Source organism: Pelodiscus sinensis, chromosome 20 (assembly GCF_049634645.1).
Source record: "Pelodiscus sinensis isolate JC-2024 chromosome 20, ASM4963464v1, whole genome shotgun sequence".
NCBI classification, from domain to species: domain Eukaryota; kingdom Metazoa; phylum Chordata; order Testudines; family Trionychidae; genus Pelodiscus; species Pelodiscus sinensis.
Genome location: NC_134730.1, coordinates 10875608 through 11133639, shown reverse-complemented (window position 1 = coordinate 11133639; position 258032 = coordinate 10875608). Strand labels below are relative to the sequence as shown.

The 258032-nt window shown below is 48.1% G+C and overlaps 7 protein-coding genes across 19 annotated transcripts; 2 read left to right on the top strand and 5 right to left on the bottom strand.

Moving 5' to 3' along the window:
• Positions 1-7136: 7136 nt before the first annotated feature.
• Positions 7137-22315, bottom strand: TRIM65 (tripartite motif containing 65). 3 transcript variants are annotated; one of them, XM_075903636.1, is made up of 7 exons: positions 22169-22315; positions 19835-20300; positions 16366-16461; positions 15976-16209; positions 12921-13092; positions 11515-11598; positions 7137-8596 (listed from the first exon to the last, which is right to left on the bottom strand). In XM_075903636.1, the coding sequence occupies exons 2-7, from the start codon at positions 20279-20281 to the stop codon at positions 8064-8066; spliced, it is 1566 nt and encodes a 521-aa protein (XP_075759751.1). In that variant the 5' UTR covers positions 20282-20300; positions 22169-22315; the 3' UTR covers positions 7137-8063. The 3 variants fall into 3 exon arrangements, with proteins under 3 accessions (XP_075759751.1, XP_075759750.1, XP_075759752.1); XM_075903635.1 differs by lacking the exon at positions 22169-22315 and adding an exon at positions 21000-21204; XM_075903637.1 differs by lacking the exons at positions 11515-11598; positions 22169-22315 and having other exon boundaries at positions 19835-20621.
• A 2680-nt stretch (positions 22316-24995) lies between these two features.
• On the bottom strand, positions 24996-87008 carry FBF1 (Fas binding factor 1). Its single transcript, XM_075904265.1, has 40 exons — positions 86900-87008; positions 84563-84683; positions 84124-84151; positions 82428-82469; positions 81985-82075; positions 81371-81431; positions 80184-80234; positions 79051-79195; positions 77780-77863; positions 75963-76082; positions 75054-75207; positions 73893-74026; positions 72453-72555; positions 71896-72339; positions 70575-70652; positions 69138-69232; positions 66556-66605; positions 64932-64979; positions 64646-64801; positions 62729-62829; positions 61622-61828; positions 55843-55950; positions 54494-54633; positions 53641-53759; positions 52855-52977; positions 52264-52449; positions 51372-51548; positions 50854-50991; positions 50601-50727; positions 49288-49418; positions 48355-48435; positions 35320-35470; positions 32516-32695; positions 30858-30992; positions 30557-30765; positions 29924-29996; positions 28043-28088; positions 26892-27050; positions 26089-26225; positions 24996-25398 (listed from the first exon to the last, which is right to left on the bottom strand). Exons 2-40 carry the CDS (start codon positions 84563-84565, stop codon positions 25262-25264), a joined length of 4752 nt encoding a protein of 1583 aa, XP_075760380.1. The 5' UTR covers positions 84566-84683; positions 86900-87008; the 3' UTR covers positions 24996-25261.
• A 6124-nt stretch (positions 87009-93132) lies between these two features.
• ACOX1 (acyl-CoA oxidase 1) lies at positions 93133-139593 on the bottom strand. Of its 6 annotated transcripts, none has more exons than XM_075903627.1 (14): positions 139302-139590; positions 137805-137964; positions 121854-122014; positions 116542-116649; positions 114366-114485; positions 110477-110592; positions 108879-109048; positions 107715-107877; positions 106736-106926; positions 106275-106454; positions 101010-101115; positions 98500-98643; positions 96852-97058; positions 93133-95331 (listed from the first exon to the last, which is right to left on the bottom strand). In XM_075903627.1, the coding sequence occupies exons 1-14, from the start codon at positions 139408-139410 to the stop codon at positions 95281-95283; spliced, it is 1986 nt and encodes a 661-aa protein (XP_075759742.1). In that variant the 5' UTR covers positions 139411-139590; the 3' UTR covers positions 93133-95280. The 6 variants fall into 6 exon arrangements, with proteins under 6 accessions (XP_075759742.1, XP_075759741.1, XP_075759748.1 ...); XM_075903626.1 differs by lacking the exon at positions 121854-122014 and adding an exon at positions 118564-118724 and having other exon boundaries at positions 139302-139587; XM_075903633.1 differs by lacking the exon at positions 121854-122014 and having other exon boundaries at positions 139302-139588.
• A 1514-nt stretch (positions 139594-141107) lies between these two features.
• TEN1 (TEN1 subunit of CST complex) lies at positions 141108-150615 on the top strand. 5 transcript variants are annotated; one of them, XM_025178142.2, is made up of 5 exons: positions 141158-141223; positions 142720-142823; positions 146878-146990; positions 147132-147289; positions 149583-150615. In XM_025178142.2, the coding sequence occupies exons 3-5, from the start codon at positions 146902-146904 to the stop codon at positions 149717-149719; spliced, it is 384 nt and encodes a 127-aa protein (XP_025033927.1). In that variant the 5' UTR covers positions 141158-141223; positions 142720-142823; positions 146878-146901; the 3' UTR covers positions 149720-150615. The 5 variants fall into 5 exon arrangements, with proteins under 5 accessions (XP_006136515.1, XP_006136516.1, XP_006136517.1 ...); XM_014580280.3 differs by having other exon boundaries at positions 141167-141223; positions 146806-146990; XM_006136453.4 differs by lacking the exon at positions 142720-142823 and having other exon boundaries at positions 141108-141223.
• A 1875-nt stretch (positions 150616-152490) lies between these two features.
• Positions 152491-169277, top strand: CDK3 (cyclin dependent kinase 3). 2 transcript variants are annotated; one of them, XM_075903625.1, is made up of 8 exons: positions 152491-154525; positions 154759-154895; positions 158398-158475; positions 161748-161862; positions 163158-163328; positions 164074-164175; positions 165468-165671; positions 168256-169277. In XM_075903625.1, exons 2-8 carry the CDS (start codon positions 154780-154782, stop codon positions 168376-168378), a joined length of 909 nt encoding a protein of 302 aa, XP_075759740.1. In that variant the 5' UTR covers positions 152491-154525; positions 154759-154779; the 3' UTR covers positions 168379-169277. The 2 variants fall into 2 exon arrangements, with proteins under 2 accessions (XP_075759740.1, XP_025033925.2); XM_025178140.2 differs by having other exon boundaries at positions 152494-154525; positions 161748-161868.
• A 3658-nt stretch (positions 169278-172935) lies between these two features.
• On the bottom strand, positions 172936-217417 carry EVPL (envoplakin). The gene is made up of 23 exons (XM_075903624.1): positions 217229-217417; positions 213157-213284; positions 205906-206005; positions 204906-205060; positions 203379-203502; positions 202258-202383; positions 200488-200526; positions 199574-199735; positions 197531-197638; positions 195503-195598; positions 192400-192525; positions 191962-192108; positions 188184-188338; positions 186442-186539; positions 185295-185476; positions 184534-184712; positions 184197-184335; positions 182784-182977; positions 181108-181258; positions 179942-180025; positions 179747-179857; positions 178557-178649; positions 172936-176736 (listed from the first exon to the last, which is right to left on the bottom strand). Exons 2-23 carry the CDS (start codon positions 213213-213215, stop codon positions 173287-173289), a joined length of 6078 nt encoding a protein of 2025 aa, XP_075759739.1. The 5' UTR covers positions 213216-213284; positions 217229-217417; the 3' UTR covers positions 172936-173286.
• Positions 217418-230784: 13367 nt separating this feature from the next.
• SRP68 (signal recognition particle 68) lies at positions 230785-250705 on the bottom strand. The gene is made up of 16 exons (XM_006136457.3): positions 250483-250705; positions 246447-246513; positions 245733-245846; positions 243902-244097; positions 242653-242735; positions 241873-241982; positions 241436-241518; positions 241028-241168; positions 237417-237515; positions 237029-237093; positions 236557-236716; positions 235873-235967; positions 235436-235565; positions 234781-234856; positions 233770-233822; positions 230785-233119 (listed from the first exon to the last, which is right to left on the bottom strand). Exons 1-16 carry the CDS (start codon positions 250697-250699, stop codon positions 232892-232894), a joined length of 1917 nt encoding a protein of 638 aa, XP_006136519.2. The 5' UTR covers positions 250700-250705; the 3' UTR covers positions 230785-232891.
• Between the last annotated feature and the right edge of the window lie 7327 nt (positions 250706-258032).

The window sequence follows — 258032 nt, the reverse complement described above, 5'->3', positions numbered from 1 at the left end:
GAGGTACGAGGGGTGGTTATTCTGATATTCTATTTGTCAGAATTTTTTTTGAAAAACGAGAGCAAGTTTCACCAAAGAAGATCAACTCTCCTCCCGCTAGAGCTGAGGGTTTCAGAGCAGTCTGGGGCACATTGGATTTACAGGCTCATTGCCAAGGACAGAGCCTGTCTTGCTGTTCCATGCATGTACAACTCCTAGCCCAGTGGGGCTGTGATTCATGACAGGGCTCCTAAATGCTACCTTAATCCACAGAATGGCAGCCTGTGTCCTGGTGACTCACAGAGGCTGCACCCTGCAAATGCACATTGGTGAGCTGTCCCACTGGAGTTGAGACAATGTGCCCCTGGAGAATTTGGCTCAGGTATCAGTGTTAATAGGATCCAGGTTTATGGTTGGGCAGTGACGCTTTCCCAGAGGTTTGGGGCACACATCAGCTCACTCCTGCTCTGGCGCAGACTCCATTTTCAGCCCATTAAAACAAACTGCATCAATCTACCTGCAGCCTCCTGGGCACGACACGTACTCAAGTCAGCCCATGGGATTCCTCGCAAGCCTCCAGTTGCTCATGTCTGTAAGTTTGCATGATTGGATCCCAGCCCAGGATAGTTTGCAGCACCCATCTCTAGTCTGTACATGCTGGAATCCTGTGGCGAGGCCAGCCATTGGTATCAGGCCATTGCTCTTTCTCTATTATTAGGTCAGTTGTATTAATACCTGTTTTTCTAGGCAGCCAGTTTTACACGAAACTGGATGACGAAGGGAGTCACCAAGCCCTTGGCTGGCTTCGAAGCAAGCAAAGCAATGAGCGATCCACTGGCCTTTTCTGTCTTGTGGCTCCCCAGACCCTTCTGTTCCTGCTTGAGTGTGCTCTAACCACTGAGCAAGACAGAGTCTTTCCCTCCTTTTCTGAGTTAACCCTCCTGACCTGCCTCCTCACATGTCCCAGGCCAAATTCTCTGCTGCAGGGGCTGGTGCTGCTCCACGGAAGCACTGAATGTGGCCATCTGTGATTCACGTTCCTCTGAGCATGGGAGCCAGCGTGATGGGACAATGCTGCCCCACAGGGGCTGGGAGGCAATGGTCCCTCTAATGTTTTTCATCCGCATGTGGAATAAATGCTGTTATGTACGTGGCATGTGCGGATGTGCACCACCAATAGAAACATGCTGCCGCCTGTGGGAGGCTGTGGGCGCTCTGCTAATCAGCTGGGCAGCATTTGGATCTCTCCCCAGTGGCTGCCCAGGTGCTCATCTTACAGGGAACACTAATGGGAGGTGGTTGCCTTCTTCCATGGCTGCTCCTGATGCTGGTCCAGGTGCAGGAAGTTAGCAGGGCTCCTGGAGAGCCTGAGCCATAGGGCAGTACCCCAGCTAAGGGAGCTGGGTGACTTACTGCCTAACTTTTGGGAAAAATAAAAGCTATATGGAGACTTGGATTCCCAAAATTCTGCCACTCCCCGTCCCTCCCTCCCTGCCGCCTCTCCCACCTGGCAGTTGGCCAGCAGCAGCCAGCTCTTCATGGAACAATCGCTGCTATTCTCACTCCTGTGGCAGTGTTCTGCCAAAACAAGGGTGACTGGTGCTTCCAGGGGGAGAGGGCAGGGAGGCCCACCCAGGGGCACCCCTTTTAGCAATTACAGTTGGCAGGAGCATAAGGGGGTAGTGCATCTCCTGAGTGCCTGCCCAATTGTGCCAGGCCCTTCTTGCCCAACCCTGGGGGGTTCAAGCTCGTGGACCTGCCTGAGCCCACCTCTGTGAGGTGTGATCACACATTGGCACAAAGCCAGGCAGGACACAATATTCTTGCCAACAAGTTATGGGTTGGATAAATGGACTGTAAGGTGAATAGAAAGCTGGCTAGATTGTCGGGCTCAATGGGTAGTGATCAAGGACTCGATGTCCGGTTGGCAGTCGGTGTCAAACAGAATACACCAAGGGTCAGTTCTAGGGCCGGTTTTGTTCAACATCTTTATTAATGACCTGGATGAGGGGATGGATTGCACCCTCAGCAAGTTCGCGGATGAGAGATAGATACGCTGGAGGGTAGGGATTAGGGATATAATAGTGTAGTTGATTAACTGATTAACTGATCAGCAAAAGCTTATAGGTTAATGCTATAGACTACACACATTACCCCCCTACCCACTTGCCAGTAAATTTTTTAGCAGGCTGGCCAGCAGCCCAGCTCAGTCCTGGCTTGAAACGGGTCTGGGACCTACCCCTGCTGCATCTCTGCATTTAAAGTGTATTAGGATCTGACAGCCCAGCTCAGTTCTGGCTCATACTGGGTCCAGGAGCTCAGACCCACCCTAGACAGGGGCTGCTGCCCCCCATGCTGCTGCCTCTTTATCAGAGGCAGCAGCACAGGGTGACAGGCAGCTGGTCCATGAGGGGAGCTGTTTTTTAAACTGGCTCTCCTTGCAGACCAGCACCCACCCTGGCACCCTGCACTGCTGCCTCTGACACAGAGGCAGCAGACAGAGTGGCAGGGGGACCCTCAGGAGTGAGGCTGGAGCTGGCCCCAGGGACTAAATCTGATGAGGTTCAACAAGGACAAGTGCAGAGTCCTGTACTTGGGATGGTAGAATCCCAAGCATTGTTACAGGCTGGGGACCGACTGGCTAAGTATCAGGAAAAACTGAAAAAACAACAATAGACTAGTAGCACCTTAAAGAGTAACAAAACATGTAGATGGTACCATGAACGTTCATGGGCGCAGTCCACTTCTCCAACAGTTTTTTGTGTGTTGTCTTTTTGGATATCTGATTTGTGTCCATTAATTCTTTCCCGCAGAGACTGTCCAGTTTGGCCAATATACATGGCAGTGGGGCATTGTTAGCATAGATTACAGTGAATGTGCAGTTAAATGAGCCTCTATGTGATCTATGCCAGTGTTTCTCAACCTTTTTTTTTATAAAGCACCCCTTTAAAAAATTATAAGTACCCCCAGTACCTACAGTTTTCAGACACACATTTTTTTTTTTTTTTGCCATTGCAACGCATTTGTTTAAACAACTTAATCGTAACTGGAAGGTGACATTTTTGGGTGTAAAAAAGTACAAAAATAATAAAGTGCTGTAAAACTTAACACAAAAATTCAGTTTTCTCCATATTTCTGTTGGGTTGACATACCCCCCAGACTTCTCTCAAGTACCCTTAAGGGTACTCATACCACTGGTTGAGAAACACTGATCTATGGCATCAAATGCCAAATGATCAGATATCTGAAAAGACAATACACAAAAACCTGTTGGAGAACACTTTAATCTACCTGTCAAGTATCAGAGGGGTAGCTGTGTTAGTCTGGATCTGCAAAAGCGACAAGGAGTCCTGTGGCACCTTATAGACTAACAGATGTATTGGAGCATAAGCTTTCGTGGGCAAAGACCCACTTTGTCAGATGCATGCTTTCCACATCCTATGACTTAACCTACCAACCTAAACTGGAGGTGCTAATGGTTCTTATCAGTCTCTTGTAACTATTTAGTCTTTAGGTGCTACTAGACCAGTAGTCTCCAACCTTTTTACAACCAAGATCACTTTTTAAATGTCAGGACAAGCCAAGATCTACCCCAACCCTTCCCCAAGACCCCACCCCTTCCTTGAGGCCTCGCCCTCTCTGTTCCTCTCCTCTCCATCACTTCCTATCTCAAGCCCTTATTCCAGGGGTCTCCAACCTTTTTAAGCAAAAGATCACTTTTTGAATTTAAGTGCAATCCAGGATCTACCTCAAACCCAAATGCCCTGGCCCCGCCTCCTTCGTGCCCCTTCTCCAAGGCCCTGCCCCTGCTCACTCCACCCTCTCATTCTCCCTCCCTTTCACCAAGCAGGGGCAGAGGGTTGGGGGCAGGCTCTGGTCTTGGGCTAAGGGATTTGGAGTGTGAGGGGGCTCTGAGCTGAGCCTGGGGCAGGGAGTTGGGGTGCAGGAGGGGGTGCAGGGTGCAGGCTCTGTAAGGGAGTTTGGGTCTGGGGGGGCTCAGGGTTAGGGCAGGGGCTTGGGGTGTAGAGGGGGGTACATGACTGGTGCAGGGGTTTGGAGCTGGCTCCAGCTGGGCACTGCTTACCACAGGTGGCTCCTGGGTGGAGGTGCAGTGGGGCTAAGGCAGGCTCACTCCTGCCGTGGCCCTGCACCACTCTCAAAAGCAGCCAGCAAACTCCTTCCATCCCAGGCCCTGTTGTCCCCCTCTCCCCATTCTGTGGAGATAGAATACAGGGTGGAAGAAAGGGCCCCCTGACATCAGCACCCTCCTCTCCCTTCCCTGCTCTGTGCCACAAGCAGGAGGCTCCCAGGGGTGGGAGGAAGCTCCCAGGCAAAGGGAAGGAGGTGAGCAGCAGTGGGGGGAGGGAGAGCTGAAGTACCAGCACTTGATAGCCTCTTGGCCAAACCAGTCAGGCTCACCTGTCAGAGGCTTCAAGATCTGCCAATAGATCCCGATCGACTGGTTGTGACCACTGTCTCACTGGGCTGAGACAGGAGGTGCGGGCTCTGGGGTGGGAATGAGGGATTTGGGTGTGGGAAGGGGAGAGAGGTGCAAGCTCTGGGAGGGAATTTGGATGCAGGAGGAGGTGGAGAAGGGGATGTTGGCTCGGGGAGGGGGCTCCAGGTTGGGGAGTGTTGGAGTCAGGTGGAGGTTGGAGTGCTGAGCAAGCCACAGGCTTGTGACTGTGAAGGTGCAGGGGTTTGGGTTGGGGTGTTTGAGGGGCTCAGGGAAGGGAGGCTGGGAGTATGATGGACTCAGGACTCTGAAGCTTATCTACTCACTATTTCTCTTTTTTTCTTCCTCCCCTCCTTTTTTTCTCCTTTTCTTTATTTTTTCCCCTTCTTTTATCCCTGCCCCCTGTCCCTCCTTCCCTTATTTATTCTTGGATCTGGACTTCTACCACTCCTGTCATCTGAAAAAGTGGGCCGTGCCCATGAAAGGTCATAATATCATCTACATGTTTTGTTTGTCTTTAAGGTGCTACTAGTCTATTGTTGTTTTTTAAGTTTTTCCTGTTACAGGAATTTTGGCTAAGTAGCAGTTCATCAGAAAAGGATCTGGGGATTACAGTAGGTAAGAAGCTGGATATGAGTGAACAGTGTGCCCTTGGCTACAAGAAGGCTAATGGCATATTAGGGTGCATTGGGAGGAGCATTTCCAGCAGAGCTAGAGAAGTGATTATTCCCCTTTATTCAGCACTGGTGAGGCCACATCTGGAATATTGTGTCCAGTTCTGGGGCTCCCACTACAGAAAGGATGTGGACAGGGGCCAGTGGAGGGCAACCAAAATGATGAGGGGTCTGGAGCATATGACCTACAAGAAGAGGCTGAGGGATTTGGGCTTATTTAGGCTGCAAAAGAAAAGGGGGAGGGAGATTTGATAGCAGCCTTCAATTTCCTGAAGGGAGGTTCCAAAGAGGCTGGAGAAACGCTGTTCTCAGTAGTGACGGATGGCAGAACAAGGAGCAATGGTCTCAAGTTACATTGGGGAGGTCCAGGTTGGATATTAGGAAAAACTATTTCCCTAGGAGGGGGTGAAGCACTGGGATGGGTTACCTAGGGAGGGGGTGGAATCTCCATCCCTAGAGGTTTTTAAGACTCAGCTTGACAAGTCCTGGCTGGGTTGATTTAGTTGGGGTTGGTCCTGCTGTGGGCAGGGGGCTGGACTCGATGACTCCTGAGGTCTCTTCCAGCCCTGGGATTCTATGATTCTAGGAGAGGGTTTGCTGCTTAAGGTGGGCACAGATGGAGCGGTAGGAACCTTGTGACCATCTCAGTCCCTCCTCTTTTCCTGCCCTCTACCTTCCTCTCATGCAGATCCAGTGGGATGCCCCAGTCTCCACAATTGGATGGGAGAGGGGAGAAATGGGCACTAACAAAAGGCAACAGGTGTGTGTGTGGGGGGAAGAGGGGATGGGCTGGTCATAGAAAGAATCTGAGGGGGTGGGAATCTGCATTCAGCCTCACCTTTGCAAACCCACCTCACTGGTCTAAGCCCTGGGCCAGAAAGAATCCTCCGCAGGCAGGAAGCAGCCCAGGGGGGAGTCGCAGGTCTCCGGGGGGCATTTTCCAGGAGGAGCTTATGGAGTGTCAAGAATTTTCCTGAGCAGGACCCAGTTGCCAGGAGGGGAGTGGGGGGTGTCGATGGCTCCGGAGCCAGGGGGATGGGTTGGGACAGATGTGGAGTATGAACAGAGGCAGTTTGTAACACACTGTTTGTTGGGCAGGTAGGAGACAGGGCATAGACGCCTCATATTTACACAGACACCACCCTGGCTCAGGGAGCAGCGACGCCGGCTGTCCCACTAACGGGCCTCTTTGCATGGCCAGTCGGGGGTTGAGTGGAGACAGGCCTCAGGCCCGTTCAGTCTCCAGAATCTCTAGCTGAGGCTGCCGACGTGGGCGCCACGTCTCGCCCATTGCGGGGATGGTATTTTGGGCTGTGGAGACCTGTCCGCTGGGACCTGGATCAGAGCCAAACTCATTTCACACAGGAGGCACCCTGAGAGGCAAACTGCCTCCTAGAATTCAGCAGCGACTGCAGAGTGCCTGGGCCAAACCCAGTCCCAGTATAACATGCACGTGGGCCAGGGACCCTCCCTGGAGATTTCCTGCATCAACGCTCCCACAAGCCTCTCTGCTGAGCTTCAGCCTAGGCCGTGGTACCAGATACCAGCTAATACCAGGAGAGCAACAAAGCTTTATCCTTGAAAAGCTACTGAGCCAGTGCCCCCTGGAGGCCACCTCAAACCCGCAGCTGGAAGGTGAATGCAACAGGCACAGCCTCACTCTTCGGCACACACTAGCTCCAGTGATGGGAAAAAGCCAAGTCTTGGCCAGTGAAAGGAGCTGCCCAGGGCAGGGGCTGCTGGAACAGGTGGTTGTTTTATGAAGTACAAGGGTCCTTTTTTAACTCTTACCTTTCCAAACCATGTTGACTGAAACGAAGAAATCCATCTTCAATCACACTCGACTGGGCCAGAGGTGGAAGGGATGGGATGGGATGGGACCCTCGGGGAGGTACATGGACAGGCTAGGAGGTGGGAAACTCACCCTATAGTTGCCCACCTGGTTTTGTAGACAGCTAGAACTTCCTCCTCCAGGCAGTGGGTCCAGCACTGTTCACCAGGCCCACGTTCTCAGGCAAACTGACAGCTTAAGAAACTAGAGCTTTATTGCAGGGGGAACCTTTTAAAAAACAAATAGAAACCAACCAGGGAAACATATTGTCTGCAAAGCAAAGGAAAGAGACCTTCTCCTCTCCTCCCCCACCCCACTGTGCTCTGAACGTTCTGAGTCCTGCGGTGAGAACAGCCTGGCATGCTAGAAAGGGGCCAGGCTGGAATCCCTCCTTGATCCACCCCCAAACATGGATGGTTTGGAGAAAGTGAAACTTTTCCAAATGTAGAGTCTGTAACACCAGAGCAACCACATCCTCGCACCGTCTCCACAGCACTCGCGTGAAGGCTCTGTCCCACTGCCTGTCCTCCAACCAGCTAGGAGAACGTCTGAGGAAGGACACCTTTCTGAGAGCAACTGCTCTGAAGAATGAAAAGCAGGTGGTGGTTGTTCAAAGCTCGGGGAAGTGGAGGAAATGAGCGCTGGGACATGAAGCTGTGCTAGCTCCCCTCCTGCCTTCCCCAAACAGCCCTTCCCCTGGTGCCACCACAGCATCCTAACTTCTGTCACGTGGGCTGGAGACGGGTAACGATTTCCACACACTAGATTGATGCCAGGCGCCTTCTGAATCCCACTAGCTTCAGCTCTTCCACCAGGGGACCGTTGTGACCAGTAAGGAAGCAGGCCTCCTGCCACCTAATGGCTAACCTACAGATGGCTGAACGACTTGGGCAATTTTCATTCCAGCCACGTTTATTTGGTCTTCAGGGTTCCCACCTCATCTGCCCATGTTCAACTCATGACAAGCCCACAGCCTTGGCCCCGTGGAACCGACCACATTGTGACATCTCCAGACCTGGCTGTAGCTTCAGTAGGCTGCCCGCCGAACAAAGCAGTGCAGCTGGCTGCAAGATGGGACACGCCCTGCTGGCTACGGCTTGGCTGCCGCACCCACGCTGCTGCCTCAGTTCTGTTGGCAAAGGGTGACGACTCTGCCTTCGCAGAGCCAGAAGACTGGGTAGAGGGGCTCAGTGAAGACACAGTGGAAAGAGTGGAGAAGTTTCATCTCATTTCCAATGCCATAGAACAACAGGACTCCTGTTCCATAGTCCAGGCTGACTCCGAGGCATCGGTACAAGGGCTCTATGATCTTATGTGACTGGCCCCTGTGCCAGGCCAAGTAGCAGTCCTCCCGGATCTGCAGCCCCCAGGACGATTCATCCAGCCCAATGCTGAATTTGTGACCAGCTTGTTTCTTCCTCTGGATTTTCTTGTATGTGACACCTATGATGACTGAGTGGCTGGAGATCCTGACTTCCCAGTAGTGGTGGCCTTCGCTGTAGCTTTGGCTGCCCATCACCTGCCACAGCTCAAACCTATCTGCATGGGCCTGACACTGGCCATCAGGAGAACGGGTGTGTTTGGCCTTCTGGTTCTGAGTGGACAGCTGCAGGTACTTATTGGCTGTGTCTGGGTCGAAGGTCAAATTTCGATGATCTGTGGGCAACATGGACATCCAGTGTAAACCATGGGGGCTAGAACAATTTAATTTTCCTTTAACCTTACTCCTCCCCAAGTCCCATCCCCTGCCTATGTCAGGAGTCCAGCCCCAGCACCATTTAGCTACAGGAAAAACTCAGAGTAGAAAGCAAAGCATGTTTGGGTGGAAGAAGGAAAGTTTTGACAGTAAAGCCCAGGACTGGGAGCTATGAGTGCTAGGTTCTCTTCCTGGCTCTTGCATGGGCATGCTGTGCAACTCATGTCCTTGCCACGAGCCTCAGTTTCCCTAGCAATAAAATGGGATTTGAGATACTCCTGGGAATAGCAGTAGGGTAAATTGATGAATTCTCGCCAAGTGCTTTGAGATCATCTGAGAGTGGGAGGGGGAGGCTGCTGGTTGTCTTCTGCCAGCACCGTCTTTGTTCTTGTTTTAAGAACTATTTATGGTGACCTCTCTCCACAGTATTTCCAGCTAGATGCACTGACTCCAGTGGGGATGCTCACCCTCCCCAGGGAAATAGCCTTGCTCAGTTATTTCCTACGGCCCTTCAGTTATTAATAGTGGATAACATTATTGCAATTAATGATGTTTCAAATAGTAGATGGCTCTGCTTATTACTACATCTCTTTACAGACATTAACCCATCCCCTTAACAGCCCTGCGCTGGCAGTGGTACGGATTGATCTTCCAGGCACTGGGGTGATGGGTATATTAGAAACATGTAGGAAATACGAATATCCCTGTTTCGCAGGGTGGAGAGGGTTAAAAGAGCAGTCTGGGAATTGAGCTGAGAATAGAAGCCAGAAGCTCCTTGCTCAGACCACTAGGCCATGCCACTTTCTCAAAGAGTTAGGTTTTCTGGGCCTAAAATCCTGCCTGGATGCTGCTGTGTACAAGGACAGTTCCCCTCCTTGTTTTTAGAGCTGTCCCTTTCTCTTCTGCTGTGCAGAGTCGATTTTCGTTGGTGTGAAATAGTCCGCGCTGCCTGTTATTTGAAAGCAGGAGTTAAACCAGCCAAAGCGGAGACTGTCTGATGGAGCCAGCAGGGTGACTGCTACTCAGAGAGGTCGAAATGGGAAACGCTGTAAGTCAAGAACATCCATGGAGACACGACGTTCTTAAAACAAGGGAGCAGAGTCCAGGAGCCTATCCGGATCGGGGAAGATTTGGAGCAGGGAAGGGGGAGGGTCTGGAGCAGGTCTCTGTGAACTTCAATTCTGTGCTGTGCCATGAGACGTGCAGTTCAGATCTGACCAGCCAGGATAAATCCCTGCTCGGTGCCAGGAGCCTGGCAGCTGCTTGCAGTGATTAAGCTTCTCAGCATCCCCCAAGGAACATTCGGGGCCTAAATATGGCTGGGCGGAAACAGGCACCTGACGCTTGCCAGGAGAGAAGCCAGAGAGAGGGAGGGAGAGCCTGTGAGCGTGTGTGGCAGGGAAGGGCTCAGTATTCTGGAATTACTCTGCCTCCACAACTCACCCTATCCCCACTCTCCCAGCGCAGGAATTCCTGCTGACTGTAGTGGGCCCATTGGATTCCTTGTAACTAAAGAGTCCACAAAAGGTCTCCACACACAGCAGCACAGCTGTGCCACTGTCGTGCCTATGGGGCACATCTACACAGCAGCGTTATTTCGGAATAACAAACTCCGCAACTACACAGCAAGCTGCTATTTCGCAATAATGTCGAGCTGGAGGCCTTCTTACTCCGACTCCTGTAACCCTCATTTCAGGAGGAGTAAGGGAAGTCGAAGGAGAAGTGCTCTTCCCTCGACTTCCTGCTGTGCAGACAGCGCCAAAAGCCGAATTAAGCTATTTCGACAACTTTGCAACTGACATTGCTGAAGTTGCATAGCTTAATTCAACTTTTGCTCTGGAGCGGCGACGTGCCCTTAGTGTAGACACCACTACGCTGGCAAGAGAGCAGCTCCCATCTGCAAATGGTTAATCCAAGGTCTCCCACAACACAGTGCTGTCTACACGGGGAAGTGGAGGAATGGGGAGGTTTAAGATGTCCCCCCTGAGTGACACTGTTATACTGATGTAGGTCTGTAGTGTAGACCCAGTCTGAGTAGTGGCAGCTGATGTATTTGGGCCTTGTAAGCCACTCACAGGCTATGTCTACACTGGCGCGATCTTGCGCCAGAAGTATGCAAATGAGGCTAAGCGTGGAATATCGCTGAGCCTCATTTGCATACCTAATGAGCTGCCATTTTTGCAGAAGAGGCTCTTGCGCCAGAAGGAGCTGTCTACACTGCCCCTTCTTGCGCAAGAAAAACCCTCTTGCGCAATGCTGCCACGCTGATTATTTTCAGGAATAATGGCATTGCACAAGAGGATTTTTCTTGCTCAAGAAGGGGCAGAGTAGACAGCTCCTTTGGCGCAAGAGCCTCTTCTGCAAAAATGGCGGTTCATTAGGTATGCAAATGAGGCTTGGCGATATTCCACGCTTAACCTCATTTGCATTCTTCTGGCGCAAGATTGTGCCAGTGTAGACATAGCCACAATGTTTACCTCTATCTGGAGATCTCAAAGCTCTCTGCACACATGGGAGCGCAGGACTTCCCTCATCCTTGTGAGGCAATGGAGTACTCCGATCCCCCTTCATTAAAGCAACCAGCCACAGCCGCACCCAAACAGAGCTGTGTCAGAGGCCAGCACAGAATTAGACCATTTTAGCCACACAAGGCCGTCCTGCCTAGGGGTTGCAAATTTTCCCCGGGAAGCTCTTTCAGATCCACCCCCCGCTTCCCCCCAGCATGGTTTTGGCTTGCTACATTGCTATGTTGTTACCAGTCCAAGAAGGAAACGCCAACCGCCTTCATAGGTTACAGACACTTTCCTACTCTTCCCACCCGCGTGGCTGGCTCCCAACGTGCCGTTCCAAGCTGCACTCCAACCCAGAACTGCCTCACCCTTCAGAAGCTCTGCTCTTAATTCACAGACAGGAAGGGCTGGTCCCGCCTTCACCACAGCAAGCGCCTTTGGCTCTGCCGACTCTGCAGCAAAAGAGAAAGGGGCAGCTCTAGAAACAAGGAGGGAACTGTCCCCGCAGACTGCAGCATCTGGGCGGGATTTCAGGCCCAGAAGCACAGCCCAGCTCTGACACGTAGCGGCAGCTGCCCATCTGTGTGTCCGAGGTAGGAGGAAGGAAAAATGAGGGTTTGACAAAAACGCCAGCTCCGTCACCCTGCTGTTCTCACAGCCAAGGGAGAGGGTGCAGTGAGACCAGCCAGCAAGTCCTTGTGTGTACACAAGAGCCTCAACGTGAGCAGTAAACCTGATCAGAGCTAGACAATGCGGAGTTGGAATCACTCCTCTGACCCGCTGGGAACTGGCACATCCCCTTACATCTCCTCCCCTCACCCACAACCTGCTGTTCGACAAGAAGGCTGCCCTTGTGGTCAGAGTGCCAGCCTGGGACTCGGGGAACCTCAGTCATGCTCCCTGCTACATGCTCCCTGTGTGACCTTGGGCAAGTCACTTAATCTACCCTGAGCCTCAGTTCCACCTCAGTGCCATGGGGGCAATGTTTCACCGGTTTGGGGGGGGGGGGGCTACAATGCTAAATCCATTAGTGGGTGTGATGCACTCAAATGCTAGAGTAACGGGGGCTAAGCCCCTGGCCTACATTCATTTGTTTGATCCGCCTGTGGCCTGGCAGACTGTAAGCACTCTGGGGGTACGTCTAGACTACACCTCTCTGTCGACAGAGAGATGTAGATTAGGCACGTCAAAATTGCTAACGAAGCAGGGATTTAAATATCCCGTGCTTCATTAGCATAAAAGTGGCCGCCATTTTTTTTCAAAACAGAGCTTTTTCGGAAAAAAAAAACCCCCAGCAGTCTAGATGCAGATCTGTTGAAAAATAAACCCTTTTTCGAAAGATCCTGTAAACCAAATCCCTGCTTCATTAGCAATTTCGACGTGACTAATCTACACCTCTCTGTCGACAGAGAGGTGCAGTCTAGACAGCCTGGGAGTGGGGACTGTCATCTGCTATGTGTTCATACAGCACCTAGCACAATGGGACCCGACCTTCCGGCTAGTGCAGTAGAACTGGCAACGAAAGCCCGGCCAACAAGGGGCCCCTCTAGTGCCACATGGAAAGGGTGTGGGAGGGACTTTTGTGATGTGAATACTGAGGTGTCCCCTCCCCCACAACGCCTCTGCTTGTTGCCCCAGCACATCTACAACTGTTCCACTGCAGAGAGGTGATTTATACAGGCAGGGCTGGGACAGTGACTTGGTGTCCAGCTGGGCGGGGGAGAGGGAGGGGAAGAGGGAGGGGGAGGGGGAGGTACCAAATGGAAGTGCTTACCTTTGGCTTCAGCATCGGCCACGTGTGGGTGCAGGGAGTTGGGCAAATCCTCCAGCAAAAGCCTAGAGACCTCTGTGAGGATCTTAGCCATGGAATCCATCATATTGGCCACACTGAACTCAACAGCTGGCAAAACTCCCAGGCTGCCTGGGGACGGGAGCAGCAGGAATCCCTGCATGGGACAGGAAGAGGAGAGGAAATGCAGCACGCCAGGCATTCCTGTCTGAGGCTCAGCGGCACAGCAGCTCAGAAACCCCCTTCCCTCTGTAAAGGGGAAGGCACAGTCATCACGTCCCCCGACTACTTCATCTGCTTCCTCCTCGGCTCGGGGATTCACCATAGCCCTGGTACTCCATGGCGCTGAATGGCTGCCTGTAGCTCAGCTGTGTTCAGCCGCACACTCTGCCTGTCGCTGTCGGAATGGGCGATGGTCCTTGGTAGAGGGGCCATGACAGAGTAGCATGGGGGCCGAACAGTCTAATTATGGTGGCCAGGGTCTGGTTTTTGACAGGAAAGTCCAGTTGAAAATGGACCCCGTTAGTGTCTGGTCACCTGCAGTAACTGGCCCCCACATGTGAGACAGCCAGCTGTAGCGGGAGTCTGGCAGAGCACCTCATGGAGAGAAGAGGCTGGGTGGCTCCCAGATGGCTCCAGCCTCTGGCAGAAAGGGGTGTGCGGGGGGAGGGGGGGTGTGATCTTGTCTGCCCTGCTCAACCTGGTCCTCAGCCCCTTGCTTTGGGAACTGACTCCCTTGCCCCTCCACTGGGCAGGCTCCATGTCAGCTTCCCCCAGCCCAGCTCTGCAGGTGAGTGGGTGGGTGGGAGGGCAGAGCAAGGAACAAGGGGGAGGAGCAGCAGGGCCTGGGGAAGGGGCGGTGCAGGGTGTCCAGTTTCCAGCAGTTCGAAAGCGACAGCCCTAAAGTCTAATCCCCTTCCCTCCCACACAGGCCTCTAACCATTTCATTGCCCTCCCGGGCCTTTGGATCTTCTGGAGCTGGCGGGACCCAGGCTGAACACTGCACCCAAGCCAGGGCAGGTTCGTTCGTTCGATAGAACTAGGCGAGTCTGCACTGGCACTTCACAGCACCGTCACTTTCTGGCTCGGGGGTGTGAAAAACCCCTCCCCCGGAACACAGCAAGTCTCTGCGCTGTAAAGCCCCGGTGTGAACCCGGCTACAGCACCGGGAGCTGCTCCCGCACGGAGGTGCCTTACATGGAGCGCCAGGAGAGCGCTCTCCCCGCACACGTGCCATGGCCACACTTTCAGTTTCAGGCACTTTAGAAGTTTAAATGTAGACAAGCCTTAGCTCCAACGTGAGTGATAATTTTGTATTGGGGGGGGTTACTCCAAGATTTTGGTAAGTGGTCAAGGGCTGCACTTTTCTATGGAGGGGGTGTGGCATCTGGGGCAGAGGTTGGGTGCAGAAGGGAGCTCAAGGTAGGAGAATGGGGTGCAGGAGAGGGTGTGGCGACTAAGAAGGAGTTTGTGTGGAGGGGGTTGTGATCCTGGGGCAGAGGCTTGGGGTCCAGGAGGGCATATGGTTGTAGGAGAGGATTCTGGCCTGAGGGAGGGGTGAAGAAGGGGGGTCTGGAAACAAGTTGTGACTTGGAGGGAGAGGAGTGCAGAGGGTTTGGGTGGTGATCTAGGGTAGGGGCTTGGGGTGCAGGGTCCAGAGGAGATCTGGGAGCAGGCAGTGCTTTTTTTGTAAAGGTACTCCAAGGGAAACATTGCTGAGCTCTGACTAGAGGTGCCGGTACTACGTCGGGAGGTGCCGGTACTGCGTACTGGGCAGTACTGTCACAAAAAAGCACTGGGTGCAGGAAAGGATTCTGGCCTGGGGGAGGGGCACTTGGAGGGGCTGCAGGGTCTGGGAGTGAGTTGTGACCTGCAGGAGGGGGAGATGCACAGGTTTTGAGTGGTGACTTGGGACAGGGAGTTGGGGTGCCAGAGAGCATGGGGTGCCGCAGGCAGGCTCTGGCTGGGAGGCGCTTACCTAAGCGGCTCCTAGCCAGCAGCTCTGCAGGCTCCCTGCCTGCCAGTCTCAGGCTGCTCAAATGGATGGCTGATCCCTGTGGCTCTCTGCTCTGGGTGCCAGGGGGAGGGCAGGCCCATATGGAAGGGAGATGTGAAGGGTGTGAGTGCTGGGGCCGCATGTTGCTCCAGCCTCCCTCCCCCATGCTCCAGCTGACTGAAAGCTGGGGCTGATTTCCACTCTTCCTCCCGGGAGCAAAGCTGGAAGCAGGGTTGGGTTGCAGGGGTAGGGCAGCCACCAGCCCCTCCCATGGCTCAACCCCCCCCCCCCCCACACACACACACACACAGAAATTCCTGCGTACAGGCCTGGACCAGGAGGCTTCATGTGTTACCCCTGCCCCTCTGCAAAAACTGGCCAACGGGAGCTGAGAGATTTTGCTAGGGGATGGGGGCAGTGGGTGAAGTCTCCCCCAGCACTCAGAGCAGAGAGCCACAGGGAGCAGCCAGCTGCTTAAAGTGGCATGCAGCTGCTATGAAGCGGCTGGCTGCTCTGTGCCTGAGGGTCTTCGTGGGGCAGACTGTGGGCTGGATAAGGCAGATGGGCAGGCCAAATCTAGCCCACTCCTGCCTTAGATACGTAATTTGCATGCCTCAGTGACTCCCTGAGGGGGGTGCTCAGGTGCCCCATCTTCCTGCAAGGTGTTTCCCAGGAGCAGCTGCAGCAAAGCTGACGGGGCATCAACCACAGTTGGTGGCATAGTGTTGCACTGGGTCTGCCTACATGCCAGCCCCATGGGGCCCACTGTGAGTGGGGGGCACTCCAGCCCCTCCCACAATTTCCCGTTTGACCATTTCACTAAATAAATGGGATTTGATATCTCTATTGCATCCCTGACCATCTGGGCCATTGCTGGACCAACCCTCCATACACCTGAAGCTCTCTTGCTGGCTTTGAGACTGTGTGCACAGGGCATTATGTGCAAAGCGAAACTGACTTCAGCATACAAGTGACCTGGCCACTGACCACAGAGTACAGGGTGGTCACAGCTCTCTCCAGGCATGGCTGAGTGGGCACCAGTACCTCTAGGAACTTCATATCATCTCCACAGGTCAGCAGCTCCTGGGCCTTTTGCTGGTGCTGGGTGAGCATGGCCAGATGGTCCTGCAGGTGGCTCCAGTTCTCTGCCACTTGTCCTAGGGCAGTGGCCTGCTCTTGCTCTATCTTGTCCACGGCCGTCCTTTGGCTTTCCTCCAGGGCTTTTAGCAGGTGGGCAAACTTCTGCAAAATCCCCGACTTCAGCAACTCTGAAGACTCCTGAATGGAAAAAACATCAATGAGGACAATGAGACAAAGAACTGACATGGCAGCAGTTGGGTGGCTTCCCCCCAGCTGTGTCCAGAGGCAGCAGCACTTGGTGCCAGCCCCCTGCACTCCCAGCTGTGGGGAGGGGGACTGTGTTAGTCTTATTACCTTTATGGTGTCTGTTTGCTCCTCCAGTTTGTGCATCTCCTCCTTGCTCTTCACAGCCTCCTCCTGGGTTTTCACCAGAGACTCTTCTAACAGGACCTGTGAGAGAGGCCGGATCCCAAAGCGCAATGTGTTACAGTACTCCGTGTCCAGGGGCTGGGCGAGCTGCCCCTCTGATCTCTCTGTGGGCCTGCCACCCGGTGGAATCACACCTTTCTCACACTCTCAGACCAGGCCCTGCGCTCCAGTCCCCTGTGATCAACCAGGACTTGGCTCAGAGCCTGCAGCTCAGTTCCCTCTGAGAGCACAGACAGTGGTCAGCAGAGTAACCAACAGGAAACTACAAATATTTAAGAGAAAAAAGATCTCAAAAGGCTACAGAGCAGCCTGGATGCCTTGCGCGAAGTGTAGCCTTGTAATTTTGTAGGTAAAAAGTTAGTTATAATGAACGTATGTTATAGCAAAAGGTTTGGATTAAACTTAAATACAAGATGTAGGCCTCAGACAGGCCAGGCAGCTTTGTTAACTTAGCTCCAGATCTGTTTGATGTTAGCATGTTCTGATGTTAAAGCAAAGGGATGGACTAGTGTAATACAGTGAGGTTAATATTAGGCAAGGTCTTGTAATAGATAGAAAGAAGTTTAATGTTGAAAGACTTTGTAACTTTGTTAAAGCGACTAGAAGTACCCCTTTGTCCCACGCTGTAATTGTGTAAATGTATTGTTTGTTGAATAGTGAGACGGACCCACGGGTCCGGATCGCCCCCCCCGATGCGGAAAAGACAGGCTGGGGCCGTGCCCGGCTGCGGAGGCCCCGCTCGCCGGCTCAGCGGAGTTGGGGAGGAGCGGGAGCGGGACGCCGCCCGGCTGCATCGGGGGCGGGGCCACCCCATGCCGACACTCCCCGGTGTGAGGCTGGGAGAGTGGCGGAACCGGCGAATGCTGGACCACCCGGGGGGCGGGGCTATGGCCCTGCAACCCGACGGCGCACCGCGGAGCGACGCTGAGAGGGCGGGGCACCGTCCCGGGACGTCCGCCCCCGGGCCGCTTGAAAAGCAGCTGGGTGAGTCGACTCAGGGGGGCCGGGGAAGGAGCCTCCGACCCCCACGCAGGAGGAAAGACATCCCGCCCCGCTGGAGGGACGTAGGAGCAGTGCAGTGGCCCCTCGGGCACCAGCAGGACGGGGCCGAGGCACCGGACGTGGTGAGTGCCCCAGTCGGGTCCGCAGGGGGGTTGGCGCTGGATGGGGAGTGGAAGGAGCCCGGGGCAGTCTGCCTCTGGCGGCCGTGGACAGGCGAGTTTTGGGGATTGACCCCGCCTGTCATGGAGAGAATGCGCTAATCCCTCCACTTAGGGCCCCGGGCTGGGACTCGGTGGAGAGGGAGGCCCCCCGCCCCTCTGGGGTTTCCGGACGGGTGCGGCCCCCCTCCAAGTTGGACCCTAGCGGGTGTTGCCCTTGCCAGCTGGGCATCTGGGGATAGGACCCCAGGACCGGTATAGGGGGGTTAATCCCCCCCCAAACCTATACCAAGGACAGGACCCTGAGACCCTTACCAGGGTCGTAAAGGTGGGTTCCCAGAACCCTGTTGCTGGGCGGCGATGGGTGATCGCACCCACGGACCCCTGCGAAGAGGTCGGATTCTGGGACCCACGACCCCGGATCCAGACGGTGGGTCCGCTGAAGCCCCCTGCCCACCCGGGAGGGGGCGCTCGCACCCAACAAACCCGTCACAAATAGTAAGAGAGAGGTAGCCGTGTTAGTCTGATCTTTCTAAAACAAAAGGAAAAACTATGTAGCACTTTTAAGACTAACAAGATGGTTTAATAGGTGATGAGCTTTCGTGGGCCAGACCCACTTCCTCAGATCATATTCTGGAAGAGAATTGGCATGACGATATATACCAACGGAATACAATGAAAAAAGTGAACACGTTCTAAAACTGACAGATCAGATTTAGTGCAGAAGATGGGGTGAGGGAGGGAATAGCTATTTGAGTCAGTGACTTCTTATAGCAACCTGACTCCTCTCCTCCAAAGAGGGGCTTTTAAAACATCTCCCAGCCTTTTGCTCTCTAGTTCCCAGCCTGGCAGGACGAGGCCCGCGCTTGCCAGAGAGAATCTGTGAAGTTAACAACTTGCAGCGGTGTCTACCAAGCGTGTGTGGGGCCTGTTCACAATAAGGCTGTGAACGGTTAACTGTTTAACCGGTTACCTGGCAAGCAGTAGACTTACTGGACTGCTTGCCAGCTAACCACCTAATAACCCAGCAGTACAGCAACCTTTCCTCATTCACCAGCGCAGGGCCAGTAACCCCGCCTCCTTGCTGTCCATCACTTTGCGCGGGGTACTCGTGTCACTGCCACCCTGAACACCCCCAGCATTTTGACAACATATCACTCCTTTGCAAATAGCCATATACCTGCCTCAGCTCCCCCCACCCCCGAAAAAGCTCCCACAGCAGTAGCCTCCCCAGGAATTGAAATTGAGGGGAGGGGGATGAGACCGTGAGGGTGAAGGTGAGCTGTATGGCACCATAGTTCACAAAACTGGGGGGATGTTGGGGAAATTCAGGGGGGTATACACCCTCATGGGGGGGTGTAGGGAAATCCCTGTCCCACATGCTTTCACATCCCACTTTCTTCCACCTTCCTGAGTAATATGGCTAGTTCTTATGCGGCTCTTTGCATGTGTAGGATTCAAAGCACCCTACAAAGGATGGTACATATTAGCACCCTCATTTTATAGCAGGAGAAACTGGGATGGAGGGGGAAGGGCATTGTCCTGGGTCACGTGGGAACAGAATACAGGTCTCTGGAGAGAGCTACCTCACATGGAAAGCCTTTTATTTCCCTTTTGCAAATCTGTCTTGCTCCACCACAAAGGCATTGAGGAATCGCTCAGCTTGGATGCTGGCTGCAGGCGACAGCACTGGGCTGCTAAAAGGCAGCACAGGCAACAGGAAGCAGACACTGTCTTTCCACCTCTCTCTCTCACACTGCAAGGCTGGGTCTCTCCGGTTATAGTTTCGCCCTCACAGGCAACTTCCCAGCTAGCCCTAAATAATCATCAGAGGAAGGGTGTCTGTCGCCTTCTCAAGCAGCTGTGGGAGGAGCAGGGCTGTGCATGTCATAATGCCTACTGGGTCCCGCTCTGGAATGGCTGCGCGCACACGGAAGGCAGGCAGGAAATCCGGGAGCTGGTTACCAGACAGCCACACAACACTATTAACTATTTAGTGTTCAAATATGCTGCAACATCTGCTAGTTCTGCTGAATCTTGGGTTAACCGTAGCAGTTAAACTCCTGGCCGCTGCCGAGAGACCGCAGGGCTGGCAGCCACCAAGAGCCCCTGGTAGGTTTTCCCATGTAACCAATTGAATTTTGTTTGGTTACAGGGTTAGTGTTGTTTTTTAAACTTTTACATCCGTGAGTTAGGGCCCCGCAGCTCACAGGGGAGACCCAGCCCAACCCTACCTCCTTTCTCCTGCGCTCCTCCTCGACCAGGACCCTGCGGTGGTCCCGGCACTCCTTCACCGTGCACACACAGCAGATGCACAGCTTTTCCTCTTGGCAGTAGAGCTCCAGGGGCCGCCCGTGCCTGGAGCACCTGCCCCCATTGACGGGGGATTTCCTCTCAATGCTGGAGGCCTGCTCTTCGCCAGACCTGACCAGCTCTACCACGCCGCAAAGGGCAACGTTCTTGCTGAGCTCCAGCCGCTGCCCAAAGCATTTCCTGCAGTCGGGACAGGTGCAAACCTTCTCGCCCGGAGCAGCTGTCATCTCTTCCTTGTCCCAGTGGTTGTTGATACACTTCATGCAGAAGTTGTGCCCACAGGGCATGGTCACTGGTGTCCCAAACATCTCCAGGCAGATGGAGCAGACCAGCTTCTCCTCCAGCTTCTGGGGGCCTTGAGCTGCCATCCTGCTAGGCCAAGAGCAGCTGAGGCAGAGAAGGAAATCAAACAGCAGCGTGAGAGGCGGCTAGGACAGAGCTATGCTTTGCAGAGAGGAGGGATGGGCACAGAGCCAGCTAAGCTCTTAAAGGGACACACAGGCCGGCGGCGTTGTATTTATCGAACACCTGTTCTCTGCTCTCTCAAGGAGACTTTCTGGTTTTCATTTCCCAGACCCTCAGACTGCTGGCTGCCTGGGGAGGCCTGAAAAGCTGCCTTTGCTCAGCTTCGTGTTGCTAGCTAATTTTTTGGCTGTTTTCTGTTTAGCCCTTGAGAGGAGTTCTCAGCTTTCAACCCGAACAGCCATTTTCTCCTGGGACAGGGCTTGTCTTTACAAACCAGGCAGAGCCTTGCCACCTTCCCTCTCCCCCACCGTTTTATTACAGTGACCACAATTCTGTGCTGGAATTGTGATGGGCGGGGGGCTTTGGGACGCAGAGGGGGCGGGGCAGGGGCAGGCTGGGGGTGATGGGCGGGGGGCTGTGGGACGCAGAGGGGGCGGGGCAGGGGCAGGCTGGGGGTGATGGGCGGGGGGCTGTGGGACGCAGAGGGGGCGGGGCAGGGGCAGGCTGGGGGTGATGGGCGGGGGGCTGTGGGACGCAGAGGGGGCGGGGCAGGGGCAGGCTGGGGGTGCTGGGCGGGGGGGTGTGGGACGCAGAGCCCTTGGCAAACCAGAGAGGACCTACCAGAGACTCTGCACGCAGCACTCATGTCCTTGCTGGCTTGAGGAAGTGGATCAGCAGGGCAGACCGTAGCCATACAGAGCCCCAGCATTGGTCAGGGGCCTTGAGCACTGGGCAGGGATTGCTAGCTAAGTGAAATGTAACATGGAGATGCATTGCAACCTAACAGGATGTTGCATTTCCTCGCTATGGGAAGGCAGAGCAACTGCAAAAGGCTGTCATGCATCTGGGAGGTCTCAGCAGCAGCCAGCGCCCACCTACAATGACAAAGCTTGGCTCCACAGATCACAAACCCGGAGGCCAGTGCCATGACTGAGTGCAAGCCCCACATGCAATCACACGAGGAGTCAGTGGAGAATACAAGGGGAGGGGAGTACCGTTACACCTAGGACAGCCAATGAAGGATGGAGCCTCCCATATTTAGATCCCAAGGATGCAGTCTGAGACTGGGGTTGGTGGGAGTTCAAAGCTCTTCTGTGGAATCTTATCACCACAGAACATGTCTTTAAGATTTTGTCTACTTCTTGCCCTTTTGCTCACCACTCCAGATCAAGCAGAGTCCCACCCACTCCTACTGGGACCTAACGGTCTTTCTGTTACCACTTTGTGTCCAGGGAGCATGGGGGTAGATCAGAGGGAGAACTGTGCCACTGCTTGTGTGATGCAAGGCACTCTCCTCCCACACATGCCATGAGATCAGAGGCATAACACTTACAAGCAGCTGTACTTCGTTCAGGCTGCAAGCTCTCAGCCAGGGCTCTGCTTGGCTTATGCGCTTGCTTTACTTACTACCTGTTCTAAAACCTCTGTCTCTGCACATCGCGCTCTGGAAATAATAAAAGCCAGTTGCTTCTGTACTCAGACACTAGCTGTTTTGCCCTTTATCCTCCAGCTCTAGTTAACCCTTAACCCGCCCCCCATCCTCTCTCTGCCTGACCCCAGATGTTTTTTAAAGAAAAAAAAAAGCATCCAGTGTTGTGATTTCTGATTGTCAGCCACCTCCTGCCTAGCCCAATCTGTGTGGGACAATTAGTGTTGCCCACTCTCCCAAATGTACTGGGACATGAGAGTCTGGCCCTTGTGCAGGGGTTTCTCTGGCCCATCTAACCCACCTCCTGCCCAATAATTAATTCCACCCCCATTAGCTCACATCCCCCATTTCCCAGCCTCACCTGTGCACTTCTTGTGGTTCACCCCCCTCTCCTGGGCCTGGGGCATAGGCAAGGGCTCTTCACCTCCTAGGCCAGCTAGTAGTAGGGAGGTACCAGAGGTGCTGTCCCCATTGCTCAGAGGGACCTGGCTCGTTGGTCTCTTTCTGCCTCCTCTGAGAACATTTGAGTTACTGGTGGAGGGGAAAGGAGGAGCACTGCCTGCAGCAGCTCTGACTGGCTGCTCTGCTGCAGGAGATTGGGCAATGGGCGGGAGGCAGCCAATCTGAAATCTCCAGTGCGCAAATGGGCTGGAACTTCTCACATAGAGAGACTGGCCCCAGCTTCAGCCACAATCCTGCCACTTGCAAACCCTGTGGCAGCACCACCCAGGACTCCTCAGTCCTTCTCCTTCCAAAATCAACATTGGCAAAAGTTGAGCTGAAACCCCCCCTCCATCCCTGATTCCTTGTCCCATCTCTCCCCATAAAGACCTTCCGCTAAGGCTCTTATTTCTGCCACACTCCAGGCTACACAGTCTCCCCACATATCAAGTCAATTTGCTGTCTGTAATCTCCATGCAGCACCAGGTGGTCTGTGGTTTGATTTAGAGGAATGTCAGGCCAATGTTATCCCATTAGAGACAGAGAGGGGCCTGTGCTCACTCAGCAGAGGTATCCCTCCCTCAGAGGGATATTGCACTGTGAGCATAAATTTGTTGGCTGCCCAAGGCAGGGCAGCCAACTAGCCCTGCACTTGGTGCATCCATCGCTGTGGCGCTGAGGGAGCATGTAAAAGGGTGGGTACTTAAACACTAAGGCTATGTCTACACTTGCGGCTTCTTGCGCAAGTAATATGCAAATGAGTCTAAGCGTGGAATATCGCTGAGCTTCATTTGCATACCTAATGAGCCACCATTTTTTTCCAGAAGAGGTTCTTGCGCAAGGAGCATCTACACTGCCCCTTCTTGCGCAATGCGGTTACACCTATTACTTTTCAGGAAGAACGGCATTGCGCAAGAGGGCATTTCTTGCGCAAGAAGGGGCAGTGTAGACGCTCCTTGCACAAGAGCCCCTTCCGAAAAAAACGGTGGCTCATTAGGTATGCAAATGAGGCTCGGCAATATTCCATGCTTAGCCTCATTTGCATATTACTCGCACAAGAAGCCGCGAGTGTAGACATAGCCTAAATGTCTTTGGTTAGTACTCTTTACTCCTTCAACAGGAGGAATACCACAGATTCAGCAAGAGGCAACTCAGGTAAACAGGAGTTCTTGCAGGGAACTCAGCTGGGCTTTGTCTACACTGGCGGCTTCTTGCGCAAGAACATCTTGTGCAACAAAAGGTCCACACCGCCATGTGCGAGCTCTGCTTTTGTGCAAGAGCACCTATGGCAGTGTGGACTCTCTCTTGCGCAAGAAAGTTCTGATGACCATTTTAGCCATAGGGCTTTCTTGCACAAGAAATCCCTGCTCAGCATCCACACTGCCCTCTTGCGCAAGAGCTCCTGCACAAGAGGGCTTACACCTGAGAAAAAAGAGCATAGCACTTGCACAAGAAGCCCTCTCTTATGCCATACTGTAAATTTCCTTGCGCAGGAGGGGTGGTGGCAGTGTGGACGCTCTGCGGATTCTCGTGCAAGAACGGCTGTACTTGCACAAGAAGCCAGGAGTGTAGACATAGCCCTGGAGTCCTGGCATAGGTAGGGTGTTGATGCTTCTACATGCATCCTCAGTGACACAGCGATGGATGAAGCAACTGCAGGCCAGTCAGCTGCCCTGGGATTCCTTACTGCCGCTTTGGGCAGCCAACAAATCTAATGGGGGGCCAATTTTAAGGCTAGTGATAGGTACTAGGGTCAGAGCTGTGGAAATTGGTGGGCACCATATATCTACACAGCAGATGCACTGTTGCCTCTGCTGAAAGCGTCCCGCACTCAGTGACTTTCCAACATGTCTCAGCCATGACCCAGACTGAGTTCTGATTTTGACCTATCTCTAAGAACAACACCCAGACCTTGTTGATGGCCTGGAGAAGTGGTGGGTTTGGACACGCCTGGGCTTTGCATGTTCTCTTAATTTCAGAGTAGAGCCCAGTCCCCTTAATACTCATTCTCAAAATGTAGGCAGACTAGTCAGCCTAGTCTGATGTCTATATCAGAACCCTGCATTTCCTCTTGTCTGGCAATGACCAACAGGGGTGCAGGAGTGCAGTATCAAATCAGCGTAAAGCATTGATCGCATCAGTCCTGAAGCACATAGAGCGTAATACATTTTGAATTGCTGCATTAGTTGCCTGTAAGCTGAGCACTTGGGTAGTTGCCCAGGAGAGATGCAACTGCTGCCCAGCTGATTAGAAACACATGCTGTGGGTGCTCTGCTAATGGTGGTGCACATCCACATATGCCTTGGTGTACATAAAACGTATTCCACACAAGAATGGAAAAAATTAGCGGGAACATTGCCTGTGGGTTCCCCAAGCTGTCAGCGACTCACATCATCAGCTTCATTTGGAAAGTGTTTTATAGATTGTTAAAATATCTGTACAGAATATGCAGGATGCTGCCCAGAATCCCAGAACTGGGAATTTCATGGTGGGGAAGAAAGAAATGCACCAAATGGGCAGTTCCCCTTCTTCCGGGCTGTACAGATCACGGGGCTGGATTTAGATAAAAGTATTTTTCTCTCTGTGTGGATACATGACCTGAACTGATGGGTCTTGGCCCACCTCCAGCTATCTATGCTTAGAGTTCTGGCTCCTGCAGTGAGATACAGTGCCTTTGGAGGGCACTGGGCTGGTCAGCAACATTTGCATCTGGCTCAGAGGCCATCAGAGCAGAGGTGGAGACACTCTCATGGCCACAATATCCTTTATTAACAAGGCTTTTGACCAAGGTAACGACCAATAGCAGAAATATTGGCAAACTTCCGTTACATTCTTTCCAGTGTTGTCAATGAATCCGAGCTTAGACCACAGCATGCTGTGATTGTGAAAGCTCACATCCCCCTTCTCCCAGAGTCATGGAACGTTCCCGTCAGCACAGGCATTTGACACGCGTCGAGAAGGTAGAGTATTCCTGACCCAGTGGCTTGGAGCTCCTGGAGTGGTGGGAAACGCCTTAGTAAATGCCATATGTGGGCTCGTGGCTGTCCCTGTACCTATCCAGGTACCTCAGAGGCTGCAGGTGTGGAAACTTCTTCTGACGGGGATGATACACAGGGGGTCGCACAAACTCAAACACTGGCTCCTTCATGTCTGCAAAGGAACAATGCTGAACATTAGCTAAGACCTCTCAAAACCTAACCCTGCACCATCACCCCCCATCCCCACTTCCATTGCTCAGAAGATCCCACGTCCCTCGTAGGGCAGAATGTGAGATTAATTACAGATCAAAACCACACATGTAGTGCCTGGCAATGGAACCTCGCTCTGCCACGTCCTCTCCCCTTGTTATTTTAAAGTACCCAGTCAAAATGGGATTCGAAGCCCCCAGAATTATGTACCCTAAGATGGCCACAAACACACTGCAGCCTTTGATAGGCCAACTGCTTCTAATGCTCAGCTGTAAATGTTCCCAGTGTCAGACTAATGTGCCAGGCATACGTGGCTATATAGAAACCAGTTAGAGCAACTGTCCCCAAAGGGGCAAGTCAGAACTGGCCTTTGAATTCACCCTCCACTCACACACGCCCATGCCTCTTGGAACCTCATCTGCTCCATCAGAGAGCCCACATGGCCATGGCTGATTTCAGTCAGGTGTGTCTGACGTCTAAGCAAATTGCTTCCATCTTCTTGTCCTCTTTTCCCAACCCCAGGCACTACCAAATGACTGTCTCCTCCAAGACACATTTAGTAATGCTCGACTGCTGGATGGATGGATGGGGGGGGGAGGGGGAAGCGAAGGGTGACTCCCTGGCCCAGATCCCTAGTAAGTGAGTTTCTTACTGAGATGGTTGTGAAAGACATGAGTAACGGAATCATCCCACTGGCACTGGAAAAATGCCAACCCGGCTGGGGTCATGTTGTTCTGGTGCTTCTTATAGAAGTCAAAGGTCTTGAAAGTTCTCATCTTGAGACTGTGGCTGAAAACAAGACAGGAGTAAAAGGACAGGTCTCTCTATTCCTTGGTTAACTATCCTGAAGCTACAATCCTGCATCATCACAGATTCTGCAGAGATGGAGAAGAAACAGACCCCCATGGAGAAACCTACATGACTACTCGGAGCCTAGCTCCCAAGGCAGCTCAAGGCAGAAGCTTGCCAGCCATACATAAATTGACCTTATCGCTTCAATATGGCAAGTCATTTTCTTAACATCCTGTTCTACTGGCAAAGTCAATAGGATGCCATTGAGGTGCAAGCATCTTCCACGCTAATCCTACTGCAGGACTGGGGCCTTCACTGAAGAAAAGATGCAAGAGGAGGGTGAAACAAATGTGACAGGCTGTAGCAGCAGTAATATCAGCATATATTTGTTTGGCTAGTGGGAACAAATAAGCAAGGGAAACAACAAAACTGACTATGCACCCAGTGCTGGCCAGAGTGCAAAGGAAACAAGTTGAAGCTACAGAGGAAAATCACTTTTCAATTACAGTCAGTTACTGTTACGAGTAATCTGAGTGGGTAAAATGTTTGCAGAGAAATACAGGATTTGTTCAGTTGATGGTCTTTCCTCTTAAGAAAACAGTTTTGTCTGCTGCGATCGCACCGGGCACAAGAACCTGGCAGGGATTCAAGATTCAAAATTACCATGGAGTCGGCCGAACATCTTCAGTGAAATCAATTGGTCGGTCCTGCCTGAAGAGGATGAAGACAAAGCGGTGGTAGCCAGTTCCCTTGGCAGGGAATGGAGGGAAGTAATGGCAAATCTCCTTCCCTGAATCTATATTGTTGCCTGGAATGTTCGTCCTGTGAAGTGCAAGATATTTTCCAGTCACTACCCAAGTAGGGATATATAATTTTGATTAATCAGCTAATCGAGTAGTCAATGGAATTTCCTTAGCTTTCAATCCTGGCTATGCCTCTGCCTTTTAAATGTAGTAAGAGCCGCCCATGGCTACATTTAAAAGGCACAGGTGCAGCGGGGGACCCAGGGTGAGTGGGGACTCACACCAGGTCTCAGCTGTGGTGCTTCTGCCTTAGAATGTAGCAAGAGCCCCATGGGGTTCTCTTGCTACACTTCAAAGGCAGAGGCACAGCAGTCAGGACCTGGTGCAAGCAGGGACTGCTTGACTTCCTGCTTGCGCCATTTCCCTGCTGTGCCTTGGCCTCCCCCACTCCCTGCAGAGATGGTCCTGAGGGGGACCGGCTTTTAAGCTGGCTCCCCCCATTGCTGATACAGAGGCAGCAAAGGGGCAGGGGAAGCGACTAGTCAAGTAGTGACTTGACTACCCGATAAGCTTATGCTTATCGGGTAGTCGACTAGTTGCTTACACCTCTATACCCAAGTAGCTGGTTTTATTTTGCTTGACACCTCTGATCAAAATCACAGTATTGAAGTCTTGCATGGGAAGATCTGTGGCATGCTCTCCCCTTGTGTTGCTGTGGGCTATTCCCTGCCATAGCTAGCATGCCGCTTCTAAAGACAGACATAATCAGAAGTAGAAAATCATACGCATACTCCCAAACAGAAAACAGTAACAAATTCCTAGAACTATTCTATCTTTAGCGATTAGCAATGTTCCACTAAACAGAGTCTGTGCAGAGTCTGACCAGCACTACACAGGCCAGATGATCATGGAAAAGCCCAGTAATTGTCTTCATGACAACTACAATTCAAATCTCTGCTCAGTTCTTTCCCCACTTCTTTGACCATTTTTCCTCTCACAGGACTTATTAGGCCAGGGCTGCCATCCCTGAAACACATGCATTGCTCAGATGTATTGGTTTGCAATACTCACACCAGCCAGTGGACATACTCGGAATCAGCGTCTCGCAGGTGTCCATCTGTGCACACACACAGAGAAACACACATCTTAATGACAAGTACATGTATTTGCCTGCTGCTATATGAACAGGATCTGTTCCAAAGTCAGAATTCCCTATGTCCAACAGGAAAAGAGGGTAATGCCTCCAGACCGCTCAGCTGCTCTCTACCAATCCTATCATTTCTGAAAAACAGCGAAACAAGTCCTCAAAGGATGACATTCAAGACTTGGAGCTTGTAACCCAGGTCTGGGCAACATACAGTCCACGGACCGCATCTGGCCCGCCAAGCCACCAGATCCGGCTCACGGACGCTATCGGAAGCCTCAGGCAGGCTTCCCACTTGCCTTGCCCCAGCAGCACACTGCTCAAATACATGGCTGCAGGGCAGTTTTTCTTTAAAATCTGTAAGTCTGGAAGGGAGGGAGGAAAGCTTTAGGAGCTACTCCTTTCCCCAGTACAATCCCATTGGAGCTTTAGGAGCTACTCCTTTCCCCAGTACAATCCCAAAAACCAGCCAATGGGAGCTGCCTGTTTCAATAGCCGGGAGCCAGGAAGCACAAGGGGCTCCAGAGCACATGGCTGCAGCCTGTGCGGGGGCAGGGCAAGCAGTGTTCCCTCTAAGCTGGGCAGCAGCACAGTCAGAGGCTCAGGATTCCATGCATAAAGCTGACTGACTGGGTGGGGCTGATTAATCAGGGTGAAGCTGTGCTGCAGAGCAGTTTAGAGGGAACACTAGCAGTCAGGGAGGCTGATTCAGGAACAGTTGCTGGCTGGTAAATCTGGCCAGGACCTGCCTCTGGCACCCCAGTCCCTCCCTTCCCCAATCCTCTGCCCCCCACCCCACATACCCAAATCCTCCGCCCCCCTCCTGTACCCACATCCCCTGCGCCAGATCAGTCTCCTCCTGCTCTAGCTCACAACCTAAATCCCAGCACACTCTCCTGTATGCCAAACTCCTGCACCCCAATCCAGTGCCCCAGGTCACAACTGCCTCCCTTACCCCAAGGTCCCTTCTGCACCCAACCTCCATCCCAGACCCCGCATCTCCTCCATCAATATCATGGTAGAGTGATAATGGCATCCAAATTCTTGTAGTGGCCCCCCATAAAAAATAATTGCCCACCCCCACAGTAACCCCCGAGTTCCAATCTCTCTGTTGACGACAATTTACAACATGAGATTGGGTAAGTCACTTAATTTTGGGGCACCTCAGTTCCCTAATCTATAAAATGTAGACAAAGATTCTGACCAACCGACTGCATAAGCGCATTGTAGGAAGCAGTTAATGCTTGTAAGAGCATGTTGGAAACATAAAGCTCTGTCTAGGACATGCACATAGAAGGGCGTTTTTGTGGTTAAACAAGATCAGGAATCAGGAAACCAGCTTTCTTTTCTTGGTTTCCCTTCTAGTACATTAGTCACTGGGCAAATCATTTCACCACTCTCTTTCTCCACCTGTAAAATGAGCACAGTACTGCTACCATCACAGATTTTGCAGGTCTGAATGCTTCAGTGTATGTAAAGAATATTGTGACACCAATTAGCATTCGTATTGTGTTTTGCAAAATTAGTAATCCCAAGGCAGCCAGAGGAGCAACGTATTTGCTATTCCTTCATCCACCTTCTCCAAATGGTTCTTTCTAACCCCTCTGTCTGCAGTTTCTGGAGTAATTCTGCAGGTATGGCTGAGAAATCCCTACAGAATGACTAACCCACTGCATCTCTCAGGTTACAAAGAAATCCTTACGGAATAATGCATCCACTGCATCTCTCAGGTTACATAGCCCAAGGAAATAACAGAAGAGGGCAGAAGCAGCCAGTTTAATGCAATTCTAAAAAGTCTTGATACACACCCAGATTTGTGAGCAGCAGAGTCCAAAGAGAACCTTCATCTGCCTCATACATCACTTCTGGGGGATTGGAAGCCTAAATACACAATGTGAATGTAAGAATCTTAGGTAAAAGCTCCATAGCATTGTTTGCATTAACAGTATGCACTTTCAAAAACAGAGAATTAAATTAGTCACTTGGACATAACCTGACTGTACAATAAAAGCAGCCCTGACAGAACAAATCAAATCTAGCTTTGCCACAAGCAAATCAATTTCCATCATGAAAAGCAATGGAGATTTATTAAAAGCAAAAGTGGGTTTTGCCCACGAAAGCTTGTGATACCATCTACGTGTTTTGTTAGTTTCTAAGGTTCTGCAAGACTATTCGTTGTTTAATTTTTTCCAGTTACATACTAATTCGGCTACCCCTCTGAAGCTTATTAAAAGCAAGTTTGCCATTTCATTTGAAAATGAATCCTACCTAAATGCTGTTTCCTTAACTTAATTAGAAGCACATGATTTTAGATTAATTCCTTTCAAAAGAACATTCCTGTTACTGTAAGTGACTGTGCTGTCAGGTCAGCTAAGCCTTATGTGGCTTCAGACTAATTTGGGCACACTTAATATTCTGCCTAGTGATCAATTTTAAGATACCTCGGTGGGTGTCACAAAGTTCCCATGATATACGGGCATGACATACTCATCACCTAGACTGTATTCTACCCGCAGCACCACTCTGGGGACGAATGTGGCTTCATCAAACATATCGCGGTATATCCCATAGTGCTCAGCAATACGCTGCTTGTGCAACGGGCCACTGGTTTTCTCCCACTCGGCTTTGACTTCGTCAAGTGGAATCACCACTGCAATTGCAAATAAGAGTTGTGAGACATGGAGCAACTGTCTAAGCCACCACTGATACAGAAGAGGAGGAAACAAACTGCAGGGTACGTACGTGTCCTGAGGCGGGATGCTTTTTCCATTTCCGCATTCTGGTGGTTGTGTTTCAGTATTTCTTTTCTCTCTTTCAGTTTCTTTGCCCATGGCTGTCCATAGCGAGGCAGGCCAATGTCTATCTTTGCCTCTTCATCTAGGGTCAAAATCATGCAAGTGAGAACTTAAAATAAGCCCCATTCGCGTCTCTCTGTCCAACAGCCATGGGCAACTGTAACAGACAAACCAAAAATGCCTGAGGGATACAAACAAACCGCTGAATTGCGGGCCTAGGCCCCAATCCTGCAATAAACTTTGTGCAGACCCCTGTGCCTTCATGGAACTCATAACAAGAATGGGACAGTATATAACCTCACTGCCTGACTAACGAGACACTCTGATATCACTGAAACATTTAGTGTTGTCAGAGATATGACTGCAGCTGTAACTGTCTGTTACAGATGCCCTCCTTCAAGTGGGACAGGAAACACGGTCCCTTCTGCCAGTCTTCGGTAGACGATTCCCAGAAAGCACGTTGGGAATAACTCAAGGGAACGTTAGCCAAACCTTCTTAGTACAACTGATTGTCATGGTCAAGTGTATACGAGAGCCTGGTGTGTGCACATTGGCCACTGTTTGTCTATGCTGCCATTACAACCCCAGTATCTAACGATGCTTTGTAAAAGATCTGGAGACATCTAAGGATTAAAGATACTTCATACTCTCACTGAAGCTCATTTGGATCTGTGTTTTGCTTGAATTAGTATCAAGCCTGTTAAACAAGTTCAGACACCCTCATAGATATTTCCACTCCTTGCTTTACAATCACCTAAACTGTATTACGGGTCTAATTTAGACTACATTTTGGGACTGCATCTTCCTTTATGTTTATACCATGCTAAGCACATGGACAGAACTTAAACGATATCTAGCTTATAATATTGCCTCCTTATAAAGGACAGCTGGATGTGTCTTTCACTTCACGTGGCATTATATAGAAACAGGTCCTAATCTTTGTCTAGTAAGGTTATTGCTTTCATTCATTTTTAGGGAATGAGAATAAGAAGTCAGATGTCCTTTGCAGAGGACTTCACACTTGAGCATTTAGGAGGGGCTGGAGTGGGATGGGTTAGAAAGGTTCGGAGAGGTTATAACCTTTAGAAGAAGGGAATTTTGAGTTTGCAATGTTTGTAGGTAGACATTTACTTCTAGGTGCGAAACACAGCTTATTATCTAGCTAAGTTAAAACTAGGTGGTGGAAAGGCCCATGGGCCTTTAGGCTACTACTTTTGAGGATCTGGGCCTGCAAGTATAGGATGGGTGCTCACCAGCCATTTCATGAATTGAAATAAATACATCATTAGACACTAAAAACCTGCAAGCTTCAAAACGAGCCCTGTTGCTTCATTTTCCTTTGTATTACAGGGGCCCTAGGAAATAGCTTCCTTACTCTCCTCCCTGATCTTTGAGTCAAAAGAAGCCAAAGATAGAATTGCATCAAGAAGCCCTTTCCTTTAAGGGGAAAAAAATCTTTGCAAACTTCTACAGCAGTAAACACTCACATAAGTATTTGATCAAACCCCCATATTTTGGTGCTACATGCATACTAGTCTACATATAGCTACCCCTTCCCTCCCGCAAAAGAACACAAAAGTAACTTATCTTCTTCCTCTTGCATACCTTGCACTGGTGTGATATGCTTTCTGTATGTTTGCCACCAATGAGTCTTCTTACTCTCCTTTTCAGCCACTTTGAAATAGCGAGTAAAGCTGCGGTATTTCTCCAATGCCTCCAAGTTGCTGACATCTATGTCTTCATTAGGCATTGGCCCTAGAGGGGCTTCCCGCTTGCAGAGAGCAGCTGAAAACACAGGCAGTTTTCATTTTACAAAGACACTGACAATTACATGCTAAATAGAAAAGAAGTTGCTAATACTGGGCAAAGAGGAGAATAGCTTTGTGACTATAGAATAGGCCTGGAAGTAAGGAAACTGTTCTGTTCCCAGCTGCACCACCATCCTATTGTAGTCTCATGCAGCAACTTCTGTTCTCTCAGGTTCCCTACTCATAGGATGATGATAATGCTGTATAGCAGTGATGTGAGAAACAATCCATAAATATCTGTACAGTACTTTAATATTCCTAAAGGACAGGTGCTAATGAAAGCCAAATAATACTGAGGACAGGTTTCTGCCACACTGAACTGAGGTTTTTATACTCTGCTCATCACTATGATACCGGGCAGCCTTCTTTTTTGGGGGGTGGGTAGCGATATGTTAAGTTTTTCTCCTTGGTGTGTTTTTATGTGGGGGAAAAAAGAGGTAATTTACACTTTTTAAAAGCTGTTTTCCAGGCAGTGAAATACATGAACACTCTGGGTCCAGGACAGAGTTTCACCTCCTGGACCAGCAGCTGAGAAGGCACTGCTCCTTATCCTTACAAGTAAGTCTCTCCTTTACATAACAATTGAGGCTAGTCACAGCCACACACAGAAAGGGATGGTTCCTCCAGTAACCTGAGTCAGTTCTGTGGAGGGCTTTGAGTTTATATTAGGACCAAAATAATCAAACTTCCCATGGGATCAAAGCAGTAAGTTTGGTACCCCTCCCCCCAGTTCAGAGCAGGTGGGAACCCTACTTGTAGTACAGGTCAATGTTCTTTACACTTGTTTCATGTGTGGGTGCAGAAGGAAGTGGCCCCCAGTGGCCTGCACAGCAACAGAAATACCATGAGCTATGATGCTGCATAGGGATGTAAGCAAGTAGTTGAGTCAAGTCCTCGGCTACTCTACCTGCATTCCTTCCCCTCCCCATGTGCTCAGTATGGTGTGGAAAGTGAAAGCCTGGGACAAGCCAGCTACTCTGGGGATGGCTCAGTCACGGCTCTGCTCTCTGTCTGTCCCACATGCCAGGCTGGCACCACTCTCCCAGTAGCACTGCTCACACATGGTAGGCTGGGAAGTGGTCAGGGCTCCTCGGCGTTTGGCCAAGAGCAAAGGACCAAAGCCTGGGGAAGATTGGGGCTCACCGCCCTGGTGGCATTCCATGGGTGGGTCTCCCATGCTAAGCTGGGCTGATGTCATCAGTGGTGCTGTTTGGAGCCCTGGGCTGGGTTGCCTGCTGTCAGGGCTCCATGTGGGCTGGGTAGACAGGAGCAGTGCCTCTGGCCAGGCTCAGTGCTCGGGGAGTTCAGCCATGGCCCATTAGCACCTGGGAGGAGGCTCTGGCAGCCGAGCAAGTGTGACTGGGCTCGCTGCTCAGCTGAAGCGAGCCCAGGCAGGGTGCTGAGTCTTGTGCAATGGCAGTAGCAGACTGCTGGGCTTGCAGGCAAGGACTGGAGCTTTGTCCCAGGCAGCATTGTGTGGCTTGGCCCAGACGTGCTGTAACCCAAAGGGGCAGAGCACGGCAAGTGGCTGAGTGGAGTTCCCACAGTGCGGACACACTTCAGGTTGTGGCTGTCCTCCACTGTCCGCCTGCCGTGGCCCTGCAATTCATGGCTGGGCTCTGCCCATCTCCTATCTGGCATGTACAGTGCCTGGATGCTGCTACTCTGCTCATCGGGCAGCCAGTGCACAGCCCCTACCAGGAGGAGCCCTCCTCCCTAAATGGCTTTGGCTTTACTCCTGCAAGGCTGGGGACATGAATGATTAGGGGGCTGGAGCACATGACCTATGAGGAGTGACTGAGGGATCTGGGTTTGTTTAGTCTGCAGAAGAGAAGAGTGAGGGGGGATTTGATAGCAGCCTTCAATTTTCTGAAGGGAGGTTCCAAAGAGGATGGAGAGAGGCTGTTCACAGTAGTGAGGGATGGCAGAACAAGGAGCAATGGTCTCAAGTTACAGTGGGAGAGGTCCAGGTTGGATATTAGGAAAAACTATTTCATTAGGAGGGTGGTGAAGCACTGGAATGGGTTACCTAGGGAAGTAGTGGAGTCTCCATCCCGAGAGGCTGGGTTGATTCAGTTGGGATTGGTCCTGCCTTGGGCAGGGGGCTGGACTTGATGACTCCTGAGGTCCCTTCCAGCTCTACGATTGTAACCGGCGGGTCAAGTGCCTTTCCGCTGACCCAGCGCAGCCTTTCCTGAGCCCGGCCAGCCCGCCTAGAGTTGCCACAGCCCTTTGGCTTCCTCTCCTGGCTCCGGGGTGCGCGCAGCGAGCAGGCACTTGCCAAGGTTCCCCCCAGCCAGCAGAGCCCGGAGGGGAGGTTAAATAAGATGCGCTGGGAAACCACGGCCCAAATCAGACTCATCTGTGGGTTGCCCCTGGCTGGGTTTGCCCCGCACATTTCGCCTCCCTTCTGGCTGGCGGCGGACCGGAATCCCCCGCCCCGCGGGGGGCACAGGCGGCTGCCCGCCCAGCCAGCGGGAGAGGGGTCCAGGCGCTGCTCCCCCCGGGGCACGCAGCGAGCGAGACCCACCCGCGCCGGACTCCCGGGACCCGCGCCCCCGCCGCCATGTTTGTGGAGGGCCGGGTCCCCCAGCCACTCACCCGCGGTACCGAACGCCCGCCCGGCCCGCATTCCGTACAGCGCCCCCCTCAGCATGGGCGCCGCCATTTTGACACACCAAGAAGTCCCCAGCCCAGCACGTCCCGCCTTGCGGGAGGCGGGCCGGGAAGGGCTGTCCCTGCTAGTGCCTGACTGGAAATGTTACAAAATATACCTGACCAGGGGGGCACAGCCTCATCACGGGGTGAAGAGCTAGAGACTCCGACTCCAGGCAGAGAACCGCCATGGGTTTATTTTATCAAGGCACATGTGACTGCTAGCTACAAAATGGGGTCCTGATGTGTCACTCACATGGAGTGCCTGGCTGGTGGGTTGCAGGCTGCAGCGAAGGGGAGTGTGGGCTTGGTCCTGGTGACCACTCTACGAGTCAGGCAGGAGCTCTGAGCCATTCACTTGCTACATTATAAAGGGAACTGTTGGGCATCCTTATGGTAATGATGATGGTGCCTTTTACAGCATTGCTGGCTCTTACTGCATTGCCTATGCCACAATATTTGGTAAAGCTCCAGCTGCTGGAGCCGGATGATCATAAGCTTTTTTAAAAAGTATGTTTCTAGTCCTTGTTTGTGATTCAAGAGAAAAATTTGAAAATATCAAGTGAGTGCAACTGAAAGATTTAGAAACCAGAAGACAAATTAATAGAACCTCCATATTATCAGTTCTTAGAAATCCCAAGATTATTTTTAATCTCTCTTACAATTTTTCAATGCTTGAAGTTGGTAATATTGTCTTCATCCCAAAGCAGTATCTGGATTCCTTCCCATATAGGGCTTATGCACAGGTGTTGTTTGCTCTCAGAGATGGAGACTGGACCAACTAGATGGACCATGGGTCTGGTCCAGTCTGGCAGTTTCTCTGTTCCAGTTTTAAGCAGCATATGTGACTTGATGTCTCAGTTCACAAAGCTAAGACATGGTAATTCTTCTATTTGGGGTTCTCATGTGTATGTGAGTGCTCCTGCAATTCTGTATGCATTTCTGGGACCCTCATTACCAGAGGAGTCCCAGCACAAAGCAGAGCTGTCTACACCCCCAGTGTAAGTGTATCTGCTAAGCAGCATTTAATTTGTCATCCATCACTACCATATGTATCACCCTGTCCTGCATTAGCAAAGAGGATCAACAGAATAACCTAAATAGCTTCTCCATCTCTCACTTCTGTTACTGTATCAATCATGCAGCAATGCCCTAGAACAGCCGTGTATTGTCATTGCAGAAGGAATTTAGGATTTACAGACTATTCTGGTACATAAAGGTTTTTACAGTGTCCTTCTCACTATAATGTTTCCCAGTTGTGCGCTGAGCACTGTGACTAACATCTATCACACACAGTCCATTCTGCCTTGGAGGAGATTTGTGTGTGCAATGATGCACTTCGTTTTGGGAGGATTTTTTTAAAATGTGCTTGCTGCTCTGGGTGTGTTTGAGAAGAGAGGTGGGAGAAGTGCGCCTTACACTGAGACTGTGTCTAGACTGGCCAGTTTTTCCGGAAAATCAGCTGCTTTTCTGGAAAAACTTGCCAGCTGTCTACACTGCCACTTGAATTTCCGCAAAAGCAGCTGCTTTTCTGGAAAAACTTGCCAGCTGTCTACACTGCCGCTTGAATTTCTGCAAAAACACTGACTTCCTACTGTAAGAAATCAGTGCTTTTTGCTGAAATACTATGCTGCTCCCGTTCGGGCAAAAGTCCCTTTTGCACAAAAGGGACAGTGTAGACAGCTCAAATTTGTTTTGCGCAAAAAAGCCCCGATCGCGAAAATGGCGATTGGAGCTTTTTTGCGCAAAAGCGCGTCTAGATTGGCCACGGATGCTTTTCCGCAAAAAGTGCTTTTCCGGAAAAGCGTCAATGCCAATCTAGACGCTCTTTTCCGAAAATGCTTTTAACGGAAAACTTTTCCGTTAAAAGCATTTCCAGAAAATCATGCCAGTCGACGTAGTCTGAGAGTGGAGGTGCTGAGGTGTCTGCTGGTCCTCAAATCCTGGAGGAATTCATTCCACAGGTCAGACCAGGTATGCTGAATCTCCTGTGCAGGCAGTCTGGGCCCTGCTATTCCATTGAGCCAGAGGTGTGCCATTGGCAACCATGGTCTACTCCTCGAGATTTCTGATCTTGGTTAGCCATTGAATGCCTCAAAGACAAAAGTTGTCGTAATTACCTGACAAATTTTCTTAGTTGGAAATAAAAAGAGCTAGGAAGGAATGTAGGAAAATGAAGAGCTGGTCAATTGAGACGAAGGGAATAGCATGAGGAACTACTCAGAGCAAAACCAATTCCTCTGAGGCCTGTCAGTATTACAGAAATAAGTAAGGGAGGTCCTCTCCATGCATCCTGGTTTAACTGCTGTGTGGTTATATTTGTAGTTCTAATACATAGCTTGTTAACCATATAAACTGCTCCTTGTAATTCCTCATAACCCAAACTCGACCCTGGATGCACAGTGCCTTCCCTTTTAACTTGCATCTTGTAAACTTTCATGTGATCATTAGCTTTAATACAAATTTTTGCACTAAGGCTCCTGAAATGGGATCCATGCAGATAGCAGGTGGTGCAGGGGTCTGAGTGGAGCTCTATACCGTGGCCCACATTCTGGCCCCCATCCGTCTGTTAGTAAGACAGCATAAAGCTTGCACTCACATGAGAACAGCAATCGTTGTGAGGTGCCAAGGGGAATTGTCACTGCCCGGCTCCTGAACTGGGCAGAAGCTTTTGGGTGTCCAAGCAGGTGTGAGTCAGGAGGAGTTGAGGATTTTTTGAAAGAAGGGACATGGGCTAGCTGGCCTGTCCAATTCTTCCCATGCCAGCAGAGGTCAGTATAACTGCAGGAATGGAACCAGATCTTTGGCGGCTGAGAAACGGGAATCACAGAGCAGCAAAGCCTGAATAACAAAACTGACTTTTCAACTGGCACTTCTCAGCTGTAAATCTCACAAGAGCTTCACAAAGGAGGCCAGGCTCAGTGTAGTAACAGCCAGGAGGCATAGATTCTGGACAAAACAGTCCAGAGGACTGCGCAAGAGGCCCCGCTGTGGCATTTAAATTCAGGGACCGATGTTACATCTGTTCTCCACTTCAGCCTAATTAATTGCTCTAACTAGAGAGATGAACCTTCTAAGAAAAGTACGGTTACTTAACTGGCCGGGGGGAATAGAGTGAAACCAGCCGCCTTCCCTTATGAACACAGATTGTTTGTAAGGGGGTGGGCAAGTCTAGGGGGGCCACCAGCAGTGCCTGACAGCGAGAGTGTGGATTAGTTTCCTGTGGGAAGAGATGCCATCCCCAGCACTTTGACATGAGACTTGCTCTGAAGCGGGGGAGGCTGCACTCAATGTGGGAAGAGAAAGCGAGCCCAGACCAGACAGCAGGGTTGGAAAGCTGTAGGCAACACAGACCTTGCCATTGTAGTTCTTCATACAAAGCTACATACTGATATAGCTGAGAGGCTCCTGTCCTCTTTGCTTCCCTTTCCTTCATGTTTTACAGGCTGGGAAGTTGGGCCTCTCCTGCGCTCAAGGGCTAATGTGTCTCCTGGCAGCACCAGGAAGAGGGAATTCAAGCCAGTCTGCTTTGAAGACATGCCATTGATTCTCAGTCTAATAGATCCTCGGGGTTATTTGGGGAACAGCTCATCTCCTTCCATAAGAGCAGGGGATTAGGGTTTTTCCATAGCTGGCTCAGAAACATGAAAAGAGGAAAACCCTTCTCTGAGTGTACATAATGCTGAGCGCTTATGGCCTTGCCTGCAATCCTGAAGGTGGTGGGTTCAAGCCTCTTGTTCTCAGACTGAAAAGCCATCTCCATTTCACCCAGGTGTAACACGGGTATATGACTCGTTGCGCCAGGGCAGTTGAAGGCTGGTGGGCGTGATGCTGGCGCAGGGCTGGCTATGAAACCAATGTGCCTTTACCACATCAGCCCAATATGCCATTGGCTTGGGGGGACTTTGGCCTAAGTGGGACACTCTGCTGTGTAAGGGTTGCCAAGTTACATAGTAAATCAGTAGAACTGGGACTAGAGAACCCAGGAGTGCTGCCTCCCTCACTATCCAGTACTGTAACCACTAGGCAATACATCCTCCTTCAGCTGTGGGCAAGACACAGTCCCTGAGCACAAAGGGACGATGTGAAATCTAGTGTCTGGATTCATGTTTGTGTTGGGACCCATGGGTTTAGATGTGCCTGTTGGGTTCCTTTCTCAACTCTGCCACATCTCCCCATCTTCAGCAGCGCTGCCTAAGGCTCTCCTGTCATTGTCTTGATCTCATCTCTGCCACAAGGGTGACAAATCACTCAATTACAGGGGGAGACAGAAACAATTTAGCACCTGAATCAAACCAGCCTTGTCTCCAAGAAGGCCACTCATTCTCCCTGCCTTGTCTCCTCTGTCTCTGACAACGCAGTGCCACCGCCAGTACTCAGAGACTGGGGGTCGATAACACAGGCACAGATGCTGATCATGGTACTGTCCAAGCCTCATTAGCCCCCTGCCATGGCTTAACTGGCTCCCTGATAGAAGCACAGAGCTAGATTCTGAGCTGGTATCAGTGTAATTCTAGAGTTGCCCTGCTGAAGTCAAGTTATTCCAAATTTACACTGATATCATTCGATAAGAATCCAACCTATTTGACACTGTCCCTTTTATCTTCACCTTCCCTTTCCTTCCAATCTCTCACCACAAAAATGGCAGCTCAAATAAGCAGCATTTCTCTTCCTGATGGGTTGGCAAATGGATGATAATGGAGAATGACAGGTCTGATAAATGCACAGCCCTCCATAAATTACTCTGTAGGACAGCAAAAGGAAAAGAGAGCATGCTGGTTAGTGGGGAGGGCTTTTGTTCTCCCACAGGGCATTTGGATTTTGCTTTATTATTTAAAATATAAAAGCAAATGCTAGGTCGGTAAGAAGCAAATACGAAAAGACCAATTTCGCCTCTGGATATGTGCTGCATTTGAGAGTAATGAATATTGAAGCCTGTGTGAAGACTAGCAGAGAACATTTAACACTGTTAAGTTGCCCTTTTTTTCCTCTTCCCCAGAAGCTAAAAGGACCTTGTGTTCTTAGCCAAGGTCATGGTGTTATGGCAGTGGGAGGAGGACTCTGGTATTAATGCAAGAACAGCAGCAGGTCTCTGACTAATCCCCCACAACAACAGCAAAGATACAAACCTCCTACACCAGAGCAGCAGCCTGCCAGCAAGGCAAATAGGAACATGCCTGGCAGACAGGGAATCTATTAAGGTTTTAATCCATGACCTAGCACTGAAAGGCTCTATGTGCCATTACCAACCCCTGACACTGAAATTACTTTCCCCATTACATTGGCTTCTTTTCCACAGGTTTGTAAACTGCCAGCACCTCATTCCCAACCCATCTCTGCTAGCCTGCTCCTGCTCAGGCCTAAAGCCTAACAGAAGCCCAAATAGACCATAGCCCACCCAAACCTGAGCCATTCCAAGAGAGTTGTCATTCAAACCGAACCCTTCCCTTGAACCTCCATCAGCACTGCCGCTGCCTTATCCATGGGGCTCAGCCAGGGGTGTGCGCGCCTGTGTGTCTGCGTTCCTATATCTCACACCTGGGGCTAGAGATCTGTGTCTGTCTCCTGCTCAGGAATAGAACACAGCCGTGGCTGGATATGCCACACCTGCTGGCCACTGCCACCTCACTGTGTGGAAAGCAGTGTGTCTCAACCAGTGGTACAAGTACCCTTAAGGGTACTCAAGAGAAATCTGGGAGGGGGTGGGTACATCAACAAAACTGAAATTTGGAGAAAACTGATTTTTTGTTTTAAGTTTTACAATTTTTGTTCTTTTTACATCGCCCACCCAGCTACGATTAAGTTGTTTAAAAATTGAAAAATTTCATCGCCCGCCCAGCTACAATTAAGTTGTTTAAACAAATGAGTTGCAATGGTAGAAAAAAATTGTGTGTGTTTGAAAACTGTAGGTACTGGGAGTACTTATAATTTTTTTTAAAAAAAGGGATACTTAATAAAAAAAGGTTGAGAAACACTGTCGTAGAGCAAGAGGTCCAGGGGTCGTGGGACTCCTCGACCACTGCAGCAGGCATATAGCACAGCCAGGTGGTGGTAGTCAGCAGCAGCGGGTTGTATAGCCACCACTGCCCTGACTCCAGGGGCAGGAGACCTGACTCAAGCTCAAGTGTGTCAGGTTATGTTAGACTCAGCGACCTCCTGATTCCAACTGGCGCAGTGCGTAAGGGACACCTTCAGGTTTACAGGGATTCCCTGGTGTGGGTATGTGCATAACAGTTTGCAAAAGGGTGGTCTCTAATAAGATCCAGTAGCCCACTGGGTATCATAATCGCTGCAAAATGTACCTACATATGATAGTTAAGAGATACCTGCACTACAAACTATGTTCTTAAGAATCATAAGCAAAGACAGGTTATCAGAATGTGAGAAACAGGCTTTGTACACACAAAGAAAGAAAACATGTTTTGCAGTGGTAGGTCATTACGTATGGTATGCCTGTGAGTCTGTTTAACTAAACCTGATGCTACTGAAGAGACTGTAAAGTCAACAAGAAAGGGGTACACAGGAAAACCAGAAGGCAGGATCCTGTTTACATTGTTGGCAGTGTAACTTAAGAGTGCAGAAAGACACCCTTTTTGGAGGAGACAAGTTGAAACTCTGGCTTCTTTTAGGGACAGGGCTCACAGCTTAACTGGCTCAGAAACTCTAGTGAGTAACATAGAATTCCACCCCCTCCTTAGATAACCCATTCCAGTGCTTCACCACCCTCCTAGTGAAATAGATTTCCTAATATCCAATCTAGACGTCCCCCATTGTAATTTGAGACCATTGCTCCTTGTTCTGCCATCCCTCACTACTGTAAATAGCCTTTCTCCATCCTCTTTGGAACCTCCCTTCAGGAAATTAGAGGTTGCTATCAAATCCCCCCTACTCTTCTCTTCTGTAGACTCAATAGGCCCAAATCCTCAGCTTCTTCTTATACGTCATCTGCTCCAGCCCCCTCATCATTTTTGATACCCTCTGCTGGACTCTCTTCAGTGTGGCCACCACCTTTCTGTATGACATAACAGCAACTAGTCCTGGTGAGCTAGGCTAGGGGTGGGCAAAAGGCAGATAGCAGGCTGGATCTGGCCCACTAAGCTGCTGGAACCAGCCCACAGATGCCTGGTCACCACCCATACTACAGTGCAAGGTCGGCCACTTTAAACAGCAGGCTACTAATTGCTCTGAAAGCTGGGCAGGGAGGAGAAAGCTTCCTGTTCTGACCCTGCCGCCTAGCCAAATCCCCAAGAGCCCATTGGCCAGTTTCTAGCCAATAGGAGCTGAGAAATTGTTCCTGAAGGCAGGCGCAGTGAATGAATCTTCCTCATGCCTACCCTTCCCCCTCTCTCCCTGTGCAGGAGCAGAGCCACATGGAGCAGCTCAGAGGCAGGGAGTCTGCAGAGCTGTTGGCTGGGAGACGCCTCTGTAAGCACCTCTCAGCCAGAGCTTGCCTCTAGCACCCCCACCCCCGCTCTCCCCTCAACTTCCTGCCCAGCCTAGGGAAGTAAGTGACTAGTCAACTACTCAATAAGCATGTGTTTATCGGGTAGTCAAGTGGTGACTCGACTAGTCGCCCCCCCTCCTTGGTGACTCCATCAGAGAGAGGCAGCAAGGGAGGGAGCAGGATCTGGTGCTGGGGGGAGTCAGCTTAAAAACTGACTCCCAGCCCTGTCTCCATGGGGGAGGAGGGTGTAGAGGCACAGCGGGGAAACACCACGAGTGAGGACTGAAGCCCTGTGGGGCTCTTCATACATTTCAAAGGGAGAGGTGGGGTGGGCAGGGACTCGAGGGAGGCGGTGCGGGGAACGCGGGGCGGGCAGGGACTCGAGGGAGGCGGTGCGGGGAACGTGGGGCAGGCGGGGACTCCAGGGAAGCGGTGCGGGGAACGCGGGGCGGGCAGGGACTCCAGGGAAGCGGTGCGGGGAACGCGGGGCGGACGGGGACTCGAGGGAGGCGGTGCGGGGAACGTGGGGCGGGCAGGGACTCGAGGGAGGCGGTGCGGGGAACGCGGGGTAGGCGGGGACTCGAGGGAGGCGGTGCGGGGAACGTGGGGCAGGCGGGGACTCCAGGGAAGCGGTGCGGGGAACGCGGGGCGGGCAGGGACTCCAGGGAGGCGGTGCGGGGAACGCGGGGTAGGCGGGGACTCGAGGGAGGCGGTGCGGGGAACGCGGGGCGGGCGGGGACTCCAGGGAAGCGGTGCGGGGAACGCGGGGCGGGCAGGGACTCCAGGGAGGCGGTGCGGGGAACGCGGGGTAGGCGGGGACTCGAGGGAGGCGGTGCGGGGAACGCGGGGCGGGCGGGGACTCAAGGGAGGCGGTGCGGGGAACGCGGGGTAGGCGGGGACTCGAGGGAGGCGGTGCGGGGAACGCGGAATAGGCGGGGCCTCGAGGGAGGCAGTGCGGGGAACGCGGGGCGAGCGGGGACTCCAGGGAGGCGGTGCGGGGAACACGGGGTAGGCGGGGACTCGAGGGAGGCAGTGCGGGGAACGCGGGGACTCGAGGGAGGCGGTGCGGGGAACGTGGGGCAGGCGGGGACTCCAGGGAGGCGGTGCGGGGAACGCGGGGCGGGCGGGGACTCGAGGGAGGCGGTGCGGGGAACGCGGGGTAGGCGGGGACTCGAGGGAGGCGGTGCGGGGAACGTGGGGCAGGCGGGGACTCCAGGGAGGCGGTGCGGGGAACACAGGGCGGACGGGGACTGGAGGGAGGCGGTGCATGGAATGCGGGGCGGGCGGGGACTGGAGGGAGGCGGTGCATGGAATGCGGGGTGGGCGGGGACTGGAGGGAGGCGGTGCATGGAATGCGGGGCGGGCGGGGACTGGAGGGAGGCGGTGCATGGAATGCGGGGCGGGCGGGGACTCGGGGGAGGCGGTGCGGGGAACGCGGGGTAGGCGGGGACTCAAGGGAGGCGGTGTGGGGAACGCGGGGCAGGCGGGGATTCGAGGGAGGCGGTGCCGGGAACACGGGGCGGACGGGGACTCGAGGGAGGCGGTGCCGGGAACACGGGGCGGACGGGGACTCGAGGGAGGCGGTACATGGAACGCGGGGCGGGCGGGGACTCGAGGGAGGCGGTGCCGGGAACACGGGGCGGACGGGGACTCGAGGGAGGCGGTGCATGGAATGCGGGGCGGGCGGGGACTCGAGGGAGGCGGTGCCGGGAACACGGGGCGGACGGGGACTCGAGGGAGGTGGTACAGGAAACGCGGAGTGAGTGGGGACTCAAGCTGTCCCTGCTCGCTTCGGGTTCCGCCTCTCGCTCGCGGGGCTCTTGCTACGTTTCAAAGGGAGAGGCGGAATCCAGGGCAACAGGGACTGCTTGAGGCCCTGCTGCGCTCTACATTTAAAAGGCAGAGGAGCAGTGGGGATAGCGATTGCTCCACCCCACCCCACCCCTTATTGACTAATTGAGTAGTCAATGGAAATTCCATCAACTACCTGATTAATTGATTAATCAAAATTTAACATCCCTGCCCAAGCCACCACCCAAACTCTCTCTGCTCACAAACCCTCCCAGAACCTGCACTCCCTCCTGAACCCCTCCCCCAGGCCAGATTCCTTTCCTGCACACATACCCCTCCCTGACCCTGCACCCCATTCCCCTGCCTCATTCTGGTGTGGAAAAAGCGAATAAGGAAAAGTCATTTACTTATTCCCACAATATAAGAACTTGGGGTTACCAAATGAAATTGTTAGGCAGCAGGTTTAAAACAAACAAAAAGAAGTTTTTCTTCGCTCAGTGCACAGTCAACCCAAGGAACTCCTTGCCAGAGGATGTGGTGAAGATTAGGACTTTAACAAGGTTCAAAAAAGAGCTAGATAAATTCATAGGAGGTTAGGTCCATCAATGGCTATTAGCTAGGAATGGTGTCCTTAGCCTCTCTTTGTCTGGGAATGGGTGACAGGAGAGGGATCAAGTGAGGATTACCTATACTGTTCCTTCCCGCTGTGTTATCTGGTTTTGGCCACTGTTAGCAGTCATGATTCTGGGCTAGATGGACCTTTGGTCTGACACAGTATGGCCGTTCTTATGCCCCACATCAACACCCAAACCCTCTGCAACTCCTTTCCCTTTTCCCAGGTCACAACCCCCTCCCAGACACTGCATCCCAGCTTATCCCCCTCCCTCAGGCCAGAATCCTCTCTTGCACCCATAACCCCTCTTGGACCCTGCACACAAGCCTCTTCCCCAGATTATAACCCCCTCCTTCACCCAAAATTCCTCTCAGACCCCACACTCCCTCCTACACTCCAGTCCTCTATTCCTAGCTCCCTTCTACACCCCACCTACTGTTACAGTCCTTGAGCCCCCTCCACAGAAGTGCGGCCCTTTGCCACTTTCCAAAATCTTGGAATGACCCTCCCATTAAAAATTATTGCCCACCCCGGTCTAGGCTCTTGAATACTTTGTCTATACAGGCAGTCCCCGGGTTACGTACAAGATAGGGACTGTAGGTTTGTTCTTAAGTTGAATCTGTATGTAAGTCGGAACTGGCGTCCAGATTCAGCCGCTGCTGAAACTGATCAGTTTCAACAGCGGCTGAATCTGGACGCCAGTTCTGACTTACATACAGATTCAACTTAAGAACCCCAGGCATCCCCAAGTCAGCTGCTGCTGCCCTGGGGCAGGGGCTTCCTGTAGTCAGCCACTGGTCAGTTTCAGCAGCGGCTGACTTGGGGATGCCTGGGGCAGAGCAGCTGGGGTGCTGCTGGGTTGGTCCAGTAGAGCCAAGGAACGGTGCTGCGGGACCAACCGGCAGCGCCCCACCTGCTCTACCACAGGCCCGGGGCTTTGCTCCACATCTCCCTGGTCTGCTGGGGGGGGGGGGGCACTTGCTCCCCTCCCCCCAGCAGACCAGGGACACGGGGAGCAAAGCCGCAGCGGCGGCGGGGTGCCGCGCCTCCCGGCTTTGCTCCAGGTGTCCCTGGTCTGCTGGAGATGGTCCCCAGCAGACCAGAGGCACCGGGAGCAAAGCGGCAGTGGCGGCAGAGTCCCGCGCCTCCCCGGCTTTGCCAGAGCAAAGCCTCAGAGGCGCGGGACCCCTCGCCTCCCCAGCTTTGCTCCGGGTGTCCCTGGTCTGCTGGAGACGGTCCCCAGCAGACCAGAGGCACCAGGAGCAAAGCGGCAGTGGCGGCGGGGTGCCGCGCCTCCTGGCTTTGCTCCAGGTGTCCCTGGTCTGCTGGAGACGGTCCCCAGCAGACCAGGGGCACCCGGAGCAGCTTTTCTCGCCCCGGAGGTCGAGGTGGCGGGACCGCTGCGCTCTGGGCGGTCCCGCTGCCTGCGAGCTCCGGGGCGAGAAAGCCCTGTTCGTAAGTGCGGATCCGACATAAGTCAGATCCACGTAACTCGGGGACTGCCTGTACTGCAGAGTTTTGCGCAAGAAGTTTTTTGCAGAAGAGATCTTCCGCAAAAACTTCTTGTGTAAAAGTGCGTCTACACCTAAAAAGCACATTGCAAAAGTGATGTGCTTTTGCGCAAGAGAGCGTCCACACTACATGGACGCTCTCTTGTGTAAGAAAGTTCTGATTGCCATTCACAGAATGTCCATCAGATCACCTGTGCTTTTTGTGATAGGCTCTTTTTGCGCAAGAGACCCCAGTTGAGCATCCACACACACCTTTTTGCACAAGAACTCTTGCGCAAAAAGGAGTTATGCCTAGTAGAAGGAGGTTTACCTACACTGCAAAAAGCCCTCTGTTCTGTCCATTGACTGTAGGTTTTCTTGCACAAAAACGCGCTTGAGGTGTGGATGTTCTGCGGGTTTTTGTGCAAAAACCCTGTAGTGTAGACATAGCTTTATAGTTTTATTTTACATGTAACCATTTGTTTCTAAAACTCTGCTTGCTCCTACGTTTCTGTACTTTGCTAAATAAATGTTTACTTGTTTTCTCTACAAAAATATCAAAGTGCTGCGTTTAAACGGAGCAGTGATATTGTGGAACACAGGTAAGCAGGGCAGTGCTCTTCTGTGGAAGCCGGATGCCTGTGAATTCTGTGATGCCAAGTGGAGAAGGGGCTAGGCACGCCAGGTAGGGATGTTAAATATCGGTTAATTGAATAGTCGAGTAACCTCATGAATTCTTATCAGTTAGTCGACTAGTCTATAGTCCCCGGGGGCAGGACTGGCAGCCAATATACTCCTGCCTCACTCCTGAGGAGTATCAAAGGAAGCAGCGCAGGGTGCCAGGTGGGAGCTGGTCCGCAAGGGAAGCCAGTTTAAAAACCAGCTCCCCTCATGGACCAGCTGCCTGTTGCCCTGTGCTGCTACCTCTGATAAAGAAGTAGCAGTGTGGGGTGGCAGCAGAGCCCAGGATTGTGGGTTCAAGTCCACCCAGTTCCAGGAGCAGCAAGGCAGCTGCAACACAGCCCACTCTGACTGTACCAGAGCCAGGCTGCCACCACCAGTTTGCCCAAAACTAGAGCTGGCAGCAGCTAGAGGTGGGGCAAATCCTCCAGTGGTACAATGGATAAGACCTCAGCCTGGGGTTGTGGATTTGAGGCCTCCTCCAGAGGCTTTTCCTGCTGGTGAATGGGAGGCGTGTTATGCATTGCTTGCTGGGCAACATGAAAACAATTCCCCCCCTGCCCAGGCCAGACAGCCCTCTGCCCCAAATCCCCCCTGCCTCCTAGCCAGACACTCCCTCTCCTTTTGCTGCTGCCAGGCTGTTGTATGTGGAAGGTGCTTCAACACTCTGAGATAGGTGACAACATAAAACCCAGAGAGAGCAATGGATATTGAAAGGTGCTGAAGGGCTGACAGCTGGAGTAATGGAGGACCATATGCTGTAGGCTTGTCAGTAGACACAGTACAAAATTCACAACATTTTTGTGTTTTTTTAAACTAACTGCTTCCTCGCTGAATGTATCTGACAATTTTCAGTCCATTCATTTTTGCATTTTAAAAAAAAGACTATACATTAGAAAATCCCCCGTCTTCCTTGTAGAAAAACCCAGCAGCATCAGCAATGCCAGGGGCTGAGCGCCTCATGCTGTCTCAGAAGACATGTTGTAGGAAGCTTTCTTCAGGGTGTTTAGAAAGAACTGCTCATCTTCCAAGAAATCCCGGTCCTGCAGAGAGAGATGGGAAGGCCCATCATTGCTTGTGGCTGAAGGTAGAATACAGAGGCCCATATGCTTGGTATCTAATCACTGTCTTGGGACCTGACATATAAGGTGCATCCATGAAGCAGTCAAAACCTACAATTTGAGAACTCAGCACACCAGCAAGAACAGTTATTTTATAGTACCTGTGGTTCTTCAAGATGTCTTGTCTGTGTAGATCCCAATTGAGGCCTGCATGAGGCACATGTGCACCTTGAATGGGATCTACACAGACCACGTGAATAACCTCTCTCTCCTAGACAGGAACATCAGGATTCTAAGAGATCAAAGCAGAACCCCAATTATGCAGGGATGTTGGGGGAAGAACAGGCCACTGAGTGGAGAATCTGGAGAGGTTAGACACTTCAAAGAACCAGAACAGGAGGGATTAACTGCCTTCCCTTTGAAGGTCTCAGACCATTGGGTCTGAAGCAGTACATACCCCCCACTCCAGTGGCTACGAAGGCTAATGGGGTTTCACCTGTGGCTAGTCGCTTTGACAATCTGGTTGTCCAATAATTTATGACAGACCTTGCTGCTATTGTTCCTCTGCTTCTGCTTTAAGTGTATCAGGGAAACACCAGGGTGCCTATTTTCTCAAACAACCCTTTTATAGTGCAACACAGAAAAAAACACTTTACTGCCCAGCAACAAGCTTCAGAGAAAACCCATCCATCAGCAGGGGGCACCGGGCCCTCGCTGTCTCTTTTCCTGGCAAGTCAGAAGGGTTGCTAAGCCAAAAAACATTTTCAGCATTGCTCAGTAGCAGACCTGCTTGGGTCTTTAAATCTGACCACATACCACCGAACCTCATCTTACCCGTGCAGCTGTGTGCTTCAGCAGCACTAGTTTGGCGTACAACTCTGCGGGTCCCGCCCCTGCTGTGCCCAAGGTGCCCCCTGTGCTGCCAGAGTTGTGCTGAGGTAAGCTGATAACAGGAGGGGGGAAATCTGCAAAGAAAGCAACAATAGCCCGGAACACACACACACACAAACACACACACACACACACATAGAACAACATGGGACACACTGCTGGTCTATGGCAGGGACATTGTACCCCTACAGCTTTCCTAGCATGATTGCTGTCCCTGTGTTTGTGTGTCCTGGCGCAGCACGGCAGTCCCTCTCCTTAGCCTGGGACAGAGGACATTGTGGGGATTCATTCTAATGACTATGTGGCACTTCCATAGCCTCTTTCATGCAAAGATCCTGGAGCACTTTACAAACATTAACCAGAGAGAGGCTGGTTTAATTAACCCTCCAGAGTAGTCTGTGGGGTAGGTAACTCTTAGTCCCATTTTACAGAAGGTGAAATTAAGGGACAGACAAGTTAACCAATTTTCTCTGTGCAAAGCAGCAAGTCAATGGCTGAGGCAAAATGGAACCCAGGAGTCCTGCCCCAAGCCCTTGCTCTGACCCCAAGCCCAGCTTCCTCTTGGGAAGTGGCGGCTTCAGAACTGTCTCTATTCAGCACTGAACAGCAGAGATGCCCCACCCCCACCGGAAGACAAAGATGCAGGAGGTGTTGCCCTTTCAGCCCAGTCCACACTAACAAATTAGACTGACCCAGTGATGGTGCTCAGGGCTGCAAAAACCATCATGCTGTAGTTAAGTCGGCCTAACTCCTGGTGTAGACCCAGCTAGGCTGACAGAAGAATCTTCTTTTGATTTAGCTACCCACTCCTGGGGAGATGGATTAACTATGCTGATGGCAAACCCCCTTCCCTCGATATAGGAAGAGTCTACACTCCAGTGGTAGAGCTGAAGTGCCATAACTGGACCTGGAGCAGCTGTAGTGTAGACATGCCCTTCATCTCACTGAGTCCAGTGTCCCGCTCTCGCAGGCAACCCTGGCACACAGTCCTAGTCCTAAATGTACCAAGCTCCACCTTAGAACAGCTTGGTCTCTTGCCTCCACTGCTCCTTGCCTCCACTGTTCCCCAACCTCTCTCCTCTGAATCCAACCTAAGTTTCTTCATGGCCAGTTTATTTTCATTTATTCTTGGGCCAACATTGTCCTTTATGTTAAATAGCAATACTTCCTCCTTGGGCTTCCCTCTCCCCCTATGTGTCCACAGAGAGCAGCCACACAAGAGCTTTTCTGCTGGCGGGTGTGGAGATGCAGCTTACATTGTGTGGTGCAGGGAGCACTTGATGCAGATGCCAGGGGTTTGGTCAGGAACTGCACCGGGCTGCTGGAAAGCTCCTCTCGCAGCTGTTCAAGCTGTCTCCTCTGACGAGCCAGGTTCTGGCGCTCCTATCTCGCCCCAAGGGGATGAGGAAGACAGAGAGAGAGAGAGAGATGGGCTGGTTTCTTGTGGCTTGGCATATTGTGGCACATAGGGAAAAAACCTCATGAGGGGGGACACCAGGATCTGATTACCTGGTGCAGGTGCTGCTCCTGCTGCTTCAGCCGTTCCAGCTGCTGCTCCATGGTACGCAGCCTCGTCTGGTGTTCTGACTCCACTTTCTTCGCCTCCAGCAGGGCTTGCTCCCCCTCCTCATACTTCTGCGAGGACAACTGGGGGACATGGCAACAAAGAGCATGAGTGGGGGGGAGCCAGGGTGTGACGGCGCCCAGGGGAGGGGAGGGGGCTGTGTACACACCTATGGAAACCCCCACTACACCCAGGCATGCATGAAAACCTGGTTTAATAACAATTCTTCAGACTTCCCTAGCTCTTCAGCCAACCATTGCCCCTGTTTTATCAAGGCAGGGAGCTATCACTATCCCCAAGGCAGAGAGAGAAAAGTGGAAGAGCTGGGAACTAAAGACCCAGTCTCAAGCCCCTACAGTGCTGCCTCCACTTCCTGCATGCCCTTTCCTGACTTCTAATGGGAAAGAGCCAAGGATGTGCTGATAGAAAGGGGCTAAGAGAGTAAGAGGAGTCTCCTTCATACCTTGCTCATGCTGTCAATCTCCTCTGCCCTCTGTTTGACGTGTACAGCAGCGACGTTAACCCTTTCCTTCTCGAGTCTCAGCTCCTGCCTCTCTCGCTCCAGAGATTCCCTTTCTCTAGCCAGCTGCTCCTCCTTAGCCCTCAGCTCACTGGCCTTGATTTTCAGATCTGCTTGTTCCTAGGAAGAGAGCATCATAGGTGATTATATATCACCTCCTTCCCCGAGAACATGCCCAAGTTCTCAGAAAGATCCACGATGGAACAGCCTCCAAACTCTGGGCCCACTGGAGGATTCTTCCCAGCCCCACATTCACTAGAGTGCTGGCTTTGTTTTGCAGGGGAAGGTCCCCAAGCATTAATGGGCAGGCTGTTTTCTTCACCCTGCCCAGACAGAGCAGCTGGCTCAGGAATTTGGGCCAGTCAGAGGAAGTGTTGGAAGGTTTCTCTGAACCCACATTATTCAGGGCGCCATGTCCCCCCCCCCACAGAAGATTCTTTCCTATGGCAGGAACACACGCTACAGACATCCTTGATGCTGAGAACATGCACCAATACTGGGAATTTGTCAGCAGCAATATTAGCACTGAATTATTAGCCACCCCCTAGTGATTTATAAAATACACCGACAATCAGATCTGTTCTTACTCTGCCACTGGGGGGAGAGAAAGAGACTTCCCCATGGTGCTGCTCGAAGGGGGCAGAACAGGGACCACATGGACGGGGGAGAAGATGCAGGAAGGCTACTTATATGTTACCATGGAATCACTGAGTGGCTGGTGAAGAAACACATCAGAAAGGCTCTGTCAGTTTGTCTAGCTGCCCTAGCACATCAGCTGACAAAGCTGAATTCAAGCCTTGCAGGACTGAAGCAGGAACAGGCTTTGCCATGGTACCTTTGCCAGGGTCATGATGGCCCCTTCTCTCTGGGAGTCTATCTGGAGGGCGCGGTCAACGTCACGCTCTGTCCGCTCTTTGCTCAGTTTCTGTTGGGTGTGGAACTCTGACCACTCCATGGCGAGCTTTCGACGCTCCTCAGCACACTTCTGCATAACCGACTTCTGCTCCTCCAGCAAGACGTTCTGGGGGAGCAAAGCATGAGACAGATGCAGCCAAGTCCTCCAAACCAGAGAGATGTAGGGAAGGTTGCCTTGAGGTCTGAGAGAGTACCCCTTCCATCAGGAAGAGTGGAACAGGGGCTCCTCATGCTGCTCTTCAAAAGGATTCCTGGCGCAATTCCGTGATGCCTCAGTGAAGTCCCACCTGGTTAATCTCTGAGTGGAACTGCTTCTTACCCCCAAACCTTCCACAGCTATTAGCTTAATATCCCTGAGCTACACTGAAATCTATGTGGATTAATTTCCATCCTGCCCCTTCTCCTGTCCTATTTTGACAGGAAAAGGATTTTTCTGGTGGCCTTGATGCCACCTGAATTAATGCTACATAATGGGAATGCTTCCTCCTTGAGATCATCATATTCATCTGACCTTTGCCCGCTCCAGCTCTTCCCTTTCCATGGCCAGCTGCTGGGTCATGACCCTCCGCTGTTCTTCTAGTGAGCGCTGTAGCGATTCCACTTTGGATTGTTCTGCCGTCACCCTCCAGCGTTCCTAGGGCACAGAGAAGGCAGCAGACATGGGGAATGCAATGCATGGGGGACATGTACCCACAGTACAATCATGCTTTAATCTGAAGTAGGTTTTTTTCCACTACCAGCTCCATTTCATTTGGCTTCACGACATCACCTGAATCTTGAAGGTTCAGGCCCTGTCCTGATTCTTCCCACCCGTCAGGAAGATAGTTTTCCACTTGTGCAAATAACCTGGACTCTCCTCACAGCTGTTGCAAGATACAAAATGGGATTTTCCACCAATGGGTCAGATCTCCCTCCAGCGGGGACATCAGCTTACTGGCTTTTCACATCATACCCCAAATAATTTTCCAATATGAGTATTTAACATGTAAGAAATTGGGTCTTGGCAAGGCCACTTAAAGCAAAGCACTTGGGTTTCTTACCCATTAGTAGAAATATGCACTAGTTATGAAGTCTGCATGCAGAGCTAGGTCTCATCTGGTGTTAGAAAAAGAACGGGAGATGTAGAGTTGCAAGACAAACTCAGGTCAGACAGAAGGTTACTGCTCCCGTGCTGGTGGGAGCCGTCCCTCCGTAGCTTTCAGGGGAGTTCCCATATTGGCTACAGAACATGCAGGCCTCTCCGTCAGAGCCATTAGCAACCAGAGGCTGAACGCACTGATTGTCAGCCTTGCCTCACCTGCTCCAGGAGACGAGTTTGCTCGCTCAACCTGGCCTCCATTTTAGCAATGACCTCCTGCAGCCGGCTCCGCTCTTCCTCCATGTCCCTCTGCTGCCGCATCAGTCTGTCCTGCAGCACTGAGGGGAGAAAAAACACTGTGCAGCAAACCACAGCCATTCACAGGCTAATCCCATGGTGCAGTGCAAGCCGCTGCAGTGTGTATCTTGTAAAAGAGTTGCAGGGCTGGACCCTCAGCTGGTTTAAACCAGTGTCATTCCAATGGCATTTACACTGGTTTACAACAGCTGGGAACCGACCCTCAGTCCCAGCTAGCTGAGATTGAGCCTCTGCTGGGAGTGCTGTCTGGCTACAGAACGTTCCTGGGAGCCACACGCTGAATGGAGGAGCTTTGGCACAGTTGTCTTGCTCAGGTACAGCCCTTGGCAAGCCATGGTTCTCTTCAGAAATGTAAGTGTGTAGCAGAGACCCAGGTGGGAACATCTGCTAGAGATGATGGACGATCTTGTGATTAAGACACTGGGCAGGGATCTGGGTCCAATTCTCTACCACAAACTCCCCATGTGCTTTTGGGCAAGTCATTAATCTCTCTGTGTGCCTCAGCTCCCTGTGTATAAAATGGGGGGAGAGATCAACTTGCTCTTTGTTTGCACAGTGCCTAACATAATGGAACCTGGTCTATGACTAAGGTTCCTAGATGCTTCTCAATATACAATGTCTCCTTCTGCACCTAAGTTCTTTGGGGCAGTGACTATGTGCGTACAGTGGAGTTCTGAGTGAGGTTAGGGCCCCTAGCTGCCACTGGAATAAATAACCATGACCACCGCTGCTAGACAAAAGAAAAAGCAGGTACCCCTGAGCTGTTCGTCCCGTTGACGGGCTCCAATCTCGAGCTCCTGTGATGTGTTGTGGTGAGTAGCCTCCACTTTGTAGGAGAGGTCGTTCAGGTTACTGGAAAACTTCTCCATCTGCTCAATGATACCATTCAGAGACCTGGAGGAGGAAAAGATGGGGTCATCCATTCCCACTGGGCTCCTGTTTTTAACATTATCATCATGTGATGAGGGGCTGGAAAGATTTGCCAACTCCAGGGCAAGGGGTGGCCACGCAGCAGGCTCCTCGGGCAGTGAATATGCACCGCTTTGCCTAGGAGCTTGAGCGGGTACGATAGCTCTGACCTGAACCTCTCCTGGTCAGGTAACCCCTCCCTTTGGTGGAGGACAGGACAGGAGATGCTTTTTCTCAGGGCAATGCAGAGGCCTCTAAACAAAGCTCATTTATTGACTGACAGAGCTCTTGAGGGCAATTTACTTGCTGAGCTGGTGGCTTCTGTGCAGACATCACCAGTGTCTGGGGTTCTCCCTTGCCCAACACGCCAGTTCTGCATCTGGGGACTGCTCCCATGGATTGCAGGGCCAGAAGGGACCCGTCACCCGCTAAGCTGGGTGCGTGTGACTTTTCCTCAGACGTTTCATGGAGGGATGCCGGGTTTATGGTCCATCTCGGCCCCGTAGCAGCTCTGTTTTTCAGAGACTCTCTGAGCTCTGCAGGGAAGAAGCAACCCTCTCAGCTGCTTGTTTTTCTCCTTCAGAACCAGAAAAGGAACCAAACTCCAGCACTACAGCAGGAGTCCCAAACTTCCAGTCCACTACTGTGCACACTCCCAGTCCGCAGGCCAGTCCTGGCCAAAGCGATTGCACAATCCAGGCCAGGACTCCGGGTGGGTGGGCAGGCCATTACTGGCTCCTTCCTGCCATTACCCCCTCCCCCATGGCACCTTTGTCCCAAGCACACGACTTTGGGGATCCCTGGGGAGGCCTAACCCTCTCCTGGCTCCTGAGTGGAACCCTCCCCTGCTTCCTCTGCAACCCCTGTTGTTGTGGAGAGTGAGGATGGGTGAGATGGCTGCCACAACATGGTGCTAGGTCCTCCCCAATGATCCCCAAAGCCACGTGCTCAGGGGACCGGGACCGGATGCTATGGGGAGGAAGAGGGCAGAGCAATGATGGGAAAGAGCAGAGCTTGCGGGCCAGTAAGGGACAGTACACACATTCTCCACCAGAAGTCCCAAGCCAGACTGTGCAATTGCTCCAGCTGGGATTGGCCTGCGGGCCAGGGGTTTGAGAACCACAGTCTACAGGAAGGGAAATGCAACAGCTGAAGGCCCAAGGGAAGGAGGCTGTTCTGGGAGGCAGCCAGTACCTGGTATGGGAGGTGGCACTGGTTACCGCGTCAATCTCCTGATCTTTCAGTCGTTTCAGCCTCTGCAGCTGCTCTTCATGATCTTTGCGCATCTCCTGAATGGACAGCCTGTGAGATCCAGAGGGGAGGACCCTGTTAATCACATCTAGTTACATAAGTTCCCTAGAGCACGTGCCACACTTGTGCTCAGACACATGGTTTTCATTGCCACAGCAAGAGCCCAGAGAAACACACAGTGAGAGCTGAATGGGAGCAGCCAGCTGATCTTGGCCCCCTTGCTGCAGGCCAGAGGGACTGTGGATGGCAGGGCCGGCTTTAGGAAGTGCGGGGCCCAATTCGAACCACTTTGGCGGGGCCCTCTCTCCCCCACCCAGGATTTTTGTTGAGCAAAAAAAACCACCACAACCAAAACACGCACCCACACAACAAACCACAACCACACACAAATATCACATCAGAAGTACATCTGATCAAAATGTAGTTGAGCATTTAAAAAAAAAAATGCCATCCTTTATTATGCAAAATTTTACACAAAATTAAATCAGTTGCCTTAAGTGTAGGTCAAATATTTTCAATTGCAAACTATCCAATTTTTTCAATAAAGTTTAAAGTTTGATTTTTAAAAAGTTACCAGAGAGCGCTGCAGTTTTCTGTTACATTGATTTACTTTTTAAATAGCAAAAATTGAGTCTTTGTTAAGAAAGTGTCAGTTCTGTGGTCAAATTCCAGTCCTTAGTGATTTCAACACCAATGATTTCACTAGGTAATATGGTACCTGACCACCATTACCTCCTTGCACTGCCCTTCAACACATTGCCTGCATGTTGAGTCCAAGGTCAGTCTAGACAAGATTTTATCAATGATTTTTTCTCAAGCGATCACTGAGACAAGACAAGGACTCTCAATTGATTCTAGTCAGCTCTGCCTTTAAACACTGGGGCTACGTCTACACTGGCCCCTTTTCCGAAAGGGGCATGTTAATTTCACAGGTCGTAATAGGGAAATCCGCGGGGGATTTAAATATCCCCCGCGGCATTTAAATAAAAATGTCCGCCGCTTTTTTCCGGCTTTTAGAAAAGCCGGAAAAGAGCATCTACACTGGCCCCAATCCTCCGGAAAAAAAGCCCTTTTCTGGAGGATCTTATTCCTACTTTGAAGGGCTTTTTTTCCGGAGGATCGGGGCCAGTGTAGACGCTCTTTTCCGGCTTTTCTAAAAGCCGGAAAAAAGCGGCGGACATTTTTATTTAAATGCCGCGGGGGATATTTAAATCCCCTGCGGATTTCCCTATTACGACCTGTGAAATTAACATGCCCCTTCCGGAAAAGGGGCCAATGTAGACGAGCCCTGAATGTAAAGTGTCAGATATAATTGAGGACTCCCAAATAGACTCTACACCACCAGAAATAAAACCTGTTTCCATCTTCGGTAACTTTCACTTAGATGTGACTCACTATCCTCTGCTTAGTGTTCAAGTTATGGTAGACCCTAAACCAGGTCATATTAAGTTCAGGTCTTTTAATCATACAATATGGATAACAACATTTCATTCTCCCAGCTCCAAGTCTTAAGTGAATTTCAACCCAAAAGAGCCAAAATTGATCACCTTGAAACAGCAAGTGTGTCTACTGATCTCTGTGGCAAAGTAAGTTGTCTATATAAATAAGGTCTGCTCCTGAAGCCTTTTCCTACAGTTAATTAACAGATGGCAGTAAATAGCTCATTCAGACCACTGGCAGATAATAGTTAGTCACCCTGACCAGTCATTAACCATAGTCATGGACTCACCCTACTCTCCATTGTCTCTATGATTCTCTGATGACCTGTGACAAAAAAGGAGGGTGGAAAGGGAAATGGAAGGGAGAGACCTCTCTAAATTTACCAATCAAAGAGCAGTATTGCCAAACCAAAAATCACAAGGAACACCTACACAAAGTTATAAGATTGGTCTACAAATCATAAGATATTTTAAAAATAAAACATGTTGGATTTTTATTGGCCTTTTGTTGAGTATTTAGGGTTCATGTTTTAAAGCTTTCCTCCTTAGCTGTAAGGCCCAGAAGTATAGAGAACATTTTTTAAATGAAAGCTGAGATTCCTACATAATCAACTGACTCCAGGCCTTTAAAAAAACACCAAATGTTTTGAGACTCATGGTAAAACAATGGAGGAATTCTTGTGAGCCTATGCTTTGCCCACAGTATAAATAAAAAACAAAACAAAACATCTTCTCCACTAAACATCCTAATGAGATACTGCAAATGGTGAATTGAATTCAACAGCTCCTGATATGAACAGGTATAAACCTAGTTTTTCATATTTGAGATGGGTTACCAGGAATCATACATGACAATATGAAATCTTTCCACTCTCAAGTCAGCATATTCACAAAGCACCTATAATTTTGATCCATTTTATATTATTTTCTCCCAGGGGCAACTGACCACTCCAGCCCCCTCACTACGCCATTGCCCCCCCTCCTGCAGATCTATCATCTTATGCACGTGCAAGATCCGTGAGAGCAGTCCCATGAATCTGCAGTTAGTGTCTGTGGCGCCTGCTTTTGGGTGGTGTCTCAATGCTGCCACATTCACCTCCAAAGAGGGGGCTTCCCTTCTTGCAGACCCCCAAGGTATCCACAGGTCCAGTCTCCTTTCAATGGGCCCACTTCCCAGGGCTCAATGATCTTGGATCTGGCTTCCATCCCCTCTCCAACCTTTGCAACTGCCCAGAGGTGCTCACCTTCCGCCTTATCCATTCCCACCTCATTCACCCCACAGGGACAGTCTCTGCCTCATTTGTCCTAGGGACTATTTTACCAAGACGTAATACAAAGTTTCCATTTAAAAGGACTCACTACAAAGCTAAAAACCTCAATGAGAGAATGATTAATACAGAGACATGTCTACATCTGCTGCAGGGAGACACCTCTGCCTGCCTCTACCCCTCTTCCCATTGCAAAGCGGGGGAGTGGAAGGAAAGAGTCTGAGGTCCATCCAACGGGACTGAAGCAGTCATGAGCAAGCCATGCCCGGGAGCCATTCTCCTGTTCATTGCTGGTGCAGTGTTGCTTCAGGCACGCTGAAATGCAGTCACCTGTAGGGTGGGGCTGGACAGCTGTTTAACACCTGCACAAGGTTTCAGGCAGGGGGCAGTGCGGGCTGCCTTCCTGCAGTGCCCCCATCAGAACTACTGTGCCCTCCTGGCTTAGGAAAAGAATAAACAGGAGGACTGGAAATTAACCCTCCCAGTCTCACGTCCCCTAGGCAGGGAATGAACCATCTACATTAGGCCCCAGCTGGAAATGTGGAGAAACTCCAGAGAAGATCAACACAAATGATGAAAGGTCTAGAGAACATGAAACATGAGGCAAGGCTGAAGAAATTGGCCTTGTTTACCTTGGAAAAGAGAAGACCAAAAAGGGACATGAGAGCAGCTTTCAAGTATCTAAAAGAGTATCACAAGGAAGAGGAAGAAAAATTGTTCTGCTTGGCCTCTGAGGTTAAGATGAGAAGCAATGGGCTTAAACTGCAGATATTTAAGACCAGAAACAAAATACAGGACTATGTAGCTCTTTAAAGACTAACAAGATGGTTTATTAGATGATTATTAGATGATTTATTAGTTCATCATCTAATAAACCATCTTGTTAGTCTTTAAAGTGCTACATAGTCCTGTATTTTGTTTCAGCTACACCAGACTAACACGGCTACATTTCTATCATTATTTAAGACCAGGTGAGACAGACACTGGTCAGGGATGAGCTAGGGCAATTCAACTTTGGAAGCCCCAGGGGCCACACTGATACTTACAGAACATGCTGAGGGCCTCAACTTAAGTGTGGTTGCATATGCAAGCAAATATATACAAATAGCTTCTCTCACACCAACAGGCATTAATATAAAGATGAAGGCAAGACTACACAACACAACATACAGGCCCCATTTAAGTCAGTTCTGCTGATATTAATAATACGCAATATTTACCCGATTTCTACCCATGTGACAGCACTTTTCATGAGCAATGACAGTCCAAGAATTTAACTACTAAAACACATATCAACAGAAGATCATTACACTGACTACTTTTTGGTTTTGGCTCCCACTCGCTGGCCATGTGTTGATCCCCACATAAACCCAAACTGCTCCGTGGGGCACAAACAAACTGGCCGTAGGCAGCATACCACGTTAATAATAAATATTTTTAAACCTTGACCTTTTCTCTCTGCTGCCCTGTCTCCTCTCCTTGCTCCATCATCTCCCCTGGTGCCTGCTGCCCCCCAACTCCTCAACCTCCTCTGCTGTCCTGACTCCTGCCCTTCTCACTGCCCTCAGCCCTCCTGCAACCTGCCCCCCTCCACCAGCCCTTCACTCCCCCCGTGCCCATTCCCCCAGTAGCCCCACTCTGATCAAGTGAGCTATGCCTCCTCATCCCCTCTTCCAACACCTCCATCTACACACCTGCCCTGCCTCTCTCCTCTGCTGCTGGTCCCTTCCCTGCAGGTGTCTGCCCTTCTGCTTCACCCGAGAAACCCCTGGCACCTGCACCTTCCCTTAGCCCTGCACCCTCCTGGTGCCTCCCCCTTCCCTTACTGCCCCTGCCCCCTTTGCCCTCTTTCCCTGATGGCCACCTCCTCACCACCCTCTGCCCCCCGTTTCCCTCATGCCCCTGTGCCTTCACACATGATTTGCTCCATCCCCACCTTTCTCATACCCACCCCTTCTTTAAAGCCTTCTCCCAGCACCTCCCCCTCTAGCCCCCAATGCCCTTCCCCTCTCCTCCCCACACATCACCCTGTCCCCCCTCCCACTGACACCTCCCCTCCTGCCCTTTCCCTCATTGTCTGCAGTGCACATGGCTCCCTGCCATTTGTCTCTTGGTGCCTTCCCCTTTCTTCCCCTTCCCCGCTCCACAAGCCTCTTCCCCAGCCCCTCCGCCGGTGCACAAGCCCCTTCCCTACCTTCCGCGTTGCAGGGTCGGAGCCTGCCTCCGGGCACTTTGAAAGTCCTGAGTGTGATGTGACATCACGCCCCGCCCGGGCCCCACCCACCTGCAACGCTGTGCATGGGCAGCAGCAGGCGGCGAAGGGAAGCCGCCCAGAGCCACGCACGGGGCCCGCTCCAGGTAAAGCTGGTGGAGAGACCCAGCTCCACATAGTGATGCAGCAGGGACCCCAGCTCTGAATTGTAACGTCAACCCCGGCGGGCTGGCACTTCTGGGTGCAGGGGCACAGGGCCCCCTTAGGTCTGGGGCCCGATTCGACCGAATCGGCCTAAGGCCGGCCCTGGTGGATGGTCACTGGATAAGTCTGTGGAGATAGCAGGTTTCCTCTAGCGATGAGCTAACTCTTACCCAGGCACAAGTGGAAGGGGGCGAATAATGTCTGGGCATCCCAAAGGACCCTACGTTGGTGAAGTCCCTGTGCAGTGACAGCCCCATGAGTGCCTGCCTCAGGTGATGTGGCCAAGGTGGAGCCGTGTTCAGGAGCCTGCTGATCAGAGTAGCTCGGTCTCCTCACAAGCAGATGCAAATGCTCCTGGTTAGCTGCACAACTCGGAGATCAGGACAAGCCTTTACTCTCTTCCCATCAGGCCTGGGGTAATTCTTCACTCCACTGTACTAGCCCGACTTGTCCTGACATCACAATCCCAGCTGAGCCCATTTTCCTGCTTGCTTACAGATTCAATGTCTTTCCAAGAGCACTGCCCCCTTTGGGAGGGGAATAATGTTGGAGCCCAGACCTCCAGCCAAGTTGGCTGCCCCTCCCATGGCCCTTCTTACCGTTGCAGCTCCCGCAGCCTCGCCACCTCCTGGGCCTTCTCCTGCTCCAGCTCTGCCAGCCTGCACTGCTGCTGGGCCAGGAGCTCAGACTTGGCCTGCTCTGCGCTTTGGCAGTGGGCCAGGTACTGCGCTGCCAGTTCCTCATTCTCCTGCCGCAATCTCGCCTCGCGCTGCCGGGAAGATTCCTCAATCACCTTCACACGGCTCCTGCCCACAGGGAGACAGGGAGCTGTTTGCACGGTGCCTGCTGGGCTGGGCTGTTGATGGGCACTTACGATCGGAACTATGATGCTGATGGGCCAGTTTTCAAATGCAGGATCCTAAATGTTGGTGTCGGCTACTGGTTAAAAGCTCTTTATATTTCTATCTAAACAGTTGATAGAACTTTTCATCGATAGATCATAAAGCACTTCCCAAAGGGGGCCCAATCCCCTTTTACAGATTGGGAAACTGAGGCACAGAGCAGTGAAGTGTCATGCCCAAAGTCACACAGCATGTCAGCAACCCAGGGGTGTGTCTAAACTACATGGCTCCGTCGACGGAGCCATTTAGATTAGGCAGGAGGGCAAAGGGAAATGAAGCGGCGATTTAAATAATCGCTGCTTCATTTAAATAAAAATGGCTGCCGCGCTGTGTCGATCAGCTGATTGTCGGCTCAGCACGGCAGTCTAGACGGGGATCTGCCAACCTCAGAACCCTTCGTCGGCAGATCCTTTATGCCTCGTGATCTTGTTTCTTTTTGTTGATCTTTTTGTTTCCTCTTGCATGTTTCTTTTATTTCTTTTATGCTTCGTCGGCAGATCCCCGTCTAGACTGCCGCACTGAGCAGACAATCAGCTGATCGGCACAATGCGGCGGCCATTTTTATTTAAATGAAGTGGCGATTATTTAAATCACCGCTTCATTTCCCTTTGCCGAGTAAACTAACCTACATGGCTCCGTCGACAGAGCCATGTAGTTTAGACATACCCTAGAAGTCCTCTGCTTCAACTGTACACTGAGCCAAGTACACACCCCAGATACGCTGTGGATCAGGCAGAACCCTGAGCATGGGGATGAACTGCATGTCTCTGGTGTGCATGTGCCTGGGGTGCAAACCCACAATACCTGTGTGCATTTTCAATGAGCTCCAAGTCTTCCTGATGACGCTGCTGTAAACTGTCCAGGAGCAGCTTCTGCTGATTCCTCTCCAGCTCCAGCTTCCGCACCTGATTGGGAAAGTCATGAAGATGGGCTAAAGAAAACCCATCTTGGATGGGGGTGCCCAGGGTCACCACGTCTTTAGGATCATAATATATTTTGTACAAAGTATGCCTTATGAGGTTATCATGTGAAAACCCATAATCTACTGCACATCATTGTCATGCTAAAATGTGTGTATCAATATTGCATATGGATTCTAGACTTATGATAGTTACTGAAACAGATTGTAGTTCTGGGTAAGTGGGTACTGTAGTTGTTGGTGCCAGCTGAATGCTACAAAATGGGAACAGTTCCTCCTTGAAACCATCACATTCATAAGCAGCATGACAACACCTGACCTATGCCTGCTCCAGAAAACAGTCTGTATTCTCAAATACAAAGGCAAACTGGTATGCCAGCTGGGTGCTAAAAGACCATTACTTATTCAACTGGAAACAGCAAGGGCAATGTTCCCTCTAAACTTTTCCATTCATCTGTGTATTTTTTCCATCCATGTATGGAATATATTTTTATGTGCCTGGAGGCAAGTACGAATGTGTACCACCAGAAGAAACAAAAACCCAGCTGTAGGAGCTCTGCTAATCAGCGGGGCGGCATATGAAACTCTCCTGAACTTATATAGGGAAAGCTGAGCAGAGGAGTTGTAAAGTATTTATAGTTCACTTGAAGGACAGCTGGCAGGGCCTGTACACAACAGAAATGCATGAGTCCATATCCCAACAAGGACTCTCCAAGGAAAAGCATCAGGATATAAGAACAAAGGGGAAAAGGCCTCAGGCCACCTCTCCTGCTGCATCTCTACTCATAGCAGCAAGATCATTTGAAAGACAAAGAACCATCACTGAATTGGGAGGAGTGGTCCTACACGGAAAACTTTTCAGTCAGCATGGACTGCTGGAAATTTAGGGTGAGAGAAATCCTTCTGCTTTCAAATCTTAGCTAGCTTGGTAATATTTGAGTCAGAAAATAGCTTGCATGTTTCTTTTATAACCAATTGCAACTTTTATGCCTATTCCACTTATAGTCACTTAAAATCAATCTGTCTTTATCTAATAAGTGTGCTTTAGTCTTTTATCCAAACCAGCAAGTCTGGACTGAAGTGTTTGGTGAATGTCCACTCAGGTAAAGAAAGGCTGGTACACAATCATTCCCTTTGATGGAATGACAGACTTTTAATGAACTGACACAGTTTAGGGGTGAGATCCTGAGCAGTGCAGGACACACATTCGGAGGTACAGGGTTAGGGAATTTGCCCTGTATATAGTTAGTGAGTGGCTGGCAGGGCATTCATGCTAATGACTATGTGTGAGCAGAGCCAGGAGAGGCTTCTTATCACTAGCAAAGCAGTGTAAAAGGCACCCTAGGCTGAAGAGTTAAAGGGACACAGTGGTTCAACAGTCCAGACTGTACCCTGGGGGATGTCAGCTGGCCTGCAGTCAGGCCCCCTCAAGAGCAAAACAGTGCACATGGAAAATGTCAGCGTTCACCTTTAGTGCAGGGATAAGTCATGGGTAGCAGCCTGCAGCTCTTCACAGAAAGCAGGAGTTTTGAGGTTGTGTTTGGTGGCTAGACTCCCTCCCTGCAACCCTGCACAGACTGTACCATCTCTGTTACCTGCCCAATTCCTCCCTCTGGGCAGGCATAAACCATGTCTCTGGCACCTGTAATCCTGCTGCCTTTTGGAGCCCTGGTATTTCCTTCCTAACTTACTATCACAGCCCAGTTCAACCACTCCTAGCTTGGCCCCAATGAAAAGACTAGTATGACTACTGAGAGACCAATCTTGCCTCTGCCCTCAGCCCAGCAGGCTGAGCCCCTCACCTGGCTCTCCAGCTCCGTGAGTCGAGTCTGGGCACTCAGCAGCTCCACCTGGTGCCCAGCCACATTCTCCCTCAGCTGTGCCTGCAAAGCTGCCAGCCTCTTCTCGTTCTCGCCGGCATTCAGCAAGCTCAGTGCCAGGGGCTCAGCCTGCAGGAGCTTCCAGAGGAGAGCAGGGAGGGGCAGAGGGAGACAAACAAGCCCTTTTAGAATGAAGAGTGGCAGAAGCACCCTGTTAGCCCAGCCGGACGCAGGATCCGCCTCTGGAAAAGTCACGTTCTGTCCTCACCTGCTGCTGCAGTAAAACCTGCGGGAGAGGAGCCCCAGACATGGCAACCTGCAGTGAAATAAAGAAAAACTCATCCACCTTCTCCTCTTAAAGGCCTCCACCCCCGTGGGGTAAATCTTAGCTCAACTTAGCGTGAGAGCCTCCCTTCAATGGCTGTCATTAATTCTGATCTGACCCTCCTCTAGGCTTGCCAATCCTTCTCTGAGCTTTCCTCCCTGCAAATCTGGATTCTCTCTCCCAGAAGAGAACCTCTCTAGGCTCAGGTCTATGCTAGGGAGTTATTTTTAAATAACCCCCCTTATTTCAAAATAATAAGTGGAGCATCCACACTACCAAGCCTGTTATTTCAAAGTAACAGGCTGGTTATTTGAAATCTGTACTCCTGCTTTCCTTGGGGAATAAGCTTATTTCAAAATAGTTCTTTCGGGAGTTATTATTTCAAAAAGTTATTTTGAAATAATCTCCTAGTGTAGACATGCCCTAGGAAACCTCCAGAAGGACCTGCCCCTTTGGGACAGAACAGGAGACTTCCAACCTTCTTAGGCTTATTGACGGAGACGGGTTCAGGAGTCATAAGATTCTTTTTAGTTAAAAACCACACAAACACACCACAATGGAAGGCAGGAAATGAAAAGGACCCAGAAGGTCTAGCATCAGCCTTTCAGGGAGGTTTTAAAAACTAAGTAAGGACTGTTGGATACACTCATCATTAAAAGCTTTGATAATTTTCTCCTTTAAATTGCTAAAAATAAACGTTTAACACACACAGCTCCACAGAATTAGAGATGGAATATCTGTCAATGCATTCACATACATAGTCCTTTCACCTCAAACCTAAGGATACTTGGCAAAGTAAAACCCAATAATTAGCTAGAATCAAAGTCTCATTAATTAATGCACTCATGAGGGGTATGTCTACACTACCACCCTAGTTCGAACTAGGGTGGTAATGTAGTCAACCGGAGTTGCAAATGAAGCCCGGGATTTGAATTTCCCAGGCTTCATTTGCATGTTGTCGGGCGCCGCCATTCTTAAATGTCCGCTAGTTCGGACTCCGTGCCCCACGGCTACATGCGGTACGAACTAGGTAGTTCAGACGAGGCTTCCTATTCCAAACTACCTAGTTTATGCCGCGTGTAGCCACGGGGCACGGCGTCCGAACTAGCGGACATTTAAAAATGGCGGCACCTGGCAACATGCAAATGAAGCCCGGGAAATTCAAATCCCGGGCTTCATTTGCAACTCTGGTTGACTACATTACCACCCTAGTTCGAACTAGGGTGGTAGTGTAGACATACCCATATGTATTACTGAGCACTTCCAGTCAAGGACCTCAAAGCATTTTGTAAACACTAATTTAAACCCCACAGGACTCCTGGAAAGGAAGCAGGGATGTGTTATTTCCCCCTTCTCCTGCTGAAGAAACTGAGGCATGGAGAATATATATAATGTGCCTTGTCTGAGGTCACAGTGCACAGACAATCAGTGAGAGAGTGGGCAGCGGAACCCAGACTCCTGTTTCCTACTTCTACTCCTGTGTTTCAGCCACTGAAAAATGACTGTACAGCTAGAGGAGTACTATCCCCAATATACCATGATCAGCGCAGTAGCATCTCACACCTACCTGAGTTAGTGTGGAAGGCCTCAGAACTTCTGGGTGTCCTTGGAGAGAAGCTGAGGGAGCTGAATATTCAACACATTTAACACTCAGACATGGCAGTGGACTTAGGCATTTTCAGTATATTGAGCAGTGAAAACAGCAGCATTAGAAGCCGGACAGATATAAATGCAGCTCTTCCATATCTAACCACAGGTGTGCTGCTTCAGCATGAGTAGGACAGTTTAGTGTCGTAAGAGCTCCAGCCACCGAGGCAGTGGGACTAGGTACTCCAGAACACATGGTCAGAGTGGAGCCATGAGGAGCTGGAAGATCCTCTGGACACTAAAGAAAGATGCATCTTTAATGAAACCCGTACACCCCCCAAGTGCCTCCTTGAATGCTTTATGCACATTCGCCCCTTGCTGCATCCCTGCCCACAGGGCATCCAGAAATGAATTATTCCAAGGAGCTGACTGGGGTAGATTTCTACTCCAGGCATATGGACTGACACATGGTTAAGTGCTAGATACGCAGCATTGGCCTGATTTTTATCCGTACCCCCCACCCTCAAAAAGTCACTAGGACACCCAAGGAAATTTCCACACTTCTAGGAAATACTATTTGCTTCCAGGGACACAGGCATGCAGTGCAAGACCTGGTAGGGTCAGCTCTCACCTACCAAGCCAAGGGCTATCATTTCTGCATCCCCTTGACTCCATCTTGGTTGGCCAGCCTCATCATGGTACCCACCCTTCAGAGGCAGATTACTGACCTCAGGTGAATGTGAATCAGCTGGAAAGAGGACAACATCACCCTCTATGCGGAAGCCCACTGCATTACCTCTGGGACGTGCCAGCCCTCTCCCTGCATCAAAAGAAAGGGTCCCAGCACCTCACCAGCATCTAGCTCCCACGTCAGCACTGCTGCTCTTAAGTCACACAACTGACCACATGCATTTGCTTTGAGCCCATCACACTGTGTGCTCCTTCCAGGCTCCAACCCAACATCTCTGACCCCCAAATAGGAAATACCTTCCACCCTCATTGGCTGTGATGTCATCTCTTTGACACCTCACTGAGACCAGTGTCTGCTACTTCCAGACTGCGTAATGTCCAATCTCTTTTAATAGAGCAGAACCTCAAAGTTACAAATATCAGAATTACAAACTGACCAGTCAACCCCACAACTCATTTGGAGCTTGACATACATAATTGAGCAGCAGCAGCAGTGATAAAAAATGAAATACAGTAAAGTACTGTGTTCAAAAATAAAGTGAAAGTTTACTAAAAAATAAAGAGAAAGTCTAAAGATCTGACAAGGTAAGGAAACTGTTTCTTGCACTTATTTCATTTAAATTAAGGTGGTTAAGAGCCACATTTTTCTTCTGCATCGTAAAGTTTCAAAGCTGTATTAAGTCAATGCTCAGCTGTAAACTCTTGAAAGAACCATGTTTTGTTCAGAGTTACGAACATACTCTACTGCTGAGATGTTTGTAATTCTGAGGTTCTACTGTATATTCCATAGAAAAAAAAGTTACAAATATAAGCCAACAGGGGGCAGTGCTCTGTAACAGCTGGCACTGAGATAGGAGTACCAATGGCTCACAGTTGCCTATGTCCCTGTGTCCTGGCACTGGATGATGTGTGACCAGGTGGGCAGGACAACAAGGATACATCTACACAGCAACTACATACCTGCAGCTGGCCTGTGCCAGCTAACTCAGGCTCAGGCTGTGGGGCCGTTTCATTGCAGGGTCAGCCTGAGCCCAGATGTCTACACAGCAGTGAGCTGGCTTGGCAGTCCAAGCCCCACATGTCCAAGTCCGCTGGCACAAGTCAGCCATGGGTTTTTCATTCCTGTGTAGACAACCTACAAGGCTAACACCAGGAGGCAAAGTGGCAAAGGCATGTGGATGAATGTTGGAGGGAGAAGTAGTCCATCAAGGAGAGAGAACTGTGGAAGAGGAGGATGAAGGGCACAGACAATTGAGGAAGGCTGAGGATGAATTATCCTTCCTATTGCTAGAGTGTCAAGGAAAGCATGGCCCTTCTTTAACATGAGACATGTGATGGGAAGAAGTTAAGCCAGGCACTAAACTAGCATCCTTGGTCGGTAACTGGAGAGGACTCTGTCCACTCTCAGAGGAGGGGGGTAGGACAAGGAACTGCCATGATATAGATCTAAGAGGAAGAGAAAGGGGGATAGAGGGACAAAAGGGAATTGAGACAGAGAGAATAGGAATGTGTGATCAGCCACACTTCCATCTGCCGTTCAGTTGGGGAGCAAGCCCTAAGGTCCCTACAGACAGAGCAGGAAATATGCTTGGGCTTCTCAGCTTTTGTAATGAAACCTTTTTGATGCACAGCCTGGAAGCCTTGCTAGGCCCATCTGTTCCTGATTTTCATCTCATCTGCAAAGGCAATGATGCCAAGGTCATTTGACTTTAAAAGACAACTTTGTATTCACCATCTGGGAGGAGAGAGGAGAACTTGGGAATCCCCAAGGTTTCACAGTGTCTCTCTATGGCTACTGATCACCTAGCTACGTATGTCACCAGTATGTGTTTCCTCCTCAGCAGCTGGGCTGGTTTGGGATGTGAAACATACCGGCATTGCTGGTGTCTCCAGAAGGTGCCTCTTTCCTGAACTCAGATGTAAGAGTTGCGGCTTGTTTCTGAGTGGCTAGCCACAGAACAGGATACCTGTGGGATGCATTAGGTAAATAAGTAACTAGGGGAATGCCATTATAGCCACACAGTAGCGGGTATGGTGAAAGAAAAAGATTAAAGGGGTATTTTCTGGTTAATGGTAAGAAGTTTCAGAAACATACGATCAGCAGTTTTGTACACCACCAAGCCTATAGATTCTTCCACAAAGAGTCACAAAGGAGTAATTTTCCAAGCTCAAAAGCTGGAGCTGTCAATCAAGGTGATTTTTCTTTAAAATATACTGTACTCGATCTGACTATTCACCAAGATCACAGATTTATAACATTCAAAAGCCACCACAAAATTCTCTTCTTACCTACCCTTACCGAGGGTGGGCTGATTTAAATCACAATGATTTAGATAGGTAACTAGGAAATCAAAATAATGTAAACCATCCATTTATTTTAAGCTCAAGCAGGAAACTTTAATATCAATAATCCATTTTAATCATGTTTTACATTTGTACTGTTTTGTTATTTTCCTATAGAAAAATTTATTCTCATTGATTGGTAACCATTAAAGCTTACTGAATTGCAATTAAAAATAGCCTTAACACTAAATTTCGTGCTGCTTTCTGCTAACCAGGAGGATGCAATATATCTGTACACATTTAATTAAGCAATTAATTATAGAGCTTAATCTTACATTTATTCAGTGTCATAATTTTCACATTTCTTAAGGTAGAAAACTGTTAATGGTGCATTTCTTTATTAGACGATCATTAATTTTTTACTTGTGATTTGTATCAAGCTCTAGTTGGATAGAAATTTAAATTTAATTAAAAATAAACAATAAATGCACAAATCCAGAATTTTCATTGATTTTAATTTAATAAAATGACCTTAAAAGTGCTGAGTATGTAAGAAAAAGTGTATCAACACATTTTGCATTTCAAACTCTAATTTATTAAGCAAAGCAAGTATTACACTGTATTTGTATTTTGTGAATTTGATTGTTTCTGGTCACCACGTCCAGCAAGATTTTGGAACCATAATTATTTAGACAGTTAACAGATCTCATCGTCTCAACAACTACTTTTTATTCATAGACTGGAAGAAGAAAACAAGTTTTCTGTTTTTTCAACTCCCAAAGTTAAAAGTTTCTTAACGCTGAGTGAATTAGTCATTGAACTGAACTTGTCAAATAAACTGAACTTGTCAAATAATCTAAAATACGCTCTCTCTCTGCATGTGCAGAAGAGGCTACACTGCTGTCAAAAGCTAGTTTAGTATTTCAACAAACTCTGGTTCCATGTGCTTAGCCAGTAACTTCCACCAGTTCAATGGTTTGGCTTTCTTTAAAAGTTGACAACAAACATGTACTTTTTAAGACATACCCTGAGTCTTCCATCCTGCTGGATTTATCTTCTGGGACAACAGATTGCGGAGGTTCTTTTGCAGAGGAAGCTGGTTGGCTGAAAACAAGTCATGTATAGGAAAGAGCAAAGAATCTTAGTATAAATTGACAGTAATGGGGCCACAATCCTCCAGTATCAGCTCTACCCCAAAACAGTAAATGTTTCCCTTCAGTCAAAAGCCATCTCTTCTTTCTAAAAAAGCTATGGAAATATTCAGCATTCACTCGGTTTGAAACACTTAGGCCTGGTCTATACTACAGAGTTAGGTCAATGTAAGGTAGTTTAAGTCAACTTAATTCTGTAAACATCTACACTACAATGTTGTTCCTGCCAATGTTAGTTGCTCACTACGCTGACTTAAATCCACCTCCACAAGAGGTGTAGCGCTTAGTCTGACAGTGTCAATGCAGAAGCTGTGTTGCTTACATGAGATTGTTCCAGCTGTCAGCCCTGGGTGGCAGGGCTTCCCCTATACATGCCCTAGAACGGTGCAAGCACTCCTAGTGAGAATGTGCACTGCTGCCAGGCTACAGTGGACATACAAAACTGTTTAATTATCGCAGTGGCTATATGTCAATGTAATTTAAGTTGACTTAATTTTGCAGAGTAGATGTGCCCTTAATTGCAAAGACTGAAGGAGCAAATGCACACAAGAGTAAACTGTGAGTGTACCCTACCAAGATACTTCATTTTTGTCCTATGGGCTCTTCCTATTTCTAGCCATCAATTCTGCTTTGGGCAGCACAAGTCATAGCCAATATTTTCTCATCTTTAACCCTAAGTTCACAAAGATTTTGCCTGGGAATTTCCTTGTTTTTTTTAAATAATTTTTTTATGCTTACATTACCATAGTGACTAGGCTCATATAACTGAAAAATAGTTGAGGGAGTTTGCTTGTAACTTACAACTGAACAGCAAGAGTTACTGAATCAGAAAAAGGCAGAAAATAGAATTGGTTTGAATTCTTGGCAGCTTCTAGATCAGAGCCAGACTTACAGCAGTCAATCACTGAAGCGTTTACCCAGTTACAAGTGCAACTTGCATGTTGTTCATTGCAGCTGAAATAAAAGGCAGCACAGGCTGGACTACACATTGGCCTGAAAGCCCCACACTACTATCCCGATTCTATTTCTGTAGCTAGGGCAAGTACACAAAAATAGTCACACTTGGCTGCCTAAAGTGAGATCCTTAAAAATGGCCCAATTTTCAGGGGTGCTGAGCACTAGCGACTCCTGGTGAAGCCAGTGGGAGCTGCAGGAGTTCTGCACCTCTGAAAAGCAGGCCACCAGCATGTCTTTACCTGGTGACAGTGATGGGGTCCACCTTGCCGTCCTGTTGCAGGGAGTCTGAGGGGCCAGCCCCTTTCTCCTTGACCTTCCCTTGCACCTGGGATTTCTTTCGAGACAAGGCATTACTCAGCCAGCTATCCTCCTCCTCCTCCAGCGCTCTGGGTTTAGCTGCTGCTTCCTCGGCAGCTGACTTTGTCCTAGGAAGGAGCTGGCTAGCTGGGCTGGGCCGCCTGGTGGCTGGGGGGCTGAATGGTGTATTCAAAGGGGTTGCTGCAGAACTATCTTTGGTGGCATCTCTGGCTGAAGATGGAGGCTCCAAGTCGATAAAGTCCTCATCTTTCAAGCCCAGCCAGTCAGCGCCAGTCTTACTGCCTCGCATGGGGCTCGTGTTAGCTGGAGTGGTCGGTTTGGATCGTTGGTCCATTTTAAGTTCATTGATATTTTCTGCTGAAAACCTGCAATGGGGAAGAGAGACACAAACAGGAGAGCGCTGGGACTTTGGCAGTTCCTGGTTTTGAGGCAGCACACCCAGTGGTTAGTGCAGCAGATATTATATATGTACACACACCTGACAGACTGTCGCCTTGACTGTCGGCCCTCGGGGGTGGAGGCCAGGGTGGGCTGGTAGGCACCAAAGGTGAAATCCTCATTGTCCCAAATGTCTTCCTTATCTGTTTAGACAAGTGGAAACCAAAGGAAGACCCAAACCGGCAAGCACACACTCACATGTTCTCACTTTTGTAATTTCATATGGGTGTTTGACTGCAATTAGCTTAGGCCCTGCCTATGCTAGAAAAGTTGGCTGGTCTAGCTATACTGGTATTTCTATGCTGAAAAACACTCTGTGAGAGAACATAACCCTCACTCTGGTAATCGTCTTTGTTGTCTTGTAAGGTATAATTTGAAAACTCAATTTGCAGGTCAATATTGTCTTGATAAAATAGGCATAGCAACATTGTATATTAAGTTATCAGATTTTCCTGTAACATGGTATTAACACATTTCCAAACTGAGGTTAGCATTTAGGCAGTAAACAGGCATCAAGCAGGAAGAGAGACAAAGGGAATTCAAACAAGTGGGGAAAACCAGTAGGGAGTATCCTTACAGATAAACACTGACTCTCAGTTGGAAATGTTTTCTAAGAGGGGGACTGACGCTATGAAAGAAAGAAAAAGCATCCACAGGTACTCTCTCCTCTCTGTTCATAAGTTCATCACAAGAGAAGGGACAAAGGAAGCAGCCCTTAAACGAAAGAAGAGGTGCTGACCTAAGAAGTTTGGCTAATAAGACTGTTGCGAGCATGCGGTGAGAAACACTTTGTTTTAAATTTAACATAGGCTGTTCAGTTAGGTACTCATCCCATTTTATCTTTATTTTTCATTTCTGAATGTTATGGCTCATGACTTGTATTCACTTAAAATCTCTCTCTTGGTAGTTAATAATACATTTGTTTTACTGTTTAATCTAAGCCAGCGTGTTTAAATAGAAGTGACAGAAGAACTAAAAGATAATACCCCAGCTTATTATTCAAAATCTTAACTAACTTATATTGTTCAGGAGATGGCTGGCAGCACAGGACATACATTTCTGGGGCAAAATTGAAGACTAGGAGACTTGAGATCACCCTGTACTACACCCAAGCCTGATATGAGTCAAGGTGCGGCTGTCTGGCTGCAGCTCACAGACATAGCTGGGAGGAACTTACATGCCGATGAGCACTCCAGACTGGAGGCAAGAGCAGCAAAGCAATATGACAAGCACTCCAGGTAAGAGCGTAGGAGTGACACAGCTATTCATTGGATTGCACTCTGGGAAGGTCACACCCTCCCAGTGTGAATGCAAACATACATTCATGAAAGTGCTTTTATTGGAATAGCTCATACTGTTTTCCCTTTTATGCTGGTATAGCTATGTCTATACTAGGGCTTCTACCAGTATAGCAATGCTGCAAAAAACTGTCATCCCCCACAATGTTGCTAAACCAGCAAGAGCTTCTGGTCTTACTCACTGGTCTGTTGTTGGTACTTTTTATCCAGTTTGAACTCCTTGCGTTCTCCTGTGGCCGGTCGCTCCAAGAGTTTGGCTGTGGTCCCACTTCCCAACAACTCATCCAGCTTGGTGCGGGCAGGGCGGGGCTCTTGCCTGCCAGAGAGCAGAAAGAGTTACAAGTCACTAGTCCAGGGGTGGAAATCACTGAAGGGCTGTCTGTCTCTCTCTGCAGGCAAACAAGGCTCACTCAGGAGCTGGTGTGGGAGCAGCTGGCATGACTCTCTAGCACTTCTCTGTACAAATCTGACCTGCTTCTGATTTTTTGAATACCTATATAGCCCTTATAGTTGCAAGGAAATATTTCCAAGGCTGACCCATTGCAAGACAGCCTGAATGACTCCGCACCCAGCTTGCCTAAACAATGGCTCTAAAGGGTAAAAACTGCTCCTGCGCATCTCCACAGGGTATTACTTATACCAGAAGTTCTTTGGGGCAGGGACTATCCTTCTGTGCTGGCACAGTGGGATTCGAGGCCATCAGGAGTGAGGTTCCCAGGCGCGATCGCAAAGCAAATAATTAACGATCACCACAGTTGAAATGGGATCAAAGTTAAAGTTTCATCACTGATTGTTTTAGTAGATCTGTCCAGCTACACTGTGGGACTGATCAGAACTTCTGTACTGTGCCCCTCCTTGTCCAGTCCCACTTTGTCGAGGGCTTTGGTCACATCTGCATGACAAGAGCCACAACGGCACTTGTAGTGCTGTCACTACATTGCTTGAGCACAGATGCTTCCTACACTGGGGGAAGGGATTTGCCATTAAAGTAGCTTAAAAGGCAGTAACTAGGTCTAGGTCTAGGAGGGGTTAGGTCAACCTAACCACAGTGCTCAGGGCAAAATTCTTCACAGCCCTGAGTGACACTGCTAGGTCGATCTAATTTTTAAGAGCAGACCCAGCCTTTGAGACCATTCTAGTGATATAGAATAGTCACAGCAGTGATTCAGCTCAGGTGATTCATGCCTTCCATGGTCATACAGATGTAGAGTAACAGAGGACTTGTAATCCTCTTCTGCTTCTTCTCAATCCAAGGCACTTAATGACTGAAATCCAGTGAGACTATCTCATGAGTCATTCTGTACTTTATTTCTGCAACCTTTTATTTCCTAGCAACTCCTTACTCCTCTCCCTTCCTCTCTTGCTTCAGCTCGCCCCTCGGACTCTGTCCAAACCCCAGCGCATCCATCAGGTCATCCCCATCATCTTCAAATGTCAACTCTTCCCTCCTCCGCATGGGGGTGACAGTGTGGCCAGGGGCCGACGAGAGAGACATCCCTGTGAATAGAATGAAGATTTTCCTTAGCAGAGACCACTCACTTTACAGCACTAGTTTAAACAATGTATGGTACCCATCAGGATCTTTCACACAATCACCTGTAAATGGTTCTTTTGCAGCCAAACTTCAAAGCATGGGAAGCAACAAAGCATCACTGCGCTGCTTTGCTGCACACACGCTGTATTTTTAATTGCATCGTTTGATGAATTTGGTGACCATTAACAAGGAGAGATTTTTTAGCACTCGTTAGCACTGGGGATATTACAGGCTCTCTACCCTGCTCTGCAGGACTCCTGCTAACCCAGTCTGCTCCCAGCTCTGCCCACTCATCTCAGACCTGCAGCAGTCCTGGCTTTTCCAGACTTTGGTTCCACTCTCTCATCTCAGCCCTGAATTGCAGCATTCCCGCTATCCAAGTTTTGGATGTTCCCCTCTGGTCCAACCATTCTACCTCCAGGATTGACCTGTCCTGAGCCACCTCAGAGGTACCAAATATTCCTTGATTAAAAATCCACTGGGATGAGACTAAAGTTAGAAATTAGTCCCAAGTCCACAGAGGCAAAAGGTCAGGTCATTATTCCAGTGTCTGCACTGTTGACAGTGAGAATGCCTGATAGCCAGGAGTCCCAATACAACTGACACATCATTGATGAAAGAGGTGGGGAAAGCAGAATGTTCACACTACTGAAGCAAACAACAGAACAGCCCGAAACATGTTCAGTTCAGGGAGTATAATTCTAGCATGACCACATACCTTTCTCTTTGGCTGGTCCAGTATGTCTTTCAGGGCTACTTTTGGTGCCTGTTGAAGGCAACTTCTTAGCAGCATCTTCCTCCTCATCAGATAAAAGCCCTGCCAAAGGATCATCTAAATCTAGCAATCAGCCCAGGGGAATAAAAGGGGAAACAACAATTGGGATTTGGAAACAGTCCAGCTCCAAGAAGACAATCTGTTAAGAGCTAAATATCAAGACCATCATCTCTAACTGGGGGTTCTGTATGAGCCAGATCTTGCTCCTGTTGGGAGTCACTGGCAATATTCAGTGAATCTTTGTGTTTGTATTGGTGCTTAAGAGCAAATTCCTCATAGGGATACCTGGAGTTGCAGGTTGAGCTATATTTTCATTGGGAAAGACAGTTTAGACTATTTTTGCCATACAATCTTGGATCTTTCCTATGACCTCACTGTTGATGCCATGAGAATTTGGATGTTCTAAAAATGCCTATTCTTTGGATGGCAGCTTCCATTGGAGATAAAACAGAGCTGTGAATACAGATTCTGCCAGGAACCATTTACACTTGAATCTCTCTGGATTTGGGTAACCTCCAGTGTCTAAATTTGTACATATTCATGATTTTCTATCCAGTGTTTTTCCCATAAGGGATCATTTATAGGGTTGACATCGCTTAAGATCTGGTCCTCTCCTAGCACTTGCACTGTCCAGGTATTAAAATGCAATGAGACGACCAATTCTCACACTATCTCAGAGCCACAGACAGCTGTCTATTGGTCTGATCCAAAGCCCAGTGAAGTCACTGGGATTCTTTCCACTGATTTCAGTAGACCCTAGAACAGGGAGCATAGGCTCCTGGTTAAAGAATGGGACTAGAAAACCAGAAGATGTGGATTCTATTTCCAGGACTGTGAGCTTAGGCTTCTATACCTCAGTTTCACTGTCAATACATCTGGTATAATATCAGTCTAACTTGGGGAAGGGGAGTTTAAACGATCAATGCTCATCAAGCACTATACTTCTGTAAAACTTTCTATACAAATTACTCAGTGTGTTATAGAGGTCACCATTTAAAAAGGCATGTGACAATATAACCCTAAATACAGCACACTCAGGAGTCCTATCCGAAGACCAGAACCCACCCACACACCCCACTACAGGATTTTTTTAAAACCAGAATTCCTATTCTCCTATGTGGTTGCTTTTTAGGCTCATCTTTGTCACCAGTTGAGTAAAGAGAAATGGAAGAGAAGAAAGTAAAAGGAAGAAGAAAGAACTGAATTCAAAGTCACACCCCCACATTCCTTTATCTCTATGGCATGTTTTTGTGTGTGTGTTACCATGGAAAACAGTTGTAGGGTATTTTCCACCATATGTTCTCCCTCAGAAACATTTGGCAGCAAGATTTTAATGCTGGAGAGTGGTGCCTCGAGGACATGCACAGCTGTTTTGGATTCCCACATTGCCCCATTTTGCCTCAACTCTGACCTGTATAGAACATGATCGGGCACAAGGAGGTACTCGGTGTTCATGGCTCATGTGGTCCTTGGATTCTCTACCAGATCAGATTACCAGTCCTGGTTATTATTTTTGTGCTATAGATGCATTAGAACCCACAGCAGAAGATCAGCAACTCATTCCACACAGGTCCCCCTTGCGATACTTTGAGCTGGAGGAGGTTTAGACTGGTGATCTAGACGTGAAAGGTCTGCACCATATTACCCATCAACTTTTCCAGCAAACTTATCCTTAAAGGAGATGAAGATCTACTAGTTTCCCATTCAAGATTTAAGCAGTGAGAGCTGAGTGTGCATAAGTGTATCCACCCAAGTCCTACCTTTGAAAGAAAACTTCCTGTACTGCCGCTGCAGGGTGGTGGGTGTGGAGAGAGGTTTCTTTTCATTTCCAGTGGCAGATTCCCCTACAAAATCCATCACACGGACGGTTTGAAGACAGACAGGCAAAACCCTTGTACTTTCCATGCTCACCCCCATATGGCAAAAATAATCTATCCAGAATCAATACAGGGTTAACATTTCCAGCCGGGGAACCTATTTTACTCTCTGCAGCAACCTGAGAGCACATACATTAAGGTACAGTTCAAGGCTTGGAACAGCTTAGGAGACTGCTCCTCCCACCAAAATCTCCCCTCTGGTGGGGTTCTGATCCTGATCCTTACTTTGTAAATGGCCCCTTTATAACCAGTGAGGCCAAAAACCTGGCCACCAATTTGGGTAACATTTTACTATGGGTCTGAATTCTGCAACTCCAGTTTGTCTCTCATTATAATTCATGCTTCCCACTCTCTTCTACAGTAGTCAGCAGCCATACTGCTCGAAGGGGACCCATGTCACATCAATTTGAAACAGACTCTGTTTGGGAGCAGCCCAGCCATAAGAGGCTGGATATCACTGTCCATGTAGCTTTATGAGGAGTGGTTCCAGGCCTGGCTAATGCCACCTGTGGTGCTACAATGTGATAAAGAGCCACTTTCATCATGAATGCACGTGTACAGTGCCACGGTCTACAGGTCCCAGAGAGCCGTGCTCCATTCCACCTGGGCAGCCTGTCTGATTGGATCAGAGAGAACGGCCTACTCTACTAGGACATGTTCACATGGAGTCGCACTGGCTTCTGAAGAGGATAACAGCTGCAGTGTCATGAGAATAAGGTGCAGGACAGGAAGCCTCTGGACAGAAGACTGCATGGCCTTTGGCTGGGCAAAGTTTGGGTGCCCCCAGTTTCATGGTATGTAAGTGAGCAGCACAGGAAGGGTCTAGGTAGGGAATTGTCACTTTTTTGTTATAATATTGCTGAGCAGCCATGGCCCAGGCACCCATCCCCCATGGTAGGCACTGTACAAACACATCCCAAAACTATATTTTAAATGTTCACAAATATGAGCCACTGATCATATTTTAAGGCCTCGGTGCCGGTGTAAAACAGACAAAAATCCAGCTTTGGTCATAGGAAAGTCCCTGTTCCTGAGCATATCCTAGAATCAACTATTTAAAGCCCCAGAATGCAAAAGCTTTATTCAAAGTCCTTTTAAAATGAGTCAGGCTGAGTATAAAGGAAGCACTAGCAGAGGGCTAGCCCATCACACACCTCTCTCAGCAGTTGTTAGTTTCCCTGCAGGTTTTGCTTGGACTCCTTGGGAGTCAAGTTTCTCTGATCCCTTTGCTGTTGTCTTCCCAGCCCCAGAGCTCGACTTCTTTATGCCTAGGAGATCAGCCTCCATGTCATCCATATCCTGGAAAAGAACATACATGGCAGCATGTGAACCGAGTTGATGCCCTAGCGCTCAGACAGCAGAGCATGCAGAGAGAGTTTTGTTTTGACATGATAGTCCTGAACACGTGAACATGGACACATAAACTAAACATGGGCGGAAACCTCTCTTATCTGCTGGCCTGGCCTGGTGTTCTCTGGGCCAAGTTGGCTGCTCTAGAAGGATTTACCTACACCATAGCCAGTGGCCCTTCATCCCAAACCTGGCTCTCAATCCAGCTCTAGACTAATCACTTACCAGGGAAGCATAGGGAGCAGACCTCCAGTTCAGGGCCCTATACCTGCCCAACCTGCACTGTTCACCGTGGGTGGCTACAGGGAGTGGCAAAGCATATGTCAACTCCAGGAAATGTCCTGGCCTCCCTATTTTCCAATACTTGCCAGTGGGAAGGTTTTTAACTAGGTGTGGCTTGGAAATTTTTAAAGGGGAAAAAGATAAACTGAGGCCTGATGCTATAAGCCTTTTGCATACACAAAGTTCATTGCCACGTCTCAGAGCACTGATCTAAAGAGCTCATAGCAAACGAGGACTCAGCATGGGTTTCTGTGAAGAAAAGCTATTGGAGGAAGAGGTTACAGTTAAACACTGGTTAAAAGAAACCAGGATCCAGACCAAGGGCAGGTCTATCCAGCAATCAGAGATGTGACTACAGCATAGACACTCACACCCAAGTTAGCTTTGACCCAGCCAGCATGCGTAACAAGAACAGTGAAGTGGTGGGGGCACAGGTAGCAGCAAGGACTGTATAAGCCTTTCTGGGTTTCAATGTATGTACACAAGCTGTTAGCTAGCTAGATTAGAGCTAGTCTGGGTACATCTACATGTGCTACAGTCTCCCCTTTCACTGCAGTGTAGACATATCCCAAGAAAGACAAGTCTGAGGTTAGTTCTAGCATGTCACAGCCTCAGTCAGTGCACTTCAGAGACCAGTGATATTTCATTCGCTTACCTTCAGGGTCTCCAGCAAAGCTTGTGGGTCTACATCTGAGAGGTCAGATCCCTGCATGCACAGTAAGGAGAAATGAGATTACAGTAGCATGCAGGCAGAAGCATGTAGCATCAGAGGAGGCTCAAGAAAGCCCAATGCACAGAAAAGGCATGTTTTTATTTTGCTTACACATTGTCAATTGCCTTGACACACTTTGTTAAATGCCATTTATTCTATATCTTGTCCAAAGGGAAACGACCCAGCAAGTAAATCAAACACGCCCTCCTGTTTGCATCTCATATAAACGACCAGAAACTAGATCAGGACCCCAGGAGTCATGACTTCTGCGTTCCATTCCTGACTCTGTCACTGATTCCCTGTGATCCTGGGCCAGTCACTTAATCTCTCTGCACCTGAGCTTTCCTCATGTGTCACACGGGGGCAAAAATCACACACAGTTCTTCACAGTGCTATGAGGCCTATTTCAGTCCTGTTTGTAAAATGCTTTGGATGTCTTCTCAGGCGTGGGTATTTTTCAATCCACTGGGAAAATGTCTGTTTGAAAAACCCTTCAACCAAGGAACTTTGCTTTTTAGCTGAAATCTGGCTGTGATTGGTGGAAGTGCCACTATTCTAGGAAGAAAGTCTTGATTTTTGCTTTATCACCAGAAAGAGAAACATTGATGGTATTGCAATTAACACCCAGCAAACAAAATAAGTCTCCTCACCAATGCTCTGCACCAACTAGGATGTTTTCTTCTCATTCTCTCACCATCTATGCAAGCATCCATTTTACAACAACTACGCTACATGGGTTCCCAGCAGGGGGGCGTGCCCCCCCGGGGTGTGTGTGTGTGTCTGTGTGAAGAAATTCCAGGGGGAGCACGAGGCGACCCAGCCCCTGTCCCCATCAAGTTTTGCTGCCCTGGTCAGTTCCTTTTTTTTTTGGTCAACAAGTTTTGCTACTATTTTTGGGGGCAGGGAGGCGAGGGCTTTTCAAAAATCAAAAAGGAGGCATGATGCCGAAAAGTTTGGGAATCTTTACTAGAGGGACATCCAAATAAGATCTTCCATCTATGAGACTGTTAGAATTAAATGAATCTCTGCTGGCTTCAGTGAAATTACAGCAGGGCTGAATTTCTGTGTGTTCAGTAGGAACCTCTCCTGACTCACATAATCCACCTCAGCCCACCCAGGCCTTAGTTTACCTCTGCTCCTGCATCTTCCTCAGCAGCCATCTTGCTGAAGACACCACCTTCCAAAATGGACCTGACACAGAAGCAGGAGGATTAGGAACTACACTGCTACTTGCCGTACAATTTCCCAAGAAAGGAGGCCAGGTGGGAGGCTGTCTGCAGTCCAAGGGTGGAACATGTCTCGCTCTCAGTTGGAGAAGACTGGGAGATGTCCCTGCAGTGAGGGTGTTATTCTGACCCTTACTCAAGGAGATTACATAGTTATGCTAGTGCTAGGATGGCTATTTCTTCAGACTGAGCTAGGCACTGTCTTCAGTAATACCTGCATAACCTTCTTAAATGGGGTCCTCTTATTTCACTAGGCTGGTACCAGTGTAACTGAGGGCAGAATGTACCTATAAGAGGGATGGAGATTTGAAAGCCAATGGGATATGGGCACCAAACTCCTAGTTGTGCTTTGGAAAAATCTCCCCCTAAAGCAATAATTGTAATGTCCAAAAATACATGGCTAGTACCAAGAAGAGAAACACAGTTCATGGCTGAGGATTTCCTGGGGTGCATGAATACCAGCAACTAGCAAGGTCTCCCTCTTCAGTCTCTAAATTGGGTGATTCAGACCTACTCACTTTTTGCTGGTCCTGGAGACGATTTCCCTGGATCTCCCTCCGCTGCCCCCAGAGAGCTGGGAAGGCTTGTTGGATTTAATGGGGATTTCATCTAGAAGAAATGGAGAATATGGAACTTGCTCCAGCTTGGATCCAAAAGCTGTGGATCAAATACCACCCCATCGCTATTGCCCTCGCCCCGACATCCATGTCAGCTGAGAAGCCAAGTACTGAATGGATTGCGTGGAAACTGCACGTCCTTTTCGCTCTTGGAGGGGGTCCCGAGAGGACAGGGTTGATGCACCATGGCAGGGAAAGCTTGTGCTGCCACAGCCAACGCTGTAGCTTCTCTACAGGTAAAGAGAAGGCTTCATTCTCTGAGGATGCCAAGCCAGCACTTCTCACCAGCTCTGCATTCACATGGGAAAAAGCTTATTTTTCGATGTTAGTGAAAGAGCATTTACCGTCGTCTCCCAAGAGGTCACTGAACACGTCATGGATGGAACCTAGAAGAAAACAGAGCAAGGCCTTCCCATCAGGGGAGTTGGGCAACATGTGGGTAAAAAAGCCGTTGTTTGTACATTCAGATAGCACCTGGGCTAACATACGACACGCGTGCCATAAGTGGCACACAAAATGACTTTTTGTGGTACATGCAGCATGGCAGAGGGGCCAGGCAGTGTGGCCCAACAAGTGGAATGGGAAGCATGACCCTGCTCTTGGCGCCGCATCCCTGGGGTGTGCAGTTCCTGGGAGCTAAGGGGTTATTCCCCCCCCCCCTTACTCCTACTGTAAGCTCTGCCTCCTGCTCCAGGGGGTGGGACTGGGGCTGATCTGCAGATCAAGGTGGCACAGCCAGTCATTTGCTGCTGCCGTCTTCATGGGGTGCCAGGGCCCAGGTTAAGCCGCAGGCAGGGAGACCCTTCCCCAGCACCCTTCTGCCTCCAGCCCCAGGCCAGGTGCAGCCCTGGAGCTGCAGCCTGCAGGTGAGGGGAGAGCAAAAGGGCTGGGCTTGGCAGGGAAGTGACTCTGCCCCCCGGTCCCTCCGCACCCCAAAGCTGCTCCTGCAGATCTGAGAGTCCCAGCGCTGCTGTCCTGCCAGTGTGTACGCTGGGGGCACAGGTATGTTGGGGCAGCAGGACAGTGAAGGAAGATGCCGGGGCAAAATGGGAGGAAGTAGGGCTTGCACTGAGTGGGATGGGGAAAGTTAAAACTTGGCACACCACTTCTGAAATGTTGCCGACCCCTGGTCTATCCAAAAGCCTCCAAACGCAAGGAAAAAAGTTTGGTCATACACATCATCAGCATAAGATCCTGGGGCCTCCTAGTCAGCCTAAAGATGATGGATGAAAAGTTGGTCCCATTGAAATCAATGGCAAAATTCCCAGAGACTTCAATGAGGCCAGATTTTCAGCCATTACCCTGAGAACGTGAAAGAGCTTGGCCCACATGGGGCTCTCAATAGAGAAGTTTGCTCTCACTTGGGCAATGTAAGGGATTTCTTTCTTTATTGGATTTGCAAGATCCCCTAACCCCCAATTATTCAGTTGCTGGACACATGCAGAGATTAAAGTAATCTAATGAGGCTTTCATTCTAAAATATGGCTCAGAAAACCAGAAGCTGTTCTGTACCCTGTGGCAGCATACAATGGTGGGAGATGAACTTGGACATATTAACAAGGAACTGAAGCTGATGGGGAATTATCAACTTCAACCTGTTCTTTCCCTCTCAAGGGAGGGGAAACATGCCCCTATATATGAGAGAGGGTGCCTGATTTAAGAGGCAGCTGAATCTCACTGCTGATTCAGCAATGACCTAACACAAGCAATACTAATACACAGGCCTCGACAAACCGCTGTTTCTACTCGCCCGTGATGAGTAGATTTCAGCCAGTCACTCTGTGTGCCCCATTCACCGGCACTGTGCGCATGAGCAGTACCGGTCTGGCGCATGCGCGGTGCGGGGCTGGCGAGGAGCTCCCGCCGCAGTTTGTTGAGCCCTGCTAATACATTGCACATTCATATCTTGGAAACAAGGATCCCAAAGCCAGTAGCATAACTGTGAACGTGTCACTGACACCTCAGCGTTGGCTATTTCCACCCCACCTCTTTTAAACAGCCCAAAGTGTAGTGTCATGAGAAATACACAAGTACACATACCTTTTAAACCTTTCTTGGGTAGTGCAGCCTAACCAAAAAAAAAAAAGTTTCCATTGTTACAAGAATAAAAGCACTAAAAGCAAGAGTTGTCATCTAACCTGTACTTTTAATGCAAGATGTTAATTCTTTGCATCACAGAACTGAAGTTCAGAGAACTCATGGGCCACATTCATCCCACATCTGTCACATCACAATTCCCACCGTGAACTCTGGGTTGCCCATCTAGGAAGTCAGACTCCTCTGTACAACCCCAGACAACACTAGAAATCCTTCACAATGGAGTCTGCAGCGGGTAGATTACTGTAGAAGAGGATTTACTAACAAGCCCTACCAACACACAAGATCATATTCATTTGAGTATGCCACATGAATGAAACCAAAGTGATCCTGTTCTAGATGACATGAGACTGCTATCCAGTGGTGTTTACTTTAGCCTTACCATTTCCTGGCTTCCAACAGTCCTCTTGCTCCAGTTATTTAGTTTATAAAAGTCATTCCGTCTTCACCTTCACATACTGGAGAATTGTTTAGTACAGCACTCATATATAGTTGAGCCTCACCTAAAGAAAGGGAGAGTTAAAATTTCCTGATTCACTTTCATGTTCAATGGGAGCTTTGTGAAATGGAATTATTTTGCAATCTCTACATGGTATGTTTTCCACCCCTTTGCTTCCTTGGGAAAACCATAAATTGCTGTAGAGACATTAAAGTAATTAAGCCTTGAATAATACTCCTTCATGGTGGGTAAATGTGATTATCTCTGGTTTATGAAAGTACATTTAGGCCCAAAGAGAGTCAATGATTTTCCCATCTGCCTATCCTTCTGGATTGCTTGTTAGTGTGGTGGGTAAGTAAATCAAGTCAAATGACAAGCCAGAAGAAGAGCTGGGACACATCTTCTGCTGTGCCTAAACCCCAGAGTATCCTTCCTCTCACATTAAATGATGCAATTTTTGGACTATCTATAAAGAAAACATCTAATTGGAAGCCCCACGGGCACCTTGCCAGGATCAGGAAGGTCACACTAAATTTGTACATAATCAGCCCTGTTTTGACAGGAATAGGAATAGCCCATAGAACAGGGGTGGGGAACCTCAGGCCTGGGTCTCCCCCCCCCACACACACACATTCCGGCTTGCCTGGATTCAGCCCCTGAGGCTCAGGGGGCCCCACAACATTGGGGAACCTGCGCTGGTTCTCTATTCCCCCAGCTGCTAGAGGAGTCTAGTAGGCTGAACCCCCCTAGGCTTTGGAAGGGGAATATGGGGAGTGTCTTTTTCCTTCTCAATCAGGGGCCAGATCAGTGAGGGTTTGTTTATTTGTTTTTGCTTCTCACTTGTGTGCGGTCCCAACTGATTTTTCTGTGGGTCAGTGGCCTCTGACCCAAAAAAGGAACTCCACCCATGCCATAGATACTCCAGATCCGAGCATGCAACACTGTTTCTTGATTTGATTGGTCCAGCAGTACAGAGACATGGACTGAAAAGACTGCAGGTCCCATCACGCAAGGCTCCTCAAAGCAAGCACATGCAGCCTTCAGCAGCAGCAGGCCCTGCTCAGCTCCATCTTGATTCACATAACCCCTGAAACAGGGCTGTGGGCTTCAAGTACTACAGCTGCAGGTCCTGGAGCACAGCAGGTGCTTGGATTGAGATGGAGCAATGCATGCTGGGAGCTGGGATGTCCACAGATTGTCTCTAGGGCTACATCTAGACTGGCATGATTTTCCGGAAATGCTTTTAACAGAAAAGTTTTCCGTTAAAAGCATTTTCAGAACAGAGCATCTAGATTGGCACGGACACTTTTCCGCAAAAACACTTTTTGCGGAAAAGCGTCCGTGGCCAATCTAGACGCGCTTTTCCTCAAAAAAGCCCCGATCGCCATTTTTGCAATCGGGGCTTTTTTGCGGAAAACAAATCTCAGCTGTCTACACTGGTCCTTTTGCACAAAAGGGACTTTTGCCCGAACGGGAGCAGCATAGTATTTCCGCAAAAAGCCCTGATTACTTACAGTAGGAAGTCAGTGCTTTTGCGGAAATTCAAGCGGCCAGTGTAGACAGCTGGCAACTTTTTCCGGAAAAGCGGCTGATTTTCTGGAAAAACTGGCCAGTCTAGACACAGCCAAGGCGGCACTCAGAGCAGTGGGTTGTGCTCTTGTCTGTGACCTCTGTCCTCTTTCGTAAAGGCAGGTCCCCCCGACTGCATTTCGGTGACACTGCCTTGGAGTCACTATTGCTGCCATCCCACTCTGGAGTTAAAATCCACTGGCCAGCCGCAAGGAGCAACCTTCCCTGGTAAATGGAGGCATCCGGGCTACCAAGGCATGAAAACGAGCGGGCGCGTTTCCAGCCCTGGGAGAGCTGCGCGCCAGGCCAGCGAGCTCTCCGAGTCTGCAGGCAGCCGGCTGCTGCCCAGGCGCCCCCATGCGCACCGGGCCTTTCAGGAACCTCGCGGGCAGCAATGGACCTGCCCCCCCTCGCGCTGGTGTCACTCACCCGGGCGGGGCGGGGCGCTCTGAGCAGCGCCAGAGGAAGGGCCCCCGGGGCACCCCCAGGTGGCGAGGGAAGAGCAGCCGGGGGGGGGGGGGGGGGGAGATAAAAGCGCCTTCGCCTTTAGCTCCAGGGGCTCGGGGCCCCTCCCCCGGCTTTCACTGCCCCCCGCCCCGGCCTGAGCCCTGGTTACCATGGCGCCCTGCCCGCCCAGGCCCCTCCCCCTCCCCGGATTTGCTCCGTTGTACCGCCGCGCCCGGAGACAGGGGGCAACGCGTCAGCTCTCACCCTCCGGTTGCTGGGATCCCGCCCTGGAGCCGAGACCACAGGGGATCCCGGGAGCGGTAGTTCCCTAGCCAGCTCTCTACCTGGAGAGCCGCTCTGGGGCGGGGGAAGGAACTACATCTCCCAGCATTCGCTGGGCGGCCGGCACCGGGACAGGGAGGAGGAGGGAGCGGGTTAAGCTGCCGTTAGGAGCCCCTAGAGGGAGGGCGGACGTTGTGGGCTGCTCATCAGGGAGACTGGTCTGGCGCCCCGGCCTCCAAAACCATCCAGGCTGCGTGTTCCGCAGGTCTATGCGCTAGCTGAGGGGGTTGTGGGCATTGGGGGCCCCTTGGGTCCTTAAAGCCTTGGTCTGGTCTGGAGGAGGGAGGCACCTAAGTGCAAGGTCGGCAGCTGCACAGGGCTGGCGCTGAGAACTGGGAGGCACTAGTGCTGCAAGGTTCGAGTATGCTCAGGCTGGGAATTGCTGCCTCTCCTAGGGTTAGTAGGTGCAGTGGTGTAAGGCCGTCCCGTTACTGGGCCCATGGCTAGTCAGAGACGTCACAGCCAACACCGAGTACTGGGGACCATTAAGATAGAACCCAAATGGGGTTCCCCAAAGTGAAAATAAGGATTGTGCATGAAAATTCCATTACAATAACATCTCATGACTTTAAAAAATTGTGATTTGTTTTTAAATGTGCAGTTAAACTAAATGTTGATCTCATGACCTTGTTTATTATCCTTACTTATTTGTGGTCTACTTTTTCAGCTCCATATACAGGCAGTCCCCGAGTTACGTGGATCCGACTTATGTCGGATCCCTACTTACGAATGGGGCTTTTCTCGCCGCGGAGGACGCAGGCGGTGGGACCGCCCAGACACGCCGCGGTCCCTCCGCCCGCGTCCTCCGCGGCGAGAAAAGCCGCTCCGCGTCTCCCTGGTCTGCTGGGGGGGGCGCACCTAGTGCGCCCCTCCCCCGCAGTGGACCAGGCTTTTCTCGCCATGGAGGACGTGGGTGGCGGGACCGCCAAGACATGCCGTGGTCCTGCCGCCCCCGTCCTCTGCGGCAAGAAAAGCCTGTTCTGCTGGGGTTTGGGGGGGAGGGTGCAGCTAGTGCGCCCCCCCCCCCCCCCCAGCAGACCAGGCTTTTCTTGCCGCTGGTCAGTTTCAGCAGCAGCTGAATCAGGATGCCTCAGGTAGAGCAGCTGGGGGGCTGCCGGGTTGGTCCCACAGCGCCGAGGTGTGGCGCTACTGGACCAACCCAGCAGCACCCCAGCTGCTCTGCCCCAGGCATCCCCAAGCCAGCCGCTGCTGAAACTGACCAGCGGCTGACTACAGGAAGCCGGAGGCAGAGCTGCTCTGCCCCAGGCTTCCTGGAATCAGCGGCTGGTCAGTTTCAGCAGTGGCTAAATTGGGGACACCTAGGGTACAATATGTACCAGTTCCGACTTACATACAAATTCAACTTAAGAACAAATCTACAGTCCCTATCTTGTACGTAACCTGGGGACTGCCTGTATTAGACTGTTATTAGAGGGTTCTTTAAAACTCTTGAGTTTAAAAGGGTTTCATGGCCAAATAAAATTGGGAAACACTGAGCTAGAAGATGAATGTACAGAGGAGAGGCAGGAGCGGGGAGGAGGGAGGGCAGTCAGCTAGGCTGGAGCTGGTACAGGTGGGAAGCTGGTTTGAAAGCTCCTTTGCCCCACTACTACCCATTATCAATATTGTAATTATCACTTGTAGCAAGTGGTTTAGTTTAATCAATTCAGAAAATTAGGTGAATCATTAGTTGTAGCTCATTAGAAATAAAGCAGACATTGTTTACTAATAGTTGATAGCTTTCCCCTTATTTAAAAGGGGAATTTGTGTTGGCAATTTAAAAAAAAAAAAAAAAAGCTTCTACTCAAAAGAAGTTTCTAGCTTTATCATTCTAATCTTTATCATTAGTACAATGCTATATTAGTGTTATACAGTGCTCTGAGACTGTAAACAGAAGGTCACATTAACAATAAGTTAACCAAAAACAAATAGGCTGTTTTGGGAAGCTTAGTAATAAAGTTGGGCTGAAAGATAATCAAATTTAACACTACTAGTTGACAACAGCTGCTCTAGAACCTGCTCCCGCCAACTCGCCTCCCCCAGTTTAGCTCCAATCAGTTTAATAGACTATTCAATGTGTTAGAGCAGTGTTTCCCAATTGGTGCTCCGCGGAACCGTGGGGTTCAACGAGGAGCCAGCGCTCCCCCGCCCCCTCTGAAAAAGAGAGAGAGAGAGCTGGCTAGCCAGCAGAGGCATGAGCGGCGAGTTGTGTGGGCTTGTGGTGCCCATGCTCCCGCAATATCTGTTTCTGGAGCTGGTCCCGACCCCGCGCGCGCGCGTCCTCCCAGCCCGGCCCCAGAGCGTCTCCCCCCAGGACCTGGACCCGGACCTGTCCCTGCCGTGCGCGACCTTCCCTGAGCTCCCCCTGGCTGGCTGCTGCTGCTCTGCGCAGCGCGCTCAAACCAGCGGGTGGAGAGACGCCCGGACGTGACATAACGTCACAGCCCGGGATTTTAAACTTGCTGGGTGCTGTGATGCGCCGCATGGCTGAGTTGCGGCTTCGGAGTCCAGGGACAGAGCACAGACTCCAGTCCCACAAAGTGGAAGGCAGAAGGTACGGGAGAGGGGGAGGGAAGGGAAGGGGCTTGTGCAGAGGGAAAGGGGAAGGCACCAGTGGTCCCCAACATGGCGCCTGCAGGGGTATTTGTGTGCGCACGCTAAATGCTCGGGGCTGACCTGGCCCTGGGCATGTGGCGCATGCATGGTGCCGGAGCCGGCCCCGGGCACATGGCGCATGGTGAGCGCCGGCCCCGGGAGTGCCGCAGATTGGCCGCTCGTGCTCTGGGTGCGTGGCGCTTGGGGGGAGCGCCGGCCCCGGGCGCTTTGGGGGGAGCTCCAGCCCCGGGCGCTGCACTTGGGGGGGGGGGGGGCGCCGGCCCCGGGCGCGCGGACCTTGGAGGGGGCCCCGCCCCCGGGCACGCAGCGATGGGGGGCTCCTGCCCCCGGGCGTGCAAGTGTCCCCGCCCTCTGGCGCCCGGCGGGCGAATGGCCACACCCCCTGGCGCCCGGCAACCTCCAGTGGTTGGGGACCACTGCACCAAAGGGACAGGGGTGGAGGAGAGACAAATGGCAGGGGGCCAAGCGCAGACAATGAGGAAAAGGGCAGGAGGAGCGGTGTTAGTGGGAGGGGGACAGGGTGATGCTGGGAGGGGAGAGGGTAAGGGCATTGGGGGCTAGAAGGGTGAGGGGAGGTGCTGGGAGAAGGCTTGACAGAAGGGGTGGGCATGAGGAAGGCTGGGATGGAGCAAGTCATGTGAGAGGGCACGGGCATGAGGGGAATGGGGCAGAGGGTGATGAGGGGGTGGGCATCAGGGAAAAATGGAGCAAAGGGGGCAGGGGAAGTGAGGGAAGGGGGAGGCACCAGGAGGGTGCAGGGGTAAGAGAAGGTACTGGTGCCAGGGGATTCTGGGCAGACACCTGCCCAGTGGAGGGACCACCATCAGAGGAGAGACGCAGGGCAGGTTTGTAGAGGGAGGTGTTAGAAGAGGGGATGAGGAGAGGTAGCTCACATGATCAGAGTGGGGCTACTGGAGAAGTGGGCACAGGGAGAAGGGCTGGTGGAGGGGGGCAGGTTGCAGGAGGGCTAAGGGCAGTGAGAAGGGCAGAAGTCAGGACAGTAGAAGAGGGTGAGGAGTCGGGGGGCAGCAGGCACCAGGGGAGCTGACATGGCAGCAGAGGGAAAAGGTAGAGGTTTAAAAATATTTATTAATAACTTGGGTGGCACATCCAAACAATCCACATGAACTCAATACTGGTGCACAACACAAAATTCATTTTGCTCATGTGAGGAAACTCTTAGGCTATGATAACATGTGCGAGCTGTGCTTTTGCACAAGAGCATCTATGGCAGTGTGGACACTCTTGTCCAAGAAAGTGCCAATGGCCATTTTAGCCATAGGGCTTTCTTGCTCAAGAAATTCATGTTGCCTGTCTACACTGGCCTCTTGCATAAGAATAGTTGCTCAAAAGCGCTTATTCCTGAGTGGGAGCATTGTAGTTCTTGTGGAAGAAGCCCTGATTTCATACGAGAACGTTAGTGTACTTGCGCAAGAACACACAGCCAGTGTAGACAGGCAGCAAATTTTTGCGCAAGAGCGGCCGCTTTGGCACAAGATCGTGCCAGTGTAGACACAGCCAAGGGGAGGGAGGAAGGCAGGGGCAGGGAATCAGCACTGGCTCAGCATGTCTGCATGGTTTGGGGGAAGGTGCAGGGAAATTGAGCTCAGCTGGGTTGCAGAGTGGGGAGGTCTGGGGAGCTGGGCTGGGCGGTGGGGTGGGGTGTGTGTGTGGAGCTCAGAGCTCGGTTTGACTGCAGGACGAGAGGTGCGCCAGGAACCGGGGCTAGACTCAAGGGGAGGAAGGGACAGGGAATCAGCTCTTGGCTCAGCAGTTTTGTGGGGCTTGGAGGAGGTGCAGGGAAACTGGGATCAGCTGTGCTGTGCGGGAGGCATGCAGGGAACTAGTGCAGGGCTCAGCTGGACTGAGGTGGATGGGGGAGGGCATACAGAACAGATGGGCAGCTCAGCTGGGCTGTAGGGAACTGGTGCTGCACTCCCTTGGATTGTGAGGGATGGTTTTGGGGGAAGTGCAGGGAACCACACACTCAGGCAGCATGAACACATCTACCAGCCAGGCAGTTTGCAACTGGCTGGGGGTATATTGAGTGGGGCGGGGGAAATGGAATCCCCAGGGCTAGACTCACTTGTGGGCCCGGGTCTGCATGTGACTCAGTCCCGCTTCCTCCCAGCCGATTCGCTCTCCTACCCACCCCCTTCTCCTCACGATCTCCCCCAGCCAGCCCCCTCTCCCCCCAGCCAGCCCTGCTTCCGGTCGCTGGTTCTCCAGTCCTCGTGATCTCCCCGCCCTGTCCCCTGGCCAGCCCGCTGCCCCCATCCAGCCCTGCTTCCAGAAGCTGGTTCTTCAGTCCTCCTCATGATCTCCCCCTCCTCAGACCTGCTTCTGTTGTCTGCCTGCCCCGATCTCCACCGGAGAGCCCTGCTGCCCCCAACCCTGCTTCTGCGCACCCCCCAGCCCCTGATTTCTGCTGGACAGCCCCACTGTCCCCAACCCTGCTTCCCGGCAGCCAGTTTCACACACCCACACCCCTCCTCCCAGCAGCCATGCTGAGGCCTGGTATTTTTTTCCTGTGTCCCGGTATTGGGCCGCAGCCCATAGATTGGGAAATGCTGGTCTAGGAAGGAGTACTGCAGAAAGGGATCTAGGGGTCATGATGGACCACAAGCTAAACGGGTCAACAGTGTGACACTTGCAAAAAAAAAAAAAGCAGCACAGCAAGAAAACATGGTTCTGGGATGCATTAACAGGAGTGTTGTGCACAAGACACGAGAAGGCATTCTTCCGCTCTACTTTATGCTGATTAGGCCTCACTTGGAGTATTGTGTCCAGTTCTGGTTGCCACATTTCAAGAAAGAGGTGAAAAAATTGGAGACGGTCCGGAGAAGAGCAACAAAAATAAAGATCTAGAAAACATGACCTATGAGGGAAGACTGAAAGAACTGGACTTGTTTAGTTTAGAAAAGAGAAGACTGGGGGGGGGGGGGGGGGGGACATGACAGCAATTTTCAAGTATCTAAAAAGGTACTACAAGGAGGAGGGAGAAAAATTGTTCTCCTTGACCTCTGATGATAGGACAAGCAGTGGGCTTAAATTGCAGCAAGGGAGGTTTAGGTTGGACATTAGGAAAAACTTCTTGTCAGGGTGATTAAATACAAATAAATTGCCTAGGGAGGTTGTGGGATCTCCATCACTGGAGATATTTAAGAGCAGGTTGAACAGACATCTATCAGGGATGATCTAGATAGTGCTTGATCCTGCCGTGAGGGCAGGAGACTGGACTTGATCTCTACAGTCCTTCCAGTTCTAGTATTCTATGATTATGTATTTCAGTTCAGGTTTAATACAACGAGCTACCCTGCCTGGTTGAAGAGATTAATGCCAAAATGCCTCTGTGGAAATGCCCAAAGCTAGTGACTTTCATAACAGGGCACCAAAATAGAGACAGACCACAGGATTATCCTGAAGGAAGCACTTTAAACTCAAAGTTGCTGCTCTTCACTTGTTTTGGAAAAAGGATTTTGGTTAAGAGGACAAACAAACCTTTTTCTGGTTTTACAAATGATTACACAGAAAACTGATTAAAAGCTAAATCTTTAATCTGTTAATACAGAAAGCAATTGTGTCAGTCTCAATTCAGTATTAAAAGGGACATTAACATTTCAGAGAAAGCTCGTTGGAAGCTCTCAAAGAAAAAAAGCTGTAGTTGTTCCACTAGGACAGCAGTTCTCAAACTAAGGGGCTAGCCTCAACCTCCCAAAAGAGGTGCAGCAATGTATCAAGGATTTTTGAGAGGGTTTTTTGGGAGAGAGGGGGAACTCTAGTTGTTAGCCCTAAGTGACTAGGGCTTAGGCAGAAGGACACACTCAAGAGGCAGAGATAAAGGGAATAGCTGGAGCCTCACCATCCGGGCTTGGGCTTTTTTTTCTCCCTTCCTCAGTCCCTCACCTGGAAATGGCAGGGCTCCAGCTGTCCGTCCCTCAGGGTGGCAGGAGCAGCACAGATCTTAAGGGTGGCAATGGGGCATTGTGTACTTCTGTGTTGTTGCTGGCACAGCACTGGGTGCCCAGCCTACAGCTGCTCCTCTGCCTCCATAACTAGGTGGTATATATATTTGGGAGAGGGGGGTGCATAAACAACTACAGAGACAAAGGAGGAGGGCCTGATCAGTTAAGTTTGAGAACCACTGCACTAGAAGGTACTGCTCAAAGTTACCTATTTGGATAAACATCACAGAGTCTAAGACCTGTGGGTCTAAGACCCCAAGACCCACACCAACCAATTTTTGCTTTCAAATAGTGGCAAGCACTGGTTTCACAATTGGTCAGCTTTGCAATTTCCACTAGCAATGGTGCTTTAGACATTATATCTATGAGTGTTTGTAAAGTGCTTTGCAGATGTGAAGTACCATGGAAATAAAAAAATTAAAAAGATGACAGAATTCCCATTAATTTGCACATGGGTGAAATTTGCATATTTTTGGGGAGGTTTGAGTGGGGGAAATAGCATCACTGTTTTTTCTCTAAAGCTACCATTAGTTGAGAGCCTCAAACAGGGGAGGGTGCCTAGGATGGACATGGAATATGGCGGTATAAGGAAGACTGGCAGGTTGAAGGGAGAAAGGATGCAATCAATACCACAGCTAAAGTTCACTGAATGGTTTGACTGAGCTAGCGCTCCTGAAAGGAAAAGGAGTATAACTCCCAATTAGGGATGTTAAAAAGTGTGGGGCTTTTTTGGTAAATGTGTAACCTCAGCAGTTACGTGTTTACACACAAGGGCGAGGCAGCTCCATGGAAGCCGGTGCATATGGGGAGCTGGCAAAAGCTGACTCCCCACGAGCACCAGCTCTCACAGGGATGCCTGTCCCTCTCCCCTTGCATTGCTGCCTCTGATACAGGATAGGCCAGCTTCCTTTGAGCACTGACTCCCACTTGCTCCCTTTCCCTTTCCCTCCTTCCCCCCAGTGCTACCTCTGAGACATGGCAGGGAGAGAACTTGTGTGTAACTATTTAACAGTGCACCCGAACACATTCCTACTCCTAATTGCATCTGGAAGTTTCTGCTGCAGGGAGGGAGGTTCAGGCAGGGGGGCCTGATGTTATGGAAAGACAATGTTATACTCAAGGAGACAGGAGTAATGAACTTTGAGAGAAGTGGATTAAAATGTAGAATATCACAGAGCTTTGATTAAGACCCAGTTTAAACCCTTGGATTCTGACCAGCTCACATAGGCATTCCTGTGCAAAGCAAGATGTAGGAGGATTCAGAAAGCAGCTGTGCATATGTGATGCATCATTGTGGCACAAGGGTGTCGGTGAGTAAAGTGTGGTTTTTAAGCAAGATAGCTGTTCATCAGCAGCTATTGCCTGAATTCAGTGAACTACTTAGTAGTAAAATCCTACTATGCTTTCCAAATGAACAACCTCTGCCGTTAGCAGGTTGACAAATGGAAGCTTTGCATGAATCTGTACAATATTCCACAATGCTTAAAAGGCTCATTTCTCAATTATTATAATTGCACTTTAAAAAACACATCCACGTCTTATGCACACACTCTAAATTCCCGCACCCTACCCTGTCAATATATAAAAGTGGGAAGAGATGCTACAATTATTTACTGTCCTATGGTTATTGGGATTTCAAAGATTTGATTCAGGTGCCTGAAGGAAAGGCAATGACATCCAATTTCTAAATTGGACAACTGTGTGTTTCTTAAAAAAACATTTTCACAGCTTGGCTTGCATTGGTTTCAGATGCTTGTGGAAAGACTCATGAACCTGTAGGGGAGAGGAAAAAAAGGATATTAGATCAAAATAATTTTTGTTTTAATTTTTAAAAAACACATTTTTTGATTCTGCAGGTTATTTATACAAATAGAAAGCCAGTGAGACAGCCACCTCTGCAGTGAAAGGTAGCAGTCAATCAGGGGAAATCTGTCCAGAACACAGGAACATAGGCTGTGTCCAGACTCAGGGGTTTTTTCGAAAAAAGTAGCCTTTTTTCGAAAAAACTTCACCTGCGTCTAGACTGCAGCCGCGTTCTTTCGAAATTAAATCGAAAGAACGTGGCTTTTCTTTTGACGGCGGTAAACCTCATTGCACGAGGAAGAACGCCTTCTTTCGAAAGTTCCTCTTTCGAAAGAAGGCGTTCTTGAATGTAAATAGGGCTTCTTCGAAAGAGAGCATCCAGACTCACTGGGTGCTTTCTTTCGAAAAAGCAAGCCGCTTTTTCGAAAGTTCCGCGTGCAGTCTAGACGCTCTCTTTCGAAAGAGGCTCTTTCGAAAGAGGATTGCAGTCTAGACATAGCCATACTGCCTCCTGCAACTATTCTCACAAGAAGAGCCATGGAATCTTTCAAGTGTTTAAAAAATATTAACTCCCCACAGTGAACTATATGCTCTCAGTTGATCTTGGCAGAATGACCCTGCTGGGATTCCTAACAGTGTTTACAAGTTTGGCTTTAATCTCAGGTCTGAGATACCTAATTTACTGTGGACCTCATCACGGCAAGTAAAAGTGACAATATATTGGTAGGGTACTGTATTCTAGGAATGTTAAATTTAGAATAATTAACTAATCAAATAGTTGATGGGATTTCCATCAACTATTTGATTAGCCAATAAGGGTGCCTCTGCCTTTGATCTGTAGCAAGAGCCTGGGGCCAGCAGGGGACTGGCCCCATGCTCCCTATGGTGCCTGAGCCTTTTAAATGTACAAGAGCCCCAACAGGGCTCTTGTACATTTCAAAAGCAGAGGCCAGCAGAACCAGTGCAAGCAGATTGCTTTAGTTCCTGCTTGCACCGTTTCCCACTGTGCTTCTACCTCCCTCCCCCTATCCCGTGGAGATGGTGCTGGGGGAACTGACTTTTAAGACAGCTCCCCCCAGCACCGGCTCCTGCCCCTTCTCCCCAGTTGCTGCTTTTCTCCGATAGAGACAGCAAGGGGGGAAGCGACTAGAGGCATCACTAGTTGACTAGTCACTTACATCCCTATGGTATTCTATCCTGTTTACCAAGATGGAGAACTTTCCCTGGCTTGCAACCATACAGATCTCTGGTTTTTGTCTACTGCAGCTACAAACTGATTTAGAAATGCAGCAAATATTCTCAAAAATCTAGAGGACAACTGTCAGTTTCTTTTGTCATTACAAATAGCCACACTTTGTTTTAAGGCTTTTTATTTTCCCCCCAAATCTTCCAGAAGGGCTACTGTAGCTGTAGTTGCTTTAGGCTGAATCATTTGGCTCTCGGACAGGCAGAGTAGGAGTCAGCAGGGAGAAATAAGGGATCCTCCTTACCTCTGTTTTGTTTAGTGGGGATTTCTTTGCCCATTCAAACATATTCTCGTAGATATTGCCATCATACCGGCCAAGCACAGATCCAAGGTGATTATCATGAAAATCAAAGGCATCAACTAGTGCTACAGCATTGGGACGGATTGCAGCCAAGAGTTCCTTCACACGCTGGTACACCTGAGTAACCTGAGCATTGGTCAAAATGCCCGCCTGGAACAAAAGCCAAAGGACTTATCAGAACAGAATCTAATTACAGACATAAGATCTCATGGTTCTATGTGGAAGATCAGACTGCAGGTCAACTTTCCCCTACAAGGAAGGCCAGTTTGTCAAAACACTTTCCTCTTAGGGGATGCCAAAGAATTAAATTGCTTCTATTTTAACCAACCAAAATCAAAAGTTCTCTCTGTTTTCATAGCTGTTTGGTAAATGCAGGAGGTGGCTATGAAAGACCATACTTATCAGTACAAACTTAAACCCCCCACTGTTTGTACAAATATGCTCTAGCACAGGGGTGAGCAAAAGGGCCTTCGCAGGCTGGATCTGGCCTGCCAAGCGGGTGGATCTGGCTCACAGGGGCCCTGCCACTCCCCCACCCCCAGGCAGTTTCCTCCACCCAGAAGGAAGTCCCAGGCGCTCCTGACCGGGCTGGAGGAGGCTTTGCGTGCTTTCCCACCCCCAGGCCAATCAGGGCCTGGGAGTGGAGGAGTGCATGAAGTTTCCTCCACCCTGGCCCCGCCCTGTGAGGAGCACGCAGCACTTAGAAATGCCATGCACTCCTGGCAGGGTGGGAGAATACTTTGTGCGCTCCGCCGCCCCCAGGCCCTGATTGGCCTGCGGGTGGGGGAGCGTGCGAAGCCTCCTCCCGCCCTGCCAGGAGCGCATGGCACTTTTAAGCACTATATACTCCTCACAGGGCAAGGATAGGGTGGAGGAAACTTCGCACACTCCTCCTCCTCGCCCCTCCCAGGCCAATCAGAACCTGGGGACGGGAGTGTAGAAACTCTCCTCCTAGGCACCTAGCGGGAAGGGGCTGGCAGGCAAAGGCAGGGAACCGGGAAGTATCCCAGCCCCACCCCTTCTGCTTGAGGTCCCGCTCCCTCCAGTGCGGCCCGGAGCCACTTCAGAAATTTTTTGCCCACCCCTGCTCTTGCATCATAGGAGCTGATAGAGAAAAGTAGCTCGTCTTGTACCACTTGGATACTCTGACTGGAAAATATCTAGGTGAGAGATTTTTCAAGATCAAGCCCTTTTCTTCTTTACTTATCTATTAATGAGCACTTCCTACACTGGGGTGTGTACAGATTTATTGACTTATCACATTTGCATGACATCCATCTCTTATTACTCCCTGCTTGACAGTAAGCAGCCTATTAGTCAAAGACCAAAAAAAACCCCCAATTAAGCTAGTCTAAAGAGATGAGTCCTCAACCATAACCTAATGGCCATCCAACTCTGCCTTTGGAGGGCTGCAAGAGGAAGCTAATTCCAGAGCTCCATCTGAAATAGCTCTGCCTTGTGCCAGGTTTAACCCTGGAGCTCCCAAGCCTGAACAGCCCAGATAATTGCAGTTGTCTTCCATTTCACAGCAACTTCACACCAGAGCACACTGTAGCCCTTAAGATATGGGATACTGAACTGAGATACTGACCTGCAGGAAATCCCCTGTGTGTTTACTGATTCCATAGAGTGCATACAGGAGACACAGATTGCTCATCACAGCATGGACAGCTGCATCATTAATTTCTGAGAGCTGTGCTGTGAAGAGCTTCACCACCACATAATGACAGTGTGCCTGCAAAAGCAAACAAAAATCGTAGGGAATCCAAGGCCAGAAGCAGAAGCCAGGAAAATGTAGGGTTAAGATGATTCCAAAATATCTTACTATACCTATAAAAAAGATTCTCCTGTGTTAGAGAAAAGAAACTGCCCCCCCCAGTAAAAAAGTTTGGCCAGGCCGCTCTTGTTCTGCAGTACTCCTTGAGAGAAACCGGCCGCACTCTTCCTGCATACCATTGCCTTTAGAAAAAGGAAAGGTGTGAAAAGGGGAAAATAGCCTCAGACTCTCCCACCTGTCACCTTGGCGTGAAAACTGCGGGGCTTACCTGGTTGCATGAAACCTGCAGAGTTTCAGCCCAACCCCTGGGACACAGACCCCCCCCCCCCACTTGGTGACCATTGGGCCATATATGGTAACACGCAAGCGCGGGAAAGTGATGTGCAGATTTGGGGATAAATACCCATCGCACAGTTCGCTCTAGGAGGTCTTCAAAACACACGTACCACCATGCGTGTGCCTTCTCGTATACTTCCAAGCGCTGCCAGCCTGATCAACCGACCAGCCACCTCCCCCGACTCTCGGGCATAACCAAGACCTTCGCAACCGAACCAATATCTGTGAAATGTTCCGTGTGCTGTGTAAGTTGGTATGTATGATTTGATTTTTTCCTGTTGTATAAGCTTAGTGTTGTAGTTGTTTTTGGGTAGTACATAAGAGTTTGTAGTTATCACTGTTATTTTATTACTGTAGCTGGATATTTTAAGATTAGAGACTATTTCCCTTGCCATTCCCATCCTTATATCTGACACGTTTAACTAGAAATCATAGAATAAATAGAACAAATACTGTAAATTCATTATTAACATGGTCTATTAAAAATCTTAGAATAAATACTATAAATCCACCACTGTCGTAAATATTTTTTATTTGATAAAACGGTCCACCTGGTTCTGTCCTTCCCCCCTTGGGTATTCATCATCGGACCTGTGATTCTTGCGACATCCTGCATCCCACAGGAGCAAGCCATGCAGAGGGCTGGGGCTGCCCAGAGCCAGGCCCTCCTCTCCCCACCTTTTTCAGTGGCCAAGGAAAGCAGGGCCAGCACAGCTCCGGCCACCCCCTCCTCCACGAGGAGACTTGGGAGCCCCGGGGGGGGGGGGGGGAGGAGGGGGTTGCAGCTGAGAGTCCTTCCCTGGAGCTGGGGTGGGGGCAGCCACAAGCCCATGTGTCCTTCCCCAGAGATCCAGGGAGGCAGGGGTGGGGGGAAGGTGCAGCCACAAGCCACACAGCCCTGGGCGCAGCAAGACACATGGCCCTTCCCCTCCCCATCTGCTGGGGGTGCGGGAACAGAAGCCACATGGAGCTGGGAATCGAATGGTCCCTATCCCCCGTTTGTGTATGCAGAAGGGGGGAGGGGGCACAATCCACATAGCCTCTCCCTTTCAGAGTGCTGGGGGATGGCGGGGAGAGCTGCTGCAGTGGAAGGGAAGGAGCATGGGAGCCTTGCAAGGTCTTGCAGCAGCCCCCCCCCCCACTGCTGGGGGAGACGGGGAGACGGGGCTGGCTCACCCACTCTCCCCGACAGCTGGTGGGAGGAAGAACTGGGCCAGCCTCGGCTAGCTCAACCCACCCCACAGAGGCCAGAGGGAGGGGAGTGGGCCTGGCCATGGTTTTGGCCTGGTCCTACCCCTCCCCCACAGTCGGGGGGAGGAAGAGGGCTGGGCCTGGTATGGCTTCGGCCAGGAGAAGGGGGGTTAGGGTTAGGCCGCAGTGGGAAGATAGGTTGGAGGGGGAGGGGAAGGGTTTGGGCGGGGAGGGAGAAGGGGCCTGAGCCGGTGTGGCTGCAGCCCAACCCTCGCCAGTGGAGGGTGGAAGAGCCAGGGTTGCCTATAGGGTTGTCAGGTGTCCAGTACTGACCCGGACAGTCTGGTATTTTCGCCTCCTGTCCGGTAAACAAATTCAGAAAATACTGGACACCTAAAATGTCTGGTATTTTCTTATTTTTTCCCGGCCAGAAGGCGAAAATACCGTGCTTACCTGGTTCTGCAGGAGAGCTGTCTGGCCCAGAGCAGGAAGATAAGATGGCGGACGGCCAAAAAGACTCAAAGGCATTTTTTAAAGGGGACATGCTGTTTTGTGGGGGGTTTCTTGGGCTTAACTCTTGGGGTCCTGTTTTTTTTGTTCAACAACTTTGGTCTTCCCCCTCCCCCAACAGAATTATTTCCCTGTTGGGGTTTTTTGTTTTGGGGGTTTTTTTGGGGGGGGAGGGCAGGGTGTTTGGTATTTTTGGTTAAACCATCTGGCAACCCTAGTTGCCTCCCCCTGTGAGAGCATAGCAAGCAGGGGGCACCACCCCCCTTGCACTTAATGACAATACTAACCTCAGATGCTCGTACCAGGTCAACAGAGGTTCGGTTCCAGGAATCCTCCTGGCTCTTCCTGCGGTTCAGCTCAGCTTGCAAGTTCTTTGCTGCAGCTTCAACAAGCCTATTTCACAGAAGTGTATGGAGACAATGGGTGAAGAAAGAAACAGAGTCTGCAAAGTGTCACCATACCAACAATACTAACTACAGCAAATTCACAGAAATTGGCTTATGTCTTGCTGATGCATTAGGCACTGAAGAGCTCAATTCTCACTGACACCTTGACAACCAATATTTACCATTGTTATGTAATTAGGATAGGTTTTGTACAAAGTAGGTATTGTAAGATATCATTCCAAAAGCCTTGATCTTCTAAACATTAATATCTCATTGGATTGTGTGTGTTATTGCATGTGAAATTTTGAAGTTTGGCCATGTGCGTGTTACAAAACATGTTGTGAAGTTCAAAACACCCACAGGCAGAAACATCTCAGATAGAACATTTCACTACAAGAACTGTTTGACCCAGGTCATAGCAAATGAGCTTTCCAGCAAGTGGGAAGTAGATATAAAAAGGGCACAATGACATCATGGGGACCTCACTCGCCCAAACACCACTATACCTGGAAACATCTGAGGAACAAAGACTGAAATGAGTCAAGTGATGGCCACAGGCTAGAAAGAGTTTTAGCCTGTGTAAGAAAACCTGGGAAACTTGTACCTTAAGAATCTGCCAGACTTATCACTCAGGGGGAGAATCTGCTAATTTGTATCTTACCTATATTAGGGTGTCTAAACTACATGGCTCCGTCGATGGAGCCATGTAGATTAGACTGATCGGCAGAGGGTAATGAAGCCACGATTTAAATAATCGCGGCTTCATTTAAATTTAAATGGCTGCCGTGCTCTGCCGACCAGCTGATGATCAGCTGTTTGTCAGCAGATCGGGGCAGTCTGGACGTGCCGCTGTTGACAAGGAAGCCTTTGTCGACTGGCGCAGGTAAACCTAGTTTCACGCGCCTGGCCGTGTAGGGCCCCGCAGCCATGGGGGGGAAGGGCGCTGCTGGCCGGCGCTGCGGGAACCGGGCGCGTGTTGCCTGATGGAAGCTATAAAGGACGCCGCGCGCCCCTTACAGCTGCCATCAGGCGCCCCCCATTGGTTGGCGCCCAGGGCAGCTGCCCAGCTTGCCCACCTCTTAGTCGGGCCCTGGTTAGAGATAATGAGGTTAATTCAGTCAGGTCCACTTCTAGCAGCTGATCTGGAGGTGTGCACACGCATGCATCTGTGAGTCTATTTGTTCAAGAACTCCTCCTAAACATGTTCAAAAGCTTCAGTGGGGTAGTCGAGTTAGTCTGAAACAGGAAAAACTTAAAAAACAACAAATAGTCTAGTAGCACCTTAAAGACTAACAAAACATGTAGATGGTGGTATGAGCTTTTATGGGCACAACCCACTTCTTTGCCTGTCATCTGAAGAAGTGAGTTGTGCCCACAAAAGCTCATGATACCATCTACATGTTTTGTTAGTCTTTAAGGTGCTACTAGACTATTTGTTGTTTTTTAAGTTTTTCCTCCTAAACACTAAGAGCTAGGACAGGGGTGGGCAATAATTTTTTATGGGGGAGGGGGCACTCCCAAGATTTTGGAAAGTGATCAAGGGCTGCACTCTTCCATGATATTAATGGAGGAGGCGCAGGGTCTGATATGGAGGTTGGGTGCAGGAGGGAGAGTGGGGTCTGGGAGGGAGTTTGGGTAAAGGAGGTTGCTGTGACCTAGGGCTGAGGTGCAGGGGTTTAGGTTGTAACCTAGGACAGGAAGGGATTGTGACTTGGGGTGCAGAGATTTGGGTTGTGACCTAGGGCAGAGGACTGGGGTGCAGAGGTTTGGGATATGACCTAGGGCAGGAGGGGGTTGTGATCTGAGGCAAGAGATTGGGGTACAGGAAGGTGCAGGGGTTTAGGTTGTGACCTAAGGCAGGAGGGGGTTGTGACCTGGGGCAGGAGATTGGGGTGCAGGGTCTGGGAGGATTCGGGAGGGGGACAAAGAGTTTGGCTTATGTGGGGTAGGGAGGCGGAGTGGGCAGGGGCAGAGAAGGACTGGGGTGCCAGATGCAGGATCTGAGTGAGAAACTTGCCTGGATGACTTCCAGTCAACAGCCCAGCAGGGTTCTCAGGTAGCTTCCCTGCCCTCCCGCTCAGGCTGCAGGGACCATGTGCATTGGTGAATAAGAGCCTGAGGCGAGGGAGGGCAGGGTGCTTCCTATGTTGCCTGTTCTTCAAACAGACTGCTCCCACTGGCCAGGAATTGACCAATGGGATTGTGCAGGGAGCAGGAGCCGCCTGTGAAGCACCACTCCTCCCCTTCCTGGACTTACAGCTGAGAAAGAGAAACGGATGTGGCAACTACTTTTTTGAGTGGTGTGGGGAGGAAGTCGCAAGGCAAGTAGGGCATCTGCCCAAGGCTCCCTGCTGCATTCGTGGGCTGGATCTGGTGGTTTGGCAGGTTGGATTTTGCCCAGCCCTGAGTTAGGATCACCAAATTTGCTTCCTCTTATCATAATTCAAAGCAAGATAAAGGTTTGTATGTGCTTGGAATTAGATTGTTTCTCAAAATGGAGAGAAAGGGGTCTGATGGGGGGGACAGTTATGTTGTAGAACAGGAGTGGGGAACCTTTTTTGGGTTAGGGGCTGCTGACACACAGAAGAATCAGCTGGGGGCATTACACAAGTGAAAAGCAAAGCGAGAAGCCCCTGACTGAGAAGGAAAAAGGCACTCCTTACATTCCCCTTGCACACCAGAGCCTAAGGGTATCCAGGTGTGACGTAGTGGGGGTACCTGGCTGGTTTCTATGCTGCTGGCTCTGGGGTAACCCCCACTGGCTGCCGTGGGTACCACGACCCAGCAAAACAGGATGAGTCACTATGCAAACCAGTATGGCCAGACACCCCCCATGGAGAGGAACAAAGGAAGGTGGAATGCTGCCCTGGCTGGGGGGCAGGGCTGGAAGAGGGTTAGTTAGTGGCTGGCTGTCTGGGAGCATGGAGGAGACAGCCTAGGGAAAGGGGCTGGAGTTTAGGGGCCCGGTCTCCCCCATCTCAAGGGGGCCTGAGGCATCCTAGCCCAGCTCTGTGACCAGATTCCATCTGTGCTGTGCTGTATCCTGGAGAGGCAATAAACTTCCTCTATTCCACCGGCTGGTGCAGTCTGTTTGTGCCATTTCGGGGTGCAGGAGACGGGGGACCCCCAACGCGCCGTCACAGCCCCTGACTGAGAAGGAAAAAGGCACTCCTTACATTCCCCTTGCACACCAGAGCCTAAGGGTATCCAGGCTAGTAGATTTTGTATGCTCCAGTCCTGTGGCTGCATAGCAGGGGGGCTGGAACACCAGTGTGGGCTCCCCAATGTGGAGCCTCAGGGGCTGGATCCAGGGAAGCTGGGGACCGTGTCTGGCTCTTGGTTCCCCACCCCTGCTGTAGAATGACCAAAAAGGACAGCAAGGTGCCAGAGATGAGGACTGGGACAGCAGAGGTGGAGAAAGGGACAGCTATCTACTACAGTGGTCCCCAACATTTTGGGGCTGCCGGGCACCTGGGGGCGGGGCCGCTCACGCGCCGCGCATACGGGGGCGGGGCCGCTCACGGGCCACGTGCTTAGGGGCAGGGCCAAGCATGCGCCGCACACCCGGGGCCAGCACTGGCATGTGCAATGACCCTAGGCAGGGGCTGCCCAGGCGCTGTGCGCCCTGGGGCCAGCACCAGCATGTGCCGTGCACCCAGGGCCAGGGCCGGCACCAGCATGCGCCACGACCCCGGGGCAGGGGCCGCCCATGTGCCCGGGGCTGGCACCTGCCGCATGCCCAGGGACGGGGCCAGCCCAGATTGCTCCATGGGCGCATATAAATGGCCCGGTGGGCGCCACGGCACCCGCAGGCACCTCGCTGGGGACCACTGATCTACTATATATTGGAGAGAGAGAGAGAGAGAGAGAGAGAGAGAGAGAGACAGAGAGTGTGTGTCCCAGCTGTGCCCACAGATGCTTTTCACCTGGCCCCAAACTACTGTGGTAAGAGAGAGCTGAGGTTGTGCTCTCTCTGGGGCAGCCAGCATCTCCAACCCCACCCTAGGACAATGATTGAAATGAAGAAAAACAAAACTTATTTGAGTTAAGGACCCCAGCAACGCCAGGTAAATCTTCTAGTAGTTAAATCAAATGATATCTTGTATATAATAAAAGCGGTGAGGAGTCCTGTGGACCTTATAGACTAACCGAAGTGTTGGAGCATACCCTTCTGATACTTGTTTATGATATAACCCAGTTTGTGCAATTCAAAAAACTGGAGGGGCAAGATGCCGTGCATACCTTTTTCTATGTTGAAGGAGAGGGTGAATTTTTATGAGCTCATATTATGCAGATCTTTCTATACAGTGCAAGACAGTATTATTTCAGAACTGTTCCCCAAAAGGGGCACGAACATGAGTGGTGGGTGAGTCCTCTTGCACAGAGATGACTTCAGTCTGTATCTGCACGTGGGTGTGGTCCTACTTGTATGTGTGCTACAAGAGGCCAAAAAGCCACATTCAACAAAGCAGAGGGGGAATCCAGGCTGGTAAAACAGGAGCGGCTTAGTGAAAACCCCAATACAAGAAGTGGCATTCCAGACTGGGAGGGAGGTGTCCTCTCCTCTCATTCCAGCATTTGCTATTCAAGAACCTGCATGTTCACTAGTGCAACTAGGATTGCATGTCTACAGAAGAGTAATACGAACACAGCTTTAAGGAAATAGGATTAAAATAAGCCTCATGCTAATGAAACAAATATTCAAGCAGCTTTATGTCCTCATTTAGTGCCTGTGCTGTTTTTTCCATTCCACAGATATAGGGCTTTATATTAGGATTGACTCTACTTGCAACATGGTCTGCAGTGATCACTATTTTAACCTCTTCAGGAAAATAACTGCAGTTTTAATGTTGGTGTCTGCAAGTCTGAATTTACATCAAAGCCCCATAATCATCTGCAGAGAGCTGAAAAGCTTAGGTTATGGAAAATTTAGATGGTCAATTTTTTGTTGAAACTCTTAAGTATCTGAGGTTGGGTACACTTAGCAGAAAGCATCATTTCTTGAAGACTGAAACATGCTTCACTTGGATAAATGCAATCTGCAGATCATAGGTTGTATAGCGCTGCATTAATAGAACAGCTTGGCTCTATCATATTTCCCATCAACATTCAAATTCTACAGCATTCAATTAATACACAGTTCTGTGCATTCAGTTGTGAACTCACCTAGATGCTCGCAGTTTATATGCCTCCACCAAGCTTGCTGGATCATTTATGAGCACCGCTGTAGGCCTAGCAGCCACCTGCTGTGGCTGGATACGTTGCCCTGAGAGGTCATTAAGGTAGGACACCATGCCACTAACCAGCTGACCTGAGCTAACCTGGGTGTAACTTTTGACCAGGAACCTGAATTAAAAAAAAAAGATTGCATTGCACCATTCATTTATATACAGAAGAGACAGATTAACTTTAGGGTATAGCCAGTAGTACCAGCCAATACACAGGACTTGCATATACTTGCAGTTTAGCAGAAGCCAGGGAAGGGGACAGAAATATATAGATTCAAAAGAAAGAAGACTGCTAGTTAGGAAGGGTAGACAAGAGTTCTGTGTGCCCTTCTGACCATCTCTCCAAGCACATGAACAACTTATAACTAGGTAGGGAGATCTTGAGAGAAGTCACCTCACCTTGCAGTCTGCAACATCATGACAGTGTTTTCTCCCTCGTAGGTGCAGGATGGGGTGAAAGTGACATAGATATCAGGAAGACCACTGCAACGAGAGTAGCCATGCCCACCACATGCCATTCGACATTCTTCGATGCCAGCATTGGCGGTCCATGAAGTGAATGCCTTTAGCCCCGCAGACAATGCATGCAGCTATGGAGGAAAAGCAGAAGTAGTAGCTGTTAAGTCTATTACATTAGGCTGTTGCTTTGTCACAGACGCCATTCCATTTGTATTTCCATTATTAGCACACAAGAACGTGGGCTTCAGCAGCAGCAGCCAACAGACTAAACATACTGTACAAACAACATCACCTACCTGCTACTCATCAGTGTTAGTCAGTCTTTACCTTTTGTTGACCCCAATGATAATATCAGAAGTTAGCGCTAGAACACACTTATTAGATCATCCAGCCCATTTCTATATGCTATATCACTCTTTACAGTGTAAAGCCCAATGCTTTGTCTAGTCTACAAGACAAAGATTGTTTTCACTGCATTTTGCTATTTCACCTTATTCCTTCAGCCATCCACTGGTCACTGTTTGGAACTTACTGCACCTTGCAACCCCACTCACACAAAGTTCTTTGTTCTGCCAACATGTTTGATTAACATCAGTTCTGTCCTGGTTCATTGGAAACACGGTCCAGTGGCTTCAACAGAGGACTTGAAGACAAGACTCCTGGATTCCATTCTCAGCTCAGCACCCACATTCTGGGTGATTTGGGTGAGTGACTAACTCCCACACTTTTAAATGTGCAGTACATAGATCCAAATATAAGGATGCTTCTGGATGAATCAACAGCAGGAACTGAATCCAGAATCTCTGGATTTGGAAATCTCAAGCCTCTATTGTTTGCCCAAGAAACTGGGGACCATTAACTCAAGTGCCACAGCAGCTTTTACATGCATCACCCTCCAGCTTTTAGACAGGCCAATTACCTCTGGCAGCTCACTCAGGTTCCCCTGATTGATGTCACCAGTGATGCGGTGGTAGGTCTTTTTCATGTAGGCTCCAACACAGTGAAAGGCGTACGCAGTTGCCAGGAGAGGAAAGAGTTTGTATTGCTGCGTTTGATAGTCCAAGATTTGGGGCTCCGGCTCCCTGTAGCAAAACATGAAAGTCACAACTGTGACTGCTACCAAGTTTCTGCAGATATCCTGCACAGCAGTAAGAGCTTGCCTACATGGCGTTTGAATCCAGAATTCACACTAGCATGTCAAATACTAATTGGCCCTCATGGACCTTGCTGCCATGCACTAAAAGTGCCCAAGCATGTTTTCATATAGTCCCATTTCATTAACATACACTAGGCCATTTTTAGTGCAAACCAACAAAGTCTACACAGGCCAATAAGCGTGACACATGCTAGCATGCACTAGAATGTATACCTCTAGGGTGCACAATAAGGCATGGTGTTCATAGAGAAGTACTAAGTGATTTGTTAGTGAGTGACTAACTCCCACATTTTTAAATGTGCAATACATAGATCCAAATATAATGATACCTCTGGATGAGTCAATAGCAAGAATGAATCCAGAATCTCTGGATTTGAAAATCTCAAGCCTCTATTGTTTGCCCATGAGTCTGGAGACCATTAGCTCAGCTATTATGTCTAGTGGGAATGTTAGGGTTGGGTTTCACTAATGTATGCAAAGACAAAGGAGAAAATACAAGATTACACAGGTCTGGGAGTCACACAGTATATGCAGGGGGATAAGTGGGTCCTCTGGTAGGAAGGCTTCCACAAGTGGGCACTTGGATCTATGTACAACAGAGATCAGAATACTTGAGGGTCTAAAAGCAGGAGTGCTGGCAAATGGAAGAGATGATTGGTTGAAGTTTTTTCAGTTGAAAATCAAAGTGACAATTCCCTGGCAGCTTGCCCGGAACTTGTCAATTCCACTTTCCTGGAGGACTGCCAAGGTAGAGAAGGCTTCGGGATGCCCTGTCTCTCAATCTCTGGGAGTCTCTGAAGCAGAACAGGCCCTGGGACTCCCCACCTCCTCTTCCGTTCCCGTTCCCCCAAAATGCTTGCCTTTTGTCTCACATCCATTTATTTTTGTCATTTTGCAGGCAAGTCCTTCATTTCACTGCACACTTACCCTGGCGTTAGCTCAGACTGGTGCCTCACTGAACTATAGCGGATGGCAATGGTACAAGCCCTGCACAATGAGCGAGCAGAATCTCCCACAATGAGGGACCGAATGAATACCATGGTCCCGTAAGTCAGCTTGTCACTGAGTGGTTTCACGTATGTGCCATCTGGTTCAACCTAGCAGAAAGATAGAATACTGACTCAAAAGGTTTCCTGCCTTCTAAATTCCAGCAGTGTAACTTCCACCTCGATGTAGAGCAGAATGTATGAGAGCACACTTACCAAGTGGCATCTATACTTCACAAGCCTCTAGTTAAAAAAACCACAGTATTACAAGTCCAATTTCCCCTACCTTGCTGAAGAGTTTTCAAAATGGCTCTCAATGTAAGTAGCTGCAAGCAAAAGGATGAAGGCTGCAGAGCCAGTTTGACATTTATCCGAAATTCCTTTCCGATTCAAGAAAAGGGCAAACCAACAGACGTTCTTGTAAAAGTGACTACATGCATATCTACTGTTCTAAATGGTTTGACACTTTTCTAGGCACATCATGGAGAGCAGAATTACAGTTCTACAGAGGTCTATGCAGGCACAACTCTATGGTCTTTAGCGATATCAGCTTGGATTCTGACCACGTTATGTCACATTTAATATGGCTGAGGGACCCTAAAGAAGTTATGTACTCCTAAGCAGTACTTGCAAACTTCTAAACGTAAACCCAGAGTACTACAGGAAGTGGTAATAGTTCAGTGGATGGCATCTTCCCTCTGAGTCAGTAATTAATTACAGTCACAGGGTGCCTGCTACAAGTGTTGCCTTGTGGATGAGTCCTAAAATGGCCATTTAAGATTATACCTCACTGCAGCTACGGCACTTCTCCCAAGGATAGAGTTGTAAACATCTATGGCTGGTCATATTCCAATTTGGGTAATTACATTCTGTCTCTAAATTCCTGCTATCGTTTCTAATGAATGCAGCATTCGACCTCAAGCTTTCTGACCACGCTTATCATATGGTGGTATTATATTTGTTAAACAGCTACCACATCTACTCCTGCTGTGCAAAGTGACTGCGTATAGTTCAGAGTGCTTTGGGATTAAGCGCAACTGCAGAAATGAAAGATATTGAACTTGCTCTCTGGAGCCATGGGATATGAAATGAAGGGAGGGGGTTATTTAAAATGAAAAGGGTTGCACAGGAACCAACCATCAATTACATGTCAATAAGAAGACCCATTTAGTCAGAGCAGGAGGAAATTCTGAAGATTAAGAAACAAACCCTTCTTGCTCCTGGCTTTATAGTATATGGCTAGAAAGCCTTTGGAGGTCCTAGAAAATACAATGTTATAATTTCTTTCACACATAGCTCAATAGCAATCCCTCTGGCAAATTAAGGGTTGAATTTGACAGGCTCCTAAAGGATGCAAGCTTGCTTTTAGATAGCAAAGTTGTGAGGTATAGGATTTTCAGTGCGGGAAAAAAAAGGGAGATCCTCCTGATCAGAGGATCCCAAAGAAAACCCATCAGTAAGAAATGGGGCTGGATTTAACCCAGAGAGAGAAGAGTTAAATATTTTGAAAGTGACTGGCTCCAGAACTCAATCCTTTACCTTGGCATATTTCATCAGCATGTTCTCACGGGGAATGCGAAAGTTGTCCATTTTTAAGTAGCCATTATCCATTTCATCATAACCAAATTTTGGTCCAATGTCACCCACAGTAATACCTGCATAGAACAAACAGTGGGAGAGAATCAGAATTAACAATAGATGAATAAGCATCAATAAGCATCGTAGCGGAGTTAGTCTGTAACTGGAAAAACTTAAAAAACGAGTAACACCTTAGAGACTAACAAAACATGTAGATGGTATCATGAGCTTTCATGGGCACAATCCACTTACTCAGATGAATCGAGTTATTAAAGGTCCAGTTTCTAAAGAAATAGGGGATGGGAGGGAAAGAGAAGGGAAAAGAAAAAAGGGGAAAGAAATAGTCATTTAGTGTGTCCATGTTACATAAAGCTAATAGAGAAGATACTAATTGTTCCTAAGTACCCACTGTTTGGTTTTTTATGTCATCAGGATGTGGAATGTAGCGGACCATCCAGCCAATGTCTTTATTCATACCTCTGTTATAGGAATCAAACTTGTATATGAAGTTAAGTTCTAGGGCTTCCCTGTGGAGTTGGCTTGCGAAATTGGCCTGAAACAATACGGTGACTTTGAGATCCATTAATGAGTGTCTGGGCAAGTTAAAGTATCCAAAAGGCAACACACAGAAACCTGTTGGGGAACATTTCCATAAAGAATATGAAATGCACCATTTCACTTCATATTCTAAATCCAATCCTATAATACAGGAATTGGGGGAACGCTCTCCAAAATCTGTCAGTGCCACTTCGGGCTAGAGAACAATGCAAGGTTCTTGGGGAGAGGTGCATCCTGCCTTCACAACACTCCCAGCTTTGGAGTACAGCAACAAATTCATACTAGGGATATTAACGGGTGATGCTTACTGGGTAACAGTTAACCAGCACCAAGGGAGAAAGCCCCACCAGCAGCCCCTATGGGTGGAGGGATGCTCCAGTCCCATCGGGCCCCTCTGTGGGGCTGTCAGCTTCCAGTCCACATGGGCTGAGAGCTGGTTGCCCTGTGCAGACGCAGCCCCAAAAGTGATAGCAGCTCCTAGGAGCAGCCCTACTGCTTCAGGCCCCATATGGTGTGGGAGCCGGCAGCTGTGCATGACTCGGCCTGCTCCCATTTAATCAGTTAAGCGGTTAAACTTAATGTTAAACAAGATTTTACATCCCTAGTTCATACCCTTGCTTAAACCTCACCTCCACTTTGGGTTGCCACTAAACTGGTGATGTCAATTTAAGTCTGAAAGAGAGAGCCTTCAGGCTCCTAGAACCACACCAGACCTATCCACACACTTGTACTGAAACGTTCTACTTCTTCACTGCAGTACTTTCTAAGTTCAGTAGATAAACCATGTATGTTAACATGGTAAGAACACCTCAGCAGCCCAACATTGTGGCATTTAATTTCAAAAAGGGGAACTATGCAAAAATGAGGTAGTTAGATAAACAGAAGTTAAAAGGTACAGTGACTAAAGTAAAATCCCTGCAAGCTGCATGGACACTTTTCAAAGACACCATAATAGAGGTCCAACTTAAAAGTATACCCCAAATTAAAAAACATAGTAGAACTAAAAAAGAGCCACCATGGCTTAACAACCATGTAAAAGAAGCAGTGAGAGATTAAAAGACATCTTTTAAAAAGTGGAAGTCAAATCCTAGTGAGGTAAAGAGAAAGGAGCATAAACACTGCCAAGTTAAGTGTAAAAATGTAATAAGAAAAGCCAAAAAGGAGTCTGAAGAACAGCTAGCCAAAAACTCGAAAGATAATAAAATGTATTTAAGTACATCAGAAGCAGGAAGCCTGCTAAACAACAAGTGGGGACCGTGGACAATCGAGATACAAAAGGAGCGCTTAAAGATGATAAATTCATTGAGGAAAAACTGAATGAATTCTTTGCTTCAGTCTTTACGGCTGAGGATGTTAGGGAGATTCCCAAACCTGACCCGTCCTTTGTAGGTGACAGATCTGAGGACTTGTCACAGACTGAAGTGTGATTAGAGGAGGTTTGGGAATTAATTGATAAACTTAATAGTAACAAGTCACCGGGACCAGATGGCTTTCACCCAAGAGTTCTGAAAGAACTCAAATGTGAAATTGCAGAACTATTAACTATGGTTTGTAACCTATCCTTTAAATCAGTTTCTATACCCAATGACTAGAAGATAGCTAATGTAACGCCAATATTTAAAAAGGGCTCTAGAGGCGATCCCGGCAATTACAGACTAGTAACATCAGTACCGGACAAATTAGCTGAAACAATAATAAAGAATAAAATTGTCAGACACATAGAAGAACATAATTTGTTGGGCAAAAGTCAACATGGTTTCTGTAAAGGGAAATCATGTCTTACTAATTTATTAGGGTATGTCTACACTACCACCCTAGTTCAAACTAGGGTGGTAATGTAGGCAACTGGAGTTGCAAATGAAGCCCAGGATTTGAATTTCCCGGGCTTCATTTGCATAAAGCCGGGCGCCGCCATTTTTAAATGTCCGCTAGTGCGGACTCCGTGCCGCGCGGCTACACGCGCACGGACTAGGTAGTTCGGACTAGGCTTCCTAGTCCGAACTACCGTTACTCCTCGTTTCACTAGGAAGCCTAGTCCGAAGCACTCGCGGACATTTAAAAATGGCGGCGTCGGCTTTATGCAAATGAAGCCCGGGAAATTCAAATCCCGGGCTTCATTTGCAACTCCGGTTGCCTACATTACCACCCTAGTTCGAACTAGGGTGGTAGTGTAGACATACCCTTAGAGTTCTTTGAAGGGGTCAACAAACATGTGGACAAGGGGGATCCAGTAGATATAGTGTACTTAAATTTCCAGAAAGCCTTTGACAAGGTCCGTCACCAAAGGCTCTTACGTAAATTAAGTTGTCATGGGATAGAGGGAAGATCCTTTCATGGGCTGAGAACTGGTTAAAAGACAGGAAACAGGGTAGAAATAAATGGTACATTTTCAGAATGGAGAGGGGTAACTAGTGGTGTTCCCCAAGGGTCAGTCCTAGGACCAATCCTATTCAACTGATTCATAAATGATCTAGAGAAAGGGGTAAACAGTGAGGTGGCAAAGTTTGCAGACAATACTAAACTGCTCAAGGTCGTTAAGACCAAAGCAGACTATGAAGAACCCACCAAACTAAGTGCTTGGGAAACAAAATGGCAAATGAAATTTAATGTGGATAAATGTAAAGTAGAACGTAAGAACATAAGAACTGCTCTGCCCCAGGCGTCCCACTGCTGAAACTGACTAGCACTGACTACAGGAAGCCCGAGGCAGAGTTGCTCTGCCCCCTGCTTCCTGGAATCAGCCGCTGATCAGTTTCAGCAGCAGCTGACTTGGGGACCTAGGGTTCTTAAGTTGAATCTGTATGTAAGTCGGAACTGGCCTCCAGATTCAGCCTGTTGAAACTGATCAGAGGCTGATTCCAGGAAGCCCGGGGCAGAGCAACTCTGCCTCGGGCTTCCTGTAGTCAGCTGCTGGTCAGTTTCAGCAGCGGCTGAATCTGGACGCCAGTTCCGACTTACATGCAGCTTCAACTTAAGGACAAACCTACAGTTCCTATCTTGTACGTAACCCGGTGACTGCCTGTATAGGTAAGGAATGGTGTTCCTAGCCTCTGTTTGTCAGAGGGTGGAGATGGATGGCAGGAGAAAGATCGCTTGATCATTACCTGTTTGATTCACTCCCTCTGGGACACCTGGCATTGGCCACTGTCAGCAGACAGGATACTGGGCTAGATGGACCTTTGGTCTGACCCAGTACGGCCATTCTTATGTTCTTAACAATTTTTGCAATATGGCATGACAACTTATCTCCCTTTTTTTCCCAACAGCACTAAACCTCAATTTAAACTCTTACCTGGCAAGGGCTCATGGGTGCCCATCTGTCGTATGGGTACAATGAAGGCATGCAACCCTTTGCATTGACCCTGCGTGTAGAGCTGAGCCAGAACTATGGCATAGTTTGAGGTCTTTCCAACTGCAAAAACAGAGAACAAATATTTTAATACATGAAAATGCTCTTTCTGATAAAACACCATCTGAGATTTAACCAGCTCTATGTATGAGTTCTTCAGTGCTAATTATGGGCCTAATCCTACAACTGGCACACAAACTGAACTCTCATTAAAGAGACTGGTGTGTGAAACAGTTTTGTGACTCTCTCAAGAATCACACTCAGTACTACACAATTCCTTGGCAAGACTCCTACTGAAATCAAAAGAGGTTCTGCCTAAGTCAGAAATAAATGACAGACTTCAAATACACAGAGGATAAAATTTCAGATTAAAGTCATACTAAACTCATGGGCTGTGTCTACACTGGCACCCTTTTCCGTAAAAGGGATGCTAATGAGACACTTCGGAATTGCAAATCCGCGGGGGATTTAAATATCCCCTGCAGCATTTGCATGAACATGGCTGCCGCTTTTTTCCGGCTCGGGGTTTTGCCGGAGAAAAGAGCCAGTCTAGACGGGATCTTGCGGAAAATAAACCCTTTTCCGGAAGATCCCTTATTCCTTCAAGTAGGAATAAGGGATCTTGCGGAAAAGGGTTTATTTTTCTCAAGATCCCGTCTAGACTGGCGCTTTTCTCCGGCAAAACCCCAAGCGGGAAAAAAGCGGCAGCCATGTTCATGCAAATGCCGCGGGGGATATTTAAATCCCCCGCGGCATTTGCAATTCCGAAGTGTCTCATTAGCATCCCTTTTACGGAAAAGGGTGCCAGTGTAGACACTGCCATGTTGTGTAACAACTCAAAAAAGTGCCCAAAGATAGTGTTACCATATTTGAATTTTCAAAAAAGAGGACTCCTGGTGCCTGCCAGTGCTGTTGAGGCTGCTCCACTTGCATAGGAGGCCAGGCTTGGGAGCTGGCAAACTCGTCCCCATGCCCGCCAAGCTCGGGGCTCTGGCCACCACCTTGCTGCTGCCAGGGCTGCCACTGCTCCCACTGGCTCTTATGGTGCGAGGGGATGCTGCAGGCTGGGCTCCCGCTTCCCCGCCGCATTGCCCCGAGACATGTGGCAGCGTGGGCTCCAGCGGCACCGCCAACCAGGCAGCAGTCCAGGCTGCTGAGGGGCCAGGAGGAGAGAGTGCGGATCCAGGGAGGCTACTGGCTGAGGCTCATTCTGGGGCATGGAGTTAAAGGCACCGAGGAGAGAAGTGGCATGGCTACAAAAGGAACCCAGGAATCCTGCTTCCCAGAATCCCTTTCTTTCCCATGCCCGCCCCACCGAGCAACAGCTCCCACAGTCCTCACACGGCTAAGACTGGAACCCCCAAATCTAAACAGACTCACTGCCCACCTACAGGAAAGGAAAGAAGTCAGAAGTTTAACACTCAGTTCTCTGCTCTAATCCAATGCCTTTGCCCTTTCCCATAACCAGCTACTCCTCCAGCACCCCATTTTAATCCAGTGCACCCACCCCTCCCTGAACCAGGCACCCCAGGCCCCCGTTCTAACCCAATGCTCCACCCCTCCCGCAGAGCTGGGGACATAACCTAGTGGGGCAGAGGGTAACACGGTGACTCCATGAGAAGAGCCAACCCCCCCCATATCAGTCCTGCCCTGGGTCTCACCAGAGTCGCTGCCACTGCAGCCACACACTTTTCCCGCCAGGCTCTAGGGTGCATGCGCAGAGCAGCCACTAACAGTCCGGAAGCGTGGCTCTGAACGTGCAATTTGATAGGCATATGCCCCCACTTCCTCCCCGATCCTCTTTGCAGGGTAAAATCCTGGACATTTTTAGCCATTGAAACAACCCAGCCAGACAGAGATTTAAGAAGTAAAAAAGGAGGACCCATCTGGGAAAAAACAGACTCTACCAAAGAAATTTGATGATCCAAAATTAGAGCTGAACTTTGATTAGTCTCCTACTTGGCTTAAGGATGATTTGGCTCTATACAGTTTCCTTCTGGACCAGTTCCAATCACTACCTTCCAAACACAACAGTCCTAACATTGATATGAATCATCACCTCCTAAGATGGGAGAGTGACTCTTATCTTCCAAGTTCAAATGCACAGAGCTTCACTTACGTCCACCTGGCCACCACTTAATGGAAGTCACAGTGGGGCTGTTGAGGATGAATTCTTGGGTAGCAGGGTCATATGTGGCAGTGGTTTCCAAACCTCGAAGATGAGTCCCTATGGGCAGTTAGCACATTTGACAATCACTGATAACACAGAAACAGTACTGAACAATGAAGTGCTGAACTCCAGGAGTGATGCAGCAAATGATATAATACAAAAGGCACAGAGGTCACACTACCATGTATGTTTACAGCATGGAGTTTTAGAAGTATGGACTAACTGCCTAAACACCAAGTCAGAAATATATCATTTGAAATAATGTTACAAGTGCCAGTATTTCAGATTGTTCCCAAAATTAGGGCCTTTAGTTTTCAAGCACCTCCTCTTTGATACTTTGCTTGTTTTACATCATGAAGCAGATGATCAAAAAATGATACACCATGTCATGTCTGCTTTAATGGACAGTGGAATCTCATTAGAACAAAGTTACCTTGACTTAACCAAACATGCTTTAAGAAGTACTACCATCATTATTCCCTCACCAATGTGTTTGTGTCCCACTCCTCTGATAGAACGATTTCTCCCACAGAAGATAAATCCATGTGAGAACACAAGAGCACCTACATACTGAAAACTCTTCAGCTAGCTACAATAAGCTTAACAGTTCCATTAACTGCTTCCATGCCCTATATGTCCCAAATGTTCGCTTCACATTTCATACAAAATGCAGGCTACTCTATCTACCAAATGGCATTCCCTGCACTGGTGGCCAGTCAATTTAACTCTATATATAGATGACCAGCTGTGGGTTTGACCTAATGATCCAGAATGGCAGACCATTACAGAATCAGTGACACTACATGGGCATTTCCATAAGAGGGCTGATTCTACCCTGATGTGTCCATGCACCAATTTCCAAAGTATGGAGTTCTAACTCTGGTGTCTCCATTGCTAACATAATACACCCTTACTGAATTGCCAGGCCACCTCAACCTTAATGAGCTTCAAACCATAAAGCTTCTCATTTCAAATGAGCGTGTTTTTACTAGCAAGTCTGGCTTCACCATCTCTTGATGTCTCATGATAGAAGGGTAGATCCAAGCTCACTATTCAAAACATTTTCCTGCCCATAAGTTTCACAAACAAGTGTCTCCCATGTATAATGTGTTGTGAAGTTGTGCGACACATACATGTGGTCCTCACCAGTCTTGTAAAACATCAGCCTAGGGATAGGAAACTGGGTCACTGCCAGGGACGTGGGTTTTTTTTAAACAAATTGCAAAGGGAGAGGGGCAAACAACATTAGCTGAATATCTGCCACCTCTCCCCAAGCCTGTAAGCAGCAAAAAGACAATTGTGAAAACGGGCAATTAACTCTGCATGAGAACCAGGTAGACAAAGGAGAAAAAACATTCAATTTTTGATGCTGAAAAGAGCATGCCGCAATAGGATTAAAAAAAGGGAACTTAAGAGAAATGTCGATGCAGAAACTGGGCTTTCCCAGGTGCTCTCCAAACTAGGAATGTTAAAAGGCATCGGTAAATGTGTAACTCCTGAACATTTCTCAGAGGCTGCAGTGGGGAAGGAGGAGAGGCGGCTTTTAAGCCTGCTCTCCCACCTGCCCAAGAAAGCAGCCTATAATTGTCTGCATTCCTGCCTTCAAGATGAATGCCAAGTACAGCAACTAAATTGATCAGGGAGAGACAGAAATTATTCTGGATAGTCACGTGTCTGGAAGCTGCAATATGTTCATCTCAGCAAACCCATGTAAATGAGAGTATTTTCATTTTTCACAATCTCCTTTCATTTGAGTAACATGAAATATCAAATACACCTAGAGATCAAACAGAATGGCACCATGCATGGTACATGTGACCTATTTAAAAAATTCCTGAGCAGGTACATTTTTCCCCATAGCCAGAACTGCACCTGCAGACCTGGAAAGTGCTTGCCATTTTCCCCATGCAGATCAACATCCTCAGTACAGAAAACCACCTTTGTGAATATTCTTGAGCAAATGTACTGTACCATGGCCCATCTCGGTCTGTGCATAAGTGCCAATGATCTCCAGATTCCAGGCAGGCATGAAGAAGCGGTCTTGTTGTTCCAAGGTTGCCTGGGTGAGTAGGGTGGGCAAGAACATGCCCAGGTGGAGGTCCAGAGGCTCAGGCCGTCCACGATGAATAGAGCTGTGTTGAAATGCCGAGGGGTAGGAATGTGAAGGGAATATTATGGGAAAGAAGCAAGCGTGAGGTATAAGGTGAAGATGGGGGGAGGGGAAGGAGGAAAAAAGAATTGTATTAATGAGAATTTAGCATGCATATTTCACAGAATTATAGCACTGTCCTTTTCTCTGATCTATATTACGAAGAGATCTTGAATACTCAATCATACTGCAGTGCATTCTGATCTTTGCCGAGCAGGACAACATGCGCTGTCCTCTTTAAAATGGAGCTAAAGGTTCTGAATGCAAGTACACATTTGATTTTAAAATGGATAGGAGGCTGGCATGGATCAGATTGTGTTTTAGTTCAAGATGGAGATGGTGAGATAAAAGTTATATTGGATCATTCTGGAACTGAGTCAAGTCTACACATCTTTGTCATTTGAATGGGATTCCAGGAAGTGCTCAAACCCCTTACTACTCAAAGTCCCACTGTCTGCAGCAGAAAAAGCAATGCTTCTGTCTAAGCATTTCTTAAACTTGTCATAGCTGACAATTTGCTTTGGACATGCAAATTAGACACATGTAGCATATATGGACTTCAGTTCCAACTATGAGCTCTTCTATCCTCCAACACAGCCTGTTATGCTAAATTTTTGTCTGTTCTTTAGAAGCCTTCAAACAGAAAAGGACAGTGCTCTGCATAAGCAATCAGTCAAGCTAGTGACCGCAACTGCAGCTGTGTGAGAAAAACATTTATCAGTCAAGGCATTACCATAGCAGAGCCTCCACCCCCACCAAACTAAGCAAACATTCTTCATCATGTGAACCATTATGGATTACTTGTTGTGATCCCTTCCTCTGGGGCATCTGGTATAGGCCACTGTCAGCAGACAGGATACTGGGCTAGATGGACTTTAGTCTGACCCAGTATGACCGTTTCACCAGTGGTTTTCAGACTCTGGGCTGCGGTTTGTAAGGGAAAGTTGCTAGCTAGCCACAAGATGCTTTCTTTACCTATGCCTCCGTAGGTATGGATGATTGCAACTCCCATTGGCTGAGGATTGCCTTCCCAGCCAACGGAAGTTGCAGGAAGCAATGTCCCAGTCTGCACTGCATCCTGCAGCTTCCATTAGCTGGGAATGGCGATCTTTGGCCAAGAGGAGCTGCAATCAGCTGTACTAAACAAAACATCTCATGACTAGCTTGTGGCTTGCTCATATAAGATGTGATCCTCTGATAGAGGCAGCAATAGGGGGGAGAAGCAACTAGTCGAGTAGTCACTCGACTATCTGATAAGCATATGCTTATCTGGGTAGTCAATTTAAAGGGCTGGAGTAAGAGACAGAATGAACTAGAGTATTCTTTTTTACAGACGGAACTTCCTGGTAACAGCAATTCTTTCCACTGTGGCAGTTCTGGGCTTGTTATAAAGATTCAGCAGAAATTGTTAAACAGCAATATTTTGTAAAGCCCCATGCCTTATATAGTAAACCAGATGGGCTAGACTTAATGGTCACTTTAATGTTAGAAACATCAGGCTTTTGAAGGAGTTTGGTGATTGTGAAAGGTGCCCAGCTGATGGTCATGAAGACTGAAATCCTTATTCAACTACATAACAGTTGGTGACAATTGTTCCCCAAACTCCACTTCATTAGTGGAGTTTAGTCTCAACCATGTGCTAAAGAGGACCTCTTTGGAAGGGAGAGAAGGATTCCATGGGCCATTCCAGACCAACAATTACTCCCAAATGTGGTTTTAAATGAATCCCTTTATTAGGAAATGGACTAAAAATCAACTTATTTCACGGTTGTTACTGAAGCTATTAATCACTACCATTCTGGGCTACATAAAAACTTCTATCCCATTAGCTATCACTAACAACCAGAGCCACTATAAATATCAAGCTAAAAGAATCTATTGATTAGAAATCAGATACAATCAATGTAGCCTGTGAAATATATTATATACTCTACATCCATATCAGGAATTCCAGTAGATATGTTAAAAATCAGTTTTTGACATGGAAAGTGTGAGTTTCTAAAATATACCATTACCTTCACTAGCTGTGCTAGGTCTGCTCAATCAATATACTAGTTAATCACAGAACACTGGGAACATTACAAGCAAACTGATCCATATATACAAGGAAAAAAGTGGAATTGGTCAGTGACACACAACATGCAAAACAAGTCACTTTTGTAGGACAGGTTTGATTTAAACTTGTGGGGCAAATGAAACAAAATCTGCAAATAATTATTTATTCACAGGATATCATCTTCTGGTCTTTAGCTAGTTTGGTTTAGAGTTGGAGCCTGTAGATTTAAGGGAGTGATGCAAGGAATTCCATCAAGTGACTCTTCTTTGCATTTTCAGCTGGCATAAGTAATAACCACCAAATTAACTGAGATCCATGCCATGGATTTTGCCATATGGCCTGGGAAATTGTCCAACACTGTTGGTTTGAATTCAGTAAGTGTAGAGCCATTTCATTTTCTCATCTACTGAAACTTTTCTTGCTGAGACATATATTTTGCAGTCCTGGGTACTGTGCTACTTATGAACCCACAACAGGATTCCCTGGATCCATGATCAGTTCTTGTGTTTTGAAAAATGCAGAAAGTAGGAACAGGCCTTTTTTCTAGAAAACAGGAACTTTCCATGAAAATAAAATGCACTAGGAACAAACAGTGTTTGGAACAGAGCATACCAATAACAAGTCTTTCACAAATATGTGATGCACAACTTCACCAAACTACATGTACCTAAAGACATATGGCTGAGTTATTCAGCTAACTCATATTTGTCTAACTTTGCAACTATGTATCCTAAATTCAGGCACAAACAAAACTACTGATGACTCTTGTCAGTCCTTGGTGCCATAATTAATAGAATATTTAGGCTTCTATGGGCAAAAGTCTCATCTTGAAATCTTTGTTTTAACAACAATGAAATCAGCAAGCAAGCAGGAGGTGCATTTGAAAAAAAAATCATAATAATAACTATTTACGAGTGAGACACTATGTTGTCAACCAGCAGAACTCTAATGTAGTCTTAATGGTCATCTAGACTTTCCTGTGTGTTTGTGTATGTGTAATTTATTAGCTGGAGTCACAGCACAGAAGTTACCCACTGGCCTCTAATAGGAACTAACCGTGCCCCATCTCAGTCTGGGCGTAGGTTCCAATTATCTGGAGTCCATAGGTCAGAGGTAGCCATTTGTCTTGCTGAGTAACAGTGCATTGGTTCTGTAAGGCGTTTGTAAACATACTGAAGTGAAGACCTAAAGGTTCAACAAAAGAGCCCAGGCACATTCTGCAGGAGAGAAAAAGAGGGATCAGGGTCTCAGACTCACTTTAAGTATGATCCTGAATGGACTTTCCTCCGATTCCAACAGCTGTATACAATAGACTCATTTATGTTTTTGGTGTTCAAGAACTTCAAGTCTCAGTAGTAAACCTTAGACTAATGATGATAGATAGTAATTAATTGAATAATTGTGTAACTTCATCAAATTTTAGCAATTACACAATTATTCAATAGTTCCCAGGAGCGAGGACCAGCAGCCAGTGTGCTCCTGGGTCGTGGCCCCACTCTGGGGGAGTCCCTTGCCACCCTGTGCACCAGCCCGAATCCGTGGGAGGGTCCAAGTTCCCCATGGACAAGAGCTGCGCCAGCATCCCACAGAGCAGCCTCTGTCCATAGCAAGCCTGGGCCTGTTACAGACAGAAGCTGCTCCGTGGCAGCCTCACCTGTCCCTGTGCTCCTGCCTCTACCAGAGGCAGCAGTGCAGGGGGTGGGAGAAAGAAGGGGGGTGGACAGGTGGCTCTGTGGAGCTAGCAAGAGAGGAGAGAAGGCTTAAAAGCTGGCTCCCCATGAATATCAGCTCCCACCTGCCCCCTCCCATGCTGCTGACTCTGATAGAGAGACTAACGCTACTGGAAAATAAACCAGTATCTTCTGAAAAGTTCCTTCTTCCTGCAATTTTGGCTCCTATTATATCAATTAGGGATGTAAGGCAAGTAGTTGAGTATTTGACTACCCGATAAACCTAAGCTAATTGGGTAGTAGAGTTGACTACTCAACTATTCACCTCCCACCTTGCTGCGTCTGATACTGAGGCAGCAAGGGGGGGGGGGGGGGGAACAGGGGAGCCTGTGCTGGGGGAAGCCAGCTTAAAAGCTAGTTTCCCCCAGCACCGTCTACGTGGTGCCGCCTCCCCCAGAGTCATCAGCGTGGGGGGAGTAAGGGAGGCTGTCGCAAAGCAGCCTCTGTTCGTGGTGGCCCAAGTTGGCTGTGGACAGGGGATGCTGCCGGATCAGCCTCTGCCTGCAGCCAACCTAGGCCACCACAAATGGGCTGCTGCCAGAACTGCCTCTGTTCGCAGAGGATGGGACTGGCACCTGGCTCCTACTACATTTAAACTGTAGAGCCGCAGTGGGGTAGCTCATGGATCAGTGCGAGCTGGGACAGAGCACCTTCCCTTATCAACTAATCATGTAGCCGATACAATTTGTATCAACTACATGATTAGTCAATTACCCACCTCATAACATCCTTAATATCAATCTCACAAATCTTGCTCTACTTCTTGGACTCAGTGGAAGCCTGAAATTGATGACCCTTAACAATGCAGGCATCCTATTAGTTTTAGTAAGCTCAGCTGGAATTCAGAGTCAGCCTTCCTGACTCAAAGCCCAATAGAGCTTGTAACTGGAACAGTGCTGATAGGTGTCCTGTTCCAGCCTAGGGTTTGCTTAAAGAAGTTCAGTCATTCTGAAAAGGCCAGTATCAAGTAGGAGCCTTCAGGGATAAGGAAAGAAGAAGCTTCTTAACGAACGGTCCACTCTTCATTCACTACACATGCTTTAATTGTGTTATCTTTGTCCTGCTTGCCTCTCTTATTATAGCTGCTCTTCAGTTTCAATCATACAACTCCATTATGAAGAGTTCAAGAGAATGCTAAAATTAGACACTGTGAAGACAATTCCTGACATTTTAGTAAACTTATTTCACTAAACTGGACAGAATAGTAATTGAGAGATAACTGGTATGTGAGAGAAAGAGAGAGAAATACATTACACACTAACATGTAGAATTAATTTAGACAGTACAAACAACATGCTGACAAGGTTTTAGTCCACAAGTTATATGGATTGTAAGGTGGCTAACTTTACCTTAAACATTCTATAGAACTTACATTTATTAAGTGCTCTTTTCATTTTCTGATCATACCAGTATCTGATCAGTTGCTCCTCCAAAACTAGAATGCCCAGGATAAGTAGAAACACAGAGTGCTCTGATCTGTCCCAACCAGTGACCAGAAGAAAGATGCACACAGATAAAATTAAGCCATTCTCCCAGCAAGCACACAAGCACTTAAGACGCATCTGGAATAGGAAAAACTCCTTGGACCTTGACAGATTTCTTTTTGATATTTTTGTTTACTTTGCTCATCTGATACTGCCTCTCACCCACTTAGGGCTTGTCTATACAAGAGGTTTAATCCAAGGTTTGAGTTAATCTGCTTCGAAAACACCTGCACAAACACAGTACAATTCACTGCAGTGCACTGACTCTGCATATATTGTGAATTCTGAAGTTCTATTTCAAAGTGAACTTACGTTGTTGCAAAGCATGTTAGTCTTTTATGCTGTTTGGGTGCATGCAGTGCTACTGCAAACTATATTTATAGTTTCCCTAATAGCTTTGCAGTTGACTGTTACTGAACAGTTTACCTGTGTGTTCTCCCTTGCTTTATGCTCAAGATGACTGGATGTCCTTTTCCCTCTTTACAGGCTGGCACAGAGCTAGGTATTATCCATTCACTTTTGGATTCCAGAAATGCTAGAACATGCCCTGAGTAGCTGCTTATTTTCTTGCTACGAGTGAATACCACCTCTATTCACTAAGAAAAAATTTGCTGAATATACAAAACATCTTAAGTTCTAGCCAAAAAAGTGAGAACATTGATATAAACTAGGGCTTCTTGCTCAAACATCTTAGGCTGCAAATGAAAACAAGATTTTCCTCTTTGCTAGAGCCCCAGACCAGGGTAGGGGGAGGAAGCAAGATCTCACTCTGGCAATGTAGATCTTTTCAGATTTCAAAGCAACCAGTGACAACACACACACGCAATAAAATTCAAGATCTTGGTGTTTTACCACAGCTTATTAACCTCCACATCTGGGAACAAAATATGCTATAAGCAATACCCTGTGATTTCTGAGATTCCACAGCCAGAGTTGCCTGTGAAATTCAGCGCCTGGCCCTCATTACCACTACAGAACTTGGCAACAGATTTTTAGCTTCTGCTATTAAAAAAAATTCCCCAAAATCCCCATTTTGTTTTCCACTCTGGAAAAGAGTCTCCTAACTGTTCTCCTTGTCTCCATTCACCCACTCCCAATTTTCTCAATGTTTTCAAGATTAAATGGCCTCTGATTTGGGTTTGCAAGACACCTTCCTTTCTCAAAGCTCTCTGGTATTAATTTGTTCTGTCAAGCATTACAGCAAACATGCTACATGGCTACATCATAAACATCCAGGAACCCAGCCCTGATGCCAACTCTGCCCACATAGCTATACAAGCGAATTCACTGCTGGAGCCAATCACATAAGCCACCAAATCAGAGGTTAATTTAACTGCACATGCAGGAATCTAATCTATGCTATCAAATGCCAGCAATGCCCCACTGAAATATATATTGGGCAAACTGGAGAGTCCCTACGGAAAAGAATTAATGGACGCAAATCAGATATCTGTAAAGGGAACATACAAAAACCTGTTGGGGAACACTTCAGTCTGCCTGGGCATTCATTAACAGATCTTCAAGTGGCTCTTTTTGTTACAGACCAATTCCACAAGCCAAATACACAGGGAAGGACTGGAACTACAATTCATTCACAAGCTTGATACTCATGCTAATGATTTAAATAAAGATACCAGATGGCTGGGACATTATCAACCTACCAAAAACGAAGATGCCAATGGTTCTGTCTGTATAGTATCTGGTGTTAGTACTTGTCCTTTCTAACTGCCTACTAATGGTTCTTATCTGCCTCTTTTGACTATCCAGTCTTTAGGTGCTTATGACTATTTGTTTTTCCTGTTACATTCCAGCTAGGCTTTCCCCTTGATATTTTTATACCCACTGCCTCTTCTTGTCCTTCCCCCCTTTTCTCCTATTTATTTTAGTTCTGGTCATCCATCACTCTGGTCATCTGAAGAAGTGGGCTGTGACCATGAAAGCTCATGACACCATCTACATGTTATCAGACTATTTGTTGGGGTTTTTTTTAAGTTTACTCCTCTGTGTGGTGGAGTTGGCAACAAATCATTTGTTAGACATGCACTATTTATTGTACATCAGATACAGATGATAGTATGTAAAATAGTATGTAAAAATTACCAACAACCACAGGACATACCACACTAATACCAACCCTGGTACCTTCCCTTGCAACAAACCCCGTTGCCAGCTTTGTCCACATATTCACTCTGCTGATACCATTATTGGACCTAACCAAGTGAGTTATAAGATCAAGAACACATATTCCTGCGCATCCAGAAATATAATCTATGCTATCATGTGCTGAAAGTGTCCGTCTGCTATGTACATTGGACAAACGTCTCAGACAGTTCGCCAAAGGATCAATGCCCACAAAACAGATATCAGACAGGATCACAAAGAAAAAACAGTTTCTTGCCATTTCAACCAGAAAGGACACTGTCTCAACGACTTAACTACCTGCATCCTACTACAAAGACCTTTCAAATCTGCACTTGAAAGGGAATCCTCTCAACTGTCATTCATGCTAAATTTCGACACTCTACATCTGAGTTTAAACAAAGGATCTAGTTATCTTACCCATTACAAAGATAGCTTCCCCAATTATCACCTCTAATATCATTAGCCCACAGACATTCACCTCCCCCCCCCCATCCCCCTTCTGTTCTGAAATTTGATTTGTCCTTTTCCTATGTGTTCATTTTTTTAAATTGTATCCTTTGGTATATATGGTTGTGACTATTTTCTTCCACTACTTGATCTGAGGAAGTGGGTCTGGCCCACGAAAGCTCATCATCTAATAAACCATCTTGTTAGTCTTTAAAGTGCTACATAGTCCTGTATTTTGCTTCAGTATGTAAAATAGTTAGCGTAATAATGGGAGGAGAAAGGAGAAAATCTTGGCATTGAGTTCAGTACTCAAGCAAGATATTTTGTATATCTGAATGGAAATTCTAGAGTGCATTAAAATGTGTTCAATACTTTTAGATTTCACTGTTCAGTAAGATTTTAAAACAATACTAAATAAAATTAAATTTTTAAATTAAATACAAGTTTATTTTTAAAAATAATTCTGATCATCTCTGTTAAAGCCTATACTTACTAAATCTATTAAAATAAGTTTATTTTGAAAAATATTAAGTAGTGCATATTTATTTCTGAGTTTTAAATAAAGTCAAACCACTTAACTGGTGGAAGTCACTGGCTAAGTAACTGGAACCAGAGTTTGTTGAAGCATTAATTGCATTGTTGAAAGCAAAATCCTCATCTGCAGAGAAAATATTTTCCTCGTTTAGGTTATTCAGTTACATTGGTTCAATGACTACTTCATTAAAAATTAAGGAATCTATGGGTACGTCTACACTACAGCGTTGTTTCAAAATATCTAATTTTGAAATAGTGAATTCAAAATAAGATATTTCAAAATAACACATCTACACACAAAATGCATTTCAAAATAGCAAAATTCTACAGGCAGTTCCTGGGTTATGTACAAGATAGGGACTGTAGGTTTGTTCTTAAGTTGAATTTGTATGTAAGTCAGAACTGGTACATATTTGGGGGGGGGGGGAGAGCTGGAGTTAGGTGGAAAAGATCCTGATTCTCATACAACTTCCTTATTCTAAGAAAAACACATACTGTTTTGATATGAAGGTTTTTTTGGTTGATATTTTAATTAAAAATTGATCATAAGTTTCAGTGTTTCATGCTATATCCAAATCTTCCTTTTGGGGTACCTGAAAGATCCCAGTTATTCATTTAATAGTCAGAATCTCTGTTTTTTATAACTAAAAAAAGTTTATTCAATGCATATGACTGTTCCAAATAGAATTTGCTACAGATGGTTCAGTGAAATGGGTATTAAGTATAAGCAATAGTCACTGGAGAGCACAGTGAAATATTGATACAATCAAAGCTGTTGTTGTATTCTGCTGAGCAGAAAATGGAAATCCCTTCCTGTGAAGTGTTTGTGTGAATTTATCCACAGGATTAATTTTAAAGAAAAATTCTGTGTTGGGAACAGGAGTTTAGCCACAGGTGGGTCCTCATTGTCCACTCACCCACTTTGCAACCAGACCCATCCCCTCGGGGCTTACCCTGCTCCGCTCCAGCCAGGGTGTGGGGTTGGGGCTTATCCCCTCTTCCCTGCTCCTCCCCATTCTTGCCCACCCACACCACTGGGTCATTTTTCAGCTTCACCTCTGCCAGGCTGGAAGGGACTTGTTAATTTCACGTGACGCTAACAAGATACTTGCAGCTCTAGTGCTGAAGAGGGAAAGAGCTATTGCTCCCAAGGTGGGGACTGTAACACAATGGGTCTCACTGCCTGCTGCTCCCTAGGAAATTAATTTTTCCGCTCTGCCGTGCCCCCTTTTGGCTGGTGTCTTGTTCCCCCCAGCAGACCCGCATCCTCCACGGCGAGAAAAGCCGCTCCGCGTCTCCCTGGTCTGCGCAGTGGGGGAGGCACCCCGTATTAGCTGCGCGCCCCCCCCCCCCCCGTTTGTAACTAGGGATCCGACGTAAGTTGGAATGATGTAACCCGGGGACTGTCTATATTTTGAAATAGTGCATCTACACTGAGTGGATGCTGAATTGTATTTAAGGCCGTCCAGAACCAGTTCAGGCAAGGTATCAGGTCAGGAGTTACTTTGTGTGGCTGCTGCCTGAGGCTGAGGCCTGTGCTTAAAGGGATGGCCTCCCCTCTCCCCCTCCCGCACAGGAGAGCCGGTTCTCAGGTTTCCCTGTTGCTTGCATACCTCACTGAGAGACAGCAAAGCATTTTGTCTCTGCGTGCTCTGGTTGCCCTCACTCAGTACACCACAGCACACTGCAACATGGAGCCAGAGCTGCCCCTGGGCACTCTGGTGCTTTTCATGGACACATTGCTGCAAGCCTGCCTGCACTGTCTGCAGGCTGCCATCCGAGAAGTCCATTGGGGGGGCTGTCAGCATCCAGGAGATCCTGCAGGAGAGCTTTCACCCTGAGGAGCACTAAGAGTCTCCTGGTCTGCCCCACTTGGGGCTTGTGCCTCATTCCTCCCTCATGTCCTTCCACTTACCCCTCCCTAACCCCCCTTCTTGTTGTCAAATAAAATACATGTATTTTCATGAACACAAACTCTCTTTATTTAACACTGGGGGCAGGGGAGGGAATGAAACTCTGGTGAGACTGGGGAAAGAAAGAGAGAGGGTGGGAGGGGGAAACCAGGGAGGAGGGACTTAGAAGGGGGAAGCAAGGGGAACAAGGGGGAGGGGAAACTCAGGGTTGGGGGTCTCGCCAGGCCAAATGTCTCCCAGCACCGCAGGTGTGGGGCCCTCGGTGTCCCCACGGGGATGGGGAGGAGATGGAGGGTGAGGAGGGAGAAGTGGGAAGGGGAGAAAGAGTGAGAGGAGAAGCAGTAGCTGGGGAGGCAGCAGGCAACACGCTCTGCACCAGGGTCTGCAGGTGCTGGCAGATGACATGGCCCTGGGCAAGCTGCTCCCACCGTCGCCGCAGGTTTTCTTGCACCCAGTGCTGGAGGGTGTGGTGCAGGGCTTGCAGTGCCCCCAGGTGCTGCTGTTGGTACCCCTCCACTGCATGGGTGGTCCTGCAGAGCCCTCAGGTGCGGGATCATGTCCCAGATGGTGTGGTGTGCTCTGCATGCACAGATAGTGTGGTTGTGGAAAAACAAGAAGTGGTCAGTTATTCCTGGGGACACATTGAGTGAAGCCCAACTCCCCTCTGCAAGGTGAGGATGACCGTTCCCTGCACCATCAGAGCCAATGTGCTTGCACAGAGGCCATGTTCGGAACGTCCTGCTATCCCTGGGAGTGGGAGCTGCCCCGAGACCACACCCATGCCCCTGGGCTGTATATAGTGTGGGTGGAGTGGGTGGGGGGAAGATGTCTCCTGCCTCTGTGTAGAGTGGCCTTGTGGAGGGAGGGCATCCTGCTGTGTCCCACCCCGGAGTCAGGAGAATGTCATGCCTCTTCACACACGAATGTGGCTAACAGAGTAAGGCCCGTGTGGCAGCCAGCTGGCACCACATGCCCAGGGGTGGCATGGCACATGCACAGGTTACTCTGTGATCTATGGACAGCAAGGCCCACGTGCGCAGTCCCTGGTTTCTGTGTCTCCACCCTGCATAAGGGGACAATGATGGCACTCACCTGTTGTTGCCTCCCTGGCCTCGGATGACACCGGCGACAGGTCCGCTGGGGCGGCTCAGGGGTCCTGGCTACTCAGAACGCTCCATCTGGTCTGCTGAAGCTCCTGGCTCTCTTCCTCCTCAATGCCCTAGTCAGGGCCCTCTGTCCCAGGGTTGACGACCACCTGGGGGGTACAGACGGTCCTGCCCCCCAGGATGTAGTCCAGGGCGATGAAATAGGGGTAGCTTGGTGTGTGCGCACCTGGTTGGGAGCTGCCCCCTGTGGCCCTGGCATATGCCTGCTGAAGCTCTTATTTTCATCCGCACCTGCTCCTGGGTGCGGATGTGGCCTTTGCTGGCCATGCTGGCAGCTATCCTGCCATAGACAGCCGCATTCCTCCATCTAGTGCAGAGATCATGGATGTTGGAGGACTCCCCCCAAACCTGAATGAGGTCCATGATCTCTGCACTGGACCAGAAAGTGTCCTTTTCTGGCTCCTGGCATGTTGTGTGTATATGCTATTTCAAAATAACGCTGTAATGTAGACATACCCACAGTGATTAGAAACATTCAGTTCATTTCACCAGCTACAGATAATACTGATTTGTCAGTTAGTTTAAAAACGCAAAATATACTTTGATAACTTATCTGTATAAGAAAACTTGTGTATAATAAAAATCTTAAATGTTCTGTAAAACACTGTACATTTAAGTGAATTTAAATTTCCATCTAAATAGAGCTTGATACAAATAAGCCAAAAATCATCTAGTAAAATAAGATGCATCAAGATACAGCGAATGAGAAGCTGGATATGAGTCAACAGCGTGTCCTTGTAGCCAACAAGGCTAAAGGCATATTAGGGTGCTTGAGGAGGAGCATTGCCAGCAGATCCAGAGAAGTGATTATTCCCCTTTATCTGGCTCTGGTGAGGCCACATCTGGAGTACTGTGTCCAGTTCTGGGCCCCCCACTATAGAAAGGATGTGGACACATTGGAGAAGGTCCAGTGGAGGGCAACCAAAACGATTAGGGGGCTGGAGCACATGACCTATGAGGAGAGGCTGAGGGATATGGTCTTATTTAGTCTGGAGAAGAGAAGAGTGGAGGGGGAGGATTTGATAGCAGCCTTCAACTTCCTGAAAGGCTGTTCTCAGTAGTGAGAGATGGCAGAACAAGGAGCAATAGTCTCAAGTTTCAGTGGGGAAGGTCTAGGTTGCATATTAGGAAAAACTATTTCACTAGGAGGGTGGTGAAGCACTGGAATGGGTTACCTAGGGAGGTGGTGGAATCTCCATCCCTAGAGGTGTTTAAGTCTTGGCTTGACAAAGCCCTGGCTGGGTTGATTTAGTTAGGATTGGTCCTGCCTTGGGCAGGGGGCTGGACTTGATGACCTCCTGAGGTCTCTTCCAGCTCTATGATCATTTACCATTTTCTAAGATAATAAAATTGTACAAATTAAGACTTTGAATAAACATAAATTAACTTATACAATTGCTTAAATGTCTATAGATATAGTATACCTTCCTGGATAGTTTACCACACAAAACAAAACCCAAACTCCAGAGCAACCAAAGAAATTTAGTGCAAACACTAAATTTAGTTGCAAGTCTACATAGAATCACTGGAAGGGATCTTGAGAGGTCATCTAATCTAGTCCCTTGTATAACTGGACCATAACTTCACAGGTATTTGTCTAACCTGCATTTAAAAATCACCAGTGATAGATTCCAAAACCTCCTAGTCAATTTGTTCCAGTGCCTAATTAACCTGACACTTTAGAAGTTTTTCCTAGTGTCCACCTCAAACCTCTCTTGCTACTATTTAAATCCATTGCTTTTTGTCATATTCTGATGTTAATGAGAACAATTTTTCAACTTTCTCCTTGTAACAACTTTTTATGTATTTGAAAACTGTTAAGACCTGTCTGTTTCAAGACTAAACAAACCCAATTTTTACAATATTTCTTAACAGGTCATTTTTTTCTAGGTCTTTAATCATTTTTGTTGCTCTCCTCTGGACTTTCTCCAATTTGTCCACATCTTTTCTGAAATGTGGTATCCAGAACTGGACACAAGACTCCAGTTGAGGCCATATCAACACAGAGAAGAGTGGAAGAATTACTTGTTTCATTTACACTCCTGCTGATACATTCCAGAATGATGTTTGCTCTTTTTGAAACAGGGTTATGCTGCCCTAATCCAGGGCTCAAAACCAGGCTCTGAGGACCCTGCAGTGCTGGAGGGCCCAAGCTCGAGTTAAACTGGGACCCAGGATATGAGCCAGGCCTGGACAAAATATGGCCTGTGGGCCACATCTGGCCCACCAAGCCACCAGATGCAGCCCGCGGAGGCAGTGGGGAGCATTAGGCAGGCTCCTCTGCTTGCCCCACAGGCTACTCCGAAATGCGGCTGCGGGATGCCCTTTCTCTTTATGAGATCGGAGGGGAGGAGGGAAGATTCAGACGCTGGTCCTTCCCCCAGCACAATCCCACTGACTGGTTTCATGCCAGCAACTGGCTAATGGGAGCTGCCTGTTTGAATAACAGGCAGCCATGAAGCACAACTCTCCTCCCCTCCTGCTCAGTTACTCACTTAAGCACATGGGCGGGCAGGCAGAAACATTTTAAGCTCTGCATGCCTTTAGTCCTACAGGCTTTGGCTGTTGGCTGGTAAGTCTCCTGGCCAGAGCCTACCTCTGGCACCCCATCTTCTCCCTTCCCCAACTCTCTACCCCTCCACTCCTGCCCCGCTATTCCACATATCCAAACCCTTTGCCCCCCTCTTGCACCCATATCCCCACCCAGATCTGGCACCCCAATCTGCCTGAGATCACAATCCCTTCCTACCATAGGTCACATCCCAAAACCCTGCACTCCAGTCCCCCTGCCTAGGTCACAACTACCTCTTTCACCTAAACTCCCTCCCAAACCCCATTCTCCCTCCTGCACCCCAATTCCTTACTCCCAAGCTCCCTTCTGCACCCAACCTCTATCCGAGACCCTGCACCTCCTCCATTAATACCATAGAAGAGTCAACCACTTTCCAAATTCTTAGAGTGACCCACCATCAAAAATTATTGCACACAACTGGTATAAGCCCTATTGCTCTGCATTGTAGATGCCATGCTGCTTGCCTTGGGTCCCGTGAGTTAGCTGTAAATATCCCACAACAGAATGGAACAACTTCTTTAATCCTCTCCATCTCAACAGTCTGGATTCCAGATTGAAACAGGAAGCCACCGCCCATTGCAAACTGCCATACCCATTGTCTTCTGATCATCGATCTGCAAACACACTATCAGCAACCCCCCTGGGTTTGCAATGTAAAGTGAACCATCAAACCTTTTGGAAATCCAACTGCTTCCTGGTAAAGGGCAGGAAGTAAAGTTTTCCCACAGTGCACCACAATCCTAGGAATAAAGTGATCACATTTCTGGGGGTGGAGGAGACTAGGGATGCTGGGATGTGGTTACTTTGACGTGGATCTACACAGTGCAGACTGGATCCTACAGCCCTAAGTTCAAACACAGGTCTTAACATTTTGCTAAAATGCAATGTAAAAGACTCAAAATCAGGGTTCCCTAACACAAGTCAGCTGGCTCAAATCCCACTTATCCTGGGCATTCAAGTTTGACTCCTGAACTTGGTCTCACTCTTCTTATTGAATGTATGCATTGTAGCTGTAGCCATGTTGGTCCCAGAATATCTAGAGCAGTGACACTCAGTCTGAGGCTTGAGAGCCACAAGTGGCCCTTCAATGTGTCTCCTACAGTTCTTTCTAGCACATGATGTTAAAACAGTGTGATTTAATTAACCAAACTAAGTTATAAACCAGACAGTAATTACTATGTTATTAAGCAACTGTAGTTGACAAAGAACTGCTTGAACCATTTACTCAAGTCTCTTTTTCCCCCTTCTTTTTCTCCTCCCCCCCTTCTCTTATTTATTCTTGTATCTGGACTTCTAATACTCCCGTCATCTGAAGAAGTGGGTTGTGCCCATGAAAGCTCATGATACAATCTACATGTTTTGTTAGTCTTAAGGTACTACTAGACTACAGCCAGTCCCCAACATATGAACGAGTTACGTACCAAACACTTGGTCGTAACTCGATGTGTTCGTAAGTCGGACCCCATTCATTTAAATGCAGCCGCGCTGTTCGTAAGCGCAGATCGCACATTCGTAAGTCAGGGACTAGCTGTAATCTACTTAATGGGAGGTTTGGTTGTAACTACGAATGGTCATAAGTCGACATGTTTGTAAGTCGAGGACTGGCTGTATTTGTTGTTTAAGTTTTTTCATAATAATATTCGTTCAGTCATTTTGCTATGAGAATTATTATATATAGAATCATAGAATACTAGAACTAGAAGGAACCTCAAGAGGTTTATAAACAAACAAATAAAATGGTAAATTAAACAATGAATTCACGTTACTTATGACTCGAGTAATGTTGCCAGCTAATTTGGCTCTGGAATCACTTAGATCTGAGTATCACAGATCAAGAGACACTACGCAGATCTGGAAACACACATTTTCCATTCTCTGATAGTTCAACAAGGGATAGTTACATACCAAGCTCCCAAGTTCAAAGTTCTTTTTTGTTTATTTAAAAGTTTCTGTAGGTTACATAAAGTGACAAAAGAAATTTGCTCAGATTTGGACAGCTATAAAGCACAGAAAATTTCAATCTAGAAGATGAATTTTTTAAAATATTTAGCCAAGGTTTGTTACAAAAACATTTCAATTAAGTTAAAGTCTCACTGGTTACCCTAATAAAAATTTGCACTTAGCTGTTGTCCACACCTTAATCTACTTTGTAATATCTTTTGTCTACTTGGGGAAGCTATTTCACTAACTCCCTGCGTGGATAAGACCTTAGATAAAGGACCATAAACTATTTCCAGAATAAACTTAAAAAACAACAATAGTTAGCACTTTAAAAGACTAACGAAACATGTAGATGGTATCATGAGCTTTCGTGGGCACAGCACACTTCTTCAGAGGATCAGAGTGCTGGATGTCCAGAACTAAAATCAATATAGGAGCAGGAGGGGGTAGACAAGAAGAGGTAGTGGGTATAAAAATATCAAGGTGAAAGCCTAGCTGGAATGTAACAGGAAAGTCCAGAACTAAGAATAAATAAGGGAAGGGGGGGGGGAGGAAAAAATTGGAAGGGGGGAGTAGATAAGTTTCAAAGGGATAGCCAATCCAGTCTGTAACAAGCCTCACAATGCCCCTGTGGAGTATTATTCCCATTATACAGATAAGGAAAATGAAGCAAGAAATGAATAGTTGCTCAAAGTGTTATTGAATTGCTATGTAAGAGTCTTATGCTACTAGTCTTTGTAATTTAGGTACATGAAAAATGGAGGATACTCAAAAACACTGAACTCTGGCCCACTTACTGGACTTTGTAACATTTACCCTGAAGTATAGTTACATATTATCTTTGATTAAGGAAAAATCTTTTGCCCAAAACGTTATGTAAAATCACGTTTAAGTAGTTAATCAGTTAACTGTTAAGTTTAACCAATTAAACAGAGGCAGCTAGGGGCTGCTCTGGCTGAATCATAGTGTCCTTACCTGTAGCATGCCCGGGCCAGGGCCAGGGCCAGCACAGACTGGGACTGTTCTGAAGGGACAGGACCACCTCCTGCTCCTACAAGTCTTTGTAGGCTGGAGCCGTCCCCCTGCCCATGGCTGGTGGGTTAACCATAACGAGTAAGCATTACCTGTTAACCGGTTAACCATTCATATCCCTACTTAACACAAATTTCAGCATATGCTTCCATATTGTCGTTTGAAAAGCAAGTTAAATTGTACCCTACATTTCTTCTGCTGTATATTAACTCAATGCTAAAATTCTCCTGTACATTATTAGAATATTACGTTAAACAATGTAAATGCAAAGAGTATCAGGAAACTCAATTGCAGTCTACTATGTATTTCAGAGAGTTTGTGTGTGTATCTGTCTGTCCCCCAGCCGGCGGACACATACACTTTCCCTGCCTGTGCCCACTGCAGTGCCCATGGACAGGTTCATCTCACGAAGCCCCAAGTTGCTGCTGTGCTGTCCTCTTTCCAGGGCAGCCTGCAAAGTGAATTCCTCCTCCCTGGCCCCACCCTAGAACAATGATTTAAATCAGGGGTGGGGAATCTGAGGCTCAGGGACCAGACACAGCCCCCTCCCCTCCGGCTTGCTTGGATCCGGCCCTTGAGGCTTGGGGCTTCCCCCAGCATTAGGATGCCCTCACTTATCTGTCCAATCCAGCCTTTCCAGGATTTCAATAGGAGTTGTACTAAGCAGGTACAATCAGATGCATACTTTGAATATATCTCCCAGTACATTGCTCTTAGGCAGTGGTTCTCATAGAGAGATCCACAGACCACTAGTGGTCCTTGACCATCTTGAAGATGGGCCATGAACTCGGGGCTTATCAGTCCTCCTCAAGCAGCAGGGAACCTGCACTAGTCCTACAGTCCTTCCTTCACCTCACGAGATTGGAATACCAGTGGCAGCTTCACACTGCAGGATGGAGAGGAAAAGGAATTTTGCAGGCTTTATCTGGCTTGTGCAAGAAGAAAGCAGCTCTGCACACTGCTGCTCCCTCTTTCCATGGCTGGTGGAACAGCAGCTCACGAAACCTGGAGGCTTAACCCACAGCTCCCGTTGGCCAGAATCCTGGCCAATGGATGCAGCGGGGAGTGCAAAGCCAGGTAAGCACCTCCCCCTCATTCTCCTCATGCCTCCCACTCCCTCCGAGACCCTACACCTGTACCCTGCTTCTGCACCCTCCTTCCTTGACCTGCCCACTTCCTGCACCCTCCCTCTGACCCTCAGCCGATTCCTGCACTCCACCTCCCACCCTCAGACTGCTCTTGCAACCAACCTCTCATCCAGACCTCACCTCCACCCTTCCTTCACCCATTTTGTCACATTGACTGGTGGTTCATGAAAGAGTCTGCATTGAGTGGGGTGGGCCACGGGCCAAAAGGTCTGAGAATCACTGCTATTAGATATTCTAGCTTTGCAGTCCTTATTTGAAGGAGTTAACTGAAAGCTAGATCAGACATTTCTCAGCTAAGTTTTTTCCTGTGTCAAAGGTGCTTAATGATATTCAGGGCTAAGTTCATGGCAAGTTAAACTTAGTCTAATTCAACTGTCAAAGATTTTCCCCCAACTTAGATAATGCAAAAGGTCAGCTAAACTGAAAGTCAGAATTTATTTGGGTAAAAAGAAACATTTCAAGGCTAAAAGTGTTGTTCTGTCTGAAAACTGACTCTGAACTTTTTCAGCTATGACAATAGCTCTATTCATAGAGCTTCACAGAAGGACACCAAGAACAGTGATCTAATTTACGCCATTTATTAAAAGTCAGAATATTTCATTCCTTAGGCTAACTTAGAACCAGGTTTTCAGTTTCAGGGACATTTTTACTATCATTGGCATTAAAGATTTTATCATTTTTAGTTGGATAATAAAAGAATCTAAGGAAATAGACACTGTAACCAATAGATTTTATCTAGGGCATTAGGGCTTTAGTCAAAGATCACTGCAGTCATGACTTCAATGACTGTGTCTCATGATCTTAGTTCGCTTTAAAAGATTAAAAGGAAAAAAAGTAATTTCATTGATAATGCAGAAGAATTTTCTTCTAGCATCTATTTTGCATCAGAGTCCAGTACCTTTTAAACCAGTAGATTTCATCAGGATCTGCAATCCCATACTCTCTTAGCCTCATCACCATAAGGGCGCTCTTCCTGATGGCCACCTCATATCGCTGGCTGCGTGAGAGGAAATTTAAATCTTCATGTTGGAATTCTGGATCATTCAGAACTAAGGCTTCTGAGGGCACAACAGAAGAACAGAAAAGGAATTAAGGGTCAAGCAATCAAGCCAGTCATCCCATGAGGAAGGGTAAAACTATAAGGATTAGTATGTCCAGTCTTGAGATACAGTACTAAAAATCTGAAGCAAGTGACAAAGTTCAGTTCCAATTACATCTTGCAATAAATCATTTTCACATTAAATGTACATTTAAGCCTCTTTTAGTCAGTAAGTCACTGGTCTAGCACTTCAAGGCACTAAGGTATACAAATCATTCTTGCTATTGTGTTATTGTGCACCATAATTTTTGGCATATCTAGTTTTGTAACACCCCTGTCAGGTAGAGAAGTGCTACATTAGTCCATTTTACAAGCAGGAAACTGAGGCACAGAGAGGCTAAATATCTTGCTCAAGGTCGCAAAGGAAGCCTGTGTCATTGCAAGGAAACAAATCCAGGTCTCCTAAGTCTTAGGTAGTGTCCTAACTACTAGATCCTCCTTTCCATAAGGGGCCTCTAGGTGTATAAAGTAGGGGTGGGCAAGAAAAAGCAATATGAAGGCCTAGGGGCTCCTTCCCTTATGTAGGGACAGGAGTGAGGGTTCCCCAAATGTGATTCAACTCATCTGGTGGGGACACCCTCTAATTGAGCTGCCTGGGGTACACACACCGGAATAGGACCGAGCCAGTGGGGCTCTCACAGTAGGCAAGGGGGAAGGAGAACCCCCAAATTGAGAACAGGGGTTTCCCCAGAGCCCGGGGGGAGGGGAAGGAAGGATTGTCATGTGAGGAGGGAGTACCCTGAGAGCTTATGGGGGAGGTACGCCATCTTCAGGCGCGGAGGGGGGCCCAGGACCATCGGGGGCTCCGTCGCACGAGGAAGGCCCCCCCCCCCCAAGAGCCGGGGGGAGGGGTAATGGGGCTACGTGGCACGAGGAACGGGGGTCCCAGAGCCAGTGGGGGAGGGAAAGTGGGGCTCCTCGGTGCGAGGGGGCCCCCCCGAGCCAGTGGGGGGAGGGGAAGTGGGGCTCCTCGGTGCGAGGGGGGGTCCCCCCCGAGCCAGTGGGGGAGGGGAAGTGGGGCTCCGCGGTGCGAGGAGGGGGGGCCCCCCGAGCCAGTGAGGGGAGGGGAAGTGGGGCTCCTCGGTGCGAGGAGGGGCCCCCGAGCCAGTGGGGGGAGGGGAAGTGGGGCTCCTCGGTGCGGGGAGGGGCCCCCGAGCCAGTGGGGGGAGGGGAAGTGGGGCTCCGCGGTGCGAGGAGGGGGCCCCCCCGAGCCAGTGGGGGGAGGGGAAGTGGGGCTCCTCGGTGCGAGGAGGGGGGCCCCCCCGAGCCAGTGGGGGAGGGGGCTGAGGCTCTCACCGATTTCCCTGCGGCGGCGGGTGCGCTCGGCGCCTCCATCCAGGAGGTGGGTGAGGAGCTCGGGGTTGAAGGAGGCCGAGGCACGTTCCTTGCGCAGATCCTGGTTCATGGCGGCGCCTGCCCGAGTCCTGACCCCGGCCCGCTCTCACACACCGACTCCCAGCGGCTGCAGCCGGGCGGCGAGCCGCGGTCCCCGCCCCGCCCCGCCCCCTGGTCTGGCACGTGACCAGGAGGGCGGCGACCGAGAGCGAGGGCGCGCGGCTGAGTCACGCATCACCGACACGCCACTTTACTTCCCGCCCCCTCTGCCCGTCTACCCCTCAACTCGGCGCGAGACTTACGCATGCGCAAAGGGCCTCCCCCGGGTGGGCCGCTGGGACTCTAGCTCTGTGCGGTGGGGCGGGCTGAGCGGGGATGCAGGAGAGGGGTTCCTGCCGCCCCCTCCCCGTGCCCTGTCGTGCAAGCTGCAAGGGTGGAGAGGGCTCTCTCTGGCCAAGCAGCAAGCTAGGCAGCGCTGAATGGGCGCAAAGGCTGGGCTCCAGCCCCTCTGGGCTTGGCAAGTCCTAGGGTCATGAATGTAAAACAATTGCTTTAGCTCGGGCACCGCTTTCATGGCATCTTAGCATTGGAGTTAGGTTGGGACCACAGCCCCTGTGAGGGGACCCCCGCGTGTATTAGAAAGACGTTGCGCTCCGGGGGTCATCGCAGAGGTTTAAAGGCTGCGTGTCACAAAATGACAAGGAGGGGAAACAGCCCCTCCAGCTACATCTCGAAGGAACTGGCTGCCACAGCAGCACTGGGTAGCACTAGCAGGTGAAATGCAAGGTACATCCTGAGCAGATGCTGGGTGTACCTCCAAAAGGCATCTCGCAGTCTTCGAGTTTTGAACTTTGATATCACTTGCAGGGCTTTGTGGTACAATTAGTGCAGTCCTGTTAATTACAGGACAGCTATAGGGTTCTCTGCATTGCCAGCTGCGCTCTAACATTTTAGGGCTTTGGCAGTGCAGTCCGGCTGCCGTTGCGTAGAGTACGGGAGTTCCCATGCACAACTTGAGAGCCATAGCAGCAAAACAAAACAGAAACATAAATTTGCACGGGGCTTTTATTACAGCTACAGCACAAATGTGCAAACAGGGCTGGGCGTTGTTATGCTAGGCACTGCAATGCAGTTACAAAACAAATATAATGTGATCAACTGATTTAAGAGTGTTCCCACCAAAAACTTCATTGATTTAACTAAATCAATTTTCAAACTAAATAAGATAAACATTCAAAAGGAGCATGGACTGGTCCACCGCCAGTTAGCATCAGAGCTGGACAAAGAATCCAGACAGCTCCCAGTACCGTGCGCTGGCCGCCCAAAATGGTACCTCTTCCCGAAGACTGTTTCACAAATTAATTTTAAAATCGACACAAATAAATATATCTGGTGAAACAAAAGAAGTGCATTCCATTAGCTCCATAACACTGGATAGGTACTAAATATAAATTACTAGCTTGGATTTCTCCTTAGACAAATATCTAATCCCCTACCTTTGGAACTGCAATTACCCTTGGGCCAATGAACCCGTGTAATAGAATTTTCAGAAATATGTGGGAAGGTGCCAATAACTATTAAAGCCAGAGGCAGCGACACATCCTTGGCACAAAGCAGAACGAGTAGTGAAGGGAGACAGACATTCTGGGAGGGAGAACCCGGATTACCCAGTCATTCACTGACATAAGCGCCTCAGCAGGGCTTTGCAGCTGCCACCCTACTAGGAAAGGAGGGGGCTGAGCTTTTTCTAGTCATGTGGTCGGGACCTGGCTTAGTCACATGGGAAGGCTGGGGGAGGAGGTTTAGCTGAACAGAGCTCTCTGGTTTCCATGTTCCTGGTGTCTGTGTGTGACCAAACGTACCTGGGAGGCAGGGATAGAGAGGTAAGGGGCAGTGCATTGTATGACCTCTCCCTCAAAGGTCCCAAGAGAATGAGGGAGGATCACAGAGATCCTAAAGGAGGGTGAAAAACCCCACAAAGACCCTGAGATCCTTGTTCATGGACTCTGAGGTCCTCTTCTCATGCAATTGAAATCAGAGGCAAAAGGGTGGGGAATGAATGGGGCATCAGCTGTGAGCTAAGGGGAACCCTGTGGAAGGAAACAGCTCTGCTGGTTGTCTGGTGAGCTAGCTAAGCTCCCCTTAGTATGAGTGGAGCTCATACTGAGGCGCTCGATTAAAGTTCACAAGGTAAATGGCTAATGTTCCTGAAGCTGTCACCGTGAGGTGGTCCCCAGTTTTGTTTTTGTTTTTGCGGGAGGAAGGAGAGGTATTGTATGTGCAGTGTGTTTGAACACAACCCCCTGGATCCCGTTATACACTCTCTCCTGTTTTCCTGAACTCATGCCACCTATCCTTTCTTCATGGATTCTCTGCCCACATACCTACCAGTTCTGCCTCCTCGTTCTCCATTTGTAGGTCAAATTCACAACAGGTATAAATAGGGGTAATACTATATATATTCTGTTTATATTAGAAAATGAGTTAGAATAGCCATTTAGATTTCAGAATGAAATTACAGAACCACACTAGAAAACCACATTGCTAATTACTAATTTGGAAAGGTCAGACTGTTTAGATTTGACAGAATCCCTAAGGATTCTCACTCATGCTAATTGGTTATCAACTCTAGTGCTGTTAGCTCAGAGGAAAGTCATCTCCAGATAGATCTGAAAATAATTTGTAAGTTACTTACATGCCAATTCACCAAGGTCTTCTTCGCAAAAGATCTATTGTGATCAACCCTTTTAGTCTATTTCCCAATTAATTATTTTAACTGTAGGATGTGACTAACCCTCCCACCTACTTAAGATAATCTCCCATATTTGTGACAGACTGAGTGCACTTTAAAAAGCTTTCACACTTGGTCTTAGTCTGTATATACCTAGAATTTGAAAGGCACTGTGGTACCATTAAGTATGGCACCATGTTCTATAATTCTAGTTACCAGTAAATTGTTCAGTTTTAAAACTACTCTGCAACAAGCTTGACTGGAACCAGTTACAAAACAGACACCCACACACCTGTGACAATCTTTAAAACATGTATACAAGCACATTTGCTTTCTTGCTAATGAGTACTTTGTTTCAGGATGTGGTCAACTGATGGATTTGGGTCATCACCCAAGAGAAAGTCTGTGTGTTGCTTGTCACAGATCAGGGCAGATGCACATGTGTTCATCATCCACCCTCATTGCCCTCTTGATTGGGGCATGTCCAAGCTGAACAGTTCCCTGCCTTCATAGTGTTATTCCCAGCAAAGCCAGGCTGCCTGAACTGGCCCAAGCAATCTTTCTCTTCAAAGCTGTTTAACAGGTATAATGGCTACAGTTATAAGGTACCACACAGTGCTTCCCATGCAAGTTTACTTTGTTCCTAAGGTAAAAAGCACCACAAGGAAAACATTACAAACAAAAGAAGAACCTACACACCTTGCTGATCTGTTAGGTATTGTCTACAGCAGCAGTTAATGCTGCAAACACAGGTGAGTGAAGGACAGTTGTTTCTTGGTATGTGAGGCTACGTCTAGACTGCAGGCTTTTTGCACAAGAAGCTTTTGTTGGAAGACATCTTCCTCAAAAACTTCTTGTGCAAGAATGCATCCACACTGCAAAAGCACATCGAAAAAGCGATGCGCTTTTGTGAAAGAGAGTGTCCAGACTGCATGGACGCTCTCTAGAAAGTAAACTCCGATTGGTATGCACAGAATGGCCACCAGAGAACCTGTGCTTTTTCCTCTTTCCTCTTTTTGCGCAAAAAAACCCCCTCTTCCCCATCCACACACACCTTTTTGTGAAAGAACTGTTTTGCAAAAAGGCGTTCTTCCTTGTAGAAAGAGGAATACCAATTGCGCAAAAATGCCTCTATTCTTTCGATTCTCTTGTGCAAAAATGTGCTTGAAGTGTGGACGCTACATAAGTTTTTGAAGAAAAATGGCCATTTTTCTGCAAAAACTGTAGTGTAGCCATAACCTTAGTCAGCAACTAGAATTCCTGGAAAATATAGACAGAAATGCCTAACTGAGTTAAAACAAAATACAGGACTATGTAGCACTTTAAAGACTAACAAGACAGTTTATTAGATGATGAGCTTTCGTGGGCCAGACCCACTTCCTCAGATCAAATATTTCCTCAGCTCATCATCTAATAAACCATATTGTTAGTCTTTAAAGTGCTACATAGTCCTGTATTTTGTTTCAGCTACACCAGACTAACACGGCTACATTTCTATCACTAACTGAGTTAGGCACTTGAAATCACTCAGAGGACTTCCACATGGCTGGCATAGGATCTTAGGTTTTTCCCTTCTTGGTGTCCTTAGCTTTTATTTTTAGGAAGTGGTGTGTTGAAGGAGCCAGGCCTATTTTTGCTGAATGGTACACCTTGGTTCCATAGCAATTTGAGCTATGCAAATTGTGTAGCTTATTTCATAATTTAATTATGCAATAACCTGCTGTTCTGAAACGTCCCTTACTCCTTGTAGAATGAGGTTTGCAGGGACGTCAGAATAGCGAGCCTGTTATATTTCGAAATAATGGGCTTGCTGTTAAGATGTGGGATAGCTACACACATGCTGCAACGTAGACATAGCCGTGGTGACCCATCCTTTTTCCTGAGTTTTGAAATAGTCACTCAAAATGAGTCATTCTCTCACAATCCAATCAGACAGCAGGATATGAGCTTTTGAGTTCCTGCAGTGAGAACTAGATTTGTTCAGTCTTTGTGAAACAGATCTTGTCAGACCAGCTTGTGTGAGACCATGTAGGCCATAACTATTGGTACAGCCATCTTAGGACATATCGTGAACACCATCTGATTGGATCCGTTCAGCAACTTACCTTTGCAAGTCACTTTCCCTTTGCGGTGCATTCCTTTGTCCAGTTTTGCAATTATGCTTGCTAAAGTTGCAGTTTCTCCATCAACACTCTGCTAGCGGCTCAGAAATCTAGTTTAAAGTTCAGGGCTGGCCCAAGGGTACCCTAACTGACCTATGGACTTTGGCACCCCTCCCTCCCACATTCAGTCTAGGGAAAAATGAAACTTCTATAATAAAATTTTACCTTTATTTATTTGGCATTCATAATGGACAATGTAAAAATAGCAATAAATAGTTTATTGATTATTTTTCTCTTTTTCATTAACCCTAATGTACTGTATTAGCTGACGCTTTAAAGTTTTAACCATTTTGAGTTGTACAGTGTTTCTGGCAGCACAACAAACTGCTGCATTTCAAGCTGCAACTGTCTTCCTTCCAAAGGAACTGATTTTGGGGAAGCTTTGAAAATCTTTATTCCTTGATACTGAATGAAGTCTGGGTCATCAATCACGGCTCCCCCAACACAGCAGAACAGCTGTTGTGAGTTGTTGATCGGCCTTCCCTAAGCAGTGAGCAACACTGACTCAACTGTATGACAGGCCAGCACTGAGTTCCTGAGAATGACTGAGCTGCTAGACCCCGCCCCCAGCAGCAAACCCAGGCGGTGCTCTTTTGAAGCTATGCCTTGACACATTTCAACTGTATTTACATAAACGGCCATACTTCACAATGTGAAATAAGTAATATAACTCAACTTCTGACATGACAATGATGCATTGTTTGACAAACAATATTTGATACTTTTGTTTATAAAAGACTAGAAGATTTACCCAATATTGCCTGGAGAAGGGTCACACAGGCTGGCTGGACCCGGCTGCTGGTTGGCCTGGTGGTGCTGGGGGGAGAGTGGGCTGTGGCTCCTGTGGGATGGGGGGAGCTGTGCTGCCTGATCCCAGCAGCGCTCCTGAGGGCTGAGGGGAGGCATTTGGGGCGTCACTTACCTGGGCTAGTGGCCAGCAAGATGGTGAACCCCATCTCTACCTGGCCACTCCCTTCCTGGTGCAGCTGCTCTGCTCCTAGTGGTCATTCTGCAGTATAGTTGTCCCTCATGCCTGCTGCCTCCAGGGATCACTGTGCAGTATCGCTTCCTTCCAGTCAGTCCCTTCCCTGTCCATGTTATGGAAACCGATCGGATTCCAGGCACATCCAGTTTTCCTGGCACAACCAAACCCTAATCTTGCTTTAAGTTAGGATAAGAGGAAGCCACGTACCAATTTTGGTGGCCCTAGCTATTACTGTTTAGGAGTTCTTGAACAAGTGGACTCACAGGCAGACAGGCTCACAGACAGATTACAAATCTCTAAAATTATATATTAATATATTTTAAAGGGAAAAAAGTAACTTCCATCTCATTTGGCATCCCTTAAAGCCTGGCACCTAGGTGACCTAGTCAGGCTGGTCTTGTTAAAGTTGATATAATTTATATAAAGCCCTTCCATAGTCTTTGATGCTTTTTAAGCTTGTTTTAACAGTCCATTATATAGTGCAAAACCACTTCACAAATTGTTCACCAGTAGTTTTAACAAGAGTGGTTGGACCTTATCATGTATGGCTGAGCTGACCATGTTCATTATTAACCAAACAGTTATGTTTTGGATTATTCCATGCAGTGTGTTTATAATTATAAGGACAGGGGATCACAATTTGGCTCAGTTCCTTACATTTGCTGTCTTCTTTTTTAGCACAAGTGAATTTCACTAACTTGATAGAATAAGCTTAATTAGTTTTGCTGCTTCACTTTATTACTTTAACTAAAATAAATCAATAGGAATGTAACCTCTTTCTTTTCTAACAGAATTGCACATGAGACAAATCCTGTCTTACAGTATTTTGCCCAAAGCTATATTATTTATAGTTGACTTCCTTTATATACCCATTATCATATTAGATTCCATCAACCCTCCCACATTTGTATGTGGCACATTATATACCATCAGCATTGACTATATGATTGATTTTCAGTTCATTCTCAGGGAAGAGTGAAAATCTCATTAGCTGCACCAGCAGTGCACCTTTGTGAAAGGATGGAGCCATTTCTGCAGACTATTGGATGGAGCACAGTTTCTTCAGACTATTGGATACATCTAGTTGTTAGACAGGGGGCTTTTATTCTGTCAGCTCTCTGATCTCTCATTACTAAAAGGTTTTAAATCTTGCCTGAGTATCAAATAACAATAACTCAGTTTTGGGGCCTTATTTACTATGGAGATTTTACTATAGTGTTGTGTACGCATATTACCACAATCACCTCTGTATAGGGATATTTAGGACCCAAGGAATATTTGGAGAGGCAGCATAATCTAGCTACTTGCTCATAGGGCTGGCATTGAGAAGCTCCCAAATCCTTTAATCCCATCTTTATTGCTGACCCACTGTGTGTCATATCTTATTCTCTCTGCACTTTCAATTCTTCCTCCGTATCCATCTGTGAAATGGGGTAAGTATGTTACTGACCGTCTCAGAACTGTTGACAGAATTAAAGTTTGTATAGCACTTGGTACAGTGTACTTAGCAATTAGTGTTAAACCTCTTAATCAAGAGAAAATATCTTTCTACATAAGGCTTTAATACATCCATTGGGTTTTTTCTAGGTTAATGTTGTCACCCATGAAGGTTGACTAACATCCCTTTAAATACCTGCCCAGTCTTTTGTCTGCTTGTAGAACCTGCAGTAGCAGCACTGCAAGATGCTGCCCAATCCTGGTGTTTATTATTTTCCTTGGGAGATCAACTCTGAATCAGTTGCAGATGGACAGACGCTGAGAACATATGGCAGGTGAGAGCAGTTTCTTTCAGGCCAACACAATTTTCAACAGTCTGTCGTGTCTGTAATTCCTTTTTTCTTCCTTGTGTCCTTGTCTTCAACTGACTGGTTAGGGTCCCTGCCGCCAAGTTCAGTGAATCAATTGTGTTTCAGGTTACACTGTTATGACATGGTCCAGTCTGAAGCCATCCTGACAGCCCTGCACAGTTCAGTCCAGCACCAGGTCCGCATTTGCACCAAATTTGTGGAACCATTCCAAGCCCAGCTTGGGTCCGTATATGTGGCTCTGGGAGAGACTGAACAGAGGGATGGTGAGTAGTTCTTTGTTTTCTCCTGTCAGGAAAGGAGGTACTTTCTGTTCCGTAACTGGGATGGCATAGGGAAGCTAAAAGCCATACACCAGTTAGTCCCCTGACCCCCTCTGCTCTTCCTCTCCATCCATTGCAACTGATCATTAGGTAAAGAACATCATTCAAACTCATTCTGAGACCCAGCATGTCTTGTGGTTAGAGCAGGTTCTGTTTCCCAACTCTGCCTCAGACTTACTATGTGACCTTGACCAAATCACCCCAGTACTCATTGCCTCACTTTCCTTATGCATAATATCCTTATTCACTTTTATAAAATAGTTTGAGGTTAGCACAGGAAAAATGCTACAGGAATGCCAAAAAATATTACTTGTGTGGCCATGATAAAGGACCTTTCTTCTCTATAAGACAGTCTTATCTCTGAGCTCTGTGATCACTGCTCTTTGATATCACCATACAGTGAATCAGTTAATTTCTGGGAAACTGGGGTACTCAGAGCTTATGTCTGCTAAGTGCAGCTCAGCACATGCTTGTGTTTCAAAGTATTAGGAAGTGGCAATGTTGGATGACACATTTGATCTTAAAGTAATATTTTGCCCATTTAAAGTATGGATGGCAAAACCAAACACGGGTGTTTTAAAATGAACGATTTAGCTGAAATTAATTGCAATGAATCCATGGTATAGGGAGAAGGTTGTTTTTAAAGTACAGGACTCAGAGTCAGGAGATCTGGGTTCTATTCTTGACTCTGCAATGGACTCATCATGTGACCTTGGGAAAGCCATACCCCTTTCCCATGCCTCAGTTTCCCCAACCTGTAAAATGATGTCAATTATTAAGCTAATCCTGTTGTTGCGAGGACTGATTAACCTTTAAAGTGCTTGGAGATCCTCTGAGGGAAAGTGCCATAGAAAGAAATCAATATTGTTTATCGTCATCATTTGGAATTAGCATAGCTCCACAAATAGCACCTGATGTTTGTACATTGAGCAACCAACACAGTGAGTGAGGTGCAATACCACACGAGGAATGTTAAATTTCGATTAATCAGCTAATTGAGTCGTTGATGGAATTTCCATCGACAACTCAATTAATTGATAAGGGGGAGGGGACGCTCGCTATCTACGCTGCACCTTTGCCTTTGAAATGTAGCAAGAGCCGTGGGCACATCTTGCTACATTTCAAAGGCAGAAGTGCAGCAGTTGGGACCCAGCATGAACAGGGACTTTTTCAGTCCCCGCTTGTGCTGGGTTCCCCCTGTGCCTCTGCCTCCCCTGTCTGGCTCCTGTTTCCCTCCGCCTTGCTGCCTCTGATACAGAGGCAGCAAGGAGAGGTGGGAAATGTGAGTAGTCGATTCAACTCCCCAATAAGCCTAGGCTTACCGGGTAGTCGACTGTTTGATTACTATTTTACATCCCTATTCCACACAGCTAAAGTAGCAGGGATGTGTGTCTGCACACGTACCTTGGGAAATTAAGAAGAATTTTCCCCAAAATCTTTTCAATAACTTTCCAGCTTGTACTTGCTTTTCCTTTTCTTTATTTTGTAATTTGCAAACACATTTAACTCATTGTATTTCACTGTTTACCGTGAGCCACAGCTTATAAATCTTTGCATCTCTTTTCCCTTCTTCAGAGCATCACAAATACATCCCCATTCCAAGGTGTATAATGTGAGGATTTAAAGCAATCCAACAAGCTCAATTGGCACTGAAGGGCACTATCTATAATTTGCAATGGTGCACTGAGGATCATTTTATTTGCATTATAAAATGTAAAAAGCAAATCTCGGCTTGGCTATGTAAAGCTGAGAGGCTTTGTCACAGGCAACACTTAATAATGAATAATTAGCAGTGATTGGAATTATTCTTAGTTAGTTTGAGAGTTGTTATGTGCATGATTTCCATGCCTTTCTGGATTGCCTTCCAGCTGACTGTCTCAAAGCACTGTCTAAACAGGAATGATTTCAGTCTGAGCACACAGGGGATTATTCCCATTTTGCAGGTGAGGCAGTGGAGCAGGACTAAGACCGGAAAGTCATACAGCTAGTCAGTGAGAGGGCTGGTTTCAGAATCCAGAACTCCTGGCCAAACCACAGCTCCTGCTTTGGAACAGTCGCCCAGAACTCTCTGCCTCAGTTGCTCTCCACCTAGTTTCAAAGTTCAGCTGAATACCATATTGTCTCTACCGTCTCTCAATTTCCCTTTCAAGTCCTACTGTGGAACAGTGGGGATTCAGTCTGTGCAAAAGATGCTGCTTAACAGATCTCCTCTGCAGTCATTCTTTTATATTTTCAGGTGAGGGGCCTGTGCTAAAGGCTCGGGTGCTGACGTGCGTGGAAGGAATGAATCTGCCCTTGCTGGAACAGGCAGTACAGGAACAGCGGCGATATTTCCAAGAGAGACAGGGGCAGGCGGAGAGCAGTGCCTCCTAGCCTTGTTGCGAGAAGCTGTTGCTGAACTGAGCCCAGATGCATCACTTGCTCTCTATCCCTCTCTGCACCTCACTGATCTTTTGCCATTTTGTCACCAGAAACTCCAGTCTGATTCTCAGGTCGCTGTCCCTGTTCCAGGTTTTGGATGTCTCCGAACATGCATTTGCCTGAAGCGTTTTAGGTTCGTGACCTTCAGCAGCTCATTTTTATCACTCTTCCCTGTCCCGTCCTATCAAGGAGGATGAACTGAGTTCCTGTGAGTCTGGAATCCCAGTGGTTTGAGCTTGCTCACTCTTACTGTTTTGTTAAACCTCAGACCTTATCTGAAATGCCCTCTGCTGTGCCAGTCCTGGTACCATGCCGCTCTGCCAGTGCTCCTCAGTCCAGACCCTTAAAAACTCCCACTGTTTCTGTGCTCAAGCCTGTCTGGAAAAGGGACTAGGAAACATGCTGAATTGAATGGTAGCTTTAAAAATATATCTGCCCAGAGGACAAGACCAAATCTGCATTATGTAAGAGCCGAGTCAGGATCTGAACCCAGGTCTCTAGAAAGAAGAAAATTATTCACCAACTTATTACACTGGTTGGCCCCATCTTAGCAGTTCAAGTAAATAGAGCAGACTGAAGACAAGTATGGACGCTGTCTGTTGACATCAGTGGGAGTTGGGTGTGTGCGCTTGAGGAAGGAATTTACCACAGTGAATTCTGAAATACAAAATTGCAGTGCCCCACAGACTGAGTGTAGTCATTGGTTTTCCTCCTTTACGGGACGAGAACAGGAGAGAGTCTGATCTTGGGGCTGCTTTCCTCTAAGGAAACCTAAATTGTCTATTTGATTATTGTATTGCATATGTTCTGTCACTGAAAATGTTCATAAATAAAGAAGCTGAAAAGAGCATACAGCCTACTTCTCTTAGTGATTAAATACCACAGTCACGTTAAGGGGCCTGAATTCATCCCTGCTGTAATTCTACTGAAGACGTGGGGGAATTGAGTCAGGGTGTTTTTCTTTAATAACAGTCTTTTTCAAGGGTACTTGACTTTGGAAGAGCTATGGGAGGAGGACATGAGACTACATCTACTTTCAGACTTGCTGCAATACCATCTGTTTACCAAAGCAGCAGTAAATAAAGAAAAATATTAATATGAGGCAGGGAAAGAAAATATCTGTGGGTGGGGAATAAAATAAAACTTCAGCTGCTCTAGAAAACCTCCCAAGGAGATGTGGGAAGCAGAATTCACTGCGATGTCCTACTGGCCAACACTTTACTCTTCAGTTGCCTGTTTGGATTGTGGAGTCTGTGGTGACATGTACAATAAACTCTAGCTAGAGAATTCCCAATGCAGAAGCCATATAATTGCCTATAATTTATGCAGCTCACTCTTTTTTGCTTATGTTGCACTGTATGTTTATTCACAGCGTTATTAAATCTTGTCTTCATGTGTGTTGGGCTCACTGTAAAACATGAGATCGTGTCTTGAGGCATAGTCGCTTGGTTCTTCCAAAGACCTGGACTAGAGATGCAGCTGTTCCCAGGGCATTGCAATTTACTCAGAACATTCCGTTACAACTATTTTATGAATGGCTTGAAACCTTTGGGCTGTTGGTTTTTATGCTATTAGCCCAGTTGTGGAATAATGACATTTTAGGCCATTATTCTTCTAGTCTTAGCCTCCATGCCAAAGATCTATGCAATACTAGCTTTGCCAGTCTATATCGCCAGGGGACATGGGAAAAAGTAGCCAGTGAATAGAATCATGACTAATAGGGTACATCTAGACTACAAGCTTTTGTCGACAGAAGTTTTGTCGACAGATACTGTCGACAAAGAGCATCTAGACTACATCCAGTTCTGTCGACAAAGCAAGCCGCTTTGTCGACATGGCAGTGTAGACGCAAAGGACAGTTTAGATTCAATAACGCCTTCCGTCGACAGAACTCTGTCGACAGAAGGCATTATTCCTCATAAAATGAGGTTTACAGCCGTTGACAAAACTGCTGAGTTCTGTCGACGTTATGTCGACAGAACTCGGCGGTAGTGTAGACGCAGGTATAGTTTTGTCGACAAAACCCTGTAGTCTAGACACACCCATACAGTCAACGTGGCATAGTGAGGCCTTTACTCTTTACTAGAAACTGGAATTGAGAGCCTCTTGAGGGAGCCTTACAGAATACTCAAGCCAAAAATGATCCTTTTCGGACTGGTAAGTAAATCTGTTCTCCCCTCCACCCCCATCACCGTAGTAAGGGCAGACTATCTGCCTGAGTGGGGAGATGTTTATAGACTCTTGCAAGGCATAAAGGTGTTTATTTCAGTTATTTGTTTTTATGGTCGCACCAAGGTGCTCCAGTGATGGACTAGGACTTCTTTGTGCTAGGTCAGGGGTGGGCAAATACTGGCCCTCAAGCTGGATCTAGTCTGCCAGGATCAGCCCCTGGCAGGCCCCCACACCACTGTATTTACCTGTGCATCTACAGGTACAAGGGATCACAGCTCCTGTTGGCCGCAGATTGCTGTTTCCAGCCAATGGGAGCTGCGATTGCCCATACCTGTGGAGGTGCAGGTAAATCTAGCAGCAGCAGCCTACCGTGGAGAACCCTGGTGAACCACCTCCCTTGTATTGCCCGTCCCTATGCTAGGTGCTGTATAAACAGAACAGAGATACTCCCTGCCCCCAAGGAGTATACGCTGTCTCTGCACAGTCCTCAGCTGTCCTCAGTACAGAGGATGAGGCCTACTGATTTGTTACCTTGACATTTGCTGTTGACCTCTGTGACGGCGCGTTGGGGGTCCCCCGTCTCCTGCACCCCGAAATGGCACAAACAGACTCCACCAGCCAGTGGAATTGAGGGTGGTTTATTGCTCCTCCAGGATACAGCACAGCACAGATGTAATCTGGTTACCGGAACTGGGGCTAAGAGGCCTCAGTGCCCCCCTTGAGATAGGGGAGTCCCAGCCCCCTCCCCAGCTCCTTCTTCCCTGCCTTCCAGCCAGGAACTCACTCTCTTCCCGCCCTGCCCCCCAGCCAGGGCAGCATTCCACCTTCCTTTGTTCCTCTCCATGGGGGGTGTCTGGCCATACTAGTTTGCATAGTGACTCGTCCTGTTTTGCTGGGTCGTGGTACCCACGGCAGCCAGTGGGGGTTACCCCAGAGCCAGCAGCATAGAAACCAGCCAGGTACCCCCACTACATCACAACCTCTCACTTGCAGTGTCATATTGTTAGCAGTTCTACTTCGAATTGTGGAAAACAGGGAAACTAAGTTAAGCCCTGGAGCTGTTACATTTCTGCTATTGCAATTTGGCTTGTGGCCCTTGTCTGGGTCCTCATCCGCCCCAGAGGCCATCAGCAGGAAGGGTGTGAATGCCGCTTCACTGAACAAAATTCTTTCCCCAGCAGTGGCCAGCACCAGCAAGTGAATTTGATACTAATGCATAGACACAACAACATTTTAAATTATGTCTGCCCCTAGTGGCCAAATGTCTGGGCATGAGAGTGGAATGAAGTTTGACCCTTTGGCCACCCAGTAGATCAGCAGGAAGGGTACATGGAGAAGGTGAGAGGAGCATGTGGGCAGGAGCATGCAGTGGGCATGGAGAGGACTCAGCCATTTCACACAGCATGCAAGAAATGGACTGCAGACCCTGCCCAGCCTGCACAGGCGGGGCTGCAGGCTTGCCTTAAAAGCCTACTCTCAAACCACATAGTATTTAAGTTAACTATTGAAGGAAAGCTGGTATATGATTGCAAATCCATCCTTAAAGTGGCAGCTCTATTTCCCCACAGGCAGCAGAGTCCAGTTTTCATGCCAAAAAGTTAGCCATAGAAATATTGGGGAAGAGCAATACAGTCATTATGGCCCATCAGAAGGGGCATGCTTGCAATTGGACCATTGTCTATGGGCATCACAGTTGGCTTTAGGAAGTTTAACACAGGGAGGCCTGGGGCTACTCTGGCTGGTTTTACTCCTAATTAGGAGGCTATTGGATTCAAATAGAGCAGATGATATTGAATTGATCATATGTAAATAGCAGTAATACTTAGCACCCGTGGAGCATTTAATTTCTAACTCATTCTCACTGTTCCTAAGCCCATTTCACAGAATGGGGTCACGAGGCAGGGGGAATGTCTTGTTCAAAGCACAGAAGGAGACACTGGAGACAGGGGTCTCGGAGAAAAAGATTGATCTTGGATGGCTAAGATCAGTCCTCTGACCACTGGTCGTTTTCTCCAATGTATTCTCCTAATAATTGTGTCATCTACTTGAGAAGGGGTATTTAGATACTGACGTGTGTCTTAAAAATTGTAAATACTCTGGGTTCAAATGGCTTCATGAACTGATTGCAACAGCTTTGCAGCATTGAACTGAGGGATAAACTTCTCCCCTGCCTATGAATAGTATGTAGCACAGCTCAAGATATACATGTTTGTTTAGAGCAGTGTTTCCCAATTGGTGCTCCGTGGAACCCCAGGGTTCCGCGAAGCAAAAGTAAGGGTTCCACGAGAATGTGGCATTGCCCTGCCCCCTCTTAAAGAGACAGTGTATTTTGCAGGGGGTTTTTGCTCGACCAATTCTGACGGGTGGTTGTTTTTTTTTCTGCTTGCCAAATTTTAGGGTTTCCCCTGGGAATCCTAGGGGTTCCTTGAAATTATTTGAAGCTGAAAAGGGTTCCGTGGCCAAATAAAATTGGGAAACACTGGTTTAGAGAGTAACACTGCTACGAGACATGCCCCAAGGCTGGGAAGGGATCTTGCCGTGGTGAGAGTCAATGAACGTGTTGAATGTGGATACAATGGAATAGATGTAAGTGGGGTTACTATTAAGGGGAGTTTTCTTTGCTGGGGGATATTGCTATAGAAAGGGCTTAATCTATATCAATACCTTCTTCCATACAATAGCACCTTAAGATCATGGGATGTTCATTGAAAAGTGGGGCCTGCTGGTACTCCACAGCAGCGGGCAGTGTTAAAATGCAAGAATGTGCAGAACTGAAATGACCTAGTGGGACTGACTAATGAATTAAGGGAACATTTCAGTGACACGCCTGCTGACGGACAATGGAGACGTTCCAGAAGGTGGAGAAGATTGGGGAAGGCACCTACGGTGTGGTGTACAAGGCTAGGAACAAACGGACAGGCCAGCTGGTGGCTCTGAAGAAGATCCGTCTGGATTCGTGAGTGTCTGAAATCCACAATCCCAACCAGGGTCCAGCTCAGACATTCCACCCTGAAGCCAGACCTCAAGGGCCATGCCAATGCTAGGATTTGTAACTGTATCTGAAAGGTTTTCCCCACACAGATGCTATTGTAAGATGATTTGAACCCTGGATTTCTTACTTGAGGTCCCCTTAAAACTGTATGCCCTGACTCCAGAGGCAGGTCTTAACTGCAACAGAGTTTGAGCTGCTTGTAGCTTTCCTTTTGGGGCAGGGAATTTGTTATAAAAAGAGGATGGCAGGGTGATTAAGAATGACAAAAGGCTAGGCATTCAAGTAATTGAAGGATTATTAGATCATTATGAAAACATTGCCGGGTACTCCACTTAAAAGATAGGAGAAAAAAAAAGAATAATAACAAGTGATGTGCTGCTGGGATTTGCATTTGAATCATTGCTGTTAAACTTTAAAAAAAGCATGGCCCTGTAGCACCTTAGGGTATGTCTACACTACCCCGCTAGTTCGAACTAGCGGGGTAATGTATGCATACCGAACTTGCTAATGAAGCCCGGGATTTGAATTTCCCGGGCTTCATTAGCATAAAGCCGGCGCCGCCATTTTTTAAAGCCGGCTAGTGCGAACCCCGTGCCGCGCGGCTACACGCGGCACGGGCTAGATAGTTCGAACTAGCTAGCTATTCCGAACTATCTGTACACCTCGTTCCATGAGGTGTACAGATAGTTCGGAATAGCTAGCTAGTTCGAACTATCTAGCCCGTGCCGCGTGTAGCCGCGCGGCACGGGGTTCGCACTAGCCGGCTTTAAAAAATGGCGGCGCCGGCTTTATGCTAATGAAGCCCGGGAAATTCAAATCCCGGGCTTCATTAGCAAGTTCGGTATGCATACATTACCCCGCTAGTTCGAACTAGCGGTGTAGTGTAGACATACCCTTAGAGATTAGCAAAAAACCATGCTTTTAAACTTATAAATGTTCTTGAAAAAGGGGTGAACAGTGACTAATCCAAAGCTGACCGCAAAGAGTTACAAAGGGATCTCACATAACTAGGTGATTGGGAAATACAAGGGCAGATGGAATTCAGTATTGATAAGTAGGGGTGGCCCGTGAGCATAGGCAGACTCGGTGATCACCTAGGGCGCTGCCTTCAACAGGGCGCCCGGGGCACCCGATTATTACGTCACGGCCATTGAAGGCTGTGCATGCGGGGGTGCTGATCGCGCATTCCGCCTGAGGCGCCAGCTGCCACAGCCGGCCTCAGGCCGCTCCTGTTGATAAGTGCAAAGTAATGCACATGGAAAAATAAAATCCCAACTAAAATAGCTGTTACCACTCAAGAAAGAGATCTTGGAATCGTGGATAGTTCCCTGAAAACATCTGTTCAGTGTGCAGTGGCAGTCTAAAAACTAAAAAGCTAACTGAATTTTTGGAATCCTTAGGAAAGGAATAGATAATAAGACAAAATACCATATTGGCTCTATATGAAGTCATTGTATGCCTACGTCTTGAATAAGTCACCCCATCTGAAAAAAGATATATTGGATTTGGAAAAGGTATAGAAAGGGCACTAGAAATTATTAGGGGTAAGGAACAGCTTCCATATGAGGAGAGATTAACAAGACTGGGACTTCACAGCTTGGAAAATAAATGGCTAAAGGGTGGAGAGATATGTTAGAGGTCTAGAAAATCCTGAATGGTGTAGAAAAATAGAATAAGAAAATGTTATTCATTCCTTCACTAACATAACACAAGAAGTTGACCCAATTACATTTATAGGCAAAAGATTTAAAACAAACAAAATAAATTATTTTTTCACAGTCAGCGTGTGAAACGCTTTGCCAGGAGATGGTGAAAAAGCCCAAACCATAACAGGGTTCCAATAAGAACAAAATAAATTCAAGGAGGATAGGTCCATCAATGGCTACTAGCCAGAATGGGCAGAGATGGTGTCTCAGCTTGTTTGCCAGAAGATGGAAATGGGCAATTATGAGGATTGCTTCTTTTGTTTACTCTTTCTGAAGCACCTGGCATTGGGCACTGTTGGAAGAGAGATTACTTGTCTAGAAGGACCATTGGTCTGACCCAGTGTGGCCATTCTGATATCCTTATGTAGATCTGAAATGTATCTGCCCCCTTGCTGTAACTTACCAGACCCCACTCCACTTCCAGGGCTGAGATAGAGCCCAGGAGTCCTGATGGGGTTTCTCTCTTCACATAGTAAGTAACAAAGTAAAAAAAAAATTGTAAAGCTAACTGTTAAGTTGTCTGCCAAAAAAAGTAGAGTTTTCCAGTGCCTTAGTAGCCCCTGGATAGAGGCGATGTGTGTGTGGGGGAGAGGGGGCAGGTAGATGGGATTGATTTCCCTCCCCATTTGGTGCTTGGCTTGTACTGAGCATGCTCAGTAAGGGTGTGTCTACACTGCCCCCCTAGTTTGAAATAAGCTATGCAATTTGAGCACAGCACTTATTTAGAAAAAAATTGCTACTCCAAAACGTCCCTTACTCCTCGTAAGGATGTGGAGCGTCAGAATAGCAAGCCCGTTACAGGCGCACTCAAAAGACACGGAATAGCTATTTCGGAATACCTCCCGAAACAGCATTGCAGTGTAGACGTAGCCTAACACTGCTAAAGCTTCTGTCCTCAGTCCACCCCCATGTTCTCACTCTCTTCTCTCCCCCCCATCATGGGATGAACAGGTTGGCCCCTCCCTACCAAAATCTGAAATGGTGCCCCTGTTTGTCCAGACGGAGCATAGTTTAGATATCTTAAGATAAAAACCCAGTCCAGAAGGGAGCAGCAAACCAAGCTATCGTTGTAAAGCACAGCTATGCCCAAACCATAAGCTATCCAGTCCAGTTTGTGCTGCACTGTAGACAAGGCTTAAAATTCCTATTTTCTGCCCTCTGGACACAATCTTCACCCCTCAACCAAACTTACTAAGTAGTATGGCAAGCTAAAGGCTCCCAGGCGGGAATGGGAAATGCCTCAGTCTGAGAGCAAATATCCCTAAATCACCTGGGCCACAGAAGCTGTGCTGATTGGTACTTTGTCATAACAGTCCATTCTGCATGCTCTTCCCCAGGCTTCTCTTAAAGCAGTTGTCTCCCTTGTCTGGAAGGCATCAAAATGGGGCCAACACCTACTGGAACTTGGCTAGGTTGACACTGCCTGTGTCAATGGGCCATCCAAGCTATCTTAGGGCTCAGATTTTCAGAAGTGCTTCTCACTCATGACGACATGTATGGCTGAATTCTTATGTGTGCTGAACATTTGAAAACCTGATCCTAATCTCTCCTGAAAATCTAGTCTTGAGTTGCCTAGAGACACAGGGAGAGGGTTCTAGATCGCAAAGCCTTATATTTTATGTCCCAAGCCTCAGTGAATATCCACCAAAATGAAATGTCAGAAAATATCTGTGAGTCATATAAGCAGCTGAATTGGTGTCTACTTGCTAATATCAGTCAAGAAAATAATGGGAATGCAATAAAGTTGGTCTTCCCCACAGGGAGACAGAAGGTGTTCCGAGTACAGCAATCCGAGAAATCTCTCTGCTCAAAGAACTTAAGCATCCCAACATAGTCAGGTAAGAGAAGCTCTCAGTCTGGCCATGGAAATAGGGTGGGTGGATCATTGCCATTGACTCACTACTATTGATCAGGTTCAGTTGTGTCAAGCTGAGGAGCCTAAGGATGTAAACAAATGTCTCCCAGCTTTGTGTGTGCCAAGTGAAAGGGTTGTTGCTAAAAAGGAAACAGACAAGGCATGTCTGCTCATTCTGTACCTCTCACTTAGCTATTTTTCAAACCGTAATTGCCTGTTGAAGTCCTGGAGGGTTTGATACAGTCATTACTGACACAGGGCAATGGAGAAGGCCACTGGGCATCTTAAAATTTCCAGAGGGAAAAATCATTTAAAGATGCCCAATGAATCATTTTAAATGCCAGTAAGTCCTCTACAGAGCTAATGCAAGTACAGAAGGAAAAAGAAACATATGAAGACTACGAAATTGTACATTTGCTCCACTTAGGATACTAATTCACACTGTCCACAGAAATGTGTCCATCTGACTTTAAGTTCCAGATGCTTCTTAATGTGTCTGTGTCTAAAGGAGCTAATGCAGAAGATGACTGTGGCTGTAAGACTGTGGTAGAAAAATTCAAATGCAGAAACGTAAAATTGTGTCTGGTTCTTGACAATGTAGACACCAAACAAACAGAAATGGAGCTCAATGGCCAAGAAAACCAAATGCCATGCTTGGGCTATGAAAACCTGTAGGGTGTCTTACAGCAGGGCTCCAGCTCTTAGGGGGTTGGTGGTTTCGCTCCTTTTCTCAACATCAGCCAGAGCTTCCTGGCCACAGCCAAGCTTTCCTGGTCAAAACTTATTTCTTTTTTAGTAAAAACTTAAAAAACCAACTAATAGTCTTGTAGCACCTTAGAGACTAACAAAAATGTATCATGAACTTTCTTGTATGTCTATACTACAGAGTTTTGTCAGAAAAACGGCCGTTTTTCCAACAAAACCTGAGTTACGTCCGCACTGCAATCGTGTTCTTCCCAAAAGTAAATCAAAAGAACAAAGGGGTTTTTCTGGCACTCGTAATCCTCTTTCTACAAGGAAGAAGCCTTTTTCGAAAAGAGCTTTTTCGGAAAAAGGTGTGTGTGGATGGGGAAGAGAGAATTCTTTCGAAAGAAGAGGAAAAAGCTTAGGTGCCTTGGTGGCCACTCCATCCATAGCAATCACAGTTTAAATGCGAGATAGCGCCCATTCAGTGTGGACACTATCTTTCGAAAAAGCAAATCGCTTTTTCGATGCACTTTTGTATGTGGACACTCGTTCAAAAGAAGTTTTTTTGGAAGATCTCTTCCGAAAAAGGTTCTTCCGAAAGAAGCCTGCAGGCTGGATGTAGCCTTAGTGACCTTTCCAAGCAAGTTTCTTTTCCCCTCTTTAAAATCCAGGCACTAGCTATTTCTGAAGTGGCTATTTTGGACAGCAGCAGTGTGCTGCAGATTACAATCACCCTGCCAACTAGATTCATAGTATACCTACACTTCAATGAAAGCCCCCTGGCCAGCCCGGGACAGCCTAGATCAGCGGACTCAGGCTTATGGGGCTATACAATTGCAGTGGAGATATTTGGGCTCAGGCTGCAGCTTGGGCACTGAGATCCCTTGAGCAGGTGAAAGTCTCGGAGCCCAGTCCCCAGCCCAAGGCTGAAGGTCTACACTGCACAGCGAGGGTGTGTCTACACTGCACCTGGAGCTCGAAATAAACGACATAATTGTAGCTTATTTCAAGTTAATTTCAAAATAGCTTATTTCAAATTTAGCGCTCTCAACACAGCACTTATTTCAAAATAACCCGCTATTCTGAAACATCTCTTACTCCTCGTGGAATGAGGCTTACAGGGATGTCGGAATAGCAAGCCATTATATTTTGAAATAATGGGCACACTCAAAAGACGCGGAATAACTATTTTGGGATACTTCTGGTATTCTGAAATAGTGCTGCAGTGTAGATGTAACCTTACAGAGCCCTGGAAGCCCAAGTCAGCTGACCCAGGTTCCCAGACTTGATGTTGTGAGACATTTATTGCCATGTAGCCATCCCCATAGGCCAAGAAGGGACAATTGTGATCCTCTACTCTGGACTTCTGCATAGCACTTGCCAGAGAACTGCCCCACAAGCGTTCCTAGAGCAGAATTACAAATGGTCAGCAATGGAGAAGCCACTATGGCCTAATCAGTGGTCCCCAACCTTTTGGGGCTGCTGGACGCCTGGTGGTGGGGCTGCTCACACGCTGGGCACCCAGGGGCGGGGCCACACATGCGCCCGGGGGCAGGGCCACCCATACGCTGCATACCCGGAGCTGGCGCCACCCATGCGCCGCACTCCCGGGGCTGGCACCGCAACTGTGCTGCACATCCAGGGATGGGGCCGCCCATACGCTGCGCGCCCAGGGCCGGAACAGCCCATGTCCTGTGCGCCCGGGGGTGGAGCCGCCACTGCCCATGCGCTGCATGGCCGGAGTCGGCGCCTGTACCACGTGCCCAGGAGCCGGCAGCGCCCATGCGCCACGCGCCCGGTTGCAGGGCCACCCATGCGCTGCATGCCCAGGGCCAGTGCCACCTATGCACCGCGTGCCCGGGGGCGGGGCCGGCCCCGATCACTCGGCGGGCACCGCGTTGGGGACCACTGGCACTGGTGCGTATTGGCTATATTTTTGCTGTCCTCAGCTGGTCCTTGTTCCTTTCAGGAATACCCATTCACATGCAGAATGATTCTAGGCACCTTAAACGCTTCCTTCCAGTCTTACCAGATCCAACACCAGCTCCTGAGCTGGCATAGCTCTGGCTTTCAATGGAGCTATGTCAAGGGACAGAAATTGTGGGATCTGGTCCTATTACACCATTTACAAACTATCTGCTGCTAACAGAATGTAGAGAAAAGCTAGTAAGGCACAAGGTATTTCAAATAAACCCTTTTCCATTCAGTTGCTCAGAAAAGAAGCTAGCAGGAGGATTATTAGCAGTGTTCCCTGTAAGCTGAGCGTTTGGGTAGCCGCCCATGAGAGATTCAGATGCTGCCCAGCTGATTAGAAGAGCACCCACAGCTCCCATAGCTGGCAGCAGGTTTCTAGTGGTGGTGTACATCTGCAGATGCCTTGGTGCACATAACATTTATTCCACACATGGATAGAAGAAATTAGAGGGAACATTGATTGTGAGCCTGCTAGTAGGGAACTTTTTACCCACTGTCCTCACTACTGTTTATGTATTGGTTTGGAGCCCTGCTGTATAAAGCTAGTCAGGACTGTTTGTAATAAGACAGGTTATGGTTGTGTTTTGTTTTTAGGCTTCTGGATGTTGTGCACAGTCAGAAGAAGCTGTACTTGGTATTTGAGTATCTGAATCAGGACTTGAAAAAGTACATGGACTCGTCCCGGACAGGGGAGCTCCCTTTAAGTTTGGTAAAGGTACAAAGTTTAGAGAAGTAAGAGAGCCACTATGGCAATCAGTGCTGGCTCCAGCCATTCTTGTGCCCTGGACAGCAGGCGCGCAGCGCATGTGCAGCCCCCGCCCCCAAGCGCGCAGCACCCCGTACAGTTGTAATCAGGTGCCCCCCATAGATTGGCGCCCTGGGCAGCTGCTCAGCTAGCCCTCCCCCTTAATCCGGCCCTGATGGCAATATACCTGCAGGTGGTTAAAGCTGTGTTTATACACGCTGCCCTCTGCTGGATGGGCCCAGGACTGGTCCCATTTGTGTATAACGCTGGTCTCCAACCTTATTAAACACAAGAGCACTTGTGGAATGAGGTTTACCACCTAATTTGATTTAGGGGCTTTATTCCGGAATCCTGTTTCACTGCCACGTGTAGATGCAGGCAGTTACTTTGGGCTAGACAAAATGGCGACCGGCCAGGAACATGCAAATCAAGCGCGGGATATTTAAATCCTGGGCTTGATTTGCAATTCCGGTCGCCCTCATTAGCCTCCCTAGATCGATCTAGGGGGCTAGTGTAAATGTACCCTAACAGATTTATTAGGGCATGAACTTTCATGGATAAAAACCACTTCATTAGCTGAATTGGAGTGGGTTTTACCCATAAAAGCTTATGCACCTCCTCATTCTTGCAGATACAGACTAACACAATTACCCCTCTGAGACTTTTCACGTGTGTGAAACTTTATACTGATTGTGGAGATTGTAGGTAAGTTCCCATGATAATTAACTGACTCCCACAGAAGGCAATGGGAGCTGTGAGTGTGCAGCGCCTCTGCGTGTCAGACCAAGATGTTGTTTAGTCTGAAAAATTCTAGACTTTAATATGTGGTTTGTTAATTTCCCACCAGCCATTTCTAGGCTTCTCAGCTTGTTAGACTAGCCACAAAGTTAACTGAAGTTGGAAGATGTTGTCCAGGTAGCTACTGCTAATTATTTTTATAATGGGAAACCTGCTGCTGGCAGTGTCAGTGGATGTGACACCTTCTGTCCCCAAGATAGCAGGGATAGGAATGTTTCAGTGTATTGTAGGGTTATGATCAGAACCTCAATCATGGGCTTGGACGGAACTAAAGTGACAGTGTCTGGGCTGTGGGGGAAAGGGGGGGGGGGGAGATGTTAATGAAACGACGAAATATTTTCCATACAGATGCTGGAAAATTCCCTAATGAAGATTTGTCATATTTCAAAGGGTTGTAATTTAAGCCAGCCCACTGTTCCACACAGTCTCATTGCATTTATGTCTGAAATCTCTCCTCTTAGAGCTACCTGTTCCAGCTGCTGCAGGGTGTGAACTTCTGTCACTCACACAGAGTCATTCATAGAGATTTAAAGCCACAGAATTTGCTTATCAATGAAGCAGGAGCCATCAAGCTGGCAGATTTTGGCCTGGCGAGAGCCTTCGGGGTTCCATTGCGCACGTACACTCATGAGGTAAAAAAGGCGATTTCCCCTCTGGTCTAAGATGCTTTCACTGGAGTATCTCAGGGCACCTCTCCCCCTCTCTCGCTTTCTGATTTAGCTAAACTGATCTGTTGAATGATTGGACTCCCATGAAAAATAATCTACTCTATGAATTTCTAATTGCCCATCCCTGTAAAATACATGTGGGGAGTTGCAGTGGCCTGCATTCCTAATTAGGTGCCTGTGAACGTGGAAGGCAGAGATTGATGTTGTGTGTAAAGAATCTTATCAAGATGAACACAGCAGAACAATCCTTGCTAATCTCAGAACCGTGTGGGCCTGTCAAGTGAAACTAGACTACAGAAGGAGTAAGTCAATAGGTGGACCTTGGGCCAAATCCAGATTACCTCATGGACCCCAAACATCTTTTTGTTTTCTTATTATCATTGGGGTTTTAAACATTTTCTTCTCTGAAGTCTGGACCAGTGTTCCCTGTAAGCTGAGCATTTGAGTGGCCACCCAGGAGTGATTCAAATGCCACCCAGCTGATTAGCAGAGCACCCACAGCTGACAGCATGTTTCTACTGGTGGTGCACTTCTGCACACACACACACACACACACACACACACACACACACCTCAGCATACATAACAAAATTTATTCTGCACATGGATGAAAAAACTTAGAGGGCACGTTGCTCTGGGCACTAGACAATACCTTGACAAAAATAATTATCTATCCTGGGACTAAAGCTTTTGTTTTGGCTTCTTGTAGGTGGTAACTTTATGGTACCGGGCCCCTGAAATCTTGCTGGGATGTAAATACTATTCGACTGCAGTGGATGTCTGGAGTATTGGCTGTATCTTTGCAGAAATGGTAGAACGTTTTAACCACTTTCTAAGCTAATGGCCCCTTTTTATCATCACCTTCATGCTATTCAGTCTCATACTTATCCATTTCTTACCATGATCCTGGATAGCACTGGGAATACATGGTGGAAAAGGCAGCTAGGAAGTCAACAACTTCTTAATTGTGGATTCAGAGTAATATTCACTCCCCCCAGGCAGGGCGCAGCACAAGCACTAGCTACCACTCAGAGCCCACTTATCGCTGTTTGGAAGATTTAAGTGAGCATAACCTTTGTCTGCCTTCTGTATGAGGGTGGCTTTTAGCCTTAGTTTTTGGATAGCAGGTGCTAAGACCTGGGTGTATTACAAGGATTGTGTCCACCTTTGCCTGAGGTTCTCACACGGTGGTCTGCAGAGAGCTGACATTTCACCGCATTTGCAAAAAAGTCTGGGTTCCTTTCAAAACAGCTTGAAACAAGGCAAAGACAGCTGTAGCTGCTGCCACATGAGGGCTGTGTCTAGACTGCATCCCTTTTTCGTAAAAGTGATGCAAATTAGACATATCGCAATTGCAAATGAAGCGGGGATTTAAATCTCCCCCGCTTCATTAGCATAAAAATGGCTGCTGCCTTTTTCCGGCTCGGAGCTTTGCCGGAAAAAAGCGCCAGTCTAGACACGGATCTTTCGGAAAATAAAGCCTTTTCTGAAAGATCCCTTATCCCTCTGATAATGATTCTGATAATGAGGGATAAGGGATCTTTCAGAAAAGGCTTTATTTTCCGAAAGATCCGTGTCTAGACTGGCGCTTTTTTCCGGCAAAGCTCCCAGCCGGAAAAAAGCGGCAGCCATTTTTATGCTAACGAAGCGGGGGAGATTTAAATCCCCGCTTCATTTGCAATTGCGATGTCTAATTTGTATCCCTTTTACGAAAAAGGGATGCAGTCTAGACACAGCCGAGGGGTAAAAGCAGATGATGCCTTCAGGGAATAGAACAGTCATTGAAGGGAGGGACAGCCCCCAAGGGGAGTGGAGAAGGGAAGCAGGTAAGAAGAGAAATACACCCAGGGAAACACCCAGGTAATTATATACGCATGTGAGGGCTGAACAGACAATGGGATGGGGATGGTGGAATGAAGAGGGCAAACAGATGCCATATTTATCTTTCCCAAACAATTGAATTGTAGACAGTCATTGAACATGTTCCTAATGTTACTTTTCCATGCAAGGAGTTGCCCCACCTCAGAGATGAGTATTAGTCTTATTTGCAAACAATGTTAAGAAAACTCAGCGGAATAGATCTGGTGCTTTTGTTTCTCCCAGGTGACAAGAAAAGCGCTGTTTCCTGGGGATTCTGAAATTGACCAGCTCTTCCGGATTTTCCGCACCCTTGGCACCCCCACCGAGGCAGGTTGGCCCGGGGTAACCCAGCTTCCTGACTATAAAGGAAATTTTCCCAGGTGGACAAGAAAGGAGATGAAGGAGATTGTTCCGAACTTGGATCGTGATGGGAGAGACTTACTGGCGGTGAGTGGTGGGTTATGGGCAGATGTTGGGGAAGTTCAGCTCTTTCAAATCGGGCAAATGAGGAGCACATGCTCTGCTGAGATGACAAATAGCAGGCCAGGTTGCATTTGTGTTTTGCTTCCCCCCAAACCAGGCTGTTGTATTTTGGATTTGTTGGCGACAAAGGCTCCCCCATGGGAAGAGAGGTTCATTACACTGGGCTCCATGCACAAATCACTCAATGAAACACTCTGGCCTGTGTTCTGTTGGCAGTGACATAAGAGGATCGTGATGGTCTCTTTGAGCCCTAAACTCTATGAATCTTTTCTGTTCAGGTTCCTGTGACAACATACAGCTCTGTGGTATCTGAGCACCTACATAGATGAAGGGCCCTGGGGGCGATTGCTGCTTTTCCTCTTCTTATTTCCCTCCTATGTCCCTCCAATAATTTGTGCACTGAAAAACATAACCTGCACATAAATCTTGTTTGTAACTACAGGTTCCCAGCCCCATTCAGCCTTGGAGCTACTGACTTGAGTTGCTAAGTGCTACCACCTAGTAGCTGTTGTGCCAGATCCATGTATATTGATAAATCTTAGTAAACATTCATGCCACAGTTCTTTCTCCCCCCCCCCCCCCCTTAGTTAATAGAGTAAGAAAATCCTCCTGTCATGGAACAGCTGTTTCAAACTACACTTAGTAGAACCTGCTAGGACACATAGGCAGGTCACTATTTAAAGACTTCCTCTGCTTATGATTTTTTGACCAAGATGACAGGTTATGGGGCAGTAATTTACTGGGGAGATAGGAATGATATAGTATGACATCTAACTGCAGCATGGCTGGTGTGCTTGTCTGGAACAGACTCCTACCCTGCATGTGCTCAGGGCAGTGGTGGATGTAGGGCAGGGCGAGCGGGGCGGCTGCCCCGGGCCCCACGCTTCAATAGGCCCCGCGCCAGCCCCACTCGCCCTGCCCTATATCGGCCGCTGCTGCCCTTATCTGCTGGAGCTGCCTCCGCCGCTGCCCTTCGCTGCGTGTCCGCGAGCAGCTCCACTAGCCTGTGGCATGCGCCCAGCGGTGGCCCGGGTATCCCGCTGCTCCACCCTCCTGCCCTGTCCAGAGAAAGGCTGGTGGTGGCATGGTCTCTCCCCTGGGGGAGCCCAGACCCCTTTCCCGCCACGCCCGGGGCAGAGCGAGCCACCAACCAGTGAGACCCTGTCTCCTCCTGCCAGTCCCCACCTCCCCCCACTCATGGGCATAGCGCGACCCAGATCCAAAGACAGCAGGGCCCCCCATCCCTGGGAGCAGGGGGAGTTGCCAGCTGCCCCCGCCCAGCCAGGAGCTGGTCGAGAGGCTGAAATGGTCATTTTGGCCTGTCTGATGAGTCAGACACCCCTGCCCGCTGGTCCTCCCTATGGCCCATCTGTGCGCCATCCTCCACGTAGCCACACCCTGCCTGCCCCCCAACCCGAGTGCCCACACGCTGCCTGCCCCCCAAGTCCCAACACCCACACGCTGCCTGCCTGCCTCCTAAACCCAGCACCCACGCACTGCCTGTCCCCCCTCAATCCCAACACCTAATGCTTCCTGGCCCCCCAAGTCCCAACACCCATCACTGCCTGCCCCCCCAAGCTCCAACACCCACACGCCCCCTGTACTCTCCCCAAGTCTCAACACCCACACTCCACCTGGCCCCCGCACGTCCCAATGCTGCCTGGCTGCCAAACACCCAACGCTGCCTGGCACATACCAGCCATGGGCAGCCAAAGAGAATCTACTGCGAGCCAGGAGCGTTTCGTAGGTCTTTCGATTATATCGATTGAAAACGACCTGTGTAAAGAAATGGACTTTACTGACATGATTGAAGAATGTGCTGCCAAAAGAGCTAGACAGCTAGAACAGAGTTAAATACAAATGAAAATGTTTAATTATTAATGCAGAATTTTGTTTAAAAATGAATTACAATATAATAAAAATAAAAATTATCCCACTAAACTAAGTTTCTATCAAATTTACCCAATGCACATGTAATATGAAAACAGCCTTCAATTTGAGCATTTGATGTATTTTTTCTCCAAAGGAGGGCCCCGTGAAATTGTGCTGCCCTGGGCCCTGCAAAACTCTCATCCGCCCCTGGCTCAGGGCACAATGTGCTAGCTCTGACCCAGCTTAGACAGGCAAGGTCCATGGACACAGACCCTACAGGGCTTTTTGGGCACCATGCTTTTTCTAAATAATTGGAAAACCATGTGGCTTGGTGGTTGGGCACCTTTCTGGGGACTAGCAGATCTGGGTTCCACACGAAGCCTTGCTACGCTATGACCTTAAGACTTAGGTGAATCGCAACTTCTGTGGATCTCGGGTTCTACTTCTGTAAAATGGGGATATCAGTCTATATCTACTTGACTTGGACATTGCCATGCTTGATTAAAGTCCACAAAGCCCTCTGGGCTTATTAGCACCATATAATAATTGCTACCGGCTGGAGGCCGGAGTCTCACCAAGGGGACATGGCACTGATTTATGCTCTTGGAAAACTTTACATTTGGGTCAATTAAACATTCTGCTTTAAAAAACCAAATCCTCTTGGTTTCTTTTGCAGCAATTGCTGCTGTATGACCCTGACAGGCGCATCTCAGCCAAGGCAGCACTGAACCACCGGTACTTCTGGCAGAGCCCCCGTGACACCAAAGACCAACACTTGCTGCAGAAACACTGCAGATGAAAGGCTGCAGCACCACCTGCCCACCTGGATTCTTGATGCTGGGCTCTGTGCATCAGGGCATTGATCCTTTTGGTGGCTTAAGCAGGAGGTTGGCCTGTGTTGTAATACACAGGCTAGGGCTAAAATGCCTGTGTATTATAAAGGGACCCGGAAGTGTTAGTTCTCAGTTAAACAGAGGGAGTTGGAGGCTGTCAACCATTGCTGGGGATATGTGTTATGGCAGTTAGATCTTATTGAGGTTGTTGTTACATATGATAGAGATGGGCCTGATGACACCATCCATTAGCTGACGGGGGTGGAGGGGAAGGTGGGAAGTAGATTCTCAGAGTCTAAAGCCACTTCCAAATGCTTGCCTCTTTGGTGGGGTGCGTAGCAGACGTGATGGCTGGTGCAATGCAGATTGCCTTTCTCTTTCAGAACCCATAGATTATCCTGTCCTGGTTTTGATTCAAATTGCAAATATGTGTCAGTTTCACTCCCAGCATCAGCTAGTGCTTGACCTAAAGCAGTGGGGGGAGCTACTGCAGACTGACATGAGCACCACTTTTTAGTGCTATTAAGAAGACTAGGGGCTGTTGGTATTAGATACATCTTTGTATCTAATGCAATTCTGTTTAAGAATTTTAGAGTTTAAATTCCTAGTTAAACAGCAAGTGCAATTATTTTAAGAATGATCTTCATTGTGCTAGGAGGAGAACCAAAACCTCTAACTAGGACAATGTGTGAAGTCACAATTCTGGAGAAGACTCCCTTTTGTTGTCCACACACACCTCTAGTTCAGTTACTTTGATTAGCTTTGAAAAACGAATTTACTGTTTATCTTTCAAAAGATTTAGCACTAATTTTCGATGCAGTTGTGGGGAGTCTCTTCTATATTAAATAAATGCATATGTTTTGTTCATAAATCTCGACTGTTTATGTTATAGGCTGCTAAATTGTTTAGCAACCCCATGGCTCAAGACAGTGATAGAATCTGACAACCTCTCGCGTATGTTAAAACCTCAGCTGGTGTCCACAGCACCAGCCTATCGAGTTGGTCCATTTCTTTATATAGGCCTTCTTTTTTCCCTTTGCCACCTTCGTTTTTCTGTGTACAGGCCACAACTCCTGTCAGCTGCTGAAGCATCACACAGTGTTTTGTGTCTTCTGCTGATTTTTCCACAAAGACATCACTGCTGCATGGAGAAACAGAGTTTCTCTTAAACAAAAGTTGGTATGGAGTTGGGCCAATAACAAAATACTGCCTCACCTACTTTGTCTTTAATGTCCTCGGAGCAACATGGCTGCAACACTGCAAATCAAACGATTGTCAGAAGACCTCATGAAACAGCTGTTTTGGGGGATTAGGCTGCCCCCAATTAAGGGTTACTTTCAGATTTGCTCATTTCTAAGGAATGAGAACACTGTTGAATCCTCATTCATAGGTCCTGGGACTAGCACTCCCTGGCTTGAAGTGGTTTCCATAATACATGGGGGTTATTGTTTAGGGCTCTCGGCACCTCTTATCGATACACTGTTCCAGTCTTCTTGTCCTCATTGCTGCTCTCCTCAGAAAGCAGCAGCTAAGAACATTGCACATACAAAAAAAAGTTGGTGCAAGGTTGTACTCTAGTGAAATTTTATGTTTTCTAAGAACATAAGAACAGCCATACTGGGTCAGACCATCCAGCCCTGTATCCTGTCTGCCAACAGTAGCCAATACCAGATGCCCCAGAGGGAGTGAACACAACAGGTAATCCTCACGTGATCCCTCTCCTGTCACCCATTTCCAGACAAACAGAGGCTAAGGACACCATTCCTACCCATCCTGGCTAATAGCCATTGATGGACCTAACCTCCATCAATTTACCTAGCTCTTTTTTGAACCCTGTTAAAGTCCTAATCTTCACCACATCCTCCAGCAAGGAGTTCCACAGGTTGACTGTGCACTGAGTGAAGGAAAACTTCCTTTTGTTTGTTTTAAACCTGCTGCCTATTAATTTCATTTGGTGACCCCTAGTTCTTATATTGTAGGAATAAGTAAATAACTTTTCCTTATTCACTTTTTCCACACCAATCCTGATTTTATAGACCTCTATCATATCCCCCCTTAGTCTCCTCTTTTCTAAGATGAAAAGTCCAAGTCTTTTTAATCTCTCTTCATATGGGACCTGTTCCAAACCCCTAATTGTTTTTGTTGTCTTTTTCTGAACCTTTTCCAATGCCAATATATCTTTTTTGAGATGAGGCGACCACATCTGTACGTGGTATTCAAGATGTGGGCGTACCATGGTTTTATATAGAGGCAATATGATATTCTCTTTCTTATTCTCTAGCCCTTTTTTAATTATTCCTAACATTCTATTTGCGGTTTTGACTGCCATTGCACACTGAGTGGATGTTTTCAGAGGACTATCTACAATGACTCCAAGATCTCTCTCTTGAGTAGTTGTAGCCAAATAGTCCCCATCATATTGTATGTACAGTTGGGATTATTTTTTCCAATGTGCATTACTTTACACTTATCAACACTAAATTTTATTTGCCATTTTGTTGCCCGATCACTTAGTTTGGTGAGATCTTTTTGAAGCTCTTCACAGTCTGCTTTGGTCTTAAGCACTTGTAGGCTATGTCTACACTCGCGGCTTCTTGCGCAAGTACGGCCGTTCTTGCACCAGAATCTGCAGAGCGTCCACACTACCTGCTCGCTCTTGTGCAAGGAAATTGACAGTACGGCGTGGTAAGAGAGGGCTCCTTGCACAAGAGTTACACCTGATAAAAAAGAGCGTAAGCCCTCTTGCGCATGCAGGCAGTGTGGATGCTTGGCAGGGATTTCTTGCACAAGAAAGCCCTATGGCTAAAATGGACATCAGAACTTTCTTGCGCAAGAGAGCATCCACACTGCCATGGGCGCTCTTGTGAAGAAGCACAGTACGCACATGGCAGTGTGGATATTTTCTTGCGCAAGATGTTCTTGCGCAAGAAACGGCCAGTGTAGACATAGCTGTAGAGGCACAGTATTTATTAGCTATATATGAATCATGCCAAAATAATTATTTGCAGCTATTTATTCCCATTTTAAAATCAATATGATTGGACACTGCTGTTTGTTTTTAAGCAGTACAAGGGAAGTAGTACCCATGTACTGATCTAATCAGGGAAGAGAGACAATACTATGAGGCTTATCTGATCCAGCCCACTCAAGCCACACAGTTTGTGTTTCAAACATGGATGACCAATTTGTATCAATTACCCTTTGAATAGCAATCTGAGAAACTCACGATGTGCTCATGAAAATTCCAAGAGAAAGGAAAGAGGCAAAATCTGCTAAGCAAGCTAATAGTTCTTGGGGCAGTTCAGACTTTGTTGCCAAATCTTTAGGTAGGAGGAACCCGTTGCCCCATTGAACAGTCTGAAATGCTGATGTGATGCTTACTGCTGAAATCCCAGGTCTGTGAGGAGGGTTGCATAAACTATTCTTTGCTGATCCTGAGCACTGTTGGGTCAGGAAAGTAGACTGGCTCATCCCTAGTCCTTCTGAATCTAGGGGCCTGCAAGCTGCACATGATACACCACAGACTGCTTGGTTAGCTTCCTGCCTATAAACCAGTTTGCCCAGCCCTTGTAAATATCTGTTCCTCTTGACTATGTCAGAGGGCAAATTATACAGAGCAATTAAGTACCTGCATTACAAAACTCACAATCCTTTAATTATACAGTATTCCCCCAAGGCTTTTAGTCAGCACTGAAAAGCAGTTATGTAACATTTTTAAAAGTGCACCAATGTATCTAAGGGGGCCATAGCCCCTTTGTGTGCTGGGAAGGGGAGCAGCAGAGTAGTGAATAGTTCTGCAGGTTTTTTTAACCCCTTTCCAATAGATGATTAACTGAAAGGAAGGTGACTCCCTTGTCTAGGAAAGCTCCAAGGTTGCAGCACAGTTACGGTCTGCAGAGGAGAACCTCAGCTTCATGAGGTGCTTAAGACCTGGAGGATTGTGACTGACAGACCAGTCCTGTCCATAGATGGCTCAGGGAGGCCACCCCAGGCCCTGTGCTTCGGGAGGTTCCTCAGTGGCTGACTCAACCCTCCTATGGATGGGACACATGTGGGGCAGCACCTTGCCCCCTACACTCACCCTGGTGGTGGGAGCCAGTGGAGCCCTGCAGCCTGCTCTGTGGTGCCCCACCCTTTCCCCTCTGCCAGCGCTTGTGCTTGGCTTTTCTGTGGCAGCAGGAAGCAGAGTGTCCCAGCCCCAAGGCGCTCTGCTTCCCACTGCCACGGAGAAGTGAGGCACAGCAAACTGGGAGGACAGGGCAGGGCAGGCTGCTGGGCCACTCTGGTTCCCAAGGTGAGTGTGAGGGGGTAGGAACGGGGCAACTCCTGCTGCTGCCCAGCCTCTGCTTGTATCGGTGGGGTGTGACCTGTGGTGGGTGGGGTCTGCTCTGGGCCCTGAGCCTGGAGTCCTGGGGGAGGGGTTGCCTCAGGCCCCACCCCGCCCCACAGGAACTTCTGCATGTTTTGACTTTACACTGACAGGTGGGTGAGACCATCCTCCATTTTCAAAGATAACACAACAGTGGAGACACACCTAGTTTTATTGCATGCATAAGAACAAACACATTTAGGAGCACGTTCGCTCCTTGGCTCCCTCCTCCCACTCCAGGTGACAGGAAGTCACATAGTTTAAACTACCACAAGCATATTTGTTTAAACAAAACCCCCTCTCCTGTCCCAAGAGGGCAGAGGTGCCCGTGCTAGAACCCTTTCACCCTGATGAACGCCTTTTTTTCCTCCGTGGCCCATGTTCTGGGGAAGCGAGATCAGTTTGCTATAATAGCGCGCAGCCAGAAATGCTAGGCAGTCTGTTCATCTGTGAGCACCGCCCTGGATTAATATCATGGTGGGATTGGAGGGTGCATGGAGCCTTCTTAGTACCTGAATCGTGACCGCATGGGAGACGGGCTCACAGAGCGACGAGTCTGAAACCCCTCAGAGGCGGCTGGGAGCAGCAGGAGGCCATTTAGAGGATCTTTCCGGCAACGAGTCATGGCTTCCTTGTAATTCATCTTTTCTTTGGTGATTGGGTCAGTAAGATCCTTCTCATAGCTGGGCTCGTCCTGGAGCATCTTGGCCAGGTCATCGCTAATCATGCCTGTCTGGGCAGCTTCTGACACTGGGATGCGACCAGTTTTCTTAGGATCAATGAGCCCTCCGGTCAGGTGTTGGACCTGTAGGTAGGGGAAGGCACTGTCCTTGGTCATCCATCCTTTCTGAACGGCCTCTCCTACAGACAGCCTCCTCTTGGTCACAGGGTCCTCAATACCTGTGAAAGCTTTCTGGGCATTCATCAGCCTCTGCATGTAGGTGCTGTCGATGAGCCCTCGGTCTATTGCTTTGTGGACAGAATACCGGTCCCGTGTGATGAGGTCTACAATGCCCCCAGTGGCAGCCTGGGCCTCTAGCAGCTTTTGAGCAGTCATGGGATCCAGCATCTTCTTGGAGACCGACGTTCTTATGTTGCACTTGGTGTCTGTGGTAGTGTCAAACACTCCGGCAATGGGGAAACTGTCGTCGCAGAAGCCTTTTTGCAAGCTCGAAGGAAAGAATCTTTGGTTCTGCTGCATTGTCGGAGATGGAAGTGGAGACTTGGAGATGATGGAGCCAATGGACAAAGAGGAGGGAGGCTTGGTTTCCCCTGCTACCAACAGAGCAAATTCCGAGATTGGGATCTTGCCATCCCTGTATAGCTGGTACTCCTCTTTCGTAATCTTCCTAAACCTCAGGGCATCCTCGATGGAGTATTGTTTCCCACTCTTCTTGTCAAGAAGGACAGAAACATCCCCATTGGGGCCCAATGTAGTGAGTTCCTCCCAGTCACACTCTAGCTCTTGCAGCTGGATGTACTGGCTTCTGTCTATGATACCTCTTTTGTAGGCCTCATAAGGAGACATATCCTTCCCTGTGTCAGGATCCAAAATGGAGATTTTAGTGGAAAGATTAGTCTCTCTCATCTTGGTTTCATGGCTCATTTCCTCCCGGTTGACCCTGGACTGGAGTTCCCGGATGGACCTCTCTTTTTCATAGATCTGGTCCTTCTCTCTTAAGATAGCTGCCTCCCGGAGGGAGAGCTCTTGCTCACGCTGCATCTTTTTTTGCCTGTCATTCTCTGTCTTTTGGTTGAGGAGTTTGGACTCCTCCTGGAGAAAGAGGACTTTCTGCTGCTTCTGCCTTTCCAGCTCCCTCAGCTCACTCTCCAGGTTGGCTCTCTCTTGGATAGCCAGGTTTCGTGCTTTCTGGAGATCAGCTTCCTCACGGGCCCAGGTCCTTTTCATGCCTTCAGCTCTCTCTATTTTCTCCTTGAGTCGTCGTATGTCCTCTTCTGAATTTTGCCGGGCAGTTCTCTCTCTGCTCAGCAGCTCCCAAATCCGGGCACGTTCGTTCTCTAGCACTCTGTCCTTCTCCACTCGGATAATCTCCTTGTAGATGGTCTTCTCCTGTGATTTTGTTTTCTGCAGAACATCAATCTTGACCTGCAGGTTCTTGCACTCCCTCTGCAGGTTCAGAACCTCCGTCTTTTCATTGTCTAGCTCCAGACGCAGCCCACTAGCAGCCTGCTCGAGCGCTGGATCCTTCTCTAACTTGACCACTTCTTCCATGATGATCTTCTCTTGCACTGGGGCGGGGCTTTCCTCTATTTCCTTTATTCTCATAGTTAGCTGACGCAGCTCCTTTTCCAACGCAAGCCTCTTGTTTCGATCTTCCTGGAAGTTAAGCAGCTTCTCTTTCTCTTCCACCACAGCCCGAAGCTGCTGTACCTCACGTTCTACACGACGTTTGTTGCTCACTTCCTCATCCAAACTCCGACTCAACCTGTTGTGCTCGTCTCTGAGCTTTGGATCCTTTTGGGTGAGAACCACCTCCTGGACCACTACCTTTTCTTCAGGCTTCCTCCTCTCTAGCAGCATATATTTGTTCTGCAGGTCATAGATGGTGTCCTCAGCTGCTCTCCTTTTTTGAGACACATTGCGCACCTCTTGGCGGAGGCGATCAACTTCTTTTTCCAAGAGTGGGTCACTCTCATATCGAACAACTTCCTTGTTGACCAGCTTGGTTTCAACCTTGGATCTTTCCCTTTTCCACTCATCCCTTTCACCCTTCAGTCGGATAAGCTGCTCCTGGGTCCTGCCATTTGTGTTCACCAATTCATTGAGCTGCTGCTTCAGCCTGTCGATTTCCCTAAGAGTCTCTGGACTCGTCTCGAGTTTCACCACTTCCTGGGTCACCTCCTTGTATTCCACAGTCGGTTTCTGAGACCTGAGGATGCTCAGCTCAGACAAGGCCTCTTCCACCTCCTTGTCAATCTTTATCCTTTTACTAGTAACTTCCTGGAGCTCCCTGTTCAGGCGAGTGATTTCCTTCTCTGTTTCTGGATCTATCACAAAAATTTCATTGACTCTTTCTTTTACCTCTACCTTAGGTTTTTGCCTCTCTGCAATGATGTACTTGCTTTGCAGCTCTGACAGCTCTCCTATTAACACCACGTTCTTGTTCCTCTCTTCTTCAATGAGAGTTCTAAGCTTAGAAGATTCTTTCAGCAGTTCTGGGTCCTGTTCTATCTTCTTCACCTCCTTGACTATGATTTTGGGCTCGGCAACTTCAATCAGCCTTTCCAGCTCCTCGATCCTACTATTCAGTTTGGTTATTGTGTCCTCCACAGATTTCTTGTGGAAGATTTCTTTGTCAATTTCCATTTGCAAAGTCCTGACAGCCTTCAGCATCTCTGGGTCCTTTTCCAGCTTGACCAACTCTTTCACTACCACTTTCTCTCGGACGTTGGGCTGCTTCTGCTCCAGAACATACAGCTCCTTCTTAAGCCGTTCAAGTTCCAAGGAAGCAGCTGAGCTCTGTTCCCCGAGACGCTTGATTTCCACACGCAGGCTGGCTGCTTGGTGATCCAGGTTTGGATCCCTCTCGATTTTAGTGACCTCTTTGGTAAGCAGCTGGGCCTCCACCACCTTCCTCTCTTTCTCCATCTGGGCGAGCTTCTTGTTCATCATTTCAATATCCACTTGCAGGCTGTCCCTTTTTTTACTCTCATCCTCAACCTGGTGCATCATCTTAGCCAAGTCGCTCTCCATCTTTGGGTCTCGGTAGTATTCCACCACCTCCTTTTCTTCCACTCTTTCAATGGGCCTTTGAGTCTTGAGCTGCAGCAGCCTGTTTCTGTGTTCTTCCAGGTCCTGCTGAACCTTTGCCACTTTGCTCCTTTCCTCCTCCAGCTGTAGTTTCAATGCCTGTGATTCTTTTGTTGGCGGAGCCAGATTTTCTGACCGTTGCATTTGCTCATATTCCACCTGCATTTCCTCTTTTACTTCCTTCTGCCAGGAGAAAGCAAGAAGTTCATTAGCAAGACAAGGAGTTAACACCACTCTTAGAGCACGGCATCCGTGGTCCTTTCCCTTCATCCTAAAGTCTTACAATGCTGGCCATTTGGAGAATGGGACTCGTGACAGCAGACAAAACTCAGAACTCTGAATGCTTTCTTTCTAATGGACAAGAATCACTTAGCCTTTGATTAAACACAATAAGCAAAAATGGATGTGATTGGGGTAATGTTCTCTCACGTTAATCAAGCACTATTGGAGTCAAATTAGCAAGATCTATAGGCAGGGCTTGACAAATAATGCAATCTACTCGCCCATGGCGAGCCCTGTCTATAGGTATTTATATCCTTAGGGTTATCCAGCAAGAGGAAAAGCTAAATTCCTACCATGCTGGAATACCAGCTGTTGGGTGGTTCTCTCTCTGAAATTCCTAGTATCTAAGCCAGGGCTGGACAAGATGTGGCCTGGGGGCCAGATCCAGCCCACCTAACTCTGGGTATGTCTACACTACCCTCCTAGTTCGAACTAGGAGGGTAATGTAGGCATACCGCACTTGCAAATGAAGCCCGGGATTTGAATTTCCCGGGCTTCATTTGCATAAGCGGGGAGCCGCCATTTTTAAAACCCCGCTGGTTCGAACCCCGTGCAGCGCGGTTACACGGGGCACGAACTAGGTAGTGCGAACTAGGCTTCCTAGTTTGAACTACCGTTACTCCTCTTTTCACGAGGAGTAATGGTAGTTCGAACTAGGAAGCCTAGTTCGAACTACCTAGTTCGTGCCCCGTGTAGCCGCGCTGCACGGGGTTCGAACCAGCGGGGTTTTAAAAATGGCGGCTCCCCGATTATGCAAATGAAGCCCGGGAAATTCAAATCCCGGGCTTCATTTGCAAGCGCGGTATGCCTACAGTACCCCGCTAGTTCGAACTAGCGGGGTAGTGTAGACATACCCTCTTTGATCTAGTCTGTGGACTACATCTGGCTGCTTTCTAGTTATATCCTGCTGTCCATGACACTGAATTTCCAGGCGGTGGCTCAGGCAGCAGGATCCTGTTTAAATGGCTCACAGGAGCTAGAGCCACAAGCCCTTTAAATATCTGCAGCAACACCGGGTGGCTGCCAGGCAATGCGGTAGCAACAGGGCCAGAAGCTGGGAGCCCTTTGCTGTGTTTTAATTCAAAGCCTCCAGCCCCACACTCCCCTGGCGGGAGGCTAATCCCCAGCCCCGCCCCTTTCACTCCAGGCCCCGCCCCTTCTGGGGTGGAACCGGCCCGTGACCATGTAACAAAATTCATTAAGTGACCCCCTGTGAAAATTATTGCCCCCCCCTTCCAATCTAAGCACAGTGAACACTAGATAATCTTAAGTCTGGATCTCTTTTATCCTGTTTAAAAGAAACATTAGTTAATACACTCAATGACTACACATGGGCAGGGCAGGATCTTGAAGCGCTTATGTCTCACTGGAAAGATGGTGTCTTTGGTCAGCAATAGTAATAGAGATGTAGCCGCACGTACCAGCTTGTTAGTCTTTAAAGTGCTGCATTTATGGTCAGCAAGGCCTTGGTGAAGCAGGGTTCCTTGCCCACTCAGAGGAAACAGAGCCATCTACTGGTTCACCAAGACAACTGCCTGCAGCACAATTGTGTTTCCCAAGTTTCCATCCCCAAGCAAACCCTGCTTGACTTTGAAATCTGGTGAGATCAGTTTGAGGCAGGACCTGAACAATTCCGCTGAATGACACTGATCTATAACTTCTTCCTTGCAAGCAGGCCATGTATCCCCCCGCAAAAAAAGATGGGAACACTTTGAAAATACCTTCTCCATAACCTTTTTGGCAAACTCCAGCCGGCTGAGTTGCTGCTTGTTTTCTGCTGCTGTCTCCGTGTAGAGTTTTGTTACATCATTCTCCTAAACAGAAATAGCAAGAATGATTTGGGTAGTCACCTGTGATGTGGCCTGTTAAACATGCTGTGTTCCTCCTGCCTACCCCTCCTCTGGCCCTATGCATCTCTCTGTGCAGTAGTGGTAACCTGAGGCTCTCAAAGCGTTTTACAACATTTAACTGAGTAGTACAACACCCTTGTGATATTGGTATCACCACCCCTGATTTTATAGCAGGGGAAATCGAGCTGGTTAAGAGACTTGCCCTGAGTCATGCAGCAAAGTCAGTGGCAGACTGGAAAGAGAACACAGGAATCCTGACTCTGTCTCACAGTCTAAGTTCCATATAGTGCTCTCCCATATAGCCAGCTACAAAGCAGTAACGTTTACTGGTCACAGTGGGCCCAAGGAATGTTCTTGGCAGGTACCAGGATTATCAACACCCAAGCACCAGCTGAATCCATATATAGCAGCCTGGACATGCTCAAGCCAAAAACTTGGAACAGGAAGGCAAATGCAGCCCTCAGTAGCAATATTCAGAACACCCAAAAGTGAATGGTTCCCGTTCATTTCATGCCAGAGGCTGCTCTGGGGCTGAGAAGATGGTCTGGAGAGCTGCTCTGGGCCCAAGCACAAGAGGAGATTGGGATTTTTCTGTATGGAACTGGAACCATCGACATGACTTTGGTTTGGATGCAACTACCGAATCATTTCCAAGCTCTAGAAAGACCTTGCGAAATAGTTCTGATTTGTCGTTCTCATTCATGCTGTAGTTTACACTTCTAAGACAACACTGTGCTGCTGCAAGCCAAGGAAAAACAAGTGTTCACAGGAAAGCATCAGCTACTCTAGCAACAGCACAGTTCTGATATTTCATATCCCGCTTTGCCCCAGGCGGTAGAGTCAGACAGACCAGCAGCACAGTTTATGCTTCAGGAGTAGGACAGGCACCAACCACTGCAGTCAGAGAGGGGGGTGGGAAATTGGGGGACCAATCAAGACTTCCTCATGGAAAGAGGAGAAGCTGCAGGCTGATTTCAGACAGGGTGTAAGCTGGGCAATGAAGCTGCACCTCCTAACACCAGGCCTCGGTATGTCTCCAGGTCTTTGTCTCAAGGTCTCACCTGGGCCTGGATGCTCTCTTGCAGTGGGGTAACACGCAATCTTTTGGCAGCGGAAGCGCTTAGGGTGGGGTCCAGCGAAGAGCAATATTTGCCTGCCTGCAGCTCATAATCCTATCACAAGTGGAGACAAAGAGATCAGGCTGAGTCTCTGCTGGGCCAGGCTGGGCAGAGCCTCATGGCAAAACCCAAACGTACGTTGAGAGCAGACTGCACAGTCTGGGAGAGTTTCACCACCGCGTTCTTCTCCAACTCCTTGCCCTGGATTTCGTCCACCAGCCTCTGCAGGAGAAGGAGACAGGACCTGAGTAAGAGCAGGGTGCTAGCAAACAGAAGACAGGCAGGGAGGGGAAAGTGTGGCTGCTTGTCCAGGAGTTCCCATCAGAAGGGAATAACGAGATGCCACCGAGGACATGGGGAATGCTCTTGGCAAAGACAGCCAAAATCTGGCATTGCTGTCTGCTTAATGGCCCAAGCTAACCCATCTCTCTGTAGGGCTCCAAGCTATGGGGGTGACTCAGTCTGACCTTGTGTGCCTGGATAGGAGACCAGAATCCTGGAGCCACCTGGTCTCTTTTCCCTCTGGCTCATAGAGCGTAGGTAGGTCATGGAGGAGCTACCTCTTCCCGGCTCGTGGTGTTTGCTCACAGGGTCTCATTTAAGAGGTGACCAGTGTAGTTCTGCGTCAGTGGAGGCTGTTGGCGGCTAGAGCCAATTCCTGGTATGTCTGGGAGGGGGCAGCTAGCAGGAGATGCTCCATGAGGGCCTTGGAGGCCATGCAGCAGTATGCTCAGAGATGCAGGATCTGGCCCCCCCCGCATTCCCTATTCTGCTCTCCACTTGTTGTAAGCTGCCCTCTGTGTCAGGCCTTTTCTGTGTTAGTCACTTCACTGCCAAAGGCAAAGCACGAGAAGAGAAGTGGAGCAGCGGTTACCGCTCAGCGCAGCTCTCAGGTGACACAAGGGGCCCTGCCTTCCTCATAGCTGCCACTTTCCCCCTCCCCACATCTCTGGGCATCCAGAGGCCTGGCTAAGGTTGCCAGGTGTCCAGTATTCACCCGGACAGTCCGGTATTTGTGGGCTCTGTCTGGTAAAAACCCCAGGAAATACCGGATATGTGAAATGTCTGGTATTTCCTGTTTCCCTGGGACCGAAGCCCAGCGGGGACAATTTTCCCCTGCCACTTCTGGCAGGAGCGGGGGAGCGAGGAGCGCAGCAGAGTCGTAGTGAAGGGAGGACGGGGGCACTTGCCGGGCGCCACACTAGGGTGGTGGGGAGGGGTGCACCAGTCTGGGGCTTCTGAGGCATGTGTTCGATATTTTTTGTTAAACCATCTGGCAACCCCAGGTCTGGCAGGAAATTCACCTTCTGTGCCTGCATCTTGTAATTGATCTGGCTCGGCCCATCCGTGGTCTTGACCTGGTGCTTGGGCAGGTTGTTCATCCAGAACATCATGTTCTCGTTGGAGTTTTGGAACTGCTGGTAGGTGAGGTTGGTGTTCCGGAGGGTCTTCTCCCTGGGGAGGTTTAAGAGGCAAAAGGTTTCTCATGTGCAAATTACTAAAGGGACACTGGGCCAGGGGAGACAACTTCTGTGGGCCCTTGGGTAAGATGTGAAGGGGAGGGACAGCTCCGTGCTCCCAGAAGGGGCAGGGCCTCAGGAGCCCCAGACTGTGGTGCACCCCTCCCCACCACCACAGACCTCAGAGCTGCCCTGTGGCAACTGGAGTTCTGGGCCCCTTTGAATCACCAGGCCTCGGAGCAATTGCCCCCCCCCCCCATCAGTGGCCCTGCACGGGGAATGTCACCAGGGTAACGAAAGGGGTGTTTATAACAGGAAGGCTGGGTGGCCGCACAGTTCTCTGTGGACTTGCTAGGAAAGTGCGTAATGAAAACTAAACTGTATTATCATGTTCAGCTCTAGGTGGCACCATGTGTAACACACCTTACCTGAGAGACCCGGGGGGGGGGGGGGGGGGAGGGGTACATTTCATTAGTGAGAGGGACTCGCTTTGGAGCCACCCAGAGCTTTTTAATACCTGTTGTGCAGGTTTCCTTTGCAGACAAGGACTGCTACGGCGTGATGGCTGTCACAGTGCCTTCCACAGGCTTTATGACAATACGCTTATGACTGTGAAGGACACAACTGGGACATGCTTTCTATGAAATACCCCGTGTGAGTTATCATTGGAAAAGTTATCTGCTGAGTAGGATTCCCCCAGTTGCATGCATGCATCATCTTTGTAGATCTAGTTAAGATATGAAGTATAAACCTGTGTTGCTCATGTAATCATGGTAAGTGAGGGCCAGTAGTACTACTCAAGGGACTTAATTGCCCAGTACTCAGAACGAGTCTACCTTGAGTGGTCTCCCCCACCTCATGCTGGCAATTCCTTCACCAGCCCTCAGGAGAGCTCCCTATGGCTTGAAAACGTGTCCCTCTCATCAACGGAAGTTGGTCCAATAACAGATATTACCTCACCCGCCTTGTCTCTCTAACAATCTGGGACTAATATGGTTACAGCTCCACCGGATACCTTCTCTGAGCATTTTCCAGCTAGAGCTGGTCAGGCAGTTAATGATCTTGGCCTGGTAGTTGCAGCCCTGCAATCTACTGTGCACAAGGGAGTGCAGCGTGGCGTGCACAAGGGAGTGCATGGCAGACTGAATGCAATTACAGAGAGGAGAAATTTTAAAGTCAGAAGCAGACTGTCCTGCCCCTGCCTGCTGTGTGTACTAATAACTCTGCAACTGCCTGCTGCATATCTCTATGGGTAAGTGATAACTAGGAGGAGGAGAGCAGGAGCAACAGAGAAGGCTGCACAGAATGCCACAACTAGACACACTGGATCTCAAGCGACACTGGCCACAGGAGTTGGACTGGGCTCCTGGACAGGGGAAGTGCAGAAGACCTCCCCAGAGGGTCCCAAATCTCAAAGCTGGCTCTTCAATTCAAATTATCCAGGTAAATTTGGGTTTAGGGGATGGACACTTCTGCCTGGCCCTCCAAATCCCAGCCCCCACCCGGTCCCACATGCTCACCGGTGATCCAGCTGGTCAGCCACAGCATGGTAACGGTCATTGAGGAGTTGGACTTCCCGCTTCTGCCTGGGGAGGTCGGGGCAGTACTCCTGGAAGTTGTTCTGCACCGCGCTGCAGCTGTGCTCAGCGTCCTTGAGGCTGCGGTTCAGCTTCAGCAGGCAGTCCTCCTGGGCCACCAGGTCCCGCATCAGTCTCTGGAAAGGGAGGAGCTACTGGGTTAGCACTGCAAGCGGATTCAAACCTGGGACCTATACAGCTTGAGCTATAAAGCCAGCTGGCGCTCAGCTTAGGCTGAAGAGTTTAGGTTGTAGCATCTCTCACTGTAAGTGATCTTAGTGCTACTCCATGGGACAGTGAACCACACCCACTAGGTGTGTGGGTTACACCTCTCCCTGGCCCTCCACCCAGCACCTCTCCCTGGCCCTCCACCCAGCACCTCTCCCTGGCCCTGTAAGGCTGACGGTGTTGCAGAGGGAGAGCCACCAGTTCAGAAGCAGAAGAGAATGGAAGGAGCTTCTCTTTCCACCCCAACGTCTTTATTCTCAGTAGCAATGGGGAAATGGATTTAAAAAACCCACTGCAGGGTTGGGGGGGGGGGGGGGGATTGGCAGAATGCAAACAGTGCTAAGTGCAAGGGTGGCTGTCTGACACAGAGATGTCAGGTATGGGGGGGGGGGGCAGTTAGAGAGACGGGAGGGAGAGAAGGCCTGGCATGGCTGGAGTCAAGAGGGGTGGAGGTGCTGGAAATAGCCATTGTGGGCAAAGGGGGAATTAATTGTAGGGCAGAGAGAGTGGGGTGGGGACACAGGTAGATGGAGAAGGGTTACCGGGGTGCAAAAGGGCAGCTGATTGTGGGGGGCTGAGGCAGATTGACAAGGGGAGTGTTTGGTGAGGTACACGCGCAGGTGGTAAGATCTCTGTGGTGGGTCTTGGTTCTGATGGACGTTTCTCAGAGACTGCGACAGAGGTATCATTTTAGCAACCTACTAATAAACAGCTGCCTCTAATGCTATGGAAGCTCATTTAGAGCAGACTCTCTCGGGCAGCGGGTTGCCACCCCCCATCAGCAGGGTTGTGGAAATGTCACCACAACCCAAAGCAAAGAAAATCTCACTGCCCCACACCCCACAGGCCCTGACCCTTCAAGGTCAGCATTGTCTGCCAGGGTCTCCAAACACACACGCAGATAAGTCACTCAGGCCTAGCACCGCTAGGAGCGATCCTCTTACAGCTAAGGAGTGTCAGGGAGTTAGGAACATTTCTGACTTCCTTCAAGGGGGCAGAGGGAACGTGCAAGTCAATGCTTGCCCAAGTCTCTTGCGCACACTAACAATAGGACAAGGTTAGCTGACTCCAGCTCTCACTGTGCCCGGACCATTCTCACTGCTCTCCAGAAGCCAAAGGCTGCCTCACCTGCAGCTCATTGGCACGATCCTGCAGGGCATTAGGGGAGGCTGGGATGGTGCTGTCCTGTGCCAGCTTGGACTCAAAGCTGCTGACGATCTCATCTGTGACCTCTATCTGGTTCTCCAGGTTCAGCGATGCCTTGGCTCTGAGGTGGAGAGAATGGAAGTGACTAGACACACATCGCTTCCTTCTCCGAGGAGTCTGCCCTCCCGTCAGGCTTCTGAGGAGTAACTGCAGCAGGCTCCATCGCATTGCACAATGCAGACCATTAAGAAGTTGGTCTTGTGAACACATGCCTGGCTTTGGCACCCCTTACCAATCTGGGGTGAGAGTCTCTACTTACTTCTCATCATACAGGCTGGACAGCATCTTGACATCATGGCACTTGTTCTTGACATTGTTCAGAGTCACAGGGAGCTGAGAGGCAGTGGTGCTGGCGGATTTCTTGGACAGGAAGGCCTCACACTCCTTCTGCACAGCTTCCTTATCGGCCTCAATGCCCTGCAGTCTCTTTGTTGTTTCCTAACAAATCAACAGAGACGACCCGTCACCCAGCACACAGAAGCTCAGGGTGAGGCTGATGTGATACAGCAGGATCTGCTGGGAGGTGACCAGGGAAGACAAGCTGGGAAAATGTGTCCCCAACCCAGAGTGGAACGTAGCCAGAAAGAGGAGAAAACCAGCCATTTGAATCCACCCCCAGCCAGGGCAGCAGCAGAAGACATAATCGGTACTGAACTGACACTGCACCAGACTGAAGCCCAAAGCAGGAGAGAGAACTACAAGGTTTATGCTGACAGTGAATTCGTCTTCCCTGGTCACCCCCACCAGGATCATTTCTAAAATGCAGGGAACATCACTGGTTCAGCAGTGGACGTGCCCGTGTTTCCGAATCAGACCTGCACTGCAGCAGTCTCCAGGCAGCAGGCCTCGCTCTGAGCCCCGGAGCCAGCAGATGTCTCCGCAGAAGCAGAAAAACTCTTCCCTCTCCTTTTCGAAGAGGTGGGTGCTAAAGCCTACATGGTTTCCGGATCAGGTCAATTCTGCTCCCACTGTCGGAGCTAGCTACCTCTGTCAACCCATTCTCTGGGCTCAACCCCTCACCTCCTGGTCCTTGATCCGTTTGCGAAGGTCGTCTGTCGGGGCACTGTGGCTTACTGGGGACCTCACCCGGCTAAAAATCTCCTTCTCCACTTGGACCAGGCCCCCGCCAATCTTACTCAGCTTAGAGAAGAGCAGGTCAGCTTGGGGGTCATCCTGGGCAACAGCGGGACTTCTGATTGGCGCTGGAATGACAATGGGCATCAAATCAGTGCAACGTCCCATCCGCCATTACACGCTGGGTTATCTTACCCTTTCTCCCCAAATCCCTGCTCTACAGGCCCTGCTGCTGGGCCCTCCGCTGCCCCTTCCTGGAGACCCCACCAGAAAACATCTGCCTCCAATGGATTATGCTGGGGCCAAGTGCACTTTACTTCATCCCTCATGTGGGTTGGGACAGATTGTGAGACTGGGACGGAGAGTCTGGGTCAGAGCTGAATTGTCTCACACATCCAGAGGATTCAGCACTGCAGGGGCTGAGGGCTCAGACCCACAAAAGGCTGCTCCATGCCCAGCTCAGTAACTTCTTCCGTAAGAGAGCTCAGCTGCTGACTTTGTTTGGACTTTTTCATTGTGTGAGTTGCCCCTCTGCAGCCCCCTTGTCCGTCAGTCCCAAACAATCCCTCGGGCAGTAAGCGAACAGAATTTGCTGGTGGAAAAGAGCTGGGGAAGCCAAGTTTCCAATGCAGACATAGCAATAGTGTGGGAAGGGTTGGTCCTGCAAGGCCCCAGCACCAGGACACAGCACTTCTGGAGCATCTTTCATTCCAGGATCTCAAAACACTCAGCAGAGACCACAGAAGCCGCATGTCTCCCTTGTGTGATGAAGTCTCGTAAGAAATTTTCAAATCACAGCACAGAGACAAAGTGACTTGCCACGGGTCACCCAAGCAGTCAGTGGCAGGGCCAGGATCCCACTATCTAGTCCTCTCTTCTAAGCACCAGACCTGACTGCATCCAGATACCGAGTATTCATGCTTCTGCATTCCCACAAGTGCCCACATGTGGGTGTCCTACGGCATTCACTGATGGACTATCTTTTATCGACTGGCCAAATTTCAATAAAGTAAAACAAAATGAGCCTGGGGTTCTCACTTTGTGGGGCTACCTTATTATGTTAAATTAGAGAGCAGTAAATAACCTGACGTACCCTGCTGGCTGGGCTTAACTGGCTCCTTCTGGCTGCTTTTCAGGGAGTTCTGAACGGTCGCTTTCTTCTGCTTCACCGTGTTCAATTCGCTCTCCAGCCTGCAAGCGAAAGAAGGGAGCATCACCCCCAGCACAAGAGTTACCAGGAATAGAAACTCATCTGTACAAGGCATGCTCATACGCCTGTCTGGGAGTCCTTAACCCAGGGATGGGCCTCACCTGAGCACACTGCAGGCACCTCTTCTGGGGCAGGTGGCACTTTGAGCATGTTTAACTGGAAGTCAGAGGCTTTGTCTATACTGCTGAGTTTAAAGCGTAGCCACAGCAGCATGGTCACGGCAGTGGGAGAGAGCTCTCAGTCCTCTAGGTAAACCACCTCCATGAGGGGAGTAGCTAACAGTGTGGGAGCCTGATTACACTGACCCTATCACAGCGCTGTAACTTGCTGTGCTCGGGGCGGACGGGGGGGGGGATAGTGTTTTTTCACATCTCTGAGCGCGAAAGTTACAATGCAGCAGAGACAGCGCAGACAAGCCCTATGCACTCCCAGACAGTGTTCACACTATACTATCCTGGCATATGGAAACAGCAGAGCTCTGATTTGCAAGAGCAACATGATGTTAGGGGAGAACTAGGAACAGGGGCAAGAACTAGGGACAGTTGAAGTGACTTTGCAAAGAGCAATTTGCAGGGACTTTTGAAGGCCCTGGACTAATTCCTGTTGCTACAAACAACATATGAATAAACTACATATAGGGCTGTACACAGTCATCCCTAGTCTTGTGTAAATGGCCTCAATCAAAAATTCTTACAGTGATGACTATGCTGCAGGCCTTGTCCAAGGACCATGCTACATGCTTGAAGTAAAACCCAGGAAATCAATGCAAACAAGTGATTGGTTTACAGACCCGGGGCATAGGAGGGGTAGCAAATATCCCTGAAGCCATCAGTAAAAACAATTAGCTTAAGGTGATTGTGCAAGGGAAATACATCTTTACAGGGCCCCGGGACAGTCATTGTGCAGCATTACCAAGAGATAATGCAGGGCCATGTGCTGCAAAATTTTAAAATCAAAGTGTTTTTTTTAAATTGCACATGACATTAACAGGCACCAAGGAGGGGCAGGAATTGTTTAAAGTTGCACTAGTGATAAGGAGCTGGGAGGAATGAAATAAAGGCTGCATGTGCCATTTTCAAAACTGCCTAAATCTCTTTTAAAAATGGGCCTTGGGTATTGTCTAAAACTCACAAGTTGCACTGATTTAATTAAATCTGTTCAGAGTTGAGTTAGCCAAGGGGACTGCACTGATTTAAGAGTGTTGATTTAGCTTCATATTGCCTTAGTTTAAGTGGGCAAGGAATTAACTTGCGCTACATCAAAATATGGGACTCTTCAATTGATTTAGACACAGCCACACAAGGGAGCAGCGCCGAGATAACTAAATCTGATTCTAAACAGATTTAGTCAAACTGGTGCCGCTTGTGTATCTAGACAATATGCATGAAAAACTTCTTGACAGTGAGGACTGTGGAGAACCCCCTGCAGGAGAAATGGGAGAAACCCCATTTCCTGGGGCTCTTAGAATTGGACAAAGCACTAGAATCATGTATAATAGAGAGGGAGAAAAAATGAGTGACAGCGGGTTTTTTACGTCTTCGCTGAACTCCTCAATGAATATCTGTAACGACTGGAGCTAGGGTGTGTTCAAGTCCCTCTGCCTCACACGCCTGCTGTGTACTCACTTGTTAACTCTGCTGATGGCCTCTGGGTCTGGAGGAGGTATGAAGAAGCAAGCAGCAGGAGCTGTCTTTGTCACTCCTGTGCTGCTCTGCACCACCCAGTTCTCCAGGTTGCTGTTGTCTTTCAGAGTGTACTTCTCACCCCGGCTGAGCTGCACCTGGATGATCGGAGGAAGGATTCGATTCTCTAGCTCTCACTCCTGAGCTCCTGAGTTTTCAGGGCTCCCGTGTAACAGAGGAGACTTTCTGAAGTCTCTAGCAAGGCCAAACTCTGCATTCCGCAGGGATTTGGGGGCTGACTGTCCTGAAAGTTCTCCCTTCTCATCGAGGAAAGTGCTGCCCCACATTGCCCCCTTGGAGACCAGGGTGCTTAGTTGGTGTGAAGACATGAATCAGCCAGGGCCAGATTCACACTTTGTGGGCCAGGCACCAAATAGACTTGTGGGCCTCCACGTAGTCGTTATCCGCCGTTTGAGTGTGGGCCTACTGGGCAGTGCTATGGTATTAATGGTACTGAGTCTCAGGCATTTTTTATTTTGATCACACACTCTGCACGACTGTACGCGCCGCTATACACAGCTTCATCAGCCCCGGTTTTTCTCACTGAGCTTTACACTCATATGGGTTTACGTTTACCAATGTCCACAGTGAGCAGAAACTTCATAGGGATCAGGGGAAACACCCACAGATTTATCTCCTTCCTCAGCCAGACAGTCTATAGCCATGTCTCCAGGACCATCCTGTTTTACCAGTCACCGAGTGTGGTCCTGGTCTGAGCTCAGTAAAGTTCCCCAGCCAGCTGCTACCCGATCAGTTCTGACAAATCCCTCCCCCAGCACCCATCCTGCCATGTGAGCAAGCCGCTTGCAAACACCACTTCCCCAAACAAAAAACAGGACTATGTAGCACTTTAAAGACTAACAAGTTGGTTCATTAATAAACCATCTTGTTAGTCTTTAAAGTGCTACATAGTCCTGTTTTTTGTTTCAGCTACACCAGACTAACACAGCTACATTTCTATCACTATTCTACATGCAAGGCACTTCCCCAAAGTGAGCTCACAACCCTTGGGAACCTGAAACCACCTGCTTTTCTCCTGGTCACCTCTCCCAATTCTTGTTTCCCTTCTACCTTGGACTTGCTCCCCAGACAGTAGGGGTTATTCTCCCATGCAAGCCTGGCCTGCTCCTTTTGCCCTTCCTTTTCTACTGGTAACCCTGTTCCTTAAGGTTAACTCGTTTCTTAATCTGCTCCCAGCTTAATGGGCCCAAGAGTCATAGAGCCACCTACAGCTTCTCTGGCTACAGCCATGGGGCCAATGGCCAGAGGCCAGCCTCTAGCAGCCACGGGAGGGGTGGCAATTCTGAGGCTGAGCATGCTTGAATTTTGCTATGGCAGCACTTGGGACTCTAAATCTTTAGCACTGCTCTAGCCAGCTACAGATTCAACAGTTCAGAGCTTCTGTCCAAGTTCCTGAGATCAATGTTCCATTTTTTCCATCCATGTGCAGAATAAAATTTGTCATGTGCACCAAGGCATGTGCAGATGTGCACCACCAATAGAAACACATGCTACCAGCTGTGGGAGCTCTGCAAATCAGCTGGGTGGCACCTGAATCTCTCCTGGGCAGCCACCCAAGTACTCAGCTTACAGGGAATGCTGCCTGAGATACCCATCACCTGCAGCAAGGACCCTAATTGTCCTGAGCTAGCACACAGTCATGCAGAAAGTGCACCCCGAATGACTTTGGAGGCCTGCACAGTAGCAGGTTCCCATCCCTGAACAGCAGCTCTGCAATAAGTTCACACACCCCCTGCCACCGCCATGGGACCAGAACCCTATGAAGACAGTGGAGTTACTCCATGTATAACCAGTTCTGCCCAAAGCCTGCTGAAGTGAGAGTCTTTTCATAATGCAAAGAGCCTATTTTAAATTCTAGGAACAAAGTGCATTTTATGCAGCACTGGTTTATTATTATAGCAGGAGGATCTCACATTACTTAGTGAATAATCAACACCTCCTGCACCACTTAACTTTTCCTGAGAGGCTCCCTGCCCAATAACAAAATATAAACCTGCTTAGCTTACAGGCAGTATAGTTACAAAAGGAAGGCATTTCTGAATTTAGTAGGAATTTTGGAAGTGCACAGAACACAGGTCTGACGTCAAGTGAAACAATTTTCAGTTTGTGTGATTGTAGGATATCCGGAGCTACATTGTAAGACTGTCCCACCCAACAAGGAAAAGTTGAGGCACCTTTGTTGTTCTTTTGTTCCACTTTTTGTTTCTGTGGGGAAATCACCAATGCAATATTACAGTCTTCTTTTTAAAAGAAGAAAACATGAAAAAAAACCCTCTGGCAATGACCATTGGAAATAGCAACTCCAGACCCAGTTAGCACTGGGAAGATGCCAGCGTTTGTTGCTCAATTTTATCCTATTTTTTTTTATAACAAACTACAGTGGATCAGTATTTGATTTTGGATAAAACGATTTAACAGCCACCCAAACTGTACTTGAGCCCCCCTGTTCCAAGCTGGGAGGCAGGTGCAAGTTTCCCTTTCTGCGTATTAGATAAATCCAGAAAGAAAAAACCCATTTCTGCTTCCATGGCTGTGGAAATTGAGTCAAATCCTCCTGTGTGCCTGGCATTGCATCTAAAGCTGCCCAGGCCCCCTAGTAGAGTCTTTCCTCCCTTACTCTCCTAGCCAGTCCACATAGCCTCCCTTGCCAGGCTTTAGATACATGTGCATTATCCACCCGATTCCTTCTTTGGGGGCAGCCAGCCGAGGCCACCAGCATCCCTAAACTAGTCTGGGGAAGGCTTCTGAGGGTGAGTTCTGGGCCAAACCTGCCTCCTCCCTGTGCACACACGTCCCCAACACACAGCACCACCCCCCTCTAGCGCGAGAGCTTTCCACTCATAGCAAATGCTGTGGTAAGTTCACACAGCGGCCCTGCTCCTCCCTCCTTCCTTTTCCTGTTGCTATCTGCCAAGGTACTGCTGGGAAAAGAAGTCCCTTCCCTGATCCAGGGCCAACTCTCTGGGCAGGGAGCTGGCCAAGGAACTACAGCTCCTAGGATACTTTGGGGACTCAGCTCCCATGATGCTCTGCAGGCTCCCATTACACAGAGGAGTGGGGAGGAAGTGAGTAACAGGGGCCCTATCTGATTTTGGGCCGGTCACCATAGAGCCAGTGGTGCCATGGCAAATCTGCTAGTGAAATCAACCGGGATGCTTGTCCCTAGCAGAGCAGACACCTGGGCACTGGGTGTACACATTCCTCACTGGAAAAGCACTGGCACATGGGTCTATGTTTCCCCCAGACAGGAAGGTGTTTCAGGTTAGCAAGTGGCTCATGATCCTCTGAACAGGAAAGCGCCGCATTGCAGAATCTGCAGCTGTCTAGGCCCCACGCTGAAGATTTAGAGTCCCAAATGCTGCCATTGCAAAGTTCATGCTACACTCAAAAGTGGATCATCAACTCTGGAGCCAAGAAGGGGGGCAGCAAATGAAGTCAACCCAGGGCACAAGCAGAGGTGAAGACAAATGTTGCTGGTGCTGTCAATAGGCATTTCTCAATTGCTTTCTGGGACCTGGGACAACGGGTACGTTTGGGTTTAAACTACAAGACATTTTCACCAATGACAACAAACTCAGGGGAATGATTCCTAGTGTCCAGGCAGTGAGGGGCACGTGGGAAATTCAAAAGCGGACATCGCTGGGAATACCAAAAGGGAATCCGATTCCACTTCTATCCAAACGGTAAGAACATTCCTTACGTCACCAGAGGCCCAGTCACAGAGGCTGTCCAGGGTAAGCGGTTGGGAGAGGCAGGTTCTGCGCAGTTTCAAAGGGCTGATCTCTGGGCTCCTCCTCTTCAGCTCAGCGATGCTTTTTTCTGCTTGTTTCACAGTCTTCTCCTCATTCTAAATAGAGAGAAGAGGAAGAGTTTCCTGCCTGGCTGGCACTTGACTGAATAACGTGGGCTGGAGACAGCAGGGTATCAAGAGGCTTACGTTTGGGACCTACATATGGTGGTACTTTGGGGCCATTCATTCAGACCTGGGGGACAGAGCAGAAAGCCTGCAGGGAGGGAACTGCTCCAGAACAGGGTAGGAGGAGGGGTGGCTTTGCTTACAACAGAGTTGTAGAAAGGTGTAATAGTGTCTGGTCTGTGAGTGAGACACGCAGCGCTACTGGGCCAGATTAGTCCTCACCTCCAGCTGCAGCAGTAAATCAGACACCACCCCAGGAGTGTCTTTGTTGAATTTGCTGTATTTTGTATCCAGGTCAGAGTTCAGCTTCTTCAGTGTCTCGGTCACAGTCTCAGCATCCTCCTGGAACTGAAGACAAGCCAAAGGAGCGTCAGGAGATGCTGGGGGACCATGCAAGCTGGGCATCAGCACCTCTAAGTCCTAGTGTGGATCCCCAAAACTGAGCCTAACTCATGACTCCATGTAACCTAATCTCACCACAGCTCAATAACCCTGATCTGCTGACCTCGTCAATGCTGCATAGCCTACTGCATGCTGCTGCACCAGCCACGTGACCCTGGCTGATGGCGTTGCACCATGTTGTGACGTTCCTAGATCTGACGTAATCCTATGACTCCATGAATCTCTGGTGTGACCTTACACGTGATGCCAGGTAGGGTCAGGGCGTGCACCCTTCATGCATCGAGGGAGAGGTTGAGAGCAGAGGGCAGGGCTGCTTTTGTCCATTGTGGCTGAAGAGCCCATATATAATGAGTGACTGTCAGATCTTCGCAGATTGTGACATTTCATGCAAAGTCAGATCACTTGGGCTTTGGCACTCTCAGCCCCTATGGAATCCCTCTGCCCCTGCTATTCACTGTCTCACAATTAAAATTAATGATTTATCTATTACTATCCGAAGTGTAATCAGCCTCTCCCCAGTCATAGAAGTATATTAACCCTGCCTATTGCCAACCTTAGTCTAATCAGCCACCTCCTAGTAACCCTAACTAGCTAGCAACATCCTCAGCTACCTACAACTGAGCTTAATCGACAGTGAAGACACTTCTAGTTTCTGAAGCTTAACCCAAGCTGGGTGCACATACCAGTGCAGCACAGGTGGTGTGACGCTAGGCCCCTCTGTATTCACACCTGACTCACCACAGCAATGACATTTGTACAAAATACGCCTTGTGAGCGATCCCTAAAACCCCCAGTAAGACACAGCAATATCATTGTGCCAGTGCTGCATGCGCAGTCATGGCTAAATGCTGATATTTTGCTTTAATGGCAATGACTAAAGCCTGTTTAAACCAGGCATGAAGGGGGAGGGGAAGGGGCAGTGTAGATAAGCCAGTTTTCAAGACAAAGGAAAAATAAACCAGGTGTGGCCAAATTCAATGCGCTATTCATTTATCAAAGGTTGTGGGAGGACATTGACAGTGTGAAATGGCAGCTGGAAGCTTTGCACCCACTTGAACACACCAGGGTTCAACATGGAACTGGCCCCCAGAGGAGACTGTATCCCAGGGGACCAGACTGAGTCTTGAAACAAAGGCAGACTTGGTGCTATACAAACAGACAGACAGAGATTTTGGATTATCCTTCACCTGCCAAGGACTCCCTGGGAACCCTGGCTAAAAAACCTGTCAGGTATTACCGGAAAAAGAAGACTGGTAAAGAAACTTGCTCGAATAAAGTCTGAATGTTGGTCAGCGAGGTCTTAGCCATTAGAAAGCACATTTTTACCTGTCTGTCTGTCTGTCTGTTTGGGTACGTCTAAACTACATGGCTCCTTCGACATGTAGATTTGTTTGGCAAAGGGAAATGAAGCCGCGATTTAAACAATCGCGGCTTCATTTAAATTTAAATGGCTGCCACACTGAGCCGACAAACAGCTGATCAGCTGTTTGTCGGCTCAGCGCGCTAGTCTGGACGCTCTCGCTCCGACCTGAAAGCCCTTTATCGACCTCCCCGGTATGCCTTGTAGGATGAAGTTTACCGGGGAGGTCAATAAAGGGCTTTCATGTCGGCAGGGGAGCGTCCAGACTAGCGCGCTGAGCCAACAAACAGCTGATCAGTTGTCGGCTCAGCGCGGCAGCCATTTAAATTTAAATGAAGCCGCGATTGTTTAAATTGCGGCTTCATTTCCCTTTGCCGATCAGCCTAATCTACATGGCTCCATCGATGGAGCCATGTAATTTAGACACACCCTTGGTTTGTTTGTAACCTTTTCTAGTTTTGCTCCTTGTACTTGGTATCACTTAAACCTTGGACTTTTGTTTGATAAACTTGTTTTACGTTTACTACCAACCCACTGCATGCTGCGTTGAAAGGGTAGAGTGTATTTACCCCACTGTCATGTGCTAACTCTTTAAAAGGTCAGTGAACTTAATATCTTCTGCTTCAGAGGGGTAGCCGAGTTAGTCTGTAACAGGAAAAAATTAAAAAAAAAACCAACAAATAGTCTGGCAGCACTTTAAAGACCAACAAAACATGCCATCTGCATGATGGCATGTTTTGTTGGTCTTTAAAGTGCTGCCAGACTATTTGTTTTTTAATATCTTCTGTGAGCCTACAGCAATAGTGGCTGTGCACTGTAGAGAAACATCCCTCAGAAGCTTCAGGGCTGGACTTGCCTGACTCCGGGGTACTCTGGGCTGGAGCACCCCTGGAAAAAATAATACTATTTGCTCAGTGTCCACCAGCCACCCACTGATCAGCTACTTTCCCCCACCCCAGCACCTGCCACAGATCAGCTGTTCGGCAGGTGGAAGGCATGGGGGAGAGGGGGAAGATGGAGTCAGGGCAGAGTGGGGAAGGGGCATTGGAGAAGGGGATGGAGCAGAGGCAGGAAGAGTTGGAGCAAGGACGGAGCCTTGTGGGAAGGGGCGGAGCCTCAGGGCAGAACGGGGTTGGAACCCCATGGGGGAAGCTGAAAACCGGTGCCTGTGCCGCTCAGCAAAATTTGAACAGGGAGAGCCTTGAGGAGCTTACTGGCAAGGCAGACAGCCTGGCATGGCAGGGAGCTGACACTATCTGACCTCCAGCAAAGCTCACACTTGCTGAGGCAGAGAGATAACACAATGGTTCTCCCCTCTGAGAATCCCCAGCAGCGCATTCCACTGGGATGTAGAACTTTGACCCAGACTCGGGGGAAGCAAGGGCTCCCCATACTTTCCAGAGCCACGGCATGACTTGGAGTCCTGTGCCAATAGGGGCTGAGCCTGCTTCTACCCGGGGAAGAATGTATCCCCACCAGATGGCAAATTTTGCACCCACTATTGCAAAAACATTCTCTGCGATAAGTCACGGTGCCCTTGTCCGTCCACTGGACCCATTTTACCTTTCTGTAGCTCTCCATGGTCTTCAGCTGGCTCTCCTGGCAGATGCAGAGGTTGAGGAAATTCTGCCACTCATTCCTCAAGGCTTCCTGGTGAGCCTGCAGAGAGACAGGAGCAATTCCCACTTGTGTCCTTCTCTTAACGCTCCCAGCCCCTGTGGCTCCTCTCTGCATCTCTGCGAGTCCCAGAGAGACAGCAGGGAAAGAACGTTCCAATTCACAGCATGATGCTGCAAGAGACAGCCTACAGCCAGCTTACATTTTTAAGCCCCTGTTTCGAAAAGGGCCTTAACTCCGACTCCAGTATTTTGTATGGAGACTTGCGGCCATATTTAATTGTAGGTGCATCACTGTATCTACAGCAAAATGCAGGACAATGTAGCACTTTAAAGACTAACAAGATGGTTTATTAGATGATGAGCTTTCGTGGGCCAGACCCACTTCCTCAGATCAAATAGTGGAAGAAAAACAGAGGCATGTAGTCTAGACACAGCCCTGGTGACCACACCATAGAAAATAAGACCTCATTCATCCTTTCAAGGTGGGCTTTTCACAGACTCTCTCATGCAGGAAAACTCAACCTTTAGACAGCAGCTGATGCAGCTTTTAGAAAGACAGTCTTCCCAAGTTGGCCAGGACTCAGTTCTGTGTTCACAGCCACAGGAAAAACCTGCTCCTTACGAAACTAAACCAGCCCCCAGACCATCCCTTACTGGTGCAACAGGTCTGGTCCCTTCCCTTGCCCTGAAGCTGCTGAGACAGCGTTCCACACTGAAGGCCCGACTATCCCTCATTTAGCCTTTTAAACAGATTGACTTTCCTGCATTAGATCTTTCAGCCTACTGGAAAATGGAGGGCCCAGGGCAGCCAGAATTTGTGGGCCCTAGTTCAGTAGTGGGGGTGGGATTTACACAGCAGGTGGGAGAGGAAGTGGCACCGAAGGGTGCCTTGCGCTGACTTAATGTTCAGTGGGAGTGGCGCACTGGTGTAACTTGCCAAGAGGACAGGCAGTGGGGAAAGTGACAGAGAGAAGGGGCGGATGATGAAGCAGCTTCTTACATCATTTAATTTATACTGACCCATCCTGAATGCTAACAGGGCTAAAATCAGCCTTGGTGTAGGCAGGTGCAGCTCCCTTTGACTTCAACGCAAGTTAAAATATCAAATTCAGGCCCATGTGTAAGCAAGGGTCAACTCCCTCTGTAAACAATGAGCCTGCTTACCCTGGGGGCAAATTTGATCTCCACCTGCTGACAGGCTGGTGTAAGTTACACTCGCTTTGCACACAGGTGAGCCTCCTTCCGCAGTGCTCACGTGAAAGGATCTCAGCAAACAAGAAAGGGCTAGCCTCCCCAGCGCAGTGTGTGCTTCCGAGCAGGCTAGCGAGCCAAGCATGCACCCAGACTCCTTGCTGGGCTTGTGCCAGCTGGATTCAGGCTAGCTCAGGCTTGTTAGCTTTTGCTGCATGGTCAGACCTTTGACTGGGACAGGGAGAATATCTTCTGCAAGAACAGCTCGCCCTTTAGTGAGTCGTGTATCAAAGGGACTCTTGGAAATGCCTAGCTTCATCCCCCAATGTGATGCAGGACTTTGAAGCCAGAGTCTTAGAGGCCAGCTTGGCCTAGCAGGGCGAGGGGAGGAAAACAGGCTCCATTCTGAGTCCACAGTGGCGCCGACAGCTTCCCGTGGGCCCCTGGGCAAGGTGTGTGGGGGGGGTCAACTCTGCGCTCCCAGAAGTGGCAAGCCCTCATGCAGAAGGGGCAGGGTTGGGGCAGCCAGTCCTCAGTGCTACCCGGAGCGTGCCATGTCAGCCCTTAGCACCGCCCAGAGTGTGGCACATTCCCCCCTCCGCCCAGAGCTATATGGAGCGTGCCATGCAGCATTCCAGCACCATTTAAAGGGCTCTGGCCGCCAGCCCTGCCACAGTAGCAGCAGCAGCAGCAGGTGGGAGCCCCGGGTCCCTTTGAATCACCGGGCCCTGGGGCAATTGGCCCCATTCGCCCTCCTGTCAGTGGGCCTTTGGTACCCTACCTGTATTGCGTCCACAGCTGGGTGCTTCAGCTCAATCATCCTGTCTCCATCATCCTGGATCTGGTTCACACACTCCTCCTGGTTCAGAAGCTCATTAGCCTTGAAATCCTAAGGGAGAAGTGAGGGGGTTTCAATGCATTGAATAAATGGATGGTAAGATGGATAGAAAGATGGCTGGAAGGTAAGGCCCAGCGGGTAGTGATCAACGGCTTGATGTCAGGATGGCGGTCGGTTTCTAGCAGAGTGCCCTAAGGTTCGGTTCTAGGACTGGTTTTGTTCAATATCTTTATTAATGACCTGGATGAGGGGATGGATTGCACCCTCAGCAAGTTTGCAGATGACACTAAGCAAGCGGCGAGAAGTAGATACGCTTGAAGGCAGAGATTGGGTCCAGAGTGACTGAGACATATTGGAGAATTGGGCCATAAGAAATCTGATGAGGTTCAACAAGGACAAGTGCAGGGTCCTGCACTTGGGACGGAAAAATCCCAAGCATTATTACAGGCTGAGGACCAACCAGCTAAGTAGTAGTTCTGCAGAAAAGGACCAGGGGGTTACAGTGGATGAGAAGCTGGATATGAGTCAACAGTGTGCCCTTGTAGCCAAGAAGGTTAATGGCATATTAGGTTGCATTAAGAGGAGCATCGCCAGCAGATCCAGAGATGTCATTATTCCCCTTTATTCGGCTCTGGTGAGGCCACATCTGGAGTATTATGTCCAGTTCTGGGCCCCCCACTACAAAAAGGATGTGGACGCATTAGAGAGGGTCCAGCAGAGGACAACCAGGAGAGGGTCCAGTGGAGGGCAACCAAAATGATTAGGGGGCTGGAGCATATGACCTATGAGGAGAGGCTGAGGGAACTGGGTCTGTTTAGTCTGCAGAAGCGAAGAGCGAGGGGGGATTTGATAGCAGCCTTCAACTTTCTGAAGGGAGTTTCCAAAGAGGATGGAGAGAGGCTGTTCTCAGTGGTGACGGATGGCAGAACAAGGAGCAATGGTCTCAAGTTGCGGTGGGAGAGGTCCAGGTTGGATATTAGGAAAAACTATTTCACTAGGGGTGTGTCTAGACTACATGCCTCCTTCGACGGAGGCATGTAGATTAGCCAGATCGGAAGAGGGAAATGAAGCCGCGATTAAAATAATCGCGGCTTCATTTAAATTTAAATGGCTGCCCCGATCTGCCGATCAGCTGTTTGTCGGCAGATCGGGGGAGTCTGGACGCGATGCCCCGACAAAGAAGCCTTTCTTCATCGACACAGGTAAGCCTCGTGAAACCAGGCTTACCTGTGTCGATGAAGAAAGGCTTCTTTGTCGGGGCATCGCGTCCAGACTCCCCCGATCTGCCGACAAACAGCTGATCGGCAGATCGGGGCAGCCATTTAAATTTAAATGAAGCCGCGATTATTTTAATCGCGGCTTCATTTCCCTCTTCCGATCTGGCTAATCTACATGCCTCCGTCGAAGGAGGCATGTAGTCTAGACACACCCTAGGAGAGTAGTGAAGCACTGGGATGGGTTACCTAGGGAGGTGGTGGAGTCTCCATTCCTAGAGGTGTTTAAGTCTCGGCTTGACAAAGCCTTGGCCGGGTTGATTTAGTTGGGATTGGTCCTGCCTAGAGCAGGGGGCTGGACTTGATGACCTTCTGAGGTCTTTTCCAGCTCTATGACTGGCTCACACTCAGGCTGCCTGAGTCAGCACGGTGGAGAAAAGGTAGCCACAGTGCAAAATAGTTGCTACCTGGCTCAGGTGAAAGCACAGGCACGCAGGGAGAAGAGAACAAGCAATGTGTAATTGCCGGCTGGGAACTGGAGGTACCCATGCCTGGGCTGGCTGAGACTAAGCCTATGCATGTTTGTCCTAAGCCCATTTTCATTCCCAGGTTCCGTGTGGCATGTTAGTAGCGAATTAGCTGGCTAGCTATCCCAGGAGGGGAGAGGCCACTACAGCGAATCCTCCTCCAACCGGAAATGAGGAGGGTTTTGCTAAACTAGAGACACCCTTCCTCCATCTCTCGGACACAGAGGGGCCTGCAGAGCACGTACCTCATACTCCCGGCGCATCCCTGGCAGGTCAGCCATTTGGTCGCTCCAGTCCTGCTTCAGGATTTTGTTCTGTTGGTCTGTGAGGAAACCCAGCACCTTGGTGCAGCCTTGCAGGTGGTGGTACAGACTGGCCAGGCTCTGCCCTCGCCAGATGGAGGCTTTCTGCCCATTGAGGACAAAGAGAGGAGAGGTCAGCACCCGGACTGAGAAAGGGCTACTCACTGGTCTGCATGGTTATTGTCCAGAGGCCTTTTCAAACACCCTCACCGGTTCTTATCTGATGTCATTTTCATTCCCTCCTCCCTCGTGCTTTTCAAACAGGACAGTGTTGTCAAGCCAGAACCTGAAGCATGTGTGGACACCTCAGGGGAGTCCGAGAAACATTCCCACCGTGGGGGATATTTTCCCTATTTGCCCTTCCTTGGTTCTAACTATGGAGGGCAGTTGCATGGAAGCAGTATCTTGGTTCTTGCAAATTCCTCTATCCTGGCTGCTTATTCCCCATCTGGCAAAATGTGGATCTGGATTTTGAACACCCCAAGGTTTAGAGAGGTTTGGTCTCCCAGAATCCCAAATATACCCATAATGCCCTGCTTGTGGCAATTGAATCCTCTCCAGAGCAATGGATTGTGGGGTCACAAACAGATGACAACAGGCATGACTCTCCTCTCACACACACTGTCTGTGCCTCTGAATCCAATGCTGCTGCTCTGATATGCCCAGAGAGGGGAGAATCAGGCCCTGTGATGTTAAGAAGTGACCCACAAAGTGGCTTGTGCCACCAGGCTCTGCCCACGGGAAATGAACACTGACACCACGGTGACCCACCCGCCATTCGGAGTATCCAGAAAGGCAGCCCAAGCCGACTGCCCTGACGCTGACACAACGCAAATATCCCGGAACAAAACTCTTACCAGCAAATCCTTGTACCGGCTCTTTAAATCTGCTGCATCCTGTGTGTTATCCAGCCACCAAAGGGAGAGGAAAAACAGTGGAGTCAGTACAGGTGCAGAGTTGACACTGGCCCCTGCATTTCCAAGCTGCCCATGAACCATCCCAGAGCCATGGTGTAGACTGAGCATGCAGCCTGGCTTCCAGACGGGCCAGCTTTCCTGCTGCCTCTGCCGAACGAAAACCTCCTTCTCGCTTTGCTGGGAGAGCTGTTCCAGGCCTTTCTTAGCGGTGTTACCTGCTGTTCAGGACAAATGCAGCAAACCCAGATGCTCCACGGATCATGCTGCTGTCTGGGTCCATCTGCTTCAGTGTTTGGTGACCATCAGCACCTCTATTGTACTTTATAGGCTTAACTGAACCTCATCTCAGCAGGGTGCTGTTAGTCACACTTAACTAATGGGGAAGCTAAGGTGTGGAGTGACTAAGTCATTTGACCAAAGCCACACAGTGAGTCAGTGGCAGAGCTAGGGTCAGAAGACAGGCATTGCTAGCTTCCAGGCCCAAAATCTAAACAATAGAGCACACCCCTCTCTCACAAAACACAATAATGCTGGTTACCTCCACAGTAAGTGTGACATACCATCCTGCACAGTTACTAGGACCCATTGCTCCCATAGGAATCTGGTAAGGCAGCTGCGTTACCACTTGACTAGTGGCGCCTACACATGGCCAGCCAACACTACATGATGGGTAGGGACCTACTAAACTCATGGCCATGAAGAATGAGTCACATACTGTGAAATCTGGTGGTCTCTCCCTCTCCTCCCCCATGAAATCTGGCCTTTTGTGTGCTTTTACTCTAGACTATTCAGATTTCACAGGAGAGACCAGCATTTCTCTAACTGGAGGTCCTGACCCAAAAGGGCGTTGCAGGCGGGCGAGGGGAGTCAAAAGATTTTAGGAGAAACATGTTATTGTCACTTTACTTCTGGAGTAGGCAGCCAGAGAGCAGCAGCAGTGCAGAAATAAGGGTGGTGATACCATACCAGGCCGTCCTTACTTCAGTACAGCTGCTGGCAGTGGCTCCAGCCAACAGCCACCATTCTCCGGCGGCCCAGCTCTGAAGGTAGAGCTGTCGCCAGCAGTAGAAGAGTGGAGGTTCAGCAATCCTCTCTTCAGTAACTTTGTCCCCACCCCAACTCCTTTTGGGTCAGGACCCCTAAAATAACACTGTGAAATTTCAGATTTAAATAGCTGAAATCATGACATTCACTATTGTTCCAATCCTATGACCAAGAACATTGACCAAAGTGGCTGTGAATTTGGTAGGGGCCTAGTCATAGGGCACAGAAGAGACAATAAAGGCCACATGGTTGGCCAGAGAGGGGCCTGAACTTCTGAAAACCAACAAAGCTTTGAAGTATCCCTCCTTCTCATGGCTGTTGGCCCTGAACACTTGACACTTCAAATATTCTGGAGCAATATTTTAGTGAGACCCATTCCAGCTTCCAGACAAGGGTTCTGAACCAGACTGTCCCCAAAGAATCCACCTCAGGTTCTGCACGGGGCTCAGCCGGGCCCTGGGAGAGCAGTCAGTGATCTGTGCATGCAGGACAGGTGTGATCAACAGCCCCGCGGGTGGCAGGGATCTTGGAATGCAAGAAGGAAGCCGACTTAGCTAGAATGGGGATGACAGTGGAGACTGAGTCCCTCGGATCCCCGCCAGGAATGAGCATACGGCTCACGAGGTGGAGACAGGGTAAAAGAGGGAAGGAGGGAGGGTAACTTACCGGGGTGTGGAGGTTCTTGATCTGGAGGCCATAGGCTTCTATCTCTTTCTGGAGGATGTTGTGCTCTGCTATTTGCTTCTCCAGCTCTGGCACGGTGGGGCCATATTGGCCCGCACTGACATGCTCCTGCGTACAAACGAGGTGTGTGGTGAGGGCCCATGTTGTGTTTTTCTCTAGGGGATATAACACACCCCTCCCTAGATTCCTGCTGCCAGAGGCTAGTGCCAAAGGTTCTGCTGGGGACTCTCCACTGCAGCTGGGCACTGGGAATTGGAATCCAGGACCGTTCTCCTCCGGTTAATTGGAAGAGACCATGTGGCCCATTTGTCAGCCTGTTTTGTTACTTTCAGTCCTCTCAGCTAGTATTTGTCCAGATGCATGGAGAGCAAAGAGGGTATTTATGCCGCATTGCCCAACAGAGGGGCAGTCCACAGCAATTAAAACCCCACAGCCGGCCTGTGCCAGCTGCCTCTGGCTCACAGGACTTGGGCTTAGGGACTGTTTAGCTGCAGTGCAGCTGTTCCGGTTCAGGCTGGAGCCTGCGAGGTGGGAAGGTCCCAGCGCTCAGGCTGGAGCCTGAACCCCAGTGTCTATACCACAGTTAAACCCCTTAGTCGAAGTCAATTGGCATGAGCCAGCCACAGGTGCAGTGGAGACATACTTGGAACTGGCTGGTCTGCTATGGACCTGGACTGACATGGCTGTGCTTCACGGTACACAACCAGGGCTTGGGGGTGATGAAAGGGGAGTGGTATCTGCTACTAGGGTACTTTCAATTGAGTCTCTGTGAACTCAAGTACGGGTGCCACATGCCCCCAGAACAAAGTCCCCAATATGCACGTGCTTGTGATAGAGGCAGCCTGCTCCCACCAAACATGGGATCAACACGGCAAATCACCAATGAACACGCTGAACGGAAAAAATACACCCCCACCCCTGTTCCCCACCGCCGGAGTGAGCCATATGACAGAGCGGTGCCAATCTAAAGGGAGAGGTGCCCCATACGGGGTCTAGCATCTCAGACAAGTGACCGGCCTTGTTTCGCCTGCTGATGCAGGAGTGCTGACATCTGCCTTCTCAGAGCATGCCTCTGCCCCGCAGCGCTGGAACCGCTATTTTACCTGCTTCTGGTCGAGGAGTTTGGTCCAGTCCACCTTGGAGCCCACTTCAGGGACATTAAATTTTTCATAGAGGTCTCGATACTCGGCACATTGTTGTGTCACGCGGTCGTGGAGCTGCTTGATGCTGCATGCAAGAGGGGAGGAGACAGATACGGCTCATCACCAGTTCTCCAGGGGTGAGAACAGACTGCAGGGCAAAATCCTGGCCCCACGGAAGCCAAGGGGAGTTGTGTGGAGCCAGGACTTCACTCAGAGAACCCAGCATGCTCTGCTTTCCCCTTGTGGCACAGGGCACATGCTGAGTTCTTTCTGGCTAGGGGGTTTCTTTCCTGAGCTAAGCCCAAGGGGGAGCATGGGATGGAGCACAGACATTTGTGCTTGCACAGAGCTCAGTAAGGTCCCTTTCAAGCCTCTGTGCAGGTGTCCAGTGCTGCTGCAGGGAAACCGCTTTCCCACTGGGTCTCTTGTACTGCAGAGGAGAGGGTGGTTTAGTGGCCACTGATCTTGGACTCAAGAGACCTGGTTTTTATTCCTGGCTCTGACTTTGCAAGGCAACCTTTGGCAAGTCATTTTGCCTTTCCATGCCTCCTCGCTGTAAAATGGGGATAAATGATCCTTTGGCAAAGTGTTTTTGAGATCTATGAATGAATGGCATTAATACTAACATAGCATGGCTAGGCCAAGGCAGTGCTTTTTGAGCTTTGTATTTGGTTTGACATATGTCTGAATAGTGGAAGTTCAGAAATGTTCTCTTTTAGAAGCTATTTATTCTCGTTCACTCATATTTTCACATGTAATTACTGCAGTAGCAGTGGCCCATTTATGAGCACACACAGGATTTGGAAGTCGAAATACCTATGGCCCTGCACACACAGCATAGGTGTGGGTCTCAGGCTGCACTTCTGGGAATGTACTCCGTGATATTTTATGTTTCGTTCCACCAATGTTCAATCAAAACCTGTTGCATTAGAGAACGGAGGACAAGAACCTTCAGGTACTGCTAGGGTTGCCAGGTGTCCAGTTTTGAACCGGACAGTCCAGTATTTGAGCTTTCTGTTTGGGAAACAAATTGAGAAAATATAAATGTCCGGTATTTTCTAAATAAGATGTAATGTAGATTGTGATGTCATGTTTGTCAAGTGTGTCTGGTATTTTTGTTGAAACCATCCGGCAACCCTAGGTACTGCATTGGGGCAGCGGCAATGCCTCGTGCTTAGACAGAACTTTCTGTGTTCGAAGGCCTTTGGGAACAGTTACTCTTCAGTTCTTGCCATACCCCTCTGCCGGGGGGATTATCCCCAGTTTATCAATGGGGAAACTGAGGCAGAGAAGGTAAGTGACCAAAGCTGCAGAGTTACAGAAGTGCTTTGGGGCGGGGTTCTGAGTTTGTACAGTTTCTTGGTCAAATGACTCGAGTCCCCAGGTGCTACATATAATAAACCTTAATAATTATCAGAGGTAGGACTAGACCCTGACTCCTTTGCACGGCCAACTAAGAGTGGCGTGAGTCGCTCATTCCCCACTTACTCCTTTTCTATTTCAGTGGCTTGGGGATGGTTCAGCCTCTTTGCTTTGTCCACATCCAGGAAGAGATCCTTCAGCAGGGTCTCCGCTTCCTTCAGGTTTTTCGCGTTCTCCTGCTGGAACTCGAATGCCTTGTTCTGCTGGTGGTTACTGATGTCCTGTCAGCCAAAGAAAACAGCCACAAAGCCCCCACAGGGTTAGTTTGCAAGCGAGGGGTCTAGGTCAGAGCATTGCTGTAGGTAGGGTGTGAGCTTTCCCAACCCCAGGTTCTCACAGGCTCACCTAAAACAAAAGGAAAAACTATGTAGCACTTTAAAGACTAACAAGATGGTTTAATAGGTGATGAGCTTTTGCGGCTCACCTAGTGAGTCGACGCTCGCAGCTAGGTTGATCCTATCATAGGTGATCCTGGCTCAAGTCACCCAGGAAGCCACTGGACGCTATGGTCGGTGCACAATGCAAGCGCCTGCACAAGTGTCACCGGTGCTGCATTTCCTGGCATCTCACTGCTCCCTGCATGCACAGGCGTGGGAAGTAGGGGTGCAGGGGTGCTGCAACTCCACGTTTTGCACCAGGCATCTGGGCCCTGCACCCCTGCTGCCTGGGGTCCTCCCAGCCACCAGGCCCACTGCTGCCCAGGGGCTTTGCTATCAGTCCTCGGTCCCATTTGGCCACTGGCCTGGCTCCAGGGGCTCTGCTGTCAACCCCAGGGTCCTGGCCACCGGCCTGGCTGCTGCTGGCCCAGGGTCCCACTCAGCCACCGGCCTTGTACCCAAGGACTCCACTGCTCATCCCAGTGTCCTGGCTGCCTGTCTCACATGTGGAGTTCCAGCGGCTCCAGCTAAGGGATAGCGAGGGGCATGGATGGGCTAAGGGAGGGGTACAGCTAGTACCCCCGCTCCAAAAACTCTTCAGCGCCACTGTCTCTACGTGGCCCAACGTGGATGTTCTTACACCTTCCCCTCATGCCCACATTCACCCCTCCTCTTGGTCTGGTGGTTACCTTCTTGAGCTTGGACTGCGTTTCCAGGATGTCCCTTTCTACCTGGTCGGCATTCGTCTGCATGCGGGAGATGAGCATGGCCAGGTCACTGGTCGAGGACCTGAGGGGATGGGGAAACAAACCAGTGGATGACAGCAAACCGCCCTCCTGAGGAGGGTCTCACTCACTACCCAGAGCCCCTCCAAAGAGCCGCCCGGCTGTGGGTTTCTCAGGACTGTGACCACCGCGTCCTTTCAGGCTCCAGGGGACTGAGGTCTAGGAGGTGGCAAAGGAGAGTGGTCCCAGGGTTAGTTCAACACTGCGCAGGAACCATTTTCCAACTGGCTGTCTCTGCCGAGTGCTCTTTGCACACAACGCGCTGCGGGTGCATTTGACAGCAGCTCTTGGTGTGCTGAGATTCAAACTCTTGCGTCAGAGCATTAGCCAGGCCAGAATATCGATCTCTGGATCAAGCAAGGCCCCGGCCTTTTCCCTGGATCCTTGCGAGGCAAGTTGCAGTCACCAGCTGCACTACTGCCACTTTCTGGATCCTTGGGTGCCATTCGCCACTACATCACTCCAGCTGATGGAACCCAGCTGTTTCCAGTGCAATTCCATTGGTGCATACCTGGAGTCAGGCAGTGGGGAACCCAGTCCCGTGTCTCCAGTCAGACCTCTCTACTGGGCTTCCTTCAGACTGAGGCTCACAATAGCAGACTCCACTGCCATCAGATTTCCATGCACAGTCCCTATGCTGGGCATGCACTCGGGTACTGCAGCTCTAGCATTATACACGGTGCTTGCATGGTACTGTGTGGTCCTGAGCTGGCTCCGCTGCCCTTGGCAAGCCAATCAGTGCCTGCCCCTCACAGCTACGGAATGTTTTGCTGCTTCGCCTAGTTTGTGCCCGAGGCGAACAGCTTACAAAAACAGACCCGAGTCACGTCTCAGGCGTACGAACAGCGTGGCGCTCGGAGACGCACGTGCCTCTGGGTGTGCTTCTGCAGTTGTGCACACGGGGCCATCAGCAGTGATGTAAATGGTGTTGGAAAGCAGCACGCTGGTACAATACCCACCAGGGTCTGGCACTCAGGAGGCGCTGAAAATGAATGGAACGGTCACTCTGAAATGGAAGGGCTGGTGTAGCTGGAGAAACAACTGAGAGGACTGCACAAGTCAGATTAGGGGGCTACTGCTTAAGGGCAGGAGAGGATGCAACCTGCCTAAACCCTTGGCCGGAGGTGGGGAGACACACAAATGAGTAGCACAGGGAAAGTAACTTACACTTGTAGAAGTTAACATTTTTTGGCTAGTGATATCTGTTTGCTGACTAAGGCTACGTCTACACTGCGGAGCCCGAAATAGCTATTCTGCATCTTTTGAGCAAGCCTGTTATTTTGAAATATAACGGGCTCAGTATTCCGACGTCCCTGTAAACCTCGTTCCACAAGGACTAAGGGACATAGCGAAATAGCGCTCCATTTCCAAATGTGGCACTGTGTAGACAGCACCAATTTTCGAAATAAGCTCTTTTGAAATTACCTCAAAATGAACTATGCAATTTGCATAGCTCAAATTGTGTAGCTTACTTGGAGCTACGAGTGCAGTGTAGACACACCCTAACTTACACCCAACATGCCTGACCAATGAATCAGGACTAAGAATTTCCATGTGCCCCAAAGGTGATACGAAAACATAATAGAAACATACTTCCTGCTGCCTAGCTTCACTCAGATTTGTGTCAATGCGTGCATAACGCGTGCCTACACCCCAATGCACAGAGATGGGTTGCACACACACTAACATGCATTAGACACCTGCACACACGGGAGACAGATTTGCACTCACACCCCCAGTCGGGGACACACACATTCACATGCTCAGACACGCCTGCCCTCTCTGCAACTATAAATCAAGGAAGACAGGATCAGAAGAAAGCTGCCTGGGAGGGGCCCCACCCTTTCGTTAAAGTGCACCACAGAGCTACAGCTGTGCCGAGATGGAGATGCTGCTCCGTTCGCACCAGCTTTCCCATTTCTCATTCTGTTTGCTGCCTCCCTCCTTTCTCTCTCTCTCTCTCTCTCTCTCTCTGTCTCGTGGCGCGCTGCCTGTGGTTTCACCAGTCACAGGGTTGGATGATTTTTGGTGGTGCTCAGCAGCAGTGTAGCCAGAAGGGCCCACTTGGGTGGGCCCTGATTTTGGGTGGGTGGGCGACGGTGGGGGCAGTAGTGCCCCCACACCTGGGTGCCACAGCGCCAGCGGAGCAGGGTCAGCCCTTGTGCCCCAGCCCCGCTCCCCGACTGGAGCACTGAGCACTAGGTTAGCCCTGGCCCTGCTCTCCAGCTAGACCACCTGGTGGCAGGGCACTGTTGGAGTGGGGTCAGCGCCGGTCTTGTTCCCCAGCCCAAGTGCTGGGTGGCAGGGCACCAGTGCGCCAGGCATAGCAGGGTCAGCTCTCTTGCTGGGTGGGCCTGGATGAAAAGTGGATGAGCCTTAGCCCACGGCTATGCCACTGGTGCCCAGAACAGGTGCAAGTCCAACCTCCCTCCCCGCACCCACCTGCCCTAGGCTCTGAGCTGGCTCTATGTGGGATTGCGAGGTGTAGGGTGTGCAAAGCTCCTGGAAGCTGTAAGTGGGGTCATCCTCTGCATAGCTCAGTCCCGCTTCCCACACGAGAAGGGCACTTTGCTGATGCTGATTCTCACAGCCACGTGATTGACACACACAGACAAGGTGCACAGCGTGTGCGCGGTAGCAAGACTTGTGCAATAAATTGTGGGAGGTGCAGCCATGGCCTGTCCTCTAAATGATTGCTGTGCATCTGGCTAGACAGTAGAGTCTTGGGGGGTTTAGAAGAGCAACCAGCCAGGAGCCTGTTGCTGTTCCCTGATGAGGCAGTGCAGGTACCAGGCTGGTTTTTCATTTTTCTGTCCATTGCATAAGAGCCTCACTCTTCCCTGACACCTCTAGCAGCTCCCCGTCTCTGGAATGAGGAGGGACTCCAAGAGCAAACACTGGAGTCCCACCCAGAATTCTTGCCCTGGCTCTCTGCTTAGGGAGGGGACCATTAGTCACTGCCTTGCTGCATGTCCAGACAGCTCAGTGAATGAATTCACTTGTTCCTAGTTCCACTTTTGCATTTCTGAGCCAGCTGATATGGGCAGGGAAAGTCAAACACTGTTCTTCGGAATTACAGACCTCACGAGGAGTCTGTACTAAGCACCCACAGCGGAACAGCCTTTGGGAATGTCTGGATTTGGATCCAGAATTTGCACTGGCGTCTGTCTCCAGTGGGCCAAGCCTGCACCACATCCCTGAATGCCCCCTCCCCCCCCCCCCCCCCCGCTGTCCCAAACTAGGGAGAAGTGCCCATTGGGATCTGACGTTCACAGCTTCTAATGAAAAATCATTTATTCGTGGACTGTGAGGGCTGCATTCCCTTCCAAACTGGCTTCAGAGCTGGCTGAATCACAGGGACCTTTAATTCTCCAGCTCGTGGAGTATTATCTCCTGGTGCGTGTTCAGGAAAACAGGAGAAATCCAAAAGCCATTCTTGCTTGGGAGGGAGGGAGAAGCCCAAGCCAGAATAATGGAAATTAGAGACCCTGCCATTCATATACTCCAACTCCTCCTGCCGCCAAATATAGCATAACTCTTCCCTATAGAGGGGGCTTTGTACAATCTTCAGTGTAATATCCCCAAGCCAAGGGACCAGGAAAGTTCACACTTCTGGAGTTGACATTTGAGGCCAGGAATCAGGTGGTAGATGGGAGGTTACAATTCTGAGCCCCTGGGAAGAGGTGCTGTGTCCCATGAGAGATGCTGTCTCAATCAGGAATGCAGGGCTAGGAGGCTCCAGGAGAAGAGAGGATCAGAGAGGACCGGGGAAGGACTTTCCACCCAGCCAGCGGAAAAAGCCTGGCTGGAGCCCCCTGCCATAAGGAGCAGTGGCAGACGCCCCAAGGAGAAGACAGAGACTGGAGGTGGCAGCAGGACCGGGCTTTGGGAAGGAACGACCAAGCCCAGCACGGGGCCGTGTGAACTATGGGCTCGGGGAAAAGCGAGTGTTGTGCTGGGTTGCATGGGATGGTTATTTTTACAGAACAGAACCCTGGGGAGGGATAAAGGAGATGGGCCCTGCTGGGGACCCCAAGGGAGGGACATTGAAACAGCAGCTAGGCCTGATGCCTGGTGGATGAGCCCCTGCTATGCAGCCTTCCCTTGGGAGACCGTTCTGACTGTTGCAGCTTACTGAAAGCCATGCCAGTTCCCCTGCATCCGTCCTGGTCACTTTTTTGCTGCTATCCACTCCTGAGGGCCTGATTCACTGCATCATGCAGCCTTTCCCCAGAGTCCGTCTTTCCAGCCCCATGACCGATCTGCTTGACCTCTCCTGCCTGCTACGGATGAAGCCAGGAGAAGGTACCTCACAGGGGCAGTTTTGCTTCCTCCCCCATCTCCTGTATAGAGCCTATAATGTACAGTGCAGCTGATCCAGGGGAAGGGCAGCCTGGAAGAAAGGCTCCTCATGTTGAAGAGCTAAGGCCTCGACTGTTTGGCTCTGGAGAGAGACGACTTGGACTGACGAATGGAGCAGGATAATAGGAGCCAGGAACCTGGTCTTGGACAAGTCCTTGAATCTCACGGGGTTGGATTCTAACCTAATTTACTCAGATGCAGCCACATTAACTGCAATAGGGCAGCACCGGTGCTGGCAGAATTCGACAGCAGTCTCTTTCCCCATCAGTAAGAGAAGTTGGCCGCGGTCTATTCCCCCTCACAGGGAATGGCAAGGACTAATTAGTGCTTGGAAGGGATCAAGCGCCCTTTTCATTATTTTTTGGTTTAATCCCTAGGATATCTCGCTTCTACTAAGAGGTCAATTGGCCGTCTTTTTCTTTCTAGCACAAACATGACCCTTTTCCAGTCTTACTTTAATCTGCCCTGCTGCATTTCAGTAGGGCTACCAGCCCCCTATCTATCCCCCTTCCCCAACTTCCCCTGTTCTTTCCCCTTGACAGGTTTCAGCAAGGTAGCCATCTTAGTCTGTTTCAGCCAAAACAACAAGGAGTCTGGTGGCACCTCAGATACATGCACAGGTTGGTTTTTTTAAATGGCATAAGCTTTTGTGAAGTGCCACTCGCTTCAGGTATCCTAGATCCTGTCTTGGTACGGAACTATTCCTCTTCAAATGGGGGTAATGCAGACAGTCAGGAGGAACAGGACACCCAGGAAATCAATTTGTTAATATCCAGCTGTGCCCAGCCGCTCCAGGACACATTGGTAGACACACCTGAAAAATCTTCCAATTCCTCACACCCAAGGCAGCCAGCTCTACCAATTCTGCCGCCTCCTGTCTATGAATGGGATTGATCACATATGCAGCATCAGTTCCCACCCCTCCAACTTGTCCTCCCTTGGATACTCTGACACAGGGTTGGGAACATCTTCTGGCAAGGAGTTCCACAGGTTGACTGTGCGTTATGTGAAGTAGTACTTCCTTTATTAGTTTTAAATCTGCTGCCTATTCATTTCATTTGGTGACATTTCATTAGTTCTTGTGTTAATGGGAATAAATAAATCTTCTTTAGGGTACAACCAAGCTTAAAAGCTGCTTTTAAACATGGAGTTATGGGTATGTAGATGGGATAATCCACTAATTCTGGCTGTTGGACTCTCCAGCCCCCAATCTGCACATCAGATTTCCTGGGCAAGCCCCTTCTCGGGCAAACGGTGGCTGAGCTGAGATGTGCAGCCCTGCATTACTTCTGCTTTTGTAAATCTACAAATCGTCCCATGGTGTGCTTCCTCCCATTTTGCAAGGCAGGAAGCATTTAAAACAACCCCCATAGGCCGGACTGTGGTTCTGAAAACATGACAGGGGAAGAGGGTGGAAAACAACCCTGAGGTGGGGTCTGCAGGATGAGCAGGGGAAAGGGCTGCCTTTACAAGATCTCCCTCTCAAAGATGCCCTGGGAAGCCCTTCCCGTTTGGGAGCCCTCTGGCTTCCCGCTAAAATTACCCCAAAAGGGATGTCTCTTCCTCTCTGTGCCTCAGCCCTCACACTGACAGATGAATGCCACACCACTCCGCAGGGTGAAACTGAGCCTGCTACAGTTCCCCCAGGGCCTCACCCCTGTGCAGACTGAAAAGAAGTAACAGGGTGGTGGAATTCGTATGGGCTTATGCTGGAGGGGAATGGCCTGTAGCCAGGATGAATTCTACCCACGAAGTACAGCCCGTCCTGTCCCCCTCCTGTTCCATGCAGCCAAGAGCAGGGATGCTCTGAGCTTGGTACGAGATGCACCCTCTGGTTTGGATTCTTCCAAAGGTTTTCACATTCTCTTCAAGGGCCACCTCAGCTCATACGGCAGCATCACCTCAGCACCCACCGCCAACCTATTTGGACGCACAGTTTGGAGACTGGAAATGCCACAGCGCCATGGGCGGCAGGTCTGATGGGCAGGGGATGGCCTGGCCTTCCCAAACTGCCAGCCCCGCCCTGCCCCACTCTCTCTTCACCCCCAGCTTCAGTGAGGCTCCTGGGCTGCCCCTGGGCTTCAGCCATGCTGAGGCTGGGGATGCTGGGGCAGTGCCCCCTATCTATGCCCCAGGGTAGGATTTTGGGGATGCCAACCTTCCTCATGCTCCAGGGGTGGGCAAGGTGGGGCCGCACACTGCCCTCCTCCCCATGTTCTGGGGCTGGGGAAGCTTACGCAGAAGACTGAAGGCTTGCCCTATGTGGGGGCAGCTTGGCTCACATGGGGGGGGGGGTGAGGACTTGGTGGAAGGGGCTGAACTAGAGACTTGCCTCCCCCAGCGCTGAGTTCACCCACTGAGCTATGAACAATCCAGCAAAGCTGCGTTTGTCTGTCTGAGAACATCTCCTTGAAATACCCATGTCTAGATGCTGCCTCTTTCACGACAGCCTCCTGTCTGCTCATCTGAATTCATGTCACGCAGGCTTGATCCCTGCAATATCTTACTCAGATAGTGCCTTGCAAACTAGAGGGTGTTCCTACAGGAACCATGCAGCTACCTCTGGGCTGGAGCGCCAGGGAGACTGACAGTGCACAGCCCCTGGAGAAAGGGGACATATTGGCTAAGTTTCCAACCCTTTGGCAGTGGATTCCCAAAGAGAACTTTGGCTGCTCAGTGCTCAGCAGAAAGATCTTTTCATTTACTCAGAGGTGACCTCTGCCCTGGATACCTCTTCTCCCATAAGTCCTGTAACCCCATAAGAGTTCGGCAAAATCAAGGAATGACACTTACTTGGTTTGCTTGATTTGATACGTTTTGCTGGGGGAGCCTTTGCCCACTCCCTTGAACATCTTGGCAGGAATTTAGTTCCCCTCTTGGCGTCCGCAAAGCTTTTCAGGGGACCGCTTCTCTGCTCCTGTCTGCGGAGATGGAATGACAGGCTCCAGCTGGGAAGGTCTGGGGCAGCTTAAAAGAGCAGTTTCTGGGTGGCTCCTCCCCAAGCTACCGGATGATCCAGAAGCAGAGATGGAGCTTTGCTTTAAAAATGACTCGAAAAACCAGTTTGTGCTGGAAAGAGCAGAGCGGGCGACTCCGCCCTGCTTGTCAGAGGAATGTTCCTATGAATTCACTGTCTGGCACAGGTTTCTCTCTGGGAGAGGGGTTCGGTATTAGCTTTGAAGCCTCAAAACAGAATGAATCCAGCAACTCCAGCGCAATGAATTGACTTTCAGTTCTAAGCCTGTCACTACCTTCCCTAACAATTAGTAACAGAAAAACTTAAAAAACAACAAAGAGTCAGGGACGACTTATCCAGTAGGCACAGTAGGCACAGTGCCTAGGGCCCACGATACATTTTCGTGGGCCCCTAAAAGTTTTAATTTCTTTTAAAATCAGAAGAAAAAAAATGAACTTTTAGGGTCGAAGAAAATGTTTTAATTTTTTTCTCACATCAGAAAAAAATGAAACTTTTAGGGTCCACAAAAATCTATTAAATTTTGCCTAAAACAGAAAAAAAAAGTGTTGAAGTATTTAAAGTTATATCAAAAATAATATTTAATATTTTTTTTTTATGGAGGAAGAGGCCCACGAATGCAAAAGTGCCTAGGGCCCATGAAAGTCATAATGCAGCCCTGCAAATAGTCTAGTCCAGAGGTCACCAACCAGTAGATCGGGATCTACCAATAGATCTTGGAGCCTCTGACAGATCCTGACTGGTTTGGCCAGGAAGCTCTCAAGCGCTGGCACTTCAGTTGCCCCTTCACCTACTGTCATGCTGCTCCTGCCCTCTGCCTTGGAGTTGCCCCTTGGGAGCCTACTTCTTGCTGTGCAGGGTGTGGGAGGAAGAAGTGGGGGTGTTGATGTCCGGGTGTCCTTCCTCCCCCCATTTCTGTACCATCTCCACACAGAGAAGGGGACGGAGGGAGCTTGGCAACGCAAATCCGTGACTCACACAGTGTGTGTGTCTGTCACTCTCAGTGTGTGTGTCTGTCACTCTCAGTGTGTGTGTCTGTCACTCTCACAAACACACACTGTCCTTCCCTCTCATCTGCTGAGCCAACACGTATGTGGGGGGTTGTTGTTACTACTTTTACTGCTTGCAAAGTGGATTATTTTTGGTTTTTGACTGGTCAGTGCATTTCATAACTTTCATTTCTCTCTTAGGCTTACATTTAATTCTTTGAGTAGTGAGTTCTAAAATGTCACGTCTGGAATAATTATCCCTCTGGTAATTGTGCTCCTGGGGGTGGCTGGCATGTCCCTGAGAAGGTCAGAGTAGTGGGTCTCCACCTGCTGTCCTTGCCTGCAGACACCACTCCTGCAGCTCCCGTTGATTAGTAATGGAGAACTTTAGCCAGAAGCAGCTGTGGGGTTGGTGCCTGTAGATGAGGGGCAGCATACATGAAGCCACTGCTATGCATGCCAGGGGTGGTGCAGAGCCAGGGCAGGAGTAATCCTGCCTTAGCTTTGGTGCTCCATTCCTGGGGCAGCTGGGTCCAGCCACTCTGAAGATGGGGGTAAGACTCAACCCCACAACCCTGTGCTCCCCAGCTGAATGCCCTAGCCCCCTAGGCCACCCCACCAACCTACCTTCAGAGGATCCCTTACCCTGCTTTCCTAATGCAGGCACCAACTCCATCCCTGGGGCAGCTTGTGTTGGCTGTCCGGCCACTCCCAGGGTGGGTGGGGAAGGGAGGGGAGGATTTGAGTTCCCAACCCTGCACTCTCCAGGCAAATGCCCTAGGCCACTCCAGAACCCACCCCACCTCCCTACCTTCAGGGCGTCCCCTCCCACATTCTGAACCCTTTGGCCCAAGACCAGAGCCTGCACCCCAACTCCCTACCCCAGCCTGGTGAAAGTGAATGAGATGGGGGAGGAAGGGGGATGGAGAGAGCAGGTTGAAGCCTTGGAGAAGGGGTGGAGCCGGGGCAGGGTCTCAGAGAAGGTGGGGAAGGAAGCCAGGCAAGGGTATTTGGGTTTGAGGTAGATCTTACATTGCACTTACATGGAAAAAGTGATCTTGTGGTTAAAAAGGTTGGAGACCATTGCAAAGACTAACAAACCATGTAGAGGGTATCATGAGCTTTCGCGGCCACAGCCTACTTCTTCAGATGACTGGAGTGTTGGAAGTCCAGATCCAAGAATAAAACTCCCTTCCTTATTTATTCTTGGATCTGGACGTCCAACACTCCCATCATCTGAAGAAGTGGGCTGTGCCCATGAAAGCTCATGATACCATCTATTTTTTTATATTCTTTAAGATTCTACTAGACTATTTGTGGTTTTTTAAGTTGTTCCTGTTACAGACTAACTCAGCTACCCCCCTGAAGAATTAGTAACATGTATTGGAAGGAGGCCAGGGAAAGCAGCTGCCCAGCGAGGTAGCAAATCCATGGTACCTTTGGACCTCTGGCTCCTGCAGCTCAAACATAAGGCAAAGGAGGCTGCAGTTCTGTTCCCAGGTCCACCCCGATGCCTGAGATGAACCCAGACAAGCAAGCCAGCCTCTCCACACATCCCTTTGTACCAGGAGCCCCAGCTTTCTCTTGTGGGTACAGCAGCCATCCTACCTACCCAAGGAAAGGCCAGAGAGACCAAGCCTCTCTTAAAGGGCCACACTACAAAATCATATGCTTCTATCCCAGCATCTGAACCTTTTCTTCACGGCTAGCAAACATACTCTTCGCTGACCAGCTACTTCTGAACCAGGATCTTAGGGCATAAGGCACCAGGTAAATAGCAGCTCTTAACACCACAACAGGTGAGAACCCCAACTCCCAGGCACGTTGAGAAGCTGGACTCAGTGTTTTGGAAGCAAGAAGTAAAACAGAAGGGTGGGGATTTATTTTAGTGCACGGCTCAGTGTCACATTGAAGGGCCATGTTTAAATACAGTTTAAAACATGGCTCCCATTGAGCCCACTAACAACAACATGGATGGGGCAGCTGGTTAAAACTGTTCAAAAAGGTTATTTTTTAATTCATATTCCCTGCTAAGTCAAAGGAGGTTAACATCTGGCTTAGATGCGATAGGATGCAATTCTCGCTTCCCTGAAATCAGTGAGAATTTTGCCATTCAATGGGGCCAGTATTTCAGCTCCAGTTCTTAGAGCTGAAAGACCAGTGTAAACTGGCTTTGGTAGCAGAACCTTTCCCTAAGCCACACAGTGTGCTGCGGAGGTTCTGTACTCCCCAGAGGACTCTGCATAATGGCACAGAAGTCCCCAGCTTCCCATAATTTGTATTACAATAGCACTGAGGGGGCCCAATGCAGATAAAAATCCAATCTGGAGACAGTGATGACTGCTGGGTGGAACCTTGGACTTGTGCTCGGGTCACCCCTGCCACTCACCGGCGGGGTGACCAACAAATCACGTCACCTCTCTGTGCCTCAGTTTCCTCATCTGTAAGATGGGACTAATGAGACTGACCCCCTTTGTCAAGTGCTCTGAGATCGATGGATGATAAGATAGTATTGTGTGTGCAAACACCTAAGAAGAGCCACTCCCTGATCTGACAGTCTAAATCATGTGTCATTTAAAAATGGAAGGAAAGCTGAACATTTTAAAGCCATGTAGGATTTGATTCTCTCACCCTGGACCTTGTGCAATCAATTGCACCTGTGCAAAGAGGGTGCAAACCCTGACCAGTCCCCTGTACACACGACGAGGCTCTTGATACTGAAGGGGTAAAACTAGGAGGAATGAGGGAAACTACATGCTCCCAGAAATACTTTTTGAAAGTTGTACAGGCACGTGTGGGGGAGGGGGAAGGGGAGAAATACAAAAAAGTAGCCAAGAAGCTGGACATACCTTCCAGGGCTGCTCCCTCCCAGAATACTTTCAGCTCTAATTAAATCACTTACTTGTTATTTGCAAGTGCGGAATTAGAAATCCGTGATCTTCTGGGTTTTCGAGGACTAACGTGTTCCGTCTCTCCACAACACACAACACAACACTCCTGCGGTTTTTCCCCCTAGCTGGATCCAATCTTGGATTGAGTCCTGTTTTAAAGAAAGACCACGGATGAGAGAATAGCCTCAGAAACCTTTCTGCACCAGCAGCAGACAGGACCCACCACACGCATGGCTGGCAGGTGGGGAGAAAGAGAAACACAAAGCTAATCTCCAAATCGCTGCAAAGAATTACAAGCATCTCAGCCCAGCACACTCTGCCAACCAGGTTTGGGTGTTGCACTGACTGGAGAGAACAAGCCATACTCTTGTGATTTGTGTGTGCAGTTATTGGAGTCATTTTCAGTGGCAACAATGTGCTTAATGGTTAGTCAGAGATTGGAGCTACTTTTGAGCCAGGCGGCTTCTGCTAAGATATTGACATAACTTATTGTTTACCAAACAAGACTTCCATTTTCACTGCATGAAAGAGGAAGCTCTTCCCTTTGTGAGCCCCATTGGATGCTGAGTTTAAAACAAACCAAAGGAATGCACAATCTGTGGAACTCCTTGCCAGAGGATGTTGTGAAGGCCAAGACTAACAGGATTAAATAAAAACCTAGATAAATTCGTGGCGAAGAAATCCTCCAATGGCTATTAGCCAGGATTGGTAGGGATGATGTGTCTATTTCAGTTTGTCAGAAGCTAGGAATGGGCAATAGGGGACGGATCACTTGCTAATTCCCTATTTGGTTTGTTGCTCTGGGACACCTGGCATTGGCCACTGTGGGAAAACAGGATACTGGGGTACATGGACTTTGGTCTGAGCCAAATCCTGGGACTGGATTCTGTATGACTAAGCATTACATAGGTCAGGTGTTTGGAAAGAGTCCAAGACAAAGAAAGGTGACTGAGGCCTCTGGAAGCCTCCTCCTCCCTGTTACACAAAACTTCTCCCTAGGATAGTGAAGGATCTCTTAGCACTTAGCATCCATTCAGTTTCGTGCCAGCCCTGGGAGGTTTGTATCCTTACCCTCGATCCCAGCGGTGAAAAGTGCAGTGCAGGGAGGTTCAAAGGGTGCACAGCTTGCATTGCAGTGCACAGGCCTGCACTGGAGCATGATCCCTTCTCCAGCTGAGCGCCTTTGGGCTACAGTAATTTGTAGCCTGGCACGCAGGCCAGTGCCAGGGGAAGAGGGCCATGCCTCTTCCTCCTCCCTCTCTGTAGGTGATTGACTGGTACCATGTGGAAGGGCAGGCCTGAAATTGTTCTTGGACCTTCATTGAAGCTCATGGGAGGAATGGAAAGTCCCTGCTTTTCTTTCCCTTTGCCAGTCTCTGGCATGTCTCTTGGGGCCCGATTCCCCCACCAGGGCTCACCTTGGATTCCTGTTGAACCCACTTGTATGGCTCAATCAGAGCAAAGGTCACTAGAACTCCTCACAGGTATTTAGGGCCCTAACTGCCATTGGTTTCCGTGGGAGTTAGGCACCTGCATGTGTTTTCTATCTGGAGGCTCTGGGTGAGTTCCCCACAGGGAATTTGTGATGGCACCAGAGATAAAACCAGACCTCCTAGCTATTCCACCACCATTTTCCCTTTATTTACATCCCCCCCTTAGGCCCTTCTGCCCCTGTACTCACTGGTGGGAAGTGAAGCAACATGGCTGGTGGAGCAAAGCGAGCTGGGGCGGCCTTGTTCTGCTTCTCCTGCTGCTGCCAGTGAGTGGGGGGGGGGGGGGGGGAAGAGGGGCACAAAGGGAAAAACTGCTCCTGACCCTGATATTCCTCCGGGCTGCCTTGGCTGGGGAAGAGGTGGGGCATGGGCAGAGCAAAGGTGGGGAGGGGGCAGGGTAAGGGAGGGAAGAGGTGTGGCCTGGGGCAGAGGGGGGTTGTTCCAACACTTGTCTAGACTAGGTGGGGGGTGCCATGTGGCCAGTGGCCCCTTAGATATCCCCGCACCAGAAATATGCTGGGCCAAACTCTGCAAAGGAGGCTTGGCATCAGGCAGCATGAAGGGACACACAGGTAGAGTCCTGCACCTCCACTGATAGCTGCAGCTCATTTTTGCAGAGGCGGATACAGATTTTGTATCCAGAAGCTCACAAACTCGCAGATAGGCACAGGTACTCGCCTCCCCAGCTCACTTTTGCAGATATAAATTGTGTATCCATGCAGGGCTCTACTCCTAGGCAACTGATGCCTGTGGGGGTGCAGGGAGAGCTATACCTAGAGGCATGAGGACCCTCCATTTAGCAATTAAGACGGCCAGGGGAGGCAATGCACTGCCCAAGTGCTGGTGTAACTGCCACCAAGTGGATTTAAACCTGGGACCTCTGAAGTTCAATGTAGGAGCCTCTACAGCTTGAGCTATAAAGCCAGCTGCCTTCCAGACTAGGCTGTAGAGCTCCCTTGTTCTTACCACGCATTGTAAATGGTCTAAGTGCCACTACATGGGACAGTGAACCACACTAGGGCTGTGTCTAGACTGGCAAGTTTTTCCGCAAAAGCAGCCAGCTGTCTACACTGGCCGCTTGATTTTGTGCAAAAGCACTGACGTTCTACTGTCCAAAATCAGTGCTTCTTGCGTAAATGCTTTGACGTTCCCATTTGGGCAAAAGCCCTTTTCCGGAAATGTTTTTGCACACGAGGGCCAGTGTAGACAGCTAAAAACTGTTTTGCGCAAAAAAGCCCCGATGGCGAAAATGGCAATCGGGGCTTTCTTGCGCAAAACCGCGTCTAGAAGTGCTTTTGCAGAAAAGCATCTGTGCCAATCTAGACGCTTTTTTCCACAAATGCTTTTAACGGAAAATCATGCCAGTCTAGACGTAGCCTAGGTGTGAGGGTTACACTGTCACGAGTCAAGACTGGCTCAGCTAACTGGTGCCAGCGTATCCTGCCCAAATATGGCAAAGTCCTGTCACCTCGCAGGAGAAAGTGACTGAGCGCAGCGCTTTGATTTCTCTCAAGCTGACAATGCTGGACTAAGGCCACAGCAGAGTTTTACATGGCAGCCCCCTCCCACTCCAGCAATGGATTTGGCTTGGAAACTGAACTAGCCTTCTTCAAAGAGGGCAGCTCAACAACTGAACCTCAGTGGCCCAGTACAGGGAGGAAAGGCAGATGTGGAAGACTGAATGTCCCACCACCTCCAGCTGCACTTGACAGGCTCAGTCCAGCGTCCATGAAGGCTTCTGTTGACTTCAGAAGAACTTGAACCCGGACTTCATTGCTGTGAAGGGTCATTGCAAGCTGGATCAAACTCTTGGGCCCCAATGAGTCTTCTCCATGGACTCCACAAGGAGCAGAATCAAGCTGCACTCTCAAGGTCACGTGGCTCATCCAGTGGACAGGTCTTCTGCTGGTTGTGCCCTTGCATTCCCACCCGTCAAAAAAATAATCCAAGTCTGACAGACTGGCCAGCAATGCAGGTTATGGCAAGAGAGCAGTTTAATGCTTCACTAAGCCCTGAGAGCACAGGATTCAGCTGGCCTCAGATCCTCCCTTTCTAAACTCACACTTGGAGACAAGGTATAAAAACAAAACCTACTGAGCCCTTTGTGGAGACAGAGGGTGTGAGCCTGAACACAGATCGGCTATTTCTCTTCCACTCTAAAACCTGCTCAGTGGAACCACCAGCGCCTGGAACAAAATAATTTCCAACAGCACATCTATCGGGGGCACCATCCAGCCTTTTAGGCAGCTTACTTCTAACCTCCCTCCCCCGCATCAGCGCACCTGCCCAATTCTTTGTCCAGCACATCTCAGGTACCCACTGCCTTTCACTTACCATTGCTTCCCTCACTCTCCTCCCATCTTCAGCTTTTGTGCCTGGAGCCAGGACATCTGCCTGAATTCTCCATAGCTCCTTGTGCCATAACCTGATCATTCTCCCCCATCAGACTGCAAGAAGCCTCATGCTTTGCCTTCACAAGGCTGCAATGGTGCTGAATGAACCCAGTAATATATTGTAATTGACAGCAGCTTGCAGGGGAGGGTGTCTCAATATTTCAGAACACTTGCCCCTATTTCAGTCTGGTTAGATAGTACCCAAATGTGTCCCTGGGCTTGCCATTACCTGACCAGATTGCTGATGTGAACTGCCCCTCGAACTCAGTAAAGATCTGCTCCAGTCAATGTGTGACCTGAGCCAATTAAGCATGCAATGGGAAAGAGAATTACATCTTTAGGCAGGTGTCTGTGCATGCCTCAAGTCAGTTAGTGCAACATTCCTGGGCCATAGAAGGCAAATGAAGTAAAACAAACGTGAAAAGTGCACTTCAAAGGGGAATAGAAACAGACACACAAAGAGGAGGAAGTTTGGATTATTCTGAGAACCTGTGAAACCAATAGCCTTCTGCAAATCCAGTGCTTTCCCATAAGACAAACAGTAATACCCAGACCCTCTCAGAGAATGACAGAGGCCCAGGCCACTGAGTTTAGAGGTCCCAGTCCAGTACCAGCCCCAGGCCCTGTCAAATCTAACTTCTCATCCACAGGATCATACTAAAATTAAAATATATGAAAATGAACTCTTGAGACATTTATTTATTAATAATTAAGTCTTTATACCAATAGTGTGTATATTAAAAATGTAACTAATTGTGCGTTTCCACTGCAAGCAAAACTCTTCATTTTAGGAATGCTTTCTGGCTTTGTTGTGTGCAAACTCATTTATAATTGAAAAAAAAACTAGTTTACGTGCAACACCATTGTTAATGTTAAGCATAGCGAGCCCATTCCAACGCTCTCGTCCCATTCTAGAACGATGATAGTTCTTTGCTTGTTTTAAAACACATTGAACGTGCATTCACCCGAAGCCACTGCAGGGAGACTGATAAAATACGTAAGACAGTGGTCACCAACCAGCAGATCAGGATTTACTGGCAGATCTTGGAGCCTCTGACAGGGGATCCTGACTGGTTTGGCCAAGAGACTCATCAAGTTCCAGCACTTCAGTTGCCCCTCCCCCACTGCTGCGCTTCTCCTGCCCTTTGCTTTGGAGCTGTCCCCTCAGGAGCCTCCTGCTTGCTGTGCAGTGGAAGGAGAGGAGGGTGCTGATGTCAAGGTGCCCCCTCTCCTACTCTGTATCCTAGCGCCACAGAGCAGAGAGGGGGGCAAAACAGGACCTTGGAGGGAGTTTGCCGGCTGCTTTTGGGGCTGGTGCAGGGCCAGGAGAGGGGTGAGCCTGCCTTAGCCCCATTGCACCACCAACCAGGAGCAACTTGAGGTAAAGCAGTGCCCAGCTGGAGCCCACATCCCAAAATCCTACCCGAGTCATGAACCCCTCCTGCACCCCAAGCTTCTGCCCCAGCCCCAAGCACCCCTGCATCCAAACACCCTCCCAGAGCCTGCACCTAGACCCCCCTCCTGCACCCCAATGAGCTGAGCTTGGGGCAGGTCAAACACTCTCACGCTCCAAGTCCCTTAATCCAAGACCAGCACTTGCACCCCAACCCTCTGCCCCAGCTTGGCGAAAGTGAGGGAGGATGGAGTGAGCAGGGAGCAAGGCCTCAGAAAAGAGGCACAAAGGAGGCAGGGCAAGAGTATTTGGGTATGAGGTAACTCTTGGATTACACTTCAATTCAAAAAGTGATCTTGTTCTTAAAAAGGTTGGAGACCCCTGACGTAATGCAATTGTGATATTAGGAAATACAGTCGACAGGCCGAGCGCGAATATTTCTTGAAGCAGTTTTTGGCTTGCAGTCCAATTCAAAGTTGGTGAAACGTGTACGTTTCAGGAAGACTCTCTCGTCAGAGATCTCTTGAAATTTCATTCTACCTTCATCGAAACTGTTCAGCCACTGAATATAAATCTTCACCACTTAGTTCTCTGAACTCCCAAAGGAATCCAAAAAGGATATAAATTTGTTGCAGTGACTCAAATCAACATGTAAGACCAGATTGAATGGAATCAACAACAAAAAAGCCCATTACTTGATAGTGCCTTTCTGCATCCGATTGAGATGTTAGGCTGCGATTGGTGAAAAACTCAGATGAAATGTCAATACCCTATGCTAGTGATTTGGACTCAAGAAAGGACTGTGACCCATTGATCACAAATCTTTTGAATATCTTTAAGTCGTTCAATGTTATTCCTCTCAACATCAAATGTAGCATTGCGTGCTTCAATTATAAGATTAGTTTTGTGGACCATTTTTAGCAGCTTCATCCGCATGAATGACAAAGTGCATTCAAATTTGGATATATATTTCTGAACTGATTTAAGCTCAGTGCGAGCTTGTGCTGTGAGTTTAAGAGATTCAAGCTCACTTAGTCTCTCTCTCTCTCGCCTCCCCCCATGCAACTGGTTTAATGCCAATTCAAGATGGCCATCTTGTTGTTGAATGCTGCGAAGGGAAACAGGCGGATGCTGCTTCAGAATTTCCCACTTTCGAGGACTGCTACTGAAGAGGTTGTACAATTGCTGGATTGTGCCAAAGTATGTGATTGCTTCCTTGCATGATTCAGCACAATCAAGGCTGACAAGATTTAGCGTGTGGTTGCCACAAATGGAGAAAACACAGTTTGGCTTTTGCTCAAGAAGGACGGCTTGTACTTAGTTGTACTTCCCAACCATATTGGATCCACTGTCATAGGCTTGGCCAATGCAGACTTGAAAAATTTAATTTGTAGCCTTCCAGAATTTCTAGTACACGAACAATCTCTTTTCCAGGTTTTTTTTGTTTGTTTTAAATTATCAAACAAAATGAATCATTCTTCAGTTGAAAACTTTGAACTTCTTGCAACTTTAACATATTGAACCACCAAGATCATCTGTTCTTTATGAGAACAGTCTGGAGTTGCATCAATAATAATTGAAAAGTACTTTGCATGTCGTATCTCTTCAAGAATTGTTGTTTGCACAAATGTCCCACACAGTTCAAACTCATTTTGTATTCTGGTAGACAGTGGACTTCCATGTGTTTTCCTCTCCTGTGATTCACGAACATGCTTAACATGGCCTGATAAGTTGGTATACTTGCTAAGAAGGTCAAGTATACCAAGGAAGTTTCCATTTGTTGGGTATCGATACATTGACTGGAACCCAAGTCAATCCCCATCCAGAAAGAATGACATTCAATATGAGCACAAGGAGGTTTTTTTTCCAGTTATCAGTTTGTGTTTATTTCACTCCGGAGTAAGTTTTCAACTGAACTGTCAGCTAGTGCTGCTCTACTAGCTGATTTCCATGTAACAGTTATCTTTATGAAGTTTCACGTGCAGGTATTTGATCTTTCAACTTCCTCCAACCTCTGATGCCCCAACCGGATGGATCAGACAGTACTGAAGCATTTGAAGTATTACTGTTAAAAATTAAACCGGGTACACAGTACTCTGAGCCTGCTTTTCCATGCTCCAGCAGAATCCACCGGCTGTGTACATCTCTCCATTTGGAAGAGTTGTCAGCAGATGAGTGGGAAAAGCATGATTTTCAGCATCTTTTATTATATTACTTGGAATCTGAAAACAACCGACTGAGAAAGCATTTGAGCAACATTGTTCTTAACAAGAAGTGCAATATCAGGCTATGATGCCACTGTTACACTGTGTCCTGTGCTAGTCATAAGTTCTTGCTCTTGCTGCACAGCATCTCTGTGGTCCTCATTTTTTGCCTGCAGAGTCTCTAAATCGAGCGTAGATTCTGCATTTGTCTCTACTGTTGGCATTTCTGTGTCCTGATTAATGACCTCCTCCGTTTTAAGGCAATGGCTTGAAATGTCATTTGAGGGTGCAAAGTTTCTCATCAGAACTGAAAGTGTCACTGTCAGTATGGTCACCATCTAATGGCTGAAGTGTCTTTTATATGAGAAATGATGTTATGGCTTTAAACTCTTAACTGCTGCTTCCCTCTGTTCCTTTCGCCATCTCTTGCGCCACTTTCAAATCTTTGCTTCATTTTTATAAAGGGGTTCTTTTAAAACATAGTAACAAATTAATTCACTAAAGGCTGTAGTTGTATATACTTTGCAATTAATATTATATAAACAATGGTTTGGAGGTGTTTTTTACTGCGGCCCTTATAGCCTTATTTCAAAATCTTGACATTTTGTCTGCTAACATGTTCCCGTTATTAAATTCCTCTAATAACAGGTGCGTTATTATGAATATGAACCCGGGATGATTGCCAGATTGGATATAAAGTTTATTAAACAACTAGAATTAAAAGTTTCACAAAAAAGCCTTTAAAGGTGAATCAAACTGGATGAAGAGGTAGCTTACAGCTGAGCCTGATATAGTTATTGGATACAAAGACTCACAAAAAACCCAGGAATACGAAGATCTCCTATGCAGACAAACATGTAATTTAAAGGTTAAATTCACCCTCAGATTAAACAAAATCACTGCATAGTAACAATTAATTACAACTTTCCAAACCTCTAAACTATGCCAAGACTAAACAGCATTTCATAAAGTAGAAACACTAATCGCAAAAGCTACTCCAGTCAAATGAAAACTTAGATGTAACTGAAAAATTGGCGGAGGCCTGAGGTCCCACAATGGTTTAAATCAATTTTTGCAGGTATATAGAGCTTCTTGTGTTCTCTGTTATAATTGCATGGTGTATAATAAATGGAAATGACTTGGAAGGAAAATGTTAAAATTTGAGGCCCCTTTAGCTCCTGAGGCCTGGGCCAAATGGCTCTCCTGGCCCCCCCCCTTTGATAGGGCCTGGTAATACCTAGCTCTTAGCTAGCGCTTTTCATCAGTAGAGCTCAAAGCACTTTACCAAGGCCAGTAAGTATTAGCCCTCTGAAAAAATGGAGAAACTGAGGCATAAAGGAATGAATGTGATGTGCCCAAGGGCACCCAGCAGGTCAGTGCCTGAGCTAGAAATAGAAGCCAGCTCTCAAGCATCAGTCTGTTGTGCTATCTACTAGTGCACACTGCCTCCTCTAGAGAGGAGACAGGCCTAAGCGTTCTTTGAGGGCATTATTATGTCAAGCCTGTGATAGGCCAAGACGGAATAAGCCAGCCTGTAGCCCATTCCATGCCATGGAAAGATGGACAGTAGCTCAATCAGGTACTGACATGTGGCCATCAGAAAACAAGATGGAGTCCTACCCAGAAGTAGATTTTGCTCCAATGACAATAGAAATACAGGAGCTACTGAGTAGCTCCTGCTGCTTTGCCCAATCATGAGACACACACCAAGGTGCTCATGATGGACTATTTCTATTAAGAGGAAGTTCTGGAAATGTCCATAGAGTAACTCAGTGGGGGATCTGCCTTTCCCAAGAGAATAAATATGGGCCAGACTTGAATAGTTTACAGTCTAATACAAAAGGCAGCAGTTTCAGGAAGGGAGGTTATGATGCCATCACAGCAGAGGAGACCCGTTATTAAGGATGGTTTTGAAGGAAAAGTGTAAAATGTATACAACACACACAATAGATCAAAGCCCAGTGCACAGAGACAAGGACACCACATGTCCCTTTGTGACCATCAGTTGACTGCAGGCCCATCATTGAATGCAGGCCAGTACCAAGCAATTTCTTGCCTCTCTGCCTTTCTGCATGCTCCTTTCACTCCTCACTGCCTGGGAGAACTGACAATGAACAAACATGTGAGAGCAGCCGGTGTTTCACAGGCTCAGAGGCACAGAGAGGATTAATCACACAGTCCCCCGCCCAGGGCTGGAGCCCAAAGATCATTTCATGGGAGAGGAAGTTACTGAGGATTTACTGAGATTCATTAACCTTTACCAGTTGAGTTCCTCAGGGCAGGGCAACACAGAGAAAGTCTCTCATGGGTATCTCTCAGGGCACCCTCTCCATTTCCTGCACGACTGGGCACTGGTCACAGGATGACTAATGTGGCATTTATACACTTAAATCCAAGAGTGCCGAACATGAGTCACACAGGGCTGCGTAGCCTGTATGGGTGCACTTCCAGTGCCTTCCACATGGAGCCCTCCAAGTGCTTTCCAAACCATGGAACCCTAGGAGAAAGCCAGTCTCCTTCCCACTGTGCGAATGGGGACACAATGGAGGTGAAGGGCTTGGTTTGTAATGTCTGGTGCTGAAGTGCTAATGATTGCATCATGTCCCAATGGCAGAGAAATAAAGTGATGCATCCCCCGCTTCCCAAAACTGTTCACTCATCCCAGACTTCACCTGCTTCTGGTTAATTTCCCTTGGGACCATTAAGCATCCCATCCCCTTCTTCTCAGAGCATAATGCCAAGGTTTAAGACATACACACCTACCCAAGTTCTACTTCTCAGTGTGTGGCCCTAGGCAAATAACAGATAGCCTCAGTTTCACCATCTGTACAAGATACCTCCACCTGCCCTGAAAGGGGAACTGTGGGAAAGCTTTTCTGCAAAGTGATACATTTACTCTCAATGACCATTCTCAACATGGGTGCCTAGAAGTGGATTGTGACAGTAAATTGTATTGCCTGAAGACCAGGGGATCGTCCTCTTTGAAAACAAAAGGTATACTCTGTAGTAGGATGCAACTTTAAATCAGTGGGATTGGAGCACATTGGACATAACTCCAATCACAGGAACTGAAGTTATACCCAAAGACATTCGCACATTGAGACAAATATTGAATTGGCAAGCTGTCCTTCTAGTCTTAAAATCCACTTCTGGATTATAGTGAATTACGGCAATCACAAATGAAAAAGCAGGGACTTAGAAAATTTTCACCCTAGTTTGTGTGACCGGCAAAGGATCAATTTACACAGAAGTTCAGGGACTCATTTAGGAGCATGGGTGAAAAGAGCAGGCAAGACTACCAAACCCCTTAACTAATATTGCATTTGTGCTCTAATACCATTAGCATCAGAAGTCCACTCAAAGGGTAGAGTAGAGCATTCATTCTACATTGAACCACCAAGACAGCTATTTTGACCGTAAGCACAATGAGGCAGGGATGGTCATTGTTCTGGGTGCATACAGCACCTAGCCCAATGGGGTACTGATCCAGGACGATGGTTTCTAGGGGCTACAATAGCTAATCTGCTAATAATTGAGATACAAAGCTATCAGGCCAGGAAAGCCGAGCACAAACTCTGTACCGGGGTAGATACAAAGAAAAAACACCACACATTTTGCTGAACCTGTTCTCTTAGAGCAAAGGACACTACAACATGAAAGGAGAGGGTTGTGCATGGGAGAGGCTGCAGCACAAACCTGTTCCACAGTATCTCTCCCTTTGCGTATTTTCTTCGGTTTTGGATCTAGGTGAGGCAGCGAAGAAAAACAACTCGCAAAGGAGACTTTGAACTAGGGCTGGCTGGAAATCAAGAATTCCCTTTCCTGAAAAAGCTTTGAGGCTGTGACATTTGAACACCAGTCTGTGTCTCTCTCCAGAAATTCCTATAGAAAATCATCAAAATGTTTCAATTTAAAAAAAAAAAATCAGAATTTTTCAATGAAAACATTAAAAAAAACCCTGCAGCCAGTGTTGTTTAGGGCCCATGATTCTTTGCAGGAATATACAGACCTTTGTTGTAGGTGATGTCCTTCCAGAACAGAGTTCATTACCTCCGAAGGAATATTTGGTGGTGACTGAAGCTGCTCCACGTGGAAACCTGACTGTAAAGGGGGAGGGATTCAGGCAGGGGTACAAATGGTTAGCAAGAACGAGTTAACGTATTCCATTTATGAGCAGCAGTCTTGTGGAGTCATAATTTCTACTAGCTAGCCTTTAATCACATGGGTTGGGCTTGTGAGCACTGCTAACTGCTGGTACCAGCTCTATTTCCTCAACAAGACACAGCGAAAGGGAGGGGAAGAGAAATTATTTCAAACGACAGCTGACTGTTCCATGCTGTTGAAAGAAAGCACAAGAGAAAGTAAAGTACATAGCACACAAGGCAGCTGTCTAGCAATCCTTTGGAAAAGCAATTGTTCTCCCATTTTCTCCAGTAGATTAAATGTTTTTACACAAGAATTCCCATGCTTTGTAGTATTTTCCACTTCAATCAGAAGGGCCCTTGCCATGCAAACATGGTCAACTCTCCCAACACACCTTGACAAAGGTATAAGCCATGGGAAAAAGTGCAGTCTAATAGAATAAGGAATTTAGGTAGATCTTGTAGTCATTTGCCTAGATGCTACTGATTTCCCCCTATTAGTAGATTGCCTCATTTTTAAATTTAGCTCATTGTATGAGCAGGCAAAATCCAGAACCTGAGGACTTCAACATTGTTCCACAAGCACACAAGTGGGCGTAGAAAGTCACCTGCTTCCCTCAAGGTTGAGGCAATAACTTGTGCAAGGGTCCCATGCATTCCCCCAAAGTGGGTTTTCATATAGCCTCAATGGGTCACCTGTTACATCTCTCCTAAGAGTCCTAAAGCTTTTAAATGGATGCTTTTCCAGATCTATGATTTTCATTGGCCTCTTCTGGAGCTTTGTATTATTGCTTAGATCCCCTTTGAGACAGGGTGACTTGAAATGAAGATCCCCTCCAAGGGGCAGGTACACCATTGAGAAATTTTTATAATTAAGATGCACCTGTTATTCTTCATCACTTTATCATAACCCAGCATCTTGTTTTGACTGATTATAGAGGTTTTCACTTCAACAGTTGTTTAAGCATAATAGGTTCTTCTGTCTGACCAGCAGATGGGCAAGGATAAAATGTGGGTAGAATTAAAGTTTCTGTGCCAACCTCTAAAATCTTTACATTAACATTTTGCACATGAAGTGTATTCCACTCCACTAACAAGTCTGCTGAAGATTTGTCTGGGAATTAAGATTAAATTATAGTTATTGAAAAGGTATGAAATGCTGTGAAGTGAACACTGCAGTTCAAATAAAAGCAATTCAACAAACAGATGTGTTTTGAGTGAAGAACAAGTTCACCACCAGGGCAAGCAGCTAGTTTGTAAAACATTAAGCTTTGCTCTTATCACAGGAGCTGAAGGAAAGGTTCACACATGCCAGGTTCACATATCAGACCTCAGTTTTCTTGCCTCTGGATGTGCAAACATTTTGAAGGTTTGGCAATGGATCACACAGCTGACCAACCCACTCAATTTGATTAATTCTTGAGGATTTTGAGCCTTTGCAAATTTTATCAGCAGATGGATCAGATCATCTATGAAAAGACTGCTACACTAGTTCTTAATCAATGCTGTCAGACTTAAGGCAGCAGTTCCAAATACAGCCTTTGTGCTAGAAACTCCAATAAATTTAACACAATCTGATTTTCATCTTGACAGCAGTTAATAGCTATTCAAGCGAAAGCAGTACATATTTTTACTATCTTTGGATATTTTCCTAGTGCTTCATCAGTTCCTTCCATGTCACTCAAAATACAAACACACTACTAATAAATCTAGGATATATTTCCCCCCTCCCCTTTAACATGTCTGTATTAAAGGAGGAAAAGAACAAAGTTATATCAGATAATGGCACTCATTTGTCTCCACTGATTATTCATGACACTTCAATTGAGGACAAAGGATAGAACAGCCTCAGAGATGACAGGGCAAGATGGATCTTCTGAAAACTCTTTAGGTAAAGAATGCTCAGTGTTTCCTCCGCTTTATATAAATTACACACCTCAAATCAGGAATAAGACTTTATTATTTTAGGGTTTCTTATGTGTCCAAACTAAGCAGTTATGTATCACAGGATATTTAACATAAAGAGGATAACACTTAACGATTTGAAACAACAACCAATCAGAAACTGGATTCAACGCAAGTTTCACTGGAATGAGTCCAGACACCCATATGCTTGGGGTAGGAAAAGGTGAACAAACACAAAGTCTCGTTTGCATTCAAAACAGTAAAATAATTATCAAATTGATTTAATGTAAAATCTGAAAAAGGGGGAGACAGAAGCTCAGAGCAAAGTACAGTCAAAGAAAACACCATAAGGAAAGTAGCCAGAAATGAGCTGGGTCAGTATATCACATGACAAGGTCTCATTTTAAATTAGACAGGCTTGATGGAGAACTGACAAATCAGCATGTTCCAGGATCACAACTGTTTGAAATTCATCATTTGATAAATTAAAAAATATTCTTTAACATCAAGCTTTTCTTCTTCATCTTAAGATTATTTTCTTGTATAAAATCCCCCTTCCAAGAAGAGACTAAAGAAAATTCAGAATATCAGGAAACTCACTTGATTTAAATGTTGTAAAATATACAGAGAAATACGTTTCTTTATCCCTCCCTCTCCCACCCCGTTTGACCTTTATGTATAGGAGTCGTGCTGAAAGAAGTTATCATACTTCAAGAATCAATGAATCAGATCAACTTGAGATCCCAAATATACATTATGTTTAAAAAAAAGACTGGAAAACCTGATATTAATTCCATATTGCTCTCCAATTTCACAAATACAAACATCTTTTATGGAATATTTCCAACACTGCACAATCCACATCTGCAGAAGCTGGTTTTTCCTTCTGTTTCCAGCCTGTGGACTATCAAGCCCTCATTGCAGCAGTGAGAGGCAGTATGAAAGCCAAAACAGCCTGTAAGCTATCAAAGTGCTACACCTCAGCAGCCGACTACAGTACACCCCAGGAAAGACCCCGTCCCACACATCTCATGGAAAGCTTCTAAATTTTATTTAGGAACAATTGCCTTTTTTTTTTTTTGCAGTGATATGAAATTACCTGCATTTCAAAACAGTCCATCACCATGGGCACTCTTACAAAAAAGCAATCTAAGATCAGATCTTATTACTTAAGAATCCACCAGGCTCCTGTTACTTATTCCTCATCTTAAATTATTTCCTTAGCAATCAGATGCAGTAGCAAAGTCAGAAGACTGAAGGTGAGAAATAAGCAAGAGAAGATGAACTCCAGACAAGGATCACTTCTTAATCAGGCTTGCCTGAAAACAAAGGAAAAGAGCATGTAGGATAAACTGACTTTCAGTTTATGAACTCCTTTTAAAATCACCCATGAGCAGGTAGGTTACCATGAGCAGCCTTTTCTGAATGGGTCTATGTTGTAGTTAGGCATTTAATAGAGTGTCTTAAGTGAGAAAGGAGTCACAGATGCTGCAACATGTAAATTCACCACAGAATGGGTAACCATTAAAATCTGTTAAAGTATTTACCACTTCTGCTCTTAGCACAAGAGTATTAGCTCTCATTTCTCAATGCAAATTTGTAAAAAATAAAGACAGATTTCTCTTTACATAACTATATATATTTTCAAGTCAGGGAGTGGAAAGCAATACATCGCAGCTGGAATCCAGTCCTCCTAGATAGTGTTTCACTCCCTTTGCTTAGGCAGCCCCTTTTGTGAATTCTGGTTCCTCAACTCCTGCCTGCTTTCTCCCACCCCTAACAAATGATCTGATTAGGTCATCAAATTATAATTCAATCATGGATGAACATCAAGTTGTCTAAGCCTGGTCCGCTGTGTGTTGACTCTGAATGGGGTACTGGTCAAAAAGCAAACTCCAGCTTTTCAGAGGACAATGGAATTTCTCTGCTCCAGGTGTTAACACAGTTACATAGTACATGTGTGGAATTCTGTTTCCCTCTAATACATTGAGAAAGAACTCAAGTGCACAGGCACATACACAATACAGGGAAGAAGATGGTAAGTCTCCCCTTATCAGGTTTCAGATGCAGATATTTGTGTTCTGGACCCTGTTGGAGCTCTTCCACCATCAAAATAAAACCTCCCTTTCTTTGAAGGCCACTGGTTAACTTCTGAATCCAAAGATGCCCTTGATATATCCTGTAAGGCCACTCTTCGCTTTTTGCTCCACCTTGTCCTCCAGAGGTGGGAAAGCAACATGATTGAGGGCCAGGTCGAAGAACAAGGGTTTGCATGGGATTGGCTGGAACCCAGGAGGGAAATACACCAGGCTGGCTTGCTTGCCGACAAGAGAGGGATCCAGGCAGAATGTCTCAAACCGTTCAGAGAGTGGCTGAAAAGAGAGCCAGACACCAATATTAAACAAGCTGATGACATATTATGGCTGGCTCGATGGTCATCTAGACACTCAGGGTGAGCAGTAACCTTGAGCCAACTGGAGTTGAAATTGACAAATACTGTGTCTTGACTCCTTGGAAAGGGTTCAGCACTGGTGACATTCTGATACTCATTCATCACTACCACAGCTAATTGAGAAAAAGCACTGCAGACTAGAGGCAACATTCCCATGGACCAGGCACTGCAGTTTAAACCCAAAAATGTAGACCCCAGATAAGATGCTGCAGTGGCAGTCAATATCCCTACCCAAGCCAGCTGCAGTCCTGCAGCTGCTACTTTGAGGGGACAAAGAACCCTTTTCCATCCCCACCTCAATTACTGTGGGAAAGACAATCAGCCTAGGGCATTCTGTACCTAAAACAGACCATATTGCACAACTCATTCTGAGCATACTAATCTTACCGAAGTGTACATACCTTAGGTGAGTTACCATTTAAACGAGACATTGTCAAACAGACATGTCGATTACTGAGGTTAAAGTTAAGCTTTGCTCTTCCCATTTACTAGAAAATTAGTCTCTTGTAGAAAACTCTCTAAGGCTGATGAAATCTCCTTTTCACCCTAGTGTGCAAAGCAGTGACTTACCTTGCCATCCTTAACCTGGGATGGAGACTCAGCCTCGTATGTGTCATTTGTATCTGAAAGAGACACAGAAGTGCCATATGAATATACAGACAGAAGACAGATTAGTAGTGTCAAAACTCATAAAAGGTCTTCAGAAGTCACCCAGGGTCTCATGCTTTTCTACATATGGAAGACTGAGTACTCTAACAGACAATTTGCCTAGCTTGCAAAACAAGAGAGGGTATTTATTTTCCTATTTTTGAAGGGGCACAGAAACTATCCCCCAGTCTCAGCACCGGCACAGTACTGTATGGAAAGTTATAACTATATGGAGAGTGGGTGGGGGCAAAAAACCCAAAGGTATGTAGCAAGTCCACAATGTTAGGACAAGGAAGAAAAAAAAAAAAAAAAAAAAAAAAAAAAAAAAAAAACCTTTCACCCATACTTCCTTGGTTCTTCTATCAGCAATTTTTGTATGCCAAAGAGGAAGAGAACCTGGTATAGACCACAAATTCTCCAATTCAACTGTCACTGAATGATGACTCAGTACAACTGTGTCAAAATAAAATTAGAATTTTCCTCTTCCAATGAACCATCCCTAATGTCAATTGGTTAAGCCAGATCCAGTAAGAACGGAGAATCACAACTTACAATGCATTCCCTACTCTGATACAAGGTGCCGTACACTATGCTGTTTATCTTTGGTGACAGGTGAGAAGTGCTATTAAAAGCATTCTTTGCAAGATGGCAAAGGGTAAGAGTCCTTCAGCAGATCTCTCAAATCTGATTACATAATAAGCTGGGAAGGCTCTGTCTGCTAGTGGCAGCCCTAACGGTACAAGCAGAGGTCATAGAAGAGGCTGGAATTAGAAAGGAACAGCTTTTCAAACACACTATACATCAAAAACATGTGGTAAGCAACTTTAGTAATGAAGCTTTTACAGATGAAAAAGCCCAAGTGACTGGAGTAATAAATATGTAAGTGATTGAATTTGAGGGAAGCCAGTTCTCCTGCAGGATTGCATAACTCACCTAATATAGCAGCTGCCTGCAGGGAGTATTTCTCTGCATTCACCTGAGTGATCAGTTCCTGGACATCAGGCAACTCCTAGATTTAAGAATATCTTTGAGACTTAAACAATTGCATCAAACCAAAATTTTAACAATAAATGGGACAAAATGTTTAAAATCAGGACTAACTCTGACAAACTAGGAATTTTAGAGCTAAAGCCATCAATGCCAAACACTTCTCAGAGGAAAGATGAACATTTATAATGGGCTTTATGGTACCACATAACTCTTATCACAAGTAAAACCCAGACACATGATGGACATGAAAATATCTAAAAATCTGTTATAAAACTATAAAGGTAGGCACCTTGTTATTCTGGTGAGGAGCTGTATAAGCAGCAGCTGATTCCTACCTTTACATATCAATAAATGTTAATGACCATTAGGATACCTTTGCTGCAGAAATATAGGTCCCCCTGCTTCACCCCCAATCATATAGGGCAGAACGGAGAGAGCCATTCTCTCACTAACCCATTTCATCATGAAGCCTGTAGCAAGCAAGAGTGTTACAAGAGCTCAAGGCAATATTCTTCCCACCATTTAAAGATCATATTTGAAATACAGTGCCCTATTGTTTAGTTAACTGAACTCAAGTGTGGAAGGGTTTGGCTCATACCTTCAAGCTGTTCTTATAAGCACCTGCCTGGGCCTGAACTTCACTGGCATATTTCAAAACTCTGTCATATAAAACAAGGGCTTCACTCCACTTTTTCACCAGGACATAGGACTGGGCAATGAAGAAACACCTGGCAGGACGAGGAGCAAAGTTAACACTCACAATGATTAACTGCTTTGCCTTGAACATATTTCTTGCACATTCTTGTATGTAGTTTTAAACAGGTTGCCCCAATACTGAGCTATACACCTGGATCGGGCTGAAGTTCTTCAGCTTGCGCTTGGCAGGCCCACTCATGTCATGAGCGAGAGTACTCCTTTCCCCCATCCAGTCTTGCACAGTGCACTGGAATATTATGTGTTTTCCCAAAGTTCATCCCTGGTTAGCCCTAGAGAATTCTGTTGCTTATTACCAGCTACAGAAAACAGCCTTGGTACCTATAAGCTTTGTACACCAGTGTCTTCAGTCCTATCTCCTTCTGGAAGTTCTTGTCCTCTTCTAGACCAGGAAGTTGTGGCAGTTCCACCAGATTCTGTAAAAAATATAGAAGACCTGGAATGTGTCAAACCCAAACAAATACTTTCTCCTGGTGTCTGAATGAAGACAGCTACCCTTTTATAGTGAGTCAGAGCAATGAGTAGATTTACCCTTCGGGCAGAATATAAGACTTCCTGACAAAAAATGCACTAGGACAGCACCCTCTCAAACTTTCATAGTAAGAGCCACATTATTAGTTTCTTTCATGCAATATCTCCCTTTCCATTAAACTAGCCAGACCAATCGATCATCCATATGGTAACTACAGTAATTGCTTCCAAGTAGTAACATTAGGGAAATTTTTAATGTTACTTTTAGTTGTCAATTTAATCTAGCAGTTGGAAGTGCACCAGAATCATGGTGACACATGGAAGTTTGAGAACATTTGCATTGGACCATGAAATTCAAAAAGCTTCTTGTCAAATCAGCATTTTCAGATTGTTTAATCCACTTTTTAAAATTTCTTAAGTGCTTACCGGATACCACAGAAAGTTTAGTAAATCATATTAACCCTGACTGTAGCTTCCCTTTTCTGGTTTGTTTGATTCTTTTGGCACACTGCACTTTTTCTGCCCTGGCATTACCTGCAAAATGATGTCATACAAGCGAATGAGGTCCTGAGGTCGTGCTGTACGCTTGCCATCATCCTCTGACTGATGCTCCTGCAGCAATGCCTTCTGCAAAGCTTTTGCCATGCTCTCATTGCGTTTGATGGCTGTTGATAGCTTGATGTAGGTCAGGTAACTAGAAAGTACCATTTACAAGCTTTGAAATTGTTGGAAATCATTCACAGCAATTCTTGGACAGAGGTTCTATTACTAGCTAGCTACAAACTTCCAGGTAGAGCAAGTTCTCAGGGGAAGGGGAAGATGTGAAGATGGGACATTGGGTCCAATGTTCCCAAGAATGAATGTGGGGAAAAAACAGATTCTATCTGATCCACTAGGTCTGAAATGATTTAAGACTGAGGTGGCTCAATACAAAAGAGGATTAAGATGAGATTCTTGTAATTCACACGGGAATACAACACTGTCCTAAGAATGCAGACTCTCTTACCTGTGAAGATATTGGATATTGGATACCTTCCCAGAATCTATTTCCAGAGAATGATCCCGCTGCTTCTGCAGAAATTGGAACAAAGTTCTGTGTGATTTACTTAAACTGGTAAATGGAGAAAAAAACCCAACAGTCCAAATTTTGACAGACATCTGGCAACAATCTTCTAATGAAAAAAAAAAAAAAGCAATGGATGAATGGCAAAGAAAATGATCATGTAGAGTTCAATTATGAAGAGAAACTGTGGCCACTCAGCAGCACACCTTGTTATTGATGGATCCAAGAGTAACTATGGCTACAATAGCTGTGGGTTTAACTTTACAAGAGACCCTACAAGGTTAAATGCTATCCCTCTAATTTTGGAAGCGCTCAGATGTTTGGTGTTTACCTGGTCTGGTTTTAGCTCTTCCCGAACAGCCTGAATGGCATCTCGACATTCACTGAGTAAAGACTCAAACAGACGTTCCTTTGTTTCCTCTCCTTCTGCCTAAATACAACATAGAAGAGGCATAAAAATAAATACCTCAAAGACACACTTTCCTATTACTGGGGCTGGTGCTATGGAAGAGTTGGTTAATCCTTCCTTAACTAAGTCTTTTCAAACTTCTCCCCAAGTTACTGCTATTAAAATGTTTTGACCACAATCACCTAACTGTATGTATGTGCTCCAACTGTTTCTAAACAGCAAAACTATACTATAGAACAACCACTCATGTTTGCATGTCTGACATACTTAAGGGGCTGTTTCCCCAATGCTGGCATACACAGATTCCAGGAAAAGGAGAGATGTATTTAAACTAGGGCTGTCAAGCGATTAAAAGAATTTAATTGCAATTAATTGCGTGTACTGCCCCATTGAAACTCTATGGTGGCATTTCAAAGAGACAGCGCTGTGGGAGCCCGGGATCAGCTGGTGTCCTCAGCTGACCCCGGGCTTAGTGTAGCCCCTTTCAAATGCTGCCCTGCCGGCTCTTAAATACATTTAAAAGGCAGAGCCATAGTGGGTTAGCTCCCAGGGCCGGCAGCTAACCCCACTGATCGACTAATCGATGGAAATTCCATTGACTAGTCGATTAGCTGATTAAACTAAATTTAACATCCCTAATTTAAATGGCAACGAAGGGTTTTGAAAAGGGGCAAAAAAAATAGCATTATCCCAATATAGCTTGTTACATTTTCTTGCTCTGGAACAGCAGTCCTGTCAGACACGCTCAGTAAATACAAAAACTGCTTTTCAGATTGTTTAACCTTTGCACAAAGACTGTCCAGGTTATTAGGTTTAACAAACGCATTCAACAATACAGCAGAACCTCAGTTATGAACACCTCAGGAATCGAGGTTGTTTGTAACTCAGAACAAAACATTGTTCTTTCAAAAGAAAAGCTGAACATTGACTAACACAGCTTTGAAGCTTTACTAATGAAGAAAAATGCTGCTTTTAATAACTGTCTTAATTTAAATGAAAAGTACAGAAACAGTTTCTTTATCGGGTCAATTTTAACTGTAATTTATTAGTAGTTTAATAGTACTGTACCAGATTTGCTTTTTTAGGTCTTTGCTGCTAACTGATTGTATATTTCCAGTTCCAAATGCGGTGTGTGGTTGACTCTAACTGAGGTTCTACTCTACAAACAGGACAACTGACTAATCTCAGACAGTGGCCCCTATTAGCAGAATCAAAATATTAGAACTTTGAAAGTCTGGAGACCATTCCTCTCTGTATTTATAACAGCTAGGATCATGGCCGACTTATCCATTAGGCACAGTAGGCACAGTGCCTAGGGCCCCACAATACTTTTAGGGGCCCATGAAAATGTTTTAATTTTTTTTTAAATCAGAAGAAGCTTAGTGACTGTAAACTGTACGGCCAATATGGCCTCGGCCATAGGCGCCAACTGAATGATGGCAGATAGGAGGCCCACTTAGCCTCAGCGCAGTTTACTTCTCGCAATAAGCAAGATACATACTTCAACTGCGTTGGTATAACGACAAATATAATCCAGCCTGGATTATAATCGTCTTTATACCAATGCAGTCATAAAATATAATTTTTAATATTTTTTTTTTAATGGAGGAAGGGGCCCACGAAGGCAAAAGTGCCTAGGGCCCACGAAAGTCACAATGCGGCCCTGGCTAGGATCATTGTCTTCCAGAAACCCATTATAAATTGTCAATAACTATTTGAAGAAGAAGATTAAATGAAATTCAGCATTCCAGTCTGCCACTCTTGTAAAAGGAAGCTATCCAAAGAATCAAGTAGCTAGCCAAAAGACTCCCTAACAACCAAAAGGAAAGTGGTAGAAAGTTGAACACAAAACTAACCTGCACCACCACCTACTGGTCATACAACTATATTGCTTGAAGGGAGTTTTCCTCTTTTTCGTGAGATGATCAATTTAATCCACAACTTGAATTTAAGCATTACTCAGGGCCAACCCTACTGTTGCCGGTGCCCTATGAAGCCCAACACTGGTACCACCCTATTCCGCGCTGGGCATCCCCTCAGTCATCCAGCTTGGGAGGGACACTTGCCTCTGCCTGATGAGTGGGAGCTGGGTGCTGAGCCCTGGGAGGACAGCCAGAGCCCATATGCAGCACGAGACTGTATAGGGCACCATGAAATTTGGGGCAATTTGGTGCCCTACGTGGTTGCGTGTTTTGTTTATCAATAGGGAAGACCCTGGCATGGTCAGTGGATGAAGGCAGACCTGGGGGAGGCAAGCCTGCAGCCTTGCCCCTTCTGTCCCAGACCCTGTCACCTAAATGAAGCCAAGCCCCTTCACCCGGAGCACCAAAGGCAGGGTGGGTCCCCGAGCACAGGGAGGGTGGGCAGTGCATGGCCCCCGCCCCCACCCCAGCTCCAGAGAGTGGGCACTAAGGGCAACACTACACCCCTAGTGTACCTACAGTAGCATTCTGGAGGTGGAGTATGGATGGGACCAGGCTGGCAGTTTGGGAAGGCACTGTCTTCCCCCACCTAATATCTGCCACTCCTGGGACCTGGCATTACTTATTTAGAAATAAATGACTGCATAAAAATAAAAAAGTTTCAGATGAGATCAATACAAATAAACTTCTATAGGCTTCACAACAAAACTCCATTTGACTTATGTTTCCTTTCAAGCACACCTATCATTCTCTACCTCCACCCATTTGACTCCATTCTGTAAGAAATAAAGTTGGAGAGAATTAAACCAGATCTGTGCTTTTTTAAAATTGTATGCTAAATTTGAGCTGTATGCCTACTCTATTAAAAATACCTTGCAGTGAGAATAATTGAGCTTGGTTGTGCACAAACGCAAGTATTTTCTAATATCTGGGCAGTTGTAAAACTTTTGGGGCTAAATGCAACCCTGATATAACTCCAGGGATGAGTTTGGCCCCAGATGTTTATCGTGAATCTTCTCCATTTCTTGAGAGATTGTCTGCGGCAGTGGTCCCCAACCTATAGAGGCTCCCGGGCACCTGGGGGCGGGGCCACTCACGCACCGGGCGCCTGGGAGGTGGGGCCGCGCATCCTGGGGCACGCCAGGAACGGGGATGCCCTTGCACCCGGCACGTGTGCCGGGGCCGCCCGAGCACCTTGTGCTGTGGGCCTGGGGCTGGCGCCACTGCCCGAGCCCCACGCCTGGGGCCGGCACTGGCGCCGTGCGCCCGCATGTGCCCCGGGGCTGCCGCGCACCAGGCGCCGGTGCGTGTCGCGCACCTGGGGCCGGCGCCTCCAGTGCGCCGTGCGCCAGGGCCAGCCCAGGTTGTCGGCAGGCGCACACAAATGCCTCGGTGGGCACCATGGCGCCCGCAGGCACCCTGTTGGGGACCACTGGTCTACAGCATGACAACTCCTGATGTGCTGATTAGCACAGTACTTGTTTTGTGCAGTGAAAGGACTAGTTACATAGCCTTTTTTGTCTATTCAGATTGAATAGCAGCACATAGATTAGAGAAGCAGGTGATATTAGAACATTGGCATAGAACACCTGGAAGTGATTTCCTACTTACCTGAGCAATGGCTGCTTCATTATCTGCAAGCCCCAATAAAAAGATCCGCACTTTATCTATCTTCACTGGGACAGTTCTTCCCCTCCATTCCACCTCACTCATGGTGGCTGCCTGCTTTGCTCGAGTCTGGGTGATCAGTGACTGAAAAGTGCAAACAAAGGTGAGTGGCTCACAACTTAAATGGATGCAATTTTTGAATAGATGACTACCCTTATATTTACTTTAAAACTTGGAGGACATTTCATGGTTCCACTCCTTTCTAGGACTTGCTCCCTATAAAGTAATACAGCTTCTCTCTTTCAGTTGTACAATATATGTATATTTAATTTAAAAAGCAAAGCAGAAGAATGTATGTTCAATTGTGTTCCAAACCACGTGTTACAAATTTTGGAGCCTGTAGTAAATTACCTCTAATTTTTCAGCAAGAAGACCCTCTGTGCCACCAGATCTCAGTCTCATCTGCATTAGCTCACTGATAGCAGATTGGTCACCTGAGCAACAGAATTGACAGATTAGGTCTGAGACCACACTTGTTTCATTTGTCACTTCAGACAATTTTAATCTATGTCTCTAGAACACAGACTAGTGCTGAGGGGCGAGAAGGAAAAAGTATAGCTCTTGCCCCAAGTATGTATTTATCAGCACTGCATAAAACCAGTGTTGCAAATTCTAATTTGTTAATCATGTACAGAACTTAAAGGCCTTGTCAGTCATATAGATACATCTGCAGGGTTTGCTTAGAGCATTACTAATGGACTCATTCTAATATATAAATAAGATAAACATTCCAAAACTCTTGCCTCAAAAGCAATCCTTAACCTGAAGCGTTTCCTTATTTTACTTACCAATATTATAGGCACAATAGCGAATGTTGGGTGAAATCTCTTCCACACGCTGATTATATAGCACAGCCTGCTCCTCTGTGAAAGCACTGGCCAGTTTTTCATATATGGTCCTGTAGCAGGAAAGTGAAAACTTACACTGTAGCACTGGCATTTACTAGACTACAGGCAGTCACCGGGTTACATAGATCCGACTTACATCGGATCCCTACTTACAAACGGGGTGAGGCAACCCCGCACTAGCTGCTTTTCCCCCTATCAGACCAGGGAGACACAAAGCTAGCGCCCCACCCAGCAGACCAGGGAGACGCGGAGTGGCTTTTCTCAGCAGACATCTCAGCTTGAGAATAAAGGACTGAGGGAAGTGACATGTGGGAGAATAAAACTGAGCTCTGGAGAAATGTTTGGCTAGAGTTTCCCCTACAATATGTACCAGTTCCGACTTACATACAAATTCAACTTAAGAACAAACCTACAGTCCCTATCTTGTACATAACCCGGGGACTGCCTGTACTAAGAGGTTGGTAAGAGAAAGGATGGCTGCTCAAGACTAAACCATTACTCTGTGAGAAGTCATTTCAACACCACAGCTCAGCTCTCTACCATTATGCTATTGGTTAGCATATAACTGATCAAAGATTTTTCAGAACTCTGGCAGAAGCTAAACAATCGCAGTTAACAAGCAGCTCACCTAGACTTATATCTAGTCTTGTATCAAATTGTATTAAGTGCAAGTTCACAATGATGGTAAGGAAGAAAACAAAACAAAACCAAAAAACTCACTTGCATTTGTTGAAAGCCTCCATAGCTGCTTTCCACTCCTGGTGTTCAAAATGCAGCATTCCTGTGAGGTAAGCCATATATGCCTGCAGACAGAGCAAGAGTGGACAAGTTAACTGTTATGAAAGCATAGTTCCATTCTGTGTGTTTAACACTGATACCACTATAGATAAAAATCTAGTCCAAGTAATAAATGTTAACTATGAAAAACAGTTTTAATTTTATGCATACACAGCACAAGTTATAATTAACTAGTTCATTTTTCCATTGATAGTTACAAATTCCTGATGTGAGAGGAAGACAAGCTAGTGGCTCTATCTTGCAGTCATTACCTACACGTTGGTAGAAGATTCTGTAGCCCAACAAAACAAAAGCTACAAAATGATTTTTTAATTAGAGCTCCCTTCATAGGGCACTAGTATCGCAAAGCAATGATTGTTTCTAATCTCCACTGGCCAGTAGGCAATCACTCTGGATATACAGAAAAACCTCAGAGTTATGAACACCTCAGGAATGGAGGTTGCTCATAACTGAAAACACATTCTGGTCGCAAACGTTTGGAAGAACTGAACATTGACTTAATGTAGCTTTGAAACTTTACTAAGCAGAAGAAAAATGCTGCTTTCTCTTTTTTAAATGGTTTAACACAGTACTGTACTTGTTTTTGGTCCCTGCTGCTGCCTGATGGCATACTCCCTGTTTCAAATAAGGTGTGTGGTTGACTGTTCAGTTCATAACTCTGAGGTTCAACCATAAATTGTAGGAAATTGAAAAAATTGGTAGAGCTTACATCTGGTGAGACATGTTGCTCAAAGCTATGAGTTTTCTGAATGCTGCACTCAGCAAAATGGCAGCACAGTTTTCTTTTCTGAAGTGAGTTAGGAGTGCTGTACCCTCATCCTCTCCCCACATTCCTGCCATTAAAAAAATCCTTTTGTTAAATCTTAAGCTAAACTCTGAGGCAAGGCCCATTGTGTTTATACAATATATGTGCAGTTGGACCCTAATTCTTATTGAGGCTTCAAGGCATTACTGTAAAGCTACTGCTAAAACACATCTGATAACTAATCAAACTATACAGTAGAGCTCAATCACCAGTAAACTAAAATCATCCTGGACAGTCTTAATCTGAAGTCAGAGCAGATAATTTCATGTCAGTTTACAGAGAAGGGTCTTTGTTCAACTAGAAACAAAAAGTTAGTTTATCCTTTTTGTTTCTGCTATAACACAAAACTGAATGTCAAGTAGTAACCTGAGCTTCTAGCTTAGTCTTGGCATCCACTCGATTGCTTTCACATAGGCGCTCCAGTTCCTCAGCATGTTTCACAGCTTTGCGCAAGCGAGAAAGTAAATGAAATCGCTTGCGGGGTTCTGTGTTGGCTTCCTGTTTAAGCTGCATGGCGTAGCTCCAGGCTCTCTCCGCGTCCATCAGTATCAACAGCAAGTACCTACAGGACACAGGAAGGCTATGAATAAAAGGAGTCAATTTTCCAATACTTTTTTGGGTTCCTTTCTATCACTCAGGCTTGTCTACACTGCAGGTATTTGTTGGCAGAAAGTATGTTAATGAAGTGCTCATCAGCATTTGTTGTGCTGTCATTTTCATATTCTCTGCCAATTGTTTCTGCACAAAAACAAGCAGTGAAGACGAGTCCTTTTATGCAAAATTCCCCTTTTGTGCAAGATCCCTTATGCCTCAAAGGAGGGTTTTTGGTGCAAAACGGACCCATCTACATTGCTTGTTTGCAAAAACCTCTTGCGCAAAAAGCATCTACAGAGAATATGCAAATGACAATGTGCGCTTCATTAGCATATTCTCTGCCACAAATACCTGCAGTGTAGACATAGCCTCAGTCAGAAAGTCTTATAAAATTATAGCTTTGGGCAACAGATTCCTCTATTTCTATAGGTAGTCATAAGCTAAGCAATACAATAGGGCCTTGTTGACTCTCTTATTTATTGTGTGGCTGCTTGTTACTGAGATGCAACCACTGAAAGATTTCTTCATGGACACTAAAGCTGTAGAAAACATTTGATATTAAGTCTCTGCTTTGTAGAATCACAAATTCCTGTGAAGGAAGACTAAAAGTAGCAATAGCCTCTTAGAGCTTTTCAAGGTACATAATTAAAAATAAAACCACCATTTTCAACAGTTAAGGAACCAGAGGAATTATAAAACATTGCCACAAACCAGGTGGAAAGAAATCCCATGAGCTAAAAAAATTCCCTATTTTCATCCCCCTCACAAACAGAAGAAAAATGAGAAAACACACAACTGTTTCTAGCAGCTGGGAAATGAGCCTAACGCTCTGGCTGCCTTCCAGTTCTACCAGAAAAATCATTCTAGTGAATTTTGAAAGCACATGTACAAATTGAAGGCAGATATTTTGGTCCAAAGATAATGGATATGTACCCAATCTCAATCCTGCTAGTAACAGCACTTTAGCTGTCTATATTCAGATGGTTATTCTAAAGAAGTGCTGACTAAATGGACTAAGCACATCCCCTAAAAATATTTGAACTGTACTGCTCAAGAAGCCAGCACTGACAACAGTAGCTAGTGCCAGGCAGTGAGGCAGGAACTCAGACTTTAAGGTCAGAAGGGACCATTATGATCATCTAGTATGACCCCTTGCACAATGCAGGCCACAGAATCTCACCCACCCACTCCTGGAATAATCCTCTCACCTATACCTCAGATACTGAAGTCCTCAAATGGTTTAGAGACCCCAAGATGGAGAGAATCCTCCAGCAAGTGATCTGTGCCCCATGCTACAGAGGAAGGCGAAAAACCTCCAGGGCCTCTCACCTCACAGTATCAGTGTGTTGCAGGCATCTCTACATATTCTAGTCTGAAACTTCGGTCAGACTATTAAGACTTCTGCTGAATTTTAGGTTTTGACAACACTCATCACTGTGGAGATAAAAACCCCTCCACCAAAGTGGTTTAGAGAAGTGCAGATCTGTGAACTAGGATAACATCCAAATTGTTTTCATTTGTGACCTATGTGAAGATAATTATCTCCAGAAGCAAGTTGCTAATACACAGCTAACCAACACCAGATTCTCCCCATGCTGAATACCTGTTGTCAGAGAGAATCTCTTCAGTTACTTTCTTCCCTGTGAACTTGTGTCGATTTCCCATCTTGAAGTTAAGAGTTTTTCGGAGTCGTCTTAGCCTGCGTGAGCAATAACCCCTGGAAATAATCAGAAAATAAAATCAGTTCTTCCAAGGAATATGACTTGGCTCTCATGTATCCCTCTTCCATTGTCAACCTTTACCGAATAATCAGAAAGCAATGCTGGACAAAATGTATGATTTAGAAACAGGCACTCCCAGAAACAATATAGAGCCAAGTTTAAGAAACATGACAGGAACATTAAACCTGATATGTGGCAGATGGTTAAAAGAGAAAACATAGCAATAAAGCAATATGGAAAATAGGCATGTTATGGTCATTGATTTCAACAAACTAAAATGATGCTCTCACTGTGTTCAAAATAATTTCTAATAAGTAACATATACACTCTCAAGTGGCTACTAATAATGTATGTGTGATCAATAACAAAAATGAGGGAACAAAAAGCAAGCAAATTAACTTCAGTATTCTAATCATTTGATTAGTCAAAAAGGATTAATTTGATTTACAGTAAGGCCCCTACCAATGGCTCTTATTTGGCAACCAGTTTTCAAAGTAATTACCTGCGGCAGCAAACTAGGTGATTTACAATGATCAAGATACGTATATTGACTATTACATATAAAATGCCTTGGTGTTATTTACTAACATACTAACCTGTATCTCTGGAAGTCTCCATGCCGTAAACCATGCTGCTGTTGGGATTCCTTAACAATCTGAAGGACTGGAAATCACATTAAGGAACATTTTTTACAGCATGCTGTTTGTTCTTGGTATGCCATTCTATCCTAAACTAATGGCGAGGACAGAACTGTACTGGATTTTTTCTTACACAAACATTGAAACAGATATTGGTCAAATGCACACAGAAGAGATTAGTGCAAACTTTCAATGAGAAATCCAAGAGCTGATGAGTCTGTAGAGATTCTCACTAAATATTTTATTATTTTTCAGAATACTGTAGATATAAATTATGGACAAGTCTACACTTAGGTCCGCTTGTATAGCGATACCAACAAAACCTTCTTAGCATTGATGCAATTATAGCCATGCGAAAGTATTTATTTCAGTATTCCAATACAGTGAGTGAAAGAAGCTATACCTGTGAAAACATTTATGCCAATACAACAATGTCTACGCTATAGTTTGGTTGGCATAGCTAGGTGGCCAACTCCCCCCAACACACTCCTATAACTGACATATCTATGCCAGCAAAACTTTAATTCTAGAATCATTGCTGAATTTTGTTTGATTTCTCTTGCAAAGGGTGCTAGAGGAGCTTTGCTGAATGTATTATAATTGCTATTCTTCTCTTATGTAGCACAGGCAAGCTTTACAACAAATTACTCCCTTAATAATACACTCCGCAAAGTGAGTCTTCCCAATTCTAAATATTTACCTTAAATTTTCTTAAAATCTATTTTAGATTGTTTAATTATACAATACATTATTGTCATAGTAGCTCTAACTTTTGTTGATTTGGGCATGTCTACCACCACTGATGTGACATTGGGTCTGCTACTTTATTTACAAATGCTAAATTATATCACTATTGCTAGAAGTTAAGTCTGACTTGCATCCTCATTTCAATTTGCACTCCTTCCTACTGCAAGATAAAACTCAGTTTTGCAACAGCTGTGCAGCTGAGTTATTTTCTCAAACTACTCACAAGAGAAACCCTACAGTTTTAAGTCAACATACTAATGGGTAAGTCAACTATAAAAAACTACCACACTGACCCTTTCACAGAAATTGGAAAGAATCCCAAGCTTCTAGTTAGGCTGTAGGTTGACACATCGCAATGTGTATGAGGCTTCATTTAGACAAAGCAATTTTATGTTTTATAGAGGAGTGTGAGCATCTTGTACTCTCTACAGTAGGACAAAAAACACAAATGTGAATAAAATTGACTTTATGTGGGTTACTATGTATTTGAAAACCCATTAAAGTGCTATGTTGTTTACAAATTCAAAGAGGCAGAAAAGATTATTTTTAAGAAATTGGATTTTTTTAAATTTAAAATTGTTTATTTTTTTAATCAATAAATACTAATTTTCTCATTTAAAAGTAAGTTACATCTCATCACAAACATGCTACACAAAGTCTCAAAAATGAAGTAAGCACTCTAGACTGTACAGCCTAACTATTAGCACTTACTTCTTGAAAGTTTTGGGCTTTCAATTTCTGTTTTTAAGCAGACTGAAGACACATGTGCAATAAGATAAGATGTATAGGATTGTTTTTGTTCTGTTTACACGTGGTGGTGGGCTTTGGCCAAGCATGGCAAAATATTATCTTAGAGACAGAGAAAATATATAGGAACGGATGGAGACCGCATAAAAAGGAACAGTGGCACGGACTGGAAAGAAAAGGGGGAAAACATTTAGCACACACAGAGTTTCCTATATTCCCCCACTCTTTTGTCACAGAAAAACTGTCATAGCTTCAGGGCATAAGAGACAGACTACTGGGGAATACTTTGAATAAATTCTTTCCCTGGGTGAAAAAGGAAAATGTGTCAAGTGTAAGCAGTACAAGATGATTTGCAGGGCCTAGTTCCAAGAATAAAACATCGTAAGAAAAACTACTCATTAGGAGAAAATGATGTGGGTATGGCTGAGTGCATAAACTGGTTAGTAACAACTAATTCACTTTGCAATGCAGCATTCTTCAACTCTCTCTATGCCTCTTAGTATAAGTGTGATTTGACAAGTACATTTCCAAGCCTTTTGCGGTGCTGAATGTTCCTAAAAAAAGTTTTAGCTAATCTTTATGGCTTGTTTAACTAGGTTTAGAATCTATCACTCAAGTATACAATACATAAAGCCACAGTAAGAAACGTAAAGTCAGTTGCCAATGAGTGTCATTTTCTTATTTTATATACATAATTCATGCCCCTTATTTTGGCACATCATTGTCACAGACCATAATGGTGATGCTATAAATCTATTCCCTAATTTATTTCAGCATAACTCAGCTTTTCCAAGCAAATTCCAGTCTATGTTTGTTTTTTCAAAAATCAGAAGTGCCAGTGAATTCAATGGGGCTTACTTCAAAATTAAGAGTCTGATGCTCTACGGACTGAGCTAGCCAGGTGCACTATATGCAGTCTTGGATTTTTTGATAATTTAAATTAATGATTTTTTCTGGTGATTTAAATCAATTCATCTGGGCAGAATACTTTTCCCTGAGAACAGTATGATATTGATGTATAATTTTATTTAAAACTGTGATTCTAATTGTAACTCCATTACAGTTGATTACCAATGATTACAACTGCCCTAGAAGACTTTCAGCTCAATAGCATGCAACTTCCATAAAGACTACACAAAACATATTTATCACACCAGGATGACACAAACTGTTATTGCTTCTGTGGCTGTAACAACAAGTTCTCTTGGAGAAACCAAAATTTAGTATTGAGCAAAATGAACATGCCACATGACTGTATTCCAATCAAATAAAATTTGGACTGAAATTCTCCATTAACGAGGATTAGTGATATTTGTCACAGCGTCTGCAAGAGGCGGCTAAGGGCGTCAAAGTAGGGATGCTAAAATGTGTTTTCTTTGGTAAATGTGTAACCACTGAAATTTTCATCCATTACATGTTTACATGCGGGGAGAGGGAGGCGGCTCTGTGGGAGCCAGTGATGGGTGGGACAAGCAGCTTCCTAGGAGCCAGTCCTCACCAGGAACCTGCTTAAAAGCCAGCGGTGGCCTGCCTCTGCCCCCCCCCTCCGTCCCCCACTGCTTCCTCACAGCACGCAGGGAAGGGGGAGGACTCATGTTACCACGAAGGTTAAACATTTACATGTTTACACTATCACATCCCTACATCGACATTTACATCAAATTTTCTTGTGCCAAATTTACATTGTTAAAACACGTCAGCACTACCTATCAGTGTCTGACACCTACAACTGGCTAGCCATGTACTAAACCACAACAAATCTCACACTACTCCTTACATTATCTCACAAATAATTCTATTCTGGATGACAGAATATAAACTGAATGAGAGCTCAGCAATGGCCAGGATCAGGGCCCGTTAAAACAGAAATGAGAACCTTAGAGTACCAACAAGTGCCAATGAAGCAGTACAGAAGTGACCTCAAGCGTGAGGTCTAATAAAATAAATTAATTAATTAATGGAGATTGCCTATCTCCTAGAACTGGAAGGGACCTTGGAAGGTCATCGAGTCCAGTCCCCTGCCTTCACAGCAGGACCAAGTACCATGCCTGACTAGGTATTCTGACTAATATTCTAACTAGGATCCGATTTGTCTTTGGGTGGCGGGCAGCTTCAGGCTTGGATTACACGCGTGTCAAGTTAGATTCTTCTATTACTCTGCAAACTTAAAAAACTGCTTCCCTCCACACGCGTCAAATCCAGCCTCCGCTTTGCTCCCCCACTGAAGGTAACGTCAGTGGCCGCACAGAAAACCGCCCCTTACCGCACCCAGTGCGGGGCGAGAGCGAACGGGAGCAAAGCTGCGTGCAGCCCCTTTCCGCCGCATGTCTGCCAAAGCCCCGCGCCTTTGCTTCTCCCCGCCCCGAGCACCGCAGGGCCCGCGGCGGAGGGGCGCGCCGAGCCACGCAGGGAGCTCGCCCTGCCGGCGGTTTCACACCGCGTGGGGGCCTCCCCGCGGCCTGACTGACACGTCCTCACTCGCGGCCGGCCCGCAGGATACTCTCCAGGCCCAGGCTGTCCCCGAGGCCCCCCGCCTTCGGCCCCGCCGGCTTCTCATTCTCCTTGTTCTCCTCCGGGCCGACCCCGCCGCCGCCGCCGCCTCCCCCGCGGCGCCCGCCGCCGCTGCCGGCCACCTGCCGCTCCGCCGCCATCTTGCGCCTCTGCCGCCGCCGCGCGGCATCATGGGCCGGGAGAGCGGAGCTGCGAGCGGAGGCCATGGCGCGGGGCGCGCTGGGATAGTGGAGGACGCAAGGCTGGGAGCGGGGAGGGCTCTGGGCTGGCATTTAAGCCTTTCCCGGCCTCGTTGTGAGAGCGGGAACCCGGCCCGCGGGCGGGCGATGGGGCAGCCCCTCCCCCTGCAGGCGCTGACTCCAGCCCAGGTCCCCCCGCTGCCCTGGGGCTGGATCCCCCCCAGGCGGCCCTGGGGGTCTCACAGTGCACCCCTCCACCCTCTGAGCCAAGCTCTGGTGCCCATCACCCTGGTGCCTGGGCACCCCGCTCTGGAGGGTGCAGTACCTTTGTCCTGGCCCCAGCCCTCCCTCCCCGGGTCCCGAATACCTGGTAATGAGGGAGGGTGGGTGTCTAAGCTGGGCCCTGGCTGTTAGCCTGGCTGGCCCTCTAAGCCACCAGGCAAAAATCCTGGCTGTGAATGCCCTCTGCTTTGCTAGGAAGGGTGGGTGAGACCCAGAGTCCAACATCTGGCACAAATGCTGCGGCTAACAGGCTGAGTCACAGCTCCAGGTCTTAACAGCCCATAACTGCAGGGAACAAGGGAGCCAGACTCCGAACTCAATCCCTGATTTGCATCTTGGGTACATTTCTAGCTGATATAGGGCAATATTGTAACCTCCTTCCCTTTGGGGAGCCTCACAGGATGGGGAGAGAGGGCTCAGGAAGCTGCTGGATTTAATCCTTACTGTAGACATTGCCACTTTTGTACTTGCCTCTCATACAGCCTCTTTGGACTATTTGGCATCCAGGAGGTGGGCGGGCGTTAGCCCGCCCACATCTAAAAGACCACCCCCCATCCTGGGGGAGGGTCCACAGAAACTGGAAAAGCCAACTAATTACAGGGGACAAATAATAAAAAAACAGGTACAGGTATGAGAGTCAAAGGGTTAAAACGAGGGAACCGGATGGGGATACCGAGCAGAGAACCCCGGACAGCGCCCACTGCCCCCTGAAGGTCTCAAGAGAGCCAGTGGACGCTGCTCATTGGAACTCTGCTCGGATACGTGAGCGGATGCAGGAACGGAAATAGGCCCCACAGTCGCAGGCCCCTCCCCCAGCCAACCTCTTCTCCCTGGTTTTATAGATTGCCCATTTGGCCATAGCTAGGAGGAGGTTGACCAGGAGGTCCCGTGACTTTGTGGGGCCACGGATGGGATGTGTGTAAATTAACAAGTGGGGGGAAAAGTGCAGCCAGAACCGCAAGAGGAGGTTCTGGAGGAGCCGAAAGAGGGGCTGTAGCCTGGCGCACTCGATGTAGATGTGCGCCAGTGTCTCCCTCATGCCACAGAAGAGGCACGTGTCGGGGGTGGGGTTGAACCGCGCCAAGTACACGCCCGTGCTCACCGCGCCATGCAGGATTCTCCAGCTGATGTCCCCGGTGGGCCGTGGAACCAAGGTCGAATAGAGGCTGGCCCACCGGGGCTCCCCACCCTCCATTGGTGGTAGGAGGTCCCGCCACTTGGTGTCTGGGCGGGACACGAGGGTGGGGAAGTGGAGCGTGTGAAGCACGAGAGCCTCTTTGTGGTCCTCCCACATATTTGTTTTATGAACTGAACCAGTTAGGGACAATCTCCTTCTGTCCCTGCCTCATTGCCTGCTCATTTCCTTTCAAAACCACAGCTGAAAACAGCCCTCTGTGCTGGCTTTATAGCTGGATGCTTTCATTTAAGACATGTCTTCTCACCCCAACAAAGTGTGATTTTACACCAACAAGTTTATCTCAATGCAACACTCCAGTGGAGACAAGATACTAAATTTTACTTTGATATAGGAGTTGAGGTAAATCACAAGTGGAGATAGAATCATAGAACACTAGAACTGGAAGGGACCTTGAGAGGTCATCAAGTCCAGTCCCCTACCCTCACGGCATGACCAAGCACTGTCTAGACTAGGGGTCTCCAAGGCTGTGTCTACATTGCGCAAAAACATGCTGCCTGTCTACACTGGCAGGGAGTTCTTGCGCAAGAACTCTGACGTTCTAATTTGTGAAATCAGTGCTTCTTGCGCAAGAACTATGATGCTCCCGCTCAGGAATAAGCCCTCTTGCGCAACTGTTCTTGCACAGGAGGCCCGTGTAGACAGGCAACATGAATTTCTTGCGCAAGAAAGCCTGATGGCTAAAATGGCCATCGGAGCTTTCTTGCGCAAGAGAGTGTCTACACTGGCACAGATGCATTTGCGCAAAAGCACATCTCTTGCGCAAAAGCACTTGCCAGTGTAGACGCTCTCTTGCGCAAATACTTTAACGCAAAATCTCTTGCGTTAAAAGTATTTGCTCAAAATCTTGCCAATGTAGACGCAGTCCAACCTTTTTACACCCAAGATCACTTTTTAAATGTCAGGACAAGCCAAGATCTACCCCATCCCTTCCCCAAGACCCCACTCCTTCCTTGAGGCCCCGCTCTCTCTGTTCCTCTTCTCTCCATCACTTCCTATCCCTGGCTGATATACACTCTCAGGCTGTGTCTACACTGCACTCCTTTTCCGGAAAAGGGATGCAGATGAGACAAGACGGAATTGCAAATGAAGTGGGGGATTTAAATATCCCCCGCTTCATTTGTATAAACATGGCTGCCACTTTTTTCCGGCTCGGGGCTTTGCCGGAGAAAAGCCCCAGCCTAGATGTGGGTGCTGGGGTAGGGGACAGGGTGCCAATGAGTGCTGGGGCAGGGTACTTGTGGGGGTCTGGGTAGGGGGAGGGGACAGGAACCGGTCCCTGGGGATCCTGCAGCTGCATGCCAAGGTCCAGGAAGTGCACGGACTGCTCCCGTTCCCCATACAGTGGCACGGATACCTGAAACGTCGGTCTGTCACACGCCGGGGATTTTCTTCCCCTGCTGCCTTCCTGTGTGGGGGAAGTGGGTGGAGTGGGGGTCCCAGACCGTGCCAGTTCCAACTGCTTGGGCAGCGCGCGCCTTGCTCCTCGGCTCCCCATGGCAGCATGTGCTGCCTGAGCAGTTGGAGCTGGTGCAGTTCTGGATCCCCACTCTCCCCCCTCCTCCGCATGCAGGAAGGCAGTAGGGGAACAAAGTCCCCAGCGTGTGATGGACTGGCATTTTAGGTACTGGGCTGGCTGTTTGGGGAGGGGAGAAGAACAGCCTGCGCTCTTCCAGACCCTGGCGAGCAGCTGCAGAACTCCCCCTGACCACACAGGACGCCCGTGGTACCTCCGTTGTCCCTGGAGGTAGCATCAGCACAGGGTTCATCTTGGGGGTGAGGAGCAGTGAGGGGGAAGCACCGAAAGCCTCGTGATCGGTTGGTCGAGCCCCCAGGATTGACCAGTCGATCACGATCGACAGGTTGGTGACCATGGGTCTAGACCATCCCCGATAGATGTCTTATCTAACCTGCTCTTAAATATGTCCAGAGATGGAGATTTCACAACCTCTGTAGGCAATTTATTCCAGTGTTTAACCAGCTCTCCTACCCTTAGGACAGCCTTACGATGGATGTTGCTGAAACAGAGTGCCATTTTTTGTAGGTACAACCTGCATATGCAATGTACAACAGGACCCATTCTAGGAGACCTGCATCTCTTCCCCTAGGCATTCAAAATACAGTCCACCTTCATTGCAAATACATTCTGAAAACATCATAACAATTACAATTGCAAAACGTTCATAACTAAACAATCAAACCCAATTTTCACTCTACTTACACCGATCATCCCTCCTGGATTTTCCAGGACAGTCTCGATTTCAAATATTCTGTCCTGTTGTCCCCATAAACCATCAAAATGTCCCGGAGATTCCAATATTTTGACAAATATTGCAGTGGGGAATGGAGGGCGAGGGGGGAGGAAGCCCTGAGACTCCCCACCGGATCCAGTTTGTGAGGAAGAAGTGCAGCCAGAAGTGACTGCGTGTGCTGCTGCTCCCTCTCCCCCTCCTGTAGATAAATCTATGTATTATATATTGCTTCATATAAATCTATGTATTATATATTGCTTCATATGACTTGACATTGTGCCTCTCCATATAACCTTGTAACTTTGAATTAGAACCCTATATAGAAAACTTGTAGAAGAATAATATTTTCCCCCCACTCTCTTTCCCCCACTCTGTAATCAATTGCCCTGTTGAATGAATGAGGTGTGAATGAGTAAGACTTGGGAGCCAAGCACCTCCAGACAGCTACACCAGTTGAAGAGGGGGTGGAAGCCAGACCCAAGGTGTCAAGTGGGCTGAAGAAAGAAGAGTAGACATATTGATTGGGGATTAGAAGCAGGCACCTTCTCTGGAAAACACCCTCTCTGCAGCACAAAGGGACCAAGGGACACAGACCCAGAGTTTGAATCTGGGATATATTTGCATATGAGAGGGATGCTATAAAAGTGAGGTGTCTTGCAGAGGACCCCGGGTTTCGTCTTGTCACCATCGGAGCATCGATCCGGATCGGCAGAAGCCCGGCTCCACCCCTTCCTCATCTAACTCACCTGGCCAGTGAAGTTAAGGGGAGCAACTCGTTGGTAACAACAGCAAGACGGAGTGTGCTTGTGTTTGTGTGTGTGAGTGCATGAGTGACATATATATATATCATATGCATATGATAACTGTTCATTATTCTATGTGTGATCAATAAATGTGGCATGTTGCCTTATCCCCCCTGAAAAAGATCCAGAGTACTTCTTAAGTACAACACTCCCTTGGCTGAGGGAACAGCAGCGCAGAGATTCGCTTCTTGGAGGCTTTTCCCGCTGCTCTGGAATCCGACCAATATGAGCAGTGGGAGGCGGTGCCTGAGGCACAGTGTTGGGAGCTGTTCAAAAGCAACGTCCGCTCATGCTCAGATCCCAGACTCCCAGCCCATTCACTCACTGCCAAGTCTCTGCACCTCCAACCCACTCACTCACTGCCCTGTGATTTAATTTTTATATTTTGTAAAACTGTTCATATAAATAAAGTCACAAATCAGAAAAAAATCCTTTGTCAGATCATGTGTCCCAATTTTTGGTTCAGAAAATATGGTCACCATAACTGTGCTGTATTCGAAAGTCACTTCTTAGCGAGGGCTGTTTTCTGCAAAATTTCATTTCTCTATGTCCAGCTACAGCTGTTTAAAAAATATACAAGATCCCCCCTCCCGCAAATGTTGTCACATTCAGGAACAGCTGCACCATTTTTGCATCTCAAGATGTGAAAAATATAAATATAAATTCACCTGGCCTACCTTGGAAAGTGTCAGTCTCATAGCTGAAAGTTTTAGAAAATTATAAGCAACTAAAAACAAGAGACTTAGAATGGAAATACTTGGGCAACTTCTACCCTGACATGTTATGTGGTTTTACTATCCTTAGCACATTGGGATCCTCATGATGTCTAGAGTCTCCAGACACTACTGCAATAAGTTATTAATAAAAACTATTGCTGTTTAAATAATAATGCAGTTCAAATAATTGTCATTAGTGCTCCTATGCTAATAAAACCAGCAGGTATGGTAATTCAAAGCTTAGAGGCTTCTGCCTCTTTTTGTGTCTTAGCAGGATATTTGCACAAGATGCTGATGTGGTAAACCATTATAATCAGCAATTTATATTGCAATTCTTTTACTCCTCCTGAGGCCTAAATTAGGCTAGTTTATATTTGGTTTTCTTTGAGCTCTTGCACCCTCTTGGGGACGTGAGGGCCTAAGTGAAAAATCACAATTTGCATCTTTTCTTTCCATTTTAAGTGTTTGACTTTAATTTTCTCTTTAATATTCAGTGTTTCCACCTGCACTTAGGTTTGAGATGAGTCTCGCACTTGTTGAATTAGATTTCTTTACCAGACATGTATTAAAAGTGATCATTTCAAGCAGAGAAGTGGGATTTGACTCAGATAAAATATCTTTTACAAATGATTGCTGTTTTCATTCATATATGTCTCATTAAGGCAGACAAAGTCTATTACATTGCAAATGAGATATGCACAGCACTAGTATGCTCTCTAGTCTTGTGTCAAGAGAGCTCATGCTAATAATAAAGAATTAGCGGAATTTAGCTCAAGCACATTTCTACCATTCCATCTCCCACTTGATACTTAAAAGTGATTTCATTTGCCAGGGACTTTTAATCTGCTCTGGATTCTGTAAGTCCTAAGGATAAAATTGTCACCAGTTGGCTCATCGCACAGATTTCATCTGAAAACCTGCACCATTTTCATCCTCTAGAACAGCCGGGGAGGGAAGGAAGGGAAGTGATGTGACCCAAATGAAATGGTGGAGGAGTTGCACTGTACGTAAGAGATCAGTAGGACTGCTCAGAGCTTCAGTATAAAATGGGAGAAAAGCCAGTTGAAAGTCTTTGGGTTAAGTTTAGAAGTAGGGGAAACAAAGGTGACTCTGTGGTGGGTGTCTGCTATAGACAGACAAATCAGGTGGATGAGGTAGACCAGGCTTTCTTGAGACAACTAAAAGAAGCTTCTAGATCACAGCTCCTGGTTCTCATAGGGGACTTCAATCACCCTGATGTTGGTTGGGAGACAAATACAGCAGTGCACAGACAATCCAGAAAGTTTTTGGTGAATGTTGGGGACAACTTCCTGGTGCAAGTGCTGAAGGAACCAACCAGGCGCCATGCTCAGCTTGACCTCACAAACAGGGAGGATTTAGTAGGGGAAGCAGATGTGGGTGGTAACTTGGGCAGCTGTGATCATGAGATGGTCAGGTTTGAGATCCTGACCAAAGGAAGAAAGGAAAGCAGCGAAATCCAAACCCTGGACTTCAGAAAAGCAGACTTTGACTCCAGGCCCATGTGCCGGGGCGGGGGAGGGAGGGATGTCAAAGGGTGCGAACGACCTACCCATGGTCCCCAAGTGTGCTCCGGCCAGCTGGCTGGGGGCAGGGCTGGGCCTCACTCCTGGGTGGGGGAGAATTAGCCCCAGCCTTCCCCCGACCAGCTGGAACATGGGGGAGGAAGGCTCTGGCAGTGAGCCACTCCTGTCTTCTCCTGGCTGGCTGGAGCATGCTTACCTGGGGGACCATGGGAGGTGCATTCGCAACCTCATGGTCCACGTTTACAAAAAAAGCACACACCCTGAAATTCCTGTGTACGGGCCTGACTCCTTGAGGGAACTGATAGGAAGGATCCCATAGGAGGGGCAAAGGAGTCTAGGAGAGCTGAATGTATTTCAAAGAAGCCTTATTGAAGGCACAGAAACAAACCATCCCAATGTGCAGTAAGAAAAGTAAATATAGCCGGTGACCAGCTTGACCTAACAGTGACATCTTTGGTAAGCTCAAACAGAAAAAGGAAGCCTACAAGAAGCTGGAACTTGGCCAGATGACTAGGGAGGAGTATAAATATATTGCTTGAGCATGTAGTGGTGTCATCAGGAAGGCGAA

What these genes read in the sequence shown, in the direction of transcription:
- TRIM65 (XM_075903636.1), bottom strand. Translation starts at nt 20,281, where the DNA reads ATGGCAGCTCAAGGCCCCCAGAAGCTGGAGGAGAAGCTGGTCTGCTCC. An exon ending in AGCAAACAGACACCATAAAG is followed by an intron (nt 16,210 to 16,365) that starts GTAATAAGACTA and finishes TTTTCCATTCAG; the next exon opens with GAGTCTTCAGAGTTGCTGAA. An exon ending in GGCCGATGCTGAAGCCAAAG is followed by an intron (nt 11,599 to 12,920) that starts GTAAGCACTTCC and finishes CTTTTGCTGCAG; the next exon opens with AGTCGGCAGAGCCAAAGGCG.
- FBF1 (XM_075904265.1), bottom strand. An exon ending in AGTGCCACCTCCCATACCAG is followed by an intron (nt 54,634 to 55,842) that starts GTACTGGCTGCC and finishes TTCCTCCTCCAG; the next exon opens with GTCTCTGAATGGTATCATTG. An exon ending in ACTTTGTGACACCCACCGAG is followed by an intron (nt 29,997 to 30,556) that starts GTATCTTAAAAT and finishes TTGTGTATTTAG; the next exon opens with GCTTCCAATCCCCCAGAAGT.
- ACOX1 (XM_075903627.1), bottom strand. Translation starts at nt 139,410, where the DNA reads ATGAACCAGGATCTGCGCAAGGAACGTGCCTCGGCCTCCTTCAACCCC. An exon ending in TAAGTGGTGGCCAGGTGGAC is followed by an intron (nt 114,486 to 116,541) that starts GTAAGTGAAGCT and finishes CTGTTTTTGCAG; the next exon opens with TTGGAAAGACCTCAAACTAT. An exon ending in ACACAGGGGATTTCCTGCAG is followed by an intron (nt 97,059 to 98,499) that starts GTCAGTATCTCA and finishes CTTTTGTTCCAG; the next exon opens with GCGGGCATTTTGACCAATGC.
- TEN1 (XM_006136453.4), top strand. Translation starts at nt 146,902, where the DNA reads ATGCTGCCCAATCCTGGTGTTTATTATTTTCCTTGGGAGATCAACTCT. An exon ending in ACGCTGAGAACATATGGCAG is followed by an intron (nt 146,991 to 147,131) that starts GTGAGAGCAGTT and finishes ATTGTGTTTCAG; the next exon opens with GTTACACTGTTATGACATGG. An exon ending in AGAGACTGAACAGAGGGATG is followed by an intron (nt 147,290 to 149,582) that starts GTGAGTAGTTCT and finishes TTATATTTTCAG; the next exon opens with GTGAGGGGCCTGTGCTAAAG.
- CDK3 (XM_025178140.2), top strand. Translation starts at nt 154,780, where the DNA reads ATGGAGACGTTCCAGAAGGTGGAGAAGATTGGGGAAGGCACCTACGGT. An exon ending in AAGAAGATCCGTCTGGATTC is followed by an intron (nt 154,896 to 158,397) that starts GTGAGTGTCTGA and finishes TCTTCCCCACAG; the next exon opens with GGAGACAGAAGGTGTTCCGA. An exon ending in AAGCATCCCAACATAGTCAG is followed by an intron (nt 158,476 to 161,747) that starts GTAAGAGAAGCT and finishes TTTTGTTTTTAG; the next exon opens with GCTTCTGGATGTTGTGCACA.
- EVPL (XM_075903624.1), bottom strand. Translation starts at nt 213,215, where the DNA reads ATGTTCAAGGGAGTGGGCAAAGGCTCCCCCAGCAAAACGTATCAAATC. An exon ending in CAGCTGTGGACGCAATACAG is followed by an intron (nt 195,599 to 197,530) that starts GTAGGGTACCAA and finishes GTCTCTCTGCAG; the next exon opens with GCTCACCAGGAAGCCTTGAG. An exon ending in CCAAAAAGGTTATGGAGAAG is followed by an intron (nt 176,737 to 178,556) that starts GTATTTTCAAAG and finishes TTCTCCTGGCAG; the next exon opens with AAGGAAGTAAAAGAGGAAAT.
- SRP68 (XM_006136457.3), bottom strand. Translation starts at nt 250,699, where the DNA reads ATGGCCTCCGCTCGCAGCTCCGCTCTCCCGGCCCATGATGCCGCGCGG. An exon ending in CTATTGTGCCTATAATATTG is followed by an intron (nt 241,519 to 241,872) that starts GTAAGTAAAATA and finishes TCTGTTGCTCAG; the next exon opens with GTGACCAATCTGCTATCAGT. An exon ending in TGTATGACATCATTTTGCAG is followed by an intron (nt 235,968 to 236,556) that starts GTAATGCCAGGG and finishes TATTTTTTACAG; the next exon opens with AATCTGGTGGAACTGCCACA.